The sequence below is a fragment of the Pelmatolapia mariae genome, linkage group LG22, assembly GCF_036321145.2.
Source record: "Pelmatolapia mariae isolate MD_Pm_ZW linkage group LG22, Pm_UMD_F_2, whole genome shotgun sequence".
Lineage (NCBI taxonomy): Eukaryota > Metazoa > Chordata > Actinopteri > Cichliformes > Cichlidae > Pelmatolapia > Pelmatolapia mariae.
The window spans coordinates 3933574-4221931 of NC_086245.2; the positions used below are offsets into that span (position 1 = coordinate 3933574).

General features: G+C 44.8%; 4 protein-coding genes across 11 annotated transcripts in view; 1 reads left to right on the forward strand and 3 right to left on the reverse strand.

Annotated features, from left to right (window-relative positions):
- Positions 1–28479: 28479 nt before the first annotated feature.
- Positions 28480–33945, reverse strand: LOC134619792 (C-type lectin domain family 12 member B-like). The gene is made up of 7 exons (XM_063465626.1): positions 33722–33945; positions 32531–32647; positions 31842–31952; positions 31653–31757; positions 31226–31365; positions 30639–30751; positions 28480–29909 (listed from the first exon to the last, which is right to left on the reverse strand). Exons 1-7 carry the CDS (start codon positions 33843–33845, stop codon positions 29774–29776), a joined length of 846 nt encoding a protein of 281 aa, XP_063321696.1. The 5' UTR covers positions 33846–33945; the 3' UTR covers positions 28480–29773.
- Positions 33946–63851: 29906 nt separating this feature from the next.
- Positions 63852–192804, forward strand: LOC134619735 (zinc fingers and homeoboxes protein 2-like). 6 transcript variants are annotated; one of them, XM_063465566.1, is made up of 6 exons: positions 63852–64223; positions 64322–64503; positions 102451–102609; positions 171426–174714; positions 177760–177937; positions 186755–192804. In XM_063465566.1, the coding sequence occupies exons 4-5, from the start codon at positions 171764–171766 to the stop codon at positions 177932–177934; spliced, it is 3126 nt and encodes a 1041-aa protein (XP_063321636.1). In that variant the 5' UTR covers positions 63852–64223; positions 64322–64503; positions 102451–102609; positions 171426–171763; the 3' UTR covers positions 177935–177937; positions 186755–192804. The 6 variants fall into 6 exon arrangements, with proteins under 6 accessions (XP_063321636.1, XP_063321635.1, XP_063321637.1 ...); XM_063465565.1 differs by lacking the exon at positions 64322–64503; XM_063465567.1 differs by lacking the exons at positions 63852–64223; positions 64322–64503 and adding an exon at positions 66842–66924.
- A 79969-nt stretch (positions 192805–272773) lies between these two features.
- Positions 272774–283623, reverse strand: LOC134619762 (zinc fingers and homeoboxes protein 1-like). Its single transcript, XM_063465594.1, has 8 exons — positions 283120–283623; positions 280478–280969; positions 279323–279946; positions 278854–278980; positions 276808–278037; positions 276583–276714; positions 275909–276324; positions 272774–275126 (listed from the first exon to the last, which is right to left on the reverse strand). The coding sequence occupies exons 2-7, from the start codon at positions 280843–280845 to the stop codon at positions 275917–275919; spliced, it is 2889 nt and encodes a 962-aa protein (XP_063321664.1). The 5' UTR covers positions 280846–280969; positions 283120–283623; the 3' UTR covers positions 272774–275126; positions 275909–275916.
- A 1563-nt stretch (positions 283624–285186) lies between these two features.
- The window catches only part of LOC134619777 (ATPase family AAA domain-containing protein 2-like), a 15344-nt gene continuing 12172 nt past the window's right edge, over positions 285187–288358 (reverse strand). For all 3 annotated transcript variants that reach the window (XM_063465608.1, XM_063465607.1, XM_063465609.1), the window contains exons 25-28: positions 287217–287666; positions 286352–286473; positions 285543–285671; positions 285187–285388 (exon numbers count right to left, since the gene is read on the reverse strand). In XM_063465608.1, coding sequence (XP_063321678.1) covers positions 285356–285388; positions 285543–285671; positions 286352–286473; positions 287217–287666 — 734 coding nt within the window. In that variant the 3' untranslated portion in view covers positions 285187–285355. The remainder of the gene's footprint in view (positions 285389–285542; positions 285672–286351; positions 286474–287216; positions 287667–288358) is intronic.

The following is a 288358-nucleotide window of genomic DNA, read 5'->3' on the forward strand; positions in this document are numbered from 1 at the left end:
ACATTGATCGGCAACCCTGTGATTGGTCGGCGAAGATGTCGAAGGAGCGCGCTCAGTATTTCACGGCAGCAGAGCAAGAACTCTTGATTGAGGGATTTCAGGAGTTTCAGAGTCTAATTAAAACGCAAGGGAACACTGCAAAGGCTGCAAAAGCAAGGAGAGAGGGCTGGCAGAAAGTTGCTGACAAATTAAACTCAGAAGTAATTTATTATATTACATTATATCATGTGATATTATATTATACCACATTATATTATATTACACCATATCCTCTGTCACATTAGAGCCACAACAGGACCCACTAGAACATGGGAACAAGTAAAAGTGAAATATAAGAATATTCTACAGAATGGTAATATTTATCACTTATATTGCTTTTAGTCTCTTGAAAAGAGACCCTGAAATAATCTGTTTGTTTGTTTATAACAGCAACCAAGAAAAGGGCAGAGCACATAAAGACAGGTGGTGGTCCTGCACCCCCTCGTCACACCCCGGCTTTTTGTACTGTGACATTTATTGACATTGTGGGGTTTTTGTGTGTAGTTTTACATAACACTCCATCACTTTTACTTGTTCCCATGCGAGGGGTGACTGGAGCATGCACAGTAAGTTGGGAAATATATCTATATATCTAGAGAGAGAGAGAGAGAGAGAGAGAGAGAGAAAGAAAGAAAGAAAATAATACCCTCACGGGAATATCGTGTCTCTCTATGAGCACACTGTCGCTCTGAGCTAAAGGATCCTGTCTATCCCGCAATATACGCTGAATTCTGAAGACTCTTCTTATCAATCTTGCACCTTCCGCAATGGGTTGCTCGCGTACAAACGGACAGGACATGGCTGCGACAGACTTCCCAAATCCACCTTCGCTTTTATAGCCGTGGTCTCTCATCTTGATTACACGAAGTCATTTACTATTACTACTCTAAAATATGAATTACATCTGACATGATCTACTACATGACATAGAATGGTTAAGAGTACATTTCCCTTTTTTTCGGAAATGACCTGTATGTATCTGTATGAGATCAATAAGAGCATCAAATGCTGCATTATCTTTAGTTACATTGATAATATTTATTTATGGTAAAACAGTGGCGAAATATCGCTGTTGCTTTCGTATAACTGAAGCGGACATACCTGAGTGGCCGCGATCTAATCCTGTTTACATAAAGTAAGCCTGCTCCCGAGCAGGTTTACGCTTACGGATCTGTTGCTATGACAGCAAGTCCCGGATGAGCTTCGGAGAACCGAACGATCCAAGATCACGCGAAATCGTCAACATTCAAATCCGGCTAACTTACTTAGCGAGGTACGAAGAACGGACCCCTGGGCCCTGTTTCAGAAAGCCGGTTTAGAAAACTCAGAGTTAAAAATGATACTCAGGGTTGAGTAACCCCGAACTGTCCAACTCAGAATATTCGGTTTCAGAAAGGCTGATAACAATTAGTTCAATCAACCCGGAGTTGCTTTAACCCCAAGTTAAGCGCGCGCATAAAGCCCTGATTAGTGGAGCACAGATTAAGCGAGTCACCATGGAGACGGAGGGAAAGAAGGCGCGGTCAATGTATTTTACAGCGCTTGAGGCCGAAATTCTGATGGCAGCATATGCCGATAACATGCAAATTTTGCGGAAAAAAAGTAACACAGCCTCAGCTGCAAAAGAAAGGGAGCATGCATGGCAAAACATAGCCGACAGAGTCAATGCGTGAGTGTTAATTTAAACATTGATCTAGGGATTTCCACCCATTTAACACGTTATTTTATTATATTTCATTTTATTTTTTATTTTATACATTTTATTTTGTGATGTGATGTGAGCGCAGGTGCAACCCAACAGGCCCCAAACGTTCCTGGCAGCAAGTAAAAATGAAATATAAAACTATAGTCCAAACAGGTGTAATTGTATTATGAGCCATAGTGCTTGGTCTGTTTGTCCTATGTAAATCAATTGCAGTTAGAGGCTACATTATTTTTCTTTCTGTAAGCACTTATTGAAATTATCTGAGCACATTACAAGTACATATTTGTTTATTATTTATTTGATACTACCCGACTCCCACAGAGAGGTGGAAACAAATTGAAGGGCCCCAACAATGCACTTTATCTTTCTCTGAGCTCAGGTCGGGGTTTATTTTTTTGGTCGGGGGGGGAGGTACTGAGTGGAAAGACACTGAAAGAAAAGGGTTGTTTAAAATTGCATTTTAATAAATGTGTTTATATTAAGTGAGTGTGGCGTTCATTGTGTGATGAGGTCTCACTGTTCCTATGGTGGAGCTGCTACTACCAATCTCCTTTACAAAACTAGCCTCTGATGGGATCCAGATATTTGGGAAACATTTCAATTCTTGAAGCCTCTTTCCAGAGAAACTGTGATGTTTGGGCCTAAACATTGTGGTGAAATTGATGATACAGATTCTTAGTGAACTGCCCATCGTCAACAGTCCTGAATTAAGCGGTTTCTCACTTCCTGTTTTATTGTGTCTAGTTTTACTTGCTCTCCTGTCTTATTGTCTGTGATTATTTTCACTGAGGTCTCGTCTCCTGTTTCCAATCTTCTGATCACACTCACGTGAATAAATTGTCCTGCTTTCCCTTCAGTCTTTGTCTCAGTGTCTGTTTACCTCTCCTACTTCGTCCCTGGATATTTGAAGAGGGTTTTGGATTTTGTGTTTTTCCCAGTGGACTGACACAGAGGGAATCATATTCACAAAATCACACCTGCTTAATTACAACTATTGCTGGATTTTATTCCCACACTGTCAGGGTGCTGGGTCTGTGACCCAGCATTTTGAGTTATTTATTATTTGTTGATTATTTATGAGATAACGTTAACTTCTTGGGTTACTATTAGTTTGTCTTATTTGAAATTTAGTCTGGTTTATGTTATCGTCTACGTCTCCATAGAGGCTTTTCTTGTCCTATATAGTCTGTCTTGTCCTGTGTTTTACTTTCAGTTATGTAGTGTTTTACTCTCTCCCTGTGTTCAATGTCTCCTCAGGTATTTCATGTCTGCGTGTTCATGTCCTAATTGTCAAGCTTATGTTGTCATGTCTATGTTCCATTATGTTTCCTGTTTTATTTTGAAAGTCTTGTGTTTCCATGTTTGGGGTGTTTAGTTTTGCTTCCCCTGTGGTGTCATGTTCATTTGTGTCAGCTGTGTTTCGCCACATGTTTCCTCTCATTACCCTTCTGTGTATTTTAGTCCTCTGTCGTCCTCTGTTCAGTGTCGGGTCGTCTGTTTGTCTGGCTGCATGTTTCTGTGAGTCTCGGCTCTTCATGTCTCAGGTTTTTTCCCCTCAAGCTCCTGTTCAGGTTCATGTTCTGTTTATCTCACATCATAAGTTTTCATATTCATATCACAGTTTTCATGTTTTAGTTTTGCCCAGTTTAGGTTTCATCTGAGTTCTTCTCCAGTTGGCCTGCTTTGTTTTTGTTTAGAAATCAGCACAAATAAACAGCTCACCTTTTGCTATACTTTGCTTTACTTCCATGTCTGTGTTTTGGTCCACACCTCAAACACACCCAGCCTTGACACACACTATGAGCATTAAGCTGATCTCTCTGGATCATGAGTCTGTTGCCTCCCTCTCACTCTCCACACCACTGCTGCTACAACTCAGCTCACCAGCCTCATTGCTGCAGCCGCCCAACACACTGAAGTTACAGGTTGCAGAGATGGTACAGAGAGAGTGGAGCTGCCTGTAGCTGTCTGTGGTGCTGAAGCTTTCAAACATTTCATACCAACACTGACTACAACTGTCACCACAGGGGGGCAGCATAGAGCCAGAGAGTGTTAGTGTAGCTGTTCACCCCTATAGTAAGAAAGAAGAAGACTGATGAAGGAAAAAGCTTCTTCCACTGGTGTAACACACTGGTTTGTATGAAGTCTTTTTTTTTTTTTTTTTTTTTTTTTTTTTTTTTTTTAACCTGTCCCGTTTGGTTCTTTTGCCATCAGAATTATTGTCTAAAGGCGACTTTGTATGAAGTCACACTAACTAACCAGCAGTAACCCACATTTGATCAAAGCAGGGGCAGAACTTTTATAACAGGTTATAATGTGTCATCACAATTGTTGTCAATCCAAACACACTTTCTGATCTTTGCTGTTTATTGTAAAAGAACAACACACTTGTGGTCTGACCTGATGCTGTAGTACAAAAACAACTATACACAACTGAGTTCATTGCATAAAAATATATGATTCCCAAAGAGCAATTTCATTAACATTTAATGTCTTCAAATGTTAACTTAAACACTCTCAATTTTGACAGCCAGTCTGTACATGCTCCAGATAGCTTTTCTTAAAAATTCTTTAACTCTCACTCCCTTTTGCAACTTTGTACTTTTGTGTTACTCGCAGCAACAACTCAACCTCATTGTCAGTCCATTTAAAAACTCGGTGCTTTTCCTCAACATTTTGCCGCGACGTTTCAAAGAGCCGGAAAGTAAATAAATGGCAGACAGAAAAGAGGCAGGTCGAATCTTCTAACGTTTCACGCATGCGCAGGACTGGAACGTAAGTGTTTTTGGCTGTTTCAATGTGTACGCACAACTCTGTGAAAGCTAACGGGGCGTCACAGTGCTGCAGAGGTTCGCTCTGTCACTGTCACCGTCTCCAGTTGGAAACAGACAAACAAACAGAATTCAACAAGACCTGAAGTTCAGATTTATCACTTTAATTACTGAGATTTCATTGATGCAGTTGTGATTAATTACAAATGTGAACGAGTCAGAAACAGCAGAATAAAGCACAAACACAGACAGCTTAAATACTTTTCTACATTTCATTTGGAAAACTTTTCCATTCCATGCATTAATACATAGATACTTGTACAGCAATACAAGCAAAGCCACAAATGTGCTGTATTTGAAATGTTTGTCATAAAGCACAGACACTGAGCTTTAATTCAGCAGCAGCAACATAAAAACAGCTTTCTCAGAAGCTGCTGTCATCACACAATATATATTGTTAGTAATGAGCAAAGAGGAATGTTTCTGATGCAGGAAATATGACGTCAGTGTGAACTCTTCAGTTATTTCGAGTTTACCAGCAGAGAAACTAACAGCATGCAACAAGATCTGAAGTCAGTTTGATGAATTGAAATGCTGAAATGTCTTTGATGCAGTTAGAATTCAATGAAATGCTGAAAATCATCTGAAGTGAAACACAACCAGGGTCTGTGGTCATTAGTTAAAGGTCAGCTTTGCACCAATCACATGTGGACACATACAGGCTGCAGGTAAAGGGTCCAAAGCAGGAAGTGTGTCACATGGAAACTGGCTCTGAAACTGTCTGATTCATGAAAGACGACTAAGGCCCACATTACAAAAAGACCCGAGTCATGTTCAGAGTCATCAACAGACTTTAACCGTGTCCACTGTGAGGGTTGTTGTTTCTGCACTTTTTCTTTCTGTCATGCTGAAATGAACTTTGACCTTCAGTGTGTTAACGCTGTGCAGGTAGCTCGCTGCAAACTAAGCAGGAAGGTAAAGTTGTGTTTGGATGTAAGTGAAGAAGAAGAAGGAAAGTTGTTTTAAACGGATTCATCTTCACTTATTCACACGTTGTAAGTTTGACAAACTGAATTTGTGCTGGTTTCAGTCTCTTGGTTCCTGATTTGTAGCTAAAAGTAAGAAGCAGCTACTTTCAGCTGATTGAGAGAAACTCAAGAAGACATTTACTGTAGTTTTAGGAGCAACAGACTGATGAATAAACCAAGTAAAGCAAAGTAAAGACAAGCTGCACTTTGACTTTTATTAGAACAATTTGCTGGAACTACAGAGTAATGAAGTACTTCAAGTTTTTGTGTGGATGACTTCCAACCTTACTGTACAGCACAGAGCACAGAGGGACAATATATGTAATCAATATATGATGCAGAATGAACAAGTAACAACTGTAAGCTGAGTCTGAGGCTCATGCAGGACATTTCATAGTGAGGTGTCTTTGGTTGGATTATTCAAACATTTACATCAAAGCACCAAACTCATTTCTCACACATGAAGGTCTTAGAATTAGAATAATGTGATCGTGTCCATCTCCCAGAATCATCACAGCAGACTCCATAGTAACCAGAATAAGCATCTGACCATCCTGGTGCCCAGAACCTGTCAGAGAGATCAAATCTGATATTAAACTGGACTAAACTCATAACTATTGTCACATTCATATAAATATGAGTCTCTTTTGGAATATTTCCAATATTTGCTGTATTTCTTTGCCAGCTTTCTCGCCCACTTTCCCTCCTTTAGACTTTTCTCTGAGAATCATCATGCACACTAAAACAGCTTTCAAGCTTTGATGAATATGAAATCTTCCTGCTGTAAAAATGGAGAATAAAAAGAAGTCAGAGCTGACTTTCTGCTGTTTGAAACTGTTTTGTCAGCTGTTTACAGACATCACTTTGAAATGTGTGTCTATCAGGTCATATTTACTGAAGCTTCTTCCTTCATATGTTCTGAAGTTTTACAAACACCAAAGAAGAAGAGACAGGAATTCTCTGAAACAGTTTTTGTTCTGTGAGAAAAGAAACATTACAGCACAAAAAACATGAAGACAAATTGAACAAAGTGAAATGTGTCGGTCGCTGCTTTGAACATTTTTCAATCCTGATTTCTTCAAACTGACTTGTTGTAACTGAACGTCATCACAGACTGCAGATGAAGAGAGTTCAAGCACAGCTGTTCATTCAAAGAAGGATTTCTGCTTTTCTTTACATTCAGTTTGTGGGGCTGTTGGAAAATAGCTCAACTCATGTATTGCTGATCTATCTTCCAAAACATCAATGTTTCACTTCTAAATAATAACTCTGGAATAGAAACAAACTAATGTCTCACGTTTGTGTCAGCGCTGATCCGTCCACCCATTCCCATTCATATCTTCCTGATGTCTGTTTGGCTCTCAGACCAACCCAGGACTCTCCTCTCATGTTCAGTTCATTGATAAATTTCTATTGGAGACACAAATATTGTCTCCAGTCATAATTCAGCACTTCTGTTGTAGTAACATCATCTTGTGAATATGTCTGAAGGAAGAATAAATGTGATGAAACTTTTCTTCCATTGTGCAGAAATCAGAAAGAGCCAAAGAATCAATGAATATCAGCTCCTCCTGTAGCTCAGTCAGTGTTGCAGTGGAATCAGTGTTAACAAATCATTTGATTCAGTTGGATTGAATCAGAAAAATAATCTGGATTATGAGGATTACTCTCATTTTATAGCATTTATGTGCAAATTAAATGTTTGTCAAATGTGTAAAAACGTTACATTTGAATGTGAATGTCTGCAACAAAAAAGGAGAATCAAAGAAATCCATCAGAGTGGAGACAGGAAGCAGGTCACAGACTGACAGCAGGTCAAAAACACAAGTAACAGATCACTGTCAGTTCCATCAAAGATCACACAGACATGAACAAACACACCCACCTGTTCCTCTTTGCTGTTTATCATCACCAGATCAGCTCCTTTATCCTGACAGTCTCTCCTGCTGTCAGACCAAGTTTTCCTCTCAGTGGATTTAAAGTAACAGCTGCTTCCAAATCTCGTCCATCCTTCAGGACACTTCTCTTAAAGTCAAACACATGTTTTAAAGACAGACTTTGTGTCATGTTGTATCACATTAATAAGATCTCTGATTTCAGTCTTTAGTCAAAAATCTTTGGTCCCTGTCATTTTCCCTGTAAATCCTTCATTTAAACTCAGGTTTTCTCTCTTATTCATAATTAACTGAAACTTACATTTATACAGAAAAACTGTTACACAGCATCAAACATTTAGGATTCAAAATAAAGACACAATCAGGTTATCACTGTGTAATACTGATGTTTTCTATTAGTTATTCAAACTTTATTACCTTCTGTCTTCACCTTCAGCTTCTTCACTTCTTCCTGTAGCTGACTGTGGTTTTTACTCAGTTTATCATAACTGCTCTGTAACTGAGTCAGGCTGGTTTTTGTGTCTTTGGAGAAAAACAGATTAAAATTAAGATAAAATATTCTGACAACATTTAGGTGTGATGTTTTTCTCTTACCTTGAAGTTCATCCTGGAGCTCACTCTTGTTCAAAGCATCTGAAATATTTCAGTGACATCAAAATAAAATAAAATAAAATGAGTGAAACATTGGACAGAAATAATCTTCTTCCTCTGCATTGTCAAATATATCAGTAAGAGTCAGAAACTTGTGCAGCCATTGTTCTTTAACATGTCCTGTGGGTGGAGGTGTTAGAACTACAGGAAATCTGATGAGCTAAATACGTATCAACTGTGAACAAAAACCACTGACAAGATTCAAAATAATTGTGCTTCAGTGTGGTGGAAGAAGGTGAAGAATCAAACAGCATTTTTACACCTGTAGTCAGAGATGTTATCTATATGCTTTGAAAGAATAGATTCTGACTCATGTGACATGTGCCTGTTCTCACTGAAAATATGTCTTTTTACATTCAGTCAAAAGCTGCTCTGAGGCTTCAACTGTCACAGCGAGTGAGATGAGCCGTTTAGAAATATTAAAGGAGGATCCAGTCGCGGGCACTTGTGAAGTTCAGGTGGTTTATTGAACACAAAATGCAAATGAAGAAACGGCAAACGGGACTGAAGACTATTTAAACTGAGAACAACTAAACTACTGAACACAAACCAGGACCTGAACATGAAGGAGGATGAGCAGAGGTAAATGACGACGGACAGCAGGGAGACACACAGATGAAGCATAGTGGATACACAGACAGACCAGCGACTACACTGACAGGAAACACGACTTAAATACACTCAGAGAAACACAGGGAGATTACACACAGGTGGGGGACACAGCTGGAAGCAATTAACAAGACGAGACAGAGGTAAAACTGAATACACTCACATGAGACGCAGACCTTCACAATAAAACAGGAAACAAGAGATCACTACACAAGGAGGCAGAAAGGACACAGAACTAAACCCTAAACCAGAACCACAGTAATATAATTTATCACAAATAATCAAAACACCAGACAGACCCAAAACACTCCAAAATGCAAAATAAACCAAAACATAAGGAACTCAAAAATGCTGGGTCGAAACTGACCCAGAACCGTGACATCAACACTTCCTCATATCAAAGGTGTTTCCATGTGATCAGGTACTTCCTGTATTTGCTGTGGCAGAAGGACACGTTCTGGTTGTGAAGCTGCATGTTTGTTGGCTGCTGGGATTCAGTATCAGTCATACATTCATTTGCAGCCAAGATCCCATCTTTGTAGCTCAGACTGCTGCAGACTCACACTGACTGACTGCAGCATCTCATATAGCACACACAGCATAAGTGTCTATGATACAGTAACAGACTGAACTTTGACCCGTTGTTATGACTGTCATCATATTTGTGTCATTTTGTGTAACTGCTGTGTTTTTCTGTCCTTCATGAAAAGCTCTGCATGCTGTGCCTCAGGTGTGACTGAATGAGAGGATGATAACGGGCATGTGCAGATACTCTGCTGTGATTGGTTCAGCAGCTGAATGATTACATAAAGAGCCAAGATGGCCGCCGTCTGCAGAGGACTCATTCAGCTTTTCCTTGTTCTTACCTGCCTCACCTGTGCAGCTCTGTAATGGCTGCAGTTACAGCCACACAGTGTTAATATCTACCAAACATCAGTGTAACAGCTGTTGAAATGGTAGTGTTTCACCACTAGGTGGAGCTATTGTAATGTTAATGTCATTAACACATTTTATTTTTGGATGTTTGTTTATGTTTTCTGAATCATGGGGAGGAAATGGAATTTGTTATGTTAGTTTCAGTCAGGTTTTGTGTGTTTTACACCTTTTTGTGTTTTTGTGGGCTGAACTATTTAAGTTTCCCCTTTGTCTCGATTAGGTAGGTCACTTTTTTTTGAGTTAGCAGTATTGGTTGTTATCAGCTTTTGAGTAGACTTCTGTTACTCTGACGTCTTTTATGGGTCCAAGATTTTGACTTTTCTGTAAACTTTGACCAAATTTGTTTTGGAGTTCCCACAAATGGGGATAGGTTAATTGGATAATCCAAATTGCACATAGGTGTGAATATGGTTGTCTGTCCCTGTGTGTTAGCCCTGCGACAGACTGGCGACCTGTCCAGGGTGTACCCCGCCTCTTGCCCTATGACAGCTGGGATAGGCTCCAGCGCCCCCCCGCGACTCTGAAAAGGATAAGCGAAAGCGAATGGATGGATGGCTGTTTTGGAGTTGTTGGTTTTTTTACGTTAACCTGTGCCTGACTTTCCTTCACTGCTCGGTTCATCACAAGCTCTCACTGTTTCACTTTGAAGCAGGTTGTGTTATGGTCCTGGCTCTGTTTCCTGCCATTTAGATTTTTTTGGCCTTTCTATTTTTTGTTATGTAAGTTTGTGATTCTTGGTTTTCCTTCGGTTGTTATTCATGTCTTTTTTTCCCTTCATGTAATAGTTTTGTTCCTCTCTCTAGCTTTGTATGTTATATTTTCAGTGTTCTGCCCTTTTGTGTAAAGTTTCTGTCAGTGTTGGAGCCATTTTATGGTTTTGGTGCTTTTGCAATTTCTCAGCACAAGAGGGAGTAGTAACCCTACTTGCCACTGTCTCCACAACCTTTTGATCCAGGTTCAGTGGAGCTCAGGTGTGATGAGATGGGACAGAGGCAAACAGTGTTTTGACCGTGTATCAGTGTGAATCAGGTCGTGTGAGATCCTTTTGATGTCACCTTCAGAAACTGGAATATGGAAACTCAAGCTTGAGGCAAATGTTGTTGTTGTTGAAATCAGAAGAATAAAGAACACATTTTTAATTTCAAGGAAATGATTAATGGACACTTACTGTGCACAGGTCAGAGCAGCTGTCACACATCATCTTGATCTTCGATTAGCAATGTTTGGCCTACAGTCAGTGATGTTTCCTTTGTTTGATTACTTCCTGTTTAACCTGTGTCTGCTGTGTTTGGTATTTAGTTTACTTTCCTTCTCTGTTTTTCTGTGATTAGGTTCAGTTGTGTTCCCCTCCTGTTTTATCTTCCCACATTACCTCATGTATTGATTCCCATTGTTTCCCTCGCCCTTTGTCCAGTCGTCTCACTAGCTGAGCTGTTCCTAATGTTTTTGTCTGTTTTTCCTGTACCTCCTGGATTTTTGTTTCCTGTTTCTGGACCATCTGTACTTTCTTGGAATAAACACACTTTATTTTTTAACCTGTGTCCACCATGTTCTACATTTGGGTCCTGAATCTTCCACCACACTATGGACAACATAACCAGATGGTTTGTAGGGCTGAGCTGCCTTTGACTTTGAAGTTTTCTCCTGTTTATGTTAGTTTGGGAGGTCAGCTGCTGTAATCTCATTAGTTTTCTTTTTAATCAGATTATCTTAACACAAGAACCTGATTTAAAACATAAAATTAACCCACTCTCAAATACAACCATCTCCAACTTTATTAAGTATTAATAGTTTCTTACCTTCCATCTTGTCCTTCAGCTTCACTTCTTTCTGCAGCTGATCTTTTTCCAAACTCACTAAAATATCTGGTTAGAAATGCAACAAAACAGGAAATTAATTTAAAATTTTAAATCATTCCACTTTCCCAGATGGACTTTTTTATTCTCACTTTAGATGAATGGAACTAACATTAGCTTGTTAGCTAGCTGTTTAATACACCAAGTGAACTAACTAGTCGACATAATGTCAGACGGCCACTGTCTAACATAGTGTGACTGCACCTGCATCAGTCTGCAGCAGATGCTGCTGCCTGTCTGCTTTGTTGATATAATCACAGAATCACCGTGTTGAGTGAAGAGTTTGAAGGAACAACAAGAACATTCACTCCACCTCCACAACACACACAAGATATGAGCCAGGAATCATGCACACAGACACACACCTGCTAATCAGTGCTAAGTAACAGACTCATGAAATACTAGAAGCTCAGTCAGCAAAACAAAGTTGTTGGTCAGGCTGTAGCACACAGCAGCTCATATTATTGATCAGAGAATTCCATTTAAAATGCCACCGTACAGTTTTTATGAAGAGGGAAACTATCCTTAGAGACCAAAACTCATTTAGTCCTGAATGGAAACATGCTTTTAATGCTGGAAAGGTGCTCATTTTAACATGGGAGTCTGTGGGGACTGACTCGCTTTCAGCATCAGCCTCCAGTGGTCATTAAAGGAACTGCAGTTTTTGGTGCTTCTGTGTTGGCTTCATGTACTTCCTGTATTTGCTGTGGCAGAAGGACACGTTCTGGTTGTGAAGCTGCATGTTTGTTGGCTGCTGGGATTCAGTATCAGTCATACATTCATTTGCAGGAGAAGTTCAGAGGTTGTATCTTATCTTACAGCATATGGACAGGATGATGATCCCAGCTAACATCAGGAGGCACAGCACTCTTAGAGCCAGTGTAGCACATCTGAAAGAGCCCTTCTGGACCCACTAATTATACTCATTCACTCACTGTGTCTTTAGGGTCTCGCTAGCTTAGCTTAGCTTAGCAAGTGACCAACTCACTTGGAGCATGGCCTCTTCACCTGTCCCTGTTGCACTTTCCTGCTCATTGTGTCAGATGTTTAGCTACTCCTCGGCCTCCTTTAGCAGTAATGATACCTGTAACAAACGTAGCGTATTTGCAGCTCTGGAGGCCAGGATTACTGAATTGGAGACTCGGCTTCGCACCCCGAGCAGCCGGGGAAACAGGAAGGGTGACGGTGAACAGGAAGCATAGTCTTAAACAGAAGCCCCAGGTACACCACCAACCTGTTCATTTGTCGAACTGCTTTTCCCCACTCGGCGACACACCCACTGGGAATCAAACTCTGGTCATTTTTGAGTCTGTTCTCAGACATGTGAAGCTAGCGACACCAGCAACCACAGTCAAGTGTCTTCCAGGGGCCAGAGCAGGCGACATTGAGGGAAATTTAAAACTGCTGGCTAAGGGTAAATGTAAATACAGTAAAATTATAATTCAAGTCGGCAGTAATGACACCCGGTTACGTCAATCGTAACCCCTGTTATCATCTTCAACGCAAAGCCAGAACATCTTACTATTCATCACTGATTGAAGAAAATAAGAACAACCCCAGGTTTCTCTTCAGCACTGTAGCCAGGCTGACAAACAGTCAGAGCTCTATTGAGCCAACCATCCCTTTAACGTTAACTAGTAATGACTTCATGAACTTCTTAAAGTACCATTCCCCTGGTAACCAGACTCATCTATCAGATTGCCAGATGATGAAGCATAATTCATGATTTCTCCTCTGCTCTAGAGTCCAGTGGAGGCTTGCTTTACTCCACTGCATCAGACGTGTTGCTTTATGCTTAGTTTCCGCCAAAGATCGGGCAAAGTGGAACCAAGCTGGACATAAAACTTTGCCCCCGCTACTATCGGAGATAGTAACCCTCACTGGCATAAGTGCCATCGCTGGGGGCGCCGGAGTGGCCACCTGGTGAATCTGAAAGTTTATTTAAAGTGCTCTTATAGCCTTATAAAAAAAACACAGACCGGTCTCTCGCTTCTCTATCTCTTGGCATTCACTGGAACCTGTTGCCGGCCTGGATGGGATGTTTCAGCCCCGAAAACCCTGCTCTCCTCGTCCTCGCTGGCATGGGGTGAAACTGCAGAACCTGCAGCCTCTGTGTCTGGCTTCTAGGACGGCCAACAACATGGATCCACCGCTTCCTGCCAGGATTAGCCTGGTATATGCTATTTACCAGGTGCTCCCTAGCACACAAACCTTTTATCCTGAAGGATTTCTTCACATCCCAAGGCTTGATTTGCTCTGTGTGTGCGAGATGTGGCGGAGCGCCAGTGATGCAGCATCTTCTCTGAACTTCTACCTGATGAGTTTTTAACCAGAGCTTTAAAAGTTTTATGCAGCCAGACTGAGGAACTGAGCTCGTGTTTTTATTCCACCTGCCGGACTGCTTTGGACACTGTGGCTCCATAAAAACCAGACTGCCTAAAACTAAATCTGAGCCCTGGCTGAACGACACGACCCGAGCTGTCAGACGCGAATGCCGTCGAGCGGAGCACAAATGGAAAAAAGGCAAACTACAAGTGTCATTCCAGATGCTAAAGAACTGTTGGCGTCAATATCCGAAAACTGTAAAAGATGCAAAACGAAAACACTTATCTGATATTATTCTGTCAAACTATCACAACCCACGTGTTTTATTTAAGACCATTAACTCTGTTTTTAGCGCACCATATCCTGACTGTATCGAATCCTCGTCTGCAGCCTGTGAACATATTTTACACTTTTTATTGAGAAGGTCTCCTCCGGCAGGGCTCAGATCTCTCCTTCTGCTCATGACCCCTCAGTCTGTGCTTCCTGCTCTGCTGTCTTTGACAGGTTTGAGCCTGTGACTTTGTCCTTTTTAAAGGAGACTGTTGGTCGTTTTAAGCCTGCAGGGTCTCCAAATGATGCTGTCCCTCCTTGACTCTTAAAAGAAGTGTTACCTACAGTTGGACCTTTGGTTCTTGAGCTGGTAAACCAAAGTTTGATGTTAGGTGTTGTCCCTAAAGATTTTAAACATGCTGTAGTCAAACCCCTGATTAAAAAACCTGCTCTTGATCCTACGGTTCTTGCAAATTACAGGCCTATCTCCAAACTACCTTTTCCTTCTAATATTCTTAAAAAGAGAGTTCACGGCCGATTAATTACCTTCCTGTTTCAGAGGGCTCACAGGGCTGAGTTCTAGGCTCCTTGAAAAAAACTCAACATTTCATTTCACTTCTATGCTGACGACTGTCAGATCTACGTCCCTCTAAAGAAAAAAGGCACATACTCCACACAGTCATGACTTCAGTGTCTTGATGACATTAAGGCTTGGATGTCTCTTAACTTTTTAAAATTCAAAGATAAAAAGACAGAGGTGATAATGTTTGGTAGCCCCACTGAGACCCCCAGTGTGTATTTAGCTACCCTGGCCCAGTATGTTAAGCCAACTGTCACAAACCTGGGGGTCAAAGTGGACTGTGAACTGAAGCTTGACCGTCAGATTTAAGGCAGTAGTAAAATCAAGCTTCTTTCAGTTCAGGCACTTTGAGACGTGAACTCAGTGATTTGGAAGCCATGATGAGTTTCCATAATGTTCAAAATCAGCAGCAATGATGGGAAGCGGGGAACTGAAGATTAATCTTTCTCTACTTCCAGGTAGAGACAAAGATAGAAGCGACTATGAGGGCATATCTGTGCCTGACATCTGATTTGGTATTAAATACATTAGGTTACATAAAACTGGAGCCAGCTGTGACCTTCAAAGTGATACGTGACGAGTGAATCCTTTCCAGTGTGTCCTCAGCTTTAGCTGCTGGTGGTTAGCCACTAACGTTAAAGGTTTATCTTGTCTTTAGTTAATTTACTTTAGTGTAGATGTCATCAGTTAGCTGGGCTCCAGCACATTTTTAACCAGCCTGTAGGTAGTGAACATATTTCAGCAGTAGTGTAACATTTATAAGAAAACTCTGCAGAGTGACTGTTTCTAACTGTAACATGAAGAGAGAACAGGAAGTAAACAGAATCAGGTCTACAACATCAAATAATTTCACTTAAAATGTTAAAATCATAAATCTAACATGATAAAATAAAGTTGCTCACAGCGTGTTGAGATTCCAGCCAGAATCAGCAGATACAGCACTCCCAGGGTCACTTCAAAAGCTCTGAAACAGCTTCTGTCCACAGCTGGAAGCTTTCTCTGGGTGTGTTCATCTACAGAGAAAATACACAAAGAGTCCATTCATGGAGCACTAATGAGGGACTCTGGAGCTCCTTCTTCTTCCTCCCTTTTATTATCTGTAGTTTGTATTTTTATTTCTTTCCTACTTACCAGCTTCTTGTAATCCACCAGCAGGGTTCTGCTCTCCATCGTCTAACATCTCCACCTCGATTTGCTCTCTTCCTCTTCCATCCTCATGGGTCCCTCTGCTGTATTTCACCCTGGAATCATGGACACCTTGAGTTTGTGTCGACATCTTAAGCTAAGAAGATATTTGACCGTCCGTCACTGTCTGCCTGTTTCTTTGAGTCAGGCAGCTTTGAACTGAAAATATCCAGGAAGTCAAACCAGAAGAGAGCCACAGTTTTCCTGTCACGTCATGATGTGTGAAACGCTGAGTTATTTATGAGCACTAACAGCATCCAACAAGATCTGAAGTTCAGTTCACTTCAAATGCAAAACTTTCACTGATGCAGTTTAATTGATGACAAATGTGAACGAGTCAGAAACAGCAGAACAAACCACAAACACAACAAAGACTTCAAAAATTCATTAAAACACCTCCAGAACATTCTGAACATTTCCTGTCTGAATATCTCAGAGACACTGAGGCTGAACTCAGCAGCAGCAACATGCACAGAAATGCCTTTGTTAGATGCTGCTTTCATGAGTTTCTACATGTTGTAAGTCCACAGAATGAGAAGAGAGAAGAAGAGTTTGTGACACAGGAAATATGACGTCAGTGTGAACTGCTGAGGAGTTTTTATTTTGACCTGCAGAGAAGCTAACGGGGCGTCACGGTGCTGCAGAGGTTCGCTCTGTCACTGTCACCGTCTCCAGTTGGAAACAGACAAACAGAATTCAACAAGACCTGAAGTTCAGATTTATCACTTTAATTACTGAGATTTCATTGATGCAGTTGTGATTAATTACAAATGTGAACGAGTCAGAAACAGCAGAATAAAGCACAAACACAGACAGCTTAAATACTTTTCTACATTTCATTTGGAAAACTTTTCCATTCCATGCATTAATACATAGATACTTGTACAGCAATACAAGCAAAGCCACAAATGTGCTGTATTTGAAATGTTTGTCATAAAGCACAGACACTGAGCTTTAACTCAGCAGCAGCAACATAAAAACAGCTTTCTCAGAAGCTGCTGTCATCACACAATATATATTGTTAGTAATGAGCAAAGAGGAATGTTTCTGATGCAGGAAATATGACGTCAGTGTGAACTCTTCAGTTATTTCGAGTTTACCAGCAGAGAAACTAACAGCATGCAACAAGATCTGAAGTCAGTTTGATGAATTGAAATGCTGAAATGTCTTTGATGCAGTTAGAATTCAATGAAATGCTGAAAATCATCTGAAGTGAAACACAACCAGGGTCTGTGGTCATTAGTTAAAGGTCAGCTTTGCACCAATCACATGTGGACACATACAGGCTGCAGGTAAAGGGTCCAAAGCAGGAAGTGTGTCACATGGAAACTGGCTCTGAAACTGTCTGATTCATGAAAGACGACTAAGGCCCACATTACAAAAAGACCCGAGTCATGTTCAGAGTCATCAACAGACTTTAACCGTGTCCACTGTGAGGGTTGTTGTTTCTGCACTTTTTCTTTCTGTCATGCTGAAATGAACTTTGACCTTCAGTGTGTTAACGCTGTGCAGGTAGCTCGCTGCAAACTAAGCAGGAAGGTAAAGTTGTGTTTGGATGTAAGTGAAGAAGAAGAAGGAAAGTTGTTTTAAACGGATTCATCTTCACTTATTCACACGTTGTAAGTTTGACAAACTGAATTTGTGCTGGTTTCAGTCTCTTGGTTCCTGATTTGTAGCTAAAAGTAAGAAGCAGCTACTTTCAGCTGTTTGAGAGAAACTCAAGAAGACATTTACTGAAGTTTTAGGAGCAACAGACTGATGAATAAACCAAGTAAACCAAAGTAAAGACAAGCTGCACTTTGACTTTTATTAGAACAATTTGCTGGAACTACAGAGTAATGAAGTACTTCAAGTTTTTGTGTGGATGACTTCCAACCTTACTGTACAGCACAGAGCACAGAGGGACAATATATGTAATCAATATATGATGCAGAATGAACAAGTAACAACTGTAAGCTGAGTCTGAGGCTCATGCAGGACATTTCATAGTGAGGTGTCTTTGGTTGGATTATTCAAACATTTACATCAAAGCACCAAACTCATTTCTCACAGATGAAGGTCTTAAAATCATTGGAACGAGAATTATATACATAATAACCTTTTGTCCATCTCCCATCACTGTCACAGCAGACTCCATAGTAACCAGAACTGGGATTCCCATGTCCTGGTACCCAGAACCTGTCAGAGAGATCAAATCTGATATTAAACTGGACTAAACTCATAACTATTGTCACATTCATATAAATATGAGTCTCTTTTGGAATATTTCCAATATTTGCTGTATTTCTTTCCCAGGTTTCTCGCCCACTTTCCCTCCTTTAGACTTTTCTCTGAGAATCATCATGCACACTAAAACAGCTTTCAAGCTTTGATGAATATGAAATCTTCCTGCTGTAAAAATGGAGAATAAAAAGAAGTCAGAGCTGACTTTCTGCTGTTTGAAACTGTTTTGTCAGCTGTTTACAGACATCACTTTGAAATGTGTGTCTATCAGGTCATATTTACTGAAGCTTCTTCCTTCATATGTTCTGAAGTTTTACAAACACCAGAGAAGAAGAGACAGGAATTCTCTGAAACAGTTTTTGTTCTGTGAGAAAAGAAACATTACAGCACAAAAAACATGAAGACAAATTGAACAAAGTGAAATGTGTCGGTCGCTGCTTTGAACATTTTTCAATCCTGATTTCTTCAAACTGACTTGTTGTAACTGAACGTCATCACAGACTGCAGATGAAGAGAGTTCAAGCACAGCTGTTCATTCAAAGAAGGATTTCTGCTTTTCTTTACATTCAGTTTGTGGGGCTGTTGGAAAATAGCTCAACTCATGTATTGCTGATCTATCTTCCAAAACATCAATGTTTCACTTCTAAATAAAAACTCTGGAATAGAAACAAACTAATGTCTCACGTTTCTCTCAGCGCTGATCCGTCCACCCATTCCCATTCATATCTTCCTGATGTCTGTTTGGCTCTCAGACCAACCCAGGACTCTCCTCTCATGTTCAGTTCATTGATAAATTTCTATTGGAGACACAAATATTGTCTCCAGTCATAATTCAGCACTTCTGTTGTAGTAACATCATCTTGTGAATATGTCTGAAGGAAGAATAAATGTGATGAAACTTTTCTTCCATTGTGCAGAAATCAGAAAGAGCCAAAGAATCAATGAATATCAGCTCCTCCTGTAGCTCAGTCAGTGTTGCAGTGGAATCAGTGTTAACAAATCATTTGATTCAGTTGGATTGAATCAGAAAAATAATCTGGATTATGAGGATTACTCTCATTTTATAGCATTTATGTGCAAATTAAATGTTTGTCAAATGTGTAAAAACGTTACATTTGAATGTGAATGTCTGCAACAAAAAAGGAGAATCAAAGAAATCCATCAGAGTGGAGACAGGAAGCAGGTCACAGACTGACAGCAGGTCAAAAACACAAGTAACAGATCACTGTCAGTTCCATCAAAGATCACACAGACATGAACAAACACACCCACCTGTTCCTCTTTGCTGTTTATCATCACCAGATCAGCTCCTTTATCCTGACAGTCTCTCCTGCTCTCAGACCAAGTTTTCCTCTCAGTGGATTTAAAGTAACAGCTGCATCCAAATCTCGTCCATCCTTCAGGACACTTCTCTTAAAGTCAAACACATGTTTTAAAGACAGACTTTGTGTCATGTTGTATCACATTAATAAGATCTCTGATTTCAGTCTTTAGTCAAAAATCTTTGGTCCCTGTCATTTTCCCTGTAAATCCTTCATTTAAACTCAGGTTTTCTCTCTTATTCATAACTAACTGAAACTTACATTTATACAGGAAAACTGTTACACAGCATCAAACATTTAGGATTCAAAATAAAGACACAATCAGGTTATCACTGTGTCACACTGATGTTTTCTATTAGTTATTCAAACTTTATTACCTTCTATCTTCTCCTTCAGCCTCTTCACTTCTTCCTGTAGCTGACTGTGGTTTTTACTCAGTTTATCATAACTGCTCTGTAACTGAGTCAGGCTGGTTTTTGTGTCTTTGGAGAAAAACAGATTAAAATTAAGATAAAATATTCTGACAACATTTAGGTGTGATGTTTTTCTCTTACCTTGAAGTTCATCCTGGAGCTCACTCTTGTTCAAAGCATCTGAAATATTTCAGTGACATCAAAATAAAATAAAATAAAATGAGTGAAACATTGGACAGAAATAATCTTCTTCCTCTGCATTGTCAAATATATCAGTAAGAGTCAGAAACTTGTGCAGCCATTGTTCTTTAACATGTCCTGTGGGTGGAGGTGTTAGAACTACAGGAAATCTGATGAGCTAAATACGTATCAACTGTGAACAAAAACCACTGACAAGATTCAAAATAATTGTGCTTCAGTGTGGTGGAAGAAGGTGAAGAATCAAACAGCATTTTTACACCTGTAGTCAGAGATGTTATCTATATGCTTTGAAAGAATAGATTCTGACTCATGTGACATGTGCCTGTTCTCACTGAAAATATGTCTTTTTACATTCAGTCAAAAGCTGCTCTGAGGCTTCAACTGTCACAGCGAGTGAGATGAGCCGTTTAGAAATATTAAAGGAGGATCCAGTCGCGGGCACTTGTGAAGTTCAGGTGGTTTATTGAACACAAAATGCAAATGAAGAAACGGCAAACGGGACTGAAGACTATTTAAACTGAGAACAACTAAACTACTGAACACAAACCAGGACCTGAACATGAAGGAGGATGAGCAGAGGTAAATGACGACGGACAGCAGGGAGACACACAGATGAAGCATAGTGGATACACAGACAGACCAGCGACTACACTGACAGGAAACACGACTTAAATACACTCAGAGAAACACAGGGAGATTACACACAGGTGGGGGACACAGCTGGAAGCAATTAACAAGACGAGACAGAGGTAAAACTGAATACACTCACATGAGACGCAGACCTTCACAATAAAACAGGAAACAAGAGATCACTACACAAGGAGGCAGAAAGGACACAGAACTAAACCCTAAACCAGAACCACAGTAATATAATTTATCACAAATAATCAAAACACCAGACAGACCCAAAACACTCCAAAATGCAAAATAAACCAAAACATAAGGAACTCAAAAATGCTGGGTCGAAACTGACCCAGAACCGTGACATCAACACTTCCTCATATCAAAGGTGTTTCCATGTGATCAGGTACTTCCTGTATTTGCTGTGGCAGAAGGACACGTTCTGGTTGTGAAGCTGCATGTTTGTTGGCTGCTGGGATTCAGTATCAGTCATACATTCATTTGCAGCCAAGATCCCATCTTTGTAGCTCAGACTGCTGCAGACTCACACTGACTGACTGCAGCATCTCATATAGCACACACAGCATAAGTGTCTATGATACAGTAACAGGCTGAACTTTGACCCGTTGTTATGACTGTCATCATATTTGTGTCATTTTGTGTAACTGCTGTGTTTTTCTGTCCTTCATGAAAAGCTCTGCATGCTGTGCCTCAGGTGTGACTGAATGAGAGGATGATAACGGGCATGTGCAGATACTCTGCTGTGATTGGTTCAGCAGCTGAATGATTACATAAAGAGCCAAGATGGCCGCCGTCTGCAGAGGACTCATTCAGCTTTTCCTTGTTCTTACCTGCCACACCTGTGCAGCTCTGTAATGGCTGCAGTTACAGCCACACAGTGGTAATATCTACCAAACATCAGTGTAACAGCTGTTGAAATGGTAGTGTTTCACCACTAGGTGGAGCTATTGTAATGTTAATGTCATTAACACATTTTATTTTTGGATGTTTGTTTATGTTTTCTGAATCATGGGGAGGAAATGGAATTTGTTATGTTAGTTTCAGTTAGGTTTTGTGTGTTTTACACCTTTTTGTGTCTTTGTGGGCTGAACTATTTAAGTTTCCCCTTTGTCTCGATTAGGTAGGTCACTTTTTTTTGAGTTAGCAGTATTGGTTGTTATCAGCTTTTGAGTAGACTTCTGTTACTCTGACGTCTTTTATGGGTCCAAGATTTTGACTTTTCTGTAAACTTTGACCAAATTTGTTTTGGAGTTCCCACAAATGGGGATAGGTTAATTGGATAATCCAAATTGCACATAGGTGTGAATATGGTTGTCTGTCCCTGTGTGTTAGCCCTGCGACAGACTGGCGACCTGTCCAGGGTGTACCCCGCCTCTTGCCCTATGACAGCTGGGATAGGCTCCAGCGCCCCCCCGCGACTCTGAAAAGGATAAGCGAAAGCGAATGGATGGATGGCTGTTTTGGAGTTGTTGGTTTTTTTACGTTAACCTGTGCCTGACTTTCCTTCACTGCTCGGTTCATCACAAGCTCTCACTGTTTCACTTTGAAGCAGGTTGTGTTATGGTCCTGGCTCTGTTTCCTGCCATTTAGATTTTTTTGGCCTTTCTATTTTTCGTTATGTAAGTTTGTGATTCTTGGTTTTCCTTCGGTTGTTATTCATGTCTTTTTTTCCCTTCATGTATTAGTTTTGTTCCTCTCTCTAGCTTTGTATGTTATATTTTCAGTGTTCTGCCCTTTTGTGTAAAGTTTCTGTCAGTGTTGGAGCCATTTTATGGTTTTGGTGCTTTTGCAATTTCTCAGCACAAGAGGGAGTAGTAACCCTACTTGCCACTGTCTCCACAACCTTTTGATCCAGGTTCAGTGGAGCTCAGGTGTGATGAGATGGGACAGAGGCAAACAGTGTTTTGACCGTGTATCAGTGTGAATCAGGTCGTGTGAGATCCTTTTGATGTCACCTTCAGAAACTGGAATATGGAAACTCAAGCTTGAGGCAAATGTTGTTGTTGTTGAAATCAGAAGAATAAAGAACACATTTTTAATTTCAAGGAAATGATTAATGGACACTTACTGTGCACAGGTCAGAGCAGCTGTCACACATCATCTTGATCTTCAATTAGCAATGTTTGGCCTACAGTCAGTGATGTTTCCTTTGTTTGATTACTTCCTGTTTAACCTGTGTCTGCTGTGTTTGGTATTTAGTTTACTTTCCTTCTCTGTTTTTCTGTGATTAGGTTCAGTTGTGTTCCCCTCCTGTTTTATCTTCCCACATTACCTCATGTATTGATTCCCATTGTTTCCCTCGCCCTTTGTCCAGTCGTCTCACTAGCTGAGCTGTTCCTAATGTTTTTGTCTGTTTTTCCTGTACCTCCTGGATTTTTGTTTCCTGTTTCTGGACCATCTGTACTTTCTTGGAATAAACACACTTTATTTTTTAACCTGTGTCCACCATGTTCTACATTTGGGTCCTGAATCTTCCACCACACTATGGACAACATAACCAGATGGTTTGTAGGGCTGAGCTGCCTTTGACTTTGAAGTTTTCTCCTGTTTATGTTAGTTTGGGAGGTCAGCTGCTGTAATCTCATTAGTTTTCTTTTTATCAGATTATCTTAACACAAGAACCTGATTTAAAACATAAAATTAACCCACTCTCAAATACAACCATCTCCAACTTTATTAAGTATTAATAGTTTCTTACCTTCCATCTTGTCCTTCAGCTTCACTTCTTTCTGCAGCTGATCTTTTTCCAAACTCACTAAAATATCTGGTTAGAAATGCAACAAAACAGGAAATTAATTTAAAATTTTAAATCATTCCACTTTCCCAGATGGACTTTTTTATTCTCACTTTAGATGAATGGAACTAACATTAGCTTGTTAGCTAGCTGTTTAATACACCAAGTGAACTAACTAGTCGACATAATGTCAGACGGCCACTGTCTAACATAGTGTGACTGCACCTGCATCAGTCTGCAGCAGATGCTGCTGCCTGTCTGCTTTGTTGATATAATCACAGAATCACCGTGTTGAGTGAAGAGTTTGAAGGAACAACAAGAACATTCACTCCACCTCCACAACACACACAAGATATGAGCCAGGAATCATGCACACAGACACACACCTGCTAATCAGTGCTAAGTAACAGACTCATGAAATACTAGAAGCTCAGTCAGCAAAACAAACTTGTTGGTCAGGCTGTAGCACACAGCAGCTCATATTATTGATCAGAGAATTCCATTTAAAATGCCACCGTACAGTTTTTATGAAGAGGGAAACTATCCTTAGAGACCAAAACTCATTTAGTCCTGAATGCAAACATGTTTTTAATGCTGGAAAGGTGCTCATTTTAACATGGGAGTCTGTGGGGACTGACTCGCTTTCAGCATCAGCCTCCAGTGGTCATTAAAGGAACTGCAGTTTTTGGTGCTTCTGTGTTGGCTTCATGTACTTCCTGTATTTGCTGTGGCAGAAGGACACGTTCTGGTTGTGAAGCTGCATGTTTGTTGGCTGCTGGGATTCAGTATCAGTCATACATTCATTTGCAGGAGAAGTTCAGAGGTTGTATCTTATCTTACAGCATATGGACAGGATGATGATCCCAGCTAACATCAGGAGGCACAGCACTCTTAGAGCCAGTGTAGCACATCTGAAAGAGCCCTTCTGGACCCACTAATTATACTCATTCACTCACTGTGTCTTTAGGGTCTCGCTAGCTTAGCTTAGCTTAGCAAGTGACCAACTCACTTGGAGCATGGCCTCTTCACCTGTCCCTGTTGCACTTTCCTGCTCATTGTGTCAGATGTTTAGCTACTCCTCGGCCTCCTTTAGCAGTAATGATACCTGTAACAAACGTAGCGTATTTGCAGCTCTGGAGGCCAGGATTACTGAATTGGAGACTCGGCTTCGCACCCCGAGCAGCCGGGGAAACAGGAAGGGTGACGGTGAACAGGAAGCATAGTCTTAAACAGAAGCCCCAGGTACACCACCAACCTGTTCATTTGTCGAACTGCTTTTCCCCACTCGGCAACACACCCACTGGGAATCAAACTCTGGTCATTTTTGAGTCTGTTCTCAGACATGTGAAGCTAGCGACACCAGCAACCACAGTCAAGTGTCTTCCAGGGGCCAGAGCAGGCGACATTGAGGGAAATTTAAAACTGCTGGCTAAGGGTAAATGTAAATACAGTAAAATTATAATTCAAGTCGGCAGTAATGACACCCGGTTACGTCAATCGTAACCCCTGTTATCATCTTCAACGCAAAGCCAGAACATCTTACTATTCATCACTGATTGAAGAAAATAAGAACAACCCCAGGTTTCTCTTCAGCACTGTAGCCAGGCTGACAAACAGTCAGAGCTCTATTGAGCCAACCATCCCTTTAACGTTAACTAGTAATGACTTCATGAACTTCTTAAAGTACCATTCCCCTGGTAACCAGACTCATCTATCAGATTGCCAGATGATGAAGCATAATTCATGATTTCTCCTCTGCTCTAGAGTCCAGTGGAGGCTTGCTTTACTCCACTGCATCAGACGTGTTGCTTTATGCTTAGTTTCCGCCAAAGATCGGGCAAAGTGGAACCAAGCTGGACATAAAACTTTGCCCCCGCTACTATCGGAGATAGTAACCCTCACTGGCATAAGTGCCATCGCTGGGGGCGCCGGAGTGGCCACCTGGTGAATCTGAAAGTTTATTTAAAGTGCTCTTATAGCCTTATAAAAAAAACACAGACCGGTCTCTCGCTTCTCTATCTCTTGGCATTCACTGGAACCTGTTGCCGGCCTGGATGGGATGTTTCAGCCCCGAAAACCCTGCTCTCCTCGTCCTCGCTGGCATGGGGTGAAACTGCAGAACCTGCAGCCTCTGTGTCTGGCTTCTAGGACGGCCAACAACATGGATCCACCGCTTCCTGCCAGGATTAGCCTGGTATATGCTATTTACCAGGTGCTCCCTAGCACACAAACCTTTTATCCTGAAGGATTTCTTCACATCCCAAGGCTTGATTTGCTCTGTGTGTGCGAGATGTGGCGGAGCGCCAGTGATGCAGCATCTTCTCTGAACTTCTACCTGATGAGTTTTTAACCAGAGCTTTAAAAGTTTTATGCAGCCAGACTGAGGAACTGAGCTCGTGTTTTTATTCCACCTGCCGGACTGCTTTGGACACTGTGGCTCCATAAAAACCAGACTGCCTAAAACTAAATCTGAGCCCTGGCTGAACGACACGACCCGAGCTGTCAGACGCGAATGCCGTCAAGCGGAGCACAAATGGAAAAAAGGCAAACTACAAGTGTCATTCCAGATGCTAAAGAACTGTTGGCGTCAATATCCGAAAACTGTAAAAGATGCAAAACGAAAACACTTATCTGATATTATTCTGTCAAACTATCACAACCCACGTGTTTTATTTAAGACCATTAACTCTGTTTTTAGCGCACCATATCCTGACTGTATCGAATCCTCGTCTGCAGCCTGTGAACATATTTTACACTTTTTATTGAGAAGGTCTCCTCCGGCAGGGCTCAGATCTCTCCTTCTGCTCATGACCCCTCAGTCTGTGCTTCCTGCTCTGCTGTCTTTGACAGGTTTGAGCCTGTGACTTTGTCCTTTTTAAAGGAGACTGTTTAAGCCTGCAGGGTCTCCAAATGATGCCGTCCCTCCTTGACTCTTAAAAGAAGTGTTACCTACAGTTGGACCTTTGGTTCTTGAGCTGGTAAACCAAAGTTTGATGTTAGGTGTTGTCCCTAAAGATTTTAAACATGCTGTAGTCAAACCCCTGATTAAAAAACCTGCTCTTGATCCTACGGTTCTTGCAAATTACAGGCCTATCTCCAAACTACCTTTTCCTTCTAATATTCTTAAAAAGAGAGTTCACGGCCGATTAATTACCTTCCTGTTTCAGAGGGCTCACAGGGCTGAGTTCTAGGCTCCTTGAAAAAAACTCAACATTTCATTTCACTTCTATGCTGACGACTGTCAGATCTACGTCCCTCTAAAGAAAAAAGGCACATACTCCACACAGTCATGACTTCAGTGTCTTGATGACATTAAGGCTTGGATGTCTCTTAACTTTTTAAAATTCAAAGATAAAAAGACAGAGGTGATAATGTTTGGTAGCCCCACTGAGACCCCCAGTGTGTATTTAGCTACCCTGGCCCAGTATGTTAAGCCAACTGTCACAAACCTGGGGGTCAAAGTGGACTGTGAACTGAAGCTTGACCGTCAGATTTAAGGCAGTAGTAAAATCAAGCTTCTTTCAGTTCAGGCACTTTGAGACGTGAACTCAGTGATTTGGAAGCCATGATGAGTTTCCATAATGTTCAAAATCAGCAGCAATGATGGGAAGCGGGGAACTGAAGATTAATCTTTCTCTACTTCCAGGTAGAGACAAAGATAGAAGCGACTATGAGGGCATATCTGTGCCTGACATCTGATTTGGTATTAAATACATTAGGTTACATAAAACTGGAGCCAGCTGTGACCTTCAAAGTGATACGTGACGAGTGAATCCTTTCCAGTGTGTCCTCAGCTTTAGCTGCTGGTGGTTAGCCACTAACGTTAAAGGTTTATCTTGTCTTTAGTTAATTTACTTTAGTGTAGATGTCATCAGTTAGCTGGGCTCCAGCACATTTTTAACCAGCCTGTAGGTAGTGAACATATTTCAGCAGTAGTGTAACATTTATAAGAAAACTCTGCAAAGTGACTGTTTCTAACTGTAACATGAAGAGAGAACAGGAAGTAAACAGAATCAGGTCTACAACATCAAATAATTTCACTTAAAATGTTAAAATCATAAATCTAACATGATAAAATAAAGTTGCTCACAGCGTGTTGAGATTCCAGCCAGAATCAGCAGATACAGCACTCCCAGGGTCACTTCAAAAGCTCTGAAACAGCTGCTGTCCACAGCTGGAAGCTTTCTCTGGGTGTGTTCATCTACAGAGAAAATACACAAAGAGTCCATTCATGGAGCACTAATGAGGGACTCTGGAGCTCCTTCTTCTTCCTCCCTTTTTATTATCTGTAGTTTGTATTTTTATTTCTTTCCTACTTACCAGCTTCTTGTAATCCACCAGCAGGGTTCTGCTCTCCATCGTCTAACATCTCCACCTCGATTTGCTCTCTTCCTCTTCCATCCTCATGGGTCCCTCTGCTGTATTTCACCCTGGAATCATGGACACCTTGAGTTTGTGTCGACATCTTAAGCTAAGAAGATATTTGACCGTCCGTCACTGTCTGCCTGTTTCTTTGAGTCAGGCAGCTTTGAACTGAAAATATCCAGGAAGTCAAACCAGAAGAGAGCCACAGTTTTCCTGTCACGTCATGATGTGTGAGACGCTGAGTTATTTATGAGCACTAACAGCATCCAACAAGATCTGAACTTCAGTTCACTTCAAATGCAAAACTTTCACTGATGCAGTTTAATTGATGACAAATGTGAACGAGTCAGAAACAGCAGAACAAACCACAAACACAACAAAGACTTCAAAAAGTCATTAAAACACCTCCAGAACATTCTGAACATTTCCTGTCTGAATATCTCAGAGACACTGAGGCTGAACTCAGCAGCAGCAACATGCACAGAAATGCCTTTGTTAGATGCTGCTTTCATGAGTTTCTACATGTTGTAAGTCCACAGAATGAGAAGAGAAAAGAAGAGTTTGTGACACAGGAAATATGACGTCAGTGTGAACTGCTGAGGAGTTTTTATCACGGTGCTGCAGAGGTTCGCTCTGTCACTGTCACCGTCTCCAGTTGGAAACAGACAAACAAACAGAATTCAACAAGACCTGAAGTTCAGATTTATCACTTTAATTACTGAGATTTCATTGATGCAGTTGTGATTAATTACAAATGTGAACGAGTCAGAAACAGCAGAATAAAGCACAAACACAGACAGCTTAAATACTTTTCTACATTTCATTTGGAAAACTTTTCCATTCCATGCATTAATACATAGATACTTGTACAGCAATACAAGCAAAGCCACAAATGTGCTGTATTTGAAATGTTTGTCATAAAGCACAGACACTGAGCTTTAACTCAGCAGCAGCAACATAAAAACAGCTTTCTCAGAAGTTGCTGTCATCACACAATATATATTGTTAGTAATGAGCAAAGAGGAATGTTTCTGATGCAGGAAATATGACGTCAGTGTGAACTCTTCAGTTATTTCGAGTTTACCAGCAGAGAAACTAACAGCATGCAACAAGATCTGAAGTCAGTTTGATGAATTGAAATGCTGAAATGTCTTTGATGCAGTTAGAATTCAATGAAATGCTGAAAATCATCTGAAGTGAAACACAACCAGGGTCTGTGGTCATTAGTTAAAGGTCAGCTTTGCACCAATCACATGTGGACACATACAGGCTGCAGGTAAAGGGTCCAAAGCAGGAAGTGTGTCACATGGAAACTGGCTCTGAAACTGTCTGATTCATGAAAGACGACTAAGGCCCACATTACAAAAAGACCCGAGTCATGTTCAGAGTCATCAACAGACTTTAACCGTGTCCACTGTGAGGGTTGTTGTTTCTGCACTTTTTCTTTCTGTCATGCTGAAATGAACTTTGACCTTCAGTGTGTTAACGCTGTGCAGGTAGCTCGCTGCAAACTAAGCAGGAAGGTAAAGTTGTGTTTGGATGTAAGTGAAGAAGAAGAAGGAAAGTTGTTTTAAACGGATTCATCTTCACTTATTCACACGTTGTAAGTTTGACAAACTGAATTTGTGCTGGTTTCAGTCTCTTGGTTCCTGATTTGTAGCTAAAAGTAAGAAGCAGCTACTTTCAGCTGATTGAGAGAAACTCAAGAAGACATTTACTGAAGTTTTAGGAGCAACAGACTGATGAATAAACCAAGTAAACCAAAGTAAAGACAAGCTGCACTTTGACTTTTATTAGAACAATTTGCTGGAACTACAGAGTAATGAAGTACTTCAAGTTTTTGTGTGGATGACTTCCAACCTTACTGTACAGCACAGAGCACAGAGGGACAATATATGTAATCAATATATGATGCAGAATGAACAAGTAACAACTGTAAGCTGAGTCTGAGGCTCATGCAGGACATTTCATAGTGAGGTGTCTTTGGTTGGATTATTCAAACATTTACATCAAAGCATCAAACTCATTTCTCACACATGAAGGTCCTGTACACATATTTATGATTATTGTATTCAAGTGACTGTCTCCATTTCCCATAATGATCACAGCAGACTCCATAGTAACCAGAACTGGGATTCCCATATCCTGTTCCCCAGAACCTGTCAGAGAGATCAAATCTGATATTAAACTGGACTAAACTCATAACTATTGTCACATTCATATAAATATGAGTCTCTTTTGGAATATTTCCAATATTTGCTGTGTTTCTTTCCCAGCTTTCTCGCCCACTTTCCCTCCTTTAGACTTTTCTCTGAGAATCATCATGCACACTAAAACAGCTTTCAAGCTTTGATGAATATGAAATCTTCCTGCTGTAAAAATGGAGAATAAAAAGAAGTCAGAGCTGACTTTCTGCTGTTTGAAACTGTTTTGTCAGCTGTTTACAGACATCACTTTGAAATGTGTGTCTATCAGGTCATATTTACTGAAGCTTCTTCCTTCATATGTTCTGAAGTTTTACAAACACCAAAGAAGAAGAGACAGGAATTCTCTGAAACAGTTTTTGTTCTGTGAGAAAAGAAACATTACAGCACAAAAAACATGAAGACAAATTGAACAAAGTGAAATGTGTCGGTCGCTGCTTTGAACATTTTTCAATCCTGATTTCTTCAAACTGACTTGTTGTAACTGAACGTCATCACAGACTGCAGATGAAGAGAGTTCAAGCACAGCTGTTCATTCAAAGAAGGATTTCTGCTTTTCTTTACATTCAGTTTGTGGGGCTGTTGGAAAATAGCTCAACTCATGTATTGCTGATCTATCTTCCAAAACATCAATGTTTCACTTCTAAATAATAACTCTGGAATAGAAACAAACTAATGTCTCACGTTTCTCTCAGCGCTGATCCGTCCACCCATTCCCATTCATATCCTCCTGATGTCTGTTTGGCTCTCAGACCAATCCAGGACTCTCCTCTCATGTTCAGTTCATTGATAAATTCCTGTTTGAGAAGAGACACAAATATTGTCTCCAGTCATAATTCAGCACTTCTGTTGTAGTAACATCATCTTGTGAATATGTCTGAAGGAAGAATAAATGTGATGAAACTTTTCTTCCATTGTGCAGAAATCAGAAAGAGCCACAGAATCAATGAATATCAGCTCCTCCTGTAGCTCAGTCAGTGTTGCAGTGGAATCAGTGTTAACAAACCATTTGATTCAGTTGGATTGAATCAGAAAAATAATCTGAATTATGAGGATTACTCTCATTTTATAACATTTCCGTGTAAATGAAATGTTTGTCAAATGTGTAAAAACTTTACTTTTGAATGTCTGGAACAAAAAAGGAGAATCAAAGAAACCCATCAGAGTGGAGACAGGAAGCAGGTCACAGACTGACAGCAGGTCAAAAACACAAGTAACAGATCACTGTCAGTTCCATCAAAGATCACACAGACATGAACAAACACACCCACCTGTTCCTCTTTGCTGTTTATCATCACCAGATCAGCTCCTTTATCCTGACAGTCTCTCCTGCTCTCAGACCAAGTTTTCCTCTCAGTGGATTTAAAGTAACAGCTGCTTCCAAATCTCGTCCATCGATCAGGACACTTCTCTTAAAGTCAAACACATGTTTTAAAGACAGACTTTGTGTCATGTTGTATCACATTAATAAGATCTCTGATTTCAGTCTTTAGTCAAAAATCTTTGGTCCCTGTCATTTTCCCTGTAAATCCTTCATTTAAACTCAGGTTTTCTCTCTTATTCATAATTAACTGAAACTTACATTTATACAGAAAAACTGTTACACAGCATCAAACATTTAGGATTCAAAATAAAGACACAATCAGGTTATCACTGTGTCACACTGATGTTTTCTATTAGTTATTCAAACTTTATTACCTTCTATCTTCTCCTTCAGCCTCTTCACTTCTTCCTGTAGCTGACTGTGGTTTTTACTCAGTTTATCATAACTGCTCTGTAACTGAGTCAGGTTGGTTTTTGTGCCTATAGAGAAAAACAGATTAAAATTAAGTTGAAATTTTCAACAAATATTTCTGTGATATAAGAACTTGGTGTTTGCTTGCTTACCTTGAAGTTCATCCTGGAGCTCAGTGTAATTCTTTTTGGTGTCGTTGTAAACGTGGTTCAGTTTGTTGTATTCAGCATGAAGTGTTTGGTTTTCACTCTTGTTGAAAGCATCTGAAATATTTCAGTGAAACCAAAATAAAATAAAATAAAATAAAATAAAATGAGTGAAACATTGAACAGAAACAATCTTCTTCCTCTGCTTTGTCAAAAATATCAATAAGAGTCAGAAACTTGTGCAGCCATTGTTCTTGAACATGTCCTGTGGGTGGAGGTGTTAGAACTACAGGAAATCTGATGAGCTAAATACGTATCAACTGTGAACAAAAACCACTGACAAGATTCAAAATAATTGTGCTTCAGTGTGGTGGAAGAAGGTGAAGAATCAAACAGCATTTTTACACCTGTAGTCAGAGATGTTATCTATATGCTTTGAAAGAATAGATTCTGACTCATGTGACATGTGCCTGTTCTCACTGAAAATATGTCTTTTTACATTCAGTCAAAGCTGCTCTGAGGCTTCAACACTTCCTCTTATCAAAGGTGTTTCCATGTGATCAGGTACTTCCTGTATTTGCTGTGGCAGAAGGACACGTTCTGGTTGTGAAGCTGCATGTTTGTTGGCTGCTGGGATTCAGTATCAGTCATACATTCATTTGCAGGAGAAGTTCAGAGGTTGTATCTTATCTTACAGCATATGGACAGGATGATGATCCCAGCTAACATCAGGAGGCACAGCACTCTTAGACCCAGTGTAGCACATCTGAAAGAGCCCTTCTGGACTGAAGGAGGATTCTGAGTCTGTGGTCCTGTTAGAAAGCAGTGTGGATGTTGGTTTGGTAAATCGACTGATTCTTATATAATGCTTTTCTACTCTCCCAGAGTGCTCAAAGCGCTGTATACAACATGCCTCATTCACCCATTCACACAAGCACTTCTAAACACAAGTGCAAACTAAACTACATTCACAGTGTGATGAACGCATCGGAGGGTAACTTGGGGTTAGTATCTTGCCCAAGGATATTTGGCATACAGACTGGAGGAGCCAGGGATCGAACCATCAACCTTCCTATCAGTAGCTGATCTGCTGTTCCACCTGAGCCACAGCCAGGTGGTAGAGCTGTTTGTTATTTCCTGTCACTCTGTCTTTAATAGACCTGTGGTTTCATGAGCTCATCTCCACAAGAGTCAGACACCAAAGTATGACGTCCGCATTGTGTTTAACCCTCAAGTGTCCAAACGATTTACATGACTACAGCAACAGAACGGGGTTATGGATGAGATCATATATTAGTTAAATATGTCTTTAACCTACCATGAGACTGATGTGTTTATCTACGACACATATTCAGAAATGTTCTCATGTCTTTAAATGTAGTTTTCTCTCATTTTTATGGTAAAAATTCGACACGTCTGCTTTAGAACTGATGTATTTCCTGATATTGCAGCTTAAATGTAAAGAACCAGGTAGATGATATTTGTGTAACTGGGTTAGAAACATCATCCAAACGTTCGCCCACAGCCTTCCTCTCTGCTCTGCTCACTCGTTTGTAAAGCAGCGAGTACTTCAGGATATCTTTGAATCTGGGCTGTTATCCACGATTCACTGTTTAATTTTACAAATGAAAATATAACAATTCCACATTTAAATATACAAGTCAGGGAGTAAAAGACCCTCCTTGGTCCCTTTAAAGTGTCCAAATCTGTTTTCTGTGCAGAGCGTCTGTTTAAAAGTCAATGAGAGGAAATAATCGTACATCACAGGAAACAGCAAGTCAGGTAAAAAAGTTCATACAGAATATGTAGAAACTGATGTTTGATGGCAGTTTGTTAAAACTTAACTGTAACAAACCAGAAATAAAATATTATTATGGTTCACTTACCTCCTCCTGCATCTGCACTCTCGTAGATATCCACCTCCCTCTGCTCCCACTCTGCTCCGTCCTCCTTTCTGCTGTATCTCACCTTCTTTGATAGATCTGGTTTGGCATAAATATCTGAGGACATCTTGAGAGGACTGAGACGCTGAGCAGGAGTTTAAACTGTACTCTAACAGGTATGCAGTACTAACCCTGGTAGATATAGTGACATCCTGTCCGCACACTGCTGTCACTCTGGCCAGTCTTCTTCCTGCTTTTGTACAGGAAGAAGCTTCAAGGAAGTAGCAAAGAAACACAAACCACAAACTCCTCTGTGCAGAACGCAGTTCAGTTTTTATATTTGGAAAGTCAGTGAGATCAAATATTAAAGCACTGGAACAAGAAGAAATTCATTTTTCACAAACACGTTCACAGCTCAGATTAAAGGAAAAGTCACTTTGTCACTTATAGATTTATTTCTGCTGCACTTTAAAGAAACAAACTGTTAAACTGTCTAAGATTAGATATGTTATTTCATATTAGATCATCTCTCAATCGGTCCGTCATGATGATGCTGTGATCCTCATGTTTCCATTACTGCCACCATCAGGCCAGATGTTGTTATTTCAAGTGTTATGAGTTGTATTCGTTGCTATTTTGGTCGCTCTGTGATCTTTCCTGAATACGACATGCAGAACAAACTGCATGCTTTCACTGTACTGCTGTGAATAGTTTGAGAAAAACAGATATATGAATCAACTGTGTAAAACATGGATCTATTTTCTGTGATTGAAAAGTGAAGCCAAATTGGAAGTGCCTGCGTTTCTTTCATTGGCCAGCAGGGGGCGACTCCCTGGTATCAAAAACACTCAGAGGTCCAGAGATGCTTCTCTCTGCACTGAAGGAGGAGTTGGAGGTAATGAAGCTCTCGGTGTCATCGAATCACAGAGTGAGTGAAGCAGCCCAATACTCCTGATCCTGACAGACGATGGCTGCACCAGGTTTTTATTAACTGTGGCAAACTAAACGCTGTCTGATGTTCGTGCCTGTCTTACTCACAGAGCTGCAGCTCAGCACAGAAGGCCCAAAAGTGTACAGCCTTCAGAGCCGCCGCAGGTCAAGTGAAAGTCCATGTGATGCCTGATAGAACCACGTGAGAATAGAGAATAGGTGAGCTGTTTATTTGGCTGATTAAAGTCCAAATTTAGTCCAAAACTGAAGCAAAACAAAGTTTCAGATTCAAAGTAACAAAATACAACAAAATGAAGGAAAAAGTATAAATACACATAAATACACACAGGAACACAGACTGAGACAGCTGTGCAGTGCTAACGCTGGTAGATGACATGTTCAGTGGGAGAAACATTTCATCATCATCATCATCATCATCATCATCATCCTTCTTCTTCTTCAGTCTCAGCTGACTGCAGGTTTCCCCAACCTGAGAAACAGTACCTGGTAGATACAGTGTTGTTCTGTACTGATGCTGCTCTCAGTGATGCAGCTTTGTTTCCTGTTTACATGAAGAAGCTTTGAGGAAGTATGAGAGCGAGCACTGACTCACATGCTTAAAGGTTTCCAGTCTGTTTTTCTTTCCTACTGATGCTAACATATTGTCCGGTCTCTACGCTGGTAAATCCACTGATGCTGATCAAATATGATGCCATGAAAGTGATGATGATGTCAGATCGGTCGTAGCTCCAGCTCTGGAGTTATAACTGCAGGAACAGCTGGGACACTGTTACACATGTAAACACAAACAGAATGCATTGATTTGTAAAGCTCATAAACACATATTTCTTTTACAATATCACAATACTGAATGTCTCATCTACAGTTCATAATGTCATTAAATGATTGAGAGAAAGTGGATGTTTGCAACCTTCAGCTGAATTAAAAATATGATTCTGTGCACGCGCTCAGAAACACTTCCAGAAATCAGCGTCTCAGCGAGACGTCCACACGTGCAGGTTCAAGCTCCATCATGTAAACATGAACACGGCCGTCTTCTCTGTCCCTGTATCAGAAACAACCAGTGTTTCTTCACCGCTGTGCTCTGAGGTAAGAGAGGCATGTTGAGGAAGTCGACGTGTTTCAGGAAGATGAAGCAGCATTTTGAAATACCTCGATTTAAAAAACATTTATAGGCAGTTACTTCTGTGGTGATGGATGTGTTTACTTAGCTTTGTTAGTTCTAAATCATCCAGTTTATCTGCAGGATCATCAGACTGCTGTAGAACGATTGTGTTTTAGTGCAACAAATCAAAGGATGTGTGATGGATATGGATTAGGAAAGGAAGGGGGCCACTGAGACTGCTGGTGCACAGGACCCAGAGCTCTGTGTTACGCTCCAGCTTCTCATCTTAACTAAAATCTGAGACTTTTTTTAAGTCTGAGCGTTTTTAATCAGCATAAATGTGAAGCCGATCTGACCGCCGTCACACCGAACCTGTCTGCTGCACAGAGGCGACAGATACAAGCAGATCAGCAGCTGTTCGTCCTGCTGGCTGCTGTAGTGGTTTGTGGGGAGGACACTTGTGATAAGCTGTCATCATCATAAGAGCTCCGAGTGGATAAATGCAGTCATCACAGCAGCTGTATCCCAATTCAGGGTCTGCAGCCTTAAAGGCCGCATTTTAAGGCCGATTACGTCACAGCGACGCGACGAAGGCTGTCCCAATTCAAAGGCTGCTCGAAATGCGGCCCTCAAATGCGTCCTAGTTTTAAAAGTAAACTTTCAAAAGTAAGTACTGAATATTATGTCACTTATTTATGTGCAAATGTTTAATAATGAAGAACATTAAAACATTACTGTTGGCCACATGTCGGCAAAGTTATGTGACATTAGTGATTTTTGTACTAACTTGGTTTTAAAGCCTTTACTTCTAAATATATATATAGTCGACCTTAATCCTACAGAGAATGTGATGATTTTATGGATAATTAAAGTCAGTCATATATCCACAAACACAACAAGCTGAAAGTCAGTGAATGCTGCTCGGTTTGCAGTCCTGAATATCACGGCACAAGCAGGATTCACTGCACTGTTAATGTTAGCTATGTTATATTGCTGCCTCTGTTCGGTGGTGTCGAGCCAAACGGACTTTAACGTGTGTTTGAACGAGCTGACGGTTCACTCGTTAAGCTGAAAGAAAGATGCTTTAATCACAGGAGTCACACATGTGTCCACTGGACCATCTGGGAACTCTTCTTGTTTAGCACTCGTAATAACACAAACACTAAATCCTCCTTCTCTTGTGCTGTTTTGTAGCAGTGTATACACCTGAGACTGTCACCTGTCTGTCTGTCCTGAATCAGTCTTATTAGGTAATGTTCAAATAATGTTATCATTCCAGTGTTTTCAGTGTGGGAGAAAGTACTCAGGGCCTTCAAGTTACACACTATGAAAGGCAGCAACAAGTTTAATATTCAGAAACCTAAAGTATGTATCAGCAGCAGAATGGAGCTAAAAATAAATGTTTGTTTCAGTTCTATGAAGCTTTGAGTATTTTGGATTAGTAGCACTGCTGTGTTTGTTGCATCATATTGCTGTAATTGTTTATATGCTTTATATGTTCTGAGGTAAGTTGATCTATAGTGTTACATCATATTCTATAAGGATGTTATGTGTTTGTATACTTTCTGCCCAGTTTGACCCATTTAGCAGAAGTCAGCCTGTTTACAGCTCTGATATCTATTCTGTATGACTTAAAGCAGTTATGACATGGTCTGATTTTCTCACCCAATAAAGGAATATTTCATATATCAGTCTACTCTTCATTCTATCAGACACAGTTATCACAGCTCGTACATTTTCCTTTTTACACATGTATGTAAGCATTGAGCCAAATGTAATAATGCCAACATATTAAAAGAACAATATTTGTCTCTTATATATAATACATCTACATATACACTGTTAAAGATACTTGTCTTTGAGTGAAGATTTGAGGTGATAGGAAATATAAATAACTGCAACTTGAATCTTTACTGAAGCTCAGTATTTGACACGGAGTTCATTACAGAATAATATAATATTAAATTTTAATATTGGCCATATTATATTTACATTACCAAAGTGAGATGACTTTAGTCTCATGAACAACATTAGCTGATTGTTATTTACTAGCTAATCTTAAATGACTGTTCAGTACAGAAATGAAGCCCAACAATCATGTTTTACAGTCCTGTGGTCTCAGCCTCAGATACTCAACTAATCAAACAGAGCTCATATTGAAACAAACAAATGAACAAAATATGTTCTCCTTCATTTCTGTCAAACAATGTTGTATGACACGTTTCCAGCGGTTGGTATCATGGTTGCTAGGCAACCTGGGGAGCGCGACGGAGGCTAGACCGTCCCATTTCACAAGCCTACGAGCCTCGCACTTCCGGCCTGAGCAGTCTTTGAGTACGCGGCCCTTGTGGACCGTTAAGGCTGCAGACCCTGAATTCCCATATGGAAAAGATATATATAAATCTTATAAAGTTTGTATCTGTCTTGTGTGAAACTTGTATGAAAACATAGAAGAGTGAAACAGATATAAGATCCCTTGAAAATTATATAAATGAAACTTATATGATTTACTCATGAAAGTGGCCACTTTCTCATTACTTTCATATATTGTTTTAGTAAGTATCCAAAACATACAAGCCACTATATGATTCACTATATGAAGTCGGCCACATCTGATGCAAGTCTTTTAGAAGTTTTTTTCTAATTCTTTTCCATGTGGGTTGGGACAGTCAGCGTCTGACGAGGCTGATTATAATTACCTCTACAGCTAAAGCGTGCGACCAAGATATTTGTTCTTTCTTTCAGTTTTAGTGCAGAACAAATGGAAAGATGGAAAAAATAGATTCATCTTTACACATTTTTCTTTGTCTTTTGTTGGCACATCCACCACCTGCAGTGACCTTTGACCTCTGACGGAGCTGTTGGGCAGCAGATGCGTCGTTGTCGCTCAGCTGCTTCACTGTATAAATGCTGCCATCATGTGGTGAAAGTGGTGTTTAACAGAAACCAGTGAGGTGATGTTTTTAATGTTGTCATTTATGTCTCTTTAACTGGAGAAAATAAAAACTGTCTCACACAGACGTAAACACAGCAACACTGTTTCACCACATCATGTATATTTATAATCAGTAAACTTGTTTTTATACCTTAATATAATTTAACAATTTGTAATTAATGTGAGGACAGGTGATGACGTCTCTGTGTTTCTGATCATCTGTTTTTATAGAAACAAGTTTAACTTAAACCTGTTGATTTAATTTTGTCCAGAAAAAATGTTTAAATAAAAATGCTTAAAATGTACAAATCTGCTGTTTCTTTTCTTTTTTCTTTTTTTTCTGTCCCATTTGTTTCTTTAGCCATCAGAATTATTGTCTGCAGGCCAAGATGATGCCCAGCAGATTTACTTTACCAAGTGGATCATCCCAGCCTGGCTGTATTGGTCCATTTAATTGACCTTTGTTGTTATTATTTATTCATTTATTTATTTTTTAAAGTTATTGTAGACAGGACAGACATAACTGGGGGATAGAAAAGGGAGAAAGGGAGAAAGCGGGTAAGAAGGACCGTGAGAGAAGACACAAAAAAAGATCCACTGGATCACCTGTTGACAGAAAAAAAAAGAAAACAAGCAAAAAGAGAGCAACACAATAAACGCAACACCACAGCAATAACTAGATAATTGTAAGTAACAGTAAATACTAAATATTAAATGTTCTTGTGCAGCACACAAGACCAACAGAGCACAGTGTGCTTTGAGGTAGCAGTCAAGGAAGGTATAGTTTGTGTCTGCGCACACCTGTGTGTACACCTGTGGGCGTGAGTGTGCTTGTATTCAAAATGTTCCTCCATGTAACTGTCTAATTTTGGAAACATTTGGTCCATAGTCACATGACAGCATCACACAGTCCAGGAAGCTGCTTCGAGCTTCGACACGTCGTGCACTCAGAGATGCTCTTATGTAGACACGATTGTAATGAGTGGTTGTTTGACTTCCTGTTGCCTTCCTATCAGCAGTTCGGCAGTTCTCCTCTGACCTCTGACATCACTGAGATTTTTTCCCAGACTTCTGACACTCACTGGATATTTTGACTCTGCTGATGACTCTACAGTTTCTGAAACACTCAGATTAACAAAAATGTCACGTTCAAAGTCACTTAAATGACTTTTCTTCATCATTCTGACTCTCATGATGCGATGCTCAATCATCCAGGTACTGTTCATCTGGACGGAGCATTTTAGTGAGTTTCAGTGGGAGAAACATTTCATCATCATTGAAGTGACTTTGATTAGTGACAAAACAGTTTTCCCACTGAAAGTTCTGAAAATGTTTCATCCAGATGAACAGAATCCAGTTTTTGGGATTCAGACTCTAATTTTGAACTTCAGGTCAACATGATCATGTCTGCATATCTGAATGTTCCTGTCATCTGATTAACTGATTAGATATTTGCATCAATAAGCAGATAAACATACTTGTACATATGTAAACTATGAAGTACTTTTAATTCTTTTTGCAGACTCAGATCATACAAATATTAAATTATAATGTGCAGACTGATCTCTTTGTCTTGTACAGGTGTTTAAATAGGAGGACGAGCCTGAAATGTTTCCTGATGTACGTGTTGTGACTCTCTGACTCGTCTCTGTTACAGAGATTTAGCAGATCTCATGAAGCCCATACTGCTCCTCTGAAAAACCAGCTTTCTGCATGAAAGTAAACAAGATCATTCCACCAACTGCATTATGGATCTTTAACATGTCAGCGATTTACTGAACAAACGATACTAAAGGACAGAAGCTTCATTCAAATCTAAGCTGAAGCTCAGGATGTGAAGAAACATTTATGCTCCTATAATCAAACGTCTCTGCACCAAAGCACAGAGACAGCTCCCAGGACGAGAAGAGGGGAGTTAATGTAATGAACGTGACTCCTGGAGCAGATGCCATGTAGGATATTTATAACCACAGAGGAATAATCTTTAATCTGACACACGAGGCTCACATTTGGGTCAAAATCTGCCAAAGTAAATAACATTAAAGCAGGTTTCAGTGACGTCACGGCGAAATTAAACACATGTGACTGAAGCTCATAAAGAGTCTGTTTCATAAAGACACAGTTATGTCAGCAGAAACACAGCACACATCACGACATGTGACTGATTTAAAGGATGACAGTTTAACATCCTCTGCTTTACAAACAGGAAATGATGGAAACATCACAGAGATGGAAGTCCTCGGTTCAACTCCATGATTGAAGGGTCTGTGGCCTCGTAGCCAGTGTGTGTGTGTGTGTGTGTGTGCGTGTGTTACTGCTGTTGTGGGGACACACACTCAGCCCTGCATCATTGTCAGGTTTATGAAATCAGTCTGTGTCATGTTTCTCCTGCAGTCATTAGAAGACAGCAAACCGCGGCCATGAAGGATCCATGTGGTCAGTAATGACCCTCAGCAGTAGGAGACCTCACTGTTGGTTCCAGGACTGCGTCATTCAAACCCTGATTGGTTGGTATTAAAGACCACAAAGTGTGCCCATAAAACCACCTCCACCACCATTACAGCTCCAGCAGCATCCTGGACTGTCACTATGAGGCAGGTGGCTTCTTGTGTTGATCCTAACATCCTGCAACCTCGATCCACAGCAGCTCATCCTTGGACTAAAACCTCCTGGTCCTCTTGTCAAGTGTCTCATTTTGGTGGCTGTCAGTGACACGGGCAAGTCACATGATATACACAGAACAGCATCAGGTGGATCCTATTCACATTAGTAATGTATTAATCATTCAGTGTCAACAGTATTAAAGGTAAAAATTAAGTGGCATTAATTAAATGTCTGACAGATTTAGTTTTCCAAGTGGATCATTACGGTCCACTTGGCTGATCTTCATTATTTATTTATTTATTTTACTTTGAAGTTATTACAGAACAGACATAACTGGGGGATAGGAAAGGGAAAGACATAGACAAGAAAAGGAAAAGGAAAGAAAAACAGAGGGACAGTAAGAAAAGACACTAAAAATCACCTGCTGAGAGAAAAAAAAGAAAACAAGTCAAAAGAGAACAACACAGTACAGCAACAACCCAGATAAACATAACTAACAGTAAATAATAAATACTGAATGTTACCAAGCAACACACAAGACCCACAACCCACGATAAGGAAGATAGTGTATGTCTGAGAACACCTGTGTGCACGCTTGTATTCAAAAAGGTTTCTCCATGTAACTATCTGATAGAGGGTGTGGGGAGCCATAGCCCTGCCCCCCAGGACATGAAGCAAGCATGGAGGTGATCCAGGGCCCAGACATCTAGAAGCCCCCCAGAGCACAAGAGCCCAAGGAGGACCACCGGAGGGGCAGCCGCCCCAACCTCCTGGAAAGAGCTGAGGAGAGCCCCAGACAGGGGGTCACAGTGCAGAAGCCACAGGGGGCTGTGGCAGCTGGCTATGCCAGAGCGGACCGAGCCCCCAGGCCCAGAGACCTGAGGCCCCTCCACCACCCAGAAGGGGCCAGACCGAGCCAAGGGCGCCAGGCGCCAGGCCAAGCAGCCAGCGGGAGTGAGCCAGTACATACCTGAGCGCCCAGCCCCCGACACCAAGAACCACCAACGCACCGAAGGTTGCGGGCATCAGCCACTGACAGGGAGTGTGGTGGGTGGAGCTAGGCCCCCACACCCGAGGGGGCTGAGATGTTCATGCACACATATAGAAATACTCAGCAACTATTTTTCTAATGTCTAACATAATGTTATCAGTTCTGCTGTCCTGTCGCCTTTTTCTTCAACCGTCTCTCCTCCTTTGCGTTGTATTCAAGCCATTTGTCCCAGTCTTTCTTAAAACAATCCCTTTTTAATTTTACTTTGTAAGTCAGTTTCTCCGTTGCCATGATATTTTCTAAACTCTGTGTCCAAAGGTCTCTGCGTTCAACCAGTTCTTGGCGATCCCTTTCTTTACAGCTGTCAGAAAAAATTTGATCAGATTGATCTTTCACCTGCACACATCCATCCAAATAACCGAGGTATAACACCTGACATAGGTCACAGATGGCTGAGTGGATCTTATCCCAGAAAGGACGTGTTTTTATACAGCTCAAAAAGATATTTGAGTGGTTAGGGTTTACATGATAACACTGACACCAGCAAGGTTGCAAATTTTTAAGATATTTACTTTTGATTTGAGGCGTTATAAAATATCTAAAAGATTCTTCTGATTAAATTCTCCACATTTCTGCGAGTAGGTGGTTATTTGGTGTGTTTTCCACATAGCGTAGCGGGATAGCCTCCTTCCCACCTTTTCTTCACATTTAAAATTTCTTATATTCCAGTATACAGCCATAAAGTACTAAAATCACTCTTGGTAAAGCATCATTATAAGCCTGTACACGTACCTTAATGATGGGATGTATACTGTCCTGTTCAGTCTGTATATTTTTAATAGTCCATTAGCTGCAAATACCTATACAGATCTTTACTTGTAAGATCATATTTGTTTTTTAATTCTTGGAACCTTTAATTTTTCATGTTTGATCACTGAGCTGTTCACTGTCTGTTCACTTTTTCCGGCCCATCGTTTAAAGATAGAATCTATTTTCTTTCTAAGTTTTTCCATTCATTTTAAGTCTAGCAGTGGGATTTTTGTAATTTGCTTTAATGCACTGAATTGCCTTTTCATTAAATCCAAATCTTCTTAATATTAAATATAAAAACTCCCAGTTAACTCTGTCAAATTCCTTTTCTGTGTCTAAACTGATCAAGGCAGCAGGTATTTTATTTCACTGTATTCTCTGTATTACATTTAATGTTCTCCTTATATTGTCTTGTGTTAGTCTGTGCCTATCAGAAGATTGAAGCCTGTTTGACATTATACAGGCATGTATCTTACAGTCTACACTCTGGATAAAGACTGGTCTATCATTTTTACATATTTCTTTACTGGTTTAGGAAGTACGGTAATGACTGCTTCCGTCCACTAGGGGGGGACAGTTTCATATTTTAAAATCTAGTTAAATGTGGTCTGAAGCATTGCAGCCAGCTGTCTGATGGAAACCCAATCACTTATTGCTTGTTGAATTTCCTTTAGTGTTATTTCTGATAAGTCCATTCTGTTTTGCACCTATGGTGGGCAGATCCAGTGTTTCTAAAAATAATTTGGTTTCCTCGTGGTTTAGGGTGGACGTTTGTGTATCGAGTTCCTGTAGTGATCTCTAAAAATGTTCATAACGTCTCCAGTTTTATATTTTAATTGACTTGTGTTCAGATCTCAGATTTTGTTGATGGTTTCTGGTGTTTTCGTATTCTTCTCACTAATTTTGCAGCTTGAGGCCCTGAGTCATAAAATGTGTGTTTCAATGTGTGTTTCTTTTGTATGTATGATTGTAGGGTCCACCTTATAATATAAAGCACCTTGAGGTGACTGATGTTGTGATTTGGCGCTATATAAATAAAACTGAATTGAATTGAATTTAGTTTCAGTATCAATGAGTCAGGGTCAGGTATGTTGTTAATCTTCTTTCTGGGCTCTGTAATTTGTTTTTGAGTGTATTGATGAGTTTTGTTTTTGTGGCTTGATTGTAAAGGTTTCAGATCATCTTAAAGATTCGTAAATTCTTTTATTCTCTCTTTTTTAAGATTGCTTGAGATTGCAATTATTTTACCCATATCACCGCACCATTGTTGCTTTCACCTAAGTACTTCTGTGATTCAGTTTGGATTTGTGTAACAACTTTTTCATTATTCAAAATTCCTGCAGCCTCCATATTGTATTTTTCCTACCAGGGTCTACATGTATTTTTAAATAAATGGTGCTGTGATCTGAAACGTCTGGCACTCCAATGCTACAGCCTCATATTTTGACAAGTGACTCTAATCTTTACATAAGTGACGTCATTGTCTCCATGTATCGAAGAGTCCCATTTCCTCCCATGTATCCTTAACCAGTTTTTTCATTTTGCTTTTATTCATGTTACTACTCCTTGTTCCTGTACACTATGCCCTGCCTGCTAGCATCTTACACCCTGCTGTTATGTGCTGGATTGTGTGTGTGTGTGTGTGTGTGTGTGTGTGTGTGTGTGTGTGTGTGTGTGTGTGTGTGTGTGTGTGTGTGTGTGTGTATATATATATATGTGTGTGTGTGTGTGTGTGTGTGTGTGTGTGTGTGTGTGTGTGTGTGTGTGTGTGTGTGTGTGTGTGCATATACCCTTGTGTAGGCATGTCGATGCATGTATATATGGAACTTTTGTAATCTTATTATCTCATTTCTTTTCATTCTTTGTTTAATTTATCCACATTGTCCCTCCTTTTAGCAACCTGGTCAACACCTGATGTCTTTTAAACGTGCGGTACAAATAAAGCTGACTTGACAGATGATGGTTAGTCATGGGGTTCCACAGGGTTTTGTGCTGGGACACTTCACTGATATGCAGATGAGACTTCATTTTTAGCTATGAAGCCCAATGAGCTTTGAATGAGATTTGCACAGAAATCCAATAACAGAACATCACTCTGGATCGATCAGATCCAGCAGGTCGCTCCTCCCAGTCACACCTCTCCAGGTGTCAGTGTCATTGTCCACATGACTGCTGAAGTCCAAAACAAGGATGATGGTGTCCCCGGGTGGGGCAGTACTATGAGCTGCCGTTCTGAGCATAATCACAGACAACAGTTAGGTCCTGTTGCCGTACCTGAAGGCACAGGGAAGCACCGCTCTCAGAGGGCTTTCTAGCCAGGCTCACCTCTCAGCATCTTTCCACACCACCATAGTAACTACAACTCAAGCAAAGTTGCATGTCTGTAGGTTTTCTCTTCCATAAGTGTCTTGTAATCACAGCCTGGCCTTCATATAGAACCGGTCTCCACAGGGACACCCTGCTTTCATCTGATAGTTTGTCACAACAGGTCAGCACAGCAGCTTGTTCGCTTTGGTAGATTTTTATTCAGGATGTCCTTCTTGATCTAAAAGGGTATTTGAATCTGAGGCTGGAACTGAACTGGCAACCTTTCGTTTGCCAAGTAAATGTGTTGGACAGTTGCTCTCCACAGAATAGCTCCAAGGACAATGAGGACACACAAACCCCTCCACCACATAAACAGTCATTCATGGAGGGGCTCTGTCTTTTCTCTGTGTGTCTTTCCTCGTGTTAATTTTACTTTCTCATCCGACTCTGCCTGTTTTATCATTGTTACTTACTTCCTGTTTTGTTTGTTAGTTAGTAATCTTCTGTGCTGCGTAGTGCGTTTTACTTCCTCCCTGTGATTGTGTTGATTGTGTTCACCTGTGTCTCGTTTCCTCCCAGCTGTGTGTTGTGTCCACAAACTATTGCATTTGTTCTGTAGATGCATTTACCAGAAGTGCTAGAGGGCGCTAGTGAGTATGTTGTTGTTGTGGCTTTGGAGAAGAAGAAAAAGAAAAATAAAGAAAGGAGTTATCTCTGGTGATCCTCTGTTCCTACCTGCGTGTGTGTGTAATGCCTGCTGAACTTACACCATACAACAAGTGGCGACGAGGATGGGATAGCTGATGCAAAGGCCATTGCTGTTGGTGAAACAAAGCCTGTTGCCGCTGTTCAAGTACAAAAGAAGATGCGCAAGCCAAAATACAAAGCAGCTAAAAAAGCGGATACAGCTCTGACGTGCTACCGTTGTGGTTCAGCTGATCACAAAGCCAATGATAAATCCTGCCCCGCAAAAGACTGCAAATGTAATACGTGTGGGAAAATCGGACATTTTTCGAGAGTGTGTAAATCTTCCCATAAGCCTGTTAATGAAGTGACTGTGCCTGAAATGTGTGTTTTAACTGTTGACAGTTGTGTCAGTAGTGATCCGGCTAAACTGATGTGCACTGTTACTGTCACTGTACCAAATACTGCACAGGCATGTACTGTTAAACTACTAGTAGACACAGGATCTGGTGTTTCTATACTGCCTGAACATGTTTACAGCACAAACTTTGGCTCAGTTAAGTTAAGTACTCCAGCTGTTCAGCTTATTACATATTCAAAAGAGAAACTGGATGTGTTAGGATGTCTTAGAGCTGACATTACTTACAATGGCAAGAGTACCTCCACAGATCTCTACATTGTGAGAACGGGAACACCCATACTGGGTATGGACTTGGTCACTGCCCTCCAGCTACACATAAAAGGGGGACAATTAGTCCTTGAGAGTCCCAAGGTCTGTGCTACACTTCAGCAAACCTCTGCTCTGCCCGCTCACTGCAAACAGGAATGTGAGTCTCCATCTGCATTCGGATGTGCAAAGGACTTTGTACATAAAGTGAAGGTGCGACCTGAAGTGAAGCCAATACAGCAGAAACTTCGACGCTTACCCCTGTCAGTCCGCGAGGCTGTTTCCGCAGAACTCAAGAACCTTGAGGAACATGGCATCATAGAGAAAATTGATGCATCTGAATGGGTCTCCCCGATTGTAGTCACTAGAAGGAAGACTGGTGGCATACGCATGTGCGTTGATTTGAGAGAACCTAACAAAGCGGTGGTCGTTGACAGTCATCCCTTGCCACTGATAGAGGACATACTGTCTGAGCTGCGTGGGGCTGTCATGTTCTCCACCCTGGATCTTAAATCCGCCTACCATCAGCTGACACTACATGAAGAGAGTAGAGGGCTCACTGCTTTCATTACACATGAAGGACTGTACCAGTACTGCAGAGTCCCCTACGGGTTGAGTTCAGCGCCAGCAGTGTTCCAAAAGATGATGACACAAATCCTACGTGGCCAGAAAGGGGTGCAATGCTATCTTGATGATGTCATCATATATGGGACTTCAGAAGCCGAACATGAGGCCAACCTGCGTGCTGTGTTACACAGAATCAACAATGCAGGACTGAAACTCAATGTGGACAAATGTCAACTCCGTCAAACTACTCTGAGCTTTCTGGGTCAAAAGATTGGTCCAGAAGGTCTGCTGCCAGATGACTCTCATGTCACTGCTATCCTGCATGCTCCGCCCCCTACTGACCCTGCAACCCTGCGCTCATTTCTTGGCTTGAGTGCATGGTACAGCAAGTTTGTGCCAAATTACGCGACTGTTGTTGAACCTATGAGAGCTCTTCTGCGTAAGGACTGTTCATTCCACTGGAACAAAGCAGCTCAAGTAGCATTTGATCAAGTCAAGCGCTTAATCGTGCACAGCCCTGCACTGGTGATGTTTGACCCCAGTAAGCCAACCATAGTCTCGACAGATGCCTCAGACTACGGCGTAGGTGCTGTTTTGACTCAACTTGACGGTAATAATGCAGAACGGACTGTTGCATTTGCCTCTCGGAGCCTGTCTGATGCAGAGAGGAAATACTCAATCGTCGAGAAGGAAGCCCTAGCTTGCGTCTGGGCTGCTGAAAAATGGCGCACATGGCTCTGGGGCAGAAAATTCCTCCTACGAACAGATCACCAAGCACTCACAACACTGCTGACTACTAAGGGCAATAACAGAGCTGATCTACGCATAGCCAGATGGTCAGCTCGCCTGTTGGAGTTTGACTATGAAGTGGAATATAGAACCGGGTCATTGAACCATGTTGCTGACTGTCTTTCTAGGCTCCCGCTTCCCGAGACAGACATGGCATGTGCAGGGGATGTGGAGTCAGTTGCAGCCATCCTCACTGATCTGAGTGCTGTGTCTGAGGATGACTTCCAGTCAGCGTGCAAAGCCTGTCCAGTGTTCACAAAGCTCCGTGTGCAGATACAGAAAGGCTGGCCTGCAAGGAAGACGTCACTGGAACCTGACTTACAGCCGTACTTCCCAATCCGCCATGAACTTGCGGTCATGAACGAGTGCATCGTCAGAGGTACACATCGCTTGCTAGTGCCTGAGTCGTTGCAGAAAAAACTCACTGATATAGCTCATGAAACTCACCAAGGCATTGTACGTACCAAACAACGCCTGAGGGAATTGTACTGGTGGCCCAAAATGGATTGTCACATAGAGACAATGATAAAGAACTGTGCAACATGCAGACAGAATGACAAGTCCACTGTCACCCATGATGCTCCACTTCAACCCATTCCTTTCCCAGCTGCCGCTTGGGAAAAGGTGTCTGTGGACATCATAGGCCCTTTTGAAATAGCCCCTTCTGACTGTAGATTTGCCATCACATTGGTAGACTATTTTAGTAAGTGGCCTGAAGTAGCTTTTGCTCCCCGAGCTGATGCAGCTACTATCATTCAGTTCCTTTCTGTAGTTTTCTCTCGTGAAGGGAATCCAAAGACATTGATAAGTGACAATGGCTCCCAATTTCTCTCTGCTGAGTTCGCTGACTTCCTCAAAAGCAGGGGAATCCAACACCTGAGATCCTCAGTGTATTACCCAAGAGCTAACGGGGAAGTTGAGAGATTTAATAGATGCGTTAAAGATTGCCTACAGACTGCTTCGATTCAAGGACAACCCTGGAAATCGTTCCTGAGAACTTACCTGATGGATTACAGAGCAACACCTCATTCAACAACTGGAGTTTCCCCTTCAGAACTGCTCCACGGACGACGAATGAGAACAAAGTTACAGGTAATGGATATGCCTGTTCCTCAGACAGAGAGGCATACCATGTGCGAAAGAGTTAAGAATAAGCAAATGAAAATGAAAGAATACACCGATGCTCGCAGACACGCCAAACCGTCCAACTTTCAGCCTGGTGACAAGGTACGGGTTAGGAAGCCATGGAACGTAAAGAAAGGCGAGTTAAAGTTTTCTAAACCAAAGACTGTCATGACAAGGAAAGGACCAAATACTTATTTGCTGGATGATGGAAGGACCTGGAACGCCTCACACTTATCTGCTCTGTCAGAGCTGAACACAGGTACTGAATCTGACACAACAATGGACTGTCATAAACCAGGAACTGATCTAGCATCTAACTCTGATGAGTCTGATAGTAGGCTTAGGCCCACCAGGATGAGGAATCCACCTTGCTGGACCCAAGACTTTGTCATGGGGAAGTGAATGTTATAGAGTAATGTGAAATATGTTAAATGTGTATTAGGTGACATACATCAGAATGATGAAGTCAGGTTCATGTAAGAAATCCTTATTCAAAGGGGGAAGATGTTGTGTCCACAAACTATTGCATTTGTTCTGTAGATGCATTTACCAGAAGTGCTAGAGGGCGCTAGTGAGTATGTTGTTGTTGTGGCTTTGGAGAAGAAGAAAAAGAAAAATAAAGAAAGGAGTTATCTCCGGTGATCCTCTGTTCCTACCTGCGTGTGTGTGTAATGCCTGCTGAACTTACACCATACAACACTGTGTAATTTAAATTATTTAATTTCAGGTGAAATTCAGATTATTGCAAGAATTTGAGCCTAAGAACCTCAGAAACATGGACTCGTCTTTGACCAGGATACGTCCCCCAATGTGCACATCAAAGAAGTGCTTTCTTTAATCATACAATATAAATATCTTTAAAAAGAACCAAATGAGGAAGACTTTGCTCTGAAGGCAGGAGGGAGGATTTCACTGCAGATCTCCACTCGGGCTTCACCTCTGTGTACTCGTACTGTAGCTTTACAAACACTCATTGTGCGTAAATGAACCCCAGCTTTGACTCGGTGTTATTATGCAGAGCAGGTGAAGCAGCTCGGCTTCTGAGCTGAATGTGAATAAACACAAAAACGAGGGAAACAAAGACGAAGCAGCCGAGCAGAAAACTCCAGCCTCCGTCTCTCCACAGCCCGAGCTCACAAGACGGGCCGAGTGTAAACAAGTCGGGATGATCAACCTCACAACATCTGATAAACTGCTGCCTGCTCTCTCACACACACACACACACACACACACACACACACACGCACACACACACACACACACACACACGCACACACTGAGTTATCGCTGATACTGTGCCGAGTTTCTGATGTTTGTAATTACTGACACTCAATGCAACAGAGGATGATCGTGTGTGTGTGTGTGTGTGTGTGTGTGTGTGTGTGTGTGCGCATTAATAATGAATCCTCAGTTCATTTGTATGTAAATGTGTCCAGACAGCGCAACGCTCTTGTCCTCCTCCTTGTGATGAATAAAGCATCAAGGAGGACTGCAGAGCGCCAGAGTGAGGCAGGTGACTTACTAATGAGGAACGAGGAAGAGTCAGGCAGGTGACTCAAACAGGAAGGAGGGGGGAGGGAGGGGGAGGAAAAAGTTTAAAAAGCATAAGTAGAAGAAGAGATGGGGAGGAGTAGAAAAGAAGTAAACAGCGAAGAAAGAGGAGGGTAAAAAGTAGAAGCAGGAAGATGAGGAGTGGTAGGAAAAGGAGAGGAAAGAGGAGACGGAACAAAGAATGGGAGGAGAAGAAGGAGAGGAAGGTTGTTGAGATGTAGAAGCAGAGGAGAAGAATATGGAGGAGAAAGAAAAGGAGGAGCTGCAGAAGGAGACGTTTAAAGCTGTAGAAAAACATCCTGTTGATACATTAAACGGATAAAAGCATCGCTCTCAGGGCCAGATTCAAACAGGGCAAAATAGTGCATGGGCACAATCACAGCAGACCACTGACTCTTTATATTTTCCATGTTGACAAATGAACTCACAGAAATGCATAAGCAGCAGGGCCAAAAATCTCCGAGTGCCCACAATTTACACACAATCTCGTCGCTGCACTACTTTCATTTACGCCGGAATCCAGTTCCTAAATCTGGACCCTAATCCTGTCAGTCCCGCTGACACAGGTGTGTAAAATCCAGGAGTCTGCCTCTACAAACCTCTGTGAAAGAAAGGGTCACTCTAAAGCAGGGGTAGGGAACTCCAGGCCTCGAGGGCCGGTGTCCTGCAGGTTTTAGATGATTAGTTCATTACCAGGCCTCTGGAGAACTTCAGGACATATTGAGGAGGTCATTTAGACATTTAAATCAGCTGCGATGGATCAAGGACACATCTAAAACCTGCAGGACACCGGGCCTCGGGGCCTGGAGTTCCCCACCCCTGCTCTAAAGAGTTCACTAACTTTGTAACAGGACACCGTTGTTGCAAGTCAGCTCATGACATTTCTTCCCTGGTATGACATTCAGATCAGCTGCTGTGATGTTATTAGTAACCACAGCAGTTCAGCCATGATGAATCCTTCCATGCCGAGCTCTGAGGGCACGGTGAGTGGAGTCACCAACACTCCAAACCTCTGCTAACATGCTGATCAGCTCCTGTAGGTGTAATTTGTGTGTTTTTATTAACATGGATGTGTTGTATGATTCAAAGCATGTCCTGTTATATTTGATGCTTTATTACTACAGATACACTTTGAGGGATAGAGCGACTGTTTGAGTGTTATAAGTGATTAAAAATACTCTAAAAGGCTCCAACGGTTGGTTGGAGGGCCAGTTCAGGGACTCCAGTTAGTGGAAATGAAACCTAGCCGACAGCAGCATGTTTTACAGCAGGATGTGAACGTGTAACTATAATGTTTGACATCTTAACGTGGGAGTGAATGCAGAGTGGACCGGCCTCATGTGGCTGTTAGAGAAACTGCAGAGGAGCAGGAGGCAGATAAACCGTGGGAACGCTCTCCGTCCATCACAGGCTAACCGAGCTCGGATCCACACCTGCAGTCATATTCACCATCCTGTGAATAACCTCTCACCCACGGGGCGCACAGGTAAACCATCTTTGATGTGCAAAAATGTGAACCCGTCCTTTAAATAACTTCATTTGCATTCTTTCATTCAAGCTCAGCTCTGGCTGGATTTCCCCCCGGAGACATTTTTTTTCCTCAAACATATTTGTTCTCAGCTTGCTCTGCTCCGACTAATTAAGTGCAACACTCGTCTGTGGTGTCACGCTGTCTTTGACACCCACACAGCGGCTGCAGGTGGAGGTATCACTGCTGCGAAACGTCAGTCGGGTAAGCAGTTTTTTAAACGTCTGCTTTCTCTAAACGTGAAGATGGTCTGTGTTCGCTGCTGTGCAGAGCGGGAAGGAAAGGGTTACCCTGGACCAGTCAGAGAAGGGGGACGGGGCCTGACAGCGCGATGAGCAGCAACACTTTGTTCTCTGTGTTAATGAGCTTTATGCTTCAGACTCTGTTTATTTTGCTAATATCGTTCTGCAGTGACTCGTGCTCGTTTAGTATTCCACTGAGCGAAATGATGACTCACATGTCAAGTGTTTGTTTCCTTTGTTGGGAAATAAAACCAGACCAGTGAACTGTCCATCAGCCGCGCTCATTGTGCAGGAAACCAGCGTCAGCCTGCAAACAGCAAACTCAATATTTCACATTCAGAGTCGGGGAACAGGACGGCAACGTTTCTCCACCGATGCTCATTAAGCCGAGAAGTAACCAAAATTCAGGGAAATCAGCCCCCAAAATGCTAATGAATGTGTGTTCCCGTTCCCTCGGTTATGTGAGCGCTGAATTCTTGGAGATGAATGCAGATTCTCCAGGTGGCTGCCATTAAACCGCTGACATTAAACATTAATACAGCTGCAGTCAGAGATCACGCTCAGAAATGTGGAAATCACGATGGAGAAACCGGCTTTTCTGTTTCATTTCAGTTTTCTCTGCTCTCCACATGGAGCTGAATTTTTCATCTGCTGCAGTTTTTTTGTCTTCAGAGGACGTTTAGTGCCAGCCCCATCGACAAACACTGGTGTGGATACTGTTCGACCCGGAAGATGAGAAAGTGTCGGGATTGATCGAGTCATGTTTGTCGTGTTGATTTTCCAACAAAAATACTTCCTGTTAGAAATTACGAGGCTCCTAAATAATGAAGACGACATGTCCATGATGCTGATCGGCAGCACGTCCACACACAGCGTGACGAAGGTAAAACCAACCTGTGTGTGTGACCCACAGACCAGTCTGCAGCAAGGTTATCAAAGTTAGCTTCAATAACTAATAAATACAGTCAAAACCGACTGAAACTAAGAAAATATGCAGGAAAGGTCTTCAGTTTGAGTCTTCAGTGAGTTTAAGGCTTCTTTTAGATTCTTGACTTCATGGTTCCCGGGTCGGTCCAGGGTTTTAGATGGGATTCATGCTGAAGCTCCATAGCCCTCAGTCAGCCCCTTAGCTTGTGTTCCCTTGAGCTTTGTTAGTTCCACAAACAGTTCTTTGTTAGACCACCGCCTCTTCACTGAGGTTTGTTCCAGGTGAACCATTTAAATGTGAGTCACTATCCTGTCTGTGCACTGATGAGACAGGTGAAGGTGTGCAGTCTTGTCCTGGGGGTGTGGTTCTCCTCGCTGTGTCATGTGTCTGTGGAGTACTCTGCACCTGGATCACAGTCTCAGGTGTTTCTATGAAATCCTACCGTGACCATGTGACCTTAAGTGTATCACAGTGAATTCCCACTGTGGTCCTGTGGGTCATGGCAGTTCACATGCTGATTCACACTTTGGCTCTCGGGACTCACCTGACAGCAGGCTGGGTGAACGACTGTCAGCAGCACCTCTGAGTGGACGGCTTATACCCAGGACTCCCAATCAGCTGTTAGAGAGCTGACGCGTCTTCATGAACCACAAAGATGTCCATTTGACTTCGACTCTGGAGCTCTGACAGCCGCGATCACTACGAACCTGCAGACATCTTTCATAAAATGTATTATATTAATGTGTAAATATGTTTGTAAATGTAAATGTGTGTAAAGCAAAATAACATAAAACCAAAAATGAAAACTAAAACTGAAATGAGAAAACTTCCTCCAGAAAATAAACCGGAGACAAAGAGGCAGGAGGCAGACTCACCTGCTGCTCGTCCTGAACCTGAACCTCGTCCTGTGGCCTGTTTTTAATGATTGTCTCACTGATGAAGTGCTGCGATTATTTTCTCTCATGTTTTTGTAATATTTGAATCAGAGGGCGTTTCAGCTCTAATAATAAACTTAGTTTTATACTCAGTTTAGCTTTAGTTCATGTACCTGTTTATCTTTATTCACTTGTTATTTATCCTTTGATCCATTTACTTGGTGAAAGGATGGCGTCCATCCCCGCTGTCACGCCCTGCACAGCTCACCGGTCCATCACATGTATTCATTTATTACAGTGTGACACAAAAACACACCAAAGTCTTACCTTTTTACTTTTGTTTGGGGCACACTGCTCCTCAGTAGACAGTACTGCACACATCTCCAATCACATGATCTGGTCACACTGGAACATATAAAGATACCTGACACGGATCAACGATCACTCCATGTCTGGTTTAGTTCATAAATAAGAAAACACAATAACGCTGCATTCACAGGCTCCTCGGATCATCGGGCTTCCACAGCTGTCTCTCTGTGTTTGTGTTGTTTTAAATGAACATGGATGTTACAAAGACGGCATGAGGAGTTTAATTGTTTACCTGACCTGTTATCAGGATTATTGTAACCACACAGCCATTACTATTTCATAAATTAAATGTAAGCTAAGAAGACTGACGTACAGGGAACATCACCATTAGAGCTACTTTGTTTCCTCTGCAAAATGTAACTAGACCCATCACCACCAGGGGGCAGCATTTTACCACCTTTAACTTTTGATAGTCCCTCATTTCCTCATCAGGTTTTACCTTTTGCAGACTATCATCATCAATATAAATGTGCTTGTAATAACTTGTCCAGTTAAATAAAGGTTAAAGGTTAAAATAATTTCCCTTGTGGTAGAAAGTGGTATTACACAAAAGTACAGCCCAGACCTAGTTTAACTTCACCTGATATCTCTTCAGCGCACAGGTGATTTGGATGTAAAGTCAAATTCTGTTCATAGATTTTGTTCATTTTGGAAAGTATAAAAAAATAATAATTTACAAAACTGTACTTTTAGTCAAAGTTTTCTTGTTAATAACTGAGTATTTGCATTCACCCACCATGTTTTTGAGTCGGCAGCTGATTTTGTTTTTCTGTTTTGGAGATTTTTTTTATGAGAAATTTCCCAGTCACAAATTCAGTTTTCCAATTATTCCAATGCCACATGAATGCACAATTACACAAGCTGGCGATGACATGTTCTTTTCAGAGTGGAGGTGACTTTGAAAGCCTCCATCTGGAGCTGCAGCGGCTGTTGTTCGCTGTTTTGTAAAGCAAAGTTTTGCAGCCGTTTTGGCTCCGGTCCCTCTGAAAAGGTTTTGACTTTCTGCCTGAGACACAAAATCAGCAAAGTCAGAGCGAGCAGGCCCGGAGCCAGAGCTTCTAACCTCCATATATCACACTCGGCAGCAGGCACTGCCAGCACAGTTTGGAAACACACGCGACGCAGGGCACACATCCTCTGAAACATTAGTGAGATTTATGCCTAATCTCCACAGATTTAATGGAAAATATGAAGGTAATCTCTGGTGGAGGTTGCTTTATGTCTGATAAACACAGACAGACAGCTGAGAGTGTTTGCAGGGACGTTGATGCTGAGAATGAATCCTGACGTGTTGGTGGTCTTCCAGCTTTTTTATGTCACTCCATAACTGAATAAAAACATCGACTGCCTGTCGTATGATAACTTCTTAAACAATAAACCTTTTATTTTAATGCTGTCGCATGTTTCCATGCTGAACACTAATGAGCTGACAGTGAAGACGAACAGCTTTCTGCAGAAAATGCGAGCACTGCAGTGTGGCAGGGCTTCAGTGTTGCCGTGGACATTAAAGGCCCCTCAGCCTCACTCAGCGCCTCAGCCAGCGCCTTCATGCCGAGGGAATTGTTCAGGAAGCTGCTCAGTATGTACCCATCGACCACATCCAGGTCACGCAGTCACCGGCTGGCTGTGCTCAGGTAGGAAAGCCAATAAGTACAGACAGAGATTTCAGGGGGATGCTGGGGATACAGCCCCCTCGTTAGTTAGAATACATGCATTCGTCCCTCCGTCGTGAACACAACACAAACAGCTGGATTCAGAAAAGCAGATGCGAAGGCTCAGTTCAAGGATTTTACTGACAAACTCAGAGTGTGCAGCAGGTTTCCTCACAGGCTGAGTTTGTTGAGGTGAGGAACACGAGTGAGCTTCCACTGCTATAATAACCTGGCAGAGCAGCCGCTCTCTTAAATACTGCAGGACGGCAACAAGTGATGAGGAGCAGGTGTGCCGCGCTCTCCTTAAACAGGCTGCGGTGCTATTTTACTCCAACAGAGGGCGCTCAGCACAGTTCATGAAGCAGACGCCACCCCTAATGCACCGATTCATCGCCACAGGCGCAAACTGGAGGTGCTGGAGTCATCACAGATTTTCAGATTTCATTTAAATACAGCGTCCTTCCCCCCACAGTCCAAACTGGTGGGTAACTGGTCACTCTGCATCACCTGTAGGTGTGATTGGTTGTGTGTCTCTGTGTGACAGACTCCTCACCCTGACAGTGAACTGGATAAAAGGAAGAGGCTGCAAATATTGAAACAAATCACACAGATGTGCAGAACAGCATGAAAAACCTGCTGACTCCATGATCACAAACAAATAGATGATTTTTTTTACTCCTAATTCCTGAGCACGCTCTGAGACCCGGCCGGACCGCTCCACACTCCGTGTTTCACTCGTTTCAGTTCAGCCGTTATTAGTTCCTGATAGTTTCACAGTTAGTTTCGTCTTTTTAATGACGATAACATGCAGCCTGTCTTTGGATAGAATAAATATTCCAACAGGAGCTCTTGTTTCAGTCGTAGTTTTCAGTTCCAGTAATACGTGTGATATTCACCACTGTTATACTTCCTGTCATACTTGCGAGGGTGCATGTGTAGTAACGTCTCCGTGGCCTCACGTTTACTGTCTCGTGATAAAATCTGTGGTACTTGGACCGGAGCAGAGGCTTAAATGCCTGCGGACATAGAAACCATTACCACACATTTACAGATCCATGACGGCTGTGTCCTCTTTGCTGTGTGTCAGCGTCAGACACTCGCAGGTTAAAGCTCCAGCAGCTTCAGTCATGAAGCTCATCATCATGAAACATTACAGACAACATTTTACCCTGGAGGCAAAGCTCGACAGGCTAAGATGGTTTTGGACATGTGCAGAGGAAGGAAGAGCAGTCAAAGAAAGAAGAAGATGAAGAAGAAGAAGAAGAGGAAGTGTGACGGAAAAAAAACAACCAATCATTGGTTAGTCAAATGTCTTTGATTAGGTTTCGTACACGTATATGGTGCAAATGTGAGCTAAAAATCTTTCATAGTCTGGTATGTTTTGCATTCTGGGGTGAAATGAACATATTTCTCGATGCTCTCAGAGCACAGCATCTTCATCCTGCCCAGAAACATCTGACCGATGAGCGGCCTGAACGTCCTCGTGTGGTTTGTAGTGATGCATGTCACATGATCAATGAGGGTCGACCACCCTGAGGACGACTATGAGGTTACCTGGGACCAAGGTTATTATCGTTAACGAAAACTAACGAAATAACGAAAACTAGAAGTGAAAAAACATTTTCGTTAATGGAAATAAAAATAAAACCGAGACTTTGGGAAAAAAGGAAAACTAACTAAAACTGTAATGAGTGTTCACAAAACTAACTAAAATTAACTGAATTTATAGCAAAAAATGTGTTTAGTTTTCGTTGATGTGTGTGTGTCATACAACAGTCTAGTGTGAAAATGAAGTTTAGTTTCCAGGTTTTTTTCTTGCTGTGTCTCATTATGCCAGCAGGTGGCAGTACGTTAGTCGAGTCGTCTGTGTTGCTGCTCCGTCCACGCGCAGAATCACGTCAGCAAAAGTCGGGAGAAAGCACCAGAGTCCAATTTGGGATTACTTTGAATATGACTGTGTTTTAGATAAAGCAAGTGTCTTGTAGTGGAAAGAGATAAATTATGAGGGACATTTCTAAAGGGAAAAAAATCCCACAAACCTTAAAGTGCACTTGAAAAGCTCGCACAAGAAGGCTAACCTAGCTTACCTTGAGAAGGTAAGGGAGCACGCCCAACCCTCATCCCCAGAAACAAAAGCTAACACCAGGCAAGGCAGCGTGATGCATCCCGAGACAACTCCACAAAAAACATTAATGCAGGGCTTCCAACGGCGACCCGATGGCTGCTGGTTGGTCAATTCGCAGGAACATCACAAGCGAGAGGAAGCGTTGGTGAATATGTTTATTGAGACTGGGATATCTACACAACTGTGTGAGTCAATTACCTTCAAAAAGTTTAGCAATTCACTTGAACCAAAATTACGAACACCTGGTGCTGCAAGAGTTAATAGTCTCATTGGGGCCAAGATATACATTTTATAGTTGCCTGGTATCAATGGTTGTTCATCTGCCCTAATTTATTTATTTTTTTTTAAAGAACCCATAGGAGGGAATGTGAGTTGTCTGTCTTTGCGTGTTAGCCCTGCGACAGACTGGCGACCTGTCCAGGGTGCAGGGTATGGTAGCTGGAATAGCAACATACCCAAGGATAAGCAGAAGAGCGTGACTGATATGATGAAACTGGGATTTTGTTACACTTAATTATTGCAAACACAACTAAAACTATAACTGAAACTAATCAAAACTAAACTAAAACTAAGGATTTTCAAAAAAAATAAAAACTAAACTAGCAAACAAATGGTAAAAACTAATTAAAACTGATATAAAATTGAAAATCTGAAGTCAAAACTAAATAAAAATAAAAACTAATGAAAATTGCAAAACTATTAAAACCCTGCCTGGGACTCTTCATCAGTTGTTTTAGACTTGAGGAAACCTCTGGATGGGAGCGAAACACCTTTATGAACCAAAGGAAGTCCACTTACCTTCTTTTCATGTGGCCCACACTTTCAGCTGCTGCTGCTCCAGGCGGTCACCACAGACATGAAACCACATGCTGCCAGATGCACCCGCTGACACAACACAACCACCCCATTTATACAGACTTGGGACCACAAGCTAACAAAGACTGCACAAGTAATAAAAACAGAGAACATAATATAATTATTTCATATTCATGAATATGATCATTATTTGTGAACAACTGCAGGCCTTCTGGGTTTGTAAACAGCTTGTGTGTGTGTGTGTGTGTGTGTGTGTGTGTGTGTGTGTGTGTGTGTGTGTGTGTGTGTGTGTGTGTGTGTGTGTGTGTGTGTGTATGTCACGTTGTAGTCCAACTGTTCACTGTGCAGGTTGTCATTTTAAAAAATAAGTGCCCCACGCCTGCGTCTGACTGGGATACAGACTGTACCTTTAATGTCAGACAAAGCTGGGTGAGCTGTGTTTCTATGTGTCTGTAGCACATGTGTGTGTGTAACATGTGTATAGCATGTGTAGATTGTGTGTGTAACTTGTCTGTAGCGTGTGTGTAGTGTGTATATAGTGTGTGCTTGCGTGTGTGTAGGTTGTGTAACCCTGAGACCGTCCACACCCTTCCAGCACCCTCGTCTCAGAGGTTTCTGGAGGAAAGCTGGTGCAGCTGGTGAAAGCGATGCTGAGTCACTGCTATTGATCGCATTAAGTGTGCGCTCACACTGTAAAACTTAACCGGCCCTTTAACGGCACACTGAGAGCCGTCTGCAAGCATTTACGCTCATTTCCCTCCATCCTCACTCTCACCACGTTCTTTTGCACATTTTAATCAAACTATTAAGTGAGTGTTTGGTCATGCAGGAGATATCAGTGTGTTTGTTTCCTATCACTTCAACATAAGTTATTAATATAAACCCTGTAATTAGGCCCTATCACTTTTATGCTACAGTAAACTGACTGCCTGATGTTTAATCCACAGCCGCTCACTGTTTGGTTTTAAGCAGAAACAAAAAGCCCCTCACACACACACACACACACACACACACACACACACACACACACACACACACACACACACACACCCCGAGTGCTGAACTGTGAACCAAATAATGACTTTATTTTTTCTTTTTCAGTCGGCTTCATTTGATTAATTGCGGGAAAGGGTCCAGAGGTTGTGAGCGCTTCTGTCACGAGACAAAAAAACCTCGGCGTTTTCACCGTTTCATGTGCGCTTTGAAAGTTTGCATCGGTTTTATTTTGACTTTTGTGACTGTTGGTGAGAGCACGCCTTTGTATTTCTGATTCACCCGTTTAAAAAGACTTTTTTTTCCTTTTACATGAATTTTAATTCTGACCACAATGATATGCAAATTCTCTCCCAGGGTGTGTCACAGTTTTTCCTGTTTTTTGTGGACTGCATTATTCAAATGACCACCTGCTTGATGTGAATTGAAACAAAAATAAGTGATTCCTGCGGTTTTGTTCGGCTCCGTTTCCTCTTTTGGTTTTGGAAGTTGTGGGTCGCCAAAGCGGACTTCTCTCTTTTCTCTGTGTGAAAGGTCACCGTTTCAAACGTGTTGTAGGCACGGGAGGGTCACAGACTGTATATAAAAGATGGCTGTGCCCACTGTGACATCACCAGTTGGTTACTCTGAAGTATTTCGCTGCTGCCGTGTTGTTTTACAGACCCACAGGTGAGCACATTTGGAGAGAGGGTGAAGTTTTCATCCATTGTGAGTCCTCACATTGTTACTTTGATAACTTCCTTCCTTCTCAAACAATCACTGTGAATCAGTGATTCAGTATTAGTATTATGGGGTTCTGTGGGGACTGTTGTGTCTCTGGGGCCTCGAGTGGTCATCGGAGGAACTGCAGTTTTGGTATTTTCCTGCCTGGTGGAGGCCGAGGGGCTCTATGACTGAATAATTTTCATTGCTGGAAAATAAATTTGGCTTCAAATCCACAAACTGAGAGGCAGAAGAGCCACGGTGACACCCAGAGGGAAGGAAAAGATGCAGCTGCACGTCCGGCTTTGGCACATCTGTACATTAAGCGTCCTGAAGGTGAAGAAGAGCGCTTTAATCTTTAATAAACGTGAAATGAATGTCTGCGGTGAGAATGGTTGCATCGCAGCAGGAGACAAACGTTTCCTGTTATTTGCTGTTCCAGCCGGACGATTCTTGTCTCCAAAGCTTTTTATCTGCTGAAATTTGTGACACTGACGGTGCTTGATTACTATTTTAAAGACTATTTTGAGCCTTGACTGGTTCAGTTTTTAACTTTTGTTGCTAAGCAATGTTGACCAAAACTCTGCTTATTGGTTAGAGCTGGCACTTTTGCCTGGCAACATTACCTGATTGTGTATTCTGGAGACGCTGGCGAGAGCTTCCAGTTGCAGAAGATGGCGCAGGCTGTGGCATCGATCCTGCTCTGAAGGCCCTCTATTATTTCCAGCAGCTCGTCCTTAAATGCATCTGAACAACACAGCAGAAAAGGGGGCGGGGCCGCGAAATAAGCAGCGTACTTAACGGCACAGGGAATGTGAGTTTTGATAACAACCCGACCGGCAGGCAGACAGCTGCAGCCCTTCACCGGAGAGGACCGAACGGGGGCAGGGTTAATTAAGAAACCGGCTGACGTGCACGTCCAGGCCTATCAGGAGGGCGATGCATTTACTGACAATCACCTGGGCTCAGATTTCACTGCATTCAGCTAAACAAACACAGACATTCCTCCCTAATTAACCATCTATAATCACTAAGACGTTGGCTGTGATAAAAATGAAATAAACTGAAATACACCTGAAACAAAAAACATGCTGTAAGAGAGAGTCCACCTTTTGCAGGACAGTGCATCAATCAAACTCATTCATCAGCGCCCACAGTATTCACAGGCACGAGCTGATACTAAGACACAAAAATTGTATTAATTCATGATATTAAATTCAATGATATTAAAACACAGATAAAAATGTGAGCTAATCATAAATGTTTCAGTTCTCTGGGTAGTGCAGGTATCCATCTGCCATAAAGCAGAGTCATGGGTTCAACTCTACACTGAGGCCATTTAATTAGTGTAATTCTCCCACTTTTCCTGAATTTTCTCCCCTATCGTGGTCTAATAAAGGCTAAAAAAGCCTAAATATATTTAAACAATGGAAGTAAAATATAATAAAATCACAGAAATTCACAAGGAATAGAGGATCTGATATATGATGAATGTTTAATATTAAGATATAGCCAGAAAAATCAAATAAAAAGAAATAAAATTGCATGGATGGGTTGAATAAAACATAGAAATTCATCTCTGCAGAGGACTGAGAGGCTGATCATTTAAATGAGCACAATTCATGAGAAATACAAAGTAAGGTGTAATATTTTTTTAAATAGATAAAAAAAAAACCCAATAAAACTGTTAAAAAATGCTAATTAACAAGAAACATACCGTATATTAAAAGGTCGAGTACTTCGAGAAAATGACGAAAACTGAAAATTAAATAAACAAAATAAATGAACATCAAAGACATTAGAATTCAGTTTCTCCTGCAGCTGCTTTTTTTATACTTGACCTTTGACCTTATGGATAACAAAGCGTTAATAATTTGTTCTTTAAGCCTGAAAAGCAGCCACGCTCATTCCTTCTGTTTTAAGTGAACAGACTGAGATTTGGCATTAAAATGGTTTTATCAGCACTGATAAGGAGCCAGGAATCAGAGCCCGATCATAAACTTACACTCGGGATGTTTCCGGGTTTGATTGGTGACGTTGCACATATTATCACAGAGGTCAAAGGTCACTAAATCACCCAAGTCCTCATAAATCGATCGCATAACTCACCTACACATAATCGCCGGTGGGAGCAGGGCAGGGTGTGCTTCCTAAACCCGCCTGTTGGTGTCGCTGTCCGTCACGTTTTCGCACAAGCGCGAGGGTTCGTCTCCACGTTTATTGCATCTGATCAGGTACGACAAGCCCATTTATCAAAATGCACGAGCGCGATGCAGTCTGGTGATCGTGGAGAAACTTTTCCTTCCACTCCCACGCACTCTCGCCCTCCTGATCCCACCGAAACTCCCTTTAAATGAGCCCAGGTTGAACAGGTGGGTGCTGATGCTCCAGCCGCACGTGAGCACGGTGCTGTGAGCGGGTCAGCTCCAGGATCAAACAGGTGTCACAGAAACACCCGAGCGGCGTGGGTTTTGTTCCCGCTCACATCGCTTTTATTTTAGATTTTACATTTTTATTTACATGTTGTGGGGTTTTTGCATGAAAGCGAACTTTTGCAACATTTTCTCCGAGTTTAGGAGAATTCACAGAGATCAGAGCTGCACGGTGTCACAATCACGAACATGTCACACACGAGACGGGAACGAGTCCGGTGATGGTGTGTGTGAGCGGGTGTGAGGGTAAGAGTGCAGGAAAGTGGATTAAAATGAGAATAAAGTCGGTGCAGAGGACCACAGGTGTGTGGGTGTGTGTGTGAGAGCGTGTGTGTGGATGTATAGGTGGTGCCTGCCTGCTGCCGGGGTGCTGAGGCTGAGCCGCTGCAGGAGGGGGGCACGCTCGGGGGGTGCATGGCCGCCGCATGCTCGCGCCTCTCCGCCGTGCCAGCGTCCGGCAGCGTCGCGGTCCAACTTTTCTGTACATTTTCACGTCACCTGGACACCGAACATAAATTTGGCATCCTATGCAAATATATGCTGACGTAAAAGATCATGTGGTTTTTGTCGTCGATCCCCCCTATGAGCAACGAGCAGGCTTTTTTTTCTCCTCTCTACTGTTGTCTTTAGGTTAGCTATGCTACAATCTTTACTGTACCCAGCGCTAGCTATATGCGCCCCGCACCGCTCCACTCTGGATCTCTGGGAATAATCAACTTCCAGCCTGTCGCACCGTGCAGCCACAGACTCCACACAGGTAGGACACGAGGGAAACTTCTCGTTTTTTTACTCGCGGGGAGAAATTTTGACCAAAGTGACCGCAAAAGTGAAGTTATTAAAGCGGCTTGGTTGCAGGCAGACTAGCCGCCTGGCTCCCTCTCTCTGCCCAGGCTGCTGCTGTTGCTGCTGCTGCGGCGGCTGCTAGCGACCGTCCCCCTCCATCACAGCCTCTCGGAGTGGGAACCACGGCGCTCTCACCCCGCGGATCTCCTCGGCAGCCCGGCTGGGATGGAAACACTTAGACACCTGGCTGTCAGGTAACTTTAGTTGCGGGGTGACTGCTCTCCGGGTGTATTTGAGGATAGTTGTGAGACAAGTGAATGTCACCCGGTTCGCGTTGTGTTTTTTTTTTTTTTCCTAGTAGCCAACTTTTGCCGTCCCCCCTCCACCCCCGGTGAAAGTGCACATAATAAATTTATTAGCCATTGGGGCTAGCCGTTAGCCAGTTAGCCCCTGCTAATGACGGGCGACCCGGCGGAGCTAAGAGCTTTAGCTTTAGCCGTTCCCCGCACACAGCAGCGGGAAACGTGGCTGCCCGTCTCTGGATGTTGTGCTTTCATGTCGGGAAACGCATTTGTTTTGGCTGCCTCCCTCTCCCCCTCCTCTCTCCCGTCTTCCCCTCCGAGTTACAGCGTTGCTCCGCGGACCCGAGTGGAGGATAAATCCACTTTTTGTCGGCGCCTCGGTCTCCGCGGAGCCGGTGACAGTGCGGTTAAAGAGTCGGCTCAAGTGTTGTTGTTGCCCGCTGTAGGTTAGGTTCAAACGGGGCTAGCTAGCAGACAGCCAGTCTGGCTGGTTGGGTCATCTGAGGTGAAGCCGCCGTCAGCGGGCTGCACAGAAACACGCTGCCTGTTTGCGGAGAGCCGCTTCCCGCTGCTTTACCGGCACTTTTCCAGCTTTTCCGCTTTAAACTTGCCTTTCGCCGAGCTGTCTTTACCGTTAGATCGTCTTTTCGGGCTGTTTTCACCGCCGATGAGCGAACGGTTTGGCGGTCGCAGGTTGAAGCGAACTGCCGTTTACTTTGGTATTAAACAGTTTTCCGCTCGGTGCTTTAAACGTGTTCAAATGTGAGGCTGAAGTAGTTTAAGAGGGGCTTTTGGGCCGGGCCGGTTCCGAGGACGGGTTGCCTGTTTGGTGGACAGACGCTGACTTCGTGCCAGTTAATGGCAGACTGGTTTTCTACTGGTTTCAGGCTGCCAGGATCCACAGCGCTCGGCTTTTCCACGAGAAACGCCGTCAGTGTTTGTTCTTTTTGCACAAATATGTTTTTAAACTGCATTTATAAGGATCCGCGTTGATATTGAACTGTTTTTACTCCGGTTAAGCAGAAATGTGTGCGTTTTTTGCATAATTTTGCAAATACGCGCTCGGTGTATTTACATCCAGCGCCGTGTGTTTGCTGTGCCGTACAGACTGGGTCACTGCTGCCGCCCGACCGTGCAGGGAAACCGGCGTTATTAGCGCCCGTTTGCTCACCGGGACTGCCTGCATGCCCCGTATGTGACACGGCCAGGAGGGTATCCACATGAGGGGCGTGGGGTGGCACCAGCCCCCCTCAAATATCAGTGCTTTGTCCCCACAGGTCCTGCGGTCTAATGTAACTTAGTACATTTACTCAGATACTTTACTTGAGTGCACTTTTAATAAACTTTCAATTTATTTAACGATTTCTCCTTAAAAAAAATCTCAGAATGAGCCTTTGCAGGGTTTACCGCACTTACAATCAAGGCACAGAGTTCCCTTTTTAACCTTAGTTAACAGAAAATTGGAATGTTTGATTATTAAAAATTAATTGTAAGCTTGGGAAAATTAAACCACACTTAAAAAATACTGTTTAAAAGTATTTTTTTAAAGAAAGATGTTTGTTGGCGGGTTTTATATAAAACCAAACCAAACAGCTATATTTTGATGCTTGTGTTGCACTTTGTGCTCTAGGCTTTGTTTTAAAGCTTTAGAGGGCTGCTGCAGATTTAAAAATATAAATCTACTCATATTTGGTGCTATAATATTTTAAATAACACTCCCCAGCAGCATATAGGTACAGAAAATCATATCCAGCTGCAACATTAAAGTAAAGTCTGCACACCATTATGATCTAACATTATAATGCATGTCGTTCAGCACAGTGAGTAGTCTGTATGTAGGTACTTGGAGTATATTTTGCAGTGTAATTTAAGGCTTTTCATACTTGTTTTGCTTCTTTGCACACTAGTTTTCTTCCTTTAAAATAAATGTCTGTATCATGGCACAGGACTGAACACGAGTGTAAAATATTTTTATTTCCTTTGGGCCCCCCCATTCTAAACAAGTCCCGCGTACGCCCGTGGACGTGGCAGCTGTTCCTTCTTGTAGTCAAACTTCTCCAAGTTCGCCCAGCCTGTGTTCACTATGTTCCCCGACCTAATTTCCTACCCCAAGCCCTGTTACATAAAATCATGAATAATTAGGTGCAGCCGGCTCGCATGCCGGTTCAGACCTAACGCGGTGACGTGGTTGGAAATTAAAAAGCCATTCTGACCTGTGACCCCCCCCCCCCCATGGCCCCCCTTCAGTTGAGAAAATATCTGTAAAAAGTCGTAGTTGTGTTTGTTTTGCAGCTTTTCCTGCTGTCCTCATGTGACTCCCTGCAGTCTGAAGGACGTACAGGAGGAAGATTTCTGTCAGGCTTAGGCGAACAGGTGTGTAAACTGAATTTGGGCAGGTTTCACCCTCCACCACATCCCTGACAGTGTGACTGAAGTGTGTCTTGGCTCTTGGAAATCATTGGAGAGGCTCGTATTTGGCAGCGGCTCCTCCTCTTCCTCCTTCCTCTATACTGCCCGGTGACAGCCTTAAAATCCACCTCCTCCCCGCCGCTGCACCGTGCGCTCCCGCTGAAAGTGTGTCAGGATTTTTTTTTCCTTTTCTTTTTTTTAATATTATCTCCCTCTCGCCTGTTCTGGTTCATAATCACATTTCCTTTTCCATTGACCGACTTTTTTTGTCTCATATTTTGCCGCTATTGTATCTGCGCCGTGTCAGGCTTTTTAATCCTATGATATGGATGCAGGGATCAGTCAGTCATGCTGCCAGTCTCCGAATCAGAGCACGCTCGCTTGCTCTCTGGCTGCTATTTATTTGTCACAAACGCCAACACACACACACACGGGCGCACACACAGCACGCAGCTTTAGTGCGCTTTCCCTTCCTCACTACTACTCTCGCGTCTCTCACACACACGCGCACACACACTTTCGCTTTTCCTCTTCCTGCCCTGACACGCTGCTTTTTTCTTTGACACACACATTTTGCCGCTTCCTGGGAAGTGCAGCTGTGATTTGCTGTTGCCACCTGACCTGTCACCCCAACTCCCCCTCCCCAACACACACACACGCACACACACAGACACACACACGCAGCCATAGTGTGCTTTATTTCACCGTTTGCACTGCTCACATCATTGGTTTTTTATTGCAGAAAATTGCTGCTCCACTCGTGTGTTTTCATTATTTGTAGCGATAGAAAAGGACCCCTTTCTGTGTGTGTGTGTGTGTGTGTGTGTGTGTGTTGCCCTCAGTGGCATTCAGTCGTGACAGCTCACACACACACTATGCAGCACTCTTTGTCGCTCTGTCAAACTGCTATTTATTTCACGCACATGCACACACACACATGCAGAAAGCATGCATGACAGCTGCATCTTTGCACACACACACATTCAGTCACTCCTTTTTTGCTCTTATGGCACACACATTTGTAGTTTGGGTGCTTTATGAAATAGTAAGAGAGGGTGTGTGTGTGTGTGTGTGAGGGTGTGTGTGTTTGGGAAAGAGTACGAGCATGCCAGGTTGTGCGTGAGTGAGTGAAGTGGGGGTGATTTTCTGTGAGTCACTGTGTGTGTGTGTTACTGTCCACTCCTGCCTCACTGCTGGAGCTCTTCACAGGGAAACACACACACACACACACACACACACACACACACACACACACACACACACACACACACACACACACACAGCGGGTGCATTGGATGTGCACGGCTGCTGCTGCTGCTGTTGGATCAAACCCACGTTCCACGTCGACTTGGAGGCTTTTCAGAGGTTGAAGTTTGTGTGAGCGCGAGCACCGGGATCCCCATTCGATCAGATTTAACTCCAGACCAGAGATGAAGCTCCTTCTTTTTACTGTTCGCTGCTTTAATAATCTTTTATTCCCCATTTCTTGGTGCTAAAGCGGAAATCTCGCCCAAGGATTTTATGTCTCGGTAATTTTTTCCCCTCGTACAGAAATTAAAAGTGATATTTTTTGCAGTTTTTTTCTGCCGTGCAAACATTCGTGCGCTGCAGTGAAGGCTTTCATTACTCGCCATGAAATGTATTTTTTAAAAGTTGTGTGTGTGAAAAGTCCCACTGCTGTTTGTTCCAGCTGTGGAAAGGCTTTCAGCCAAATACGGCCATTTTTCAGCTCAGACCTGCTACTTTAGTAAAACATTAATTCCTACCTTTGAACTCGCGGGTGCTCATTTTCACAACTTAAGTCCATTTTTACACCTGCTTTTCCTCAGAAAACACATCTTTATACGTCTCCTGATCTTGTAAATCACCTGCAGACTGTGAAGCTTGTGTAGTTATTAGAGCTAAACTGACAAAGCAGCCAGGCTGATTCATTGGTCGATAATTGCTCGGTGCAGCTTGATCATACCTGTATATTCCAGCTGACAGGTACAGAGGATGTAAGGAAATGTCATACTATGCTTGGGCTTCCAGCTCTGCTCCATAAAGCTGGAAATTCGCTGACTAAAGTCGGGTTATTTAGTGTCTGGAGACGGTGGCCATTTTTTCTGGGCTGTCTGTGCTAAGACTTCCTGTTCTGTGAAACAATCACATGTAGAGATGTTCGCAAAGCTAAAAAGAAGCAAAGCTGTCCTTTCTGTTAGTGTGTTCTGTCTTTTGCTCTCAACATGGGCCGTTTACCTGCTTCCATTCAAGCCTGCTTGTTGATGATTGGTCATCTAAATACTTGGCACCAATCAGACAGAGACAATGGCTAAAGGTTTCACTGCAGTTTGGCGTTTGAGCTCCCACTTGAGCTCTCTGAATGAACCAATGCACAGGTGAATTGAAGCCCTGAAGGCTTTCGGTACCAAAGAATTTTTGTCCCTTTTGTCCTGAAGGTTTAAACCAGACTCGCCAGTTTTGGCCTCAGAAATGCAGGATATTTGGGGAAATAGTGGTTACTAATTTATCTGAAAGACTTAAAAGACGACTTGACCACTGGGAAGAGTTTGGCTATTCCTCAAAGATCCCTCCCCCGCTGTATTATCCTACATTTTACCAATCCAACATCGGGTAGTACGTTGTTCTTCTGTTCTAGTGTTCTAGAGGTGGATTTCCTACCAACACTAACATGTTAGATCCAGTAAAATTAGAAATATGTGGACTACTTAAAATTAATAACTGCTTTTACACAAAACCCAAACTAGCTATCTGCAGCAGTTGGGGTTCAAAGTGTGTGCTCACATTGGGACCGGACTGGTGGGACCTCAGTGAGCGTGCTCTCAAATAACATCTACAGTATTTCCACGGTATTTAGTCTTCAGTGTGTAACCAGGCAGGAAGGTTTAACGTGTGAAAAACTGCATTACAGCGTGAAAGAGTCTTAAACCTGCATACTTTCAAACAGCCAGCAGGGGGCGACTCCTGTGGTTGCTAAAAAATGTCAGATTTCATATACGTCAATGAGGAAAAAGAGCCCGCTGCTTGCTTGACTTCTTGCTTGAATTTTCCGGATGTCTTTAAGGTTTTTGTGCATCTTGATCTCATTAGAAAAACAATTTTAATTACGTTACGTTAAAATGAGCCAGCGTCTCCTGCAGGAACAGACTCGTTGTTGTGCTTGTATCGAGACTCTTACCCGTGTGGTGTTGTTGAGTTGGTGTGTGTTTTGTCCACATGTGATGGAACATGCTCCGTCCGTCGGGTTCTCAGTCAGATCCACTTCTCGCTGCGGTCGGTGCTTTTAGCGCCGACTGCTCAGAGTAGCGCTTATTAGTGGCAGTTTTTCTTTACTTTTTTTTCTGTTTTTGAAAGGCAATTGAAGAAATATTAAAAGACCCGGTGAGAGCTGAATTACTTTCACCTGCGCTGAATCCAGGAAACCTCAAGGCGGACTGGTCACAGAAATGAAAACATCCTTTAGGCACAATGCTTTGAGTCAACTTTGTTACAGAGTTGACCTCCGGTGTATTGTCTCTGTGGAGGGCCGTGTGTAATTGGTGCTTTTATTTCCATTGTGGCGACGACCTTGTTGGGTTGAAGCCGGTCGTTCGACTACATAAAGGTTTTTTTAAAAGGAGTCGTCCATGTTGTGCCTCTAAGTGGCTGAGAAGTGTCTTTTTCTGGTACTAATGAAAGAAAAACGTTGATTTGTGAGTGTTTTTCTCTGGAGGTCTTCTTACAGCAGCCCCGCTGACGTTTGCGTTTTTCTGGAAATGTTCCTTTCACTGTTTTCACGGCGACGTCCTCATTGTTCATCCTGCCTGAAACGCGCGACCTCTGAGAGACGGCCAGCGCTCGTCAATGAGTAAACGGCCGGTATTCTTCAATGACTGAAGACTAGTGAGATGTGGTCAGTGATTCAGAGCAGTGGAAGCAGGGTTATCCTGCATGATTCAGCTCAAAGTCACTGATGATATTCAGAGGCTTTGGTTTTGGTCTTCCCCCAAAGGGAAATCATCAGGACTGTAATAAAAATACTTTTAACCAGACTTTTTCGAGCGGGATTTCATCGCCTTTCATTCATTCGTCGCTGATTACTGCTATAACCAAACGCACACTGATTGTTCTTATGTGTATAGTCCCCCCCAAAGGCCCAGTTTGAGCCAGGATAACCCTGATATTACTGATTTAATATCACCCAGACCAAGTCTGATGTGTCTAATGAACTCATCGTACGAAAGGTCTTTTTTATTTTACAAGATAACTTTAAAAAAGGCCTGTCGAGTGTAAAGCTGCACCGGCGGCTCAGAGCTGAAGCTGCATAGAGATGTAAGCTGTCTCCGACACCTGTGTGGTGCAGACAGGGCTGAAAATATATCTATTGATTATTTATTTGCCTCTTTCATTCCTGCACCTCTGCTCCTGCCTCGGTAAAGCTATGTGATCAGCACAGCTTCTTTTGTCTGTTTTAGCAGATTTTCTCTGAGTTCGTCAAGCTGAATTTTCGGACACTCGGTGGAACGATGAAGCATCAGCAGAGGAAGAAGACGTGGCGTTTAGATGCTGATCTGAATATGTCGATTTAAAACTGTGAAATTACACACAGGCTTTGGTGGAGGATGCGTTATTCGAGTGCCTGTGTTGGCAAATCTAAAAACTTCCGACCAAGTCTTACCTACTGATGACATCTGTAATAGTTCTGAGGAACAGCTGGATGAATGTTAAGGATTCACTGGTATGTTGGACAATATGGGCTCGATCTTTGGCAGATACAGACATCAGCAATAAACCGCAAATGAATCTGCAAATATCGGCCCCACAGATTAGATGACATTTGTTCAAGTCAGTTTTGTGTTTTATTTATTTATTTTTATCTGTTGTGTCAGAAATGCTAAAAAAAACAACCTGTGAACAGCGTCAACCAAATTTTTATTTTAAACATCTGTTCTGTTGTAGAATGTCACGATTTGTGCATCTCTAATGAGCAGTTACCGGAGACGATCATATTTTTGAATACTGAACAGTCGTTTAGCTGTAAAGACTGAAGCATTTATGCACCGAAAAATAGAAATTTCCTCTTGTTTTTACCAGCGTCTGCTGCGATGCTCCTGGTGACTCATTTATTAGTTTGTTTTGGGGTTTTTAAACATGAGGGGAAAAACAGACGTATTTAAAAATCAGAAAAAACCCAGAAATCAGTAAAAAGTGAGCCCGGTCTGACGGTCGAGGGTAAAGAAGTCCTGAAGAAACGCGTGCTAGCACCAACCTGCATCTTCATCGGCAGCGCAGTGACCGTGGCAGGCTGGCTGTTCTTAGGCTCTTCCTCGTCTGATCATTAATCAATATTAAAAACACTGATGTGTCTTTAATGCTGAGAAGTGGGTATACGAACGGAGTATTAATAGCAGCGCAGCGTCCTGCGGTCTGCACGCAGCTTCACAGGCTTTTCCACACTGCCAAGAATAACTGGGGGAAACACTGAATACTTGTAATTGTTTGAAGTTTTTGGCAGGACGAGGCCAAATTCTCAGATATTGAAAACTGGCACAAAAAAGCAGATTCACTCCAAAAATATCAGCGATGGAAAAACTGGAATGGGTCAAACCAAGAAAGCAGAGCGGGCTCGTTCTTCTGAGGTCTACTGTACATGCTAATGACGCTCGCCCAAAAATATAATAATGTATGCAGGGAGAAAATCAGACCGCAGAGACGTGACAGAACCAAAGAAGAAGGAGAAATGCAAATGACTTATTTTTCCAGATGAGAAAAGACGGCGAGCTTGTCAGCTGTGAGCTCTGTAAGTAATTAATATTAATGTAACATGAAAATAAACCAGACTTCACTCGTGTCTGGAGCAGGATGGGCGGTATAGGCCGGCCCGGCGGGAAGTCACGTGACTGATAAACAGCGCCCCGTCCTCCACGTGACGACGACGACGATGATGAAGCGTGAGCCCGGGCCGATCGCTGACAAACGTGCCGCCTTGTTTCTGAGCCGGAGCTGCAGCTCTGCCTCTGGGCCAATCAGTTTAACGTCGACCTGCAGCTCGGTCCCGCCCACTGCTCCGTCGACAGCATCCGAAACGGCCCCTGAGGGAGGTCACGTGACGACGGAGGAAAAAAGACATCATTTATTACAAAATAAAATGTTCACATGACCGCTTTCTGGGAGCGGCGCTTCTGTGAATGGGACTATTGACTGATCAGAAAGTTACCATCGGGTCACTGCTCCGTTCAGCCCGGGCATTAGCAGCGCCGTGACGCTGCTCTCACAAACATGCACGACTTCAGTTTATTGATCAGGAAACTTTATTTTCGTCCCGCTGGACACAAAGATCAATGTGCAGTGAGATTAAAGGCTTGCAGTATGGAAATATTAAAGGGCTGCATGCACGTAGGGCTGCAGGCGGCTCTCTGCTTGTACTCCCTCCATTAGATCCATGAATTAGCCTCCAGTGAATTCATTAGATTAAATCATCTCAGGCTTAATCTGATCATGTTTTGTTGAGTCCTGAGTTAAAACTTGTTTTCTTTCCTTAAACACAGCACAAAGTAAAACTTGTGTGTGGGAAGCTTGCTGAGTATTTTAGCCCTGACTCTGTACATTACACAGCTTTCTTGTTGTTGTTGTTGTTGTTGTTTTTGTGTTTCGGCTCAGGAGATAAACCTGCTCGGTTACGTTTGTGCTGCAGTCACAGGAGATGTGAAACTTGTATCTGAGCAACCAGTCGCACTCGATGAAAATGACAAGCGATCACTGTGCAAACGCAGAGTTATTTATTCATTATTATCCGTTTTCCTCCCAGTGTGACTGAGAGGTTTGGGGTTAAATACGCCCTGTGTCAACAGTGACTGCCCTACAGACCCGACCTCTCACCTTGTCTCTTATTTCAGGCACAGAGGGACTCAATATCCTAAAAATAACTCTAAAGGGGTTCCCAGGGTGTTCCCGTATTAGACTGAATGTAAGATCCAGAAGTAGCCGCCACGACACACAAACTGGTTTTTAGGATCTATGTTTTGAAGCCTCAGTTTTGGTGTTCGGCCTCTCCAGCGTTAGCTTTTAGGAGCCACATTAACAACAGACCAGCGTTAGCCGCTAAGGCTAATACAGTGGAACCCCGACTTACGAAATTAATTCGTTCCCGAGGGTCTTTCGTAAGTTGAAAATCTTCGTAAGTCGAAGCACCCATCGCGCCTTTTGAGTGAGGCGATGCTGAACGATAGGCTATAGGCTAATTGCTAACTAGAACAACAATACGTCCTTCAAGTGGAACAGCGAAGCGCAATTACGAAAGCCAAGGGGTTGTCACATGATTCGGAAGGCATTGTGGGCATTGTAAGCTCAGCCAATCGGAGCCAGCGGATTTCGTTACGCGGGCATTTTGCCGTAACACAGGCAGAAATATTGCCGTTCAGTGCCTTCGTAACTCGAATTTTTCGTTAAATGGGGTATTCGTATGTCGGGGTTCCACTGTATAATCACTGAAATCTAAACCTGCTGATGAGCGCTGACTGACAGGCTGATAATATAATCACCCCCAAAACATCCACCTGACAGTAAACTGGCCACGCCCCTATCAGAGTCCACGCTGGCAGGAACACCTGCTGCTGTTGTCGGTAACAACATCTGGGCCGAACGAACATCTGGAAACATCCAGAACTCTTTGACGTGATCTCTGCCTTTCAGCACAAAGTTGTTCTCTGTAGCTTTACATTAACTCCCATGTTGAACGTTTAGAGCTAAACCTGATAGAATCTGATTACGCGGAGCGCACGCTCGGCCCGGCGGGTGGAGTTGGTGTTAAAGTGGTTGCAGCTGTAGCGGAGCAAACCTGCATCAAACTCCTCATCCGGAGATCTTATCCAAACCGCTGCAGGTCCTTCTTTCCGAGGAAGCGCATTATCTGAAATATATGCAGGGCCGAGTGTGCGCGAGTGTGTCATTTTGTCATTTTGACATAATTTACTGAACAGCCTTTTTAAAGAAGTCGCCAAATTTGTTTCTGTTTTATGCCATCAATCATCCGGTGAAAGTAGGTGTCACTTTTGTTTTCGGCTATCTCATTTTTTTAGAGCGAAAACACTTCAAAAACAGACGCCGTGCGTTTGTTACCGCTGCTTATATTATTTAGATTTGCTTCTTTCTTCCTCCTTAAACCTCCAAGAAGTCATTTTTATTCATGAAGGGAGAAAAGAATGCTTATTTTCTCATTAAAGCCTGCAGTGTGTGTGCGTTCCTCAATTACTCAACACATGAGTGACCAGCAGCACTGATGGGCTCATCAGACAAAAAAACGTCTTAGATTAGCTCCCCCCACACACCCCACCCCCCAGCCCAGAGCTGTGATTTGTTGAAGGCCCCCCCTCCCCTCCTCCCTGCCTCTGGATCGTTAATTTGAACCTTGTTTCAAACATTTATCCAGAAAAAGCTCGCTGAGCACAGTTTTCCCTTTTCCATCACCGGCCTCATTGATATTCATATGTTTCCTCGCGCTCACACCTGGGGGCCGCGGGCTCGTGCCGCAGCGAGGCGCTGCCCTGCTCGGCAGAACTTCAGCAGTGCTTTTCTTTGTTTTTGAATTTCTGCGCTGCGGCGACGGTTTCCAGCGTTTCCTGATCTTCCCAGCTGCTCGGCAGTCGCGGCCAGCAACTTTCCAGGCGCGAGGCTGTTTGTGCGAGTCGGCCTCGGCCCGTTTTCTGCTCTTTGTCTCTGTTTCTGTTTGACAGCAAATCCTCCGCTGAGCCTCGCGCTGCTGCAACAAAGTGAAAAACTCTGCTGCAGCAGGCCGGCGGCGAGCGAGCGTCTCTGCCCAGGTGTGTTCGCTCAAACTGAGAGCTGATGATGCTCGCTTACACGTACGCTTACAGCGGGCACGCCGTTTTATCAGGTACGGTCTCTGACCATGCTGGGGCGGGGTGCACCTCCCTCATCGCCCAGTTCAAGCCTCAGACTGTGCTTCATCGCTCTCCTCCAGCTTTGTGCCCCCCCCATCTTTATTTCTCCTTTAAACATTCAAAGCAGATCTAGCTGCTGGTGATTGGTGTTTAAGGCTACGTCCACACTAGTCCAGATAGATTTGAAAACGGCATTTTTGTCTAAAAATGCTCCGCGTCCACACTGTCATTTTCAGTCGTTTTGACAGAGTTGTGCGTCCACATTAAAACGGCCAAAAACACTTACGTTCCAGTCCTGCGCATGCGTGAAACGCGAGACGATTCGGCCTGCCTCATTTCTGCCTGTTGCTTATTTACTTTCCGGCTCTTTGAAACATCGCTGCAAAATGTCGAGGAAAAGCACCGAGTTTTTAAATGGATTAACAATGAGGTGGAGTTGTTGCTGCGAGTAACACGAAAGTACAAAGTTGGAAAAGCGAGACAGAGTTGAAGAATTTGAAGAAAACCTATCTGGAGCATGTACAGACTGATATTAATCTTTAATACGGCTGTCAAACAAAACAGCTGCTGTGTAACGCCCTCCGCTATCTTAGTTTAATTGGTCACATGACTGTGACAAACATGCGTCATCGTTTTAGAAAGTCTCCGTTTTCGCCGTCCACACTGCGACATGAAAGCACTGTTTCCAAATCTATGCGTTTTTGAGAGCGTTTTCAAAACGCTGCGTTTTCCATCAGCGAAAACGGCGTCTCAGTGTGGACGGGAGGCCAAAACGGAGAGAAAACGATGCGTTTTCAAACATTAGTGTGGACGTAGCCTGAATCTCAGTATCAAGATCTGTGTTGGTTTTCAACACACTCGTTTAGCTCGAGCAGAGTAAAAGGAGGATTATTAACCAAAGCGTCGACCTTCAGGTCACTCGGTGTCTCGCCTCGCCCCGGGTCGGCCTCTTTCCCATGTGGTTATAATGTTTAAAGTTAAAGCAGTTAAAGTTGAACACCTTGGTGTTTCCTGTCTGATGACCAGAGGGATGAACATTAACCGGTTCCTCGTCAGTGGTCTGCACGCCTTCACCTCTGAGGTGGAACATGGAGCTCGTAGCTCTGCATGCAGGGAGGCGGGTCCAGGTGCCGTCCAGGTCGGGTCTCGGTCCTGAACATCAGCGAGCCGCTGGAAGCGGTTAATCAGAACGTGACCGCTCACTGGTGTTTGGAGACGGGGAATATAAAAATAGTGCATTACTTAAAATATTCCATTCATTGTCTGCAGAGGTGGGACCGGGAATCGAACTGTTAACCTCTGCAGCGGTGAGCCGCATGTTGTTTAGTCAGTGTTGGAAAATGAAGATCTCACATGAATGGAGAGCATCGAGCGCGGCCTCTCTCGTTTTATTTTACAGCTTCTGATATTAAAAAGAACCATTTGCAGAAAAATGCACGCAGCGGTTCTCGGCTGCTCATCGGGACCTCGGCGGTCTCGTGCTTGGATTTATTCGGCAGAACTGGATTTTCACTCTAATAAAAGCTGGTCTGCGGTGCTTCTGGAGCTGCCGGTTCCTGGGACGCGCGTTGTGAGGCGGAGTAAAGAGGAATTAATCACACAGGTCTTCTACAGGCTTGTGAAACGTCGTCGGGCCAAGAGGATCAAACTCTGATCTAACGTTATTTCCCAGTGATTGCAGGCAGGGACGAAAGCTTCCGGCATCAGGTCATGAACGCAGAAGAAGAAGTAACATGTTTTCCCAAAACTCCAGCAGCTAAAACCGTGTTTGGCTGTTGTTTGTTTTTTAATAAATGATGAAAAACTTGCAGAACCGTTGGACACCCAAAGATCTGCAGAATAAAGACAGAACTCGGGATATTTCCCCTTTAAACAAAGCTTCGTCCCATCTTCAGATAATCAAATAATCTCTGTAATTATTGAATTAATCCTCACTAATTATTCAGAGCTCCTTTATTTTCAATTGTAATAAATCCAAAAAACATTTTGTCTATAAAATATCACAATAAATTAGCAGCATTATGACTATTATCCTCCTTATGAGGCGTCATGCAGCAAATGTTTGTCTTTTTATTACCTGGTAAACAAGTAAAAAAAGAGAAAGCGGTGAATGTTGGCTGGACGGATTACCTGTGGGACGTGTTCCTCGTTCAGCTGTGGTGTTCTTTTGATTTATTTGCATTTTGTTGCGTCTTTGCTGCCAGTTTGGAGGAGGCCAACTGGCACCCAACATGCTGCTCCCCCCTTTTATTTCCCAGACGAGTTTTGGCCTAAATTGCTGGGAATTAGAAACGAATCCTAGACGATGATAATAATGGTGATAATATTGATAACGAGAGTAAATCTGGTGAGGATAGGTCTGTGCCTCTTAGATTAATTCAGCCCTTTTTATTTGAAGTTGGTAAGACAGCAGAGCTCAGCCTGCTTTGTGTTGGTGTTTAATGTGGAAGCTCTCAGTGTAATAAGATTATTATTTACATATCATAACTCAGCCCTTCTTATCCCATTAAATAACAGCAGAAACATTTCACTCGAGTGGCACAGCTGTTTCTTTTACACGCCGTCCTGCAGGATGAACTCGATAAAAAGAAAGTTCCAGTTTTGGAGACGTTTGCACCGATTGAATTTGCCACATCACCGACCTGCTCCTCAGGAATCACAGGAATCTGGATCCTGTGGGATTCGGTGTAAATGGGAAATGGTTTATGGCTGCAGCACTGCGAGACCAAAGCTCTCCTTTGAAGACTTTTAGTGAGAAAATCTGCAAATCAGGAGCTCCGAACTTCCAGCATTACAGCACAGGGAAAACTCACACCTGCTCTGAGCTACAACCGACCAATCAGAGCAGCTCAGGTGGGTTTGCAAATGGGAGGAGTGGGACAAAATGTTTGTATTACCAGAGTCGAGGTGGATGCTACTTGTAAAATGTCTCTTTCTATAATGTTTATGCATAAATGGGTCATAGTGAAACCATTTTGGGGAATCCTAAAGTTTCCCCATGGAAAAGCCTGCAGTCACAGCGAGGAGCTGCTGAATGATGTGAGTGGATGTTGATGCTTTACTTGGCCCGTATCTCAGCCCGGAGGTGTGACGGTGTGAACCGCCGCAGCTCTGCTGACGCGATTCCTCCTCTTTAGATTCGAGCCTGACACGTTCAATCTCGGGGTCGGGCCCAGAGTGGGGTGTTTGAAGCCACTCCCACAGACCAGAGACGTGCATGTTGGTTTAATTGGCTGTAGGTGTGAATGATGGTCTGTGTTAGACTGTGATAGGCTCCACCCCCCCCTGCAACCCTGATAACGAGAAGCTGGATGGATGGTGTAAAACAAAATAAAGACGTGTTGTTAAAGCAGTTTAAGGTTTTTTTATGTTCTTGGAGTGAAAATCTTTTTCTTTGGATAGTTTTTTTTTTCCCAACAAATATGTTTTGAAATTGTCCCCGTGTTTAAGCAGCCAGCAGTCCTGAAAACGACTCTCAGTAGAAGCAGTAGGGAAAAAGCGATGATTGCTCCATGATGATGCCCCGACTGCAGACTCTTAAGAGCTTGTGATGCATCCATCCAGCCTGCTCTGTCTTTTAAAACCTGATTGGTAGAGCTACTTTACTTTTGCCCTCTGATGTACCCCAGCATCAGGAGAGTCTTCAGAATAGACATTACTCACACTTAACTCTGAACAAACCCCGCTGCCGAGGCCGCCATCGCACCAAAACGCGCTCAATGTGATACTCCCCGACGGAGGCTTATTCGTCTCACATGAAAGAATCCATTTCAGACGCGGCGATGAAGACGTTCCTCCACTCAGCAAACTGTCCCGTCTACAGTTTTGGAAGGAAAGTTGTTGCAAAGATGAAAATAATATCAGGGGATTGAAAGTCGAAAAACGATGCCGCGATCGATGAGAGTACACCTGAGCTGCAGGATCCCCGATAAGATCCGTCCGTCAACAGAAATGGATTGAATGGGACCGGGATCGGACAGCCGCTGAGAGGAAAAATCTACAGAAACAGGCAGGGAACGTGCGCGCTGAAAAGCTTCAGGAAGTAAAGCAAACAGATCCTGGTATGCCCCGTACGTGTGGAAACATACAAATGAAGAATGTAGAGTGTGTGTGCGAGTGTGAGAGAGCGAATGAGGCCAGAGTTTCCTTTCAGCAACCGAGATGTTGAGCTGAAATGAGTCTGAAATTAGAACCAATTCAGATCACTATTAACTGCAGGTTTTCATTCCTCGACTTCCCTTGAGCAAAGTGCTGAACTCTCAAATGACTGAAGCTGCTTACACCAGATGACTGTGGCCTTCAGCGGGTTCAGTGCCATAATACTCATATTTTCATTTTTCTTGGCTTAAATTGGCGTTTGTGAGCGAGGCTTGTGAATGGTACCAGGGCTGCTCCTTAAAGCGTGAGTGATTCTTTTGTGCCGGAGCTCCAGATGTGAATGCAGTATTGAACCTTTGCAAGTGAAGCTTTAGCTGAGCTTCAAGCGACTGAATCGTGTCAGAAAACGGGTTCTGATTCTCGTACTCGGGCCTTTTCAGACTCTACGTGGCTGCTGAGCCTCAAAGGTGAAGCCACCGCAGAAGTGCTTTCAACTGCCGGCTTGTTTCTGCCTGTTGGCGTCATTTCTGGGGCTAAATGCTCCTTTAGTTTTAAAAAGCAATCTTAGGTCACCCCTCAGTTTTTGGGTCATGGTTAGAGAGGCGAGGCTGAGATGGTTTGGACACGTGGAGAGGAGGGAGAGTGGACACACGGAGCTGCCAGGCAGGAGGAAAAGAGGAAGACCTCAGAGGAGCTGGATGTGCTGAAGGAGCACATGTGTGCACATTTACTGCGCACACTTTTAATTCTTATCATCATTTTAAATACACAAACAAGAAACATTCACCTTCAAAATAAGAGTTTCTTCTTAAAGCTTAAACCTTTTACTCTGAAGGCAGCTGTTTTCCATTTCCACTTTAAGCTTCCAGAAAAACCACAACAAGGTCAAACCTGTACCGCTTTGTGACTGGTGTCGCCTAATGTTTAATAATCTGCCTTAAAGACTCAGAGAACTGCTTAAATATTAATGTTCTTTATTAAAAGAAAAGAAAACCTGACCAGCGCCGACCAGCTGAAGGGCTGTGATTGGCTGTGATTGGTGGCGGCTCTTTACCTTTGATAAACAGTAAAAACTCAAAACGATCCATCTTATGACTTTGAAAGACACGCTCTTATTATGAAAGGTCAGGATTATTGTAACTGTCTGTTTGTGGGTTCACCACAGTCATCGTCTCCTCATCTGACACCTGAAAACGTGAACACGTTAACTCCAGTTTTAGCTTCACTCCGCTGACTTCCTGTCAACTTCAGAATTCATTTAAAGATTTTATTGATCGTTTTTCGTTCACACGCCTGTCCGAGCATCGAGGTCTGCTCATCTGATGACCGTCAGTATTCCAGGATCTGGACTTCTGTGGAATGGCTCACAGATCCATATTAGGACTGTGTGAACTGTGTCTACATTCAAGCCTAATGAATCTTTGTGTTTTTGTTGTTTTATTGGTCGACTCTGCGTAACCGAGGCCGAAGAGGGGAAACTCTGACGTTACCCTCTGAGGTGGGCTGAGACTCGGTGGGTTTTTGGCGAGGGGAAGATTTTCATGTTCCAAGCTTAAAAATGCGGTGCCACACTCCGACGCTGTCCTGATAGCCTGACCCTTGACCCGGTGGGCAATCAGAGGTTACCAAAGTAACCAGGTATCCTTCCTCCTCCTGACATCAGAAAGTCTACTTGCGAAATCATTCATCCGTCCTGAACTGTAAAATCTGTAAAGTCATTTTTGTTTTTTAAACTGTAGCCGAGTCTTTTTGCTTTGCTGTGTTTGAAACCAGCAGGACAGAGCTTTTTTTTTTCTTCTTCCTGGTTGCCACCCTGCAGAGTCGCGCTGTTTGCAGGTCAGTGTACTGCAGTATTTGTCATAGTGACCTCTTTCTCCGTCTGCAGAGCGGCTGTTACAGAAATCCGAACAGACAGTCTCTGGGTTTGTGCAGAGAGCCGAGCTCCCGCTGTTTGCTACCTAACATTCACATTAATATCTCACACCGAGCCCGCGCACGCTCCGAGTGTGTGTTTCTGAGTAAAGAGCCATTAAAGTGCTCAGGTTTTACTCCACGGCAGCTCTCTGTCACTTCTGCCAGTCAAAGGAAGCGAAGGGGCTTCAAAATAAGAGCGAGCAGGGCTGGCTCGTCTTTTGTCAGGCGGCACGGGTCTAAAGACAAACATCCCAAATGTAATTGCTTAAAAAGACATTTTTAGCGGTTTGCGTGCCGTCTTCTTGAGATTCATCAAACGGCGTCTGAAGAACTGTTGAATTTAGTCTAATGGGGCGTGTTTGAAAGCGTCTCTGCCTCACAGGCTGCTTTTCCTCGATTCTGCTTCATTAGACGGTGTATATACAGTGGAAAACTCACAGGGAAGATGGGAGAGGAAGCCAAATGTAAACTTGGACAGAAAGCCCGTCCAACACAAACAAAAGTGGCATTTTGTGCCTTTACTGTCCTTTGTTCCCGGCCTCCCTGTGGCATGTGTGCTGTTGTCAGTCTGTATACAGACACACAGGGAGGTATAAACTTGGGCATAGAGCAAGTCAAACTCTGGTTCTTAGTTTCCTACTTCAGCTTTTAATGTGGTCGAAAATTCCACGATTTGGTGACGTGCAGACAAGGCGTAAACCACAGGGACTATTTATAGGCTCGGGCAGCAGTGCAGGGCTTGCACCATCCTGCCATTTCTCCGCCTGACTCATCGCCACGACAGGAAATGAACTTCTGTCTTTCTTCGCCGGTCACAGCAGCAGATGGTTTTCCAAATCCATCAGCCACTCCTTGCTCTTTTACTAGCCAAATTAATTTCATTTAAATCGTTTTTTTTTTCCAAACGGCGTACAGGCCCCTGAGTGGCTGGTTTCTTGCCAAACTGCCAGAATCACCAGCGGAGCAGAGAAATCTACCAGATGTAATCAAACCGAGCCAGTTTGGCTGGTAGGAACATCACTTCCTGCTCAGCGCAAGTCTCTCATTTGCATCGAAACCCAAATTACCGAGTACACCTTCGGTTAACCTCTTCCACCCCGGAGGTCCCCGGAAGAGTCTGTTATAATTCACCGAGGAGGCTGGTGTGATTTTTAAAATGGAGGCAGCGCCGCTTCTGCTTTCTGAGCTGTGCTCCAGGATTTATTTAGAGTCCGGGCTTAGTAATCTTATTGTTTGCTCGCTCGCTGTTTTAAGGCTGTTATTCTCTGGCTCATGTAAAGTAAGGTTGTCAATATTTGATGGGGTTTTGGAGATTTTCCCTCTGGACTCTGGATAAGAAGCCCAAACTGGTTCGTTTTTACCTTAAATGTTGTTTTTGGTGGAAAGCCGAAGACTTGAGGGGCAAAACTTCTGCTATTGGGCGCCATTTGTTTGATGCATAATTGTAAATAAAAATTTAATAGGGAGTTTGTGAAGAGGTGTCCTCAGGTTTAGTCTTTCATTCAGACTGTAGAGAAAAGGGTTGTGTTTATATTGTGTTACCTTTAGCCTCCGAATTATAACAACTGAATCAACTAAAACCAACAATAAACCGAACCAACTGCTGGACCACCTTAAAATTCTTGAAGGTAAACATGTTTCCTGGTTTCTGAATCTCAGGTGTGTCTTTGTCCCCTCGTCCCCATCCGGCCACCGCAGATGAGCCTGGCTCTGCTGGAGCTTTCTTCCTGTCACCATGTTCTTGCTCATAGGGGGTCATATGATTGTTGGGGGTTTCTCCGTGTTATTGTTGGGTCTCTGCAGTATAAAGGACCTTGATATGACTGTTGTTATTTGGTGCATTACAGGTAACGTTGGAAAAACATGAACAAAATGTGTTTGGATGTAAAAGAGACTCGTTTCTTTCTAATTGTAATTTGGATAAAAACAATTTAAATCAAACTGAAGGAAACTGTTGGTGGGATTTTCATTACGTTCTGATTTCATTTAACCAAGAAAATTATTTGAACGCTAATCAGTAAAAATAATAAGCGCTAAAATATGAAGTGAACTAGTCGACGGACCGAAAGAACAGCAATTTTTATAATCAGTTAATAATTTGAGTTCTTTTTAGAGCCAAACTTATTTCCTCTCAGTCCCCTAGAATTGGAAATCTTTAACCTTTCCTGACACTTTGTGGATAAAACGATGATTTAGCTGCAGAAAAATGGTAAGTTGTGCTCATTTAAAGTGTTACCCCCGACACGTGCAGTGATCGGCATGTGTAAAAACGAAAGGAGCGGCATCCTCCCGGTACGTGCGGGCCGGTGTGTGTTCATCTGCCCAAAATATGTGCGATAAGCTCAAACTGGCTGTTGGTATCAGTCGGAGGGGTTCAAATCAAACCGATCACTTAGCCTTTCACAGCCTGCCATCAGACTGGAAACTGGGTGTTGAATTAGTGCAGAAAATAAAGATGAAGTGGAAGTGAAGGTCTGACCGAGGCCTGTTAAACCTGACTTTTCTTTCATCAACGCTCGCCGCTCCGCCACCTGTCTCCTCCAAACCGAAATGACCTTCCCACTCCAGAGCGCAGTCACTTTCCTCTGAGTGTCGGAGGTTGAAAACTCATCTGTTCGAGAAGTACCTCGCGTCCTCGTCTTGTTCCTCCTCAATCATCCACCCGTCTCCAGTTTCCTCCTCCTCCTTTCCACCATCCTGAAGTAAAAATAAAATCCTTCCTCTCCTCAGCTCTGCCGTTTCCAATTTTCTTTCCATTTCTCTCGCTCTTCCAAGATCGTTTAATAAGGCAGACTTCAACCTTTGACCTCTCTGTCCTGGATCTAAGGCTCTGCGATGTGTCCGATGGTTATATAGGCAGCGTTTAGCCGCATTCGGGGACTGAATGTTCTCGTTCTTCTCAGGTTTTCCTTTAATGATACGAGCTGAATACCTTTCATATTTCTTAGAGAACACATTCTTTCCACCGTGAATCAGAAATACTGCTGATTTTCTTTATTGAACCTACATGAAATGCATTATGAAAGAGTATTATGGTACAAATCCCATTAATGTATTAGAGTCAGAGTTAACCTGAGCAGTTGTGCTGTGTGAAAGTGAGTGACGGTAAGAAGTGTTTTTTGATTGCTGAGACTTTCGAGAACATTTTTCACAGACAAAAATCACACAGCGAGCATCAGGTGAGGGCTGCAGGGGGAAACTAGCAGACTTCAAACAAAGTCTCAATCATTCGGTGTTTCAGGGTCTGTTTAAAAATGTTCGTCTGAGTTTTAAGGCTGGTGAAAAATCTTAATAAGGGTGGACGTTAGGACCTCGGTCGCACAGACCCGCAGACCGGTCAGCAACCTCCTGTCGCTAGGTAAAAATGCGTATCCCTCATGTGATTTGTGAGTGGTTGCCGGCTGTTGCTAGGGGAAGCTGGTCATAGAGAGAGTGCAGCACCATAAAACCTCGTCGTGATAGCTTTGGTTGCTAGCAGGTCAGAATTCGGATGTAAGATGGTGACTGGTCTGCAAACATTTCCTAACTACTTGCAGTTAAGCTGGGAAAAGTTCAACACAAACTGGAATTACACATGCTCGCACTTCTCACGGTTTAACTACGACTTGCTGAGCAGTTAGTCAAGTCAACATCTTCAAACTATGAGCAACCACAGCCTTCTGCCATGTCTGGCAACCGCTGAAGGAATAAACAGTTGTCTTTGGCAACCTGTTGCTGAGCAGTTGGTGACCTTTATTTAACCAAGTCGCTGGGTGGGCTGGGAAAAGGCAAAGCGTGTTCAGGACACGGGTAGAGCTAAAACGAAATATCTAAAGTTCTGATAACGGTGTCTCAGATCACCGACTGGATAAACGCTGCCCCCGGTGGTGAAGGTTTCTGTTACTTTTGCAGGGCTACCTTCTTTTAATGGCCGATAAAAAGCTGAATACTGAAAGTTTGGACATGAGGAAAAGTGAGATTTTGTCGGATTTGTTTGATTTTTATAAAGGCGGAAGTTTCAGCTGCATTAATGAGTAAAGCTCAGGCCTGCGGAGCAGCCTGTGATTGTAATCTGAGTATTTCCTCTGGACCTCGCAGAGCTGAAACGCATTCTCATCGTCCTTTAATAGTTTTGCCAAGGTTGATTTTGGTCGTCTGTTCTTCTCTGCATTGATTTCTGCTCGGCTGCCTCCTCTTGAGGTTTGCAGACATGCATGTTCGTGCTAACGGCGCTCCCCGCTCCGCTCCTCCTCCTGAGTTTCCCACAGTTCCTTGCTTCACCTATTGAACCCTGCCACCAGCCCAGGAATGGAGCAGGGGGAACGGCAGGAATGTGGCTCCCACTTTGAGCCAAAAACACAAAACAAGAAGGGCAGAGCTCAAACGCCCCGCCTCCTGGGAGCCCCAGATGCCTTTCCATTGGCTCTCCACTGTAGGCTGACCACCTATCCTCTGCCCTCATTGGTTGCTTTTCCATCCTCACTCCCTGCTGCTCTCCAGCCTATCAGAGCGCACTCATGCTGTTAAACTGTGTGTGTGTGTGTGTGTGTGTGTGTGTGTGTGTGTGTGTGCCATCACTGTGATCCTTACCGACAGCACCGAGTTGAGTGTTGCCTGATTTTTAACATCATTGTGTGATAATTATCCTGTAGCTCAGGACATTGTTCTGTATTAGCTCCGGTTAGCGTCTGTGCAGCCATATTAAAGCTGTCACACACACACACACACACACACACACACACACACACACACACACACACACACACACACACACACACACACTCACACATTACACACACGCTGTAATAAACAAAGAAATATTAAAGCATAGGAGGCAAGAAGTGAGGTTACTGTGAGGCTTGTGCAGCGTCGTGTGCAGCGCGACATCGAAACCAGGCCGAACGTACGGCTATAGGCCAAGTTTTCACACTGCTATTATTAGACTGCACTTCATCCTACAGGGGAAGATGATAAAGATAAGTCGGGTCAGTCGGCTGTGTCATCTGGGACCTCGGCTGATTTTCCTTTTTTTAATGTCACAATGCAGAGACTCAGAAGTTTGCAACAGGAGAAGAAGCAGCAAGGAAGCAACATGAGACGAGGTCAGAGGTCAGCAGTTTCCTCTTGGCAGAGCTGTTTGCAAAGGCAGGACAGCCTTCTCTGATTTAAATTGATGTTATACATGAAAACAGACACTATAGCAGTTAAAGAACTTCTGTTAATGTTTAGAAAGATTATATCGACCTATCAGACGCGTCGGTCGGAGGCTGTGGTTCTGTAAAGACAATGGTTCCCAAATGAAACTGCTCACAACAAGTTTGTGGATTTATTTTGGGTCGCAGCATCATGATTTCTAGAGAGAGAGAGAGAGATTGCTGCTGAGGTTTTCAAACACGCTTTTGGTGCTTCGAGCACCTCACCATCAAGGTGAGTGCCATTTAGTTCCATTATATTCAAAAGAGAGCAGCCCGTGTCTCTAAATGTGTAACTCGCACCAAAACAGCCTCAGTGGGTAAGATGACAGACCCGAGGAACAAGTGCAGGTGTGATGATGTGGTTAACAGAAGCAGCTTTTTAATGGTAAACAGGACCTGCTCTGCTTTTTCTTATATATAGCGAGGATGTAGGAGAAGTTTAATGTCTTCATCTCCTTCTGTATAATCTGTGAGTGTCTGAGCTTCTGTACTGAATCATTAACGTGCAAGATGATTCCAATTCAGTTCAGTTTAATTTTTGTGGCACCAAATCACAACAACAGCCCCCTTACACCATTTTGTATTGTAAGGTAAACACCCTCCAATAATACAGAAAACCCCAACAGTCAGACGACTGCCTACAGGCACTCGGCGACAGTAGGAAGGAGAATCTCGTGGAGGGGCGGCCATCTGCTGCAATCGCATACTCAGCCCAGCTGCAACTCACCACACCAACTTAAAATAAAAAGTTGCACAACCTGCAAAAACTGTATCTAGGAGCTAAAGTGCTAACATGGTGTCGACAACTGTTGCACGTCGCTGCTCACAAGGCACCGCATGGCGCATTTAAAGTGGTCCTAATGTCTGTTAGCCAGCAGCTCAGACTTCAGATTGTTCGAAACACTCAGTCTCGATGTCATCGAGAGGGGATATCCCTAATATGGTCATCTCAGGCAAAAAACCCCACCCACTTGAATGATTGTTGTTCAAACGTTGTGTTTTTAGGCATCAACCAATCAAGAGATGTTTTCTCAAAGGGGAGGAGCTAAAGTTACTGGAACTGGCTCTCTTTAAGATGAAGCCCTTTGACTCGTGCGAAGCTTCTGTAGTCCATGGATGAAAAATGGAGTTTGAGCAGAATGAGTCCATTTAGTTTTTCTAACTTGCACTTTTATCGGCTCATTCGTGTCCACCAGTGAAAACAAACTCATTTTTGTCCTCATTATTGTGGCTGCAGTCCACAGTTTGGAGGACAGATGTCTGGAGTTGATGTGTGGGTGAACGCTTTTCCCTCTAAACATTAGTTTTGCAGGTTTCCAGCTAGCTGCCTTCATTTAAAGTGCTTGAAGCGGTCATGAACAAGCTGTCGTGGTACTGTGGGAACTTTTTCTTATAAACGGGAGAACCATCTGTACCGAAGGCGCTCGCGCTTTTGGAGCCGACTCCTCCACAGCCGAGCCAGCAGCTTTCAGCCATGTGTGTCGCTGCTGTCGTAAAGTAAACACGCTGCACTAATGTTAATATCATGTTATACCACATTCAGACGTTAGCAGGAACCTAACGGTGTCAGTACGGGGGGACGCGCCCGTATTTGCATCAATTCAAAGTAGGAAAAATGTCAAATTTGTGCATTTTAAGCAGCATAAAAATGTACAGGAAGCCCAAAATGGGACATTTTTGGGGGGGCAGGGAAAACATCTGCAAAAACTCTGAGCACATCTGGAGGCCAAATATATGTAGAAAACCTCCACAGATATTCAGCCAACTATCAAGTGAAGCCAGCAAAGTCTTGCATTTTAAGTCAAACCTTAAAAACAAACAGGGGACTTTAGGGGCGGGAAAACATCTGCAAGCCTGATTTTAATTAGGGAGGTACAGATCACCGTTTTTTTTGGATGTTACTGCATTATTAACAAACGCTGTGATAGATGGAGCGCCTCACAGTTCAATCTGCTCTTTCTGCCTTTAAACCAAAAACAATGAGTGGAGCTGAATAACAAAGACGCCGCAGATTTCATTACTGATCTGGACGGCGGTGAAATCCCCCTCGAGTTATTGGTGAGGGGAAAGCAGAAATCTCGTGTTGCTGAGGACTCAATATGTCAGGATGACCGGTGCTCGACCGAGCTAATAACAGGACGGGACAAAGAGGCGACGCGCTGAATAAAGACCGAATAGGAAAAAAAGAGGCTTCCCCACCTGCTGAGAAAGTAATAAAAACAGACACAACAGCTGTGACTGATCTGGAAACGCACACACACACAGTAAAACATCTAATAAGGTTTCATTGATTATATTATGTCTGTGCAAGTGTGCAAAAGGCTTACCAGCACACGCACACAACGTGCGGTATTAAAGTGTGCGGACGGCTGCAGGAATCCTGCTTTAATTGTGCAGCGACAATAAAAAGTTGAGCAGACCCGTCAGCGTCGAGCTTTTCATTCACGTCTCCAGAATAATGGCTGAAAAAGGAGCGAGGTGTAATGTGTAATAACAGCAGCTTCAAATGTCAGCTTTAGAGCCCGGCCTGTAAATCACTCCAGTGTAAACTGAGCTGACTTTTAAAGCCTGTATTTGTTTATCTTTGGGCAAACTGCCAAATCGGCCAATTCGGCACGCTGAATTAGCTGTTAGCATTTCCTCTTTGCAGCATTCCCATAAATGTACAGACGGCTATCGGCGGATCGCCTTTTTATTATGGGGGGAAAAATGTGGCCGCAGTTAGAAACAGCATTCTTTTGTGTGTGATTTCTGAGTGGAGAGGTCACGTGTGCTCATCTGAGTGGTCATCTGAAGTCTGAAGATGTTCCTCCCAACAGCTCAGCCATCATTTATTACAGTTTATGGCTGCTGGAGTCTAATCCTTAAAGCCTGATTGGAGGATTTCACTGATGTGAGGAGCTTTTGGTTCCCTCTCTGTGAGACTTACAGCAGTGTTTCTTGATTGAAACAAGGTTTGTTTGGTTTATTAGTTGGTTTGAAGCAGATCACAGAGAGATTTGTCAAACATGCAACACAGACTCATCGTCCTACTGTACGCGGTGTGATCTTGTTTGGTCACTTTCCAGCGGCCTGTGCTCAACCAGGAAGAATTATAAAAATTCATCAGAACCTGAGATATCATCTTTCACATACCATATGATCTTGCTTGTGAAAACCTGATGTCTGCTTTCCACAGAGCTGTGGTTTGGTTTGGTATTTGGTGTGCTCTGCAGCTCGTGGATAATAGCCTGCAGCGCAGATGAGCAGCAACAGGGGGGATAAATAAGTAAGCACACTCCTTTTTAACTCTACACCCCCAGATTATTTCACTTTTCAAACAAGCGATTCACTAAAACCTGCACTTTAAAACGAGTGCAACAGTACTCGGCACACTCTGACGTGTAAATCAAAATGTCACTTTAACAGGTTCATCCCCAAAAACCCAGTAAATGATTGAAATGTGGCCCACATCTGGCCAGGATAGACGGTGCGGACTCTGGATGTCACGTCACAGCCACAAGTCCACCTTTCACGGCCAGATGTCAGGTGTGCAGTGACAGTGGGGCCACATCTGGCCCACCCAACACTGGCTACGTCACAGGGCAAGCCTGGCCATGATTTCTTAGTCACATCTGGCAAGGAAAATATTTGCCACTGCAGCAAAGGAGAACTTTGTTACTAGCAGCCTGTCACATAAACACATCACATGTTCCTGTTTCTTTAGATGAATATCGGAAAAATACCAAAAGTAACACAGTTTGATAGCACAGGAGCATTTTTGCACCAACGAGGTGATTCCCGAAGAGCTGTTAGCTGAAACATGACATAAATTGATGAAACTGGAGACGTGGAGGATAAAAGAAGTAGTGTCAGGCCTCAAAACTATCTACAGCAGATGAACAGTTCTTAAGACACGGGGATAAATCCAGGAAAGAGCTGAGAGATGCACCCGGAGCTGCAGCTGAAGCCTCATCACAGATGTCTCAGTGGAAGGATGGAAGGAAACAGGAAGCAAAGGCTGAGATATGAAAGTTACACAAGACTGAAAATCAGAGTAACAGGTCTGATTGAGTGATGGGTCCAAATCATGGTCAGCATGCACGAGGTCGTCAGGGGGAGGAGTCTGCAGCCATGTGTATCAGTCATGGATGGGCCTCCGCAGAGCCTCAGCATCCTGACAGAGAGCAGAACAAAAGGCAGAAACATCCAAAGAAGAGCTTCAGGAAGTCTGGAGAACTATTCCTGAAGATCCTCACAGAGCTGACAGAGAGCTGCTCACATCAGATATTCACTTTAAAGTTAGAAGTGCACAAACTCTGTTTTGTCTCTATTGTTTCTGATGTTTGAATAAATCACAGCTCCCATTTCTAATTTTCCACCAAACATCAAAAATGAGGGATGACTCAGGACCTTTGCAGAGTGCTGATGCAGGGTTGGGTTGTTTATGGTTTAATACAAGTTTAACGTAAGCATTTATTCTGCGATGATGGGGGTCAGCCTGCCCTGCATGCCCCCGTCGGTGGTGGGTATGCAGGGTAGAGGTCACGAATGCGAGCGGCTGAATGAGTTTCCTCCGGAGGATGGCTCGGCTCAAAGATAGATGAGGAGTTCAGATATCTGGCGGATTCTCGGAGAAGCTTTCCCGCCATACAGGAAGCCTCCCGGGTGCTTCCCTTTGTAGGTTTTCTGGGCACGCCCAACTGGGAAGAGACCCTGGAGTAGACCCAGAGCCCAGTGGTGAGATTATGTATCTCATCTGTCCTGGGAATGCCTGGAGATCTCCTCCCCAGGAGGAGCTGGGAAGTGTTTCTAGGGAGAAAGGATGTTTGGAATACCCTGCTTAGCCTGCTGCTGGTGTGACTGGATAAGTGGAAGATGATGGATGGAAACATGTTGTAATTTTATGGTGATGCTTCTTGGGCTGAAACAGAAAAAGTATCTTTTTGGGAAACGGCAAACACGAAAAACAAGAAGAAAAAACGCTCTGTCAACATGATGGATGCACGAATGCAGAATGTGCAGCAGGAAATTTGTTAGCTCTTTAACACAGCCTGTGTGTGTCTAACGCAGACACGAACCCCGATCTTTAAAAACACATCACATAAATTGAATCCACGTATCAGGCTTTTGTGTTTGGCAGCCTTTCTTTGGGTTCGACTTTAAACAGAAATCTTTGCATTTTATTTCTGACTAAATCTGTGTTAGTCGAGTAACCCTGCTGGGGATTTTCCTTTTCTCCAGGCTAAAACCTCCGAGGAGGCCACCAAAAACACACAAACAAACTGTACATCGGCCTCACAGTGGGAGCTTGATCTAAATACCCGTGGGCTCAGGACAAACTGTTCCACAGGTCGCCGCCACAGATTCCAGCACGCCGGCCGTTCTTTCAGCGATTAACGCGGCTGTGGCAAGGTTCAAGCTCCAGCTCAGGTTTGCTAATGAGCGAACAAACAGCCTCTAATAGGGCTGCGAATGCATAAACACGTTAATGCGGCTGGTTGAAGTCCGACTGGTGCAACGCGGTGGTGCTGCCCAAGCCTGTTACTAACCAATTATAGGACCAGCATGGCAGAGCTGAGGATTGGGTGAGGAGGCGGACGGGAGGGGGAGGTGGGAGAGGAAGAGGAGAGGCTCATCACCATCACTGCACATGCTCAGTGTGGCTGTGGCGAAGGGGGTGTGGTGCTACCAAAGTGTGTGTGTGTATGTACATGCGAGGGGGGGGTGAAGCAGGGAGTGGGTGGGTGTTTGACTCCATTCCTCCTCCTCCGTCCTCGGGGGATCACACGTTGTTTGTACTGTATTTTTGCACCACATGACTTGCAGATTTTTTCTTTTTGAAGATTTGTTTCCTCCCCCCCTTCCACCCCCTCTCCCGTCCCTCCCTCCTCCCCTCACTGAGCGAGCGGCGTTCTTGCCAGGCAGGAAAGGCAAAACAGCTGTGCCGGTGCCGAGCAGTTCCCCATTAACCGAGGAATTATGCAAGCAGGAAATTCAAATAAGATGCAGATGAGTGGAGGAGCCAGGCTCCAGCCGAATACCTCTCCCCCTCACCAGAAAAAAACCTGACGAAAGCCTCCAGACTGCAGACTAACCCGACCCCGCAGTCTGGTTCCAAGTCCGGCGACTTGTCACCATTTTAACAGTTTGTTTCCCCACATCCGAGCGGCTCGCACTACTACAATAAATGACATTAATGAACGCGCTGCCTCTTGGCGCTGGAAGGAGGCAAAAGAGTGTGGCTGTTTAAATACAGAATGTGTAATGTTTTCACACCATTTAATCATCAACACATTAATCTTGAGACATTAATTAGCTAAAACACACAAAAACCATGAGCAGCGAGACTGTCAGGCGCTCTTTTTGTTTTTTTTAACACCACGATCCATCTGGATGAATCCGCCGGATTACCGGCGAGGCGGAGGGGGGGAAAGAAAAGGAGGGAAGAAAGGGAGGTGTCACTTTTACACGAAGGTTAATATGGAGATACAGCAGCGAAAGTGAAATGAAGGGGGTGTGTTCGCACGCACCAATAGGAGGCGAGGAGCGCGTGACGTATCGGCTTTCACTGCAAGAGTGTACACGCTCGCTGCTCGCCCGGGGAGGGTGCACAGATTAATGTGAATGTTAAAGGCCTTTAAAGAGCGCTTAAAGGAAATTAATGATGCTGCTGCTTTCCTGCACACGGCCTTTAAAGGGTGAGACATGCACGCTACCGCAGCAGAGATGCTTTTCCCTCATTGTTGTTTAACATGAACACATTCAGCTCATGTGATCATTTCTGTTTTTTAGATGAATCCAGTGTTCAGATGCAGTACAGATAATATACGACGGAGACGTCGTGTAGTCACGATGGCTGTCACGAGCTGAGCTGGCTGCTTCCCATGAAGCTAATAAGATACACTCATTATTGTTCAGTTTGTCCAAAAAAAAAAACCCTCAGCGTACTGAGAGTCCATCTGTTAGGCGAAGCTCCGATTCAGGAGATGCGGTTTTAGTCCTGGTCCTGGAACGCTGGACCAGCTCTGGATCCTCTCAGGACCAGCTGGGGTGCGTGGGACTTTCCTGCATGTGTTTTTTGGATTCTGGGATGTCTGTGGGCATCGACCCTGATGTGGATGTTTGGTCCCAGCGATCGGGTAGTAAGGAAGACTTGTGGGCGTTGGCTCTGCCGCTGCTGACTCTGACCCTGATTGTGTGTTTACACCTCTGCATTCGTCATTATTAACCTCTGGCTCTCTTCCACTGCCTGTCTTTGTCTTGTCGTCCTCCCCTCACCCCCCCACCGGTCAGAGCAGGTGACCGCCCCTCCCTGAGCCTGGAGGGGTCTTTCCGTTAAAAGGGCATTTTTTTCTTCCCACTGTCGCCAAGTGCTTGCTCACAGCAGGTCGTTTGATTGTTGGGGTTTTCTCCTGCAGGGTCGTTACCTATATAAATAAAATTGAATTGAATTGATGTGAAGCTGAGGGTGGAGGACTCGGTGTTCTCAGGATCTCAGCTCTTCACAGATGTTTGTCATTTGGCTTCATCCAGCAATGATCTCCAGCTGGGGCAGCTGGGATGGGAGGTAGCACCTCTGAGTCCAGGGACGAGGTTCTCGAGGGTGGAGTGGGAGTTCCCCGGTCGCTGTGCGGGGTTGTTGTAAACTTCTTGGATGCTCTTTTAGTAAAATCCACAACGAGCCACGTTTTTAAAAATCAGTTAATTCTGTTAAAAAGGCACCAACTCCAAACAAGTGACAGGTGTAGAAATTAACCCCTTCCAGCTGTTGTGACGGGCGAGTGGGTTTAGCTGTACGCACCAAAGCAGGCTGTAACATGCTTATTTGTGACACTTGGGAGTGTTTGGGGGTCGATGGCTTTTGGAGCCACATCATGGCTCAAAATCTCCTGTTTGACCTGAAAGATGTCCCAAACGTGAGCTCCTTGTGTATTATTGTGCATAAACAAAGCATGTGCATATTAAAGTTGGGTTCTGGAGAGCAACGGGGGACTGGATTTTGAAGTAATGCCAGGTTAAAAAACACTGGCTGCTTTGGGATATTTCCATCAGTGTCCATAAACAAAGCTAATGAATAGAAATAGAGGACATATTTGCTTCAATAAGATCATTCTGTCCGGCCTAAACTACGTCAAAAAAACTCCTGGAGAGCAGAGCAGCTGTGAAAGCTCTGCCTACTTTTCTCCACACTCAAAGTCTGCGAAAAGCACATCAGCAAGCTTTATCTAATGATCTGATGTCAGAACTGGAGCCATGTAATCAAATCAAGACATACCAGAATCTCAAGACACACTTGTCAGCTGTACGACATCACACAGGAGAATATGAAGACTCCATAAAGGGTAAGACCGCTGATGAATGGACATCACTCGGGGGGCGGGGGTGCATTTAGCTGTATGGGTTGCTTTTAAACTAATTACAAAAAATTGCTTGTCGTTATGAAAGACGCGGCTTTGAGAACCAGTGACGGGCCCGCATCGCTGAGATCTCTTTAGGCATGTTAAACAAACCTGAACCGAGTCTGCTGTGGGGCGTTTGCAGTCGGCGGATTCCTCCGACGAGCTTCCCGGTGTTTGACAGATATGAAGATGAAAGACAGATAGTCTTTGGAGGCGTGTTTCAGGAAGAGCTAAAGCAGGAAGGAGTGCAGCGAATAAATGAAGTCCTGTTTGAATCTGCGTCTGTGTTCACAAACGCTCCGATTTCACTGAGAAACGTTGAGCTTAGTGTCTGTCAGCAGGTCTCGTGTCGCCGTCGTTGTGTGGAAATCCCCACAGTGTCACTAATATGCTGTCATTAAGCCAAAAACAAACACAGCTCTTCTTCACTTCTTTAAAATTTCAGATTTTTGCCACATTTGATGTTTTTAGCTGAGTAAAGTAAAACTAAAGATAAAGTCAGAGAGCTGTATATTAGAGTTAATTCCCTCTAAAAGCAAACTGGAGTTTTGAAGGGTGTTTGCTGGCACGATGAAGCGCCAGTCAGACTGGTGAAGCAGATTTCAAGGTGAAGAGAACACCTGTCAGAGCTCCTCGACGTTTCACCGCCGTGAAAATAAGGCCGTGTATTAAACATCCTCCTTGGATTCCTGAACATGCTGAGAGTTATTCTGTGCTTCCTGAAACCCTGCTCTGCAAACCGGCCGGTTACTTTTGAGGATCGAGTTTAAGCAGCCAAACTGGCAGGAAGCTGCAGTTCCTCTAATGGCCACTTGGTGCTGTTTTACAGCAGGGATTGATGGGGCCTTGGCCTTGGCTTCCTGTTCCTGTTGCCCGTAACCTCCAGAAGTCATCAGGACATGGTTGTTGAGCCGATGAGTTCCCAGTTTGGGTCTCTACCAACTCCTAAAGAAAAATATCCGGGTCTTTAGCTGCGAGATGTTCCACTTTCTGCACCGGCGGCTCTCCGGCTGTGTGCTCGCTGCTCAGTGCCGGGCAGGTACTGAACACCAGGATCACGAGAGCCGGCTGGATGGAAACAGCTGCTGAGACTGAAGCAGGCCTGACAGCAGTGATGTCACTGATGTTCAGTCATTTTTTTTTTTTTGGCCACTTCACATCATGTGCTTATGCAGACGTGGCTGCACACAGGTATAAAAGACACTCATCAGATAAATGCAGTTTAAGCGTGTGGGTGTGCTGTTCTCTCTGCAGCCACAGGGAAGGGGCGGTTACTGGATGTAACTCGTGGTCTCCGAGCATGTGAGCAGCTCCCGTCAGTCTGCGGCCTGCTGCGGTCTCTGTTCCCACCCTTGAATGAGCTGCAGAACCAGAGCTGGACTTTAAAGAGGCTCAGCAGAACTGCACATGTGGAGAAAACTTTCTGTAGCTCACTGGCTTTAATCACACCTGTGCTAATACTTCCAAAGACAAAATGTGTCTCTGCTAAAGGATGTTTGGTTCCCAGAGTCGTCTACAGCTTGGTGGGTCAGAGTTTGCACCACAAAAAAAGTTGGTAGCAGTTACACAAATCATCCATCCATCCATCCACCCATTCATCCATCCATCCGCTTCCGCTTATCCTTTTCAGGGTTGCAGGGGATGCTGGAGCCTATCCCAGCTGTCATAGGGCGAGAGGTGGGGTACACCCTGGACAGGTCGCCAGTCTGTCGCAGGGCTAACACACAGGGACAGACAACCATTCACGCTCACATTCACACCTATGGGCAGTTTAGATTAATCAATTAACCTATCCCCACAAACAAATCATTCATAGTTTATTCTAGAGGATGTTTAATGTTCAAAGTTGTTATGGTGCCACGCACCACATGCTGGTGCTGCAGCGCCCCCTGTCTGTCTGTGATGGGTTACCATGCGGATGCTAACTTGCTAACATCAGCTACACTCTGTAATTCAGCCGCGTCCTTTGTGCTGGATGGATCTGGCCGTACGGTCGACCTCGACATGTTGCTAAATGAGTGCAGACAAAGTTGAATTCAAACATTACTTTTGTGCATGCACTGATGGCGTGCTCGCCGCACACACCTGGACCTCCCTCCCGCTGCAGCCGGCTGATCCTTCTTGCACTGCAGAAATTACTTTGATTCAGTTTTAATAAAACAAATAACAAGTGGAGCTGTGGCGCTGAAAAGAACCTCATGTGAAACAAATCAGAGGACATTGTTTCACAGGAAGCAGCCCTGCACCTTCAGATCTGTTCTGCTGTTACTGTAAACAGGAATCTGCGCTCTAATTGACCCGATTGATTAAATTCAGGTTAGGACAAAAACAGCGACAGGCAGGCAGACAGACAGACAGACGCCCCCTCAGTACCGCCACTTCAGGAGAAAGCCCACAAAGCTAATTAATTGGGGCCAACCGGCTCATTTGCATGTTTTGTAAGCACTAATTAAGATATGCAAAATATCCAGATGAACGCTGCAGCCTAAATATATTTTAGGCGGCTCGGCGGCGCAGAGGTACGGACGGCAAAAAAGACGGAGGCCGCGTCCTGCGGCGGGGCATTAATCCGAGAGTCGCTACGCCACAGCAGCAGGAAGTGCAGCGTGTAGGGGAATTCATCCCGGTGACACTTTTATATTAACAGAGAGCAGGGACGGCCGGACGTGTCATGGAAGCTGCTGCAGTGCACACGGGCAGGTGTAGAGCCTTCGTAGGTGTGCACAAATCAGAGTCTCAGAAACTGAGTTTGAGACCAAAGAGTCTGAGGAGGCTCTGGTCCAACAAGCTCAAGCTCATTCGTGCAGATGACCTGGGCGACAGTTTATTTAGACACCAGGAGACCTGGAACACTGCATGCAGAACAGCAGTGTGCTTTATTATTAGACACGTTATTCAGACAGCACAGCCGGCCTTCTGAGGGTCTTTCAAAGATTTTCTTTGGACTTGGGCTGCTTTTTCCCTCTGGTCCTTGTACCTGATCACCTTCACTTAGCTCTGCAATTTGAGTCATTCAGGCATGAAAAGGATGAATCGGTGTTGTGTCTACACTCAGAAGAATTGTATCTTTAGGCACTTTGTTACCAGCAGCCTGTCACAGAAACACATCATTTGTTCTCATTTCTTTAGTTCAATCTGTGACAAATACCAAAGATAACACAGTTTGACATAAAATAGTGTTTTTGCACCAACAGGCTGATTCCTGAAGAGCTGTTAGCTGAAATCTTGGCATATTTCAGCGTGTCCTTAAAAGTTTAACGAAACTCGAGGACAAAAGCAGTGTCTGAAGAAGGTTGGCTGTCAAGAAGCCATTCTTAGGAAAGGGAAACGGGAAGAAAAGGCTGAGGGATGAAAATTACACAAGAACCGGACAGATAATCGGAGGAAACGGGGCTGATGGAGCGATCTGTGTGAGTCATCTGGGAAACACGGTGGAGGCTCAGTCAGGATTTGAGGCTGAATTTCAGTCAGTGGTGTCGGAGCTCTTTTTAAAATGTCTGGAATTATTAACACAGAGAAAAGTACCATCACACCAGAACCTTCTGGAAGGCATCCGACTGACAGCAGCTTCCTTTTTCCTGGAAAGCGTGGAGAACTGTTCCCGAAGATGATTTCAGGAAATGATAAGGAAGCTTGTGTAAGAGAGCTCAGGCCGTGCTGCAGAGCAACACGCCGCACGTTCACTCTGTTTTGCTTCTATTTCCATATATGTATGCACACGTTACACAAACAGCCCATTCATTTGTACAGGAGAGCACAAATAAACACAGTAACAGTGGAAATGATCACACACACACACTGGTCCCAGAGCAGAGCTGCTTCGTATCAGGTTGGTGATGGATGGAGGATGAGGTCAGTCCTGAGGGGGATCCAGACTCTGTGGAAAAGACCTGTTGTTGTCTCTCGCTGTCTCTGAGTGTGTGTGTGTCTCCCTGCTGTGCTGCAGTCCTCTGATGATCTCATCCACTCACTCGCAGAGCTTTAGCAACCTACACACAGGCGCTCATCGCAGGGAAAACGCTGCCGGTGATTCCCTCTTAGAGGAGCTTCATAATGTTTAGATGTTAATCTGTGACCAGGATGGCTGTGAGTAAATAATGATTATATAAAACATGAGTCAGACTTTGTGCTGCACAGAAAGCAGGAACAAAAGTTTCTAAAGGTCAAAACTCCTGAAACGAATAGCGTTTAAAATCAGGTACACTTCACGGCGTGCAGGTGACCTGAACGCTCGTCCTCTCCTCTGCTCCTCGTTTCACCGCGAGTGCAGAGCGAAGAGGCGGCCGCCGTAAACGCCGTTGAGCCAAAGTCTCATTTTGCTGATCTAAACGCGAGGCGTGATGCAGAGTTGGGGCCAAAGTTTCCGATGGGCCTAACCTCTTCTAACCTCTGCTCTGTGCTCGTGGTGTTTGTGTCCTGGAGCGTTTATACACTTATCCAATTTTCTGCCAAATACTGAGCTTGCTGTGCAGCTGAGGCTGCGCTCCAGTGCTGCCGAGTGAAACTGCAGTATTTCATCCGTTACTTTGCACGAGCAGCAGGCGCCGGGCTCGGCCTCAGAGCGAGGGGGGAGGAGCTCGGAGTACTCCTCCTCCACTCCTCCACACTGGAAGGAGTTGGCTGAGGTGATTCGGGGATCTGACTAGGACGCCTCCCGGGCGATGGCGGTCAACCACGTCCTGCGGGGAGGAGACCCCGACATGCCAGAGGAGATGATAACTGTCACCTGACTCGGGAACGCCTCTGTGTCCCGCCAGAAGAGCTCGAGGCCCGAGCATCTCGGTGTCAGAAAAGAGATGGATGGAGGAGCTCGTTGCTCCACCCTCTCATCCAACATGGCAGCGGATAAAATGCTAAAATAAAAGCTTCACAAACCTGCGGGCGCCATCACAGCGGCTGGCGCTCTGGCTGATTCTGAGGTCTTTACAGCAGCTCTTTCACACTGTGAACCCTGCAAAACAAACTTGTTTTCTATATGAGTAAGGCTTTTTTTAGTGCATCGATCCACGCAGCAGAAAAACTGCTGAGTGCAGCCTGTAGTGAAGGCTGGCTGCTCTTTAGCTGCTGTGCGTCCTCTAAACTCAGACTTTGCCTTCAGGCTGAAGATGAGGATTCAGTGTGGTTAATGCAAACCTGAGCACAGCACTAAAATAATGCAAATACACACACACACACACACAAACACACACACACACACACACACTGAAACAAACTAAGGACTGCCCGCTGTTCAGCTGCAAACCCTGATGAAGCGCGTTTACGTGGCCGTGTGCAGGCGGGTTTCAGCGATCGATGTAAGATGATTGGTTCTGATGGCAGAAACATGTTTTTTACCTCCATGTCTCCTCTTCCTGTTCCTTGTCATTGGCACCGTGCTCGTGCGTGGATGCTAACGGCCTTAACTGTGGAGTTCAGTAGTCACGCACAGCGTGGCACAGCTGATTGGCTCTATGGTCCAAGTCACACCGTCGTTTGTGTTGCATTAAGCTCAGGAGAACCTCTACCGGACAGGAAGTCTGGCACCGCTTCCTCGTTGCACTGCCGGGCGTCTCATTTGATCTCATTTGATTGAGTGCTACCGTAAAGCTGAGCCGGGGTTATCTGTTTCTGCCACCTCCCCACCGTGGCGACGCTGCGGCCTCGTTAAATTAAACGAGCTGCGAGTTTTCCTGCCGAGCAGTCGTCTGCAGAGCGCAGCACAGCTGCGACAGCGTGTGGCAAAGGTAGATCACCTGTGGCCTCAGTCACAGCTGCTTCTATATATTTGAGATGTTTAATGGAGGGAGAGACGCCCCCTAGTGGCAAACACTGATATCCTGTGTATCCTATTTGATCATTTGAGCCGTCGCCATCTGGATGTTTTGAAACTGAACATAATGAGCAAGGAAAGAGAAACAAAGTAGCTCCGCCCCAAAGCGCCCCCATATTCACTCTGATTGGACTGATTCTGGAACAAATCTAGCTGAACAAAAACCAGATTTTATCTTTGAATTGAGCGACTTGATGCAGTTGTAAAATAGGTTTTGTTGCTTAAATGTGTTTTGCGGCCCAGAAGACTTCACATAGAAATCTCCTGCACTTATAAAGTAATGAGGATTCGGAAATACTGTAAAAAATAATAAAATAATGCCCCACCCCCTGCACCCAGACGGCCTGAAACTCAGAGTTTTGCATTACTTCAATTGATGTGCCAGAGGGGGAACTGGCTTTAGGGCTCAAAGAGTTTTTCATACCAGGCTGTAAACATGTTTGTTCCAACATGAGTGACTGGTGGAGCCTCCGCTGGCCGTTAGAGGAACTGCAGCTTTGTGTTGGCTTCATTTCTCCGTGCTCAGGTTGCCGCTCGGTCTCTCCTCTGATTCTTATTTTTTCATTTATTTTTTCTGTGCTCCTCTCTCTCCGTCTCGCTCTCACTCCGTTGCTTCCTCCCTTCTCGATTTTGGCACGTTACCACGGTAACCCACTGCCTCCTTTATTGGGCCAAGTTGTGGTGCAGTTTTTAAGGCCCGTGCTGGGTTCAGACCACACAAACACAGTCGCACAACAGTCAGGAACACCTGCTATCACACTCACAATCATCAACACCTCAACATGATCTGTTTGCATCTGCCATCCTAACACACACACACACACACACACACACACATGTCTGGTTTGCTATCCTCGTGGGGACATCCCATTGACATAATGCTTTCCCTAGCCCCTTACCCTAACCCTAACCATTAAAAATGAATGCCTAACCCTAACCCTTACCCTAAACCTAACCATAACCTAATTGTAACCCTGACAGTAAAACCGCATTTTGAGTGTGAAAATTGCTTTCAACCCCAAGGGGACCTGGATTTTGGTCCCCACGGTGCAGAAAGTCCCCACCAGGATAGTAAAAGTCAGATTTTGGTCCCCACCAGGATAGTACGAACCCGTACACACACACACACACACACACACACACACACACACACACACACACACACACACACACACTCGATGTGATCCATCTTTAGTTTTCTCTCACACTTGGCTGACGTCTCTCTCCTCTTTCAGACCCCGCAGGAGATTACCCAGAGTGCTGCTGGCCTGAGCTTCCAGAAGATAAAGAGGAAGAGGAGAGAGAGGAGAACGGACAGAGTTTGGAGGAGGAGGTGGAGCCTCAGGAAGAGCCCCTCCCCCTCCAGTGAAGCCCCTCCCTTTAGAGGAAGTGCAGTGAGTACCAGCTTTTTATGTCACCATCCCACTACTGCTCACTACCAGAGGTCATATCCCAGAATGCATTTCATACCCTGAGACCACACTGTGCCGTTACCACTGCCTGCTGCCCATTTTTTCATATCGGTCGGTCATCATCTTTCCATCCTCTGTTTCTTGCACAGATCTTGTGGACACATTTGTTGCTGCTTTCTCTTTCTCTGATGGTAAATGTGCTTTCCTTGTGTTCTGTCGCGTATACATGTTACCCTGCTGGGTGCTCATACCCGCCTGTTAATTCTGCTGTAATTAGAGCATACGTAGCGTTTCTGAGGAGCGCACTGATCTGACTGAAAGAAGTCGCTCTCCAGTTTTTGTGAGGTTAGCTTTGAAGATGCGTCGCAGCGTTTACCAAAAAGCATCTGATGTTAGCGTCTCTGTGCTCATAGCTACCAACAGAAGTGACAGTGATGATAGTAGCGTGAGCTCCACCTTGTGGTTCAGATTGGCATTGCATGAGAGTACAGCGCGGTTGACGTCTCGGACACTTTGTATATATTCTTTCATTTAAAAGTAAATTGGGCTCCAACACAGTTGGTGTGAAATTCACGTGTGTGTGCACCTGGTGAAGGTGTGTCTGCTCTTTCGTTTGGGTTGCACTTTAGTCATCGTGCAGCTCTCCACACTCGCACGGTTGTAATTATTCACACTGGTTTGTGGTGTGATTCAAAGCCGGTTGTGGATCACTGCATACGTTTATTAATTAAACAGGACGGCCTCAAATGTAAATTTCATTGGTTAGTTTATAACATGCAGTGTGTGTGTGTGTGTGTGTGTGTGTGTTTGTGTGTGTTTACATATCTTTGTGGGGACCAACAGTCCTTATGGGGACGAGGAGTTTGTCCCCATAAGTTTGAAGGGATTTTTCAGACTCAAAATGTGGTTTTAGTTTCAGAGTTAGGTTTGGCGTAAGGGTCAGGCTTAGGCATTCATTTTTCATGGTTAGGTTTAGGAAAAGCATTATGTCAATTAGATGTCCCCACAAAGATATAAAGACACAGAGAGTGTGTGTGTGTGTGTGTGTGTGTGTGTGTGTGTGTGTGTGTGTGTGTGTGTGTGTGTGAGTGAGAGTTTTCCTTTTCTGAGTGAGGTTAGCCAAATGTTGTGGGGCTGTGGTGCCGAGCCGTGTGAAGTGTTGAAATCTCGTGTTGCTTTTCTTTCTTTTTGCCAGTTTCCGTCAAGTCAAGTTTGATTTTAATCTGAAGTTTAACAACAGCATTAAATTTAACGGCATCTTTTGACGGCGGTCTCCGGGGATGCGATCGTATCGTCGTATCATTTAAAAGCACGTTCTGACTCCAGAAGAAGCTCAGGTTTCATCTAAAGCAGCTGTGCTGAGAGCAGAGACGGAAACATCAGGCTTCGTTAGCTGCGTTAGCAGCCTGAGACCACTGCTGTCACTAACTCTGTATAAAAGCAATAAATTAAACTTAAAGTTAGGAATCAGAAGCTTTTTGGACCCAGTGCAGAACGATGGTCCGGTCTTTATGTTTTTGAGCTCCTCACAGAGGCAGAAACATCAGTGAGCTATCAGTCAATCAGAATATTTTGTTAATCCCAGAGGAAATTATGTTGTCACAGTTCCTCCCGGACCGTGCGAGCAGTAACCAACTAAAGTAAATGAAATGATACAGAATATTACAGCATTATAAACTATAAGAAAATAAATATATCAGTGAATCACACACAGTATGTGTAGTAGAGGCTGAGGAGCCCTCCTTATCACACTGATAGTGAACGTGTTGTTTCCTGTGTCGAGGATGTGCAGAGGTTTAGGGTAAAGTTTGACCCACAGATGAAGCTCGTGTTTTTTTCTCCTGTGGAAAATCGTTTTGGTCCTTTTAACAGAAATAAGTCGTAGATCATTTCTCACTTTTATTCGACTCGGTCGACTTCAGCACGCTGCCTGTTGGTTTCCATGCTCATCCTCTAGGTTTGGTTAAATGTGCACATGTTTGCAGGAGTTACCTGCAGGCCCTTTGAACTGCGGCTTCCTGGGAGACGTGTTATTGCTCCCAAATGGGCTGAAGTTGCATAAGCAGCTGCTTCTTTGTGAACAGCTCAGATTAATTCCAGCTTTTCAAATGTAACTGTTCACTGAGGTTCTCTGTTTTCTATTAACAGTAAGTTAAACATCTTTTAGGTCTCGAACTAAACCGTCGCCTATAAAAAGTTAATGTATAAAGTCTAAAGTCATCTTTTTGTTACTGGATGGACAAACGTGTGGATCATTTACCTTGGTGTCAGGAGCTGACGTGCTGCTCGGCTCTCTGTGGGAAACTGTTGATTTTTAGTAAAATGTGTCGCAGCCTGAAACATCACAAATTAACCACCAATCCTGCAGTCGCATTAATTCACTGAGCACTCTGCATTTGTTTTGATGTTACCGGGGACAATGGCGAACTCTGAGGTTAAAGTTTATTAAAACCCTTTTAAGTCCATCTTAAAAGATTGACGTAACTATTTTAAAGCCCGGTAGAAATGCAACCACATAAACTAGCGCAATAGGGGTTTTTTGGCATATGAAACTGGAAGAGTTGTGCTTGCATAACACGCATTCAGCTCATCCCGGGTCGCGGTTTCCTTCCACAAACTGCTTTTTGCATAAGTGATCGCAACATCAAAAACATTATAATCCAGAAACACACTTTATCGATCCGATCAGCTGTTCATTGCACTTTGTACAATGGAATAAACGTCAGCGTGTGTCGCATGTCCACCATTACCTGCGAAAACCAGAAGTGACATCACTTTTCGTGGGAAATGTAGTTTTTTTCCCCTACAGGGTCTTTCAAAGGTTTACTGTTGTCATGTTTGACTTTGTCTTCTGTACACTTTCTGAGATGCTACACTGAACTACACTGTTGGAAATATTTTATTTTAATGCACATCCTGTTTTTTGGAAACTGTGCAAAATAGTATTTTAGTTTTCCTGCAGTTTATAGAAATGAGTGCATCTCAAAAATGAAACTATGAAGACACTCCAGATAGGTTTGCTGTGGTTGGAAACTGTTTTGTGCACCTTTTTTGCATTTACAATTTCAGGGTAAACCTCTGAAATCTCTGTAACTAGAAATATGTGTAAAAAAAACCAAAAACTGATTTTCATTTTTTTTTAGTTTGTTGCACTTTTTGCTATTTACGTAGTTACTATGGACTTAATGCATACATGTTATTACAATTTGTGATATAACAGTTGTATTGATGTATAGAAACTTGAAATGCTCCCATAAATGGCACCACAGCAGGTGAAAATACAAAGATAAGCTCTGGCAGACTTGGTTGCATTGTGGCTTTAAAGGGTTAATGTGCTCTGTCCCTGTTAGATTTAATTACAAGGATGTTTCTGCATTTCTCTCTTTTCTTATTTTGTATTTTTTACATTTCATTTGTGGCGTTTCCAGTCCTCCATACAGGAAGACTCAAACGGCAGAAGTAATCATATTTCAGAGACGACGAAAAGGTGAAAGTCGAGTTTGCTTTACTGGGAAAAAAAACCAACCTCGGTGTGAGAAACAGCTCGTCGTCCTCGGCGTTCGCCCTGTTTTTAAAGCTTCTTTACAGAAGCCGTCTCCTGGTGTCACCTCTCGCTCATCGGGAAGAGAAATCAAACCCAGCCTCACATCGCTGGGCTCTGATTGTCCCTCCGGTGTCCTTCAGTCCTTCAGAAAGTGAAAGAGGAGGGCGATAAACACATTTTGGCAGAATTCAAGGCCTCGAGAGGCATTTACTCATCCTCGCTGCAGCCTGTGCAGGTCTGACTGCGTGCCGGGAGATTTCACTGTAAAACGTGTTTATTCTTCTTCTCCTGCATCACTTACTAATCAATTCCCTGCTTTCTTATTCTGCTCATGTATAATTTACAGGCTTTAATTTGCTGTGTTGATTTAAAAGCAGCGTGTGGAAATCACTGTGTAAAGGCAGCCGATAATGCGGAGTGTGTAAAAGGAAGAGGTGAAGAGAGGAGATGGAGGGGGCGAGTAATGGACAAGGACTGGAGAGCACCTCCTGGAGAGCGCGGAGATTTTTTTGGATGAGAAGGCCGAGACACCTTTTTGTACTGAAAGAGAAAAAGTCAGAGGGGCACTTTGAAAAGATGTGACATTTAATTTCCCAAATTCAAAACAGAGGTCCTGTTTTCTGCAGGATCGCCTCTCCGGAGTCTAAAAGTGAGGAGGAGAGGGTTTGAGGGGGAAGAGGGAAGAAATGATATTTGAGAGCAGAAAGAACAAAATGAGGAGGAAGGAGATTTGATACATGCGGACGAGAGAAAAGAGCAGCGGGACGGCGGGATGAGCGAGGAGACGCCGTAAATACAGTCGGGATGGGCGAAGGGAACGACGGGCTGGTTTTTCAATCAGCTCTGTGTGTGTGTGTGTGTGTGTGTGTGTGTGTGTGTGTGTGCGTGCGTGTGTGTGTGTGTGTGTGTGTGTGCTGCAGTGGTTCCTCCTCAGCTGGAACCAGTACTCTCGGTTCAGCAGGTTCATGCTGTAACAGTTTAAACATGGCGGCGTCCGCTGCCTCCGGTGCACTCGCCGCTCTCATTTTAACCGTCTTTGTAGTCCGAGCTGCTGCAGGGACCCGCCGCTGCGTCACACGGTGGTGTAATTTGGGCCGGCACGTATTTGGGAACGTTTTCAACAAAGCTCAAGGCTCTGCTTAGAGTTCAGGTCACCGCATCTGGAGCCGTCATGGAGGGCCGCCGGGGTCTACGGGGCGGTTCTCAGAGGTGTCGCCGGATATCTCAGAGGATAAGTCGTGATGTGTGCGAGGGGCGTGGAAGCCTGCGTCCAAATCTGACACGGATTCAGGCTCAGGAGCGAGTAGGATGATGGGAAAGTCCAGTTCCTGGAGGCGGAGACTGAACTCCACGTGGCACAAACCAGATATCTACGACAATCCCGACAGCACCTGAAATTGAAGAGCAGCTCTGCACGACAAACCACCGTTTGGCCGCATCCAGCCGGCTGCATCGCCGTGGCAACTCGTGCTGCAGACCTAACCTGAGATCAGTTGTCTGAAGGCGCGGCCGCCGGCCCCAGCACCTCTGAGCACGGGCAGCAGGGTCTGATAAGCATCAGTAACTCGTTTGTCTTCTTATGCAAACGATAACGATGACCCCGTTTGAATTGTGTGTTGATAATTAATCTTCGCCATCAGCCCGTTAACGCAATGACAGGATGAAACCATTATCTGCACATGTAAATGTTCATTTAATGGAGGAACGGCGTCTGTCAGTCTGTGTCGTCCTAACGATCCAGCTGTGAACAGTCGCTGTCTTCACACAGAAACGCTGCCGTCTCGCCGCGGACGTGTTCCCATTTCTTACTGGTCAATTGATAAACCTTCAAGCGGGTAACCGGCTTCGTTACTGGGGCTCGTGTTTTGACCTGATGGTGAGCGGTCACCAGGACAAGTTTTCAGTTCAGTGACGTCGCTCTGTGACGACCGATCGAACCTGCAGATGCTGCCGGTGGCTCGGTAACCGTGTCCATGTGTCACATGATCAACAAGCTCAAGACAATTTAAAAAATGCAGATGAGCCAGTAAATCCCCGCTGTGAGGTCCCAGTACCTGAGTCATAATCCCTGCTATCAGGATATGTGATCTATTTATACTTTTACAGATTGTCGTCCTCACACTTGGGGTAAAAACTCTGAAAGAGCAGCTCGTCTGTGGCTGATTACACATCCGTCCTTTGTCCTTACATGCAGTCTCCTTCCTTTATTAACTCCATGTTTTTGTTTCAGCTCCGTTTAAATGATCGCTGATGAAAATCATCAGATCTGCCAACTGAACGTCCAGTGGACTCGTCACGCTAAGTTATTTAGACACACTGTTATATTATTTATATACACCTCCCAGCATGCACTGCAGCAACTTTCCAATTTCCCAGAAATCTGCTTTTTTTTTATTCTCACATGAAAAAGGTTAAACAGTGGAAACAGTTTTGTGTCTCCGAGCAGAATTAAAACCATGCGACGGTGTCGCCTGCGCCTCGCTCGCCTCCTGCTCGTTTCTGAAAGGACCGAAGTCGCTGGCGTCATGAATTGTGACGAAGTGCAGAAAAGGCTGTCAGGAGGGACAATAAATATTTAAATAAAGACATAAAAGGAGCGCTTTCAGTGGGAACGGCACACAGGTTTGAGTTACAGCGCATGTAGGGTTATGTTATTCTAACCTAAAAATCCGAGCTGCTTAAAGTCAAAGCATCCCCGTGAGCCTGGCCGCACGCAGCTGTGATCCAGTCACTCTGAAACGTGCACGTGTGGCGCGAATCTGCGCCGAGCGCTCTGTAGTCCGAGTGGACTTCGTTCTCTGCCTCGAGACGACAGATCTGAAAGTTCTGCAGGAGGCCGCGTGTGTCCTGGAGTGCATCTGTAGTCCGAGTTCTTCTGACCAATCACGAACTGGTGCACACAGAGTTGGCGTTTGTTCATACTCAGTTTCAAATCCATCCGCCGTCACCTGAGAACGTTGAAGCTGTTTTTTGGCGTGGTCGCATCAGCACCGTCGCCTCACGGCAGCGAGGGTTTGAATCTGACCGCTGGGTTCCTAAAATATGGCTTAGACCAAACCCGAACACTGACCCTGCTGAAGTCAGAACCGTGCAGATCAGTGCGAGGTGATTCGCTCTGTGGTGACATCACACATCGCCTGATGCTGTAAGGAGGAAGCGAACTAGTGCACTCAAACCAGAGGCAAACAGGCCCGTTGCAGCTCGGGGTCACCTGTTGATCACAGCGACCTCGCTGTAAGCCTCTGTAAGCAGCAGCTTACTGTGGGCACCGACTCGCTGCCGGAGCCTCCAGGGGTCATCAGGGGAACTGCGTGGTTTGGTCCGTCTGCCTCGGCTTCTTTTAGGCTTACCTGGTGGTGCCTGAACATCACCGGCGTGCACAGAGCAGCACCGTCGCTGACGTTCACGCCCGCCAGACTCACAGCAGTTCCAGAGGCTGGCGTTTCGCATGAAACCCGCAGCCCGAGCGCTCTCTGCAGCTGCAGCTCCGTTTAAAATATTCAGACTTTTCCAACATATGCATCTCTGAAGCCCTCAGCAACTTTCACCATTTCCATATGCATAAGATATTTCTGCTCCAGCACCAAATCACAGTCACCAGTCTGAGGAGCTGCTAGTGCAGAAAACCTGACCAACTGAAGCCAGAATTTCACCAGCGCTTGGCTGCTGTCCAGTCAGGCTTTTTTCAGCGCTTTGCTGGGCCGCAGCCAGCCTGCGGGCCGCTGCCAGCCCCACCGGGTGCTCGGGAAGGTTTGTTTTCACGGCCCCTTCTGCTTTGTTGAATGGGCTGTGTGAAGCTCGGGGGGTGGAGCACCGTGCTAACACTGGCAGGGTGACGGGTGCAGTTTGCGCACGGGTCATCCCGGCTAAAAATATTTGCATCCAAGGTGGCGTGAAGCAGCTCGAATGAAAGCATCCACCAAACGGCACGGCGCTGGGGTTGCAGAGGCAGCTCTGCACCTGATAATCCGGCGGGGGCTTCTCCTCCTCGTCTTACTGGCGCCGAGACTTTGCTCGCTTGTTTTCGTGACCCTCCGGCGCTGAAACCTCATTAAAAAAGCCACTGTATAATTTCATAATGAAGGGCCTTTATCACCGCTGAGACGTACGTATGGCTTCGCGGTTATTGCTCGGCGCTGTTCTGATGCCGATCGTCGGCGAGATCATTAGTCTTAATTATGCGAAGGATCAAAATATTTAACAGCACATCACATCATCAGTTCGGCGGCGTCTAAATGTTTGAACGTTCCTGGTATGTCTGTTTATTAATTGTGGAAAACAAAGGCTGCATGATTAATGCGATGCCCTAATGTTGTGTCACTCTCTGATCATACTGTTGTTCATAAAATCGCCATCTGTTACCTCCAAATGCTGCACGCCAGTCTGCATGGTGGCAGCGGCGCCGTTTGCTGCAGAGAGGGGGGAGCGTGAGGAGCGGTGCAGGTAGAGCGCGAGGGCTGATGGGATCTCCACAACCGCTGCTGGAGGTATCGACTACGTGGGAGAGAGTGACTCAACCTAAAAAGTCCACACACACCTGTGGAGGAGGTGTGTGTGGGCAGCCAGTGTGGCCGGGCAGATTGCTGCTCGCCTCTCTCACCGAGCCGCCGCCATCCCCAAAACGCTCCGTTTATTCGCTCTCCTATATGTTTGTTTTTGTGCGTTTCTCCACCAACACACCTGCGCCAGAGCGGCTCGTAGCGGAGACGTTTCACTCGCCGATGATTCACTTGTTTAGCTCGGCGCTCGTGCGATTTCTGCGCTTCCTCTGAGGTCTCGGTGTTACGTTGGGAACTTTTAGGTTGTTTTTCCTCTCTCGCTCGTCTCCCTCCCTCTGCTGTGAAATGTTTTGTGGTTGTGGGTGTTCAGAGTTGAGAAATGTGTCATCTGAAATCAGATCCAACCCCTCCCCCCTCCTCTGTTCTTCTTCTTCTGCAGATTGTTTTCTGCATCCTGGATTTCTGCAAGTGTGCATGAAGAAAAAGTTCAACTGAATGTTTTTAATTACCGAACACATCGATTTGTTTGTGCTTGTCATACCTACATACACTCGTTCCTTTATTGGTGACAGATATTCTAAAATTATTAAAGGGTTTAGATCATTTTCATGAGCTTCAGCAGCTCTAGGTTGCTGCCATGTGATTGGACAATTAGATATTTGTGGTAATGAGCGGTTGAACAGGTGTACCTAATAAAGTGGCTGTATAAATGCCCGGCCTGGAGCGTCTCAGATCCATCCTGCAGCTGTGAAACATCCCATCGTTGGTCTCACAGTGCGTGTTCACAAACAGCACCTTTGACCCTAAGGGTTAAACTTTGGGTTTTTTTGTGTATTTATTGTAGTTTTGTGTCTTTAATGTATCATTTCATAAACTTTTAACCAGCCAGAGGCGGGGTTGGAAACTAGGCTGGTTACTGAAAGAGTGGAGTAACGCAGAAACATTAACTTGTTTAGTTCAAAGTTTACCGTTGGCAGGATGCGCTCGACTGTCACTGGTTAACCGTACAGACGCTGAGTGTCCCTCCCGTGCGGGGACCGCCACCTCATCATTAACCACAAACACGGACAGACACACGGTCGTCCTTCCCCGGGTCTCTTCGGGGCTTCAGACGTCCTTTACAAGTCTGAGATTCAGTTTGGGGAGTTATTAAAATGTTTTTAGTCGTATCTCTAGAGCTGTGAGTAAATATTCTTAATGCAGTGATATGAATATTAAAAAAATCCAGCTGTGAAACAGCTGTGTGGCGGAGGCAGTGATGCCACCGCGCTGCCGGTACGAGGAGAGCGCAGCGAGTGACTCGGCTGAACATAATGCTGCGGTTATCGCTGACGCCGTGGTCGTTGCAGGCCCCCTCACACACCCACCCCCTCCTTTCATGTGAGTTTCATTTGAATTCAAATCTCAGTGACCTCCCCTGTTGTTGGTTTTTAGGTTACGCTTTAAATAACTGTGATTACAAATATGAACGACTGTGATTTTTACCTGTCCAGCAGCCTCACCTCACACAGGTGTTACGTACTTACAGGTACTTATACAGTACTTATTACTGCCTGCCTCATTCACACACATGCTTTTTTTATATACCTCAGCAAACACACACTGATGGATGCATCGGAGGAAACTTGTTTAGCGTTTTGCCCAAGGAGTCTTTGACACTTCGGAGGTTGAACCACCAACCTTCTGGTTGGTAGACGACCTCCTGGGGCTCAGCTGAAGCAAGAAAATAAGAACTGTGCAAACTTGCATGTGCTTTTTAATACTTGCAGGATTCATAGGTCAGCACTGAAGTACAAGGACTGGACAGTGTGGAAAAAAGCAGCCAATGTCTAAAGAACAGCTTTGGAAGACCTTCGGAAAGCTCTGGAGCACTTTCTGCGTCTACAGAAATGAAGGGGGCTGCAGTTCCTGGAGGGTAAACCCGAGTCGATCACTGCAGTCTGTTCCTCGACAGGTGTTGGTGTTGGGGGTGGGGGTGGAGGGAGCCGCTGGAAGTCAAAACGGGAAGCAAAGCAATCATGAAGGCTTCTGCTGGGAGTTTTTCCTGGGAACATCTCGTCTTTCACCAGCTGCTCCAGCGTCTCCATCTGTCCGATGTGATTTTGTGTTAATGTGAAAACAGCGACTGTAGGAAAAAAAACGGTCAGCGAGGCTTAATTTCTCCCAGCATGCTTCACAGGTAGATGGAAACGCTAACAGCAACTTTGCTTTTTGTCACCAGCCCCGGGCGATCGGGCGTCGGTGAAGTCGAACAGCCCACACGGGCCGACGCGTACGCCGAGCGCTTTGTCACCGACGCATCGATCGCCTCTGAGGCGCTCCTGGAAACGCAAAGAGCCACGGCTTCATCCACAGAGAGTCCCGCTCTCCTTCCTGCCACAGTTTTTGGATGCTTTTTGTATTATTTTTGAACACACCCACACCCCCATCGGACGCAGCAGCTCAGTAACGTTGGAGTTTATCCAGCAGCACATAATTGAGGCCATGATGAAGTCAAGTGTTTTTCAGAGTAATGAGTGTTAGACTGTTTTAGTCTGGAAGGTAGATCTGCCTCACAGCTTCCCCCAAATCACACCCCCACCCATCCATCCATCCATCCGCAACACATTTGTTCAATTTTGTTAAGTGCCACTCAAGAGGTATTCCTCAAAAACAACAAAAAATCTCAAAATTGATTTTCTTTTTCATTTTTATTTATTTATTTATTTTCAGGGGAGGTGTCAGGAAGGTGCACATTTTACACATTTTTAAAAGCTCAAGTGACAGTAGAAATGGAGATTTTAAAGGTAACTAATCCAATTACGGATGAAGAAAATGTGCTCACTGTGTTCAAATTGAAGATGGGAAACAAGCTAATTGCAGGAGAAGGAAGCACCCGAGCGACCCGCGTTTAGCCATCCTGCTAACGATCAACAAAGCACTCCATTTTTAAATGCGTCTGTCAGAGTTCACGAGAGCCGCCGGCTAAAATTCTGGTAGAAACTGGAACATCGTTTCTGAAAATTTGGATAGTGAATTTTGGAAGTGGAAGAAGAAACGCAGAATAAGTTTAACAAGAGGAAATGTCCTGTGGTTGGATGAGCCGCCCGTGTCCACTCGTCACCTCCCCCTCGCCGCACATGCCAAGTCAAACAATAGGATGCAAGATCAGCGTATCTGCAGACGTTAAACTGTGAGTGCTCCGCGCAAACTCAGTTGGAGTTGAAGGATGAAGCTATGTGCGCACAGCCCGCAGATGCTGCACTGTAACGGCCAGCAGGGAGCGATCAGCCTGGTCTCAAAACCGCCCACCACTCCCAGGATTTGTGACGTCAGTCATCACTGTTCTGTTGAGTCAAGCACGACATTTATTTTGTAATTTATGCACCTGCTATGGTAAAAAGGGGCCGAGGCGGAGCCTCCAGGTGTGGCGAGCGTGGAGGAGGTCTGACTTTTGGGAAGTTGTCTCGTTCTTAAAATAATAAAAATTTACAGAATGACGTTCCTGAAGAGTCGCCCCCTGCTGGCAGATTTAAGGCATGGCGGCTCTGCTTTTCAGAGCTGGAAGCTCCTCCGCCCTTTGTAGCGTCCGTGATGGGGTGAGTGGGACTGACCGTGATGTCACTCATTGGTAAGTGTTTTGGGATAATTGGCACTTTCTTCATCCTTCGTGCTGATTTGTCAAAGACCCCCTTTAGCAAATGAAACTGTTGCCAATCACCGTGAAACGGATTGATGGCTCCTTGTTGCTACAGACTCGTGCCGCAGGCTTATATCCAGGCTCCGCCTCTGCGAGCTGAAACGCGCCTGAATGCTGACCGCCGTGACAGAATCGTACAAAGTGGCGTACGCCCCGATGAGCGAGCTCCTTCGTTAGCTCCTCGTGGCTGCTGACAGGAGAAGCCCGAGTGTGAAATCCAAAGTCAGCCTGTAAAAGTTTCACCCCCCCCTCGCTCCAGTGACACCATCGGAAGTTGTGATCAGCAGGTTGTTAGCTTGCAGCAGTGATGTACTGTTGTTATCACATGAGAAGGTGCGAGCTTGAGCTTGGCTCTTGCCTCTTTTGGCGAGACATCAGCTTTTTTTTTGCGGCGCGTGTTAATTTGAGTTTGCAGGAACGCCTCGGCGGGTCACGTGTCTGCATTCATGTTTCTGACGTGCGTGAAGGGTGTTAGCGGCGGCAGCAGCCGCGTCTGAACGAGGGGAGGGAAACCTCGGCTCACCGAGTAGGTGATGAATGAAAGCTTTTAATGCGCTCAGGTGTTTTCTTGAAAACGGCAGCGAGTGTTTGGTTTCACAAAGCTGAGATCACATTTCTGCTCCTCAGAGGTGGTCCTCAGTCAAAGCTGCGATACTTCACTGATATCAAACAGCACTCCCAGTGAAGGCCAATTGGAGATAGACTGCTGGGAAATTTCTAAAATTGCTATTCCAAATTTACAAGGTGGAGCGCTGCCACTGTTAGACAGTTTAGGGAGAGCTGCGGTGCGTAAACCGTTTTAGTTCGTCTCCTGCTGTGATGCAATCTGTTACGAGCATCAGTCAAATCACCCTCTCTGTTAGAGGATAAGAAAACACAGCCGTCAGCCAAGTCGGTAAACTCTGTAAACATTATGGAGGATTCCCCAACCTGCACGCCGAGCGCTCCTGCTCTTTCAGGCTGAGGCGGCGCGGCAGCTTTCACACCTACAGCTGCTTCTAATACATCCCCGACGTCCGGGTTTGCCGGTTTAAGATTAACGCACTCGAACATATTCTCGTCGTCTGATTTTCACCGTGTAGCTGCACGCTGCTCCTCTCTTTATGTCCACTCTGATTAATCCAGAAGCACAATCTGCTTACTGCCTGCTTTGGTGAACACAGATGGGCTTTTTGTTCCCAAATATTTAATTTCCTGGTGTGTGTGTGTGTGTGTGTTCCTTCTGATTCTGTCCATTTATGGTTTCACAATTTTCATAACAACTGCAGGAGAGATATCTTTAGAATAGATGGGTGGGTGACAAATTAAAGAGCCGAGGATGTATGCGACGTTTCGGGGCCGAGTATTAACCCTCTGCCTTCGTCACCAGGGCCACGAGTGAGCCACAAGGGGGGAATATCTCCTGTAAGGAAGAAGCACTGATGCTTTTTGTGTGTGTGTGAGAACACGTTTAAAGAAGAAGCACACTCTCATCACTGAATAATTCATGTCTGTTTGATAGATTTTCTCACAGCTTTACGGGTGAATTTACAAACTTCATGAATTTCTTTCTTTTGTGGAAACCGAATGCGTTACACGAGCCTTGAAAGGATCGCCTGCAGGTTAAACAAACACTGTCAGGACTGAACGTCTTTATAAACTCTGAAGCACGAGCACTTTCCCCTTTTTTTTAAAAAAAAACATATATGATGATGTAAAAACAAGAAACTGTGTGCTCCTCAAACATAAGAGGACTCAAACTTTGTTAACTCTCATTTCCAGGAATAAAAACGCTCATGCTGTATGACTGTTATAGATGTTAAAGTTGTAAAAACTGAGGAAAGTGAAGCCTGCGTCCTTTCTGATGACCAGCAGGGGGCGACTGCCCTGGTTTCTTAAAGAAGTTTCTCTGTGTAGATAACATCTCATAGCAACAGTTCCCTGAAGGAGCTTTATATTGTAAGGTAAAGACTCAACAATGATACAAAGAAACCCCAACAATAAGAAGACTCTTTGTGAGCAAGCACAGCGGGAAGGAAAAACTCCCTTTTAACAGGAAGAAACCTCCGGCAGAACCAGGCTCAGGGAGGGGCGGGGCCACCGAGACAGGAAGAAGAGAGTCGGGATAAATAATAATTAATGATTAAATTAAATAAAAACAAAGAGAGTCGTGTTGTACGCTGTAATTGGCCGGATTGGGCCACTGTTAATAACGGTGAGCGGCCCGGTCGCGTCTGGTTGGCCTGCTGATCAGAAACGATGAAGATTGGGCTCCAAACGAGCTTCGCAGCTTCTGTGTGAAATGTGCTTCTTCCTGTTTGTGAGTCGTGATACAACAAGACAAACGTGGGAAGTCAGACCACTCCCGCACAGCTCACCCTGTCATCTGTTGACACCACGTTTGTGCTTTTGTGTTTCTGTGTTTTCGCTCCGAGTAGTGTTTAAAAACAGCTCTTTTTAAAACGTTTAAATTGGGCTTTTTGAATCCGGAGGGGTCCCACTGCGGGACTGGAGACGGGGCGGGGTGGGGGATAAGGGCAAAGAGAGCTTGGTGATGGATGGAGAGATGCTCTGATTTAACAAATAAAAAATATCAACAATTCATTTGTAGTGCCGGATTTCTCCAAACAATTCCCCGATGACGGAGGCGGTGTAACGGAGAGGAAAGAGACAGAAAGCGAAATGTGTCTCGTGTCAGAGCGGCTCGGCGCTCGTGGAGTTCTCCTCAAACTATTTTTGCCTGCTGCTGATGAGTGTGGTGTGTTTTTCTTGACGCCACTTCACCGCGCTTTGCACTGCAGGTTTTTTTTTTTTCGTGTAATCATGTGAAGATTGGAGCTTGTTTGTGTTGACACCGAATTCGACTCCCCTCTGATCGCTCGGTTTTTCTGCCGGAGCATGAAACAATATCAGCGTAGAGAGCTCGGAGAAGTGGGACTTGGACCGTGGCTCCATCTGTACAGTATTACCCTCGTTCATTCCCCCCTTTGTGAGCTTGATTTCTGAGAGTCTCTTTTGCATTAGTGCCGCATAAATTTTCCACAAAAATCCTCCTCGAGGGTCAAAACAGCAGAAACAGAAGGACGTGGACCCACTGTTTGTTTTCCTGAACGCTGTTGCACAACCCTTTTTTTCCACTGAGCTGCACATGCTGAGCAGTTTCATATACGTTTACTCTCTGCTGTGGAAAACATGCAGAATATATAAAACTGCAGTTCCTCTCGGGTCCACTCGAGGCAGTCTATCAAAGTGAGTCGGTCCCCATAGACTCCTGTGTTAAAACGTCCACAGGTAAACGTGTTTACGGCCCGCTGCAGCGCGAGTTGTGATGTTGGGTACATTTTTATGTGTTACACCTGAATGAGGCTTCCCATCCACCGCAGAATACCAGTACTAGATTTAACTTACATCATTATGGCGTCTTCTTATCGCTCTTTATTCTGCACGCCGACCTGTCACATCAGACCGTTAGTTGGTGTAACAGGTTTAGGTCTAAGTATTTTTGTCTGTGTGACACTTTCATACAGTTTATGGATGCAACTTTCTAATCAAGCTAGCCAGTCAGAAAACAGCAGTCTCCCCTCTCCTCTAAGGCTGATCGCAGGTACACGGCCACAGCTTCAAACCTGGGTGTCCACAGTGTATTAAAGTCCACCATAGAACCAAGTCCACCAGAGCTTATCTTTATATTTTTTACATGCCATTGTTTTGGGAGCATTTCAAGTTTCTATACATCAATACAACGGTTATATCACAAATTGTAATAGCATGTATGCATTAAGTCCATAGTAACTACATAAATGGCAAAAAATGCATTAAACTACAAAAAATTGAAAATCAGTTTTTGGTTTTTTACACATATTTCTAGTTCCAGAAATTTCAGAGGTTTATCCCTCAAAACTGTAAATGCAAAAAAGGTGCACAAAACAGTTTCCAACTAGGGCTGCTCGATTATGGCAAAAATGATAATCACGATTATTTTCACTGAAATTGAGATCTCGATTATTTGACGATATTTATTTAACAATAACAATGTATTGAATAATGGCTTTAAAGATTGTCAAAAAATAATATAAAATAGTGTGCAAATACTGATAACAGTGCAAATGTTTGCAATATAAAAAATAAATGAAATTGAGCAGTGGTCTTTGGCGAGGAAAACGTTACCGCGTTTGTTATCTCCTTGTGTCTCTGGGAGCTGGTGGGATATTTAGTCGCGTTGTACAGGGTAGCGTGAATGGAAGTCTGTGAGGATGAAGCAGGTGTTGTCAAGAGTTTTTTCTCTATGTTCCTTCATTGTTTGATCGTATGTCACTTTGTGAGCGGTCTTCAAATGATTGAATAAATTTGTAGTTCCACACCACTTAAGTCGTTTTACCTCTCTTTTCAACCAACGGCATTCTTTCTTCAGCAGCCATTATCCTCTCCTCACCAAATAACTTCTGCTTAGCTTTCCGAGCTTTCCGAGCTTCCCTCGTGTCCTCTTAATTGTTGTGACGCGTGTTCGAAACGCAGAGAGGTGCGCTCAATTTGCCACACGGAGCAGCGTGAGAGTAAAGCACGAGGGAGGTGCTAATAATCGGCTCAGTCATTTTTAATGATCGTTGAAAGCCCAGATCGTAATTTAGATTAAAATTCGATTAATTGAGCAGCCCTAATTCCAACCACAGCAAATCTATTTGGAGTGTCTTCATAGTTTCATTTTTGAGATGCACTCATTTCTATAAACTGCAGGAAAAACTAAAATAAATAATATTGTGCACAGTTTGCAAAAAAAACAGCATGTGCATTAAAATAAAATATTTCCAACAGTGCAGTTCAAGTTCTTAGCATCTCAGAAAGTATAGAGAAAGACATAAAGTCAAACATGACAACAGTAAACCTTTGAAAGGACCTGTAGGGAAAAACGACATTTCTGTTTTTCACAAGTAGTGACAGACATGCGATAGTTCACGCTGATTTTGATTCCAACGTAGGAAGTGCTGTGAACAGCTGATCGGATCGGCAAAGTGTGTTTCTGGATTATTATGTTTTTGATGTTGCGATCGCTTTTTACACGATTTATGCAAAAAGCCATTTGTAGAAGGAAACCGCCACCCGCGCCAAGCTCAGTGCATGTTATGTAAGCAACTGCTCCAGTTTCATATGCAAAAAAATTTATTGCGCTAGCTTATGTGGTTGGAAGTCTACCAGGGTTTCAATACAGTTACACAAATCGGCGCGTGCGCGCTCCAATGGGCTTAAAATGCTTTTCAACACTTTAGGTTCATCTCATTTAGGTGACTTTATTCAGGTAAGAGCTTTGCATAAATATTACATTTAACAAGCATTTTTCAGACTAATTTCTGACCTTATTTGAATGATGAGGTTGTGATGAAGCCACTTCTCTGTGGGAGTTATTCATGAGCTGACGTGCAGATCGTTGTCATGCTATAGTTTGAGATTTGAAGAGTTGATTGGCTGAAGTCAACGATATCTGTTTGAATTTTTGACCACAGGAGCTGAGCTTTTATGATTTTGACTTTGTCTCTATTTCAGTGGTCGCTTAGGCTCATGGGTATTGTAGTACCCATTTGAAGTCTTGAATGTATGAATGATGCCGGGCACTCCAGGCTTCAGCGTGAGGTTACTGAGTTTTCATTTTACCCTCAGCTGGAGTTCATGCACGTCATCTCTGTGTTTGATGAAAGGTTTCTGGGAAATGTAGTAAATCAGTAGCAGAAGCAGAAGTGGAGGCGAGCAGATTTGGTGACATGTGCTAATGTGCAGCGTGCTGGTTGTGCAAATGGGTTCGCAGGTCGGTGTTTGTATGTATGTTACGTACATGCTGCTACATTTGCTGAGCAGCTTCCTCAGCAGAGCGGAGAGTGGGAGTTGTACCGAGCCTACATCTGTGCAGCATTACACTTGTTAATCTTCTCTGAGAGGCCAGAGCTTGTTTTTCTCTATAACAACATCTTGATTCTTTCCAAATCATTCTTCCCCCGGGGTGCATGAAGACTTGCAGCCGAGCAGGGTGCATGTCTTTCATAAAGAGGCTGCTGCTGGGTCGGCGGGTGCACTCGACCTGTTCGGTAACCTTTGGTAATGCTGGTCCAGGTAGGCCGCGGCAGCCTCTGCTTTAGCTTTAGCTTTCTTTGGCTGCCCCTCAGTTTCAGGGTTTTCTTAACAGCCAACATGAAATTTTGAATGGTACCAGACTGTGTGCTCAGAAACCTCCAAACTGATCCAACTCCCTCCTTTCTCAACTCATTAACCCGGGCAGGGTTGCAGTGGCAGCAGACCCCCCTCTGTCTCTGCACCTCCTCAAGCTCTTCCAGGGGGACCAAGGCGTTCCCAAGCCACCTCTCCAGCATGGGTACCTCAGGGTGTCCTCTTGTTGGACATGCCCAGAGTGCCTCCTTTCAATGTGGATGACCAGCAGTTTTACCGAGTTTGTGTTTCAAAAGAGAAGACGCGACCAGCATGGACCTGTTGGCTCAAGACTGTTAGATATCAATGAAATTCAACCAGTTAGCAACAACAGAAGAAATAACCATTAGTGACGCAAGGTGGCCGGTCCCAAATTCAGTATGTGTAAACTCTGAAGCGAGTGGTCAATGTGAAAACCTCTGGGATATACCACTGACAGACCATATGAGCAGGCGGTAAATGCATCAGTGAGTTAAAGTACACAGTTGTCAGCAAGAAAGCAACGTACGGCGAATGATCACAACCTCTGGAGGAAGCTCATTACTGTCATTTTTATCCCTGACCGTATTCTTCTGGTCGCTGCCCACAGCTCTTGGCCATAGATGATGCTAGGAACATAAATCAACCACCAGATCAACAGCTTCTCCTTCATGCTCAGTGAAGAGAGAGCTGAACGTGAAAGAGAAGCCCTCCCCAACCTGCACCGCTGAAACCCGCCATCCTCGGAGGAAGAACCATCGCCTCAGAGGTGGACGCCACATCACAGGGGAGGTGGTTGCTCGATGAAGCCGATCTGTTTTTGTTCACTTATTTAAAAGAACAAAAGACCATTTCAGACCGTTTACATTTGATACTTTGTTAAAGGTTGGACAAAGGTTATTCAAGTGTGGCTCTGAATGTTCAAGGCTGGCAGGAAGGGTTTATTATCTTAGAATCGTGCATGAACATAAAAGCGCGATGACCTTGGCTGTTGTCTCTGGGATGTTTAATGTATCAGAAACAGCAGCTGAAGAAGCCGCTCAGAAAACCGCCGAGTTACAAACGCTAACCGAGTAGATGCTACGTTGGCGAGGGCTGGAGCGTCAGGTCTCTGGGTCTTAGAGCCAGTTCAGCCTTTTGCTGCAGTTGCTGAAACTGAACTGTTGGACTGAGCTAACAGCTACCAGGGCGACAAGTGGTTTCCAGAAAGCGTGACTCAAAAGCTCGAATCGGTCCCGACTGAGGAACCTGTGAGGTTTTTCCAGCCTGCTTTGTGTTTGGAGGAGAATGACCACATTGACAGTTATCTGATATTTACTACAGCGCAAATACAGCGCTGCGTGGAACCCAAAGGCCTGCGATCAACCCTACATCTGTGCTGCATTAGCTTGTTTTCTGCTCGTCTCTGTCTAAGGCCAGCGCCTGTGCGTGTGTGTTTGTGTGTTTGTGCGTGTGTGTGTGTGGGACTCAGAGGACTTTTGTTTGACGGCGTTGCAGGAATTAACAGGATGTTAGACAACAAGAAGTTACACCGACACACAGTGGTCTCTCTGTCTGCTTCTTCGAATGGTTTGTGTTTGTTTATGGCAACAGGAGATTAAGACCCATCTGGTGTGTGTGTGTGTGTGTGTGTGTCTGTGTGTGTGGTTGAGTTTGTGGGTGGGTTGTTGTAGGTTTGGTTTGGTTGAGATGGGCGGGGGTGGGGGTAGAATTGGCGAACAAGTGTTTTTTTTATGCCTCACATGTGTGTAAACGAGAAAGAAAGAAGCAACAAGAAAAGAAACGGCAACATGAATAGCAAGACAAAAGTGTGTGTGTGTGTGTTTGTGTCAGTGTAACAGAATCTGATATGTGCGTGTGAGTGTGTGTGGGGGGATGTGTTGCAGATTAAGCATTGTGCATGGATTGTGTGTGTGAGTATGTGTTGGTCGGCGGTGTGTGAATGATAATGACCTCTGACTCTGTCAGTTCTCTGTTACTTTACTGGATTAGCTTCCCTCCACTGCACTGCCTCTAGACACACACACACACACACACACACACACACACACACACACACACACGCACACACACACACGGTAAATATCCGACCTTGCAAGCAGCCAATATTAAGCAGCATATTGGTTGGCGCCACAGCTCTGTGATAACAGATACTACACAACAAATACTCCTGGTTCATGCATGAAGTACTGCAGTACTACAGCACCAGATACAGTGCAGTACAGGAGTGTACGCAGTATTCACACTCGTCACACTCACCTTCATGTTACTGACTGAAATTTAAATGTTCACGATGTGCTGTCTCCAGTGGAAGTTAATATTGTATAGACTCACTCTATATGTGGCCATATTAATACAGTCACACATATTTACTTCTCTTATTGATTGTATATTATATTGTGATTACACTGATCCTGACTGTGTGGGCTGCTGGAGTCAAGCTCTGGCTGCTGCGGCTGATCCTGAAGCAGGTGTTTACCTGCTGCACGGGGTCCTCGCTGTGACAGCAGGCCTCCGTTTGCATTCTTTGTGCTGATATTAAATTGCGCTGTGACGGTTTATTGATATGGAGCGAAGAACTGACCCCCAGCACTGAGACTATCCTGGACATGGATGTTAGTGATAACTTCAGTTTGCGGTATCGACGCTGATTCGTGTCCACAGTTAATTCTACTCCAACTCTGATTCACTGCATTGATAGTGAGTGGATGAAAAAACACATATACAAAGACACTGACTCATACATACTTAACACATTCATAACACACCCACCAACTGGCAGGCCCGTTACAAACTCACACACACACGTACACATTACCAACATACACACACGCTCCCTGGGCATAGATCCACTGTAGGAGTTGGTCTCTCTGCTGGAGTCCCTGGCTCTGTAGGACATGTCCACATGTGGAACACCAGCTGGTCGATGCACACACACTCACGTGCACACACACGTGCACACACACACACACACACGTGCACACACACGCATACAAATACATGCATTCGTCTCCCCTGCTGCTCTAACAAGCCTCCTGCTACAAATCTTTCCTTTTTGCATGTGTAATAGTACTCAGTCACACACACTGTCTTTGTCTTTCACACTTGTTTACACACTCGCTCACGCACCAACAGTACACACATTTGCAGTAGTACAGTACTCCCTCTCCCACACACACACATCCCCCGTGCCAGGATATCTGTTTATTGGAGTACGTAGCTGATTTCTGCTGGCTGCTCTGCATGATTATTGCATCATACTGCACACACACATGCACACAGACACACACGCTGCTGTATGTATGCGTGAAAACGATCTATAGACACACACACACACACACACACACAGATGATTGCATCATGCTGCGAAGCTGTACGTACACGCGTGCACGCACTTACCCACGGCTTGCATCAGTTATCAGTCCGACAGCGAGCGTCGTATAGTTCCCTCAACTTTAATCACAGACACACCAACCAGGCGGTAAGATCGAGAAGCAGTCTGTCACAGACAGGAAACTCCAGAAACCGTCAACACGCTCATGACTGGTTTCTCCGATTCAGGTGGCTCAGAGTTAGATTGAAACCAGAGCGGAAAAACAGCCGGTCGAACCTGAGCTCCGGTTACCAGAGAGGAGAAAAGTTGGGAAAATAAACACGACAATCAAAAACATCATCAGTCACTAAAGCTGAAAACCCGGGAAACCCAAAATAACCCCAGACTGGAGCTCAACACAATAAACATGAACGAAAATGTCCTGATTTTACTCAAAATCAGCCGTCAGTTAAAAAACCCCTCAGCTGATCCGGAAACCTGGGAGTGAAATTCAAATACAATTAAACCTCAAATTATTCATCAAAACAGACAAAACGCTGCTTCATGCATCCGCGTGTGAGAACAGTGATTCTCATGCATTTATCTGTATCGCCTTTGACAACAAATTCCAGAGGTGCTTTATTACGTTAATGACAAATTAAAAGCAAGTGAGGTCAGATCTAATTAAAATAAAACAAAAACAAAGGCATCCATTCAGGGCGACTGGAGCCCGTCCCAGCTGCCATAGGGCGAGCGGCGGGTTAGATGCCGGGCAGGTCGCCAGGCCATCGCACGGCTAACGCCGAGAGACAGACACCCGTCCACACGCGCACCTACAGACAGGTTAACCTCATATGCACACGCCAGCTCCTCACAGAGAGACCGCAGCCGGCTGGAGGACTCAAACCCGGGACCTGCTGGTCGTCAGTCCCTGCACCACTGCGCTGCCATAAAAAGGAAAGACCAGTATGTCAGCTTATTAGAGAATTTAGCTGATAGAATGAAATAATCTGGAATAGTTTGGAACCGATACCATCGGATGAGTTTTTGGCAGGAACCTAAGAGGCCACCGAGTTTACAGAAGTGGAGGTGCACAGCTGAGGGGCTGGTCATCTTTAATAACAAGTCTAAAATTGGGACATCAGTGGAGCCCAGCCTGAAGTCAGACCCCAGAATGCCTTCGATAGGCGAGAGAGTCCGGTGCTCCGTACCGGAGGTGTGTAAATCCAGCAGCGCGTTGTCGGTCATCTGAAGACTCGGTCAGGCCTCAAACCGCTCACCGGGATGGTAAACAAGGCACAAAGGAAGCCGTTTTATTCTAACAATTAGCTACGTCAGTCTGAATATTGGTCTGCCAGATGGAGACGAGCCGCCGTGAAATCTTATAAACCAGTCAGACATCAAAGTCAGCCAAACCAAAAATGAAAGGACTGGAAAAAGTGGAAAAGAAACGAGGAACCAGCATTAGCAGAGAAATCAGCCAGCCATGCAGTGAAAGAAGCAGGCAGATAAAGTTAAAAAAGCAAACGCTAATATCTGCCCGCCAATCTTCTTACCGGAGAAAATCCACTGCTGGTTTTGAAATCAGTCAGTAAAGTCAACAAATCATCCACGTGTGTTTGAAAACTCTGCCTAGAAACAGTTTAAAGCCAGAAAACTGCCATTTTAATCTTTTATTGGCTTTATAAAAGCCAAAATGGGGATAAAGGTTGGAAATTGGCAATATGTGTGAACTGTCTGGGGTTTGGTGCTCGTTGTTAGAAACCAACGCTTTTCTGAATATGACATCGGCATAAAGACGGCTTTCAGTCTTTAGACTGAAAGTCTAAAAACAAACTACTTCAGAGAGTAGTTTGTTTTTAATTTCCTGGATTAAAAAGATGGTAAAAGAAAAACAAACTATTCATACAGTGATAAAGATTTTCCAAATATACATCTGCCAAATGGAAAACCTGTCAACACAGATCGGGTGACGAGGAAGATAACGTCTAACCAACTCAGAAAACAGGATTATCAGGTGGGAGAGCGGTGACCTAAACCTTAGCATGGTTCAGTCATGTGTGGAACCGTTAATTAGATCAGTGACTCCGCCCATTCTTACCTTAAACCTGCAATTTAAATGTCATATTTAAAAACGGACGATCAGTGAGTCACACCAAAAAGAAGAATCCCTCAAACATCATGACCAAAAAAACAGTTTTAAAACAAGTCAGCCAAACACGGAAAAAACAGTCAGCCAGCTTAACACCTAATTTAGGCCATGCTTTAAAAAAAAAACCCAAAACAAATCCTGAAAATGTTGTAATCAGTCGGTCAGATCTGGATCAGCTCCTCAGTTTCACCAGCAGGCCGAGCCGCTTGACCAAAACCTCCTCTGAATGAAGGCTTTGTCCACATGGAGAGCAGTGTGTGTGTGTGTGTGTGTGTGTGTGTGTGTGTGTGAGAGAGAGAAAGTAAAGTGTGTGAAAGAAAGAAGGACAAAGAGAACAAAATAGGGTGAAAAAGAGACAGTGAGACAAAGAAACGGAGCGAGAGAGAGAGAGGGAGTTTGGTGTTTCTCAGTGTGGAGCTTAAACAAGCAGTACAGGATGTGCAGCCAAACTATTTTCTCTGGTTGGCTGCCGAATCTGTGTGTGCGTGTGTGCATGTGTGTCAGATATTTGGTGGGGGTGAGGTTGAATGGATGTCACTTGTTTTCTTTACCATTACAGCTGGGAGGGACGTGCGTTCGCGCGCACCTTCGGTCTACAACACCCGTTGGGTCCACAAACGGCACGCTGGTGCGTCCGCAGTCGCTCGCACTGCAGCCACACGAGAAACACGTCACCTGAAACATCTTCAGACTCTCAGCTGATGTATTTACTGCGTGTAACCTCAGAGGTACAGAGCTATTTTTAATATGATTTGATCTGCGGTGCAACTAAAGCCGTCCTGCGTATGGACACTTTTAAACCGAGATTAGCAGCGCTGCCAGCTTCCCAGCAAACACGTGGCATGAAAGCATAGACTGTATATGCAAGATGGACTGTGTCCACGTTTTAGGTCTGATTGTGTCTGATTAACCATTTCCTGGTCCAAACGTTTCTTCCAAAATCAAAGAAGAATTCGTATTTTCTCAGCACCGGTGTGGCTGTCCTCCCTGATGTCACAATAACATCTGTGAAAGCAGTTAGCAGCAGGCAGTTAGCTTGCTAGTATTCACCTAAAGATGATATATCATGACTTCAATATTGTTTAAAAAAACTGTTATCAGGTTGGTTGTAGAAGAGAGGTTCAGAGGGTTAGGAGAGTTGTTAGTTAGCCTGGCAGCTAGCTACAGAGCTGTGGTTAGGCTAATATAAATACATTAGCAGAGAGCAGATGGAGGATGAGGGATAGACTGGCCAACGGTAGAGACTATACCGCTCTACCGCGATAGCGCATGTTGATGGTGTCATCCAGCTGCGCCTGTTTTGGTTGAAAGCATTGCAGCGGCTGCAAACAACATCATCTGCAAATTATGCTGGGCGGCAGTAATAGCAAAGAGACGGAGCACTTTTGGAATATGGGGAAAGCCAAAACCTGCGCTTCCTCCACTTCCACACCATTGATTCATTAATGATGAATTCTCTCACAGCTGCTCTATTCCCATGTTGTTGCAGTATATTAATGACTAACCTCGTATTGTGGATGGATTATCTCAGTTGTTCTCCTGACTGACGTTTGGTCCGTTTACAGCATCCTGCCATGCGATTGCATTTGTCCCTAACCATCGGGAACCGTCACGTTAACTTTTGTCGAGTGGAAAAAAGTTAGCGTTCATCCTTCAGCTTCACTGTGCTAATGTTATGCTAACGTAGCTGTTTTGCTAGCGATCACGTAGCACATCATTATATACCAGCTAGTCCAACTTCAGTAACCCTACAAACGTCACTGCTGTTTAGTTTCTGTCTTCATTTATGTTGGAAGTGATAGCAGAGCTGTACGTTTGAATTCTTTCAGAAATCTCTCAGTCAGAACATGCTATATCATGTTTAGGTGGAAACTAGCGAGCTAGCTTCCTGCTAACTTCTAACTCCGTTAAATTTGATAAATTCTGTTTTCATGGATGCCTGGATGTTAAACTTAATTGTTACACCTGGTAAAGCAGCAACACTGATCATTTTATTAAAGATGAAAGAATTTAGACAGTTTTTAACTCTCAGTGATGCCGCAGTGTTCGTTTGACTTTGGGACCTGAAGAAGAAGGAGTTTAGGACCCAGATTACTCTGCGAGGCTCCTGACTACGGCAGCCGTAATGCTCTAACAATCCATCAAGCAGTGCGGCTTCAAATCTTAGCGAAGTCATACCAAAACAGTTTTGACAGGTTTCTGTGCGCCGTGTACCACATAAAATCGGTTCGAGGTCAGTAGGCACAACCAGAATTCATACATAAGGTGCACCGGATTATAAGGTGCTTTTTGAGAAAATTAAAGGATTTTAAGTGCGCCTTATAGTTTGTAAAATATGTTATACAGAAGAAAAGAATATATTGTGATGTACATCGTTACCGCACATGCTTCAAATTATACCGTGATATGGATTTTAGCCCATATCGCCCAGCCCTAATTGAGAGTCCCTGATGGTCACAGACGTATGCCAGGTAGACGATGCCGAAAACGGACCAAACTTAGCCAAATAATGTTAAAGTGTCTGGGCTACTAGCGGCTCTGATATAAACTATTATTTTGTTTATAGACTAATTAAAAACATAAAGTATACAATTAATAATTATTAGTAAACATTTGTTTCTAGTGCTTTTACGATAAAGTTTAATTCCCTGTGTATTACCTGTTTAATATTTCATAAAGTTTTCCCAATACACTTAGCAAGCAAGCTAAGTTAGCAAAGTAGCATAAACTCTTTCCGTAGGGCTGCATGGGAAAATTTCACAAACTTCCACCAAAGGTCTGAAAGAGATGAACGTTTAGAGGATGTTTTGAGCTTGAACTCAAGTATATGAATGTAGAAGTGTGATATGACTGATATATATATTTAATGACTGCACAGGATTTAGTCTGCGCAACCTCTTAAAGCATGTACATCGTTATATTTTACCAAATTAAATCCAATCCTCAGTCACACAGGCATGGAGATGGGTTGCTTGGGAAAAATGTCCTCAACCAGTTGGGAAATGGTTGCTGGCTGTCTCTGGTTAAAAAAAAAAAAAAAAAAAAAAAAAACTCCTCGGGACTGCAGACTTGTGTCAACTAGCTAACACTGAGCTGTGCTGTTGAGCAACGCAAACAGACTCCACTGCGTGTTGCACTCTTCACAGTTTCGCTATCAGTTAACGAGCTGTTTCAGAGTGTTTGCAAACACGTCGGGGGCGACCTTGGTCCTTGGTCGAGCTTTGTGTACGTTCTTGCAACCATTTTTACCTCACAACAACAATCAACCAATCACCAACTGATTGGGTAATGCATGCGACCAGTCAGTTAATAATCATTTATTCCTAACGACTGATGGTTACCAGACTGTCACTAACCGGTCGCTACACCAGTGAGAGTGAGGTCTAAAAGTAAATGACATGAAGGCCGTTTAGACACGCCCCCTTTGACAGGACGCAGACTCTGATGAAACGTGCTCTCCCAAAGTCGGGGGGATCACCTTCAGCCATGACCTTTGGAATGGGGTGAGGGGTCAGAATCTGCACCAGACTGGGTCAACGTGAACTTTGTGGACCTACAAAGATGGTGGTCCCAGAGATGATGTGGTTAAAACACTGTTCGCCGTCAGGTTAAGCGTAGGGGTAGCGTTAGGGCCAGATATAACCCGAAGTCCGGGGACTCGACCACTAACAGTCAGAATGAATTCAGAGATGAAAGCCTGTAGTGAGCGAGGAGGTCGGGGCTGATGGACGGGCCAGTCGTGACTCGAGGCTCCTTTAGTTAGCGTTTGTGCTGGCGCTGCGTTCAGCCATATTGACACCAAAGCAGCCACAGACACACTGCACACACTTTGCTTTTGTCCTTGGACAGTGTGTTCCTGCTGACGTCCAAAGAAAGCTACAGCATTGGTCACATGACCTGGCTCAGACACCTTCAACTTTTGGCAAACCAACATTTTTTTTCTAATTAAAAAAAAGTTACTGCTTTAATTTTCCACGAAGCAGTCCAGGTATTTTTTTATTTATTTAATTTTTTATTATTCGTTGTCTGATATTTTTTTGTGAGGAGGAGGAAGGGGAGGAGGAATATTTATCTCGACAGACAACAGAAAAAGAAAGCCTGACATCTACCTGTCGACACGACCGCTCGCTCCACAAAGGGAAAGGAAGGGAGACGCGAAAATGAAGAGAAATAAGAAAGTGAGTGTGTCAGGCTTCAGGTTGGCATGTGAGCGATGAAAAGGCCGCCGTTTGTCACCAGAAATTATTGATGTACAAACAAACAGACGCTGCGGGAGAACGCGGGAGTTTGGGAGGCTTTTGAAAAACGAATCAAAGAGGGAGGAGGGGGGAGGGAGGTAAATGGCTGAAGATGATGAGACAAAGGCGGGAGGAAAGTGATGAGACGAGATGAGGAGGAAAGTGGAGAAAGTTGGAGGGGGGGATTTCTCTCCTCCTTTTCCTAACCTCCCTTTCTTCCTCGCTCTCATATTATTGGTCATCCTCATCTTCCTCCTTTTCCACATTCCTCTTCTTTCTTCCTCATCTTCATCTTCACGTCCACCTTCTCTTTTTTCGTTCTTCTTCCTTTCTTTAACCAGCTCTTGTCGTTTTTCTCCTTCCTCATCAACAGCATTTTCCTTTTCCTGCTCTTCTCACTTTTCCCTTCCCTTCTTCCTCTCCTTGTCATTTATCTGCAGTTCTCCTTCCCCCTCGCTCCCTTTTTTATTTTTATTCTTCCGTTTCCTGTCATTTTCGCTTTCTTCACGTCTTCGCCTCCCTTCTTCTTTTTCTTCTTTTTCTTCTGCTTCATTAGTTTTCCATGTTTTCCTTTCCCTGCTCTTCTTCCCTCCACTCGTTTTCCAGTGTCATTATTTCATCCTCTGGTTCTTCAGCTTCTCGTCATGTCCTCCTCTTCCTCTCCAGTTCTCCTTCGCGTCCCTCGGATCCTTCATCTTCTGTGTTTTCCTCTTTTTCCTTTTCATTTCTGCTGCTTCTCATTTCCTAAAATCTTCTTCTCATCTTCTGCCTGCTTTTAGTCTGTTTCTGCTCCACCTTTACTCCATTTTTCCTCCTTTTCCATTTTCACACCTTCTTCCTGTTTATCATTTCAATCCTTTCCCTCCTCCTCTCCTCCCTTTCTTTTTTTCTTCCCCTTTTCCTCCCTCTCTCCTAATCTTCAGCTTTATTTCCCCCCTCGTCCTTCCATCCTCCTCTCTCTTCCCCCCTTTTTTCATCTCTCTCCTCCATCTCCTTCCTCCCGCCCTCTTCATTTTCTTCACCCTTCTACCCTCCTCCTCCTCTCAGGCTGCCTGTTGAATGAACGAATGAATGAATGAATAAAAATGAAATCGCTCACAGTCCTTATTTCTTTCTTGTGCCTTCGTGGAGCGAGAACACAAAAATGCCGGCATGTTTTAGAGATGTGTGTGACACAGTAACGGGTGCTCATTAACATTTTAATATTGATCATTATGTGTGAAATCATGTCCGTTATGGAGGCGCTTGATCCGCAGTTTTGATTTCCTTTAATTGCGTTGCCTTTGGCCGTCTTTTTTTTCCTGATAAATATATTTATCTGCACGCTTTAAGAAGAAATCCAGAATCTTCTCGTTGTCGGGGTGTGAAACCGTCACGGGGGCCCCGAAGAGAAACACGGAGCGGCGATGACAAAACAAATTCACACGTGAACGTGAAATTAGAGCCAGATCTTCATGCGAGTCAGCTGAGAGCGGCTCCTCTAATAACGCAGATACGATCGCTTCATATTCTGACGATCGATCAAAGTGAATTAGATCAGCTCGGCTGTCGATAATGACGATAATGTGTGTGATGAAAGCACGCGAGGGTGTGTGGATCTATAATCTATAATCTATAATGGTGATGGCGGCTCAGAGGAGTCTGTTTCTGTCTCACAAAGACAAAGGCTCAGACAGACGCACGCCGAAATTGGTGTTTTTTCTTTTTTTTGTGGCCACTCCAGTCATTTGGGAAACACACACACACACACACACACACACACACACACTGAGATTGAAGTCCACAGTTTGAAAGAGTGTTTAGCAGATTTTTTTTCCTTTTTTTTTTTTTTTTTTTGGGCAGGACGAGCGGGGTAGCGCTCTCTCCCTCCAGCGACCATGGGACTCGGCGAGTTGCCATGGAAACAGCCCAAACTGCACCGGAGGAGTGATTGAGAGGGGGAGAAAGAGAGAGTGAGGGCGAGAGAGGTAGCCGGAGACTGAGAGAGCGAGGGAGAGAGAGAGAGGGAGATATTTCGCTCCTAGAAGAAGGCCTTCTGATGGCGACTGTTGTTCTTCTCCACTCAATGTGAACAGTTTAGTGTGTGTGTGTGTGTGTGTGTGTGTGTGTGTGTAAGAATGAGACTGCACAGAGCGGGAAGAGGAAAAAAAAATGCAGGTGACTGTCTGCGTTTGTGTGCTTTTGTGTGTCCTGTCTGAGTTTCAGCGTGCACACCTCTGTGCGTGTTCGCATGCAGCAATTTTAGCTCAAGGTAATCGCAGCGAGGACGTTTCAGCCGCGCCTCCTAACTTCAGATCGCCCGTTTTAAGGGGCGGCGGTTCGGCGTGCAGCTGCAGGACGTGCGACCGTGGCGTCCAATACTGCGCTTTGTCAAAGCAGCAAAGTGACCTTTGGCGTCTGTGTCGCAGCCATAACTCGGCACATGTTAATGATGGTAGGAGAGCCTGCGATGTCACGTTTAAGCGCACTGGTTACTGCGCTGAATAGGTGTAATTTAACCCAAACGACGAGCCTTTTCTAAACCCACGCAAGAATCTAATAACTCATGTTCCTGCGCTTGAACCGTGACCAAACGGGTCTGCAGCCTAAACCCAGGCAGATATTTTCACCGTCCAAAGCCAACAAGCTTTACAGGGCGGTCACGGCGTGCTCGACATCGCAGTGTGTCAAAAACTTGCTTCTCACTTTCTTTGTTGTTAAAGGCTGATCAGGCTCACTTTCACTCACACATAACTTGTCAGGTTACCCCGTGGGCACAAGGGGTAATTTAACAAATCGCCATATGTGGGGACGCGTGAGCGAGCGACAGAACGTCAGTATGTAAGCAAGTACAGACTGGTGTATGTGTGCATCTATGAGTTCTCCCAACTCTGAGACAAAGTGTCCAGTGGTTCGGGTTAGATTGAGCTGAGGTTGGGTACAGGGGTGAAGGTTGGAGTCCTCGCGTGTGTGTTTGTGTGAGATGCATGCTTCACAGTAGACGCTTTCTAAGAGGACGGCTTCCTTATATCTGAGGGTTGTTTCTGTATGTGCACATGTATCACTCCTGCAGTATCCAGTGTAGTGTGTGTGTGTGTGCGCGCACGCTCCTCCCTGGGCCAGTATCCGTGGTAAGCTGTGATTCAGGCTGTGAAAACACTGATTTGGCAGCCAGAGCGTCTTCCTCTGTCTCCAACCGGCTCGGCCAACAAAAATCCATCTCTTATTAACTGATGCTTTATTACAAAAGAAAGGAGTGTGTGTGTGTGTGTGTGTTTGGGGCTGGGTTTTGGAGAGGAGGCGTGTCTCTAAAGTCCGGAGTCTTGCCGTAGAGTCGGGCCCCGGTTTCGGTGATTGATTTATCTTTCCGTCTGGGAAATGTCAGAAGTGTCAACTGGAAAAGATTCATTAAGCTGGATGTTTGGATTTTGTGGAATGAAACGGTTCCTAAAAATACCTTTTTGTCTTTAACCACAGAGTGTCTACACGTTTAAAGACAGCAGTGCAAGAAAAGGTCAGTGTACCTGAGCGTCCGTGCCGTTGCTCGTGTCAGTGACACTTGATTGGCTCACAGGGTTTAGACCTGCCTGTGTGCTGCCGGTTTGCTGATGTGTGCTTCGGTGTTTTCAGCCAGAGTTTATGTTGAATTTCACTCAGTCTGGGTTGCTCAATAATGGCAAAAAACATAATTATGATCATGTTGGTAATAGCTCGCACGCTCACAGTTTTTGTTTTCGTGGCCTCTGATGGCGGCTAACCCTCTGAGGTCTAAGTCATAGTTGGTGACGACCCTAACCCTATGCAAACAGACCACGGCGTTTTGGGGAGGCTTTTGTTTTTTGTTCTCCCAAGTTGTGAAATAATCATTCTCACTGACACATGAAAAATATTCGCATCCATCCATTCTCCTCCGTTCAGGGTGGCCGGGGGACTGGAGCCTAGCCCAGCTACCATAGGGAAGAGGGCGGGGCACACCCAGGACAGGTCAGCCTGTCACCGGGCTCACACAGAGAGACAGTCTCGGTGCTACAACGACCGAGACTGTCCAAGCCAGGGCTCGAACCGGCAACCTTCCGATTACTAGGCGAACTCTTAACTCTTGAGCCACGATCGCCCCATTAATCATTTCAAGATTAATGTCATTAATGGTTTTTGGCAGTCTATTAAAAAGTCCTCAAATGTAACTTTTTAAAATATCTCAGTGTTTGTTAGGTTTAGACTACTCGCAGAAGTCGTCCGACTTTTTTCCTCATTTAGTCGACCAAGAAATGAGTCGCTAGGAACGTCCAGACGTGCAGTAAAATAACAGGAAAATAAAGTAAATAGTAATAAAAATGTGGGTCGTTTAGTGTGATTATTGTCTTTGATCCCTCGATTGCAGGTCCTCATCCGTGGGATCATCGCTGGTGATAGCTTGGACCTCAGTCTAACATCGTTAGTTTTAAGTCTGATTCACTGAACATGAAGTTCATTTAGTCACCGTCCAGTTCAGAGTAAAGCGGACGGTGGAGCAGGGTGTGACCCGGGGCTCTTCGGTTTTTCATTCAGATCTCCGCTGTGACGTCTGATCGCTCACACACAGAGCCGCTGTATCCTTGGAGTTATTTTCCTACCAAAGCACATTGTCCCCTTCACAAAATGTGAATCACAATAACTAAATGGCATCAAATATGTGCGATTGTTTTCTTCGTTTGCCAATCAATCAGTCCAGCTCCGTTGGAGGCGAACCATACCGCGGCGAACGGAGGCTTTATTTTCAAACCGCACAGATAGTAAAATGTCAAAAATGCATTCAAACTAAAAAAAGAACCTCCCACTCAAACCCCATCTGCTGTGGAAAACCATTTAATACGATTACATGTAGAATGAAGTGTGTACCAACAGATGATGAGAATTAGGAAAAGTCAGACAATATTCTCAGCATTCAGAACATACAATTGTAAACATCAGCAGCAGAAAGAAGGCAGTTAAACCTCTAATCTCCAAACAAACAAAGCAGCCGATCGGGCCCTAACGGCTCCATCCATGTTCATAGAGACTGCACAGCCACACGCTGCAGTCTGATGCAGAAGTTTGGGGCTGCGGATGCCTCGGCGTGTTCGGCGTCTTTGATGTCAGTCAGGTTTTACAAGTAATTTAACCACATTAGCAGAAGATAATGGTTAATTAAGGAAACTGGATCATTTCAGCTATGCTTTTTAGATTACAATATACTTCCTCCATGTTGGATTATTATCAGCTGGTACAGGGATGGAAAGAAATCAAAAATGAATTTAATTTTCTGGCAATTAAAAGGAACCAAACGGTCATACAACGATACATCAGAGCCAAATCGAGTCTTTTTTTTCATCAACTTTAACCGCTTGTTTGTGGCCGATCTGCAGATCACATCGAGTGGACGCTGGTAATAAAATACAGTAAAGTAACTATCAATGATTTGTAGTTATTCCTGAAAAATGTGAGTTTCGAACTGCTGCTTTCCTAGAAACCGTTTTGTAATCCGAGCGCATCGGGCCGCTGACGTGTGTCCGCTGTTTAAACGCGCAGAGCGCTGCCAGCAGCTTTTCTGGATGGAGAGTAAACCGCAGTGCAAACCCACACAGTTTGACGAGCTTGTACGCGCTCGTTATTGGCTGGTTCATTAGGTCATGCACATGTGTTTTCGCTGCGTGTGAGCCGTTCGACACGATTCGGTGGACTCGAGGAAGAATCGGTGGTTTTTACGCCCCTCCGCCCAGTAAACAAGCAGCCGGCCTCGCTCTACGAGACCTTCGAAGGTTCATCTGGTTTTGATGAAAATTTTCCAACCTCAGAATATCCTCACCTGCCAGCTTCGAGATGTGAGCTTTTCCTCCTCCTTCTTCTTCTCCGCTCTTTCTTGGAAGCTTGTATTTACACTTGAGCCAGTGCGGTAATCCTTAAAATATGTGCCGTCTAATGCGTTTTAAATGATGCCGCCACAGGAATTTACTACTCAAATTCCAAGTGAAACAGTATTTTGAGAGCATCTTTTTTTTCCCCTGTGATGTTGGGTCAGAGCAGAGGGCCGAGGAGAACTCTGTGGCACTGATGTCAGGTCCAGTATAACTGCGTGGTCTAGTGTATATAAAGTCTTCCCCTAAAGCGAGACAACACCAGGTATGCCAGGAAAGTTGGCAGCACCTGTACTTTATTATTGCAGCTGCCGGTGGGGATTATGAGAGCATGACACATCAAAGGCTCTGACTGACGGCCGTCTAATCCAAACACTTTCTTTCTCTCTTGTGCAACACGTCATTTAAGTTTCCTTCAAGGTCTCCAAGTAGATCGTTTGGGTGCTGTAGTTTCTGTTAGCCCCACCCCCTTCTCAGCTTTGACCTGTGCGCCATGGTTAGACCTGGCAGAAGCTAAAGCCCTGACCAGCGGGTTCAGTGGAGGTCTTCCTCGACGGGCACCTTGGCCGACCCTGCTGATCAGGCAAATGCTCAGATATGTAATTGTGCAGTAGAACATCTGTGAGAATATCATGAGAGAATCCACCTGGAAAGAGGACTGTGCTGGTACAGATGGGTGGAGGTCTCGAGCTGCAGGCTTTATGTGGTTGGGGCGATCTAACTGACAGGAAGGGATTTAAAAAGTGTGAAAATTGATCTCTGTGTTGTGCGAAGTAAAACCAACAAGTGCTACAGGTAACCCACCACCGACAGAGAAAAGAGCTCCTCGTCTATCTTCAGCTGGACCAAAACTGTCCAACCCTCCACCTGAGCGGAGAAGCTGGCTCATGCTAATGATGGTAATCAGGCATGCACTCGGCCTGCCGCAAAGGAGGTTGTATTTTTGGATCGTGTGTCTGCTAAGGTGCTTGTGGACTTTGGTCTCCTTATTTCTGTTTATCTGTCGTTGCTACACCTTTGTTTTAGAGGCAGGACAGTTTCTCCTCTTTAACCTTCTAAGACACGAACTCTTCCACAGCATGCATTTTAGATTTCTCTTTGATATTTGGGCTGATTGCGGCCCGATGAATGTAAAAACAAAGAATTACCAGATTTATTTATTTTTGTTTCTAAGAAAAATGAGAGCCAAAAATGAGGATATTAGTTTAAAATTTTGACAGAACAGTAGCAGTATAATGTCCTCGTAAGTGGATAGCAAAATTGAGTATTTGGGTCTAAATAACCAAAAATGTGATGTCCACATATGTGGACGCCAGGTCCTAGGAGGTTAATGAGAAAATGTGACCTGATCCTCTCCGTTACACAAAAACAGGAAGTAAAGAAGCAGAAACTGTGCTGCCAAGTCAAAACTAGGCTCTAAAACGGGCTTAAAAGGCTTCTTGGAGCTGCAGAGTTCACAAAGGGACCGCCTTTCCATATTTTATTTTCAAACATAACAAAAAGTAAATTTGCACATTAATCGTATTATTACCACGTTTCATGTGAGGGTGTGTTGTTCAGAAAGTTTCTCTCTTATTTGGAGAAAACGATGGAACACAAATACATCAATGAAAAGAAAGCTGGAACATCTGCTGTTGATGAAGGCGGAATTTTTTTCCCTCCAACACTTTGCCTTCTTCGAGGAATCTGAAGGAATTCTCTGGCTCAGCTGCTCTTTGGCATTGTAGCCCATCTTTCATCGGTTATTAAAGATCCAGCGTCGCGTTCCCTGGATGGAACGATGTGACTGTGAGAGGGGGAATAAACTCATCACTTCCTGTTTGCTGTTTCCTCTTTACCGGAGAGTCTGAGCAGAGTTTGTTCCCTGAACTTTGACCTCTTCCTCGTTAGTTGTTTTTCGAGTTGGTAGTTTGAGAGGTTTACTCTGCCTGTTGCACTCGTGTCACGTTTCGTTGCTCAGAAAAAGAACTTCAGAGGTAAATTGGTGATTTCTGGATTGACCTCGACTCGCTTTTGGATTTTGCTCCAATATAAAGAAATGAAATCACTGTTTTCTCCCCTCAGTATTAGAATAATTTGTTTCAAGGCTAACAGCCATTAATTTTTTTGCTAACCCTGCCTCGTGGCTTGATGTGACATTTCTTCACAAATTATAATTAGCTGTGCCGTACAATTTAGTTTGTGAAAAAGGTTAAAAAACTGTGGTGACCTTGCCTTTTCTCCCTGTCCACTCTTAGATGTACACCCCCCTGTTAGGCATCTTTTGGTGCTGCAAACATGTTGTTAGAGTTGTTTTGGAGCTAATCTAGTTAAAGTGCTTAGAGTCACCGTCTCTGCTCTCAGTCGTATTGATATTTGCAAAAAGTATTTGGAATATTCCTTATCGGTCCGATAAAAGTTTTACTTTTTTTACTTTTGACATTCTGACACCATCTGTGATTGAGCTTCAGTATTATAGTTTATTTACAGTATGTAGAGTGCTGTAGTCCCCCCGTCCACTGTCTGCACATTGGTTTTGTTTTTAATGCAAAAGAAATTAGCAGAAAATAGTCTGGACTGTGTCCTTGATTTTATTATTTAGCAATCAAAGCGTTCTGTGTATTCATCCATCTAAATAATAATAATAATAATGATGATAAAAATAATCATGAAGGATGATAGAACGAAGGTGCTCTCTACAGCTGTTTCAGCTACGAAGTACTTCATGATGAATGAAAAACGGAGTATTATAATCAGCTGGTTTTCATAATGACACTCATTCACCAACCCCAACTCCACCGTCTTGGACTGCAGATGGAAGTCTTTGCTCTGCAGCCTCGGTCAGTTTGGAATAACGACCCTCCAGCTCCAGAGCAGGAGGAAGGATTACTGTGGAAAAGGGTGGAGCTGTAGATCCTCCAACCTTTGGACGATGGACTCTGTGGAGAGGCAGCAGAAATATAATGTGAACTGCCACAACGTCACCTAGTCCGGCTGGTGGGGTTGTTAGCAACCACTGAACTGAGGAAGAAACCTCCGACAGAACCAGGCTCAGGGAGGGGTGGGGCCATCTGCTGCGACTGGTTGGGGTGAGAGAAGGAAGACAGGATAAAGACATGCTGTGGAAGAGAGACAGAGATTAATAACAGATATGATTCAATGCAGAGAGGTCTGTTAACACATAGTGAGTGAGAAAGGTGACTGGAAAGGAAAATCTCAATGCATCATGGGAATCTCCCAGCAGCCTACGTCTATTGCAACATAACTAAGGGAGGATTCAGGGTCAGCTGGTCCAGCCCTAACTATATGCTTTAGCAAAAAGGAAAGTTTGAAGCCTAATCTTGAAAGTAGAGATAGTGTCTGTCTCCTGAATCCAAACTGGAAGCTGGTTCCACAGAAGAGGGGCCTGAAAACTGAAGGCTCTGCCTCCCATTCTACTTTTAAATACTCTAGGAACAACAAGTAAGCCTGCAGTGTGAGAGTGAAGTGCTCTAACCTTGGCTGATCTCTGCTTAAAGGTCTCCCCTCGTGCACCTCTGCACTTCTACATTATGTTTACTGGGTGAAAGTCCCATTTTGACCACTTGCACCACCAAACCTGAACAGAAAGCAAACATCGATTCCTGACTGACCCGGCATTCATGTTGAGGATCATCTCCGTGGTGAGGTCTGGGTCTCTGTTTACAACTCAGAGACCAAACGGCTGTTTTCAATGGAAGAAGTCAGTTTTTGTTTTTTCCAAATAGCACAGCTACAGTTGTCTCAAGGCACTGTGATATTGAAGGAAAGTCTCTCCTGTGAACACCACTTGGTGATAGTGGGAAGAAGAACTCCCTTTTAACAGGAAGAGACCTCCAGTAGAACCATGCAGCTGTTTTAAGTTGCTGCCAACTCAAAAGCCTCATATTGTTGTTTCTCAGTATAAGAATCAATGAACCCAGGAGGAGGTGGGCTTCATGTGAAGAGTGCATTTGTCACCACGTGTTGTGTCTTTGAAAGACAGTTTAGGAAGTGTGGTAACCCGGCCGGTCTTTACCGGAGCGCGAGTGTTTCTACCTTTGGGAAAACGCCATCCCTCGGTTTGATTCAAAGAACAAAGAAACGTCACACCTCTGCTCTGACTGATGGATATTACGTAAACTCTGTTTGTTCATTCTGCGGGTCCAACACCAAAACCTGATCTCACCATCTATTACACTGAAAGAATTTCAGCCTTCAAACTTCAAGAGGAAGTCACGCCCCTTCATGTTTGTCCAGTCGCCCACAGGAATGAAAAACAAACACGCCAAAACCGACCACCGTGGTCCAAAAATGCAACTCAAGATCTGTGAGAAGACCACAAAAATTCCCCCCAGGCACACAAGTAGAATAGGATTACACAGGTATGACATACCGAGGGCCATCGAGTTTGAACATACAAGGCCCGGTATTGATACAAGTCCAGCTTTTGTTTGTTGATCCTGAGAGTCCGACACCAAAAACCCGAAAATGTTTGGAGCTGGAATCGCACAAACAATGTCGGCTTTCAGCATCGCTGTATGTTTGTCTGGTTACCTACAGGAATGAAAAACAAACCGACCAACAGATCTCTGAGAAGATGAGAAAAACTGTCAAAGTCCTGAACACATGAGAAAACAGAAACGCCAGAGCTTTTTATGAGAGGCTTTCTTTAATAACGAAGGTCCTCTCTACAGCTGTTTCAGCTACGAAGTACTTCATGATGAATGAAAAACAGAGTATTATATTCAGCTGGTTTTCATAATGACACTCATTCACCAACCCCAACTCCACCGTCTTGGACTGCAGATGGAAGTCTTTGCTCTGCAGCCTCGGTCAGTTTGGAACAATGACCCTCCAGCTCCAGAGCAGGAGGAAGGATTACTGTGGAAAAGGGTGGAGCTGGAGCTCATCCAACCATGGAGAGGCCTAGACCTAGTCCTGCTTGAGAGGTTGTTAGCAGCCACCGGACTTTCAAAATAAGATGGGGGCTGTCCTGTAATGTGTCAGCCATTAATGGCAGGAAGAAAAGCATCAATCGCATATCTTTGGCAGGTTTTGTGCAACCTGGTGGAATTGGAGGCCTAGAAGACCGCTTTGAGGGATTCATCCGGCTGTATTCAGTAATAAACCAATACCTGATAGTGTGCAGAGAAGAGTTTTGCCCGTGTGAATAGAGTCAGGCTGGAAATCGATTAAGAATATCTACAAATGAAACCAAGAGGCCAGCAGAACCTCCAGACCAAAAACGAATTCAGGTAACCTCCTTCAGAGGTCGTTTTGTGGGTGTTTCCTGCTTCCTGTTTATGTTAATGAGCTCCGCAGTCTGGTGTCTGAATATTTGATCAGTTTTGTGCCTCTTTTGTCAAATACATGAAGCTACCGTTGTTAAAAGCGACATCCTGACACTGAAATGTGACCGGTTGCTTCTACGCGTCACGTCCTCTACGCTCGCTGCAGGAGTTTCACATCAGCCAAACGATGCGGCCAAGAAACGCAGCCTCTTAAATCAGCGCTATCTGCGTCTCTGGGTGGAGTTTTCCTCTTCTTATCAGTCGCCCCTGAAATCCATGATGATGGAAAACCTTTGCACACTTTCCCAGCCATCTTGTTTGGAGTGTGAGTTCGTGTGAGGAGCCTATAACTCACCCGCCATCTTGTTTAGAGTGTGTGTGTGTGTGTGTGTGTGTGTGTGTGCGCGCGCATGTGGTGTGTGCATGTGACTGTGAGGTTTTGGCCACGGTCGAGGTGTGTGTGTGTGTGTGTGTGTGTGTGTGTGTGTACATTTCAGCGTGAGTATGAGGAGTCAGCGCTGTAAAGCTGCTCGTCTCACCGCAGCCAATGTCAACAGCCGAGTGCATAACTTCCCATGAGCCTTTTCCCCTAGAAGGTAACTGGAAGGCTGCTCTGTTAGTCCGGCTCCATAGGACTGTGTGTATGTGTGTGTGTGGGAGATGTGTGTGTTTTTACACCCATTTGTCAGTGGGTCTCCATGGTGAATGTGTGTTGTAGCACCCATGGGTGTGCATTTGCATGCTGTGTGTGTCTCTGAGACATTTGTTTGTGTGTGTGTGTGTGTGTGTGTGTGTGTGTGTGTACTTGTATATGTGTCTTTCTGAAAACTGCGTGGAATTTTAAACCTGTGCAGTGAGGACATCTGTGTAACATGAGGACATTGTGGTGCGTTTGAGGGTTCAGAGTTCAGGTTTAGGTCCGCGGGGGGGTCTGATGGTCAGAGGTCCTCAGAAAGATAGACATGATGACATGATGATGTGTGTTTCTGTGTTGGATCTCTGTCTTCCTGAGGGCCTGTTGGGACGCCTCTGCGGTGAGGACGTGTAAGTTTGATGATGCAGATGTTGTTTTAGGGTTTACTTAAGCACATCTGGGAGTTAAAGGAGGTCCTCATAAAGAAAAAAAACTGCAAATCTGTTCGTGTTTAGACTGTTCAAACTTCAGGTTTCAGGCTTCACGGTCTAAGGACGTCCAAACAATGTCAGATCTACAAATGTGTGACAGTTTGTCCTCAAAGAGCTGTTCTAGGATCTAGACTTGGTTTCAGGGTTTGGCTGAGGAAGTCTGGGAGTCTGTCTGAGCACTAAGTGGAAGTTAAAACCTTTGTTATGATGACTTCTGTAAAACACAAAGACATAGTGGCACCAAAGGACTTGTTGAGGGTTCAGACTTGGTTTCAGTGATCGATTAATGAGGTCTGGGAGTTAAAGAGGGCGCTCACAGATCTGCATCTATGTTTCTGGGCCTCTGAAACCTTTGCAGTGAGGATGTTGGTCTCCGTTGTTGTTTTCATGGTTTCATCAGGTTTGGAGGTCAAAGTGCGCCCCCGCAAAGGTGTAACTTCAGGTGTGTATGTGTGTTTGTACTTGTTTTACTGGCTTCCTGAGGACCAAATTTGTTGTTTTTTACTCTTGTAGTGAGGACATCTCTAGCAAAGAAGGACATTGTGGCTTCAGCTTTGCTGTTTGAGGATCCAGACTCAGATCCAGAGCCACAGGGGGTCCTTACACAGACAGAACTGCAGCAGTTGTCCTTCTGAGGACTAAGCAGCAGTTTAAACCTTTGCAATGAGGACAGCTTGTCCTCAAAGGGTCGTTTGCAGGTGCAGACTTTGCCTCAGGGTGAAGGAGCTCTGGGAGTCAAAGATCCTCGTGAAGGTAAAATTGAACATTTCTCTCTGTATGTTTGTAGCTGTAAAGACACTTACATGTTTACAGTGAGGACATCTGTGGACCGTGAAGACATTTTGGTCTCAAAGCAGCGGTTTGAGGATCCAGACGTGGTTTCAGGATTCAGCCTGGAATAACGTTTAGTTTGGGGGATGTTGTTGGATGTTCTCGCAAAGATAGATCTACTTGTGTGTTTGTCTTACATGCATGGTGTCCTGCTGGTTGGTACTTACGGGGCATTTCTTCACACTGTGTGTGTGTGTATTGGATTTAATGCACGTGCACACACAGCGTGAAGTCGCGTGCACACCCACCAGCGCCGTGACAGCAGCAGTGTGTGTTTGTGTCAGAGCGGCTCATACCAGCACAGGTAGCGTGTGTGTGTAGCACAGCGCAGTAGAGCAGAGTGGCGGGTCTAATGCGATTACGTCCCTTGTCTCCGTGCAGAACTGATAAGGTATTAGAGGGCGGGCCGTGATGAGATTTAAATTAATTCAGCCTCCATTCAAATTCACCATGAGATGAGCTGCTCCATTATTTGGCCTTCCAGCCCAACACTTCTCCTCCTTTCATCCCTTCGTCCTCGTCCCTCGTCTCCTCTCTCGCTCCTCTTTTCTCTTGTGACACACCTCCTTCCTTCTTTTCTTACTTCCTTTCCTTTCGCCTCCCTACGTTCCTCCATCTTTCTCTCCTTCGTCTCTAACTTCTTCCCCTCTTTTCTCTCGTTCCTTCCTTTGTTTCTTCTTCCTCCCCTCACTCCTTTTTTCTTCCTTGTTGCCTCCTTTCCTTTGCTCTTTTCCCTTCCTACTCCTTCTTTTCCATCCCATCATCTCCCTCTCTTTTCCTCCTCTTTTCCATATATTATGTTCATTTGGATTATCTCTTCCTGCCTTCTTCCTCCTTTCAGTCATATTTTCTTATATCCAAATTCATCCCTCCTCGCTTTTCTCTCTTTCTTTGCTCTTCATTTATTTTTCCTGCATCCCGTTTCTTTTCCTCATTTGAAAGTCATTTCTTCCTTTCTCTCGGTCTCTTCAGTCGCCTCCTTCTTCCTTATTTCCTTCTTTGCAGCTGTGTCCCTTCTTCCATAAACCCCGTTTTCTTCCTTTCCTCACTTTAGACCAAAATCATGTCTTCCTCCCTTTCTTCCATCCTTCCTTTCATCCCACACTTCATTCTTCCTTCTCCTCCTTTCCATTTCTCACGTCCGTTTGGATTGTCTCTTCCTGCTCTTCATCCTTATTACCTACCTTTTCCTCAGCTGATACTCATTTTATTCTCTTCCTGGTTATTACCTCCTTCTTTCCTTTTTTTCTTTTTTCGCTTCCTTCATGCCCATTTCATTCCTCTTTGCCCTCCTCGCTTCCTCACCTTCCCACCTTGCTCATTAAACCTTGTTTTCCTTTATTCCTTCACACCTTTGCAACTAAATCCTTTTCCCCACCTTCTTCCCTTCTTTTCTTCCTCCAACCTTATTTAATTTACCTTCCTCCTTCATTCCTAATTCCCTCCCTAACCCCTTTTCCTTCGTTCTTTTTCACATTACTATATCATATCCTCTTTCCTACCTCCCACCCTTTCTCCCTTCCTTCCATTTCTCCTTATTTCATTTCTCCTTGTGCTTCTCATTAAACCTCTTTCCTTTCCTACCTTTCCTTGCTTCCCACCTTCCTCTCTTTTTTCCAACCTTTCCTCCATGCTTATTTTATTCCCCCTTTCCTAATTTCTCCATTCAATCATGTCCTCCTTTCCTCATTCCTTCCTTCTGCCCTTATTTCATTCCTTCATCCTTCCTCCCTTCTTCATTTCCCTCTCAAAATCCTCTTCACACCGTCCCTCCTTTTATTTCTCTCCTCTCACCTAATTCCTTACTCCTCCTCCTCTCCTCCACCCAGAGTCCCTCACCATTAACCCCCCACCAACCCACCCACCCACCCTCCTCTTCCTCCTCCCTCCTTTCCTTCCCTCCTTCCACTGGTGTAGCTCTTCTTAAACAAAACATTTAACCAAATGGAGTAAAGCTTAGCCTATTAGAGTGAGCGGCTTAACGTGTGTGTGTGTGTGTGTGTGTGTGTGTGTGTGTGTGTGTGTGTGTGTGTGTGTGTGTGTGTGAGCATCCCTGCGTGCTTCCCATTGCTTGTGCATGCATATTAATGTGTACACGTGTGTGTTTCTCAGTGTGTGTGTGTGTGATTAAACCCAGCCACCGTTCAGGGCCGTCCTCTGCTGTGTGCTCCCCGCCGCTCTCGGCCAAAATTACACAAACGGCTCGGTAAATAAAGTCGGTCGCTGCGTCTCAGCGGCGGCCCGAGCGTTAGAAGACGCTCAGCGGGTCGTTGTACGGGAGATTTTTGTGGCGCTTCAGAGAAAATTTCAAACCGTTTCATCTGAAATGTGACTCGTGATGATCCACCTTTTGTTTCCTGGGTTTTTTTCCACGGTCAGAGGTGATGGGACCGCGGGGCGGACGGAGACGGAGTTCAGCTTCTCGCTCAAGGACGCTTGGCGTGAGCGCGGCCGCCGCGACACCTTTGACCCTACAGCATCGGCGTGACTGGCGGCGCTGATTCTGCTCCCACAATGAGATTTTTTTCCCCCAATTTCAGCTTAATTCAGAGCCGCAGACGGGGAGGGATTGGCTGCGACAATTAGCAAATGGCTCGATTTGCATATTCCTAATCACTTTATTTTGATTAAAATAGCTGCAGAGCTCGCGCGAGGAAACCCTCTCAAACCTCCAACCCCGAGCGGCTGGAACGCCGGCATCCGTGCGGCGGGAACCTGAACGAGCTCATCAGCACAAACACCTGGAAGTCAAACATTTCCAGAGCAGGTTAACGCTCTCATTATGGAGCAGAAGAACACCGGGTACTCGCTGCTCTTCCTCACACACGAAAACAAACTGTACTCTCAGTGAATATTAACCTCATTAACCTGAACCCCGCCGACCTGTCGCCAGGAGAATCCACAAATGCACTTTAATTATGTTTCACTTTTTGTCAGGATGTCAGAGAAATCTGCAGACGTGATGGACGGCTCTGAAAGAATTTTCCATTTGGTGCCGACGTTCAAAAAGAGGAGAGAAGAAGGAAAAACACGGTGTTCTCTGTTTAAATATTTCACTTCATTTAGATTCAGGATGTTTAGAAAGCAGACGGATAATAACGAGTGACTTTAAGTGTGCTGTTTACCAGCAATTTTATTTTTTAGGCATTGTCAATTTGCTCATAAAAAATTCAAGAGGAACGAGTGGAAACTGAAAATATTACTTTTTTGGGGGAGAAAAGTTGGAGCATCAGTTAAAAACAAAATGGAACCATCATCAGTCATCATGTGAAGGCGTAAATATCAGCTGCTGTTATTGTCTTCGTGTACGTCTGAGTGTTTGTGCGCCATCGTGGCAAAATGAAGACCCCCCTCCTCCCCTTCCTCCCTCGTCTCTGACAGCTGTTTATTTTATCTCTCAGTCTGAGTGTGAGTGGATGTCACGGCCGCCATGTTAGCTTGCTGGAAACAGAAGAGCAGACTGTGCAGGTGCGTCTCTCAGGTACGGTGGACGGTCTGTTGGTGCAGTTAACCTCACAGCGAGCCTCGTGGTTCGTCAGATCTTCTTCTTTTTTCGGGGGTCGCCTTTTCTAAGCTCTTCATCATTTCCTGGCAGTTCCATCTTCAGTTAGCTGAGTTAGCTAGAAGCTGCAGCGGCTTGCATCAGCATCCACCTGTCGATCAAAGAGGCCACACCTATAATACTGTAAACATTAAGCCTAAATCCTCGATTGTACTCTGCTGCAGACGCGGACAGCTGGAGAGCCGACGCCAGCGTAGTCGTTCCTGTTGAACTTCTTTGACATCTCTTGAAGTCTGTAACCGCCGCCTCGGAAGTATGTGTGGTTGGGTGCGACATAGTAACATGTCGCTAAATTCAGTAATCACAGTTACAGTTACTTGCATTACAAATGTTCTTCAGTTGTCTGTGTGCTAAGCATTGTTTTTCTTCCTCCTCATTTCACTACAATCAGCTGATTTCAGTTTGTGTGCTGGAGGTGGAAAGTCGTGGAGCGGTCTACATGGACATTACTTTTTTTTATTTGCTTGATTTTTATTGCACTAAAGGATGAAAACACAATGCTAACGTGCAAACAGTGTCCAGGACTGAAACAGCTGCGTTTATACTGCTAGCACAGATAGCATGCTAACGCTAAGCTAGCTAAGAACTCGGAGTGGTGTTGGAGCCGAGTGTATGCAGACCCCGGCACTGCAGCCAGAGCCTTCAGCAGCTAACAAACAGATGTGCAGTCAGGCTGCAGCCTCCGTTTTTACCTGTCCATGTTTCTAAAGTAAAACCACCATGGCGACCACTTTGAAGTCTCTTCGGGGCGGTTCTTATCTTTGTTTTTGTTTTTTCGGCTTTGCGTTCGTAGCTAAATATGAAGAGAAAGATCATGTCTGTCCTCGTTAGGATAGGGATTTGTGCTGGTGTGTGGGACTGAAGCCTGTAGGTTTCTAACATAAGATTTTCATTATGTAACAATTGTTTTTCTCCTGGGAGTAACTAAAAAATGTGCTGCATTACTTTGAAGAATCAATGAGTAATAAGTGGCACCATGATGGTATTTAGTGCACTGGAAAGTCTGACGTCTGCACGCACCGTGGCGCAGACTCACGTGTAATCGCTGCTCAACCCGTAACCAAGTGGATACGTTCTACAGAACTTCTCCCCACATGCTGTTCTGCTGTAAACGGGTTCATTTCTGCTGTAAAGTCGGACATTTTAACGCGGGACTCTGAGGAGTGACTCACCGCTGGAGCCACCCTCAAGCGGCCATTAGAGGCGGTTCAGCGTTGGCTTCATTTTTCAGCCCTGCAGGTTGAAATGAGTGGAAACAGAGTCGTCTCTGCAGCAGGGGTCCAATCTCCAAACTGGTGAAGGATCTTCAAATCCCCTCAAAGTGTAATTTAAAGTTTTAAACGCATTCTCGACAGTCTATTTGTCTCCCTGTGAAACCCGTGATCTCCTCCGTGACTTATCGCCACATCTGCTGTGAACTCTGCTCAGTTTGATTTAAAAAAAACAACTTTTTGTTTCTGTTCAAAGTGTCTTCGTCACTTAAACATCCGTTAAATAAATGTTCCAAAGCGCCGAGTCACAGTCATGTGATCGTTATCAAACTCTTATCAGCGATTAAAAGCTGCAGAGCGACGTTTGCGTTCGCGTGCACATTAAAGGGGCCTGTAATCAGCACAAAGACGCTAATCAGAAACCACAAGCGAGGAGGTAACGCACACGGGGGTGACAAATTACAGAGAAAACAACAACTTTGTGTTTGTCAAATGAGGTGCTGGACCACCACGAAGCCTGGTTCGCCCGCGGTGTGGGAATCGCGGGAAACAAACCGTCTTTCCGGAGAGTGTCCATCAAACCGCCGAGTCCGTTAGAAGATGTCTTAACACAGGTTTGTCCTTTTTCATGGAGCCGTTAAAAATACGACCGCAGACATGTTTCCCTTACTTTTACTGCAGAACGGGCCAGAAGGTGAGTTTGTAACGCACCTGCTTAGGAAATGAGGTCATATGTATTGATATGTGTTCACCTGCCCTCTCTGCACATGTGTTAGGAGTAAAAAAACCCTCAGATTGGCCCTTTAATGACCCTGTAGGTCTCCCTGCTGGGCCCACTCAGGTTTTATATACTTACATATAACTTTTTAGGCGATCGCCGTCACACCGGCTGTGGACTCTGGTTCTAATTTGGTGGAGCCGGGTTTGGTTATAATGACGTGTTTGGAAACATTAAGAGCAGAGGTCCAGCTGTGATCTGAAGATGTTTCTGAGGAACAGCTAAAACTAAAACAGTGTGTTCGAGAGCTCAGAACACGATGTACCGAAGCTGAAGTCATACTCGAGAAGAAGAAGAAAAAATCTTCTGTTTGTTGCATAAAACTTGATTTACAGCTTCTTATTTTGTTTCCTTGTTTCTTATCATGTAAAGCAATGATTACTTCTGGCTGAAAATGAGCTCGCGTTGAAGGTCTGGGATGCTGACTATCCATCAGCATTACTGTAAATGTGCCAGTGTTAACCAAATGGCTAATCTGGAATGGTTGTTCATTGCCCAGATGTTAAATTAGCCATTAAAACAAGAATAAAACAACAATATTCACAGAAGAGAGCAAAGGAAATGAAGCAAACAGCATGCAGTAAAGAAATAAGACAGTGCTGAGCATAAAATCCAATCACATTACAGATTTAAAAGGTAAATATGGAAGAGACACACACAAAGTTTACACCTCTGTCAAAATCTTGCAAACAACAGCTCAAACTGTTGGTTTTTTTCTGAAACTCTGTGAAGCGTGGCCTTCGTCTTTGTGAGTCAGCTTGAGCAGAGTCAGCTCAGAGAGGCGACATTCATAACAAGGACACATAGAGACCTGTAACTGTAGCAGACTTTACATTTATTTCCTACATTTCCTGAAACATCTGATTTTCCAGCAGAGATATCCAGACCTCCTCCGGCTCTTTTGCGAGAACTTTGTGGCTCTGCTGGATCCGATGTCCTGGTTTTACCCTGGGACCTCTCAGTAGGACGTGTCTGGAACGCCTGGCCCAGGAGGCGTCCGTGTCAGATGCACAGACCACCCCAACTGGCTGATTTGGATGTGGAGGGGTAGCGTCTCTACTATGACTGAAGTTCTCAGCCGGTCTGTCAGGGAGAGCCCAGCCCCCCCTTGCAGGAAGCCCATTTTTCCAGCTTGTATCCGTAATCTCGTTCTTTCGCTCATTACCCAGAGCTCGAGAATGTAGCTGAGTGTAAGGACGAAGGCAGACCGATAAATCTGGTGCTTTGCTTTGACACTTTTACCGGTACAGCCGCCGCCCTGCTCCTGCTCCCCCTAACCCTCACTCCTGAACGCGACCCCACGTTCCTCCACTTGGGGCAGGAACTCGACTTTGACCTCTGCCTTTTTATTAAAGTCGGGCCTTCCAGAGGAGACGCCCTTACAGGGGAGCTGGTCTGTAGACCAGCCCCGGCTGTTTCTCACAGAGGTTGTTAACTGTGTGTCTGTGATCTGTGTACTGAATAAATTCTGTGCAGCAAAGTCTTTAATGTGATTTAAGGAGTCGAGCTTCCGAGCCTGGAGTTCAAAGGTGATTTCACTCATCGTGGCTCCGACCCGGTTCTTCCTGATCCGATGTCCTGGTTTACGAGCGGTTGGCGGAAGTTTCTCGTGGGTGCCGTTGCTCCTGAGTGTTTCCTCCTCTTGGCAGGTGTTTGGTATGAGCAGGAGGAGCGCCTCGTACATTAAAGTGTAATGGGGATAAAACGGAGAGGAAAAGAGCAAACGTCTGTGCGCCGTGTCACCGACCTCGTGTTTCTCAATTTGTCTACTCATTCGCCTGCTCCTCCCCGTTTCCCCCAGCCCTCCTCCTCCTCCTCCTCCTCCTACCCCCCCATCTTTGTCTCCTAATCGCTCTCTCCTCTCTGCAGTTCTTTCCTCCTCCTCCCATCCTTTCTTTTATCTTATTTGTGCGCTCCCAACTCCCACCTTAAAATCAAAATAGGATCCACGGAGGTGCAGCTCAGTGCACCGGTGATTATTTATTTGCCTTTCATTTTCTTTATTTAACTTTGATTTCCCCTGGTTAGTTGTTGGGGATTGAGTGGGGAGCAGAAAGAGGCTCTTCCAGGGGAGCGCTCGAGTACACGGGCATCCCTTCTTGCCTAAGAGTCCTTCAGCAAGGCACCAAATACCTACCCTGACCTCTGACCTCCCCGTGCAACATAAGGGCTTGCAGAAGGAGAATTTTCTCCGGTCTGTGGATGTTTTCGAGAGCAGGATTAGAGGCAGCAGCATATTCTGGCTACAAGCTGAACATGTTTTTTAATAATAATAAGACTCCAAAGTAAAAAATAATATCAGGGAGGAAGAATAGAATGAGGGAGACGGGCGGATAGAGCTTTTTCAGAAATCAATGCAATCAGAGCATCGGCAATATCCGATTGATTCATACACGAATAAACAATATTCAGAATATTTCAGCATGGAAAAATCCTAATATTACCATGGAAACAGAGCTTAGGCAGGCTGCAGAAGCCAAACAGTAAACAAGATAAGGTGTGTGCGTGCCTCGGCATCCCGGCTAATCTCAGGCACGCATCACTCTCGGGTTTCTCATAAGTGAGATAAGAGCTTCTCCAAGTTATTGCCAACCAGATAATATGTTTACATGCGGCCAATCGAATGTGAAATACCTGAATGTCGCAGGTAATAATTGGATATCGACGAGCGAGTTAATATGGGAGATGGTGACTCACCGTCTGCAACCTGTTGAGAAACAAGTTTGACAACGAGGCTCCGGTTTTTCCTCTGTTTCTGTTTTTAATGAGGTTTTTATCTGCAGCTCAGGTCGCTGCCCGTGCTGACCGCCGCTGCCTGGCTGCAGGTCGTTTACGTCCTTCTGGGTAAATACAGGTGGAGAGGTTTTCCAATCGCATCCGCAAACTCGGCTGCGAGGAAGATCGGGCTTTTTCCTGAAATATGACCTCTCCTGCTCTTTTTCCAGCTCCGTGTTTACCAGAGTGTACCAGAGTAGCTTTGTATGAGTCAGAGTCCAAAATAATCTGTAATAATCCAAAATAAGTGTCGTAAGAGTCTGTATGCTTTATCCTTTCTTTTGGCTCTGGTTAAAACCGTCCGGATGTGGCACCAAAAGAAAATCCTGGCGTTGGTTTTCGGAGCCTTCGGCCGTGTTACGTATACGGTCTGCAGGCTGAGGCCAGGCAGAGTTTGGAAAACATGTCCACACAGACTTCAACCAAACCCTGCTCAAACAAACAGGAACCAGAACACATCCAGGACCGGCGGGTTCATCGTGAGTCGGAGCTCAGTCATGACCCGTGATTGTCCTCGGTGCTGATCCTGGTTCAGATACGGTCCTGACTCTGACTCCGTTTTAACTGGAGCGTTCACACCTTCAGTTCACTGCCTCGGTCCTAAAACTGCTCTGTTAATATCAGACATGTTACTAAAAACTGGAGGTCTTAGATGACTAAATTAAAAATACAAATTATACTTTAAATAAAAGTAAAATAAAATAAATAAATGAAATAAATCCCAAAAGTTTGATTCTGTTCTTCTGGACGTTTTCAGTGGGAGAAACGTTTCATCATCATCCAGGTGACTCCTTCAGTCTCAGCTGACTGCAGGTTTCCCCACCTTATAAACAGTACATTTGCATTAGCACCACTGACCAATAATGGGCTGAGAGGTCAGTTCCTTAATCATAATTATGCAAATTCTCATGACCACTGATCAATGTCCATGAGTACCATTCACAGAGAGTTGGGGAATGGCTGCAATCACAGCATTGTAAGATGGTGACAGATGGACCCTTAGGCCCCCTCCTCGATTCAGAGATGGTCTTTCCCTTTTCACGTAAATGGCCTCCTTCACTAAAACACTACGATGAACAGAATCGGCCTTTTGGGACTTACTTACCCGAGTATCGAGTATAAGTTTTTAGTTGTAGTTAATTTTAATGTTTAAAATAGAACAACAGCAACACTGAAAGTCACAAAGGCTCAAACTGAAATTAAATCATTTTAGTTTCATCTTAAAAAAGCAAATTTAATCCAGAAAATAAACAAAACAAAAGTAAAACTAATGAAAAATACAAAATTACAAACCCTGAAATAAATCAACATGTTGCTCCAGCTAAACAAACACAATCAAAATAATAATAATTAAAAAGTTAAAGTGATTTATTGTCTGTTTTTTTTCCTGTATCACAGATATATTCAGTATTTTTTGTCTTTGCTGTTTAACGTGGACATAAAGGTCCAGATCTCTGACCTCTGACCACGTCCTGGTTTCAGGTCAGAAAAATAGGGACAGGAAGTCTGGATCAGCCGTGCGCTCTGTAAGACTTCTTAAATATGACAGATGAGTGATAACCGCTCACAGCAGCGGCTGATTGGTTGGCAAACAAGCTCTTAACGATGAGGTGAAAATTAAACAGCAAATCTCTCTGATTAGCAAAATAACTCAGAGCTTTTTGTGACTGCGGAACGATTAAAAGGACGAAAAGATAACTTTTAAAATCGTGAAATATCACCTTCTCTCTAAAAATAAACTGTTTGAGGCACTAATGAGAAAATACATCTAAAACTGTGAAACAGGTGAAACTGCACAGCTTCGTCGCAGGGAGAAGTACGACCACCTCAGCGCTCGATTCAGGGTTCTGAAGTCTTAGATGGAGGTCAGCCGTGAAGTAAGGGGCTGCACTTCATTTATCACAAACAACAAAAGAGGAAAAGTCGTCATTTTTTTCCCCAAAAATCAGATTCTAGCCCCGAGTTGTTGGCCTCTCACAGCTGTGTGTGTGTGTGTGTGTGTGTGTGTTCTAAAAATCATCCAGGATTAATCAGCGCTGTTGTCGGGCTAAATATTTGAACCAAAACATAAAAAGTTCTCGAGTTATTCACGCGATTCACGTCTCGTTCCTCTTCTTCTTCCGCGAGCACGGCGGCCGTGACCCGCCCGAGGGCCAGACCGCTGTAAAAGCAGCTGTAAAAGACGGCTGGAAATGGAGAAATGTGCAGGAATAAATCTGCTCAAAGCACTGTGACTGATAAAAGTTTATTAGAAGTGCTTTTGTGGAGTCTGGAGTCCTGAGCGGGCTCTCTCCACGCCTGGCTCCAGAAATCTGTCTTGGCAGAGCGTAAAGGCCCTCTGAGGCGGCGTCAGCGCCGTGTGACAGTAAAACCCTCCACAGAAACCAACACTAATGGAATTCTCTTCAGCGAGGTGTCCCATACTGCCCATTCAGAGGAAGAGGAGGAAGCCCCTCCATCCCCCAACCCAGCGCTAAAGAATGCAGCACACCCCCAACAGCGCCTTTATGCTCAGAAGTACCATCGCCGGACGGTTATTTTCATTTACATTTGTATTTGAGGCGAGGCGACGCGCGATGAGAGAGGTGGCAGATGAAGACTGAATTCCTCGAATAGCAGCAGAACAAGTGCACAGCGGGAAGGAAGCAGCGAGCGATATCACGGTAATCTCCGAGCGAGCGAGTCAGAGGGAAGTCCTGCGTGAAAGAGAGGCAGATGGATGGTGTTAGACGCTGATGGGAAACCACACTGACGAACACAGAGGAGCCCCTAAACGCTCAGTAATTATAAATCCTTTCCACTCCACAAAAAAAGCCACTTTGTGCCCCTGAATTAAGCCTCCTTGGGGGCAGCTGTGGTGGGGGAGGGGGGTTCCTCTCCTGTGGCCATAAGTTTGTGGACATCTAAACACTGTTGGACTGGTCAGTGTGTCAGGTGGGGATCGTGCCATTTGAGGGTGGGGGGCGGCACTGGCTATTGATTAGAGAGGAAACAGTCTGGCCGTCACATACAGCAGCACTTGGAGATGTTCGTATGATGGAGGTCTTCACCCTTTCAGTAGGTAGAGACATCCAGCAGAGGTGGGCGCAGGGAGGGCCGGCCATCTGCTGTGACCCGCTGGAAGGTGAGGGGAAAGGGAAGAAAGAGGAGGTCCCTCAGCCCAGGTCTGCAGGGATTCTTCGGGGTCATCTGATCTCGCACTGACGCTGAGCTTTATTGCAAAGTTTGAAGTCTAATCTTAAAAGTGGAGAGTCTGAACCTACAGGAGTGAAGCCTGATAGACATCACCGAACCACAGAGATACCATCAGGCGGCTAAACCTCCTCACACCCGCTGTAGCCACCAGTGCATGTTGGGAAATAAACTGTCCTTTTTTACAATAAACAACTTCTTTCATAGAGTTATCATGGTATCATCAAAAATGAGCCCCGTGTGTGTCCAGAAGCAACATGGAGGGGTTAAAGGAGGTCTAAAAAGGGCTGACCTCTGACCTCGTTTAACCTGCTGATGACTTTGAACCTAAACTTTGATCAGCCACTCGCACCAAAAGTGTGTGGACAGGTGTTGCAAAGGTTGTAGATTTCCGATTCCCTGCAGAGCCCGTTAACCATTTTCAACAGAACGGATTATTATTGGTCATAATTTTAAGAAAATATCCGAGCGCGGTTTGTGCAACGGGCAGAACCTTTTCTCTTTGTTCTCCCCGCAGATTTCCCAACATGCCGCTCTCTGAAGAGGCTGGCACAGTTTTTGACATTGGCACAATTTTCAAGAAAGTACCAACCACACAAGAGACAGTTTGCAATTAAAACAAAAACTTTGCCAGTGTCATTAAAACTGAGATTTCTTTGTGCCCTTTGAAAGTTCTTCAAAGTTGTCTTCGGTATCAGGAATCAGTGTGAACATTGGGAAAAGAAAGAGCCCGGCTCGCTACCTCAAACAAGAAGCTTTAACCTTAAAGGAGAATAAATAAGAAGGCGCAGGAAGCGTTTGTGTACCTTACTGGCAGGACTCGGGGAACAGGGCGAGTTTGCTTGGTGCGGTTTAGAAGTGTGCAGCGTGAATAACGAGGAAATTCTGTTTGTGCAATAAGACGTGGAGGTGACAGTTAACAGTCATGATTATTGGTTTCAAATGTCATGAGAACTCAATATTGTGACAGTGTGAACTCCACACTGACAGCATTTAAAACAACACATGCCAGTGTTTTACAAGTATAAATGGACCCGATTGTGCAGCCCTGTGTAGATTCACTGCTCGCTCCCATGACTGTTATATAATAAAAGGAGGTTAAACGCCTCAAGAATATTCCTATTCATCAGAACAAACCGGGGGCTGCCTATGGCCAAGCTTATCCTATTAAAGGCAGTCCAAAAATAAAATTACTTTTTTTAAATAGAAAGCCCTTTCACTAAATCCCCATAAAGGATTTAACTTGCCAAATCAGCCATTTGATGGAACCTTTTATCCAAAGCGCCTTACAGGAGAACGAGTGCATACGTTCGTAATGACGGCCGGCCCAGCTGTGTCGGATCCACGCTTTGAAATCTGGGTGGCCTTATTCATACTTTACGGTCTAACCGGTTAGATAAACAACCCATTTGTGTCTCTGAGACGCCTCAGCCATGGGGTTCCAGCAGAAGCCATGTTGGGTTTTTGGAGCCGGAGGTGACCTCGCTTGGTTGAGAGGGTGGCGTGCTAAATTATCAGCAGGCTGCATCATAAAACTGTACAAATGCAACACGCACACACTGATACCTGCTGAACAAAAAACACCAGAAAAACTCCCATCAGTGGGATGAAGGCTAGCACGCGCCGCCGGGCTCCTGCTGTCTGTGCTGGAACACACCTGTCAAAAGTGGCCACGCCCATTGACTCCAGGGGATGTTATAGCAAAAAAAAGTTTGTGTACAGCTCACCTGTTTGAGGTGGACAAAGGTGGTCCTGCCTCAGTGTCTGTAAGGGTTTACTGGTTAGTTTTGCTCATATGGATCCTGCTGCTACGGGTAGACCATGAACTGTGAGTTCATGGGTCACGTGGCCGAGTTTTAAAAGCATGGAGGTGTTACGTTTATGGTCTTTGACGGTGTTTTGGCCACTTTGGTCAGTGAGGACATGGCTGTCGCCCTGGAGGGCGGCTAAAAAATGATGCTGTTGGCGATCCTTCCTCAATGGATCCGGCCGCCAACTCGGCAAACAGTCAGCTCTCTCTTTTTTCTGGGACTTTAAAAGTAACAAAAGAACAAAATGAATATTTTATTGTGAGTTCAGAAAGTCGTCACCTCCCCACCACCCGGGTTTATGACATCGGGATGTGGCGGCCGTGACAGCGTGACCTGTGACTTTGTGGCTCAGTGATACTTGCTCATGTTTTCTGGGTTATGGTGTGAGCCGTCGCGAAGCATAAACACTGCATCTCTCCCATCATCACACGCAGGGTGAAGGCAGCTCTGTGACACCTTAAAACTTTCCTCCTCCTTTAATGCACTTCTTGTTTTTCCTGTGGCTGGCATCTGCGGTTAAATGAGTCGAAGCCGCAAGGCGGCGGCGCTGTTGGCATGGACGGGCTGCAGTGACCTATATACGAGTGAATATAAGTCTGTGTCGGAGTTCAGAGTCTCTCAGGCTTATAGCAGCTCATGGCTGGATGGAGACGGCGCCGTGTTAGCTGAGGACACGCGCACGTGAAGACACACACCCACATATGGAGACATTCATGCACGCGTACACTCAGAAATATGTACACGTGACGGGAGGACACGGGAGGAGAAAGCAGACGTTAAATACGACACAGACACACTAGATCACAACGTATAGACACACACACAGACACACACACACACACGTGATGAGGCCAGATCTTAAAAAGGATCAACTTGAACACACACACACAGATGCTAATTAAACACACACACAGATGTACACAGAGCGACTGTCTCATGCATGTTTTATTGACCCGGCTCGCTCCCTTTCTACACCTCCTCCGTCTCGCCTCCTCTCATCACTCGCTTCCTCTCTCTATACCTCTGCAAACCTCCCTTTTCATCTCCCGCTCTCTCGCTCCCTCTCTTCCTTTAATCTTCCTCTTCCTCTCTTTAGTTTTTTCCTGTTTCACCTCCTTTTGTCCTCCTCTGACCTCCCGGAGCAGAACAGATCAACCTGACAGGCCGGCCGAAGGAGAAGCGGAAGAAGACAATTCACTTCCTCGCCTCCTTATCTCCTCATCGCCTCCCTTCTTTTCCTCCTCTTCCTCTCCATCCGCTGGCCCCTCTTGACCTCCTCTCTACACCACCTCCTCCTCCTTGTCGCCTCCTCCTGACCTCTCCTCTCACTCCTGTTTTCTCGCTCTCCTCCTCCCTCCTGACCTCCCTCCTCTTCGCCACCCCACCCCTCCTCCACCCTTCCTCCTCTCCTCCTAATTAGCACCTGAGCGTACAGGCCTGGTTAATATTCGGCGGCGAGGCGCTGCGACGGCAGAAGGGCACCTCGCCGTCTCTCTCTCGCTCTCCCTCCCTCTCTCTCCTGCGCTGCTGTTGCTATGGTAACGCCATGGAAATGAAGCACAGCGCTCTCTATCTCTCTCCTAATTTTTTTTTTGCCCCCCCTCTCCACCCCTACCTGCCTCCCCTCTTCCTCCCCCTTCACTTTGTAATGAGTCACTGCATCCATTAAATTTTAGGATGGAAGGACAGCGGGGCGCTCGCGAGGGCAAAGCGGCGTGCTCCGAGGCAGAAAACTCAAATTTGAGGCGTTAAAAAAAACTTTTTATTTTTCCTCAAAATAAAAGAAAAAAGTGTGTGTGTGTGTGTGTGTGTGTGTGTGTGTGTGTAAAAATGTATAGTCATTGTGAGCTTTAATTATTTATCGGAGGCTCAGACGGATGTTTGCGATGAGTCGCTGCAACCAAGGACGGAGTTATTTTGTTGTTGATTTATTTATTTATTTAGCTCCTGACAGAGTTCACTGAACTGTGTGTGTGTGTGTGTGTGTGTGTGTGTGTGTGTGTGTGTGTGTGTGTGTGTGTGTGTGTGTGTGTGTTTGCTGGGGGTTTCGGGGGGTGTTTGGATCGAGGCCTTGGCCTTGATGAAGTTCTTTAAAGCTGCTAATTGTATTTCATTTATATTTCATGGTCGCGGGGGGGCCGACAGTTTGCTGAGGGAGAATTGATAGAATGTCAGGTGTGTGTGTGTGTGTGTGTGTGTGTGTGCTGCATTACTAAACCATGGCCGTGTGAAGCCGGTGGGTATTTGTGTGACTTTGTGTGTGTGTGTGTGTGTGTGTGTCCAGTCTGACAGCTGGAGGTCACGAGGATTTCGTATGTGTGTGTGAATCAGCATATTTGTGTGGCTCTTCATAGATATTCATACTGTGTGTGTGTGTGTGCGCGCGCAGGTGTGTGTACACTATCTGCCATTTCACCAAAAACAACACTCATTAAAACTCAAGTTTTCCAACGTTTGCCTTCAGCCGAGCGGTGTCGCGCTTGTCGCTGATCTTGACCTCTGACCTCTGTGTAAACTCTGTTTCAGTGTGTGTGTGTGTGTGGCAGGAATACAGGCGTGTGTTTTCCTGTGTAATATTGTCAGCGTGGAGCGATAAGTCGGGCGTCTGCCTTTATTTATTTAAATGTCAGGCAGTCGCAGCTGAAATGAAGCTAATGTGAGAGTGGAATTAAAAGCACATCAGGCTTCGTGAAGCCGCCGAGGCAACAGATTTATAATGTCAGATTTACTGGTGTTTATATTTATATTAGAGACGTCCAATCCCGAGGGGCGCTGTGCGGGTCGATCCGGGTGATCCTTCCTTTGCGGCTCTGCGGCTAACGGGGAAAATGACGCTTAATTAATGGCAACAGCCTCTAAATTTCTCACCACAGAACCGATTGTCTCCCTCTTCTTCTCCCGCTCGTTTAGTAGCTGCTGATCGTCGCCTCCACCTTCTTTTCTTTGCTTTTTAAAGACGAGCACAGAGCAGCACATCAGCCGTCCCTAATTAGCAGTGATTCCGTAAGTTCGGCCGATGCAGCGCGAGGAAGCCCGGCTATGGTCGGGGGGGAAGAAGCGTCACTCGCACACGAGTCTCTGCGGTGTCAACAGCTCCTGACAGCAGCTTTCCTGCTCGCATTAATAATGCAACACTTATACTTTTATAAGGTCCATCAGCATTTTGGGGATAGGCTGTAACTGCACATGCTGAATCAATAAGGTATTTTCAGAAGTCTCGTATTCAGGATGTTTTTGAATGAGGTGAAAGGTCAACAGAGAGTCGAGTGTTTTACAAACAAGTACTCTTAAATGAAGGAGTAGTACATCAAAGTATACATCAAGTGCCAACAGTAAAAGTACTCATCACACAGAAGTCTGTGTTTTGTAGTTTTTTGGTCATAATTATTGATTTATCAGTGTAGACGCTGAAAATAATTCTGTTTATACAAATCATTATTATTCATACAGGAACTGCTGTTAGATTTATATATCCAAACCTGAATCATAGTTTTATAATCTGCAGTGTGGAGCGAGTTTATTCCAGTTAACTCAAAATAAAAACCTGAGTGTGAAGAATGACTAACCCTGAAACTATGTATAAAACTATAATAAGTCAGACATGCAGGACAAGGTGCAATATTTCCATCCATGATAGTGGAGAGTACAGAACGAAGAAAAATACTCCAATGAATCAGTTTCATTTATTACAACAGTACTGTGTGTGTGTGTGGATCGATCTGTCTATTAGATATTATAATAATAATATGTTATTATAAACTATTATTATAATATTGACGTAAATGCACAGAAAAAACTGCCAATATTAGAAATGAAGAAAAACATAAAGGTTTATTTTTTATTTGAAGGGATTCTCTGCTCCTGCACTTAAATCATATTTAATGAAAATTTGATTGAAAAAATAACTTTTTTGTAACTAACTCCAGCTAACAGCATGTTTCCGACAGACTGACGTCAAACAGGATCCACAGATTTGGTTTCATTAAGCTGGAAACAGATTTTTGTTCAGCTCGGTCGTATCAGAGAGCCGTGAGAGCTCGCACACTGTAAACACAACTGACGTTCGCTCGTAGTAAAGACGAGGCCGGCGTGAGCTGCGTGCACAGAGGGTACGGCCGCACGGCCTTCGGTCGGCTCGTTCGGTTTCTGCTGGTTTTTCTGTCTGCGTGTAGAAACAGCTGCGAGTTCAAGATGAACGTCACATCTGGATGGGTCAGGGTAAAATCAGCTGCGATGGCGTGCAGAGGCAGAAGCACGAAAGGAACTTCTGGACCTGACTGTATCTGAAAATAAATTCCACTAGAACCAAATTGATTTGGTTTCTATCCAGATGAATCATAATAGAAATAGACAGACATTAATTAACCTCTTTATTTTTTTTCAAGCGCCACGGGGATAATTACCTCGTCGTGGCAGAGGGAAAAAAAGCCTGGTAGACCGAATGTGACGGATGATGTCAAACCTTCCAGTAGAAATAACAACTTAAATATTGAAGCACAAACGAGCCATGATTGGAAACATTTATGACGACCATTCCAAGTTTTTACAGAATGAAGTTTTTAAATAGTTTTTCTGGGTCTAATGAACCGATTCTTCTTCTGGTTCTTCTTTTGTTCCTTTAAATAAATTCATTTATTCTTCAGTGATTGTTTTAGATTTGTTGACAGTCCCTCACGCTACTCCTTATGCTTCCCAGAATTCCCACCGGGAATCAGAACTGAAAGTAAAACTCGTGGATTGTGTCTCTGTTGTATTAAAGTACCGCGGAGGCCCGATGACATCACGTCAGGCAGAGAGTTGGCAGCTGATGAGACGTTAGATCGGTGACAGAGGGATGAATAGATGGATCGATGTCATTCATGTTGAGCTCTCGAGGTCGACCTTGAGACGCTCAAAGATACGAGAGTTTCGCTGGCTCCGCGCACATCGCGGTCACGTGACCGAGAGCGCCGTTCCAATCATCCAGCCAATCACCCGAAACCCAAACCGCACTCAAGGTTCTCTGCCAATGAAAAGACAGCTTTGTTCTCATCAGCGCATCAAATTGCCTCATAAGATCCATCAGTCATTAAGTCTCAGCTTCCATTTAACGCTTCCAAGTTATCTAATGCTTAACGGGCCTTTTGGCCTTGGGCCGTGCTTCTAAACGTGGACCTTTCTTTTCAAAATAAAATGCGCTCACGCTCAGTGCTGCTTTTCTGCTCCTGCCAGGTTTTTAAACAGCCTTTTGAGTCTGAGGCACACGGCACGAACGCTCGAATCAGATCTGCCATTTTCACTTAATTTTACTTTATTATTCAGTTTTATGAGGTCATGCGATTGGTCCGGTTTGTACCTTTAACCTTTTAGATACATGAGTCTTTACTAGAGACATGCTGGACAAACTTTAAATGGATTTGACAGGATAAAAGTTCATATCTTTACATCTCCAGACTAAGTTTAAGTTAAAAAAAACTCAGAGGTGTCACCTTAAAGAAAAAAGAAGTGATTCCAGATCCGGAGCTGTGCATGAGCGTGGCTCTTCTTTGGGCTGATGTCCTGAATAATCAAAGGCATTCATATTGATTTAAGTACAGAGGTTTATCGACTTGTCAGCACTTTCAGAGTTTGAGTCGAGCAGCTGATGTTCTGAATTTTGAGCTTATTGTTGGAGAAACCACATTAAAGCACAGACATGCTGGAAGAAGAAAATGTACTCGCCGTGCCTCCTCACACCAGCGCTCGTGAAACTAATCTTTATAAATAACGCACTTTGACCTTTGGCCTGAAAGTAACAAAGAAACAATAAACGCTCATTTGAGAAGAATAACGGGAGAGGCGCTGCGAGCTCGGCGGGTTGAATCCGGCGCACCTCTGGCCCACTTTGAGCCGGGGATTTTTGGTTTTATCACCAACTTCTAACTAAGCCTTTCTGTACCTTACACAATACATACCAAACCAGACTGCCCCCGCAGTAAACTGGGTTTTGATCGAGGACATTGGTTAATAGGCTTGATGTGACGAAACCTGTGGTCTGAAAACACACAAAATTAGTAAACTGACTTTGAATTCTGAGCTTTACAGCCCTATAAAGTTCAGGATTTAACAAAGTGACCTGTTCATGTAGGTTTCCAGCACTGGATGCTCGATGGGTGAGTCACGGGAGATGTCTTTGTATTTTAGAGTTAGAATAGCCGCGGTATACGTTTTTACCCGTGTCAAGAGGCGTAGCGTTGCACCGGACGCCCCACATTTACATGAAGATTCAAATGAAGCAAATAAGGATGTGCTGTCTCTCCAAACGCCACAGTACCAGAATGCATTGCATGCTGACAGATCCTGTGCAAACAGGCCATTACAGTTGAGCTTTACCACCATCCCGCCGCCCGCCCGTCCGTCAGCGTTGTCAGTATGGCGGTACCTGATAAAACTGTGATTGTGTTTGATTTTGTTAGTGTCACCCAGACGTACTCGGAGCCCTGTTAGGACAGATTATCCTTCAGGCGGGAGTGCTGTTTTCCGTCTGTAATTTCATCATGTCAGTAATTCCTGCAGACTGCAGGTAGTGGTGAAACATCTTTTATTGCCTCTCCTGTAAAGGGGCCAGCTAAAATAACCTGAGGTAAAACTAGTCATGACGTCCTTTGGTATGTTTCGCAGAACTCTTATATAACACGAGTGAGATTTGGATCTCTATAAGCTTAAGAGAAAACTGCTGGAAATAGCCTGGCACCTCTCAGAAGAGCTGGGTCATACTACCAGCTGTGTTAATGATGCATTAGCACCACGAGGTGCCCACACAAAGCCATCCTTTGATCAATCATTTAGCGTCCACACACACTTATGTTAAAACACACACACACAGAGCTGGCGGTTTTTGTGCTGCATGATGACTGTGTGCCTGAGGGAGGAGGGTCACGGGGACTCTGAAACCAGGACGCTTTTAGTTTCTGAGCGCCGCCGCCGCCGCCTTTAAAGCTCCAAACTTTCAGTCCCCAGTGGTTCTTTCAGCCGCCTCATTTGCATGTTCCTCGCCTGCCTGTTAGTCACCGTACCTGGGAACACAGCGAGAGCGCCGGCTGCAGCGTCTTCCCAAAGGGACCATTAGCATGTCAGGTGTTTCAGATCTGTTAGGCATGCCCTGATCAGTCGGCATCAGTGCTAATAGTGGCCTAATTAAACTGATTGCTCTGACCACTGTGCAACCAGCTCTTACATTACATACCAGAGCTGTCCTTTTCCTCATTCTAGCAATCACACTTAACCAACAACTGGAAGTATTGTGCTTGTCCTACCGCCGTCCCGCTGACCTGGACATGGTCACATTAATCAACAATCAGAGGGAGAAACCTACGCACAGGACCAAACGTAGAAACCGGTATCAGACAACTTCAGGCCTGCAGTCACAGCAGGACATGAGATGTTTCCTCTGATTCGTTTTCACCTCCTGATGATGGTTTTATTCCATCAACAGCTTAAAGTTCCAAACAAAATAACACCAGTAAAGAGAAGAATCTAACAGTAACAGTAACTCCCACAGGGTCCAAAAGAAAATGACTCTCATAGATTCTTATTACAAATAAAACAGAAGCATCGTGACCTGATTGGGCCTATAACAGTTCGTGTTAGTGTGAGGGTCACATCTGTGAGGGCCTCGCTAATGCTGAACGATAAACGCAGTTTGCAGGAAACATGAACGTTGTGCTTTTCTGCACGTGCTCCAGCTGTGGGGTTAACCCGAGCTGCCACACGCCGTGCGTTACAGAACAGGAAGTATGACCGCGCAGACTGTACTCTGTGTTATTTACATTTCCCACTTTGCTTCGTTTTGAAGTCACACTTTGTTTGATGTTTTGGAGACCATCCATCCACCCCGGCCTCCTCCTTCATCAATCACACTGCCATCATGATTACTATAGCAGATTATAGAGTTTTTAATATACTGCAGCAGGTTTCACCTCCTGAACTTAAACCGTTGGGTGTTTTTATAACCGGTGCTGTCATCTCATTAGAAATGAGCCTTTTTGTCTCTGGAGGTCGTTTTGAAAAGTTTTATATATTTTTTCAATGTCTAAAAACTCAGAGAACAAGGATTTTATCAACTAAACTGAAAATATTGGAGGTTGATCTTTGGTTTGTGAAGTGGAGCTGTACTTGGAGACGTCTCTGTGCCTCATCCTCATGTCGTCTCACGTGTTAAAAACGGCTTCAGAGCTGCTTTTGGGGAAGAAAAAGTCATCTGAGTGAGTCCCCGAAGTCTGTTTTGGTCTCATTATGAATTACAAGCTGCCAGGCCAGCCCTACAGTAGTTTAGATCCCCGCTGATGACAAGACGCCTGCCGGTTCAGTTTGTTTGCAGCTGAGCTTCCTCTGTGCCAAAATGTACATCGCCTCCCTCCCCGCGAGCCCTCGCCCCCTCCAGTTTGCCCTTGTTCCAGTAAAACGTCTTTAACCCCTCCTATTAGCACACTGGGCTCCTTCCAATCTGCCTTTCGTCCTCCTAATTTGTCATTTCATTTCCCAAGATATCTCCTCATTATCTTCTCTTTCCTCGCCGACTTGTTTTATGGCTTCCTCGACACCCTTTTCTCTCCGGCACGCCCTTCGCCGCCTCCACGTGCGAGCTGCGATGCAGTCAGTTAGATGGATGGATACAGTTTGCAGTTAGACTGACGGTTTGCCCTTGACGGAGGTGAAAATCAGATCTTTTTTCCCCCGAACCCTGCTTCACCCCACCGATCGAGTTACTTGGGTGTCACTTTCAGAGGAGAGTTCTGTGTCCCGTCGTGGTGTTTAAACGCAGGGAATCCTGGGAGACTTTGTTGCCTCCGTCTAAAATTGATACACTAATGTGCACCAATTAAAGGAGGGAACAAAGGTTTGCTTGTTTTTGATTGAGGAAAAACTCACCTGCCTCTCAAAAGGACAATTTGCCGCTTCCTGCAATTTGCAAATCACTGTTGTCACTGCTGCAGTTTTATTATTTCCTCAATAATTACGAAGCACTGCCGTGCTCCAAACAATCCCCTGCACACAAATACTGTACGAGTAATTACAAGCATGCACGGAGGCGAGCTCAGCCCAATAAAATGGGACGCAGCCAAGCGGCATATGACTCCCCTCGTCAGAAGTTGGCCCGGAGTCCTCGAGGCCGACCCAGTGATGCAGCAAAACATGACACTGCTGAGCTCTTTTTTTTTTACTTTTCTTTTTTCTTTTTTGCGAGCTGGCAGCCGCAGCGCTCTTCCTCGTCGACGGGAAGCGAGGCTGCCATCGCTGCTCGGATGAAAAGCTCGGGCCTGCAGCTCCGTCTGCCTCTACGCTTCTTACTTTCCCTCGTCCAATCTGTTTTCTCCAGCTCTGTTTTCCCTCTCTGTCGCCCCTTTTCTCTCCTTCCATCCGTCTCATTTCTCTCTCCTCCCACACTCTCGTGTCCTTTCTCTCAACCTCTTTACTGCTAAGCACTCACGCTTTCTTCCCTTCTTTTGGTTTTTTGGCTCCTACACACTCGTCTTCCTATACATGCACTCCCTGCTCTGTTCTCTCCAACTCCTCCCACACTCTTCTTTTTGTTTTATCTCCTTTACCGTCTCCCTCCCTCTTTTCCCACTTCACCTCTGGCAGCAGCTGGGTCTCTGGCCAAGTATTTTAAGCAAACGCACAAGGAGAGAGGATCTGAAAGGAGATTGAAGTATTTGCTAGAATTTGGCCCGTATTAGGGCTGCGTATTGATTGCTTTATTGGGTTATTAGTGCACCGTTTCCTGGAGTGCCTTTTAAGAGCAGCTTAACTCCCGTTTTAGCGTAAACGCGCACCTGGGCATCTCTAAAAGCTGTGATCAGCTGCTTCCTCTTACAGGTTAGGGTGGACCGATGCTGCAGCGGGTTATCCTCCGTGTCTGTGGGTGTGGCTCAGATTGGAGCGTTGCGTTGCAGTTTGTGTGGGTGTGAAGAGCAACAGAGCGTTTCTGCAGCCTCTCTTTGAAGGTTACTGCATGTATTTCTGCGTTAAACTATAAAATCCTAATTTAATGGACACAAAGTGTTTAATCAAGCCTCATTAAATAACATGTAACTGCAACTTTAAAGCAGGGGCGAGCTGGCTGGGTCAGTAAAACGATGCACGATGCAAATATTCCACATTTTTCCCGTTGAGCGTAAATAAATGTCTCCTGAAGCGGAGCCAAGATTTTATAAAAGCTGGAAGCAGGTGAAAAACAACCGCTGCCACGCTCGGTTTAAAATTAGCCAGACAACAGGTTGTTGGATTATTTTTCTCATTTAATGAGCATTTCATTAACAAACAGATGACGAACGGCACGAGATGTCTTTAGAAAAACGTTTCTCCAGCCTCATTAAACTCACGTTACAGTTTGGGATCCTGTGAAACACTCAGACACGTCCACTCCTGCGAGGCCTGAACCGGACACTTCAGCGGGCCGCATATTTGACCCCCTGTTTTAGAGTCTCTTCCGTGCCCCACACCAAACTTTTGTATGGTTATGTTTTTACATCCTTCGCTGCATCTTCCCTTCAGCTGCAGGGTCAGTGGTTCAGTGGTCATCATTGGTGCCGCACGGCGTGAAGGTCCTGGGTTTGAGTCCCGGCTGAGGCTCTCTCCTCGTGCCTGTGTGGGTTTCTTTTCACAGAGTAAACACTGTGGATGTGTGGGCGGAGATGGCTGGTAGAGAAGCGTCGCGGTGAAGCGGGAAGTAAACGGTGATGTGGCGTTCGGCTCGTTTCCAGCTCCGTGTTTTCAGTCTCAGACTGAGCCACGTCTCTTACGCTGGGACTTGGTACAGCACTTTGGTCCATTAAGCTAATATTCTTCTGATTGGTCGCCCCTCTTAAACGGTGGGTGGGGCTTCTGTGGCTAAGATGACCATATTAGAAGTCCTCACACAGACTTCACTGATAATTGAGCACCGACACAGATTTAAATCAGGAGAAGCAGAACGGGCCTGCCCTCTACTGCTATCAGAGTCATTTTTAAATAATTTCCAAGTGAAACTTTTTAAACTTGTGAACTCTCTGGTACTCAGGCGCTACAGGCTACAGGTCCTCTTAGGCCCCTCTGGTTACCCAGTAACCGAGACCTGACCCGGGGACCTGAGTTGGGCTGGGTCCAAAATCATATTCAGTCTAATCAGGTTGCGCGGGGTCGGGTCATGCTGTGCTGCAGCAGGTTTTAGAGGCAGACGGAGAGAGGAGGTGGACTCTGGATTGCATCTATTCGCCCCGCGGTGCATTCGGATCTTTCAAACGAGGTTTGGGACTGAAATTTTGAACTCCTCGAGGCGACCGCGTCGGACACGTTTGGGTTCGCCATCGAGTAGTTTTTTTTATGAATTGATTGTCGGTGTTTTTATGCTCGTTGTTTGAGGAAACGCCATTAGCCAAAGTGTGCAATAAGCAGCAATGTAAATGCATGAGATTTATAATAACATAGGATTAGTTCAGTCTCATTGCACAGTGCAACAATTCAAACGGGCTCTGGATACTCTGCAGCTATAAAATGTGTCTCCCGTGCAGGCGATGAGAAGCTGATCAAGGCTGCGAGAGCATGAAATATGTCCAGCATTAAGTGACACATGGGACAAATAACAGCTTGCCCAATACTAATTAAGTGTTGAAGTACCCATTTTTTTTCCTGGCAAATGTGTTTTTCCCCCAACTGATTGGGGCACCTTTTCAAAGCTTCAACTTTCCTGATAGAAAGCGCACCAAAACCTCATTTTATTATCCGTTAAAATTTTACTGTCAAATGGAAATGTTTTCGTCGTCCTCTCATCTCTCTCATTCTCTTCATCTGCTTTCGATTGTGCCTCTTACTCTCTGTTCCTCTGCTCTCTGCTTATCTTTCCCCGTCTCCCTTTTTCTTCCTCCTGAAACACTCTGTTGTCCCTTTCCTCTCCTCCTCCTCCTCCTCCTTTATGTTTATCTGCGTTCTTTTCTCGCTCTTCTTCTCCTCCATTCTTTCGCCGTCTTCTCTCTCTTTCTGTCTGCCAGGCCATGGCCTAGTTAAAACGTCTTCTGCTTTGTGCCTGTTCTCTTTCATTAGCTTGGAAGTTTTCAGACTCTCCCTTCTTTCTTTTTCCCCTTATCTCTGCGCGCCTTCGCCACTCTCTCTCCTCTCTCTCCTCCCATTTACCTGCTTTTTTCCTTTTGTCCTCCTTTTATTATTGCACTCTTCTGTATTTATTCACACCTATCTTCCCCTCTCTCTCCCCGTCTGTTTTTACCTCACTTTCTCCGTTCCATTGTGTGGATGATAGCTGTCAGGAGATCTCATCACTGAGTCTCTCTTATTACATGATTACAGGGTAATTATCCTGTGAAGTTGTCTTTGCCCGAATCTATGAAAGGCGCTTAATGTCTTTTTAATGGGGTTTGGAGTTTGGAGACTTTTTTTTGTCTTTTGTAGTTGCCGTGGACGTCTTCAATTTATCGCATTTACATGTGATTGGCCTGGAACGGCGTGTCCTGATTAAGTGGCACTCTGATTCATCATAATTTTCGAGCGTGGCGTCTCGAGTTGTCAGCCGGACTTCCTTTATTTTTAACTTCTGGCCTTCTGGCGTTGTCAGCAAACACTGTCGCCTGCCAGGGCCTGATTAGACCGGACCCGACGGAGCCAGTGCGATGCTAAGACGAGCGCCAACAGACCTGACAGACCTGGCTCGGACAGGAAAGGAGATGCAAAATATCACGTCGCTAATTAAGCTTGGAACCTCCCATCTTTGGATGGGGAGTTACAAAATGATCAGATCTGCTCCAGAGGGTTTTGCCATGACTTGTGGGCAGTAAAAATGGCTGACTTTGTTTCCCTAACATGGTTATAGGTACTCTGTAGCCTTCACACGGGAATGCTTGAAATTATTAGGCTAGCAGAGCCTGCGAGAAGCATCTAGAGGTCAGTAGAGTAATAATTACTCTCTCTAGTAACCATAGGAGCAAGTAATAAGTCCCTGTTTAAATTACAGATGTATGGGAAAAATCAACATCTAGGTCTGATAGTGCCATAAACCTGCGTTCTTTCTTTTGGCCCGCAGGGGACGACTCCTCTAGTCTGTGGCCCTCGGCTCACTTGATCTGCGGCCTCGGTAACACTTTCCTGGTGAGTTTGTGGTCTCCGGCGCTAGTTTCACGTCTCGCTGAACAAACATTAACCTCGTAAAATTTTTGTCCCATTCCAGTAAAAACTTAAAGCAGGTGGGCCTACCGTGTGACTGTCAGGTGTGTGACCACGGCGAACATTAAGACCGGACTTTAGTAACCAGTAGGCGACTACATCCATGCATGTTAGAGAAAACACTAACATGGACCGTTCCAGGTTCTCCATGTGCAAAAAAGCCAAAAAAAAAAAAGTTTTCCCGTCCTTCCCATCTCTGGACTTTCTTTGTGTAAGCTTTCATCAGTCTGCATGCTTTGGGACTTTGTGGTGAGAGTTTTTAGCCTTGGCAGATTCACAGCGACAGCTTTCCCAGCTCTCCTGATAACTATTGATGAAAACTTGACTTTAGAAAAGGGTCTGGCCTTTAGTGACCAACTTTGAAACCTGGAGCCAGTCTATGGACTACACAGTTCTAGATAGTCTGTTTACGGTCGACAAATCCAGAAACCTGTTGTGTGTTTAAACGACCCGTCATCGACAGCAGCATGAACAGCTGATTTGACGCTGGTAGGCAGCGTCTCTGGTTTGGTAATCTTGTTCTATACGTTCTGTTTGCGGTGCTGATTTTGTGGGTTTAGCTCGGTCTGGCTACAACAGTTATATAGTTAATATAAGATGATGCAACCAAAGAGCACGTGTGTCCTACAACTTGTTTTTTTTCCTCATGCAATCATAAAACTTTGGTTCAGAGGACATTTTTCACTGTGCACTCGGTCAGCTTCAAACTTTAGTCGAGGTGTCCGTATTTTAGCCACTGGGGATCTGGACAGCAGGTGGTAACGCTGATGTTTGAGCCGTTTCCAGTTCATGGCAGGTCTGTTCGGACCAACCAAAGCAGCTTTCACCCTCTCAGCTGAGGGTGAAAGTTTGGATAGTTTTTCAGACCTTGGCACAGTAGCTGCACTTCCTGAGAAGAAACAGTGGATTGAACGGATGATCTTGGAACATGCAGTCCTTTAGAAATGACTCCAAGATATCCCTGACTTATCTAAGCTCCCCAGATTTTCACATGTCGCCGTGCGTCGGTCAGTCGAACGATTTCCCTTTATGTGTTGGCACAGAGAATCCGCCGTCCCTGGTTAGGACATCTAAGTGGGTGTATAAATGTTCTTGACCTCGTATATATTATTTTCACCCTGTGTTTATTTCAGGAAATCTAAAATAAATTAAAACTTCTTCACTAAATTATTGAGTTTGTTTCTTTTTCTCATAATCTTAGAGGTTGTGAAATAATTCAGCTCCAGAAAAAGTTCTCAGAAATTGTGAAATATGAAAGCCCAGCATTACTAAAACATTCATGTCCAAGATGATAAACTTTTGATTAAAACTGTATCCCTATAAGTGATTCTCTCCACTCTTTTTTTCCTGTTCCTGTGCTGATTTCACCTTGCTCAAACAAAGGATGTTTCATCAAAAAGGCTTGTTTACCAAAGTGCAGATTATCTAGTTTTCCCCCCTTTCTTTCATTGCCCATCATGCACTTTCCCTGTTGTTTATCCTGTTTTGAGTGAACATCAGACACAAACATTATCGTAGTGACGTCTTTCTCTCTCCGACATGTTTTTCTCTGATTTTTAGCCCTTTCTAAGTGGCTTCCTCACAGCTCACTGAACACAAACAGTATTAATGTGTCGTTTTCTCTCTTTGTCTTCGTCCCCGCGCAGCTTGAACGCCGCTGCTGTCTGTGATGCCCTCCCATGACGCCGAGGTCGGTAGCTGACACTGCCAGTGAGCGGGAGACGCCACTGCACAACCGGTCCTGGGCCAGCGCCGTCAGCCGGTTCTCGCCCTCCCTCTCACACACTGGAGACTCCACATCCAACCGCCTATCACTATCCACAACCACCTCTTCCGTTCCGCCCCAGTAAGGACCCCCCAACGCAGACACGCTGACGTCCTCGACCAGCACCAGCAGCAGCAGCCAAAAACAATATCGTCAACACAATCAGCAACACCAGCACCACCATCATCACCAGCAGCAGCAGCAGCAGCGGCCGCAATCATGTCCAGTCGTAGAAAGTCCTCCACCCCCTGCATGGTCCGGGTCGTCAGCGACCTGCCTGATGAACAAGATGACCCGGAGGAGGTGATGGACATGGAAATATTGGCAAGCAAAGATGTGAGAGAAAATGAACCACCTGAATCTGCGAAAAAGAGTCAAAACCTCATGAAGGATAATGGAGATAATCCAGACCGGAAGGCATTTCCAAAACACTTAGACAAAGAGCAGCAGTCTGGATGTGAAGATCACCCCCCTGTCATCGAAGATGTAGAAGCCAGAGGGGGGAAGGACAAAGAAGCGCCAGAATCAGACCCGGTGTCCCAGAAGAAGCAGGGAAGAGGTTACGAGTGCAAATACTGCCCGTTTTCGACGCAGAACCTGAATGACTTCAAAGAGCACGTGGACTCGAGCCATCCTAACGTCATTCTAAATCCACTGTACCTCTGTGCTGTCTGCAACTTCAACACCAAGAAGTTTGACTCGCTCACAGAGCACAACGAGAGCCAGCACCCAGGTGAGACGAACTTCAAGTTCAAGAGGATAAAAATGAACAATCAGACTATCTTAGAGCAGACAATCGAAGGCAAGGACAATTCAGCTGAATGCGACGTGACAAATGAAAAAGGTGAAAGCCACAGTAGCTCTGTGTTTCCACCTTGCATATCTACCACAGTGAAATCTCCGGGTAGTGTGCACACGCTCTTTGGAGGGAGCGAACTGAAAAGCCAGCTGGACGGTTTGATCCAGAAGGACCAAATCACAGCAGTGAACATCAACGGAACAGTCATCATCCCTGAACCCACCATCGTCCAAGGGCTCTCCCATGTCACCCCAATGCTTAAGCGTCCACCCAACTTTAACTCTGTACCAAAAATAGCCGTTCCCTTGAACACCACCAAATATAACCCTTCTTTAGACGACAACCTGACGCTGATCGCCTCCTTTAATAAATTTCCATACCCAACGCATGCTGAGCTGTCATGGCTTACAGCTGCCTCCAAGCACCCGGAGGAACAGATCAAAGTCTGGTTCACTACCCAGCGGCTGAAGCAAGGTATCACTTGGTCCCCGGAAGAGGTGGAGGAAGCCAGGAAGAAAATGTTTAATGGCTCCATCCCTCCTGCTCATCACACGTTCACCGTCTTGCCTACAAGCCCCGTCTCTCAGCCGTCTGCCAAAGCCTCACAGCAGCCCATCGTCCACACGACAGTCGAGCATCTCGGTCACGTCCGGACGACTGCGCCCAATGGGCTAACTGTAGTCACCACCACAAACTCCCCGGCAGGCTCTAGCCACTCCCTTAAGCGACCCCTGCCGACACAGCTGTCAACAGTGTTTGGGCCAGAGTCCAAGCGACCCATCATGGCAGTGGCGCCCCACTCTGGTGACCCTAAAGACAAGGTCCTAATGGCTCCTCCCCCACCACCTCCTCCCCCAAAAGGCCGCCTCCCAATGGCTCCACCTCTTGTTCCCATGGAGATGAAAAGACCTGTAGCAGTTCCTCTGGTTACCACAGAGATGAAGAGGTCATCCGCTGCTGTGCCTTTAATGCCACCGCCTCCATCGTCGTCACCATCATCTTTGTCTTCCAAAGGGAAGATTCTCTCGGCGTCAGGAAATCCCAAAACAAAGCCGGTGGTGTCTCTGCCCTCCATAGTCTTTCCAGAGTCGTTAACAAGGCCAATGATTGCCCCCCCACCGATCTCTGTCCCTCCGTTCAGAAACAGTTTACTTATTCCCCGTGCCGTGCCCGTCCCTTCCAAAGAAAAACACCCCAGTTCTCACAATTTGGCAGCTTCTGATTTAAATCTGCCGAACTCCCCTCCGCTCATTACTTCACAGGTAAGGAGGCCGACAATTATCCAGTCCATCCGTGCTCCGGCTAAAGCCCCATCCCAGATTTCAGCGTTCTCCTTGGATGGCAAGAAATTAAAAGAGCAGCAAGGAGTGGAGCTGAAAGCCAGCTACCCCAGAGGAGACAAGGTAGTCAGTCCTCTGCCAGAGGCCAATGGAACGTCTCGAATGGACGGCAAATGGCCCTACGATCAGACCTCTCCTGGTCACAATAATGGAATCATACATTTGGACGGTGGGGACATCCCAGCAGTACCAAAACCAGATTTTCAACATAAGTCCTCGGTGCTGACCCAGTTCCCCTTGCTGGAGAGGATGAAAGGAAAAACGGCAAAACAACTGAAGATCTTGGAGGAGAACTTCTTGCGGAACAGCTTTCCCACACACAGCGACGTGGATAATCTGTCGGCCATAACCCGCCTGTCTCATCAGGAAATCGACAGCTGGTTTGCAGAGCGCCGCGCGCTTCGTGACAACCTGGAGCAAGCCCTTCTGAACTCCATGGGCACTAAAAGGATGGGCGGCAATGGCATTGGTGCCATCACTGAGAAACAGCTACATCAGCACCAAGCACTGCAACTGAATGGGATTCACAAACCAAGCACCGGTGTAGGCCTCCTTAAAAGCCCCCCACCAACTTCACACCCCCTGTCCATGATTGCTCCTGGCACCATTGCACCTTCCGTCCCCAATCCGAATTCCTGCTCAGTGCCTCCAGACCGCCGATCCCTGGCGCTCCTCAAGGACGATTTTGCTCAAACGCGGTGGCCTTCCCCTGAGGAGTTCAGCCAGCTGGAGGGTCGGACAGGACTGGCTCGCGGAGAACTGGCCCGCTGGTTCACCGATAGCCGGCTGCAGAGCGGCAGCATGGACTTGGCAGAACTTTTTCACAACAATGGCGTGAATGGAGGACAGGGGCTGCCTATGTGTTCCCCTGAAAACGTTCCACCCAGCATCATCCAGCGCTGTCAGGAAGGAGCCGTAACAAACAACAACAGTAAGGTGCTGGAGGTTGAGATGGGCTGGCTGATGGACCAGCGCACCAACAGCCTCAACAATCAACAGCACGACGAGCTCCAAGACCAGTTTGCTGGCAGGTACTTATTTCACAGTTCTTTACTTTGACATGTTTTCTGTTTAGCAGACTGTTTAGCAGAAATACACAGAATACAAAGTGGTTTTCCTCATACAGTCCAAGAGATGGCCTTATGGGTAGGGTTAACTAGGTTTTAGCCACATGCTAAACAATCATAGATTCAGAAATGAGAAGATGTTTGCTTTTAAAAGTTCTTTTAAATTATATTTTAAGAGTTCCATTTGGGTTTGCCAAATAGGTCAAATAAATAATTGAAAGGCAATCTGTTGTTAGCGGTTAGCCTCTTAGCCCCCTCCAGACCTGGACCACTACAGACCCATCCATGGTTAGGGTAGGGTTTTCTTTTAACCTCATGCTGAATAGGCAAATTTTCAGAAACCTAAGTTAAAAATTTTGGAAGGATTTTTTTATGAAAAGCATTTTCATTTGCTGTGGATGTCAACCTTTTGAGGTATCTTCTAAGTACCGCTAATTTTGAAAGTTGAAACTTTACCAGCTAAGAGTCCATGGTTTATTGCCCTTTGACGACTTTCGCTTCACGTTTTGCTGGATAGTAAGTTTAGTTTTCACCAGCTGGTTTAGACCTCATTACCACAGGCCTGTGGGCAATCCACTGGTAGCCACTGGTCGTAAGTGGAAAGGTGTGTATTTTGCAAGCATTCGCGAGGGTTTGATGGAATATGCTAGCATCAAATTGGTCACAAAGAGGTCCACAGTGCTGCACTGAAAACCTCCTTAGAATTGTTTTGGTCTCTAACAGGTTGCCGCAGTTGTCTGTAATTTGCATGGAAGCCACAGACTTGTCTGTAAACATTTACCAGTTGGTGGCTTCCCTACAGACCGGCCTGCAGGCCTGTGTAATGAATGTTGAAACCCTTTGTTGAACCAGTCATGCCCAAAGTGTGGGCCATGGCCCCCTGATGGGCCATGAAGGCAGATAAAATTACTGTGAAATGTTTACGATTACATTTTTACATAAAGCAAACAATCAGAATTAAGAAAACTAAACTGTTAATGGAATTTAAGCAGCATGTCGTTCTTCATTTATCTGCTCTCGTTTGATCTACGAGAAGATTTTAAAGGTTTTAAAACGGAGTGATGGCTATCATGATTCAACATCAACAAGGTAATCAAGACATCAATACGAGTCTGTGAAAACACAAAGAAGGAAACGCTCAGTCTCAGCCCGGTGTGTCGATCAGAGATGTGATTTAAGGTTTCAGTCTTACATTTGAGAAGCGCTTTGATTCGGTGCCCTGGGAACGAGAACAGGATGAAGACATAATGTGGAAGTTTTTCTGCTTTTGCTTTTTTACTGAAATGTTTTTAAAAGCAGGTCGTGTAGTGAAGGACTCTTACAATGCTGCGTAAGTATATGTAAAGTGACTGAATAATTTGCCACAATTGGCAGAGAAACACAGCAAATTAAGCCCTGAAATCACGGATACGTAGTCCTACACTGACAGCTGCTGACAGCCCTCTATAATTCCCCCGTTTCTCAGTGTGACCACCTCCTTTATTATGTAGATGAAATGATGGAAATGAATATAATTTTTCATAAAGAGTCGAGTCAATCTTATTCCTATATCCCAGTCACCAAATTCCACCTCGCTCCTTCGCTTCTCGATAATTCGTGCAGTCAGTGTTTACCGAACTGCACCCCTGGTACTTTCAGCACCGTTTTCTACCCACTGACACCTTTTGTGGTGACCTGTGCAGCCAAAGTAAATTTGCGCTTCCCCTCGGCGGGCTTGTGCTGCTGTTTTCTAGTTGCCACATTAACATTGTTTTAAGGACATTAACCTACAAATCTACATGACTCTATTTAGTCTGCCTCTCCTTCAAGGAGCTTGGGACATGTTTGGCCAAATAACACAGCCATTACGTTGGAAACCAATATCTCCACTATAATTTGGGCAAGCCTTTTATTCTTCCCGTGAGCCTGCTCCGGGTTTCTGGCTCAGCCTTTGAAAACACCGCAGCATGAACCTGCACTGACAGCACACTCGAATCCTTCTGGCTGCTGTTTATTTCATAAACTCTGCAACAAAGCGCGCCGCGCGACGTGTGACGTACGGCCGAACAATGCAGAGCGATAAAGGAAACTGTCAGCGGCGCTCAGATGGGAGTTCGGGGTTAATCGTGTCCTTTTATTTGCCGATGTAAAGCCTGATTTAAAGCACGAACGCGCAGCTCGTCTCTGTGTTTTCGTGGCTGTGACAGAGGCTCGTCATGTGTGGGTTCGCTCTGTTTCCACAGAATTTCCTCCTTCAGTTTTAAATTATTGCGGTGATTAGTTTCTCCTCGTTATAATTAAAAACGCTCCACTTATGACCCACTCGCGTTAAATATGATTGTGCGCAATCACCTCAGTGGCATCTCAAAAAACCTGATTGACAGTTCTTGTTGGTGCTGAAGGACAAACGACTGATTTTTAGTCCAGTTTCTTTGTGTGGGCTGATCGCACTTTCACCTCTGGGATTTTTTTCATGTTCGCTTCACGTGTGGCTGCTCGTCACTGAGACACTGACACTAAAACACTTAGTTTCCTTTAACAGCTTCAGGCTGTTTTTAATAACAAGAAAATCTAAACCTTCAATAATCTTAGGCCCAGGACGGCATTTATGCTTTCCCTCCCATTCATTTCACATTTTTACTTCACTGTTAATTATTTTTACATTTTTTTTATTGTTTTATTCATCAATCTTGAACAGACGGCGTCATTATAGGACTGATCGTCACTACGTGACTCTAACGAGACAGGTGAAAGCAGCGACAGGTGCCCTGTCTTCAGGGCTACAGAGAAAACTATTCTAAAAAAATGTCTGCGTTGGTTTTTCTCAGATGTGAAGTGCAGATGAGAGTAACACTGAACACAGGTTTTAACTGTGGCTGCACCAAAGCGTCCCCAGCAGAGCTCTGTAGGCACTCCTTAAACTCCTAAAGCATCCGTGATTCCACATCAGTCGACACTCTCGCTGTTTAAAATGTTAAAATGTATTTCCTGGTATGTGTTCCCTCTAACGTGACGCTCTCGGTCCGACAGACTGAGGCAGCAGAGCGTGGCGGAGCTGAAGAACGGGGGACAGAACGGGGGCGTCCTCGGAGGAGTGCGGGAGGTGTTCGGGACCTGGCTGGAGGGCTCGAGGCGAGGGCGGGAGCTGCTCGTGGACAGAGAGAAGAAGATGGCGGAGGACGCGTCTGGGAGGCTGACCGGATAAACGGTGAGTTTGAGTTTCGTGGCGGCGTGTTTCGGTGTCAGCAGCTGTCCTTGGATCTGCGGGCCTCGCCGAGCCTGTGAGGTTCGTTTCATCGATGCTTTGTGTTTTATTTGTGCTCCTGCTCGCCGATCAGAGGATGCTGCTGAAATGCTCCCAAGTGATTTCTGAAATGTTTGAGTTCAGCGAGAGCAGATGGCCCGCTGAAAGGTGCATTCACGGCAGAAAGTATTTAGCGCGTGTTATAAGGGCAGCGTTTTTTAATTAAACCTGTAACTGAATTGCATTCACTGGCAATAAAAGTGCTATTTCTTAGTTAAATGATTAATCACTTATTTTAGAAAATGCCAGAAATGACAAATGACCTCCTTTCAAGCAATTAAATGAAGCATGAATCACATCTTTCAGTGGTGCATCTCTGATTTTGGCGATTCTTCTATAGTGAGAGAAGCACAAATTACCTACTGTGTGAGTGTAAAAGGTGGAATTTTTCCAGAAAACAAACTTTCGTTGACAAACGTGGAATGTTTTTCCACTTCTGCATTGTTTGCATCTTTGCTCTCCGGCAGTTTTCTTCTTCATGTTTTTCCCTGTACGTCGCTGCTGCCTCGAGGTCAGTGCAGTCCAGCGGCAGGATCTCCACCACAACAAACAAACCCGCACGGACACGAACATCCCTCGCAAATAGCTACACTTCTAGAAAAACATGTGCTTTTTTTGTGTTTTGTGTGTGTCTGTTGTTTGTGCTCGCTGAAGCCTTCCTGCGGCTCTCTTTAAAACACACTTCAGGTCTCACGTTCGCTCTCGCTGCTTCACTCTGCGCAGGGCCCTAATCTACAGAGTCGACCTCATTACATGAAATCAAACTCGACTGAGACCTTACATTCATCTGGATCAAAGTTTTACAATCAGAGGAGGCCAGATTTGCTTTAGTCTTAGCACAGTGATTCTGGGTCTCTGTTTAGTCACTTCCAGTTTTATTTTGAAACACTATTGAGCTTTATTCCCTCACCTGTGTCTAGTCACTTCCTGTTTTATTTTGAAACACTATTGAGCTTTATTCCCTCACCTGCATCTAGTCACTTCCTGTTTTATTTTGAAACACTATTGAGCTTTATTCCCTCACCTGCATCTAGTCACTTCCTGTTTTATTTTGAAACATCATTGAGTCTTACTCTCTTATCTGTTCCACCTCTCACTCTTACATCCCAGTCTTTGTTCCTGTTAAGGGGAGTTCGTCCTCCCCACCATCACCAAATGCTACTCAAAGGGCACCATCACATTTTTTCTTCACATTGGAAAAATAAATAAATATTATAACGCATTTATTTTACCATTTAAATCCCCTTGAGGTGTTTATTGTTGTGAACTGGCACATTTGAATAAACTGTCCCCGCCTCTCGGTTTCCTGCTGGGATTGGCTCCAGCCTCGCGGTGACCCGGAGCTGGCCGCGCGGCGAGGAAAATGGATGGATGGATTGAAGTGAATTGAATGTGTGGCTGCAGGTTTTACCACCTACAGACTGAACTGATTTAACTCAGCGAGGCCCTCATTGGTCCCCCGTGTCCCCCCTCCCCTCCTCTCCCCAGCCTGTCAGTGTTGAAGCCAACACCTCGATCCCAGGCAACAAACAAACCCACTCGAGCCAATCACCGTCTGTGTGTGTAGCTGTGTGAGTTTTGGCTACAACCGCTCAGCAACAAACACCAACTTCAGGAAAATTTAGGGAAAAAAACATTATTGGAGGCCCAAAAATAGCAACAGACCCCCCGGTGCGGTAAAGTTTGATAGATAAAAGGCTCCGCCTGGGGCAAAGTGTGATGACAGAGTGAGCCGGTTGTTCCCTCCTCTGTCTGTTCTGACAGAAGATTGAAAGTCTTAATGTTTCTACACGGCTTTCTGCTTATCAAAATAGAATCTGTTCAAATGATTTCCTCAAGACAAACGGCTGTAAACGAGGCAGACACTCCACTTCTTACGGTGTCACTTTTGAAAGACTGTCGCCACTTTCGGGTGCCTTCAAAATCAGCTCCTGACAGCTGGAATCAATAATCAATATGCAGCATTTTAAAAAACCAACAGTAAGTGTGGGAGTGGGAAATAAAACGCTTCCTGTCAGTGATATTTGAAAAAGGTTTCTGCTCCTTTTACCTGCCTCGGTTTAGTCCAAAAAAAGGCTTTATTTATCCCACAGGGGAAAAAAGCTGAGGTAAAGTGACTCGTGCTCATAATAATACAAAATCTGAAAAAGTAGTTCCTTCCCACATAAAAAAACCAGAGGAACACTGTTCACGCAAGGCGCCGGAGATAAATTACACCACAGCTTTGAAGACCAACTGCGCTACAGAAGCCACAAAGATCCAGAGCAGCGTAAAAAGTTATTTTTCCTTTCAGAAAACGCAGCGTACTCTCTGCTTTATGCTGTATTTGAATCAGACGCCCAGAAACTGAAACTCTGATCTCAGATGAATGAGAAACAGGTCGCAGCGCTCTGCTCGGCACTAATAAAGACCGATTCCGGTGAAAACACAAAAAAATAAAGCGTGACAGAGGAAAACCTCGATGCTGACCTCTACTGCATCAGACAGGAAGTTCTGACAAACCGACGCTTAAACGTCACGCTTCCTGCTCGACTTTGTGGTCGGTGCCCGACGATGTGGCGCTGAGGCACGGGCACTACCTGGTGTTTGGGTAACAAATATGAGGCGGTGTGTTCGCTTATTAATTATTAAACATTTCTAAAGAAGATGATGCATCGCGCACCGTAAACAGCGGAGTGAGTTTGGTCTCATTACTGGTGTTTGGCTTGGAAACAGTCACAGCTGAAGTTATAGCGTTACCTTCAACCTTTAGGCTTCTGTCACTATCACTGTATCTCAAGACGAGCCGCGTCAGTTTCTCTGCACATGGTTACTACAGTTTGCAGGCTAACGGCATGCTAACATGCTCAGAGGTTAAAATGCATGGGTTTAGCGTGCTAATTAGCACAAGACCCTGCAGCAGAGGCTGGAGTGTTTTGGGCCTTACCATCTCGATGTTCTGGAATCCAACACAACAACTGAAGGGGCCCTACGGACTTATCAATCACACACTAACACCTACCTTTCTTTGTTTGCAGTCAGAAGAACAATAGACTTGAAACTAGAAACTGAGACTGCAAACTCATCGGAAAGTGTTTACTGAGGTCACAGATCTGAGCCGGTTAAGTCGTGCTACACAAGTAAAGCAGGTTTAAAGCCTGTTGGCTTCATGATTCAGACACAGTGACTAAAATTCAGATGGAAGAAGTTATAAGGCTTTTCAGAAACTGGAAGTCTCACACGCTTTAGCATTCTGTTAAAAGCTTCTGTTCCAAAGTATAAACTTCATAAAATTCATGTTACTCAAAGTCTGGATGTAATGAAGAAGCAAAGAAGAAGAAGACTAAAAGAAGTTGATGATGACGAGACTAAAGCAGTCAAAGAAGATGAAAAACCAAATAAAAAAACAAACATTAACTACAGTAATATTTTCATCTTTCCCCCAACATCATACGGTTACAGCGGGTCTTCTGTACAGACATGACGTCTTACATCAGCTCAGGGTTCAGACTTCGCTATGGCATCCACAGAGTTTTGTCTTTGTCTCGTCCGGAGCCAGGAGTCGAGGTGCACTCTGATTGGTTACCTGAAAACGCGACACAGATTCTGCTCGCATGTGTTTGCTGGAGATGTTTGCTCCATCAGTCTGCTGCAGCTGCTCTCTCCACCCCTCTGCTCCAACCCTCACATCAGAACAGGTCGCTGTTTACAGAAATGAGATGTCCAACGTGATAAAACCCAAATTAAACTGTCCTTTTTCCTCAGTTCATTCACCAGCAGCCGCTGCAGAACAGTGAAACATGAAGAGTGTGGCTTCATCAGCGGCGCTGGGGGGTGGGGGTGGGGGGGTTTGGTGATTTGGACCATGAGCGGGATGATAAATTAACACGAGCAGCTATCTAAACCCTGGCACTTTGTGGCGGCGGCCGCAGACTCGCCCGCTCTGCCAGACGCTCGGCTCCGGCGCCAGTTATCGCTGGAGGCCGAGTTCTGCTCTCCAAATCAGTTTGGCGCACCGACGAGTGAGCGTGGCAGGTGAACGCTGGAATCCACCAAACGCAGCTGATGGAAAACCTGCTCCAGATAGAAGTCACACTCGAACTCTGGGAAATATGCGGCGCCGACTAAAACATGGCAACAGGAAACTGAATTTTCTCATTAAACCTCCAACAGGAGTCGATCGGCGTGCACCGACTGTAACAGCTTCATCGCAGAGGCCACGTTAAAAAGAGGGCTGCGCAACACCCCCCCCCTCCCCCGTTCTCAGGGCCGTAGCTAACCATAACACTGCTCCCCTCACCCCCACCCCCCATCCATCACATCCATCTCTTTTCGTACCCGCTGGTGTCTAAGCACAGACACACCTCCCTCTTCAAAGCCAGCCGCGAGACATCATCTCCCCGGCGTGTCCGGAGTCTCCTCCAGGTTGGACACGCTTGAACCTCCTCCCCTGGGAGACGTCCATGAGGCATCCTCGCCTCCACTGGCTCGCCTCCACGTGGAGGAGTGGCAGCTCCGCTCTGAGCCCAGCCTCCTTTCAGGTGAAGCTCGTTTTGGCCGCTTCCCTCCTCGGTCTCACTCCTGTGGTCAGGACCCAGAGCTCGTGGCCATATGCGAGGGCAGCTCAACCAGTAAAGACAGCTTCACCTTCACCACAGCCTCCATCAGTCTGCCAGTCGCCTGCTCCACTCCCCTCCACCTGGGACAGAAAACCAGGTGGTTTTCTGTCCAACCCAGAGTGGGCACTCCACTCTTTTCCATCAGAGAGCGTGGGCCAAACCTAAACAACGACAAACGATGACATCATCTGTTCATACGTAGAAGCTCTGTAGTCAGACACTCGGGACTCTGGGTTGTTCTCCACAAACTCCTGGAGGGAATTTCTCCACCTTTTCACTGCTGGTTGGTTTTTCTCCACCAGCTTGTGTCTAATTTTTACCTCTTTGATGCCGAGCAGGCCGTAACGTGAGTAACATAAAAACAGCTCAGCGTGTGGACGGAAAACCAAAACTTCAGGCTGAAAGACACTAAACTGCTCTCCAGAGTTAATAGAAAACAAGAGTGGGCTGCTAAACCACTCCGAATGACAGCTTTCGGATTAAACACAGTCATTTAATCCTTTGTTCAGATGAAAATATTGATTTGGTGCTGCTCTGAATAAACTATTAGAAGCATGTTTATACTCTGACAACAGACCACAAATCACAGCCAGTGAAAAACGGTCGATATCACAGCAACAAGGAAAAAAATCGCATTCTGTAATTAATCTAAAAGCAGAAATACAGACAGAAAAGCACAATTTAACACACACCAGTCAATAAAATCCAAATTTGAGACCTTGAGAGGAGAAACTGCAGCAGAAATAAACTCGAGCGTTTTCCCCCGGTGCTGGTCTGAGAGCGATCGTTCGGCTTAATCAAAGCCGGCCGCTCGTCAAAATAAAAAAGTCATTCAGGCGTTAAGCAAAACATACTAGAAATTAAACATACATTCCCGTTCTTATTCTGCTGTAACCGTAAGGCCGGTCTGTTGGAGAGGAGGCCAAGGTAAACGGTGGATGAAAGGGACAAATACCTGCTGAGAAAATGAAGAATGGGAGCGATGAAATGAAGCGAGACGCGTTCACAGGTCTCAAACATGGAGAGGAGCGAGGGCAGACTCAGTTAAATCGGCACTCGGGCTCCAAACATCGGCTCGTTTAAAGCTGCTTTCGCTCTCGCGCTCCCTCCTTTCCTATGTTTGGTTTTTACACATGAGGTTAGGGGTCAAAGGTCACATCAGCAGGATGATACTAATAAAGAGTGCTAAAGAGTGATGGCATCAACCAGATTATATTAGGGAGTCGTAACGACCGACGGAGCAAAAACAAATTTCTGCAGCAGCGCTAATTGATGTCCCCGGCTCATCTGTGTGTGTGTGTGTGTGCGTGTGCGTGTGTGTGTGTGTGCGCCCACCATCCATTGTCCTGTCTCACTAATCACAGCAGCTCCGGGCTTCATTTAATCAGTGGAGCGCGGCGTCCTGTAATAACTTATCAACAGTCGTACCTTATAGATGAAGCCTTAATTGCTGACATGCTGCAGAGCTGCTCCCTCGCTGTCATCATCATGATGCGAAACACCGAGCGGCGAGACGATCACAGTCACTCCCGGGTCGCCTTAATCTTAAAGAACATTCATTTATTTCCATTTTGTCATTTTTAATAAAGAAAAGGGTTTTTTTTTCTTTTCCAGTTAAAATTTCTTGATTTGAAGTTGCCTAATTACACAGAGCGGCGTCGAAGCCTAAGTTTGAGAGCGAGGCGACGCAGGGTGTTAAAGGCGATTCCACAGGTGTGTCTGCTGTGAGGCTGACGGGAGCTCGGGTCAGACGTGGCGTTTGCATGTGTAATCAGTCTGTGTGGAGGCTGTGATTGGCCTGAAGGATGAGGCTAACTCAGGACCACGGCTAAGAGTGAGTGAGCGTGTGGGTGGGGTCTGTGCTAGCTTCCAGTCTGAGGGGAAGAAGCTGTTTGTGAGTCTGTGGGAGTGAGACCTGATTGACCTGAGGCGGCGTCCAGAGGGCAGCAGGTCAAACAGGTGGTGGGCGGGATCAATGAGTTTTAGTCTCCAGCAGTTCTTGGTTAACGCGTCCGCGGTTTGTCAGCCTGAAGGCAGAGCGTCAGGTGAGGAGCCAGACCAGGAGCGTGTTTATCGGGGATTCTGACGTTCACTGTGATTTCTGCCACCATTGTGGGTTTAACAGTACGAGCCTAAAACACCTGAGAGAAGACGCTCGCTAGAGACGGTCTGATCTGTGGTGCTGGCAGGGACGCGCTGAACAAAAGCAGTTTTTCTGGACTGGCAGCAACACGTGAACACTCGGATACGTTTTCCCCGGTTTCACTGAAAGTTGGGGATCTGTGAGCGCTCAGAGGAACATCAGGCTGTCGTTTTTGAGCGGTCTTTGAAAGAGGCAGCTTCCTACAGCTAAACCAGTGACACTCACCAATTATTTCCCAAGCTAGTTATTAAAACAGAGACGCGTCTTTATTCAACAGTCACGGGTGTAAAATTCACTGGACTCAAAAAAGCTCCTCAGCTTTAACCAGCAACAGGAGACGAGTTTGAGACAGTCACAGTTCAACCTGCTTTAACATCTCTGCACTCGTCTATGTTCTCTCTGTGGAGAACATGTAGAGCGTGTGTCTCTGTAGATGTTTGTGTCTCATTTGTGTCTCGTTTGTTTCTTTGTAGCTGTGTCTCTGTAGCAGCTGTGCAGTACTCGTCTTAACGTCTGACTCTTTTTTTTGTGTCTTTGCAGTTGTTTGTTGTCTCTTTGTCGCTGCTGTGCATCAGTGAGCCTGTTCTAACCTGTGTTTTGTGGTTGTTTTTCATCTTTTTGTAGTCAGTTTGTGTCTTTTTAAGTAACTTTTAGGTGAAGCTCAGAGGGCCCTGGCTCTGGGCCTGACTCAGTAACACGCTGTTTGCGTATGTGAGGGTAATAAAGTTTTGTTGTGGCTTGTCAGCTGGTGTTTGTGATTAAACAGCTGATTGAGCAGCTGTTTGCAGCTGAAGAAGACATTCAGCATTTTTTCCTCTTTGACTCGAGACCTGATGGATTAATCTGTGTCGAGCTCAGAGGAGCTTAAACAGAAGCCGCAGCGATGTTCAGCGTTGTTTCAGTTTTTATTTAAAGTCTCCACAAACACACAGCGAGCACGCTGATCACACACACTGTGGGAACTCTGACTGCGTACGGTCCTGTGATGCAGCAGCTCGTAGCTCGACCTGAAGCGGTGGGTCAGTCTCTCACAGCACGGCGGGGACTCTTCTTCACAGCGTTGCTTCAGTTTATTGAGGTTTCATGTATGCACAGCTCTGTGAAGGTCCAGCCTCTCGGTCAGGCTGACATCTGCACTTTGCAGCACCTTTTGTGTGATCCAGGTTAGCCCAGGCTTTATCTGTGGGTCACACGGCCTCATGTTTGACTCTAGAACACTTTGGAGAGGACCTCACGGTCCACTCGGTGACTGTGAGGTGCTCAAATCATCAGCCGCCCACCACCGTGCTGACAGCTGGTGAAGAGGCTTTCTCCTGGCAACGAGCCATAGCTATTCAGTCCTTTCATATCTGTAATGTCATGAACTTTAACCTTTAAGCTGCTAACTGAGGCCTGTAGAGTGACCGCAGGGTGAATTTGCTGGGACGTCCACCCAGGTGAAGACTGCGACACCTGAATGTCCCAGACCTGCAGACTGAAACAGTTTGTAGAGAGCAGCTCAGACCTGCTGATGATCAGTCACTCGATACTGTTTGATGAGCAGCAGCTGGCCCCGCCTGACAGGCTGGAGTTTACCCACAGGTCACCTGCTGTTTACGAGCCGCTCTCTGTCCCACGAAATAAAACTGTGTTTGTAATCACAGCGACCGCCGGCCTCGTTTAATCTTCGGCACAGTTTTCCTCTTACGCAGATTAAGCGAGCGCGCCGCGGCCGCTCAAGTCTGCCGCCGTTCTCCCACAGCGTGTCCCAGTTCCCGGCGGCACCGGGCGGCCTGGAACGCCGACTCGGGATCAACGATTGCTTTTTAATCCCCCCGCGCTCGCTCGCTGCTCTCTGCCTCTTTTTGTTTGGCTTTGTTTTCATTTTTTGCCGAGAATCATCCGAGTTCTTGTGACACTGACATTTGTGCCGCCGAACATTTGACAGATTTTAATGTGTTTTTTACCCTCCTCCCCCCTCCTCTCCTCTGTCCGTTTCAGGTGTGAATAAGATTCGCCTCCATCGCCTCCGCCACCGCCGCTGCTGCTGGAAACATAGAAGAGGAGAGAACATGAAGAACGGAGCAACAAAAGAAGAGTTTCTCAATGATCTAATTTTTTTTCCCTGTTCTTACGTTTTCAGATTTTTTTGTTTTTTGTTTTTAATCTCTTGATTGTCGCATCCCAGCTCACGCACAACATCCTCCTCCGTCACGCCGTCAGCGACCTGGAGCGACCGCGGTGTAGATGTGACGCTCGCACACAAAAGCACGAGTTTGAACACGACAGAGCCGCCGCTGCGCTTTACTGTGGGCTGCACCCAAATTGAAATCTGAAGAGCGCGAGGAGAAATCCAGGGTCACGATCTGTGAAGATAATTGAAACCCCCCCACCCCACACACCCCACCTTTACAGTGGATTTCAAACTGCTGCTTTCAGTTTTACAATAGTATTATAACACAACACCGTCGCACAGGCGTCCTCCAGAGTCCCGTAAACAGAGTCTGCAGGAGTGACACGGACCCTTTAAATGTGTTTTGTCTTCAGGGGGACAAAATTTAAACATTCCCTCAAAGAAGTGAAGTGGATCACTTCCACTCCCCCCGAGAATAAATCCACAAACGAGCCGGAAAACAAAGCAAGTTTAAGTGAACCGCAACAACAAACATGCCTGAAAAAAAACCTCCTGTCCCTTTAAACCAAACCTCAGTAGGATTCGTTTATTAATTCCTCAGCGCACGCTTCGGGTGAATTAAACGAACAATTAGTATTTCACTCGTGCAACATATCAGGATTTATTCCAGTCGCTCTTCGTCCTTGTCACAGCCGTCCGTCTGCATCATTATGCAACTCTTTATTTTTCCACCTAAGTCGGAGGAAGAATGTTTTATTCAGAGTGTTTTCTCTTTTTTTAAATGATTGTTAAACGTATTTATTGAATTGCTGAGCTGCAGCTGGAGCCTTTAACTGCCAGTTTTCAGCCTTTACGTTCGCTCAGCGCTGCATTGTGAGACGAGCGAGTCCTTCAGCGCCACAGAAACTTTCTATATTTACTTCCTTTTGTTGTTTTTCCACTGGAGTGTGGAGTTGTCAGCAGCGCCGTATTAAAAGCTGCTTTGGTCGGCGTGACGGCGCACGAGGCTTTGTTCACGCGCAAGTGGACGAGTTTATTCATGTTTTCCATTTTCCTCAGATTGGTTGGTGCGTGAGAAACGATTCGCCGGCTAAAGGAACGCTACATGATTCAGTCTGAGTGCCGAGGAAATTTTTTTATCCAATGTTAGAAATTAAAAGAAAACATTTCTCTGTTAATCGAGCTCCAACATACCAGTTAAATTTATAAAAGTTAGACTTCAGTGGATCCTTCTCATTTCACGTTTTCATTAACAACACCTCTGAAATATGTTCGTGAGTTTAAGCTTGAGGAACTTTTTTGTCCAATCAAATGGCCTGTTACTTCTCTTCCTCCTGGCTTTAGGTGAATCACCTCTGTTACAAACTATAAAGACTTTAGTTTTCATTGTTGGACTCCTCCCCTTTAAGGGAAAGTTCTCCTGATTGGCTGCTCCTTATAGCAGGAAATTAGTAAGGTGGGCAGGATTGTCTCCTTTCTATGACATCACACAGACCCAAGGGTAGAAAAACCTGTTCAGTGTTATTCATATAGCACCAACCGTCCCCTTGTAAAGACCTACAATACTACAGAGAAACCCCAACAATCAGACGACCCCCTGTGAGCAAGCACTCTGGCAACAGCGGGAAGGAAAAACTTCCTTTTAGCAGGAAGAAACCTCCAGCAGAACCAGGCTCAGGGAGGGGCGGGGCCATCTGTAGCGTCACAAACGCCGTATTTTACGGAGTTAAAGGCGGGACTGACGGACGTGGCCGAGGCGGTGTTGTGTGTGACCCGTGTTGCCGTGGAGACGAACCGGAGCACTGAATGTGTGCCTGCAGCAGCAGTACAGACCAACAGGGTGGATTTAAAACAAACAAACAAACAAGAAAAAAAACGAACAAAAACGCCGAGTGCCAAAGCTGGGATCTGCTGCATTCTCACTACACTTTCAAAAAATAAGGGTTCTTCTTCGTGTCGTTGTAAATAGGATATATATGTTTGTTTGTTTGTTTGTTTGTTTTTCCTGTATTGCTACAGATTTGTAAAATTTTGCGGGAAAAATTTTGTTACATTTTGTAAAATGGGAGCAACTCGTCCCCCCAAAACCCTCCTGGTTTTCTTTTTCCTTAAACAAAAAAACCCTCTCTCGGCTTTTTTTTTTTTTTTTTTGGTTTATTTTTGTTGGACTTTTAAAAAAAAATCTAGTGCCAGCAGTGTGTGCGTGAACAGTTTTCCTTTTTTTGTTCTTGGTGGGGTTTTTTTTGCTCTTTCTTTTCCCATCTCTCTCTCTCCTCTTTTTGTACTGAACCAGAGTGGAACCACTACAAAAAAAGGAAAAACACAGAAAAGAAAAAAAAAAAAAAGACGGACCAGTTGGCAATACTTCAGTCACTTCTTCATCTCACCGGCACTGGACTTCCGCCCGCCACTTTCCCGCTGAGAGGAGAGGAGAGGTGGGAGGGAGAGGAGGGAGGAAGAGGGGGGACTTCGCTTCACATCAAATCAGTTTTAAAAAACAAAACGGAGAAAAAAAAGCACCTTTGGACCTTTTTCCTTTTTTTTACTGTGCTGAAGTGAAGTCAAGTGCTATTATTATTATTATATTATTATTATTATTATTGTAGCCACTCTGTCTGGAACCCTTTTTTGAAGAAAAGCAAAGGAAAAAAAACAAAAAGAAACTTAAGCCAATCTGCACTTCTCGTTCCGACGAACATGCTTGTATGACCAAGTGACTGTCGTGGATCTTTGTTTTCAAACCCGATAAGGAACAAACTGAGTATAAAAACAAAACAAAGAAACAGTCGAGAGACTTGAAACGGTGGCAAACGCAGAAGGATTCAACGGTAACGATCACGCAACTTACAAACTCGACAGTAAAAACCTGCAATCAAGACTCACGCTGCCTGAATCATACTTTGATCTTTCTCTCTGTTTCTATCCCTCCTTTTCTTCGTCTCTCTCGTCTCTCCTCGCTTTCTTTCATTTTTCACTGTTTTCCTTCGTTTTTCTCTCCCTCTCTCTCTCTTTGTCGTCCTGCACACCATCATACACACCTGTAATAAACAAAAACAGACAAAAAAAAGATAAATAGCCTTTTATTCGATACATTACTACATGTTGGCTTGGTAGGATTAGTTGAAACTAGTTCCATTCCTACAAAAAAGAATAATAGTAAAAAACAAAATATGAGCTTCTTTATGTATTGCTTCTGCCGCTGTAGTGTCCTGGTCAGATTTAAAGATGATAAGACTACATATATCTGAAATACTGTATTTACAAATGCATACCAGGGCTGGCCTCAACGACACGACGGCAGGGGGAGGTTTCCGACTCCGTCCGCGGGGCGGCCGGTCGAGCGGGCGGGGGTTTGCCGCGTAGCTCCGACCGCTCGTCCGAGGTGGTTAAAATGCTTCTTTGTTTGCTCGAAGTCTTCGCAGTTCTTTAAACTTGTAGCGTTCAGCATCACTGAAGCTCTCGCCGCACAGCTGCAGGGCCTAACAGGAGTGCTGGCAGCGCGGCGGAGAGCGCCTCCTGGTGGACGCTCAGCCTTAGCACGCTTCCAAGAGAGTTTTATTTTTGCAAGTGTATAGTTTTAATTGAATATTTTTCTGATGAATGATTGAATGTAATTGCTTTGGGGAGGAAAGTGGGTTTACTGTCTGAATGTTGAAAGAGGAGGGAACCGAGCACACTGGCACCAAAGCAAAGGCGGTCCTGCAGAAGTTAAACATGATCGTGTGGGAACTAAATTTGCTCGAACGCTGCTTAAAAAACAGAAGGCTTCCGCTAGCCCAGACCGGTGCCTCGAGCAAACCTTTGGCCTCAGTGACGTTTGACACGCCACAAGTTCTACTGTAGTCTACTTTCAACTCTATTAAGCTTTTTTATTTTGTTGATTAAAATATTTTTGGCCAACTTTTCCACATAAATTTGCACTTTTTACCTTCAAAGGGACGAAGAGCGATCTTGTCCCGCTTTTATGTGAATGTGTAAAATGCTAAAACCAAGGATGAAAATAGCCGTTAGCTAAATCACAAACTTGTGCTAATTACAATTGTTAATTTAAAAATCTAAATGTAGTTCACTACGAGTACCAAAGTACCAGGATGGAGTCGCTTGTAATGGAAATCAGGACCACCAGTTGATTTTTAGCCAATAAGAGAAGGCTACATCAGCGATACTGGTGATGTCATTCTGGCTTGCTAATAGCAGCAACTTTAATTTTGCTTCAGCTAGCACAACAATCATGGTTCACTTTTGCAGTTTGATTTATAAAAAATCCCCGATAAAAAATTAAAGCACTTCTAAAATAAGCCTTAAAAAGCCTTTGAAGCTAACTGACGGCTTGTAGGTTAGCAGTCTTAAAGAGGTTTGTCTCAAATTTATGCTTGTTTATTTTTAGCACACGCTGACGAGCGGAGGTGTGCAGCACCCAGGTGGCTTGTAAATGTACGTAATCGACAATCGCGATTAAATGTTGCAATCGTCGTTTCCTGTGAGCGTAAACTTGGGGAAAACTGCCCCGGTCACAACGAGGGGACGAAGAAACCACACGAAGCGGCGCACAGTGCGACCGGTGTGCTCCGTCCTTCCTTCGTTTAAACTGGCTCCGTTGTATCGTGGCGAGTGCCTGGTTTCCTCAAAAAAGCTTTTTATGCAGCAACAGTCAAGTTTTGAAGAGCAGCGAGGTTCAGATGTTTGCGGGGTGGGGGGACGACGTGGAGGCTGAACACCTTTACCTTCCCTGAAGTTCGCTCTGATGATGGCTCTGTTGTTTTTTGTTTCAAGCACAAAAGTTAAAGAGCAATGCAGTCTTCTGGTTTTCTTTGATATATTTCCATCAAGTCTCTGAAATATTGATATTGCATCAGAGTTTCAGAACTAGATTTTCTGAACTAGACTCTGGACTTTGAGCACGTCATTCCTGCTATCAGAGCAAATCTGCGCTCTGATCCAGACTCCGTTGTCGAGCAAACTTCAAGGGTGTTTATCCGTCCTCAGTCTCCAGCTGTCCTCAGTTTTGAAATTCAAGTCGTTGCTTGGATATTTTGTCAGAAGTGTCACATGTGAACCAAGAATGAAAAAGTAGAAAATAGGCTGTAGAAAGCTGATATCTTCTTCATTTGACTGCTTTTTTAGCTCACTTCAGAAGCTCAGCGAAGGAATTTTAAGACGCGAGACAATCAAGACGTGACTTCTGCAAAAGTATTTTAGTTTTAGAGAAACCTTCCGCTGTTCGACAAGTTGAATCAGATCCAGCTTCTGGAAGTTTTGCGTATGCAAATCATCAAACTCACTGCATTCTTTCAAGCTGTGTTTTTAAATCTTGGTTCACGTGTGAAAAGAAGTCAAATGAAGGGATAAGTGCTCAAACGCTCCAGCAAAAAAATGCACAAAAACATTTAATCAACCGAAAAAAAAAGACTTTACGAAGCCAAGCATCACTTTTGGGAAAACCAGGTGCTCTGATTGTGTTTTTAAGGGGAGTTGAGGCCAGCCCTGCTTCATAACTGAGGTTCTGCTTCTTCTACTACTGCTACTATCAAACAACAACCCTGGGCACAAAAACAGGCCTGAACACTTTCAAATCCTCCAGCACTCGAGGCGCGTTCGATTTTTAACTTCACATACCAGCATCTTTGAACCCAAACTGATTTGGAGCACCAGCTTGTTTTTGTTTCGTCCTCGACGCCACAAAGGCGCTTCCCTTCCCGGCCCAAAAGCGAGCTCGTCCTGACTCAGCTGGGTCCGCGGGCTGGCGGCGTCTCTGGGGTCCGTCGGGTTAAAAGAAAATAAGAGCCATGAATATTTGTTTTTGCGTTGTTTGAAAAGCATTCGAGCTCTGTTTCTGTCGCCCAGGCCAGCAAAACAACCTGTTGATGTCTGCTGTATTTCAATAAAACACAGCCTTTTTCAAAGGGTACACCCTGTTCTCACTGTGTCTGTGTGATGTGGTCTGAATGCAGCGAACAGCGGCGCACGTGCATCATATGGACGCTGCATTCTGCTCTGACTCACCTGATTGTGAAATCCTGACAGCTTTAAAACAAAACAGAGGGAGAAATGGTCTGCAGCCACTTCAGAGAAGGGCCGATGGCGTGGAAAAGCTCCAGCCTTTCACATAATCTCTGGTGTTTGCACACACACACACGTACTCACACGTACACAAACACACACACACACACACACACACGTACTCACACGTACACAAACACACACACACACAAAGTCCTTTTATTTCAGCTTCACAGGCAACATCAGCACCCTGCCAAGTGTCCAAAAAACACTATTTATTAGTTCTGATCATTAGGGCCGCTTGATTATGGCTGAAAATCAAGATTATTTTGTACAACAAATTAATATAATTACGCCTGAGTCACATGGCACGCCCCTGGTAACCTCTGGTTGCTAGGTAAAAATGTGCATTACTGGACCGGTTGGTGAGTGGTTGCTGGAGGTTGCACCATGATTGGCGTCGTCGTCGCTAACAGGTTGGCTGTGGACGAGTGCAAACGCTCACGAGCCGCAGTGACGAGACCAGAAAACATTTGCATGCAAACTTAAACCTGCGCCTTTTAAAATTAGTTCATCACAGCGTGAGGCACGACTCTTACTTTGAAGGCCGGTCTGCGTTTCCGGTTTGTGTCGCACTTTTGTTTGCAGATGAGTCGATGTCTTCGGTGCAAACTACGCACAACTGTGGATATCTGTGAGCAACCAAAACGATGCCTGACTCCACCCGCCAACCTCCAGCAACTATTCCCCAACTAGTTGCAGAATACACTCTTTTCCATATTTTACCATCGTTACTGGTGATTGCTAGATGGTTGCCTGCGACTGTGAAGCCTTACTTACTTTTTAAAATGTATCTTTAATCGAGGAATTTGTTGAACTTTGAATTGAACCTGTCTTCAGTGGTGAGCTAGCGGTAGGGCCTAGCTCCACGACTGAACAGAAGCTGCAGTTCCTCTAGTGGCCACTTGAGGCTGGCACTAAAAGTCAGTGCTCACAGTTTCAAACTGTCCTAAAAGGAAGCGCTCAGGCTTGCTGGTAAGCAGCTGTCTTATTCTGCCTTTGCTAGGCCTCAGTAACAGTGCTGAGCATGGATGCATACACACAATGGATTTAACTCCATCTAGTTTAGTATTTGCAGAAATGACTTTTTTATAAGGTGTTGTTTATAATGTTTTGGGTTTTTAAATCAAAATAAGCTACTTTGATATACATAATGAAACTGTGTGACAGTCTCTCGTCTTTCAGCAGGTTTTAGGAGACACGCTGGCTCTAAGTTCCCCGTATACCTTTGTCTCAGTCGGCCTACGCATGCTGACAGAACGGTTTTTCTCTGATTTATTTTCAATTTTTTGGTAATAAAAGTAACAAAAATACATATTTACCTCTATAATTTTATAAACAAAAACACAGTGTAATGTAAAAGGTGGGCTGATGTGTTAAAATGATGCTCGGGGGTTACCGAGGGGCCCAAAGTGTCCATCGAACCACCAGCAGTCTGAACCAAAAAGACTTTTATATACTGCATGAGTAATTTTAAGTCTTCTACAGGAAACAAAAAGTCCAGCGTAAGTAATTTTAAGTGTTGTGTAATTTTATGATCATTTTGTGGAAAAACAAACGATATTAAATTAAATTTACTTCCAGTATGATGATTTTGTTTCCAGTAAAAACCAGACTTACCTTTTATTCTGGTGTTTACCTGTGTGTGTAGGTAAACATAATCACATTATAAGTTCAAATAAAAAACTCCCGTTCAATTACAGAGGAATTACGTCCTTACCTGCGGTCGAATCATGAAGCGTTACCGAATCCTGATCTGGTGAAGTCACGTGACCGCTCTGTGCGGATGGAGGAAAACGGTTTGAGCAGAGAAATGTCGGCGGCCTTGAAACGGTCGAGGCCTGATGCAGGGAGGCGTCTCCCGCCTGCTTAGCATTTCCACCGCGCTCATTGTGGATGTTCTCCACGTCGCAGAGCCCATCCCAGGCAAGCTGTAATATCTGGTCGGTATTCTCAAAGGATATCACGGCGCTGGTGTTAATTTAAGATAAGCTCTGCCTTTGGAATCACAATGAGAATGAAGGGGGCTGTAAAAATAAAAATTAAACCTGAATAAGAATAAAGGTGAGGAATCACATTTCGGCCTGATAGCGGCGCGCGGCGGATTGAAAGCTGCCGTGGCCTCGGAGCGCTCGCCGTGTCGAAGTGTGTAGCTCCTCTAATGAAGTGTGCAGTTTGTGTGCCTAAATATTCATACCGTGCTGTGAGTGTTTGGCTTTCCAGCTCGTTTTTTTCAGCAGATAAATCGAAGAGACGAACATTTCTACAGAAAAGACTTTTTTGTGTCTGATGCTGCGTTTAGGCCCCGTGGGAAACCGCTTAAATATGAAGTCTCTACTTGAAACACTGGTGTTACCGGCTTCCCAGCAGTAAATACGGCTTGAAAATCAAACCTCGATAAAAATTATTGTATCGCTTCACGCAAAAGAACGATTGTTATCATATATACTGTTTATTGTATGTTAGTATTAAAGTGTCACAGGTGAGTGGTGTGTCAGATTAGAGGCGGCAATGAGCACAGGACTCGGCATCATAAACCATCTCTGAGCCCATGAAAGGCTCGTTTCTCTGCTGCGCCTCATTCGCTGAAACGACTGAAGCGTGCTGCTGCTGCGGTTTAGCAGACGCTTCCTCGGTATTAACTTTTTGCACTTGTGCAGATGAGCTAAAGTATGTCCTCATTATAAACATAAAACAAACACACGCTGTTACGTCTCTTTGGAATATATTTTCTCTGTTATGTAAATTTTTGTTGCTGGGGAAAATGTTACACACAGTACAGCACGAACTGGAGAATTCATCTCACATGACTCATGAACCGCCTCAAGGTTTTCGATCACTGCAAAACGTCTTCCTGTCAGCTTTATTTGCATACCACCACTTCACACAACGGTCACCTCAAGGTGGTTGGATGCAGATCTGACAGCATTGGGCAGAAATCCCAGCAGTCAGGTGATTCCTGACTGGTAACAGTGGGGAGGAAGAACTCCTTTTTAACTGGAGGAAACCTTCAGCAGAACCAGGCTCTGCGACCGGATCGAGGGTGAATGAGAAGAATGAAGGCTATAAGGAGACGCCGTATAAACAGTGCATCATGGGAAAGCCCCAGCACCCTGGTCCTGTAAGAGGGAGGATTCAGGGTCACCTGGTCCAGCCCTAACTATATGCTTTAGCAAAAAGGAAAGTTTGAAGCCTAATCTTAAAAGTAGAGATAGTGTCTGTCTCCTGAATCCAAACTGGAAGCTGGTTCCACAGAAGAGGGGCCTGAAAACTGAAGGCTCTCCCTCCCATTCTACTTTTAAATACTCTAGGAACAACAAGTAAGCCTGCAGTGTGAGAGCGAAGTGCTCTAATAGGGTGATATGGTACTACAAGGTCATTAAGATAAGATGGGGCCTGATTATTTAAGACCTTGTATGTGAGGAGCAGGATTTTGAATTCTGGATTTAACAGGAAGCCAATGAAGGGAAGTCAATACAGGAGAAATCTGCTCTCTCTTTCTATTTCCTATTGAAAGGCTGATGAGGAATTATGCAAGTAAGGAATTCTCCTCTGTGTTCTGTGTTTGCTGCACATCACTCTGAGACAGGAAGTTACTGATTCTGACGACCAGATGAACAAAAGCAGTTGTACGTGTTTGTTTAACGTGTGATTTTAGGAAATATCCGGGTCATAAATGACCTCACAGAGTCCTCACACTCTGATAGCCGCCCATTCCAAGTATCTGGCTATCTGGAGGGTTTTAAGCAAAAACTTTACTTTAGTCTGAGTGAACATGAATGCATTTAAACAGGAGTCAGAGGTGTGCTCTTTAACATCCACAGAGTCACTGGCGACTCATTAAGGGTGGCTTTTGTTTCAGCCACAGGCTAAAGAGGAAAATATTCAGAAATGAGATGTTTCTGTCAAAGCAGAGGTGCTACATCCAGAGGAACCGTCGAGGTGGGTCAGGCGCCAGGCATGTCTCCTGGGAAGAAGTGCTCTGGGCACGTCCTGCCAGGAGGTGGCCCCCGGGTCAGGCCCAGGAAACGCCAGAGAAAGTCCTACGTGCGAATACGGCAGAGTCCTCACAGAAGGGCTGGAGGAGGTGATGGAGGTCTGGGTATCTCTGCTTCAACTGCTGCAGCTACAACCTGACCTGGATGGGAAGAAGATGGATGAAGGAGTGAATGACAGCCGAGCCTGACCCCTGACCCTGACTCTGATGGTGGTGTGGTGTTGTGGATCTGTGTTCAGGTTTATCAGCAACTGTTAGAGAAATGAAATATTCAACAAGATATCTTTAAAAAGTGACTAAAGTAAAATATTAAAGTCTCAAAATAGAGGTGTGAAGAATGATGTGGGTTAGTTTCCATTCAGATTTTATTTTTTATTCTGTCTTTACACCTGCAGCTCACAGGTAAGGTGGGCTGCTCGAGCTAACCCCCCCGCCACGAAACCTGCCGAGGGAGCGTGGACTCCAGAGGCCTCGCTTCCTTCAGCTTCCCCAACGAGGCCGCTCAGCAGCCGGGTGTGATTTTACTCTGCAGCTCCCAGGTGTGATTGAGTGTAAGTGTGTGAATGTGAATCGAGGTGTTGTTGAGAAACAGAACACAGGCTCGGAAAAGCTTCCCCGCATGAATTTAAAAAAACCAAAGAGCGGACGGAAAAGCTCCGGCGAGGTCTCCTGTGAGAAGTCTCTGTCTACATTCGCCAGCTAAACTCCAGGGATTTAAAGCGGCTCGTGTATCTTTTAAAATGTTCCAGCGCTGCCCCAGCTGTGCCGCGATGTACAGTGAGCATCACATGTCTGAGTCCTGAAATCCTGCACTCGAAATCAAAAGTGAGTTGGCACCTCACTGGCCAGGAAAACCAAGGCTGTTTGGGGTGAACGCCGTTACGTAACGCGCCCGTCTTCGCTGGCCGTTCTGAGACCCGGACGCACACACAACATCAGCAGCACATGACCTCAGATTCTCAGAAAGTCTTATGCAATTTGTCATTGTGTAATTTAGCCTTTTAACGCTACCGTTCAGCCTGTAATTGGGTGCTGCTTCTCTGGGTTGCATCACTGCTGTTCTGCTCTGAGAGTCCTGCTCATATTGTAAGGCCTTCGTTCCCAGCAGCCGCCCGGCCTCCGTGAGATATTTTACAGCTGCAAAAATCCGTTTTTTATTTCAGTTGAACCTGAATCCAAAGGGCAAACATGAGTCCACATATGAATCACGGCAGCTTGATTTGTTTTTGAAATTCCTCCACAGACACTGAAAGAGTCATTTGTACTCGAGAAGCCGAACGCGGCGCCGTGTGGATGTGAAGCGGGAATAAAAACGCAGTCAAAGGTAGGTGTTGATCTCTCCACTCTTATTAGCAGGGACGGAGCCCCCTCCTCGGCTCCCAGTGCAGAATAACAATCAGACGCTTTATTGATCCTTGTGGAGAAAATCTTTTTGGGCATCTTCCACACGGAGGTCAGAGGTCAGCCTCGGCAGCCGCAGAGCCGGTAAAGATTCGGCCTCGTTCTGCTGGCTGTATTTTACACGATTGGTGCATCTTAATTCACAGCAGGATCCTCAGGAAGTCGCTGCACACAAAAGTGCAACCTGTACACGACCCGGACTCTTTCACACGCCGAAACCCACAGGTGTGTTTATCAGGTTCCTGTGTTCCAGGTAAATATACAGCCCTTAACAACCATCTAATACTGCGCAGGTCACCGTGCCAACAGCTCCGACCCCTCAGGCTCCACTAAACATCTGTGAGCGGCAGATCCTTGAAGCCTCGATTCAGTAACGATGCTCAATCGAACTGAGATCTCAGGAACTTCGAGTCTGCAAGTCTCACACTCTTCTGAAGTCTAACCTGAGAAGGTTACGGAGGATCAGAGTTAACCCTAAACCTAATTTAACCCCTAATCCCGGGGTGTGGATTTGTTTTAGCTACATGCTGGGAAGGCAAATTTTAGGACACATTAAGATGTGACATTTCAAAGTCTCACACTCACGGGACATTTTATTGGGTAATAATAATAGATTTTATTTATAGGCACCTTTCAAGACACCCCAAGATGTCTAAACTAAATGTCAAAATCACGGTGTGCATAAAATGAGAAAACTAGAAAACAGCACAGAATTAAAAAGTCAACAACACAAAATCAAATCAGCTTATCTTAAAAAGAATGACTTACTAGGATAAACCTTACCAGGACCGGGTCTGACCCGTTATTCCTTTAGAACGTCTCCTAATCCTTCATGGCACAGATTTAACAAGGTGTAGGAAACATCAGAGGTTTTGTTTCATGTTGGCATGACAGCATCACACAGCTGCTACAGATGTGTCTGCTGCATCCATGATGAACCCACATCCCAAAGGTGCTCTAAGGAACTGAGATCTGTGACCATGGAGCCTGTTGTGAACTCAGCGTCATGTTCAGTTTGAGATGATTTCACAGTCAGAGCAGCCGATATTCTTACAGTCTTCTGTTGTCCAGCTGACAGGACGGGCTCTTGGAGCGGTCTTCTGCTGCTGAAGCACGTGGTTGTGCATTCAGGTTGTGTTGATCATGTCTACATCCACTGAGTTGCTGCTGTCATCAAATACTTGCTTGAGCAGTTGAGCCATTACTCTAACTGTTGCTGTTGATGTGGTGGTTAGAAGGTAAGAATGGTTCCACGGGCCTGGAGCACACGGGCCGAGCCTCGTCCCTGACCCCGTCAGCGGTTTGGAATGTGCTGTCCTCATTTTTTGAGATACAGGTTAATGTTATGACGGCAGGTAAGCAGCTGGTGGTGCCGACACCTGACCACCACGTGAAAAAGTCCCAAAGGCTGTGGCTCAGACGGCAGATCGGGGCATTGAGTAATTGGAGGGTTGGAGGTTTGATGCCTGGCTGCTCCAGCCTGCACAGTATTGTTGGGGAAGATACTGAACTCAGGAGTTGTTCCTAATGTGTTCGTGAATGAGACCTGTTCATGCACAGTATGATATGATTTATCTATTTGCCAATCGAGACACGGACTCTTAGACGTCCGACTCCAAACTTTATGGATGTTTTAGGTCTGGGGCGTTGTCTCTCCTGGAGCGTGTCTCGGTGTCTCTGAATACGGACGTTCAGGATTTTTAAAAATGCAGCGAGAACAGTCGTGCAGCGTTACTCGGGCTCTTTAAACCAGAATTTAACTCGGACTGCGTGCACCTGTCAAACAGATTTTAAACAGTACACTCGGCGCATGCAGATTAGGGTACAATAATAGCATCATCATCTTCATCATCTGGTTATCTGCACAGCTGGAAGCCGACCCTCCGAGCGTCAGTGGCATCGCGGGTCATCGCGCTCTCCGAGTTTCCAGTTTTCAGCCCCATTCAGCTGTTTGAAGACACACTGGAGGCTTGAAAAGCTTTTTGTGCAGCACGTACCTCAGTATAAAGATTTCTTTTTCTTTATACAACGCTGGTCTCTCTCCCTTTGAGCTTCTTCCTGCTGTTCAACCACGGAGCATCACAGTTTGTACAAAATGATGAAACACACGTCACAAAAGAACAGAGTTACGATTTGATATGAAAAGAAACAAACAGAGGCAGAGAATAGGCCGCAGAAATAGTCTGGGAGAAATTAAAGCTGAAAAATTCATGTCTGCTCCTCCTCGTCTTCGCCAGATGGAACTTCATTTTAAAGTTTAGGGTCAAGAGCGCCGCTCATACATTCGGCTCACATCGAATTCCTCACTTAAGATGCTGCTTTCTGAGTATATAAGTCATTTCTTATCTGGAGCAGCCAAGTTTCTCGACTGCCTCGCTTTTCTTGGACGGGCAATCGAGGGCGTGCGATATGAGAAATTTAATGAAAAGTCGAACGGGCGTGTGAATCACGCTTTAATGGGCGGCTGCTCGTCAACAGAGAGGCCGTTTCTCCTATCAGACGAGATATGGGGCCTCGCCAGAGAACCCGCGATGAGCCATCCTGCGGCACGTTATTATTTTTTAACCTTTGCGCGCAGCGAGTTTGTGAACCGCAGCCAACATTCACACCGCTCCACACTGGGAGCCTCCCATTACAACCACGGCTTCATACTGGGAGCTGGCCATTATAACCACAGCTTAACCAGGTCAGCACTAAGCAGATCCACTGGAGCAGCGGTTAGAGGATAAATCTCTGCTCTGAGTTTAACCCATCGTAAATCTTGCGTCAGGAGAGTTACCCGAGAGCTCGTACAGTTTGACTTTTCACATAAAACAAAGCAGGTTTAATTTTGTTGTTTTCAGATAGAGAAGATGCTGATCGGAGTTGCTCGGCAACAAAGTTACTCAGGCTGTGCTCCAAATCAGAGACTGGAAACACAGATTCACCAGTCTGGAGATTAATCTTAGATTAATTCATTCATCATTTTTCCTTTTTGTTAAATTCAAGTACGTGAGGATAATTTGTGGATATTTAAAGATGTCACCTTGAGAGAATCAGGACAGAATTTCTGACACCTGACCGGCAACTAATTTGGAAATTACAGACAGACAAAGAGGTCCTGATTCACTTTTTTCTGGGACAATTTGTGTGCTCCTCAGTGGATCATTATGAACGTAATTATTCACCCATTTTTAAAACCGCTTCATCCTGTTCGGGGTTAGGGCTCGAATCAGAGGCGGGATACACCTGAACAGGTCACCTGGTCATCACAGGGCTAACGCAGAGTAGCGGGAAACTGTATTCACACTCACACATACAGCCAATCAGAATCATCGGTTTACCAGATGAGTTAAACCAGGTAAAGCTGTACCAGCACAGGTAGATCCAAAGCAGCCGGTTGGTGGATGTGGATCACGTCTTGCTGCCAAAGAGATCATGAAGCTATCTGACGATTAGACACGGAGGAGCTCAGAACCGTCTGCGCTGCACCGTTAGCCGAAACATTAGTCAGATAACTCAAACACCTCCAGACCCCGCCCTCGAGCTCACACTTACTTATAAAGGAAAGAAAACGACATTTAAAATGCGCACAGGTTAGGGTTGGGGTCATTTCCTGTATCTATCACTGAGATGCCACAGGGGGTGGGACTTTGGTGCACAGGCCCGGCTGTTAGCGGTGATGCACGGAGGATTTTCTTTGTTGTTTTCATTACAAATGCTGAGACATGCGTGTTTGTGGAGGTGTTTTAAGGTGGTGCGAGTGATTAAAATTTAACATGTGAAACATATCTCACGTTGATCCAATTACGGTAAGTGGGGCTGGCAGATGCTTTCTCAGACGCCGGCTGACCGTTCGCACGAATACTGACCACCTACAGAGACTCCATGAAGGCTGGAGGTTCATCAGGGTCTCTCTTGCACCTGTCAGGCCCATTTTTCTGTTAGTTGCTTTTGTAACATCAGTGGTTTACGATATGGAGGTAGCTTCCTACTCTGAAAGCGCCCAGCGATTCGGCAACCGCTCACTTCCTCGCTCTGTGACCTCAGCACGAACTGTGCCGATCAGTTTATTGGGTCAACCACCCACTTCATGTCTTATTTAATAAATTACAAAAGTAAAACGGGTGATAAAGCAGGGAATGTGATTGAGAAGTCTCCGGGATGTAACACCAAGCTGGAGACGGGCAAAGATGGGACTGAAGTAACCAATGATTGGGTGCAGCTGCTGATTCCTGATGGAGTAATGTGGGGAAGTCCATGGATGGACCAGGTGTCGTTCAACGTTATTGTTGGCGGCCGGCTCGCAGGGTTGGATGCCACTAACCAATCACGGCGTGAATTCCATAGAATGAGAGATCAGGAAGTTCTAGAGCGACCCAGTTCAGATTTGTTTCTCCTGTCGCTAAAAATCCCGCTCAGCCTCCGCCCTGAAGCCCCGCCCCCTCTGCTGTTTTTGTGCAGGTTTACCTGAACTCCCGACACGTCAATCATCCCAAATTTATCAAAGGAGCGTTTTCACCCACAAACCTCTCCACCCTCCTCCCCGGTGTCAGCACCCATATGGGAGCAGTGTTACTGCATCTGCGTCACCGCGGAAACACACACACACACACACACACACACACACACACACACACACACGGCCCTGTGTTAAATGGAGCAATTCACAGGAAAATCTCCGGCTCGGTGAGGGGAAAACACACACACACTCTGCATGAATACGGAGCTAAAAGGCAGAACGAAAAAAACCCACTCATACACTGGAAGCACTTAGGCAAACACACACGCGCACACACACACACACGTTCACAGCTTTGGGGGCACGACAGCTTTCATTCCCGACTGCAGCTCCATATCTCACGGAAACGTGATTTCACACTGAACTTTTCAACCCATTCTTTCAGGAGACGAAGAAAGACGGAGGGAAGAGCGCGAGCAGATAAAAACACCTCTGAACACATCAGTATTTTTGGCAGCTGGTGAGTGAGGCGACGTGGAAACACCCCCACCCTCCCCAAAACCCCTCCGCTCGCCCACGCCGCCCCTCCCCTCAACAGCAACCCGATCTGTTTTTAAACTCCATCCATGACCTGACGGTGCCAGAGAATCTGTCTTTACCAGATGAAGTAAATTAATAATTTTTAAACTGCGCTCTTTCTTTTGCTTCGCCTGCTAAAAAGATGCTGAATTTTGCTGCTGAATTTTTTTAAAGATGCACGTATACGTTAAAATTTTAACTGCACTCAGTAAAAAAAATGTAAGAGCTTATAATGTTTCCAAAAAATTGCTTAACGTCCTGTGGCTAATTTTTTATTATTTCCCCCAATTAACCCAAACATACTCGACTAGAATATAAAAACACGTTTTTCTGAGTTCGGACAAATTTACTTTGGACTGATGATGGGACTGAAAAGGTTAAAATGGCCTGCAATTTTCCACAGTGTGCTGGCTTCATGCTTTTATACTTCTCAAGCAAATGTTAGTGGTCATGTTTACCTGGTGCATCTTTGTCTCCAGGGGAGAATCATAGCAAATAAAATACAACAATCTTTTAATGGTACATTTTAGCACAGACACGCGATGGACGTAGCCACCTTCACGTTACCCTTTAGTTAGTGACGTCCTGCTCCGGAGCCTCTAGCAGAGCGTTCTCACCAGGATTTTGAAACCAGACGTCAGCCGTGGTGCCTCAACTTCAAGCCTCACAGGTGAGTTAGAGAGAGGTTCACCCTGAACGTGATGATGACCAGAGATCTGCTTTCTCACCTTTAGGATTTTCTCTTATTCCAGTGTTGATTCTGATATCAGGAGCCTCTGTTGTGTTCTGGTCCTTTTTAAAAACTTTTGGATGCCTTTTAAGGTGGTTTTCTGTTTTTGAACCTTTGGAGACGACGAGGTGGGTCAACGACTCTCAGGACCGCCTCCAAGAGGTTAAATACCTGCGACTCCCATCATGGTACACCTGAAGAAGCATCGTCAACAACACAAACAAACAGTCCAGCTGCCTTCAAACTCTGGCTCAGGCTGGTTTTACTTCCCGTTTCCTCCTGATTGTTCTCACCTGTGTCAACCGACCTCACCTGTGTCTCGGTCACTTCGCTGTCCCTCCTCTTTGCTGTGCTGTCTCTGTTACCTTGATTGGTCCTCAGCAGGTAACACATCAGCTTGAGCTCACCTCAGCCACATTACTGCTGTCCTCACATGAAGAACCACGTCCCATTTTTCTGTATTTAAACACTTCAACAATGTCGAACACTTAAAAATTCAAGAGGAACTCTCCTCTGCTTCGTGACTTGATGATTAATGTAGGGTCTGCTGAGGCTTTGATTTTGTATCATATAACAAAATATGATTATCTGTAAAGAAATAAGAGCAGAAAGTGTGAAAATCACAGACAGTTTAGGACGTTCGTTTGATTAACAAAATGTTTTTTTGTGTATTAGAATTTTTTATTGTCTCCTAACGTTGCACACCATCTGGCTCCAGCCAAACTTTTTGGTTTCCAGCTGACAGTGTGGGTGCGTTTGGGAAGAAATAAACGAGATAAATTTATGTTTTTGATGCCGCTTTTTGTTTTTGCTTTTTTTCATTTGCTGCAGGAGAGTTTTGTTCTTCCTCCGCTGAGAGAAAAAGAAGAAACAACAGCTGGAAGAGAGCAGAGAGGACACGCTCGCGTTCTGTCGCACGTTCACATTAACTGTCGTCTACATATTTACACATTTTCCCCTCTTCTCACACACACACACACACTCGCACACAGAGTCACACTTTGCATTTCTTTCACACACATATTCACACATTTCTCATTTTCACATTCTTCTTCTTTTTGCCCACACACACATTAATGCTTCCATTTTTCTCAATCTCACAACATGAACACACACTTACTCACTTACTCTCACTTTCGCTCTCTCTCTCTCTCTCACACACACACACACACTCTTGTCAGATGCCGGGATGTCCCGGGGGGGAGGAGGTTTGTGAATGTCTCTCTCCCTCCCTCGTCTTCTTCGTCTTCCTCCCCCATGAAGCTGGACATGCATGTTGTCTGTGTGTGAGGAGCTTTGAAAGCTGGATTTCTTCTTTATTTTAACATTTACTGTCTCTCCTCCAGCAGCTACATGCACAGACTTTGCGGTTGCACTGTGGTCATCTTCCACTGCGAGGCAGTTTTGGGCGGCCTGCAGCTTTTTGTGTGAGATGCTCCCCGAACGGCATCTTTCAGGCCTGTTTTCAGGAGCGAAAGCAGTACCTGCGCTTCCTCGTCAGTCTTCTACGAGGTTTCTGGGATTTTTTAAGGTGGCATTTGTTGTGTTTATGTTCTCCGAGTTGAACCAATCACAGATAAGGTACACCGAGGTCATGCCTGAAGAGAGGGAGTGAAAACAAAGCAGTGAATCAGAGATGTAAAGGTCATTTTCTGATTGTTTTACAGCGGCTGCGTTCGAAAGCATGAATAAATCCGCCCACACCTCCGCAGGAAGCTGCTGCCTGTAACCGAGACGCAGCTTCATCCCGCCTGCTGTCGCTGCTTTGACCTGCAGCTCTGACACGAAAACACGAGACAGAGACCGTCGCGATGCAGCCTGTGTTAACGTCTTTATAACGTCACGTGTGGGAAGCAGCCGTGGCCACATCAGTGGGCTGATTAGCCTCATGTTCGTGGATCTGCACAGCAGTGGAACTGCGCACCAACGAGGGGCTGAGGAAACACTCGACATCCCCTCGAAACCTTCCAGGAATAAAAAAGTCCCAGGTATGCTGGGAGGCGGCTCAGGTACAGCAGGTCGTCTGTTAATTGGAAGGTCGGTGGTTCAATCCCCGGCTTCTCCACTCAGCATGTCGAAGCTTCCTGCAGAGAGACACTGATGCATCCATAAAGAGCGTCTGTGATAGTTTCAGTGCTTAAAGGCACAAAATAAAAGTGTGAATTTAGATTTTATTTTTGAAGGACTTTGAGTGCTCGTCTACAGCAGCTGTAGGTACTGTCAGCACCATCCTACTTCACACGGAAAAGCATCTCATGGAAATGTTAGATGTTTGTCATGAAGCTGAGACTATATAAAAACGTCCGACACCACAGCTTCCCACACACACTCATGTAATCTGTGACAGTACTCACTCACTTCTCTGGGACTGTAAACGCAGGACTTCATCCAAGCACGCCGTCAAACCGCCGCTCACCTGTGCTCAGTGTGTTCACGCTGTGATTGGCTCGTACAGTCGGAGCTGCAACTGTGTGTTAATAGAGCGAGAGTCATACAGTGATGGAGAGAGAGTCCGTTTAAGTGTGTGTGTAGGACATAAAAACTGCTTAGAGAGTGTGTGTGTGTGTGTGTGTGCAAATAATAAATAAGGTGGAGCTGAAACTAGAAGCACTGCTAAAACACACACACACACACGCTTGTACTTCTATCTTTGTGAGGACGAGCCCAAACTCTAAAGCCTACTCTGAGCCCTGCAGCGACCCCCTTTGATGTTGTAAGGACTGGCCTCACGATGTCCTCACTGTGATGGCTTTAGAAACACACACACACACACACACACACACACAGACCTGTTCGTGAACTCATTAGCCGTCCTCACAGACAGAAACATCAAACAAACTTGTATTCCCTCTCCACCAAGGTCATCCAGCAGTTCTTCACATGAGAAAGTGCTAACAAGCTCCCGAATCAACAGCCATGCTTGGTGCCCTCCAGCTGGACAAGCGAGTCTCTAGAAGCTCTGTGCGTGTGACCTCTGACCTCACGGTATCCATCCTATATTTACATTTGGTGATCAGATGCGTTTTATACCCGCTTCATTGAAATCGGTTCACCGTGCAAACAAAATCACCTCTAAAAGTCTTGGAGGAGCGGGAGTCTAGTTTGGGTTCTCGGTGGTTAGCGTGGTTAATGTTACTCATAGACTGCAGTATAGAAAAGGTAGCTGCTGTGTCGGCATTGGGTTTTATAGCCTGGGTGTTCTTATAGGGCCATATTTGGATGCCTGCTAATTACTGTATCCAAACAGCATGCATCTATTTTTTAAACATACAAGAATTTTACCAGCACAGACTTTTTCTCTGTTAGCAGGAGCCACATCATTACTTAGATAACTGTATTTAAATGCCTCAGAGGCTCCATCAGGTTCAGTCACTGCAGTTAGCCTAAGTGAAGCGTTACAGAGGCCACACCCCTAAATATGCAAATTTGAAGCCTTCTTACAACGTACACAGTTGAATTATAAAACATTCAGCCCAGTAAAGGTTGTTATGAATCGTGTTTGTTTCTGCTTGAACTCTGATAACGCAGCGTTTGACTTACTTATGGAGCCTCCAGTGGTCATTAGAGGAATTGCAGCCCAAGTCTGGAGGTTTTTTTCCAAAACTCCTCCTATCTCCTTTTTCACTTCCCCAAAATCACTTGCTTTAACACTGAACACTATGCCGTTGTTTGGCCCGCACTTTCTGAGAGCACTTCTTCAATTAGCTAAATGACAAAAAATGAAAATTTCAGATATTTTTAATGGGTGATAAATCATGGTTTAATCAACAATTAAAAAATCTCCAGTAAAAGCTTTTTAAATGTCAGTATTTGATATTTTCCCAGTTTTCAGCTAGAGTAAACAATTGTGTTAAACTTTGAAAGTTTTTTACTGTTAAGCTAAAACAACAAGGAAGCATTCAGCTCTGAATATATCAGCAGAGCTTCAGGGCATATTTCCCAACTTTCACTGAGTTAATAAAGCGAGTTATCAATTATTTATTAAAGAAAGTAATTTGGGAACTTGTGGTTTGCATTATTATTAATAACTCTTTGCCTTCTGTGTCATACTCCTGGGCCTTGGTCCCATGGTTTTGAATTTCTGGACTTTTATAACTAATCTGTTTGATTCTTATTTCATGCATTACTTTATCTTCATATATTTCATTGGTATTTTCAGGCTTTAGTTCTTAGCTCCAGCTTCTGTTTGTATTGGAGTTTGATTCCTTGTGTCTCCCTTCATCTTTTCATCCTATGTCAGGTTCATTCAGTGTTTCCGTTTCGCTTAGATTCCTATGCATTCTCTCGTTTACCTTGATTGTGTTCAGATGTCTTTGGTTTCCCTCCTGTTTCCAACTTTCCTCTTAACCTCGTGTCTATTAAAAGCCTCTGTTTGCCTTTGTAATGTCGTACTGTGCTGTTGTTCCTAGTGTAGCTGTTGTGTGGTTTCCTGTGTATCTTCTGAGTCTCCTTTGTTTCTGACTTTGTTTTGGGTTCAATCTGCCTCAACACGAGCTCTTCCTTTGTTCGTCCGCGTCCTCTCACGTTCATGACATTGAAGCTTTTTGACACAACTTTCCAACACAAGTTACATTTGATGTTGTGCTTTGTTGACTTAAACTATGATACATGTGCAGTAACACTGAGTCTTTTGGACCTCTTTTCCACTAATGTGGTGCTGATGTGGGGCTGCTTCTAGTGAAACAGTGTCAGCAGCAGTTCGTCCTTGTGAACATCCCTGTAGCACTAACTCAGATAAACAAGCTGCTTACTACAGGATAACGCGCACAGATTAAATCATCTCAAACTGGTTTCTTGAACAAGACGATGAGGTAATCGAACTCAAATGACCTCCACAGTCACAGATCTCAGTCCAGCAGAGCTCCTTTGGGATGTGATGGAACGGGAGCTTCTCATCATTGACGCACATCTGCAGCAGCTGTTTGGTTCTCTCATGTTGATATCGACCAAAATCTCTGACCAGTGTTTCCTACATCTTACTGATGAACTACAGCAGTTCTGAAGATGAGAGTCCAACCTGGTTATTAGCACAGTGCAAAGTGTCCAGTAGTTTCTATTTGTTTTGTTCATGTTTTGAGAAAATTGATGAGATTTATCTAAATTATCTTTAATTTAGTGGCCAGCAGGACACAAACTGCATGTATAGAAGTCTCGAGTTAAGTCTGAGTTTTAAAAAAAATACTTGAATGTTGGCCAAAAACAGAAACACTGTTTCAGAAAGCCTCCCGTACAGTTGGGTCCCTCTCTGTCTCTGCTTACACCCAGCCAGTTTAATAACTGGAGTGGGTCCCACACTAATAAGGAAAAGGTGGCGATAAAGGAGTTTATCTTAAAATGTCTAATCTAGTTGATTAATGCGGGATGAGACAATAAAACAACGAATCTCGAGGGGAAATCTGGTAAAGAAACACAGGAAATGAGTCGCTGCAGGGAGAAAAGAGAAGCCAGGTGACATTTTCCTTTTCTTCTACCTGTAACAGCAGCGAGAGAGGACCGAACAAAGGCGCTCATTCCTCACACGTATCCTGTGTCATGAAACGCAGCTTTTTATAAACTCAGGATTTAATAGTGCTGTCAGAACACAGGAGAGGAGGGAATAACTTTAATCACACAAACAACAAACTAAGTGACACAAGGACACCGAGACTTAATTTTCCTGATTTTCATATCAGGCCTCAGTCGCGGTGCCGGTCCCACGAGGCTCTTCAGCTCCTTCAGCACGTTTTCCTGAAGTACCTTTGACTCAGTATTTTTATCGTTCCTCCTCTAAATGTAATTTAATCAAACTCGAACCAAATTAAAAGTGAAACGTAGAAACAGGAAGTTTGATGAAACTCGGATCAGTTCAGTTTCACTCCCTCCGAGGATTCGCACGTCTGCTGGTATCAGACTTAATCTGTTTGCTTATTATGTCGAGCAGTTAATACACGATTGTGTTAAATACATCAGGTCCACATGGACGGTATAACAGGGGTGGCAGAACAGATCTGATTGGTTCCTGGATCCCAGCTGGGGTTCGGCCAACTTCTACCACGCTCTACATTTACTAACCTTTATTTTTATTTGAGTGCTATAAATTTGAGTCCTTTTATTTATCAAATTATACACTCAGGAAGCAATTTATTAGGAACAGGAAGAGGTTGGAGCCTGTGGACAGCCTCGGGGCTGGATGAGGATTTTCTTCCTCAGACACTCATCGGAGGATTAATCACTGAAACACCTGAGCTGAAACGTGACACAGAGATCTGCGTTCACGTTAATGTCACCTTTGTTTGGTCTTTGTGTTTAAAAAATGTCAACGTTTCTGAGTCAGTCTGCGATACAGTCAAATTAATATTGCGTCGACTTTTATTTATTAAATATATTTATTATCTCTCTTACTCTTAACAAGCAGCGGTGCTGCCATAGGCACCTCACCCGTGCCAAAGTGCTCACAGGCGGAGGATAGTCCTCCCCCAGCTGCTATCAGGGGAGGAGACGTTCACACCAATGCGTCCAAACGGCAAATGAGTCGCGCATGAGTGAAGCCGCTGCTCCCGCACTGACTGTAACGCAGTCAGTTCTTCTTTTACTCTTATGCTGTTTTGTGGATCACAAGGTTTAAAACTACTTATAAACACACACACATACAAAGTAACTCCCCCAGAGTGCCAATTTCGGGTCACTTTTGCCGGTCCAAGCCCGGGTAAAGGAGCAGAGTTGGAATTGTGACATTAAAAAAAACAATAATTGCTAAAACAAATTTAATTTGTAGTTCTAAATAAACTCTAAATGTATTTAGGACGTTTTTTACTCACTTTATGTCTCTTCCACGATGTTATTTCTCTCTCCAACAACATGGGTTACAATTACATTAGCATGACCAATTATGCAAATTAGGCGATGACGTCATTTAGCGACTTCTAGTGACTTTTAGGACAACCAATAGCGATAATCCTTACTGAGGAGTTGGCAACACTGGTTTCTGTGTCCAAACTGCGTCTGGTCAAGTCAAACGAACACTGCAGCATCACTGAGAGTTACAAACTGTCTAAATTCTTTCATCTTTAATAAAATGATCAGTGTTGCTGCTTTACCAGGTGTAACAATTAAGGTTAACATCCATGAAAACAGGATTTATGAAATTTATTAAATGTAACGGAGTTAGAAGTTAGCAGGAAGTTAGCTCGCTAGCTTCCACCTAAACATGATATAGCATGTTCTGACTGAGAGGTTTCTGAAACAATTCAAACGTACAGCTCTGCTATCACTTCCAACATTAATGAAGACAGAAAACTAAACAGCAGTGACATTTGTAGGGTTACTGAAGTTGGACTAGCTGGTATATAACGATGTGCTACGTGATCGCTAGCGAAACAGCTATGTTAGCATAACATAAACACAGTGAAGCTGGAGGATGAACGCTACCTTTTTTCCACTCGATAAAAGTTAACGTGAGGGTTCCTGATGGTTAGGGACAAATGCAATCGCATGGCAGGATGCTGTAAACGGACCAAACTTCAGTCAGGAGAACAGCTGAGATAATCCACCCACAATACCAGGTTAGTCATTAATATACTGCTGCTGGGCTGGGCTGGAGTTACATCGTAAGGGTTTAAAAACTGAGCTTTAAAATGAGCAGTGGTAATAAAAACCCAGCATGTAAAAACAGCCTTAATAATCACAGATTCGTTTGGACCTGGAAGCAGGGTTCATACTTCATCGCTTAAAGACTGGATTGTGAGGAGGTCGGGTCGGATGGAGGGGTCAGACCAAACGCCGGGCTGTTCTTTGTTTCCTGCTTCTATCTGTAAGTGTTAACAGTCTCACAGCGGTTTGTTTGATTCGTCTTAATGGACACGATCTTTCCACTTTTTTCAGTTCTTGGACAAAAAATTTCCACCATTATTTTTGTCCCTGAACACAATTTTATTTCATCTGACCTGCGTCATATGTACAGATTCACATCTACGTACACAAAATTAAATATTTTTACTTTAAAAGGTTTTGTTGTTATTATTGTAACATCCTCTGTTTTGACCCCTAACCCTGTATTTCTCCCAAATCTAATCGAGTTGTTTTTGTACCTTGACCAAACCGAGTTCATAAGGATGAAATAAACCGCCTGAAAACACTTCCACAATGTGAACAAGAAATGCAACAAAGGAGGCCCTTGAAGTGTGGAAGCTGAAATTATATATTGGATAACAAATGTTGGCTTCCAGAGCGACTTACAGAGGGTTCAGCGCACGCTCCTGTACACTTTATTTATTCATGTGGAGACGAGTTGATTCAGAATGAGCTACAATCAGTTAAACATCAGCTTTAAATGATTTTATTTATATTTCAAACAGCATCCAAACTTTTTAGGACATAATGTTGTGCTTGTGTCACGTTGCAGTGATGATGGTAGCCTACTTTATCTTGGACATTCCTCTCTTTGTGATTATCGTCCTCCTCTCACTCGTCTTGCTTTCCCTCTGTGTGTCTACACACTGCGGTCAAATCACATTTCAGCAAACAGGTTTTTTGATGAAGTGACCAGAAAATATCTGCAGGATAATAAATGCCGAATAAGGAGGAACATTGTTCGTCTCTCCGCTGTCGTATGATTCAGATTTGACTAAATTTCAAATGTGTTGACCAGCACGGGTCGGGCACTGGGAACTACTGGGTAAGATTTACGCACCAGTTAAGGTCGCCGCGTCTTTGACTGTTGTTTTTTCTGGTTGCTATGGTGACACCTCCAGCTCCCTCTTCTTCTGACAGAAGCGGTTAAAATGTAGTTACACATGAAGCTGTCACAAAGCATGAAAACAGACGCTGTTTGACGTTTTGTTACGAGTCGTCGCTGGAACGCCGCGCTGTGATAAAATCTGTGTGTGAGGAATTCTTCATCCAGATTAGACAGCTGTGGTCTGAAGTTTACGTCCACTCATCATGGACATGAATGTCACAGGAATTTTTAATGATTTCTTTGAACTGTTGTTGTTCCAGCGTGGAATGATTCATTTAACACTTTAAATGACTTTAAAAAACAGGCTGGAATTTAATTTGGATTTTCCCTCACGGTCAAAGGTTTACATGCCAGCTCAAATATTTGCCTCCACTCACTTAAAGATGCAGTGCTGGAGCTTCTACAATGTCTTTTGTCTCGACAAGGTCTGTACACAGATTACTAATCCACCGATACTGTGGTGCACAGGTCTGATTCATTCCCACACCAGTACCTCTGCCTGTCTCAGATCAGCTACAATTATCCCAGTAACCAAACCGAGGCACGTTAAATGATAACACGCAATTTGGAAAAAGCAGGATAACTGTTTAGAAGGGTTAAAGAAATCTGAGCTGGCAGCAATCGCTTCAGAGTGTCGGGTCAGAACACTTGCAAATGTTCAGATGTGAGAGGAACAAACAGGCAGAGTCCAGGATTAAAGTTGTCATTCTTTGTATTTCCAATTGAGAATGTGCCCGCAGGTGGGCGAGAGTGTGTGTGGTTTGGTCTCATGAATGCACACACGGTCCGTTGTGTAGCTGCCGTTTGTCTCTGAACAGAAACTGCGGACATGCACACCTATGGTGCATTCAGGGGGCATAGGGAATCCCATACACAACCCTAACCCTTTTGTACAATAGCATTAAGCTTCGTCTTCCCAAAACCTCGGCCTCAACCCTTGAGCTAGGCTTTGAAGGCGGTCTGTGCCCGGACACCAAACAGTTTAAAGGAAGTCTACAAATTCTGCCAAAAACAGAGATCGGATATTCTTCCAGAACAAACATCTGATCAAACATCTGTATAAATGTATGCAAGAAGTTCCTGTTGTATAAAGTCCATAACGGTGTGTGCATTGTTATCGTGCCACCCGGAAAAATGAAGCGTTCAAAGAAATCGCCAACAGACCACAACTGTGTGTTTCTGTTAACAGTTTGACGTTCACAATAATAAATCGCAAATTATTTGTGTCCTCAGTTTGGCCGTTGCTGTGTTGCATCCTTTAGGATGAAGATTAATTTGGCTTCAGATACTCCGGAGCGTCTCAGGACGAGCGGCTAATCTCACGTTTCATTTCACTTTAAAATAATCTAAGTTTGATAAAGAAGTGATGGTTTTCACTGCTCCTGCTCTGTAAGGCGACCTGCCCGCCCAGTTTGTACAAAGTCACAAACTGACATAAAAGTTAATATTTTTATGTTTTCTTCATGTCCGTGAACACTTCACAGTAAAGTATTTCAATAGTAAGTGTGTTTCATGGTAGAAGCACATATTTGTCCAGAAAGAGTGGAGAACATCACCATGGTAACCACAAAACCAAGGATTTTTACCTGAAATTAAATTTTTCTGAACCTAACCCAGTCACAGTTTCTTCCTAAACTTAACCACATTATTATTCATTAATAATGTATTTCATATTCATACAGGTATGACTAAACTTGGATCTTTGGTGTGAGCGACAGAATGATTTGTGGAAGTGGAAAATGTGGACACCACCAGACCCATCGTGCTCCGAGACATGAAGCAACGTTTGGAAATTCCTGTCGAAAATGTCAAATTTCAGTTCAGAATAAACAGACTGGTTATTTTAGCACTTTATTCCACATTCACTGACTCAGGGCTCAAGGATACTTTACCATCCAGACTGGAGAAGCCAGGGATCGAACAACGAACCTCCCAGTTAGTAGGTGACCCGCTCTACCTCCTGAGCCGCATCCACTCTGAAAGTTCAAAGGTCAGGAACATTTCACAGACTGTTGGACGTGGATAAAACGACGCAGTAAGACATGCTGAGTGATGAGCTTCTTGTAGTCCTCTTCCAGAGTTTTGTAGTTCCTCTACAGCAGATCTCCATCAGCAACAGCCGCCATTGTCGAAGAGTCTCACGGTGTCATCTGGATTCTCTGAGGACTCTTTCACACACTTCCTTTACATCTCGACGTCATCGACTGAAAAAAAGACTGAAGACGAGGGGAAATCGTAGCCGCAATCTTTTGTCTGGGTTCCTGTTTTTGTTTAAACCCACTCAGGGGGTTTACCTGTATTTCATTTATTTATTTAGTTTTTGTATAATCCAGACTTTGGGCCTGATGTGTTTTTAACCTGCCTCAGCATCCTGCATTTGGCCCTCTCTCAGGTTCAGGTACCTGTAGGTGGATTAGGTCTGTGGGTGATTCATCCATCCTCACAAACAAATAGTCAAGCACAGAGACATCAATCCTCACGACATTTCTGTGAGCTCCTCTGGCTGAACGTCTGGGGACAAACAGGACCTCTTACTATTGGCTGAATACAGAAGACTCTTTCTGATAGTCGGAGTGATGTGAGGAAGAAAAAGGCTGATGGGAGTGCAGAGCTGAGACACAGATTTTTCCGGGATGTGATCAGGGGAAAAAAAGCTCTCGGCGGAGGAGAGCGCGCCTGCGATCGTCACAGCCGGAGTATTAAAGCTCGGTGCTCACAGAGAAATGCAGGCATGTCTCGGCTTCCCTGACTAACAGGTGTATTTGCATACATTCTGCCAACGGTTTGTTGACATGTCTGCAGTTCTTTTCTTATCTCCAACGCAGACGTACGAGTCAGGGACTCGACGGTTTTTCAGACGTCTGTAATCGCTGTCTAAACAACACGATGTGAACACAGTCGTGACTTAAACCTAATAACACACAGGCAGCGTGACGCGAGGCCCGCTCTGCACTTCCTGCACGACAGCGGGCCCGTGTCTGCTTTAGTCAATACAAACCAAGCAGCGGCGGCTCCAAAAGAAATTAGAGGTAAATTAGACTTTAATCGCAGGATGCTTCTTCAGCATCCTGCACGTCATTAAATATTTAAACTTGTAATTCTGTGTTCTAATTTCAGCGACTTATTAATATATAATTTACTTTATTCACCTACAGTTTGACATGTGCTATATTCAAGTTTGTGTGTCTTGGATTTTATGGTCATTTTCTGAATTTGTTGCATTTTTCTTGTTTTTTTTTTCCTTTGAGGGCTTTTTTGTGTCGAGCTTCCTCCAATTAACATTTAAACAAAGATTAGTGAAAAATGGCTGATCCAAATCATCCTCTTATTTTCATACCTAAACAGATTTATGAGTATAATTACATCATTTTATACAATCACAAATAAAAATAAAGTTCACGGGCACAAGAAGAAACCCAGAACAGTTATCTCCTCAGGCTGAGCTGAAAGAAAGGGCAAAATATACGTCAGCGAGTCAGGAAATACAAAACAAAGAATGCTGCTCTGAATCAGAACCACAGTTCAAAAATAAGAGAAAACCCAGAATAATAAACACTGCACAGCTTCCATTAAACAAACACTCGACTCTATTCAGGCGAAAACCTTTAGAAAGTTCACAGAAAGCTTCTCAGACATTTTCAGATGTTTTTGTGTTTGTCCTTCTTCAGTATATGTTTCTGATAAATCCACAGGGACACAATACAACAAATATTAATGAACCTCACACTTCTAAATGTCGAAACGATAATAGCAGCGTGCGGTGAAAGAAAATGCACAGAGAGAGAATGATATATAAAAATTTACAAACTGGCTGAAACAAATAAAAGTAGAGACGACGTCAAGTCGAGTGGAATTTCTTTTGTAATCATCTTTATCATAATCCTCATCATCCGTCTTTTATTATTATAATCAGTTCAGTTTTATTTGTACAGCACCAACTCTCCATCTTTACATGGCACCATAAACATTTACCTCAGCAGGAGCTGAAACAGGGAGCGGGACCGAATTACTGCATCCGTGTGCAACCAGGCTGCGAGACTGGAGCAGGTCTGCAAACGTTCACAGTCAGTCGCTTCATTCAAAGCAACTTTGAAACAGAGTGAGTCTGCAATCTGTTTCTGACTGAATGACAAGTAACTGTGAAAATCAACAGAAATTCACATGAACTGCTGACATTCAGAGTCCAGACAGAACATCTTAGATTTGAAATGAAATCCGGAAACTCCTCCATGAATAGTGACGTCGTTGCTGGACTTTTACCTGAAAAATGACAGAAAGCATTAAGACTGGCTGTAGTGTGCTGGCAGTCTGTCTGAGAGTGGTTGCAGACTGGTTGGACACTGGTTGCCTCCCACCAGGCCACCTGTGCAGCTGCCTTCAGACTCCAGAGCAGAAACCTTTGTTGCATGCAGGGAAAGCAACACAAAATGAGAACTTTAACACTACATAGCATGCAATAAATAATAGCATGCATTAAAAAGGTGCGATTAAAAGTGGTCGTGCAGAGGATACCTGGACCTGCAGTCAAGTCAAGTCAACCTGCAATCAGACAACCACTGAGTTTTCCTGTTGCAAGCAGGTTGCTGCCCTGCTGTTACTCTAGTGTGACTGAGCCATTAACCAGTGGCATTAATCTGAGGCACGCACTCACCATCTGATTTTCAGTCCTCTGCTGAGGTTTCAGCCTCCAAGTCTTCATCTTATCTCCGTATCTTATAATGACAACTTAATAAACGGGATGGAAGCAGATTCTTAAACAGGCTCGTGTTTGTAGGAGTCTCTTAATAAAAATCACATTCTTTTACAAAACTGATCAGCTGATTTGATAACATCAGAGTGTGGATAGAGGCCCAACATTTAAATTCTCGATGTGCTTTTCCATGTTTGGGGCGATGCTGACACAAAGACTTTGGCTCTTTGAAATGTTTTCACATCTCAAACCAACTTTTAATCTCATCATTAATAACTGAATTATTTTAGTAGCTTTAGACCATGTGATCATTCAGTATGATAACAAAGCAATAACTTTGGATATTTTAAACTGTGAGTGCAAAAAAACCATGTAGGACAGGCTCTGATCCTGGCGAGACTTCTGGTTCCTGTTGGCAGAGCGACTGAAGATGGCACACCCCGGCTGAAACCACGTGGTGCATTCCAGCTTTTATTGTGTGTGTGGTGTTAGAATACGCTCAGAGGACTCTTGTCAGGAAGGTTGTCAGGAAGCCAGAGCCAACAGGTTGAACTGGATCTGAATAGTTTGGCAGAACATCTTGAGTTTGTTCAGCACACATTTCAGAAGTGCTGAGAGAAACCTGAAAACGTGCCCACGTGACGTTTCTGTGCCTTAAATCTGACTTTGAGACAAACGGTTGGGAGCAGTCAGACAACGTTAAATAAGATTTATCTTATAACTCCTGCAGGTTCACTGCACCAGAGAAACAGAAAACGACCATTACTGTAAATTATCATTCATCACAGGGAAAAAGTAAAGGGCATAGTAAGATTTGGATCATGCAACCACAGCATCCTCGGTTGGATTCCAGCTGGCGACCTTTGTTGAATGCCACCCCCTCTCTGCATCCTCACTTATACTGCTGCTCTGCATCGGTTAAAAGCAAAACTGCACAAACAGGAACACATATATCAACATACATGTTTCATCATGCGGTTGGCTTCTGAAAACAAAGCTGAACAAATATGAATGATGAACCGACGGGCTCGTGTTTAAAGTCATTTCTTTTACTGTGATCCCAGCCGTGGTCGATTTCACAGTGTTTGCATCAGGCTGTAAACGGCTTCATTTCTGCTGTACACTTTAAACATGCGCGAACGGGGGACCGACTCGCTGCTGGAGCCTCTGCTGGACGTCAGGGGAACTGCAGCTTTTAACACTTCTACCCTTGCTTTAATTACCAGTTACTCTTGGCTGAAACGAAGCACTTTATGCTGTTACTTATACCTACACATGTCACTTCATTAGGTACACCTGTTCTTCTGCTCATTAACACAAATATCTAATCAACTAATTTAGACACATGAACATGTTTGAGATGACCGATTCAAACTGAGCACCAGAATGATGTGGAAAGCCGATTTACCCCAACAACCATCTCTGAGGATTACATAGAATGGTTCAGAAAATAGAAAATATGCAGCAAGCTGCAGTTCTCTGGGAGAACATGAGGTCAGAGGTCAGACTGCCTTGCAGACTAACCAACATCTGCAGAAGAGCATCTCTGAATGCACAACACGTCAAACCTTCTCTGTGAGGCTTCTCAGTCCGCGTCCTGCAGAGGTTTCACACCTGAGCGCTGGTGATGGTAATGACCCACAGCTTTTGATGACTCATGTGATTAATTCCTGGCCAGCTCTCCACAGGATCCCCTCAACCCCTGTTTAACCCCCGGTTTAATACGTGGGACTCCAACTGTTGTTTTAAAACTGCAGAAACCTTTTGGATGAGAGGCAAAATATCTCCACAAACCAAAAGACGTCCCACTGCCCTCTTTTCAAGTCCTCGAGACAACACGTCCAACCTCGGGACAGCTCAGAACCGTGACCACTGTGTACCATCTCCTGACAGCTTCAGGCAGGCTAACGCACCGCTAACGCTTTCTTTAACATGAGTTCACTGTGTTCTCCAAAATCAGCAGACCTCCGTCCCCTAGAGCACCTTTGGGACGTGGAGTTCTCATCATGGATGCAGCAGCTATGTGACGATGTCATGTCAACATGGAAAATGTTTGCAGCACTTTGTTGAATCTGAGCCATGAAAACCTGCTGAGCGTTCAGTGTTTTTTATAGAAACAGAAATGTAGTTTTATTGGAAGTTCGTTAGAAGTGGAACTGCGGGTTTTGGCATTTCTGTGATGGTATTCAGCTCAAGAAGCAAAGATAATAATGTAATAAAGTTGTTTTGCTCAAGGACAAAATTCAAACAAAAACAGCTCAAATGAAACAACTTAACAACCATAAGATAAAAGAGCCATTATCTGACGGGCAGCAGATCGTTCCTGACTGCACGACTGAGTCCTTCATAAACAATACAGCAGCTTCATATTCAAATGACCCCAGTCATGCTCTCATGGAGATAAAAAGCTGTCGTCCTGATGAGGAACTTTAGTTTTCTTGATTCTTTTTATTTGCCTGGGACCTCGCACAAAAACACTAAACTCATTAGAGAAAAGAGCCCAGGTATCTCATTTCCATCTACAGTCCAAGGGCAGGTGCACACAATATTAAATAAGCTATAAAATACCAGACCATCATACTGGAAGCACAGGATAACAATCCAGATGAAAAGGCCTTTAAAATGCTGGATATGATTAATGTAGACAGAGCTGGTTTCTTAGAATCCTTTTTTGTTTTTTTGCTTGAAGAGAAAAGATGAAACTGTGAGAGCTCTTTGCAGAACGTAATGGGCTTAAATGAAAAGGAGGCTTGTGCAGAAGTGGAGCTCCTTAGGGGAACTTACCCCGAGCAGCTGACCTTGAGACTCTGCTCGTCTGATCCAAGCAAATCCAAACAAATCTTTTTAATGGCGGAGGCGTGGATTTATTGTAAATGAAATCAGGTTCTCAAAACTGGATATTTTGTATTTCATACGGATGCAAAAAAAGTGAAATTGCTGAAGTTTCCTTTCTAGAACTTTCAATTCAGTTCAATTCAATTTTATTTATACAGCGCCAAATCACAACAACAGTCGCCTCAAGGCGCTTTATATTGTACAGTAGATTGTACAATACACTGTAAAAAAAAAAAAAAAATCCTAGAAAAACAGTAATATTCCGGCAGCTGGGGCGCCAAAATAATACCATAAAATAACAGAAAATAACTTTCTCATAAAAATACGGTTATTTTCAGTAATGACAATACAGTTTGCTGCCCTAATTTTACATGGGATTTTGCCTTTTTCAAGTGCTTTTAAACATTAAATTAAGAACGTTTTAATGTGATTAAACAATGAAATTACCTATAACCAAGGTCAATGAATGCGGCAATATGAATAATAATACTTAAATGTACAGAAATATACAGTTAACAGTTGGTTTAAATAATAATAATAACAACGGATTGCATTTATATAGCGCTTTTCGAGACCCTCAAAGCACTTTACAATTCCACGATTCATTCACTCTCACATTCACACACTGGTGGAGGCAGCTACAGTTGTAGCCACAGCTGCCCTGGGGCAGACTGACAGAAGCGAGGCTGCCATATCGCGCCATCGGCCCCTCTGGCCATCACCAGTAGGCGGTAGGGTAAAGTGTCTTGCTCAAGGACACAACGACCAAGACTGTCCGAGCCGGGGCTCGAACCGGCAACCTGATTACAAGACGAACTGCCAACTCTTGAGCCACGATCACCCTAAATAACATTATTTGATGTAAAAAGGGGTTTATAAGAATCGTTTTATATATTTTTCCATAGTATTACATTTGCATTTAACGGTTCAATCTTCCAAATAACGGAGAAATATGTGTGAAATTATGATACATTTGTGAATGTATTTTAACAATCTAAATATGCATATGTACAGACAGATATATTAAAAAGAAAACAAGAAAATTATGTTTTATTACATTTACAGTGATTTTATGTTATTTTACATTTGAAATGTAAAATCACAGTCTATTTATGTAAATTTAATGATATTCTAGAAAAACAGTACAAAACTGTAAAATACTTTTATATTACTTTTTTTTTTTTTTTACAGTGTAATACATACAGAGAAAAACCCAACAGTCATATGACCCCCTATGAGCAAGCACTTTGGCGACAGTGGGAAGGAAAAACTCCCTTTTAACAGGAAGAAACCTCCGGCAGAATCAGGCTCAGGGAGGGGCGGGGCCATCTGCTGTGATTGGTTGGGGTGAAAGAAGGAAAACAGGATAAAGACATGCTGTGGAAGAGAGACAGAGGTTAATAACAGATATGATTCAATGCAGAGAGGTCTATTAACACATAGTGAGTTAACTTTCCTTTTTGCTTTAGCAAAAAGATTATCTCTACTAATCTTAAAAGTAGAGATAGTGTCTGTCTCCTGAATCCAAACTGGAAGCTGGTTCCACAGAAGAGGGGCCTGAAAACTGAAGGCTCTGCCTCCCATTCTACTTTTAAATACTCTAGGAACAACAAGTAAGCCTGCAGTGTGAGAGCAAAGTGCTCTAATAGGGTGATATGGTACTACAAGGTCATTAAGATAAGATGGGGCCTGATTATTTAAGACCTTGTATGTGAGGAGCAGGATTTTGAATTCTGGATTTAACAGGAAGCCAATGAAGGGAAGCCAATACAGGAGAAACCTGCTCTCTTTCTAGTCCCTGTCAGGACTCTTGCTGCAGCATTTTGGATTAGCTGAAGGCTTTTCAGGGAGTTTTTAGGACTTCCTGATAATAATGAATTACAGTAGTCCAGCCTGGAAGTAATAAATGCATGAACTAGTTTTTCAGCATCACTCTGAGACAGGATATTTCTAATTTTAGAGATGTTGCACAAATGGAAGAAAGCAGTCTTACATATTTGTTTAATATGTGCACTGAAGGACATGTCCTGGTCAAAAATGACTCCAAGGTTCCTCACAGTGTTACTGGAGGCCAAGGTAATGCCATCCAGAGTAAGAATCTGGTTAGATACCATATTTCTAAGATTTTCAGGGCCGAGTACAATAACCTCAGTTTGATCTGAATTAATTAATTAGTATTTTGGTCTAAATAACCCAAAATGTGATGTCCACATATGTGGACGGCAGGTCCTAGGAGGTTAAGAAGCAGAAAGTTAGCGGCCATCCAGGTCTTTATGTCTTTAAGACATTCCTGCAGTTTAACTAATTGGTGTGTGTTACCTGGCTTCATGGACAGATAGAGCTGGGTGTCATCAGCATAGCAGTGAAAATGTATGCTATGTCTTCTAATGATGCTGCCTAAGGGAAGCATGTATAATGTAAACAGAATTGGTCCTAGCACTGAACCCTGTGGAACACCATAATTGACCTTAGTGTGTGAAGAGGACTCTCCATTTACATGAACAAACTGGAGTCTATTAGATAGATATGATACAAACCACTGCAGTGCAGTACCTGTAATACCTACAGCGTGCTCTAATCGCTCTAATAGGATATTATGGTCGACAGTATCAAACACTGCACTGAGGTCTAGCAGGACAAGCACAGAGATGAGTCCACTGTCAGAGGCCATAAGAAGATCATTTGTAACCTTCACTAAAGCGAGTCGGCCGCCGTTAGAGCGGTCGAGAGGTTCAGGCTAGTGACAGGGTGTGAGCCGGGTTAAGGCATTTATCCTTGTATGTGTGACATGATGTTCATGGAAAACTCAAAGTGATGACGGAAAATCCCCTGCATGGACGGACGAGGTTGCCAGCATTGGGAAAAACCCGCCTGGGGGAGCAGAGGGTGCTTTGTGTCTCCAGATTCAGTGTCATGTGTTCATGAACGAGCCTCGGTTGATTTGACAGAAAGAGTAAGACTCAGCTAAAATTAATTAAACTCCTGTGTTTGTGTTAAAAAGGTAAAAATCTCTGAACATCTGAAAACCCACTGGAGGACAGTGCTTTTATTACCTGTTTCTGTTTGCAGGTTTACTCAGTTTACCGATCCAGGAAGGATTATTTACCATTTGGAGATAAGGCACAATTAAACATATATAAATCAGCTTTCAGATATTGTTCATCTGTTGTAGATAGTTTTCAGGCTTGAGACTTCTTTGTCCTCTACTTGTCCAGATGGTCTACACACCATGACGAGATGTGCTAAATTTTGGGCCAACAACTCTTTGGGAATCAAACTGTATTATCTTTGGTATTTGTCTTAGATTGGGCTGAGGCAATGGGAACAAAAGATGTGTTTCAGTGACAGGCTGCTAGCAACAAAGAGCCTAAAGATACAAATAAAATGCATTCTTTGCTAAATTGTTATGTGTAAGACGCTGCCTCATCCGCTGAGTTAGGAGCCTTTTTGTGCTTGAATGAGTCTTAGGTCAGAGCTACGTGCCTCTGAAAGTGGTCAGGTACAAGGACCGGACTGAAAACGGAGAAATATTGCTCAAGAGCACGTTAAAGAGTTGCACCGAAGACTGCACAGAACTGTAGGGCTGTATTTTGGGCATCATCTTTTTCTCTTTTTGTCTTTGTTTCTTTTCTTTGCCAGTCTCACTGAATTCTTTATCTGCTAATATTGACACAAACCAACTGTACAGGAGGCTGTGCCAGAGTCTCCACATAACGATCACACCTGGGACCGGGAACAGAAGAGAAAATGAGAAGGAGAGCAGAAAAATTAGATCAGCAGAGGTCCCATTTTAATGAGGAGACAGAAGTCGTTTGTTCTGGGAGGTTTTTGTTTCTCTTCCTCGAACAAAGAAGTGGAAGGCTCGTAACCGGGTCACAGCGGAGCATCCGGTACGGAATCGCTACGATCGCAATCTGAAATCTTACTTGACCTCCGTCGACCTTCGTCAGCCCAGATCCAATGAGCAGAAATGTCAGAGGCAGCGTGACGACGCCTCCTCCTCATTTGATGATTCAAACCAACAAACGAGCCGTTGTCCCGCTGCTTTCTTGACTCCCGTGTTTACAGGCCTGCAGGCAGGTTGTCAGACACAAACTAGCACCGAGGCGCATTGAAATCCACAGCCGGAGTTTATCTGATGTTGAACTCACAGCCACTCAGGAAAAAAAGGAGTTTTAAGTCCTCATTGCTTCTAAAGTGACAAACTGAGCAGGAAAAGTGGCTGTGACACATCATTGTGTTACTGGGTAACTGTTTGTTTTGACATGATCATAAATTAACTGTTTTCCATGAGATGGTTATTTTTGGACGTGGGGATAAAAGCTCGCTGTGTCGAGGTCGAGTAGTTGCTTTCTTGTGATCACAAGAACACAACAAACAGAAAGAGGGAGTGCGGCGTGGTCTTAAAGGCGGAGAGAAAGCTTCCTTTAAAGTCTCCGTCCTTTTGTCGCGGTTAGTTAGACTCAGCTGGTGAAAGCGGCGTTTTAAAGGCTTGTGAATGAGCTTTGTCGAGTTTAAGCGTCATTGCTGAAGATAATAAACTTCACAATGCCCGGGAAGCTCAGACTCCATGTTTTCAATGAAAACCTGGGTTATTACCTGCAGGTAATACTCAAGTTGGTGTATTTGGCTCTAAGAACTCTGTTTGTCCATCTGGATGCCATTAGCCTGCCCTTGAACACCACTGTGGGGATCGTTGGGGCTCTTTGGGGTTAAAAATGGGACACTGCTCAGTTCCACTTCCCGTGTTAAGCGACATATCCGATGCTCCGTTTTGCCAAAAGAAATAACGCGTGGTTTGTCAAACTAGCCACGATCTTTGGCTTCGATCTTATGAAAAAGGGCAGGCGCCCCCGCCTCTGTCTTCATGTGGCTTGAATCATCTCCACTGACGTGGTTTGAGAAGAAAACTGTTTGAACCACTTTAACCAGTGTGGGTCTGATTTTAGGCGCTGTGGTCTCCGGCGAGTCGACAGCGAGACATGTTTATTATGTTCCACTGTGGATTTGTGTGGATACGTATTATCAAATTTCAGCGGTTATAATGTAACCCATGAATCTGTGTTTGTTAACCCCACTAAGCGGTGGACGTGTGATGGTTTTCAGAGAAGACTGTAGGAGACACCGATGAAATGGTTGATAGAATTTAATAAATGCAGCAGCAAAGTTGGCAGCAAAGTGGCGACTGTAGGCAGGAGTCCAGAACAGGAGAAACAGGTTGGCACAGCGAAGAGGAGGAGGTGGAGGAGGAGGAGGAGGAAAAACCACTAACTGTAAGTTCAAACATCACAATACCAAAACCACAAACAGTCAAGTAAACTTGGTCACTGAGCCAAGGGACGCTACACTTAGAGCGAGGTATGATCTTTAAGCAGGAGGCGGGTGGGTGACGGCCTTTGTCTGATGATGGGTGTGGACGTTTGGGTATTCAGAGATTATTTTTCTCATGTTTTTATTGCCTGTGTTGTTTTGTCTTTGTTAATTTGCATGTTAACATGCAACATGTTGGATGCACCAGTAAGCCACAGCCTTCGCTTTAAGTTTCACTGCTGATTGGTCCTCGTCTTGTAAACAAACTGCAGGCAACGAAGCAACACCAAGTGACAGCTAGCAACTTCAGGCAATGGGGGGGAGTGGGGGGTTCACCGATCAGTCTGAAGATTTCACCACGACTGTTGGAGAAGTCTTGATGCATTCAAGTTTTCAGTGGCAGAAGCGTGACTAACGGTGGGCTGTGAGGTCAGTTTCTTGGAGAACGCACACTTTTGCTGGTGGTCACCAGCCGATGTCTCTTCCCGAGATCTCTTAACTTCACTTACGTAGTGTTAGTGATGTCTGTATACTTCATTCTATTTTTTCTTTTGGAAATGTCTCAATGTTCTCAGGAAATGTGAAATTGGCATCCAAGAGTAGCTGCACAGGTTGAGGGCAACCATGGCGCAGGCTGCTGCAGGGGGGTCCGGCCTGAGTCCACCCCAGGAGAACATTCGTGAGATTCTCATATTAAAAATGCCCTGTGTCTGACCACACTCATAATTTTAAAGTCCCCCAGAGCTGTTACGAAGGGTTAAACTATCCATATACATTGGGAGGCTGACACACTCTCAGACTGTAGGCACAGCTTTCAGCCATCAGCCTCCTCCAGGTTTGGGCTGAGGAGGCAGAGAGCGTTCTTTCTCCCCACTGTGACCAAGTGATGCTCACAGCAGCGTCTGGTTGTTGGGTTTACACTGTAATATTGTCGAGTCTTTGCTTTACAGCGTCAAGCATGCCGAGGCAATCGTTGTTATCTGGTGCCACATAAAAACCTGAGGTAAAAAACCGAAGACCATAAAACTCTGAACCGATTTATTTTTAAAGGACACAAAACAAAAGGACATCAACAAAGCCCGAAAGTCTTGTTTTACTGTGCCTCATCTTCTTCGGCATCAAAGAAGAATGATCTTTCCGAGCACCAAATGTAATTGAGTATTGAACTTGTTTCAAGGTAACTGACTTGATTTGTCTGAAAGTTTTTTTGCAGGGTTTTTATGTCCAGATGTGCCATATTTGTAAGAGGGAACAAACTTCAATGAAATTGGATTTTTTAAGAATTTCTGTTCTTAAAAAACTTAAAAAAAAAAAAAAGAAAAAAAAAGAGAGAATAAAAGAAAAGTTATTTCAGGGGTTTCCTGTCTTTATTTGAAGATGTCTGAATTTCTAAACTTTTCTGAACTAAATAATGAAAGACAAATATTCTGTGGTGGTAAAGGCTAACGCTGTCTGTCTGCAGCGGCTCAGTCCAGAACAGAGATGATGAGACCTTCTGAGGTGTTCCTGCATCTGCCCCGGGGTCTCCTCCCTTTATCCAGGAGGTGTACATGAAGCCACCATCCCATCTGGACACTTTGGATGTGGAGGAGTAACTGTGAGCGTCTCTCTTAAGATCCAGACAAGCTCATTTCATTCTTTCAGTGACCACATCGCTCCATTTTCAGGCTCAGCTCTCTCTTTACCACAACAGATCGTTACAGCTCCCTCTCTACTCTTACTGCGCTCATAAACAAGAGCCTGAGATTCTTGAACTCGTCCATTTGGAGCAGCAAATTCCCCACAAGCTGGAGGTCAGCGCTCGATGAAGCCTGCAGAACTCCCCGACCTCCGGGCAAAGCTGCAGAAGGATGTCAGTGAGAACAGCCCCACAGCATCAGGGAATTTAGGGTGAACCTCATCCACCCCTGGAGCCCACTCCATCCATCCATCCGTCCATCCTAGCTGTGGCTCAGGAGGTACGGCAGGTCATCTACTATGTGGAAGTGTCCTTGAGTGAGATATTGAAGTCTAAATTGAGTGTGAGTGTGATCAAATAAAGCACTGTGAGAATGTCAGTGTGCTTTCTAAAGCTCTGAATGCTCAGTAAGAGTAAAAAAGAACTATAAAAACACCAAACCATTTACTATGTGTCCGTCTGTCTGATGGAGAGACTTCAGACTAAACCTCCAAACCAACGTGAGAAATCCAGAAATCCAAAACAATGTTAATGAAATAAACCTGAACAACATTTCTTTATGATTGTGCAGGAAGTGATGTATGTGTAACCATGCTGAGATATAAAGTAAGACTGCCCGCTGTTTATTCTATAGCTCAAAGACTCCCGAAACCTGAAATGCGATAACAATAAGACACCAAACATGCAGCGTATTAAGACTCACCAGGATCCAAATCCCAGGCCAGGACATTCATTCAAATGTATGCCATCAGAAGATCTCTCACAGCGGTGTGTCTGCTGCCCGTCTGAAAGTCTGTAACAAACATATAAATCTGAAAGATTTTACTTTAAAAGTGCCGTGCTGCACTTTTAAGAGGAGTTTTTAACCTCACTGTTTGTTGGCCCGAAGCAGGGACTTCATGGACTTTGTGCTGATTGCAGAAAGTCTGAGATTGTCCCAGTTTGCCCCAAAGACAAACAGATTACTTAGAAATGACAAAATACTTGGAAAAATACGCCGTGACTTTAAAACCGTGCTCGGTTAGATACGTGATTTAAGACGAGGATTCAGCTTTGTCTTTAAGCACAGTCACTTCTCAGAATTCAGCAGAACTCATAAAAACATTCAAAACAAAGTTTATTTTCTCTTTTACTTTGTGTTTATTCTGTTGAGACGAGCTCCTTTGTCTCTGCAGCATTTTGTCTCTTAATGTGGATTTTAGATAAAACTCTGGACTCATTCAACGTTGAAACAAACAATCTACAACTGAGGGGAACTCATTTCCTTTTTTAATTGCATCACAAATCGCTTCAGGAATTCATTCTTCGCTGAAGTGGGTGTATTTCAAATCAAGTACGAGCTGCCTGATCACAAAATGTCAACACTTCATCTCCGCTAACACCTGAAACAAGGCGAGCTGAATTAAAAACACACCAAATTATCACTTCTGCTTCTCAGTTACTTCATAAAGAAAATTATGACAATAAATAAACTAACAATGTGATTTTTTTGCAGAATAACCAGCTGTGAAGAATAAATATGAGTCTTTGATGGTTCGGCTTCGCTAGTAGAACTTTCTGGAACAAAGATGGTCTTCAGATCCTCGAGGCCTCTGGGAAATCTGAGGAGCTGTGACGACAACCGAGAGGTCACACAGACACACACACACACGGCCTGATACAAGTACATATTGTATGCATCAAACTGTATGATCTTTGTTAGCTGACATAATTTCCTGAAATGCAGACTATCACCCTGATAGTCCTCATGTAAACTCCGCACAGATGCTGAGTCATCTGCCTGCTCGAGACGAAGATCCAGAAAATCAGCATCAGCCCGCTGAAGGCTCGGCTTCGTGCAGAATCCACGATGCAGAAAGTCTTCCTTTAGGCCTGATTCTTCGTGCCGCATGTGTAACATAGTCGAGGTCTTCCTCTGACAGCAGAGTCAGGTCGTGTCTGTTCAACAGGACAATGCAGCTGCCTCTTGCAGGATGACGTGGCAGAGTCCAGCTATTTAAGCTGTATCCGCAAGCTGCTTTGCAACCCACGGCCACCCTAGGTTGTTCCTTTCGTGCTGTGTGTGACTCATCTGTCGTTCACATTACCTAAGCTTCATCTTTTGTTTGCAGAAAGTCGCTGTCGTCCACACTATACACGACCACGACAATCTGCTAGCAACCAAAACATCCACCAGGAGGTTTCTGGTGCAGTACAGTGTACCTTTGAATGACCACGTTCCTCCAGCCAGCAACCACTTACCAACCAGTGTGGGACTACAGACTTTCGTTTATATCAGTAACTGCTCTCTTTGCCTGCGTGACTTAATGGCTAACCTCAGACGTTCTCTTGAACGAAGTTTGGTCAGTTTTTAGCATTGTCTTCCTGTTACATGATGCCTTTTGTCTCTGCCCTTCAAGATGAAATTTACCAAGTACTATTTAACCCTGATCCTCCATCTTCCCTGTGGTAGTGAGCCTACTCATACCATCTGTAGCTATGCACCAGTTAGCACATAATCAGCTAGCGTCAGATAGCCTGACTTCACTAACCATCCAAACCTCGGATTTTTGTCTTTACGTTTAACACTAGTGCAGAGCTGGATCTTTTTAGAAACCCCACCGTGTATCTCCTTTAGATGGAAACGGGCTAGCTAACGTCCTTTTTTTTCAAAACTTTTATTTAACTTTTTTCCCCCCAACAAATACAAGACTGGTTCACATCCAAAATAGTAACACTGCACAGCACTAGAATATTACACATTCTCCAGAGTCCACAGAGAACTTGTGATAATTTATGTCCATAATTGTTGTCCATTAGAATCCAGTTTACAGGTTACTCCCAGTGCTCCCAGTGGTTTCTTCCATTTGTCCACAAAAATTCGGGAGCTCCCATCAATATAATGTCCCAGCCTGATCAGAGTCATAACATCAATGATGAGCGACTTCCATAGAGGAATGGAGGGAGGCTCAGCTCCGACCCATCTCAACATAATGCTTTTCCTGGCCAACATTAACAGTGACTGAATTACATGCTCATGTTGTACCAGTGAGACAGGAATATATCCCAATAAACACATTAATGGGTTTTCTGTCTCCTGATGACCAATGGCTGTACTAATATTGGCGCAGACCTCTTTCCAAAATGACTGAATAGCACATTTCCCACAAGCATGGAATCTAGTTCCCACTCTGACCTTACACTTGAGACAATTCGGAGATGTTCCCATATTATACTTACTATAAATATACGGAGAAATATATACATTGTGCAAAATTTTGTACTGCAGTTCTTTAAATCGGTTACAAACAGATTTTAGACGGGAGGAGCAGGATTTTGTCCCATGCCTGTGTATCTATTTCACATTTGAGCAACGTCCCCCAAGATTTTCTCAACCATCCAATTTGTCCACAATTAGGGCATAAATCTCTGAATAAAGCTTTGATACAAAATGTTTATGCTCCCTATTATCCAGAAAGAATTTCTCCAACCAAAAAGAGGCTGTTGAGATTTGTAATGATTTAGCATTTTTTAACACATAATTTCTCAATTCAAATACTTATAAAACTCAGTATTTGACATAGAATACTGGGACTTTAAGGATTCAAATGATTTAAACTCACCATGTTTAAAGAGGTCATAAAACCTCTTTACACCTACTTTATGCCATCCCACAAAGCTCGACACTATGTTTTGCGGCAGAAGGTCTGGATTATTTATAAGTGTTGACAAAATATTAAACGGATGACTACTGTTAAAAAGTTTTCTCAGTTTTCCCCACGTCCACATAGCATTATATATCAGTGGGTTATGCTTTATTACGTGAGGTAAGTCATTTAGGCGTTTCCCTAGAAAGTTAACAGGTGAGGATGGTTTACATAATACTTCCTCAATATTTAGCCACGGCAGATCAGAATGTTCATGTATCCAGGAAGAAAGAATCCTCGCTTGTATTGAGAGAACATAATTTTCTATGTTTGGCACGCCCCACCCGCCCAGATCTTTCGGTAACTGTAGTGTCTCCAATTTAATTTTGGGTTTTCTTCCTGCCCAAATGAAATCCACCATAGACTCATTAATTACTTTAATATCTTCTGATTTCAAAATTGCAAACAACATGCCTGTGGGATATAATATTTTGGGTAGGATTACCATCTTAATGAGATTTATTCTTCCCAAAAATGATATCGGAAGTTCCCTCCATCTTGTCAGCATCTCTCGAAGATCTTGAACCATTCCATTAATATTTCCTCTATATAAGTGACCAACATTTGGTGTAACTTTAACTCCCAAATATACAAAACCTGATGGTGCCCAGTGAAAAGGTTTAACATATAAAGGTTCAATGTCCCCTCCACTACACAGAGTCATTATAACAGATTTATCAAAATTTACTTTGTATCCAGATATAAGACCAAAGTCCTTGATACACCTAGTACGAACAGGTAGAGAGTTAGCAGGGTCAGTCAGTGTCAGAAGAATTTCGTCTGCATAGAGCAGGATTTTATGTTGTTTATCCCCAATTTTAACTCCATGAACACTTGGATTTTGTCTAATGGCCATGGCCAGAGGCTCAATGGCCAAAGCAAATAATAGTGGTGACAATGGGCTACCTTGTGCTGTACCTCTGCTCAAAGTAACCGGGGAGGATAACAAGCCGTTAGTTAACACAGATGCTATTGGTGATTTATATATAATTTTGATCCACCCCAAAAAGTTTTTTCCAAACCCAAATCCTCTCATTATTTCAAACATATATTCCCATTCAATTCTATCAAATGCCTTTTTGGCATCCATAGAAACAACAACCCCAGGTATTTGATGAAAATTTATAAAATGAATAATATTAAACAGGCGTCGAGTATTGTTAAAAGAATTCCTCCCCTTAATAAAACCTGTCTGGTCAGCATGCACAATAGAGCACATTACTTTTTCTAGTCTAAGAGCCAGTATCTTTGAAAGTATCTTATTATCAACACCAAGAAGGCTAATAGGCCTGTAAGGTGAGCATGACTCCGGATTTTTATCTTTTTTAGCTATCAATGTTATATTAGCCTGGTACATAGATTCTGGGAGTTTCGATTCTTCAAATGCTTTATTAAAGACCCTTAATAATAAACTATAAACTTCACTTTCATTACCTTAAAAATTCTACTGGGAAGCCATCTGCCCCAGGACGTTTCCCTGATTGGAGTGCAGATATCGCTTTATCCACCTCCATCAATGTTATGGGTGACTCCAGCAGGCTAACCTGATCTTCAGAGAGCTGAGGGAATACTAAGTCGTTTAGTAAAAAGCCTGAGTTAAGCCTTGTTATGTCCATCTCAGACCGGTATAAGTTTGTATAGAATTCTCTAAAGCACTCATTAATCTGACGGTTTCCTACTTGCCTTTCACCATTCACATCCACAATAGCTGTGATAAAAGAACTTGATGGAGTATTCTTTGCAAGACGAGCCAGAAAGCGGTTAGGCTAACGTCCTTCTAGCGCTGAGACCTGTATTTCATGTATTTAACCTCATCGTTTAATGGCAGCTGAAAGAATCTGGACCGTTTTTCCCTGGCTCTGTAAAAAAAATGAGCAATGTAACTTCCTAAATTGTTTCATCAAAGTAATGTAACTCATGCCGCTCACGTTTACATGAATACTTCCCTAACGAGTTTCTTCAGGTCTGAATATTTCAGTGTCTGCTTTGCTTTCATTGCTGGTAAACAAGCATCGCTCTGCACAGTGATTTCTCTCATTTCAGAGGCATTTTTTTTCATTTCCAGCCCTGAAAGCGTTCTCGATTAAACACACGCCATTTGATGTGGTGCGGTCAGCTGGTTGAAGGCACCAGAAGAATGGACGTCCTTTAAAATGTGCTGAGAGAAATGATTGGAGCTGTAAAGACTGCTCACTGTCAGCCAGCCTGCCCTTGATGGTGCTGCTCTCAGATTTGTCTCGACGGCCTTGTTCACCTGCTTAGTCGGGAAATCTGCCAAAAGAAGGCAGAAATATGCAAAGCAACAAAATTAACGTTATAATCTACAGAAAAGGTTTTCACTGAGAATATTTGGATGCACTTTCTTTGTAAACTCCAGAATGTTAATGACTGCAATGACATCCTTTCTCTGTGTAAAGGTGCTCATTACAGTTACGTTTGCTCCATCGTTTCATCAAGAATTAGAGCAAAAGCTGGAAAAACCCTGATGGAAGGTGTAACGTGCTCCATTTATCTAAGAACAAATCGGTCAGCGAGACATGGAGTCCTGAGGGGGGAGTCGCATCAGACGAGGGTTATAGATAAAGTAGTTTTGGCGAATCATTACTCCCATAGTATTTTTGGACTGTGCCCTATATTTCCTTTTGTTGCGTCACAGGTTTCCAGGTGTGGAGGAGCTTCTGTCCCTGGAAGTCAGACAAAGTCAAAGTCAGTCTTTATCAATATTATTTACTGAGGAACTCTGACTCCAGGCTCTGATGTCATTATTGGTCTCTATTTACATTTATTATGTGTCCTTTCAGTATTCGTGACTGGCTTCAGGTGATTTATCGAGTAAAGTCTGTAAGTTGGTTGAAGCTTGAGCTGCGATGCGTCACGATGTGAATAGGAAGAGTCGGTGGTTGCTTCGTGAACACATCAAAGTTTTTCATCAGATATTGATTGCAATTAGTGGTTGCAACAAAGCGATTACCTAAAGACTGAATGTGCAACACCGTCCTCCTCTGAACGGCTACTCCAAACCATCCCAGTCACATCGAAGCGAGTCTCCACCTGCAGGCTCTGCGCTGCCTTTACTCACCTCTGCCCATTTTCTGTGTGTCATATTTGCACTGAGTGAGAATAAACTGTATGAAAGATGGAGGAAACTGCTTCGACTTAGGGGTGGGTTTAAAAAATCAATTTCCCAATTAATATCGATTTTATATTGAATAACGCAATATCAATTCATGATTTAATGCTAAATTCACTTTGGCATTAAATCATAAATCGATTTTTAAATATAATGTATTTTGCCTGAAACGCCAGAATCTCAGGTAAAGCTCACAAAACTATTTCAACAACAACCAAACAGCTAATACAGTAAATGAGAGCAGGTACACGGATTCTGCACAAAGACGTAAACACAAAGCATGGATCGTTCGCCCGACGGCACGCACAGAGACACGTCGTCAGGGCTGAAAGTCGACAGCTCGCAGATTCTGATGATGCAGGTTTCGTCACTCTGACCAAAATTCACTGAACCGGCAGAAAAACCCACGCTTTATCACTTTGTCACCAGTCTACTGTTGTGTACAGCGCTGTCGGTCTCCGACAAGAAAGCCTCATTTCTGCTGTTCAACACTGAAGAAATGTAAACTTTTTAAAATGATGCCAAATTGCAGAACGCTCAGCTGTGTCTGCAATCAAACCTCTGTAACTTTGCTCTTCTTCACTTCAGCAGCATCAGGTAATGTTCAGATGTTGATTCATGGTTTTCTTCAGTTTTTGATCTACTGCAGGATATTTTTTAAGGGGTTTTGAATTGACCTTGTGAATCGAATTGAATCGATTATAGAAATCCAAATCGATACCCAGCCCTACTTTGACTCCACCTGCTGCTTTTGGACCTCTGAGATTAATCAGAAATATGTAAGTAATAAGAATATGAGGCTGGTAGAGTCAAAGATCCGTGCTTGTACTTTGGAGCCCTTCTGTTAATGTCTGAAAGGTTAACGAAACTCTTGGACTTTCACCCAGGCGGCTGAGGCTTGTGGCCATGCGTGACCACATTATTTAGGATTATGGATCAAAACTACGTATTTGGAATAAGAAATAAATAAGAGAGCCATTCACAGCTGACAGCATAAGAAGAAACGCTGCAGTGAGAAACTGAAAAGTTTTTTCTCCCTTTAAGCGTTTCTTTCCTAAATTGAAGCTGGTACGTTTCATCAGGGAAGAACAAAGAGCACAATCAGCAATGCTGTCCACGTTTTTTTAACAAAGCCTTTTATCACACAGCTCCGTTGGACCGTCTGATCATATGTTTCTCTTTTAGCTGCTGATTGGCTGTTTGGGGCAGATGAGCCACCATCTTTGCCACTATTGAATTCTTTGTGTGCCAGTTCTCTGATAACGTCCCTGAACTCTTCTGGTCTTCACTTCATTTCTACCATCTATTCATAACAAAGCACTTTAGCCCTTAAACTGCAATCTAGGAACAATGAAGGTCGTTCGTGTCGTGGGTCCTCTTGGAAACATGAAACGTGTTCCACTTGGATGCAACAACAAAAACTTTAACAGCTGATAATACCAGCGCGCGCCCAGTAAGACGTGCTCTGGACCTAAAGCTATATTTATCCGTTTTATTTCATTATTAATCATTCTCACTGTTTTTCTGTGGCCTCGGTGACCCCGGGCGAGATGACGACAACAGACTAACCACATGATACAAAAACCACAGCATATTTAGCGTGATGGGAAAAAAAATGAAAGAAAAGAAGTTTTTTCATGATCAGGCGTTGTAACTGAAGCAGCTCAGCACATTGTCAGAAACTTGTCGCGTTTGTCAGACCCTCCGGGTGAGAAGGTTTTGTTTTGTAACTGAGCGCTAACAGACGGTTCAGAATAACCTCAGATGAGCTGAAGCATCCTCCAATTCACCGGCATGAAAGAAAGAGCTGTTCGCTAATTTGCGAAGAGGATGAATCCAATCCTTTATTTGCCGATGGTAAATTTGTGGTTGTATTTTAAGTGCCAGCATCCAAAAGCGAAGAAAAAATATGAGAGAATACACTCAGAAATAACTAGATTCAGTGGCTGAATGGGCCAAGAGCTTGGATGAAGAACTCAAGGTCACAGGTTCAAGTTTCCTTTCAAATTTCTAATTTGTGAGTGTTTTCAAAGCCTACATGTAGTGGAAATATTGAAAAGCTTCACGAGAAGAGTGCTGAGGCTATGCAAAGTATTAGCTCACTGCAGTACGCAGCTGCGCTGAGTTGTGGCGTGTTTGGAGTTGACACACCGCTTTTGCTTTTGACAATCAAGAGGCAGCATCTAAAGGAAAAACTTGAAAAAGCTCTCGCTTATGAAGACTCAATGGCTCAATCAGCAAAGCAGACAGGTTTAGAGGTGATGAGATCAAGTCACATCTCTGCTTCTGAAAGGCTGTTTGAAAGCCGGCAGCGATGTAAAGACTGAAAAGCTGCCAGTGAAGCAGCTGCAGGACTCAGCTGATAGCATGAAGGCTGTGGGTTTGAGTCCCATTTACAGCCTCAGTCTCTGAACCTCTGAGTGTCTGTGTGAGACACAGATATGAAGAGGGAGCTTTCATTCCTGCCCGACTAACGCTAACAATCACACAGAGACTTTTAAAGAAGAGAAGCCCAAATTAAGGTTCAAATTCTAAGAGGGAACCAAAAGTTTCATGACAGGAAAGGCCAGTAAAAACAGCGCTGCCATCAAACAGCCCCTTTGGAACCACGAAGACTCAAACATCTGGACACATCTGCTGGATAATCAAAAATGAAATCACATCTGGGAACTAAATAAATAACCATCAACGTTTGAAATGGAGAACAAAAACAACCAAAACATGAAATTCAAAGACCCCAAAGACCCTGGCCGGACAACCAAAACAGGATTTTGCTAAATATACAGACATGAACCCATCGAAGCATCGAGTGTCTCTGCTGTCAGATCACCTGCATCTCCTCCTAACCTCTGTCACCAACCTGCTGCATGTCCTCCTCCAGTACATTCATGGATCTTCCCAGAGTGTTCCTCTTTTCCTCCAACTGGGATGCTCCATATTTAACATCTTTAATCCAATATATCGTCCCCTGGGTTTAAAGCGGTTCGACTGACTCAGAATGGCGCTCCGGCACCTTCAGCAATTCAGTCTGAGAGCAGGTCAATCCATTTTTACTGTTGAACGGGTCATTTTTCATGTGCTGCAGGCATCATTGCTTCTAGTGAGTAATGAGAAACCACTACATCTGATCTCAGGGTTTCCCCACCTGCCAAATAACCCCCGACTGTTGCTGTTCTGCAGCAGCCGAGTTAAAGATCCTCCTCACTCCCAGTGAAGATCTGAGCCTTCACACTGGCAAACCTACAAAGACATCTTCATTTGGGATCCAGAACTATAACCTGTTCACACTGAAAACCTAACCAAAGCCAGCCCTCGACAGATAACTGAAATCAAGACCCCATCAGAGAAGCAACACACACATCACACTTACAGAACCCAAGGAAGCAAAACAGAATCCAAGCTGGAGAAAATACAACATCAGCAGCGCCTCTCACCTCGTCCCTCGGAGCCTTTGAAGTACCCACATGAAATGTTCAGGGCTGAAAAACACGTTTAATCTCTGTTCACAACTGTAAACAGATCAGGTTGCTGCTGTAAGACAAAATCTGCTTTTGTTCAGCACGATTTATTTCCATAACCAACTCTGAGCGCCGGCATCATGGGACATCTACTGGTTTCAGTCCCAAACCTTCACCAGTTTAACGTCTGTGACGTCGAGGAACAGAAACAAGCCTGGATGTTTGATCTGTTTCTGATCATTTGTTCAAAACCAGAAAACCAAAAACAACCACACCTCAGTTAAAACAAGTAACGAGGCTCCCATTAAAGGGCCGGTCTGGCTCCTTCAGCAGCGTTGTTGTATTACAGCTTCCCACCAGCAGGGGCAGCAGAGAGCCCCGAGCTGCAGATCAGCAGCAGGTGTGAAAGACGAGACAGCTGAGCACCTGTCCTTCAAGAAGTCAGGAGTTTCACTGCCCTTCGTCCTGGTCAGTCTCTGTTTCTTTATGACTGTGTGTGTTTAATTTGTCATCACTGAACTTTTCATTTAATCAGACCCAAACTCATAAATCATTATCAGGTTTACGGCTAGTGGTGGGCGGTATAAACGGTGTACGTTGGAAACGATATAAATTTGGCCAACGGTAGAGATTTTGACTATACCGCTCTACCGCGATAGCGCATGTTGATGGTGTCATCCAGCTGCGCCTGTTTTGGTTGAAAGCATTGCAGCGGCTGCAAACAACATCATCTGCAAATTATGCCGGGCGGCAGTAATAGCAAAGAGACGGAGCACTTTTGGAATACGGGGAAAGCCAAAACCTGCGCTTCCTCCACTTCCGTACCATTGATTCATTAATGATGAATTCTCTCCAGCTGCTCTATTCCCATGTTGTTGCAGTATATTAATGACTAACCTCGTATTGTGGATGGATTATCTCAGCTGTTCTCCTGACTGAAGTTTGGTCCGTTTACAGCATCCTGCCATGCGATTGCATTTGTCCCTAACCATCAGGAACCCTCACGTTAACTTTTATCGAGTGGAAAAAGTTAGCGTTCATCCTCCAGCTTCACTGTGCTAATGTTATGCTAACGTAGCTGTTTTGCTAGTGATCACGTAGCACATCATTATATACCAGCTAGTCCAACTTCAGTAACCCTACAAATGTCACTGCTGTTTAGTTTCTGTCTTCATTTATGTTGGAAGTGATAGCAGAGCTGTACATTTGAATTCTTTCAGAAATCTCTCAGTCAGAACATGCTATATCATGTTTAGGTGGAAACTAGCGAGCTAACTTCCCGCTAACTTCTAACTCCGTTGAATTTAATAAATTCTGTTTTCATGGATGCCTGGATGTTAAACTTAATTGTTACACCTGGTAAAGCAGCAACACTGATCATTTTACTAAAGATGAAAGAATTTAGACAGTTTTTAACTCTCAGTGATGCTGCAGTGTTCGTTTGGGACCTGAAGCAGACGGAGTTTAGGACCCAGATTACTCCGCGAGGCTCCTGACTACGGCAGCCGTAATGCTCCGGCAATCCATCAAGTGGTGCGGCTTCGTAGCTTACCAAAGTCGTACTAAAACAGTTTTGACAGATTTTTGAGCGCCGTGTAGCACATAAAATCGGTTCGAGGTCAGTGAGCACAACCAGAATTCATACATAAGGCGCACTGTCGAATTTTGAGAAAATTAAAGGATTTTAAGTGTGCCTTATAGTTTGTAAAATACGTTATACAGAAGAAAATAATATATTACGATATATATCGTTACCGCACATGCTTCAAATTATACCGTGATATGGATTTTATGCCATATCGCCCAGCCCTATTGACAGCCTTCAAACACTCTTTCATATTCTCAGCCTGCCATGCTGTACTAAAGGCTATCTCAGTCTCGTCTCATTAAACAACAAAACAATAACCCTGACGTCACAGACTTACTTACCAGGGAGGGAAGATATAATCAATGACGTGCAAAACTTCAGGTCCCGACTGTCCAACAACAATAAAACCTTTGGAAGTTTCTGGCTCTCACAGTGGAGCTCAGGTTGAAGTCCCTGAAATGTTTGGAGCTTTGTGGAAACCACAGTTAGCAGGAAGGGGGCTGATTTTTTTTATTTCCAGCGTCTCATAAACGAAAAACAGATTTTTTTCCCCCCCAAACAATCCAAATCAGCCGAATGCTTTCACAGAGATTAAAACCTGAATATGGAAAAACACACCGGCATTTCACCAGGTAACAAATCCAAATTATATTTTTAGGAAGAAGAAAACAGATTTAAAATCTGTGGTTGTGATCGCGCTCATTTTCTCACTAATATTAATTTTTAAATACAGTTTGGAAGCAGAAACAAACAGTTTCTGCAGCCTCAAAGGAGTTTTCTTTAATAAAATAAAAAAATCATTTTCTGTGAATATAAAGGAAAAGTCCATTTTTAATATTGGAACAGTGTGTTGATGATTTAAAGACTGTAAACCTGAGTGAGCGGTGCTGATGGGTTTCTTTGGCTCGCCATTTTTTGTGATATTTCTTTCAAACGTTATAAAGCTGAGATCTGTTCAGTAAACATCTTTAATGACCTTAAAAAACAAGAACTGTGTGCACAAGCGTTCATTCGTTTTGGATTTTCTCTGATCACACAGGCTCAAATACATACAAACACCCCGCTGATATTTGGTTAAAGGTTCCAGAGCACGTTAAACCTCGGCCGGATGCTTTTGTGAGCAAGCTTCTGGAATAACTCTGTCTGGATATCTGACCAGTGTTGTTTGCAGAGTTTTTTAAAGTCGCTCAGTTTCTCGTCACAGACTGAAGCGTAGCTCGAGGGCTGAGGCCGAGCTTTTGGGAAGATGATTCCAGAAGCTTAGTGTTATCCTGTATCCTTTATTTGGGATCACTGTCCTGTAGTAGCACCAACTGTGTCCCAGTTTGAACCGTCTGGCTGCTGATTTGAGGTGAATGGTGATGGGATTTCCGGCTCACTAAAAAGAGCCGGCTCTTTTGGCTCCCAACCGGCTCTTCAGGTTGTTTTGTTGCTTTAATAAATTTATTATTAACAACAATATAAAATTATGCACAAAAGGAATTACTAATGTAAAAAAAAAAAGTGGTTTTATTTATATGTTTATATATAAATATATACAGTGGCCCATAGAGACAAAGCACGTACAAACTCCAAAACACATTCCTAGAGTTAACTGACCTTCCAAAACAGAGCTACCTAGATCACTTAAATTACACAATTGAAAGCATATGTGTATTGTTTGTGTATTTATACACAAGCACTCATATATATTCAAATAATTTTAAAAAAATGTTCATTTACCTGTTACTACCACACACCAAATCCGGTCGTTGGTACTTGCTGGCTTGTGTAGCCACTAGGTAACAAAAGCTCAACACTGCCCCCTAGCATCCTGGAGCACTTCTGTTGTGTTTTGTACGTGTTTTGGAGTTTGTACATGCTTTGTCTCTAGGGTACACCGTAAATATACTTTTATTTATTCACACCACATAAAATGTAATAAATAAATAATTTAATACACAAAAAAAATATTTACATTTCAACTTTAACTATTTAAATTTTCAGCTTTTCCTTTTAAACAAATTTAAAGTGAAACAACACAAAACACTGCAAACCACAACACAATTAAATATAAATTAAAATATGAAAACAAAAAGAAGATGCACATTCTCTGTCATATGGGCCTGCATGAATAAACTTTCTGAATCCTTTATCATCTGCAACTGAAAATAGTTGTGGATGATTACTATACCTTTCTAATGTGACGTTGTTGTCCCTGGCTCTCTCTCTCTCCCTCCCGCTCTGTTCCTGTGCTACTGTGAGTGTAACTACCGCCCCTCCCCCCTCTGCCCAGCGCAAAGCACAAGGCTCGCGTGCGGAGTGAAGCGGAAAAAAAGTGCGAGAGAGAGGGTGAGAGAAAAAAACAAAAACCCACGGCTCGCGTCGTTCACGTCAAAGAGTCGGCTCTAAGAGCCATTTCGTTCGCCACCGACACATCACTAGAGGTGAAGAATCATTATTCCATCTACCAGTACCACTGCCAGGTAAACGCTGTTCCCAGTTCTGCTTGTGACTCCTGGACGGTTCCTGAACATCCTAACAAGTTTCCTCTCATCTGAGGGTGACGGGTTGGATCTCCTCCCAGACTTTGGCAAAGCGCACACACATCCAAATAACTTCTGCTTATGAATAATTGGTTGAACTGATGATCGTGAAATCTGCAGATTTTTAGAAATGGGTCCAAGAGACCTCCAAAACTTAAATCCAAGTTCCTTTGACTTTTTTGTTGTCCTGAGTATCCGTCTGTTCTGTCAAACAAATCCTTTTTATGTTGCAAAGAGGATCCCAGCTGCAGCCGATCATGGACACTACCCAGGAGTTAACAGGCCTCGGCCCTGTCAGCACGATTTAACGAACAATTTCAAGTGCTGACTCACAGGGGGTCGTTCGGTTGTTGGTTTTCTCTGTATTCTTGTGCAGTTTTTACCTTACAGGTGGCTGCTGTTGTGATTTGGTGCTGTGTAAAGGAAACTGAACAGTATTTTTGTGGAATATGGCCCAGGCCTAACGACCGTAAAGGTTACTTTCCTCTAACACCTTTTTTTGTCAGGTAAAGGTTTTAGTCAGAAATTATTCTTGACTGCTGCTAAAGTTTGTTTTTCTTTCATTTATTGCCATATCGCGTGTTTTTGCTTTTGTGTGCTGCATTTCTGGCACCTGCATCCACCTGGAGGATGTGTAATCAGATACCGAGCCTCTGCGTTTGTCAGTCAAGGCCAGCGTTCACCGCTCACTGCAGAGAAAAATCAAGACAATCACACATTTTTTAAAAACCGATGTGTGCAGGCTGTTTGTCGGGCCGCTTTGTTTTTGCAGCCTCTCGCTGTACGTTTTAAACTCCACCACCAGCTCACCTGATTCAGCTCTAATGCAGTATTGATTAGGCGTTGTCTGAGCATGCCAGCGCGGATCAAAGCTGCGATAAAGACTCGGGGGTTACGCTGCTGCATATCGATCGCTGAACCTGTTGTTAGTGAAGATGTTTCTGTGATTCATCATCAGTGCGAGCCCGTTTCAGGTCGAATCCTTCGGCAGGGATTGTGTGTGAGCCGCGGGTATTTTGATCATCTGTCGCCTGCCTGTGAAGTGAAAGCGTGTGAGTGAGAATATACGTCTGTTTGAAGCCGCAATCAAACGCTTCATAAAGAATATCAGAAAGTAAAGATTCAACACATTTGGCTCCTCGTTTAGTCTCTTTAATATCGCGCCTGTATTCAGGAGCTCGTGATAACCCGCGTTTAATGAATTTCCTTTAATGTGTGTTTTCAATTAGCCGAGCGCCCTCGTTAATGAACCCGCCGCTGTAATAACGCTCCGTCCCCCTTCAGGGATCAAACTCGCGTGCAGGAGCTGCTGATGGTGCAGCCGACCGTTTATCCTGCCGAGCGCTGAGGAGCGGCCCTTCATCATCCTCCTCTTCCGCTGTAAGACGGTGATAAAGTGCTTCTTGCACAGGTGGGGCCGTGATTCCGGCTTCCCGATGTGTCCCAGGTACGTCTTATTCTCGGCCTCGTGTTCATCGTTTCTGCAGCCGCGGGGGAAGTAAACATCCAAACTGCAGTTTTATCTTCGCCGAGGGTTTCTGCTTCCTGCTGAAGTCCTCCGCTGCTTGCATCAGCTTCTTCTTCTTCGTGCAAATGCAACACGAAATCTTACACAGAGCTGACACTCAGTAGTAATGAGGAGAAAATCAGCCTGTGTTTAGTGAAATTAAACACGCATGTCTTTGATGTAGCGCCTCCGTCTGTTCAAGCATTAAATCTGACAGAACTGAATGCTTAAAAACGATGGATGTAGTTAATTCAGTTGCGAGCGTCCAGTTTTAAGCCTCGACACTAATAAAATACTCAAACCTCAGCCTCCAAAACTGAAGCACAAACACAGACAGACCACTAAAAGTGAATCAGAAGGCAGAGCTGGTTGGCTGACAGGAAAGTCAGGCGTGTCTCTTTGTGTAGGTTTGCTTGGTTCTCCATCGGGATTATCTTTGGTTCTTTATCAGACACGTGTTCGTGTCTTTGACCATCTGGTGGCCACATTTGTTTGGCCTCATGTGTTTTGGGTCTCTGGTGAACATGTGGTTACGTGTTTGGATCTCCTGTGGTCTTTGTAGTTTGGGCCCCACAGCAGGGTTGACATCTTATTTTGGGTTCTCCAAAGAGGAGGTCGGTTACTGTTATTTTAAGGTCTTTACCTTACAGTATAATAGGCGAGTGAGTGGGCACTTTATCTTGAAATTAAAGTCTTTGTCTGGTGAGTGGGTCTAAGTCAGTATATTTAGCTTTCATATAAAGAACTGTGTTTGGTGATTCATCAGTTGTGAGGGGAGGTGGTCTGTTTATCATTACAGATGTATTTATATAGTCCATTTTGTTCTCCACTAATAATATCACCTTATTTTTGGTTCTCCTGATTCTGAGGAGACCAGGTGGGAACCTTTTTACTGATTTTAACCGATCTGCTTTGACCCAAACCGGTCAAAGCAGATGGCCCCGCCCCTCCCTAAGCCTGGTTCTGCCGGAGGTTTCTTCCTGTTAAAAGGGAGTTTTTCCTTCCCACTGTCGCCAAAGTGTTTCGTCATAGGGGTTATATGTTTGTTGGGTTTTCTCTGTATTATTTTGTGGTTCTTACCTTACAGTATAAAGCACCTTGAGTCAACTGTTCCCATATGGAAAAGATATACATAAATCTCTTAAAGTTTGTATCTGTCTCGTGTGAAACTTGTATGAAAAGCATACAAGAGTGAAAACAGATATAAGATCCCTTGAAAAATTATATAAATGAAACTTGTATGTTTTGGATACTTACTAAAACAATATATGGAAGTGGCCACTTTCATGAGTAAATCATATAAGCCTGATATGATTCACTAGATGAAGTAGGCCACATCTGATGCAAGTCTTTTATACGTTATTTCTATTTCTTTTCCATATGGGTTGTCACGATTTGGCGCTGTATAAATAAAACTGAACTGAATTACCCTTTAATATGCTTTAAATCTTAAAACAAACTGCTTATAGCTGCAGTGGTTTAGATGTTTACTGTTTTCAGGATTTATTGAATATCAGAGTAAACTGCAAGCAGGAGCTTCCTTTGGCTCACTCGGCTTTTTCTGAACTTGGAGAACCTCAGACTTCTTTGTGTTTAAACTGAAAACATATTCAATGTTTTAATGAGTGAAACATGAGGAAGAATTAGCCAAAAGGAAAAAAATGAGCAGAAACTGAAACAGATTTCAGGCGTGTTCGTCTCTGCTGCTTAATTCTGCTGCTGTTTGTTGACTTGTTCCAGTCTGAGACATAAACCTGCCAGTTTGTTCAATTTCCCTCCAAATAAATAACATCTCAAACAATCTGAGGAGATTAGAAATAATCACTGATGAAACCGTGTTAATGTATTCTCGTCAGAGCGAGGCAGGGAAAAAAAGTCGCCCGCATCAAATTGACGACAAATTTTCTGACACACAGAGAGGTGAGTCTCAGCCTGACCCCGAACCTGCTCTGTCAGAGTCGCTTAAAACGGCGTCGCTCGGCTTTTAAAGCAGGTTTCCAGGAATAGACAGACACGCCTTTGTCAGTCCTGATCTGAAAGTACAGCAAACCCAACGACAAACACCACCTGACCTCCTCCTGTAGCTCCCACAGCTCCTCCAGGTGAGCCGCAGAGGAGGAGGAGGAGGAGGAGGAGACATCCTGCGTGCTCGGAGGACACGCTATAATTCCCTCTGACAACATCTTTAATGGCTGCTGCTGATTCCTGCGCCGTTAGATGGGGGAGGAGGAGGAGGAGTTGGGGGTTGATGTAACCAGGCTGAAATCACAGTTTTAACATCCCAATCTGTCAGAGTATCTGAAAACGAGACATCTGACAGGCTGCGGCGCTGCAGAAGGTGTCAGAAACAGCAAAAAAAGCAACACACAGAAGTGCAGACGCACACACACATATTTACTCTGCCGCCTGCTGAACTCGCTGATTTTTAGAGGTTTTACAGGATTATCTGTCCCATACTGCAGCTGTGACTTCTCTATATTTGGGGATTTGGTTAAATGTCTCCCGCTCTGATCAAATACTCTTTGAAAATGTTCCTCTATGGTTTGTTTTATGTTTCATTAAAGCACCTGAAGTCAGGCTGTCTCTGTTGGTGATCAATGGCAGAACTTATGTCCTGTAAATCATCATAAGGCTGCATGTGTGTGTGTGTGTGTCATATGCTTTGCTTTTTATTTTTGGGATTCAGACTAAAGCGTCTTTATGCTGTGATCACACACCAAAAAATAGAAACACCTGCACAGACGAACAGCAGCCCTAGACAGACGAGTAATTTAGTAGTTTCACGCTTTTTTTTCCTTTTTTTTTTACATCTAATTAATTTGATGATCCGTTCTCCGGAGACCTCATTGATCGTTTCGTCTCAGAAATGTGAAAAAGTCCTCCAGAAAGCAAACACCAGGTCCTCGTCACTTCTTTGTTCAACAGGAAAACCTCCTGAATCCAGAGACTATTCTGCAGGTTTGCTTTTTATCTTTTAATTTTTTTGAATTGATTGATTACTAATTTAACAGGAAACAAGTCGGTTTATTATCACAGGAGCTGGAAAATGTTTTTTACTTCAAAATGACTAAAACTATTATCTAATTATCAAAATCGGTGCGCAGTATTGTTAATTTAATTGACAATTTCCCGCAGCTCTTCAGCATCGTAACTTCACTGTCTGAAGTGTCTCTGAATTATGTTTGAAAAAAATCTAGTTTATTGAATAGTTTCTGATGCAAAAACTGCAAACACACCTGACTTTACCTGATTTTTTGCCAAATGTGAGGTGAAGACTCGCGGCGGGGCGTGACCTGTGAAATCTGACCCGTTGGTGACGGTGGGAACCAGAGCTGGGCCATTTTATGCCGTTCACGGTAAGACCAGTATAATATTAGGCAATGATTAGAAAAAGAAATTTCGTGATAGAATATGGGTAAAACGCATGCACAGTGCTTTTGTTTTCATAGGCACATGGTAGAAAAAGCATGGCGGCGCCAGAGAACGAGAAGAGCGAAAGCGGATCGTTGAGTGAAACAGATGAACCAGAAGTGGTTTGTAAAAATGGCGCAACTTCAGTGGTGTGGAACTGGTTTAGTTTTTGTCCATCAGATACAAACCAAAGCACATTTTTTTGTAGAGCATGCAAGCGAGCCGTCGTTATTACCGTATTTTTCGGACTATAAGGCGCTCTTAAATGCCTTTCATTTTCTCAGAAATCGACAGTGCACTAATTTGCACTAATAAAGTTGTGGAGTTGTAAAGTATTTTGTCTCGCATCAATTATATCGTCAGTTATATTGTTATCACAAATTTTCAAATATATCGTGATCAATATTTTTGGCTATATTGCCCTAGTGGCGACTTTTTCGTCCTAAAGATAGATGACTTTTTATTGTTAATTTTTAGGAAACATAAGAATAAAATATTTTGGACCTTGGCTAGTTTCTGTGTGCTGCTGTTGGAGAATTACATTTAAAACGGACGATGAAGCGATTCAGACGTTACAGGCTTTCGTTGCCTTGGTAACCTGCTGTCTTATAGTCGACAGAATCCTTTGATGTCATCAGTCGTATTTCGGACCGCCACCTTTGCATCATCAGCAGTTATTTCCTGTCATCAGTTGAAGTCACTGAAGGATACAGGAAGTGACTATTCCCTCTCCCCAGGACATTGATGTCGACCAAAAAGCACATTTTTAAGGCGGTGTGATTATTTTCAAGGTCCACTCAGGTGAGTTTATGCCGGTTGAAGTAACAGAGGTGAATCTGTTTGCTTGAGTTAAAATATTTCAACTTTGGTGGGAAAAACTCTTCACCAAACACCAGAAATGGAGACGGAGCTTATGAATGCCGTCTGAGGGGCAGATTTTAGGAGGAGACAGGAAGTAGCTTGGAGAAGACTCCATTCTAAGCTTGTATCCCGTGAACGTGGCGACCGTGACGCCACCCGCTGGTGTGAAGTCCTGTTTTTGACGCTTTGAGAGGAGTTCTTCTGACGACCAGGAAATATAAACCAGACTTAACGTTTTATTGACGCGTATCGAGTCCTGAGCTCATGAGCTCAGCAGGAATCTGTTTCCAGAGCTGACCGAGACGTTTTTTATAACTTCTTCCTGTCAGGAAGCCTTTACACTCACAGCTGTCGCAATCTGGTGGTCTTCAGACAGAATGCAGGCTTAGGGCATTTCCACATTAGCCTCATTGTTCCGACCCGGAAGCTACCCCCATGTTTGGGTGGTGTACAACCGAGGTGTTGGTTGGTGTTCAGCTCTGGGTCTCCATGTTACCCCCGCCATCCTGAGGTGGAGGCTGCAGGACCAGTGGTTTCTCCACAAGGTGGACTTCATGGTCAGAGCGTACGCTAGTTTCACCCCTGACATCTATGGAATGACCCTCAGTCCTCCATCACCTCCACCTGTATCCATGAATCCTTTTCATTATTATTGTTGACCAAACATAAATAACCATTAATACTGAAGGCTGAGTGAATGAGACGCTCACGCAGCGCTGCTCTGATGGAGGCGTTTGTGCAGAAAAGGGATGAAAACCTACTTTGATGTCTTATTTTCCACAGAGTGAATCCCACTAAACAAGATGATGAAGATGTTCCACAGAACATTTTGTTTTCACTTTGTCGCCCTGCAACTAATCCTCTTAAAGTAAGAAAGGCTGCGTTTACCTTTTACCTGAGCGTGTCTCTGAGTTTCTAACAGAAACGCCGTCAAACAAGATCAGCTTACACATTAAAGATGTCTGCGCTCTAATTTCAGCTTATTTCTGATTTTCAGATGTAACACAAATGTATCAGACACAATGTTTGATTTCTTTGTTGTAATGATCATTAGAGGTTTATCGTTTCACTGGTTCAGTATTTTTGCTGTTTTATTGTTGATTTTAACTATTATCTCAGAAATAGAAACACTGATTTGCACGATGGGACTCAGCCAGAGTCCAGGTTAATCTGTGAGTTTAGAGCCAGAGCCAAATACTGCAGGGGATCTATTAAAGGTTTATTAGCATTTAACTTTTAAGTTTATTAATTTTTAAATGATTCAGACCTGATGTGGGTGTGAGTAACAAGTAAGACTGTGTGAGCTGGTGTTTCAGGGAGGTGTTTGTCTCATTGGGTGGTGTTTCAGAGTCTTTGCTTCAGGGCAGAAACAGCTGGGACCGTTTTTGGTCTTCTGAGTCGAGACAGTCTGATAAATCTGATGGAGCTCAGATCCTGAACCACGCTGGAAACGTTTGCCTTCAGAGTAAAAGCGGCACCTTTAGAAACATGTTGGTTTCAACAGTAAGGCACAGCTTTCACTTTGAAGGTGAATGGTCTCCGTTTCTATTTTTCCCGGTCTTCCAAATGTCACTCGGTGGTCTGTTGGCGAGTGTTTGCAGACAGGTCAGCAGAGCACTTTCGACAACAGCAGTAATGATGGGGTTTTTGGAGCTGTGTCCTCTTTACAGGGGATGAAATCTGTCACAACATTGATTGAAGGTAACCAGGGGTCACCAAGGGGTCTGTAGGCGGTGTGATTGAGGCTTAGTCAAACCCAACAAGGGCAAAGACACCCGACACAGCACCTCCTTAGTAAATTCATCCGTCCATCAGTGGGAAAGAAGAGGAGATTTCCTCGTGTGAGTTAAAGAACAGGAAGAGCAGGAGGATGGAGAGTGTAGCACTGAACAACATTAATCTGCTAAATGACTACACGCTGCTAGTTCAGCCTTAAACGTGACGGAGAGATGCTTGAACAACTTCCACGAGTATCTCATGATGGTAACGTTGGTTACCTTTGAGCATTGTTGCTGAAATAAACCGGAGTATTGGTGTAGTATAGTGTTACAGGACTGCTGCTGTCCTCGCTGGTGTCAGATGATTGATTAAATAAATGTGATGAAGGCCGGCTGAAGGGCCCCCCTGTGAGTTTTTGCCCGGGGCCACGACAGACTTTAGAACCAGCACTGCTGAACTGTTTCTCGAGTGTCCTTAGGCAAGATAATAAAGCCTCTAAAAACTGAATTGTGGTGTTAAAACGGGTGAGTGTGGACTGTAGTGGATGTTTTTGTGTCATCAAATGTGTCCCACCTGATTTGCCTGGAAGAAGGAAGGACTCACGCGTCCTCTGTTCTTGGCCAGGATGAAACTCCTTGCTGGGCTGTGACGATGAGGAAACTGAAATAAAACGTTTTCTACTTCTGAAACAAATTTTTGGCTGTCGTTCATAAATACGAGCATTTAAAAAATTCATAATGGGGGAAAAGAGAGAGAACACCTTGACAATTTTTGGATTTGGTGCATGGTGTCATACCTGGGGAATATCTCGCTGAAACATATTCAAGCTTTAATAAGTGAGAGAGCATTCACCTGATTTGTTTTAAAGAAAATTCTGCATAATATACGAGAAACTGTAAAACTGTTTCTGCAGGCCTCCAAGCCTGCTGTCAGACGGCCACATGTTTCAGGGACTTCAGGGATCGGCGTTAACCCGAGCCCACATTCAGAGAGCCGTGGTACCGATATTTACTCTCAAACTCTCAAGGAGTTTTCTAGATGATGGAATTTTGAAACGATGATTGAAAAACAGCCCTTGAAACATAATTTTTAGAGCAGTGAATTCAAAAGAGCACTTTTTAATCAGAGGACAGCGTCATGTCAGTTAAACTTCTGGGATATTGATCCGGTCAGTTAAGTAGCAGAGGGGGTAGTTGTCGTGGAAGACATTTAACCCATCAGCAAGAGCGCTATCTGCTCCTTTGTGTAAGGAGGAGCAGGAGGAGCACTGCCAGAGCTACAAAACGACCTCCAGCAGGTCACTGCTGTGAACGTCTGGGACCAAACAATCAGATACAGACTTCATGAGGGTGTCCTGAGGGCCCCACATCCTCTAGGGGGCACTGTGCTCTCTGCCCGGCACCGTGGAGCTCGACTGGCATTTACCATAGAAACTGGTTCAGCCTGAGCACATGTGACAGATGTGACAGGGTCTGGAGAAACTGCTGCCCAGCATCGTTCCAGCACATGGTCTGGTGGTGGTCGGTGATGGTCCGGGGAGGCGTATCCGTGTAGAGACAGACGAGGCTACACCACCCTCACTGCCATCAGGTATCAGGGCGAAATCCTTGGACCTGCTGACCCTATGCTGGTGCAGGGGTCCTGGATCGTCCTATGCGAGAGTGTGCAGGCAGTTCCTGGACAGAGATGGAGGCTGGGCCAACAGTCTGTCATCCTCACAGATAAAAACTGAGACGGTAAAACTGTGACTCAGACCTGTGGCTCATGACGTGATCCACTCCACAAACCACACAGTCCTTTCAGTGGGCCGGATCGAGGCGTTCGACAGGCCAGTTTTAAACCCCGGGCCGTATGTTTGAGACCCTTGACGTAGTCACTGGAATGAATCTTCATAAACGGCATTAAAACTGACGCGTTGCCACTTTAAGCTGCAAACTGGCGCGTGTTTGTCTTGGCGTGTCGATCCGCGCCCGTCTGCTGCCCCGCCGAGGCTAACACTAAATTCTGAGAACATTATATAACGTCGCTGCAGCGCTCACATCTGCACACGGATCTGCCTCCTAATGCAGGCAGAGAGCCACTCTTCAAACTCTCAGACATTACACAGGGGAGTTTGCATCTCGCTCCGGCGACCCGGCGGCGCGCAGGGAATGTAAAGGAAAACACGTTAGTCTAGTTAGAAGTGACAGACTCAAACAGCTGCGGCAGCTTTGATGCGGAGGAGTCAGGCGGTTTCTGTACGCTGCTTTGCGGTGTTAATATAGGTTAATACGACACGGGAACATAAAGGTATACAGCCGAGAATAAACGTGACAGCTCGAGAGGAGGAACGCTGACACTCGTGTCCAAACGTGGCCCGACAAGAGGAGCGCCGCTGACAGGGGCACCAACGCACATGTATACACACCGGGCTACACATATACACACACATCAATATATATGAACACACACACACACACACACAGAATCCGAGCTGGTGTAATTCTCTGTTCCTGTGACAACACTTTCATTTCAGCACTGACCCAAATAGACCCACATGGCTCTGCCTGTGTGTGTGTTTGTGTGTGTGTGTGTGTGTGTGTGTGTGTGTGTGAGAGAGAGAGAGAGAGAGAGAGATAAGGGTTTACTCTAGTTGTGAGGTCTGGCAGCTTCAGGGAAGGTTTTATTTTTGAGATCTGAGGTCAGAAACGAGATTCTGAGAGTTCGCCTCGCAGATGTAAATACAGGATTGAAAAGAGAGTGTGTGTGTGTCTGTGTGTGTGTGTACACGTGCATAAGTTAAAGGAGCACTGCACCCCAATTTCCCAGCCATGCAGTTTCCTGTGAACGCTGAACAATCCTCCTATCACAATTGTTTCAAAAGTTTTGACCCTGCGGATTTCGGTTCATTGCTGATTTGAATTGGATCTGTATTCAGGTGAGAGAGGTCACACACACACACACACACACACACGTATACTGTAAACACACACAGCAGATGGTTAGTGCGACTGTGCTGAGCCGGCTCCCTGAATATAGCACAGAGGTTTGAATGCAGTCTTTGTGCACTGAAGACCTCAATAGCCCCGATGCAATTGTGTAACGGACCTCCTTTCACAGAGATGGAGGCAGAACGAGAGGAGGGAGGGGGAGCAAAGTAGCGCAGGGGTGAAAAGTGTAGGATGAAGAGAGGAGACGCAGAGACTTGATGAGGAAAAGGAAAGCAGGAAAAACGGGATAACACCAAAGGGAGAAGACGGAGAGGGTGAGAGTTATAGAGTGTTGGGCCAGAAGTATGTGGACACCAGGATGTGTGACTGTGACCACTTCAGATAAAGTGTATCTCCTCAAAATGCTTCACATCGTAACACAGAGACCCTGTAACCATCCATCTCTCTTTCATGGTGATGATGATGATGAGGGATCACTCCACACGCACACTCCCAAACACATCTGTGCGGTTATTGTGGAGACGCTACATGAACCCCGTGATGCGGCTGAATTTATTACGAGTCCCATAATCATTTAAAGCACTGAGGTAAAGTCACCTCGATGAGGGAGCGTCCACCAGTCCCTTTGACCGCCGTCCATCCCCGAGCTCACCGTCCGTCGACACAACGAGACGTTTCATCCACAGCGCTCCGTGAACCAGCCTGCACTTCTGCAGCGCTGAGCAGAAACGGCGCGTGGGATAATGGAAGTCCTCGTCGCAGCTGACGTCAGTAGGCGTCACCTCGGTGGCCACGGAGCTCCGAGGCCAGGACAGCGTCCACGTTTTTGTGCCATCAGTCAAATTGTGAACCACTTGTTGAACATCAGATTAAAGCCACCACGCTCCACACACGTAAGGAGATCCCAGACGAGCTTTTGGAAGAAGCTCATATCTTCTGACTGATTCTTTCAGGCTCTGCCCACGGCGTGGTGCGTTTGTGGGGATGGGAATATAGATCAGCAGTAAACAGTCAGCTCCCCACTTCGATCCACCTGTCGGTGTCCCTCGTCCCTTTTTACCACTTGTGTGCCAGACTTGACGGTACTTGAACTCCTCCACTTGAAGCAGCTGCTCCAGCCGAGAGCAGGCAGTCGTTCTCCGTTCACGTATCTGACTGAAAGTGGCTGACTGACTGTCAGAGCAGCCAAAACCACAGCAGCGGCACACTTAACAAAAAAAAAAGGATTACAAGAAAAACATAATAAATCTGAGAGGTCTTTACCCTCGAGACTCAGACACAATAGTATGGAGGCGCCTAGCTTTCACTGGAACTGATGGGCTTAGTCTGAACCTTGGAAAATAGCCCAAGGCCAAGATTCAGTTGGATAAAAAAGTGTGTCCTCATACTTTTGGGCATTCTTTTATTCTGAGAAATAAAAGAATCAGCCGTGTAGAAAGGTGGCTCAGAGTGTTTTAGCTGTAAAATTAACAGGAATTCGTCGCGCCTCCAACGGTGTTGTGTAGCATTTTAGCATCCAAATAATTAACACGTTGACTCTGAATCACAGCTGTCACAATCAGCATTTCCCCAGACGTCGCAGCTGCAGGAAACACTTCGAGCAAAGTTTGTGGAAGTAAAGCAGCTCGTGAGGTTTCCGTTAAAACGTTCCTCCTCTGTGCAGATCTACTGCATCATTTTTAGTTATGACTGAGTTACGATGACCCTGTGAAGGCCAAACGCAGAATAAAAAGTCTTTTCCTGACAAATAAATCCCGGGTATGCCCAGACTCGCTGTTTCCTGCCTCGTCAGAGCTCCGGGCTGTGGGCTTAACGGGTACGTTAGCTGCACATTAGCCTGCTACACATCAGAAATTTGTGCATTAAAAACATTTTTCGGACTCACGTATTCTTATTGCCGCCGTTCACACAGACCTGCCACTGTCACAGGACGCTGTTTATTATTTTAGCTCAAGCTTGATTTTTTTTCTTTCAGATTTTTTGGATCTGAATAAACAGATCTGACCAATCAGACGACTGCGTTTGGAAACAAGTGTGCTCGTAGCTCAAAAAAAGCAGCAGTACTGAAAATACAAAAAAAACTTACAAAGAAACTTTAAAATTGTGTTTTCCCTCAGATGCAGCGCTTTACACACCATGAAATCCCCCTGCTGCTGAGATTTGGGTGAACCAGAATCTCTGTTTCTTCCTTTTCTCGAGTAGAAACAGCTCGTCATTGCAGGAAAGATTCACCGCGCGCTCGGTGTGGAATGCCCTTCAGTTGGCATAAAGTTATAAAATGCTTTCAGCAAGAATAGAAACCCGCTGAAATAAAAGTACATTCAAGTATTTTTACTCAGCAGCTGATGAAAACAGAACCAGATGTGTTCCCTGAGGGGGGCTGCCTCAGAGTGCGGTATGCAAAGGTTACCTTCAGCCCACACCACGGGCTTTTCCTGTACCTGAAGTATTTTGGTGTTCCATATTCTTATCCTGGGACTGTTTAGTCGTTCACATTTTAAACTAATCCTCCTTTCTCCCACTCTGGGTCTTAGTGCAAACAAACATTTATCTTGTCTCAAACCAGCAGCTTTAGCTCCACCCAGTTCCAAGACAACTCTGATTGGCTGCCCCTCAAACAGAACATTTGAACAGCAGGTGGGTGGAGCTTCTTTGTTAATAGCATCCATATAAGCCCATTCCTTCTAAAGTCATCATAAAGATCCAGGAGTGTTGAAACGTGGACAAACTTCCAGTCAAAAGTCTTTAACCTTTTTTTACAAGCGTTCTTTAAATGTCCGTGACTCATTTGACACAAAATTCAAACGGCTTCAAAAAGAGTCGATGACGAGCTTCACGGTGGTGGATTTAGCACGTGTGCTTCATGTTACCGTCACTCCTCAGGCCCGCCGGCCCGTTTAATGCTTTGGTGATGGTGCGCCTGACTTGGAGCTGGATTGGACATCAGTGGCAGCTGGTCACTGTGTTCAGGTCAGTTGTGTGTGGACTGTAAAAAGCTGGATTAGTGCACTTTTTATTTTAAATGCTTCCCCGAGACTCTCTGTTCACACACTGTAATGTTTTGTGTGGCTCCTCGTCTCCCCCCGGCCTCTCGGCAGAGAAGGAGAGCACAAACTCACAGAGCCACAATAGCCTCACTAATGGGAAACCCACCAGGTTGAAATAAAGCAGAATTATCCTTTAAGCCCTATTTTGGACGGGATTAACCTTTCGGGGAGGTGGATGTGGCTCTTGGGCACTGATCCGGATGGGATTTTAAACTTCTCAAAATTACATGATCTTGTTTGTACAAGATAATCAGCAGGACGATCCGAGGGAGGAAGAAAGGAAACATCATTAAATCAGCTTAGATGTGTCAAAAAGACTCGTCAGGACCTGCCTGTGAGGAATAACGAGCGTTTCCTTTAGTGTCACAGCGATGCAGGGTTCCCTGTGCGTTACAGACGGGAGGTAATGATTGACATTAGAATACTAACACAGTTATCAGATTTTGGACTTTGAGCCACACATGTATACGGACTATAAACACCAATAAATAATGGTGTGTTTATTTATTTATTGGTAATGATGTGACGTCTGCTCACTCAGGTAAGCTCACGTTAACCAGCAGAAAGCCAGTGAAGCTCCTCCAGCCTGCAGGTATCCTTGGCAACATGCCGAACCCCGGGTTTCCCCCGATGCATCCAAAGGAGTGTGAGTGTGTGAACGTCAGGCCACAAGTGCTTCGGCATGTTGTCCTGTATGAGTACCAGTCCATTTCCTGAAGCCTGGGTGTGATCCACTGTAGGTCAGGACCAGCCGTGAGCATTCATGCTAACTTAGCTTCAGATTTATTTTCCCTTTTTGTGTGTTTACAGTTTTTATATGGACACATTTGCCCTGCTGACCCATGTATGGCAGTCATGTGACCACTCCATGTTAACTTGTCAAGGTAACCTGAATAAGGTCAGTGACCCCAACTGCCTGTTGCTAGGGCAGGGGTCGGCAACCTGCGGCTCCGGAGCCGCATGCGGCTCTTTAGTCCTTATAGTGCGGCTCCTCGTGGTTTGGGAAAATAAATTAGAAGTATTTAGCTGAAGTGTATTTTATTTGTGTTTAGTTCTTTTTTTAACTTGTAGTTCTAAATTGGAAGATTATTGTGATATTGAAATATAAAAATAAAATTATATTCTATTATTTTTTCATCGCTCAAAATAAGCGTCACACTCGCGGAAGCCAGTGTACCCGCCGAAACGCCGTGCATTTATCGAGACTTTCAACCCCAGGTAGGCCAATTATGGATCTTCGGATCCACATTATGTCAGCAGCTGTTCTCCACCGTGAACTATGTTAAAAACAAACACCGCTCACGCCTCACAGACGACAGCTTACAGTCCTGCGTAAAGATGAAAGTGACTTCGTACAGCCCCGATTTGCAGACGCTGTGCGCAGAGGTTCAGGAGCAGAAGTCCCATTGTAAACATATCACGGCAGACCCGCTGCTTTTCAGCGTCTCTTTATTGACCACTTTTCACACACGGTTGCTGTACGCACACAGCCGGCTGTAGCTTTTCAGCTCACAGCCCGACACACACCAACACAACAGCACAGACGTCGTCACAGACGAAGGCGGCGAGGCGTGATTGCGGGTGCCGCTCAGGTGCGTCCGCCTCCCCTGCAGCGGTGCTGCAGACCACGCCCCGCCACACACATTAACCTGGTAAAATACATATTTAGGCAGAATTTTGCAAATATCTATTTTTCATTTTTTAGCAGCATAGTGCTTTTTTTCCAATTAGTTTTTAAAAGTCAGGTCAAGGCTCCAAAAGCCCAAAGGCGATATAAGGGTGGCGGCTCACAACAGTTTTTGTTTGCTACTTGGATCATTTTAGTTCAGCTGGGTGTCTTTCCTTTTGTTATATTTCTTTAAGAGTTCAAAATGTGTTAATTACATAAATAAAATGTAATTTTCTCTGTAGCACTTCATGGATTTCATAAGCAACACACCTTAGTTGTTCACACAAAGCATAAAGGTAAAAAACAATATATACAGTGTTATCTTCATTTTAGATGTCAGAAAGTATTTGTGGCTCCCAGTGTTTTCTTTTGCGTGGAAACCGGCTCCAAATGGGTCTTTGGGTCTTAAAGGTTGCCGACCCCTGTGCTAGGGTAACCTCTGTAAACCAGTCAGCTGGTTGGCTGGTTTCACCGGGTGAAACTGCTCTTTGCTTTGGTCGCTGATGATGTCGACTTTTCTGCAGATGTTTCACAGCTGCTCTCTGAGCTGCAGTGAAGCCGTAGAAAGTTTGACACGACCTGGAAGCATAGAAAGTTCCCCTTCAAAATAAAAGCTTTGAATCTGCTACCCATGAAAATAACAAATGCTCCATCTTAGGCACTGAATTCATTACCCAGTATGTGATATCATCCTTCATCATCATCAGGGTGATTTTTTTATTCTCATGCTTTTATTTCTTTAAGATAAACTGTGAAAAATAAAAGATGGAGGAAAATTATACAAATTATTACTCATATATGCAAAATCATTATTTAATTAATTTCTAATTTGTCAACAAACACTGCAGTTAAAAGGAGAAAAATGTGAATTTTCTGGCATTTATTTCAGGTTCAGCCGTCACAGAGAATATGAAAATGGATGAAACGCTTTCTCAGCTCAAACTTTAAACTGGGCTGACTTTTATTTTCATATTTCTCTGCACAAAACATTTATGTTTGATCGTTCTAACCAGCTGGATTTTTTTAATGGCATAAAGGAGGAGAACGGCCCTGCCACACCTGAGCGAAGGAGGCGAAAGGCTTCGGTTTGCAACGTGGAAACGGTGAAAATCGAAAGCAAGCTGTGTGAGCGAGCCGTGCCGCAGTTTAATCACTTCAATTGCAGCTTTTAAAGGAAACTGGAAGCAGAGAAAATAGTGCCTCATTTTCTGTTTTGGTGACGTTTGGGAGCCAGAAAAACAGGCAGAGAGCCGAAATGAAAGGCTGGAGAATGAGGGCAGGGTGAGGCAGAGATCAGGTTATAAGGAGTGAGGAGGGCGTAAAAGAGCGAGACGGAGGGAGAGAGTGTAGACAGAGGATGGAGAGAACAAAACCGAGCAGAGGGAGAGGCGACGAAGCGAGACGAGTGACGAAAAGAATACTAATAGATGAGAGACCCAACACACAAACACTCCTCCTCCGCTGGAGTTTGTCTGAGGTCTTTACAGAGGGACTCTCTATATATGAGTGTGTGTGAATGCAAACAGAACGTGTGACAGGTGATCATCATCATCATCATCATCCTCCTCCTCGTGCTCACAGCGTCCTCGACTGCATCAATTAGACAAAGGCGGTAATGCGGTGGCGTTTGAGCAGCAGTGACGGGTCCTACACTTTGTGAATTTCGATGAATGAAATACAGCCGACACGTTTCTGTGCGGTCGCACTTCTGCCAACACGCTGAACACTTAAACGTGTGTTTGGAAACTTTCTCCGTGTGTTTATTGGCTTTCTGAACAGAAATGTAATAATGAGATCTTCACTGACTGTTTGAAATACTGCGCAGTTATCTCAGTGTGATCGGACACATTTCTGCAAGTGAAAGCAAAGGTGTGACGTGTGCGCTCGCTGCCCGGAGCCTCGCTGCATCAACAGTGAGCAGCAGTAGCTAACGTTAGCTTCAGCAGGGCGCTGGGTCCAGATTGATTTTCACAATCAAACTCGACCCTGAGCTCTTTCCTCTGGTTGCTGATGGTAGCTCAAAGATGTCTCGCATAATTAAAAAAGAAAAGCCTAAAAGATGAAGCTCAGCTTTCACGCTAGCGAAAGCCGACCACCTCCAGCAACCACTCATTGTGGGGTCTTCACACTTTTCTAAGCTGATGGTTGCCGACTCGTCTCCCCAACCTTTGATTGGTCCAAACCCTCAGAGCGCATCTGGAAACTCGGTGATCAGCTGTTACAAACTAACTGTCCTCAGATTCATGGAGCGCAGCTGTAACTTGCTAAGTGTGTCTCACTTCCTAAATCAGATCTGATTGGCTGTGCTGTGGGGCTATGTTGTCTGATCAGCTGATCAAGGATATCAGCTTGTTTACATATTTTCTAAAGAAATGATTTTGGAGATCAGTAAATCATGTAATGGCACAAAGCAGAGATGTTCACTGTTTAAACAGTCATGCAGTAATGGGTAATATATGTAGGTTTCCAGTCCAGATAGAGCCTGAAGGGTGGATGTAGCTGCTGCGGTGTCACTCAGTGGTTAAACAACTCTGAGCATTTTCCTGTTGTCACGTCGGTGTTATGAACTCAGACTGTGAAATCACAGAGAAACATGAACAGCTGGTGACTCACAGCGCTTCCAGAGGTCAGGGCCAGAGGTCCTTCTGTAGCTGCAGGTATCGCCCCCTGATGGTCATTAGAGAGAGTGCAGCTCCACGTAGGCTTCACTTTCCGACCCTGAAGCTAAAGTCCATCTTTTCTACTGTGGATGGTTAAAGTCCGTGTGGGAAGCACTGCGTATATACAGAAATGTGTTCATAAATAATAAATACCGGCTGAGCTTGGACTCGGTGAGCGATGCAGGTCTGTGTTACAGTCTGAGTGAAGCAGTCTCAGTCGGCCTCACAGGTCACAGAATATTTTCTTAATTCGCAGATGCAGGAATGATCGAAGAGGAGCTTCAGGGATTATTAAACATACGCAGACCTCATTATTTGAGTTTATGGACGTGTTTAATAGGAGCAGCCATCACTGGAGCATGACAGGAAGTGAGGAAAAGCAGTTTCCCTTTGATCTCCTGCTGAATCCAGATGTTGGCTCCTCCCACATGTATTTCCAGGTCGATTCTTCGTCTTCCCCGCTTCAGTAGCTGTCCGGCAGAGGTCACGCTGCGTTCACCGGGTTAGTGAATCAACCAGTCGGTGTCTGAGGTGTCAGTCGGGCCGGTCGCTCCCAGAGATGGAAGCGTTTCTATTTAAAGCCACCGTGCAGAAGCGGCATATGTGGGGTCACCTGAGGACGCTCAGAGGCGGTTTTTCCTCAGTGGAGACTCAGAGTGTGTTTGTGCGCTCATGCGTGCCCCCCCCCCCACCCCCTGCATCCGTGCATACATGTTGGCCGGCGTGTGTTTAGGTTTCCCGACGCACTGACCTGAAACTCGGAGTTGGTGAGCGGATGGTTTTAAAGCCGTGAACAAACAGGAGTGAGAGTATATAAGGTCTCTCCTGATCAGGTGACTCACCCGCCGAGGAGTGTATTTATGTTTTCTTTTTTTTTATTAAATGGAGGTCATATAGCCTCGGCGAGCGCACACGTGCCGAGCTGGAGTGTGTTTGTTCGCTCAAACGTGAGAGCGTCGGAGAACATGAGGCGGTGTGTACATTCAGCCGGCTGCCTGGTATCCTGGGAAGACCCGTCACACAGGCCGGCTTTCCGCCACATCACACACACACACACACACTCTTACCCTCAACTTTACCCTCACATCAACCCAGCCTTCATCCTCCTTAAAGTTCTGATTCCCATCATGAGGAGCAGCTTTCTGTTTACAGCGGGACTCTGGAAGCAGATTTATCTCACACACACACACAGCTACATCTCCTGCGTTTCTGCAGTCACACATGTCCTCAGTTTGACCTCTACCTGACCTCGCTGCAGCTTAAAGTTTCTCAAAATCGTGCAACAGAAAAAGTCGGCTTCAGTAACGGCGCTGATCTTAAATTCACAGACATAAAAACAGAAGAAGAGAAAAACAGAATAACTGTTTCATATCCAGGTCACACGTGTCTTAGTTTGAATGCTTACATTAGACCTTTTGGGACATCAGCAAAAGCTTCATTTACATGTTAAAATCAGTTGACGCCACCATACTGTCTTTTAAATAAGGTTTAATTCTCGGAGCGTGGCTGCGTTCAGACTATGAGGCACACATCAGCCTTCGTCTACACTGATTTCGTGGAAGCATCTCTCGACTGTGGTTCTGTCACAGGAATCGAACCAGGACAGCGGAGTCTGAGGGAGGCTCACACCTGACCTGCTCCGTGCTTTGCTTCTTGGTGCAGTTTGTTTGTGCAGCAGCCAATAAGAAGCATCGGGGTCAGACCTGGAAACACCTCGACGTGAGGGCGACTTTTTTGTCTTCAGGTCTGAGATAAAAATCTGTCTGAGAGCGCGAGACGTTCATGGTTTGTTCTGGTCTCATAAATAACTGCACCGAGTGACTCCGGTGAACAGATGATGTATTAAAAAGTAAAACTGCAGCAGAAAACAGTCGACTTCATGCTTGCAGGCGCAAATATAATAATATTGGGTTTTTGTTGTGTGTTAGTTCTGCCAATGCCATGCACAGAAAGCGATGCTTGGGAGGGGCTCGATGTTTTTATTATGTGCTTCCAGAAGACAAAGAGACAGCAGATTAGGCGGCTAACATGGAACTGCAATTAAGCACTGCCCATTTATAAACACAAGCTGACAAATACAGAAGCAAAATGAACCAATAAACTTCAATTATCTCTGGTGGGCCTGACAGCAAGTGAATAACCAACTCGTCCGGTTTTAGGAGACTCGGTGAGTGAGGAGGCCAGAATATGACGTCTGTCTCGTGTTTCTGACCTTTCACATAATTTCGTGTAATTTGAAGCAGAATTTGGCAAAGTGCTGTTTGTCTGTTTCTGAGAGTTCATCGGGTTACACCAGTTTTGTGCGTCAGCGATGCTTTTGGGAGCAAATATGCTTGTTTATGCAGTGCCGTCCTTGGGTTGCAGAGTTTCTTACACAGTAAGTGGAAATGTGATTTATGAAATCATTTTTTAGATTTTTTTAGGTGTTTTTTTTCTATACCACCAATTCACAACAGACTTATCTCGTATTACCCTACAGTAATACAGAGAAAACCCACAACAATCAGACGACCCCCTATGACCAACCACTTGGCAACAGTAGGAAGAAAAAACTCCCTTTTAAAAGGAAGAAACCCTGGGCAGAACCAGGCTCAGGGAGAGGCAGCTAAACTGACTGCTAACAAACAGCTTAAAAGCTGAACTCTGGATCCAGCTGCTGCTTAAACACTTCGCCAAACCCAGAAACTGCCCATCTGTCCATCTTCTTCTGCTGATCCAGTCCAAGGTCACGGGTGGTTGGAGCCTATCCCAGCTGTCACAGATCGAGAGGTGGGGTTACATCCTGAGACGTGGCCAAGCAGTCACAGGGCATCCTGAAGCTGATGATCTAACAACCCAGTCATGCAGCCCTCAGAGGACACTTCCACCACCTCTGACTGAGGTAGTGCTGGAGACTCTGACTGCTATTTGCTGTGTCGTGTTCAGTTTATGATGCTTCCTGATGCAAAATGTAATCTATTCATCACAAGCAAGACAGAGCCAGGAGACCCATCGTCATGCCTAAACACCTCAACTGCCTCCTTTCGATGTGGAGGAGTAGCAGGTCTACTCTGAGACCCTCTCGAATGACTGAACTCCTCACCCTATCTCTAAGGGACAGGTCAGCCAGCCTTCGGATAAAGCTCATTTCTGTTGCTTGTATTTGCATTCTCGTTCTTTCAGTCGCTATCAAAACTCGCGCCATACTGTAGATGAGGGTAGGAACATAGACTGACCAGTAAATCGATAGCTTCATGTATTTGCTCAGCTCTGTCTTCACCACGATGGACTGCAGACACCGTCCCAATCTGTCTGTGAATCTCTCGCTGCCCTCTCTCGTGAATAAGACCCAGAGATACTACCTTTCTCCACTTGGGGCAGAAGCTCATCATTGACCCAGAGTTAACACTCTGGCTGAGGACCACGGCCTCAGACTTGAAGGTGAAGGCTGCTTCACACTCGGCTGTGAACCACTTCTGGAGGGCACCACCTGATGATGCAGAACAACATCATCTGGATTTGGACATTCCTGGGGAAATCCACCACCCTCCAGGAAAAAGTCCAACTTATCGCAACAGGCGTCCAGGACTGTTGTTACAGGCCAAAACCTCCATGAAAAATCCAAACTGAGTCCTTTCACACTGCAAAACCATCCAGTCGGACAGACTGGACCATTGTCCTAGCCCGTTCTGGCCAAAGTCGCACTTACTGCGATTGAGTATTGACTATTGATTTATTGATTGGCATTCAAATATCTCAGTGAATACAGAATAAAGATCTACCACAAAGCAAGAAAGCACGAGACAAGGCTAATCAAAAGGTATCAGCTGAAGCATATGCTTATTACGCCAACCCTTTAAAAGATCTTTTAGCATGCAGCTCATGCTAATTATTATTCACCCATGGATTCACTTTTGGAGTGGCCTCTGGTGGACATCAGAGACACTGCGGTTTCTGGCTTCATTCTTCAGGCTCTTGCTGGGAAAAGACGTATATAAGTTTTTTAAAGTACACATAATTTATACATGCAGCCCCAGTGTTGTGTGTTCTGCTAATTATGCGTGGTTTGGTTTCGTCTTGAACATTTTCTGTGAGCTTGGAGTTCCTCGGTGTAACCCTCTTAAACCAGAATAAATCAGCGCTTCAGGTCGGTCTCAGAGGGTCAGCGTGCATTATACATGAAGCCGGCTGACTTTTGATTTGGGTTTAGACAGTTTTAATGCGTGCAGTAAAGTAAATGCAGTTCGGTCTTGAGCTCAATTCAAACAAAGAATCAGTGAGTGCTGGATATTTGTCTCTCTCTGTAAGCATTCACTGAAGGCCAGACTTCTTTCTAGCTTTGCTGAGCTTTTTGTTTTAAAGTTAATAGCTTGAACTTTTTGTGACAGATTTTTCGGTGCTGTTATTCATCAGCTGAGGGCATAAACACAGCAGAGACAAACAGAGGCGGTCTTACTCGTAACACAGGTGGATAAAAGCGTATTTCTGCACCTTACTGTCACTGCACAGTCAACCACACTGATTTGAGCTGAAGCTCTTTCCCAGTGCAGCGGTCGGAGAGGAAGGCCGTGAGCGCAGCCTGTCAGGGGTCTTCTGAGGACACGGCGGTCCAGCCAAGCAATCTGTCAGAGCTGAGGCATTTGGGACAGGCGGCCATCAGTTAATTCAGGGAGGGGCGGCTGGGTGAGGGGAGGCTGCGGCAAATGTTCTCATGTTAAAGGGATTATCTGAGAACAGAGCGAGGGAAGCGCAGTGGGCTGGAGGGACTATATTTCACTGCGGCGGGATACAAACTGTTCCCTCTGCTTTGATGAGTGAAGGGTGTTTTTAAGAAGTTCAAAAAAGTTTTCAGATTTTTAAAGGTCAGCACAACGGCTGCTTTTTAACCCGATTTCAGACGTTTTTCTTTCATTCAAAGCTGGAGGAGACATATAAACCACCGACAGTGCTCACTAATCCCACCAAACCCAGACGTGTGTCATGGATGTGAACCTACACTGAAGAAAAGGTGTCAATATCCATGCATGTCCTTCATGTTTAAATGCAGGTTTGGAGGGTTATGACCCCAAAACCAGACCGCACAATCGGATCCGCAGATGGAGAACAGAGGTCCAGTTTATCTGTTTCGTGTTTGTTTCATACAAAAAACATTTGGTAACTAACGTGGTTATGAAGCGGCTGTGATCAGATGCAGACTGGTGTTACCAGAAGCCTGTTTTTAAAGAAAAGAACAACACCATTTTTTTTTATCTGCATCTAAATGGTGTCTGCACGGTGTCTGGACTGTCGCAGCCGTCGCCTCTCTGCTCGTCTCTGTCAGCGTCATAAACCTGAAATGCGATCATGTCTGCATCAGTTAGACGGATAAGAAACGGACCCTGAAGCAACAGGTCAGGTCAGGTGTGCAGTTTGTTTTTCCCTTTGATGTTTTAAAGGTTTCACAGGTTTTTGTTCTGTTGGGAAAAAAAAAAAACCCTTAACATAAACTTCTAAGAAGTTCACTGCAGCTGTCTACACGTCTGCATTGGCACAACTTCAACTGTCAGTTCCTAAAAAAACCAAACAATATGTCGACACATGAGCACAGGAAGTAGGAAGAAAGGTCCAGTAAGGCAGGAAGTCTAAAACCTGACTCAGACTTCAGCCAAGAAAATCTGAGATGTTTGAGTCTGAATCAGAATCAGCTGATTATCCTTTAAAATAACTATGGTATATTTAACAAAGCCTGCTATAAACACTTTCAGAGTTACTGACAGGATTTATTTAGGCCCTCGAAGTACATCCGGGTGGGTCGAAATTTGGTGCTTTGTTTCTAATTCCAGCTTTTTGTTTTTGTTAATTGTCCCTTGGGGATAAATAAAGTCTTCTGATTCAGATTTTTTGAGTCGTCAGAAGTTTGTGAATCCAGGAGATCCAGAGGAAATCCTCAGGGCTGAAAAACCTGCGACCAAACCGAGGTCACAGCCACTGCGAGGGTCACCATCTAAAGCTGAAGTTTCTGCTCAGCACGGTTTGTCTCTCTAACCTGCTTCAAGCCTCAGACGCATCATAGTCTGAATGAACCGCATTTCTAAGGATCGCATCTTCACGTTGGACTTTACTGTTAGACTTAGCTTGTTCTCTTTGTGACTGTTTGGTCAACTTGAATCACCCATGAATCACCAGCAGTGGGTGGAGCCTAGTTAATCAAGCCTTTACCGGGCTCCACCCCCCCAGCGGCCCTGAGCCAGATGTGCAGTTAAGAAAACGAATGTGACCGGATCTCTGTTTGTCTGCGGAGCTCTAACATGGAAGATAGGATCGACGTTTGCCGGGTCTGAACATAATCATCAGAGAGAATGGACTTGTTTGCTTTTAGGGGCTACTTATAGTCCTTATCAATATTATTAAAACACTTGTAGGGACCCTGATAAGAGCTGCCAGTAAATGAAGTGCAGTGTGCCGGACAGATAGCGATCCCCTCCTTTTATGACTGCGGTTTAATGAGTTGTTATCGTGTGTTCCTATTGAAAAAAATGATGTATAATTAAATTATGTGTAATTGAAGGAAAATCCTGGATGAATTTTAAGCAGCGTTCCTTCTGATGTCGTATTTAAAGGCTCAGCGCTCGGCTCGCACGTGCAGGCTGTAAACTTCTGAAATCCAGGGAGGAGAAAACACAAAAAGCTGCAGTGACGCGTCTGCGAGCCGACAGCGGTGAATTATTTATTCTCATGTTGGAGGGATTATGGGGGAGGAGGGGGAGGAGCTCTGACAGTTAGAGGAGTGGAGAGTCGTACTGTGGAGAGAAACGCTGTCTCGTTTGTGCTGTTTTTCCCTTTTTTCTGATTGAATGGATATAATGAGAGGTGTGATGACTGTTAGCAGGTTGCCAGCCAGCGTGTTAGCATGAATAATGACTTCTGTGTTTATGAGAGATCGCCACTGAAAAAATAGACTGACAGCTTAGAATGAAGAATAAATACAGGACAGCTGCCACCTGGACTCAGAGTCGTCGTACGTATCACGCACACAGACGCAGCAGAGGGAGGCTAAGTTACACTCCGAGGTCAGCGGGTCGCATGAGGTCATCGACATGCACATGTTCATGGAAACAAACCCCTCCCCCTGCCCCCGCCTTCTCCTCAGAGAGAGTTTAGAGGAACTCCAGTTAAAGTTTTCACAGTGGTTATGTGTAGATGCTGAGGACATTACAGGAGGGCAGGGGTGGGACTCGTTCCTCGACCTTTAGGCTGAAATTTGTTCCTTTATTGACTTTGGACAAAGTTTAGGCCTCAACTTTTATTTTGGGGGGAAAATTAATAAAATCAAAAGGCCATAAAACCAAACCACCGCTTTAAAGACCGAACAGTCTAAATATAACGAGTCAGCCTTTACTTTGGTGTCATATCGGATATGTTCGAAAGAGTATTAAGAACAAAAACACTGTTTGGTCGGAGAATAAAGCTTAAATGTGGAGACTGGCGCAGGTTTAGCTCAGTGCGTTGGGCGGGCGACCACATGCCGTACGGCTGACAGAGGCCGGCCTGGGTTCGAGTCCTTTGCCGCATGTCTTCCCCCTTCTCTCCCTGCACCTGCTCTCCTGTCCTTCCTTCACTGTGTCTGTCAAATAAGCTGAAAAAGGCCAAACAGAATGTGGAGACTAAATCTGTTGTTTCAAATCAAGCGGCTGCTCTACCCTCTACAAGCTGCCGTGTGTAGGTGAAAATATTTCTCTTTATATTTGAAGCTAGGTGAAGCTAAAACCTCAGAGGACTTTGAAGTTTGTGAGAGAGAAATGATTGAAACAGTAACACGAGGGTCAGCGGGTCGGTGACCTGGTGATCATCAGTTTGTTCTGCCGGGAGGCCGAGGGGGTCGCACTGGCCTGTATTTGACTGTTTCCCCCCCGGCCCGTCTGCGGACACTCTCCTTGGTGTTGTTATCGTAGGAACATCAATATGACGAGATGAGAAAAGCACCGCCGGTCCTCTCTGACCCGTCGGGTCTCGTTGGGTCTGGACTGCTCTGGTCGCTCCTACAGATTTGGATCTGCAGAGTTTGTGGAGGTCGGGTCGGCGCCTCGAGCTGTTTGCTGCGTTACATGTGGATCTACGGCGTGTCGGCACGCGGCCTCGTTTTTCAGCTCCTCTCTGACAGACGCACAGTTGGGATCCATCTCGTCCTCACGATACAAACGAGCAGACGCACGAACGAATGAACGGATGAATAAGCTGCCGGGGCCGAGCGATGCGTTTGCGTGCAGCCAGTCAGCAGCCAGGCGTGTGGATATGTAGGGCGATGCAGCGAGCAGGCAGCGACCGCGGGCACAAGCCGCGATGGGAGGGGTCTGTGGAGGGGTATAGGAAGAGCGATGGAGAGAGCGACGGGGTAAAGCGAGGAGAGATGTCCTCAGAATGACCCACATCAGCACCAGACAGCTTCACCCCCTCCCCCTCTCTCTTACTCTATATCTCCTCATGCTCGCTCGCTCTTTGCTGCGTAATCGGCTGAAAAAAGAAAGCGAGGGGAAAAAAAGCAGAGGAACACGAGCGGGACGCCTGCACTCTAAAAATGCTCTCATGAAGGGTTCAGTAAGGGACCCGAGGGTTCCCGAACTCTGATATATACATGAAGTGTTTTTGTGATCTGCAACTTCATTAAACCCAAACCTGCGACCAAAACAGCCTTTCTGACGCCGTCACATGATTTCATGCTAACATGAGCTGAATGTCACTGAAACCTCCCACGTGCGGAAACGGTAACCATCCTCACACCGGCACACGAAGCTGACGGGAATGCCACGTCAGGGGCATTTTCCACTCGCCGTTTCCTCTCAGAGGTTTCCCCGTAACCACGGAGCCGCAGTGATGTCACCTGCTCACACCTGCACTTTGGCCCTTTTGGTCTGACTGCACTCCGAGGCACACTGCATCCTCATTGGCTGACGACTTCTGACTGACAGAATGCTCACCAATAAGCAGCCGTTGGTTTCTGACTTTCACCATAAAATAAACGCGGGGATTTATCCTCCGGAGAGCCGAGGAAAGAACTTTAGCGGTTTGTGTCCAGAGCAGAGGACGTGGCTGAGCAGGCTGAGGACACCGAGTGATTTACACATAAAATCATCAGGAAACCGTTTCCGAGGTCCAAACTCTGTCAAACATGACAGCAAACATGTTTGGTGTAACATGTTCCAAAGTAACACATTACTGTAATCACATTACATTACTGTATTACTGAAAAATGTAATGAGTCACAAAGCTCTTCAGTTATCTGCACACCGGGTCTCTTTCTGCATGCGCACTTCTGCTCCGATCAGCTGATGCGAGAGCCGTCATCCACACATGGACAAAACTTAGAACGTCGCCCAATGAATGGCCGGCCTTCCAAAATTACTACAAGAGCACGTGACACGAGCATCAGTACAACTGAGCGACTGCAACGCACCAGAGGCTTAGAGATAAAGTCACCTCGAGGTTCTTCATACAAAGTGAGGAAGCACTTGGCAACAGTAGGAAGGAAAAACTCCCTTTTAACAGGAACAAATCTCCAGCTGTGACTAGATGGGGTGAGGGGAGGGAGGCAGGACAAAGACATGCTGTAATGATTACATACAGAGAGGTGTATAAACACATAGTGAGAGAAGAAGAAACACCCAGTGCATCATGGGAATCCCCCAGCAGCCTACACCTATTGCAGCATAACTAAGGGAGGATTCAGGGTCACCTGGTCCAGCCCTAACTATATGCTTTAGCAAAAAGGAAAGTTTGAACACAAAAGTACTGAGTAAAAGTAACAAACTACATTCGGTAGATGATGAATTACTTTTGATAAAAGTACTAGTAGTAATAGATTACTTTTTTTGTACTAATGACCCCAGTAGCAGTGATGACCGCCTACAGACACCCATGATGATTGTGCTGAGAGCTGACATGCGTGTGCGTCTCCGTTAGTGTTGCACTCATTGGTGGGAGTTGTGTGTTTGCTGCAGTGCAAACAGGAGCTGTTCATAATGAATTCAGCTAACTTTTAATGCCTGCTTGGCTTCCTCTGCGGAGGCTGTCAGCCTCAGAAAGCCTCGGCTCTAAAAGGGCCCTGCACGCTCTCCTGTGCTTCTATGTGCTCGTGTGTGAAGCTAACGCGGTGGGAAGCAGGACCGGTGTTTTTCAGAGTGTGCTCCAGAGACGGAGCGTGTGAGCAGAGCATTAAACGGGAGGTTTAGCCCCGTCGGCGGCGCTATAGATTCAAACACGTGTGTGGAAGTAGGTCAGTAGTGAAAGGGTTCTCGGCTGTCCTCACACGGCCTCTGCTCGGCCCGTCACACCACTCGCGTCGACTCCAATTTTCTCTTCCTCGCCCCTCCTCCTCCCACTGCCCCCTTCCTCCTCCCCCTTCATCCCTTTCTCTCTGCCCCGATTAGGAGGGGAGCAGGTCCCACCCCTGGTTCAGACGGGTCTCCTGTAGGTTAACTCTTCCCGCTCCGAGTGAACTTTTATCTCCCTGCGAGGTTCCTCCTCGGCGGTCGGCTCGTGTTTTCACCGAGGCCTCTGCCAGACCATGTGCGGCATGTAACTGGTGTTTTTGAGGGAGACCCGACGCCACAAAATGGGGCCGAGCTCGGCGCTGTGAAGGCAGGACATGAATCAGCCTTTTCTCCCCGAAGCTCGAGTTAAAAACAGAGGCCAAAAAAATCTGGGAAATTAAGGAGAGAGGGAAACGGAGCCAGTGAACTTCCAGGAAGGCTGGATAAAACCCAGATCTGTGAACAAATGGTGTATTACCCAACCCAGCCAGCTTTACATGATTTACAGTAGAGCTTAGAGAGGGGCGGGTGGCTGAGCTCACACCGCCATCTGCTGGAAAGCAGCGGCAGCGCGAGGACAAGCCCCCCTTTAACCAAATAGCCAAAATGCCCCATCATGGCTCCCAAAAATGTGGCACAAATTCACACCAAACCCGGACCGAGTGTAAGCAAAGATGTTTTCTGAAAGGCGCTGAAAAGCCGAGCGATGAGGGTTAAAGCGAAGATGTGGAGGAGAATACAGTGGTTTGAATATCTGGAGAAGAACAGCATGTTCCCAGGACTGGTTCGGCTGGTTTCTATGGTGCTGATGGTTTCTATGGTGGCGGTGTTTTCGGTGGCAGCGCTGAATACCTCGAATGATTGAGGCGGTTCAGCGAGGAGGGAAAACAGCGCCGCAAGTTAAAGAAGGAACAATCAGAGAACGCTGGAAATGAAGCCTTTTAGACGCAGACAGACGCAGACATCGTAAAGCTCAAAGTAAATATACACGTGTGCTCGCACCGGTCACTTAACCGACTGTCAACACAGATATCTAATCAGCCAATCACATGAGAGCAACTCATTTACTGGGATTAGAGTGTACAATATCCAGTAAGCGTCATATCTGTCTTATCGAGGTCAGAGGAGACAGACTCGTTACAACTGAGGCCTGCACAAGAGCATCTCTCCATGCACCACGTGTCCAATATGGAAGCGGATGAGCTACAGCAGCAGAAGACCACACCGGCGACGCTCCTGTCGGCTCAGAGCAGGAAACTGAGGCTACAGCTCATACAGACTCAACAAAACTGGACACAGACCACCGGGAAACACTGCCCGGCTGCTTCCAAAAGGACAACACACCACGTCATAAAGCTCCAGTCATCTCCAGCTGGTAACACTGGGAAACACCAAAAACCCACCGGTGGCCACCAGCACACTTCAGCCTGTGCCAGTTTGGATCTGTCCGAACCTCATGAACATTAAAAAGCACCAGTTTGGAGGAGCGTCTGTAACGCTGGAGCGCACGGCATCAAGAATCAGCTTCAGACCACAGCAGCTACAAGCACCAGGAAAGGTGCTGCATCATGTGACTCCACAGTAGTTTATAAAAGGTTTCTTTCAGCGAATTGTCAGAAAACTAAAAAAAAAAAAAAAAAAAAAAAAAAATCAGCTGACTCTGAGGAGGGGGTCAGGTGAGACTCATATCCAGGGCCGACGAGCACGCCGTTAATCTGAAATGAACGCCTCAGTGTTGTCCTGCTGAAATCTCTACATCAGTCACTGAGCTGTCACAGCAGCACGCCTGCACCGGTGCCAGTGCGACACCTGCTGGTGGTTTCAGGAATTTAAGAGAAATCCAGCAGCCTCACATGTTACTGCTGATTGGTGGAAACACATTCAGATGTGCAGAGTTTAGAGGATGTTTCATTAAAGGTGGTCTGATAAACCTGAGCCGCTCAGCCCGCGGTTCACGTCTGCAGGCTTCAGCTCACCGACTCCTTCCTGTTTCACAGCAGAACAAAACTAAAGAAAAAAACCTGAAATAAGATCAGAACGCCTTTCAGGGAGCGACGCCTCGACGTCCCTCGGGCAGGTCGGTCCTGAGCCTCGGGGGCTCCACCTCCAACAGCCCCGCCTTCAGGTTTCAGCCTCCAGCTGGTGCATTACGGTGACATCAGCGAGGCCACGAAGGACCTTCATAAGCACCAGTGCGGTTTGAAATGAACCCTGGGAGCCGGTGTAAAAACACCCAAACCCAGAAAGTTTGTTTTTTAGTGGTTATGAGACAGAGGAGATAAACACAACAAAGCTGTGTGTGTCTTTAAATGTTACAACAAGTCTTAGTTTTAACATCTGATAAAAACATGACGTCACAATGTAGCTTTCGTCTTTATTTTGGGGTCTTTATGTCCTCATCAGGCCGAGGAGCCAACGCTACGCCCGAGACACCGAGGTGACCCGCGGGCCGGAGTAAAGACGCTGAAAGACCGGAGTCTGCGATTTATTGTAAATGATTTCTAAAAAACAAAAAACATCAAATGTTTGAAGAATTTATGGAGAAAAGCTACTTTTTTAAATTTAAAGGTAAATTACAGCAGTTACAGTTTCAGACATCATTTGAGAACAATATCTGAAAATGCAGTTAAATAAAACTACACTAAAAACTAAAAGTGCAGTAAGATGCTGTCAGCACTGTAAACGTGAGCATCCAGGACCCTCACATCTTTCTGAGATGTTCTTAAATTTCCGAGTGTTTTTCCTTTTTTATTCCTTGTTTCCGCTAAATTTGCCGTTTTTTTAACCTTCAGTAACACCAACACGCTGTCACAGTTTTATTTACTCAAGACATCTTTTTGATCGTTTACATCTTTATAAGTTTGTTCAGAGTCTTTGTAAAATCCTGATTTTACAAAGACTCGACTGTATTTGGAACATGAGGATAAAACGCGTTCACACAAACATAAAACAGGAAAACAAACTCGTTTTTTCACTTTTATTTTTTGCTTGCAGACAAAAAAAGATCCATGAAAGTCCAGATATAATAAATAAATTAACTACTAAAAACCGTCGACTATTAAAGCGATTTAAAGAAGAAGAGGACGAGTGGTTGAAAGATTACAGAAAAGATTTTACTGCCCACCTCCACCTGCTGATTGTTCCTTGATGGTTGCATATCCTATCAGAGACCTACGAGGTTCCCTCACCACAGGAAGAGCACAGAAAAGCAAAATAAAAGCTTTTTTTTCCCCCATATGAAAAGTTAAAAAGCTCCCGTAAGAACTGAGCCTGGTGGTTTATTGTCCCTAAAATATCGTCTTTAATTCGAGGAAACCTGAAAGATCTCGTTTAACTAGTTCACCCGTATTTGAGCTAATAAACGCAGTAATAACTATGTCTTCTTCTGCTGTTCCTCTTTGAAGCGATTCACTGACTTTGGTGGTGAACGCCGTCTGAAAGACATGATTATTTTCATGCATACAGTAAAAGAGAAACCTGTCGTCGAGTGTAAATGTCACAATCTTGCCGAGTTTGTAGCTTAACCGACTGAGGTAAAGTTGCCTGTTTCCTGAAGTAGAGCGCACCTGCCTGTGTGTGTTTGCTTTTTGGACGAGGAGACGAGAAGGAGGCGCTCGGGTTCAAACGTCTCTCAACTTCATCGGTTTGTAAAGTTCAGATTATTTTTTAAAAAGACCCAGAAAAAATAATCCGAGCAGCGAGTCGGTGTCCGCACAGCGTTAAAGGAAAAATCCACTTTCATCCGAACTTTTAGTTTTTGCTCTCTGACGCGTCCGGTGATGTCCCTGTTCTGTCCGAGCGCTGAGCCGGATCACAGCTGTTTACCTGTTACCTCTCCAGTGTGTCCTGGTCAGCCCTGGGATCTCCTCCTGGTTGGACACACCTCTGATAGGTGTTCCGGAGTCTGAGCCACCTCGGCTGGCTTCTTTCAGGGCGGTCAGGAGGCGACCGACCTGCGGTCACCACTCGCAGCCCATCAGCAGGGGTCAGGGAATGCAGAGCATCTGGAAAACTGAAAGACAAGCTGTCACTTTCCTGCAGACAAACTCCTCCACTCGGAGCGGCTTCTCACTCCCAGCCCGGAGTGTCGGGAATGTCTGAGAACCACAGAGGGGCTGATTCTGGACCCAGCTGACCTGCGGCTGAAGACCAACCCAATGCGAGGTGGAGGCCATCGCTCAGCCCAGATCTTCCGCCCACTTAAGGGAACAAACCGAGCTTGCACTGCAGCCCTGCAGGCACCAACAACGAGCCGCCCCACCCCCACCACAGGATGACGAGCTGGAGCAGCGCTCTGTGACCAGGATCAAACGGGATCGCTCCTCCAGCATCCTGGGATCTATGAGCGAGACCCACCTGAAGCTGGAACCCTCTGGGCCAGCATCCGTCGAACACCGTCCGTGGATGCAGGTGGTGTGAGCGGTGCAGTCGTGATGCAGGTAGTTTGATTAGAAGCTTAAATTCAAACCAGCGGTTAAAGGTTTCCATCGGCACAGACGAGTAAACAACCGTGAGAATCAAAAATCTGTTTGTTTATGTCGAGGCGTCTGTGGTTACCCTGCAGAGGGTAAAACCGACCACGAGTTTTAAAGTGGATTTTCCCGTTAACGGTGCGCCACGTGTTCTCCGTCCTGGTTGTTTTGGTTCAAACTGAAATGATGTTGAAACTGAACCCGAACGCCTGAAAACAAAAATGGATTCAGCCTCCATTATATGTTTACGTTGTTCAGACTTTAAGAAATCACCTGGAAAAATACAAAAAGTGTAAAGTCTGCTGTGGGTCTCTTTCCAGCGCTGTGTTTGTTTTTATTTAAACAATCGTAGAAACAGAATGGCACTGATCCGACTTATCGGAGCGGTTTTAAAAACCTCGTCTTCAGAGGAGCCGAGTGTTTCCGGGCCGGAGGACGATTCCTCCGGAAAAAACGTCCGGCAGTTCCTCCGTTATTCTGAAAAAAGTCCTTTTAATAAAGAGAAAACCATGCGAGGTCTGACCTCTGAGAAATGTCCTGGACTTCTGTCTTTATACAAACGCTGATTTTATTTAGTTCTGTATGAAAATCTGAGTAAAAGCCGAGTCGCTGTCAGAGTAAAAGCTTGTCGTTTGTACAGGAGCAGAGCTGAATCGCAGCGCCCTTCGGTCCCCGGCAGACTAAATCCACACGCTCCGTCCTCCATCGCGGCGATTCTCAGCTGCACCGCGACCCAAAGCCTCCGAGGCTCCATCCCACCGCTCGACAAGCAAATGTCCATCTGAGCTTCCCGCGGCCATCTTTGGGTCCCGAACCACCAACTGAGAAACACCACGTCCTCTGTCATCTCTGCGCGGGGGGAGCAACGATAAACCTGGGGAAGGACAGGTGAGGAGAAGAGAGGCAGGTAACTACGGAGAAACACGCCGGTTCATTCAGGATTCATCTCGTTATCCGGGTCCTTCTAACCCAACAGTGTCACATGGAGGTGACTCAGGAAGTCAGCCCCGGGTTTGGTGAGATGGCTAATAGCACCTTCACCCGAGACCAAGCAGCATCTGACCAATCAGAATCATGGACGTGCCTACGGTGCACTGGATCTCAGTTCCTCAGCCAGATCTGAGGAACTGAGGTCCAGCAGACTACAGGGACCCACAGGAGGGTCAGCGCTGTGCACACTGACCGTGCTGAAATCAAACTTCACTAAATCACAGAAACATGGAAATCACCTGAACAACCACTGCAAAGTGGAGCAAACATCAAAACTGTGGCACAGCTGCAGTGTTAAAGACCGGGTCATGTACTCTGTCTCCTGTTAACGACTATTATATGAATAAAGTTCAGTCTATTTGAAGTCAGGAGGCAAAGCTGGTAGAAGCAGAACTGCAGCACATGTCCCTGCAGAGAGCAGATTCAACCAATCAGGAGCTGTAATATCAGGCAGCTCCTCCTGTGCTGACAGGCTGTGGTTCTTATATGTTTCTAATCTTTAGTTGGGTCGACTTTGAGTGAAGAACAAAAGGTTTCATGAAACAGAAACTGCTTCTACCTGCTCGTCGACTCACGCGTCTGCAAACTGTGCGGTAATTTTCCTGGTTTTAGTTTCTGCTGAATCTCTGGACATAAAAAATGAATAAAACTGAAAACATTCCTCACCTGTCTGCTCATGTCTGCTCTTCTGCCTGAGGCTGTGATTGGCTGAAACCTTCAGATCCCTCCTGGATCTCTTCATCCTCCTCCTCCTCTTCTGCGTCCTTCTCGTCTTCCTCCACGCAGTCGTCGTCCGATGCCTCCTCTCCTTGTTCTTTCACCTCCATCTCTCCCTCGCTGTCTGCGTGCTCTGCCGTCGCCTCCTCCTCCTCTTCCTCCTCCTCGTCCTCTTCCTCCCCCTCCGCCTCCTCGTCACTGAAGAGCTCCGTGCCCTCCTCCGCCCTCCTGGCGGTCTCGGAGAACCAGTCTCTGACCTGCTCGTAGCTCATGCTGGACTTGGCCACCAGCTCGTCCAGGTCCTTCTCGCTCAGGGCTCGGTGCTTGAGGTAGTACTCCTTCAGAAAAGCCTTACCGGACTTCACCTGCAGGAGGAACAAAGATCACCTTCAGTCAGTCATTTACAATCCCCACATCTGCTACACAATGAGTCCAGGAGAGGCTGGACTGTGAAATGTGGAGGATCCGGGGATCGAACCAGCGACCTGGTTGGCAGACGACCTCCTAAAATCCAGCTGAATACTCGAGTTCTCCAGCTGCTCAGAGACAGGCTGTTGTACCGCCTCTCGCCAAATGATGGCCAGCCAAGTAGGAATTTCTTTCTTTTTTTTCTAAAAACGCACCTTGATGGCACCGTCGCCGCCCTGTGGAGAGCGCTTGCAGGGATACGGCCGGCGCGTCCTCCTGGACCAACCACGGAAACGCTTCCTTGACTTCTTCTGGCTCTTTGCGCCGCCGTTCAACGCCTCGTCCACCTGGAACAAGAAAAAAAAAAAACGTCAGATGTTACCAGGAGATGAAGCGTGGCGTTTGTGTTACATCACAAAAAAGGTTTCCTGCGTGCGCACCTTCCCGCTCTGGTAGAGGTAGTACCACTTCAGGTTGCTGTTCTTGCAGGCGTAGCGCGTGTCTCCGAACCAGTTTACGATGTACGTCCTCGGCAGCCCGCTCTCCTTCGCCATCTGGTCGTACTCCTCGGGCGTCGGCCACTGCGAGTGGACGAAGGCCTTCTTCAGGATGTGTAGCTGCTCCGGCGTCTTCTTCACCAACTTCCTGCTGATGGGCGGCGTGCCCTGTCGTTCCTGAGCCGAGGACGAAGGCGCGGTGGCCGGTTTCGCCTTCTCGTCGTCCCCCTCTGCGTCGCTGTCCTTCGACTGACCCGCCGACGGCATTTTCCTCCTCTCCGTGAACCAGGCGTCTACCTCGCGCCTCGTCAGCTTCGTCTCCGCACGCAGCCGGCTCAGCTCCTCGTCTGAGGGCGTGTCCGACTTCTGGAAGCTGGCCTCCAGCACGAGCAGCTGCTCCGGAGTCTTTTCCTTGAACTTCTGCGGCGTGAAGTCGGGGAAGGCGTGGCGGAATTTGATGCGGAGGTCGCTGGAGGACCCGGCTGAGCCCGGAGCGCCGGCCGAGGTCGGCGAGGAGTCGCTGGCGTCATCGCTGGAGTCGATGACGATGGTGGAGGTGTTATCGCTGTTGTTGCTATCGTTGATGCTGATGCCACCGCCGCTGCTCCTTCCTCCACGGCCGCCGCCGGCCGCGGCTCTGCCAGGCGTGGCCTGCGTCAGCAGCAGGCTGTGGTGGTCCTTGGAGTTCCTCTGGTTGTAGCGCGTGTCACTGAACCACTTCTTTATCGCTCGCTTGGAGAGTTTGGTGACCTGCATGAGGCGCGAGATCTCCGCCTCGGTGGCGAACTGCCGCCGGCTGTAGCTCGCCTTCAGCTCTGCCAGCTGCTCTTTGGACTTCTTCGGCTTGCTTGTGGTCGAGTCCAGACCGAGCGACACGCCGGCCGACGAAGACGACATCTCGGCATTCGATTCGGACGTGGACGGCTCGGCGGCTTTGGGCTGGCTGCCGGGGACGCCTGCGACCGTCAGCGTGATGGGAGAGGCGACGGGGACCGCGCCGCTGTTCCCGGCCACCTGAGTGAGGACGAGGCCCGGCTGACCGACGATCTGACATGTCTGGAAGATGTTCTGCAGGCCGTTCGTGGTGGCGGCGATGTTAGCGGGGATGACGGTGATGGTCTGAGGCACGGTCTGCACTGTGCCGTTAAACTTCTTCCTCCGCGCCTCCTCCACCTGCAGAGAGGAGCAGCAGAAGGTCAAAGGTAAGGTGTGACATCACCGACTTTCAAAAGTTATTGAAGTTATGGGAGTTATTGTTTAGATGCTGCAGTGAAGATGTTTCTCAGAACTGCTCAAGTTCCTGCCTCAGGCTTCCTCAGAGCAACAGACTTATTCTACATCCACGAAACAACCAGAACGACTTCCTGTCAAGAAACTGAACAACGACAATCATCATCATCAGCCACAACAACATCTGACCGGGAGTCACGTGATCAGTGAGGCGGTGACGGCCTGTAAAAACCTGTTTTATAAAGCGACCTGACGAGTCTGGCAGCAGATAATAAACACTAATTAACCGCAGTTCTTAAAAACTGGACCACGTTTGTGGTCAAGCACTTTTTTTAATGACCCAGGAAGAAGTTTTTAAAAATAAAAGTTAATGATGTAGTTTCTACTCACACAGTGTGATACTCTGATGCTCTGTGACACTCAACAGCACAATAATGTTTCCTGATGTTTTTCTCTGAGAGTAAATCTGACATAGGAGCAGATTCTTCCTTTTGCCAGGATTTATCTGTAAACTCTGAAGGAAACATGTCGCTGATGCTGACTGCAGATGGACCTGGAGATGCAGCATCAGCGACATGTTGAAACAAACTGCTGAACAGCCTCTGCTGGCCTTTCAGAGCTGTGGGACCTGCTGAGACTCGTCAGGCTGCTCACACACAAACTCAGGATGTTTGATCAAATTAGACTCTCGCGTGGTAACCAGAACAACATCAGCCGCTCAGTCTGCGTGTGTGTGTGAGCGTCTGCTGAAGCACCGACCTCCTCCGGCGTCCAGCTGACTCCGTGTTTAAGCCTCTGAGCAGAAAACCAGACTTTGATCTGCTCCTCGCTGAACTTGGTCTGCGACGACAGGCCCACGATCTCCGACACCGAGGGATACGGAAACCTGCGACACAAAAAGCACACACACTGAAACGGCAGCAGGATTACACACCGGGAAACAGTAGCAGTAGCAGTAACCTCCACCCGTCTGTGCTACCACCCAGCCTCCATCCAGCTGTGACTGATGCAGTAAATGCGGGTGTAGTAACCGGGCAGGTCGGCTGCTTTTTCATATCATCAGGTGCAAAGAAAAGTGCAGTAAAATAAGATAAAGCATGAGCGACAGCTGGCCTTTCAAAATAAGAGCGAGCCAACTGTCTGACAGTGATAAAATATACAAAAAGCTAAAATCAGTGGGCGGTTACACGTGTGCGGCGCCCCTCAGGTGTATCTCAGGTGTGCTTACCTGTTGTAGGCGCTGACCAGCAGGACGTTGTTGTCCATGGCTGCGTTGTAGGTGGGGATGCTGCTGATGGGGATGAGGAGCTGCGTCTGCGTGCTGTTCTGCTGGCTCTGCAAGGCTGACAGAACCTGCGCCAGCGTCCCCGGAGGCAGCACGCCGCCACCAGCGGGGGAAGCCCCGCCTTTAATCTGCAGCACGTTGGGGCTGTTCACCACGATGCTCTGCGGCACGGCCTGGACCTGCAGCGGCGCGGTGACGGGGATGAGGCGAGGGGCGACGGCAGCGGGGGCCGTCGGTGCGGGCGACAGCGCGGGCGGCTCCTTGTCGTCATCCTCGTCGTCGCTTTCCACTTTGATGACATCGTCGACGGCCATCTTGTGCGCGGCGGTGAACTTCTTGGGCTCAGCTCGGCTCTTGTTCCTCATGATGGGCGTCTTGCTGAAGGCGATGCCTCTGCGCGCCGTCTCCTCCGCCTCGTCCTCCTCCACTTTGACGAAGCTGCCGTCGAAGGTCAGGTCGTTCACCGTCTGCTGGAAGATGGTCTCGTTGTTGCGCTTCACCATCGTCCGCGTGAAGTTGTCCTCGCCCGGGTGCAGCCGAGCGTTGTGGGCCAGCAGCGTGTCGTAGCTGGAAGCAGAGGATCATGGGTAAATAACGCAAAAAAAGGAGATTTAGAACTCAAACTATGATAAAGTCCACAGTGCTGATGCTCAGTTACAGATCATTTTTACATCCTGACACTCGGCGTAAAAATCATTGAGTAGCAGTTTTCTGCCCTGAAATTAGGGATTAAAATAGTGATTTTTTTAATTGTCTCTTTATTGAGATTAAAAATTGCTCTTTCTGCTGTTTGTGTGGTTTTTTTTAAGTAAGCGAATGAAAGTTTTGTTTCCTTCTGCTTGCTGGGACGAGGAATGATGCTGTGCATTTACAGGAGGTTTAAAAATGAAACATTAAAAATGGACGAGTGGAGCCATAATCGCTCTGATGGTGTTTTTCTGTCTGAAGATGATGAACTTTGACACGTGTTGGTGTGTTTGGTGTTATCAGTCACTCTAACCTGCCTTCAGGGCCTGGATCTGGACTGTTTTGGCTCTTAATCTTTCATACTTCTTTTTAAATAAACACACTTCCTGTCAGGTGGTGTGCGCGTGGTACCTCTTGGTGTGGTAGTCACACTCCATGCAGACATAGGAGGTGTTGAGGACGACGTCGGGATGCTCCGTGTCCACGTGCATGGTGAACAGGTTGAGCTCCGACGTCTGGAAGCTGCAGTATTTGCACTCGTAGCCTCCCTCCGCTGCATTCGAGTCCAGGTAGGGGTCCGACACCGCGGCGTCACGCCTGCCGTCGGCCTCCTCTCCTCGCTCCTCCAGCAGGCCAGAAGCCTCCGAGGAGACAGTCGCCGCGCCGTTGCTGTCCTCTGGATCCGCCGCGCCCGTTACATCCTCCATCTCCTGGTCTGAGTCCACAGTTTCTCGGGGAGGAACCATGCAGGGGATGGTGGACTTCCTCCTGCTCGCCATCCTGAGTTTGGGTGAGCGCCGCGTTTAGCCGAGTGTTGGAGCCGACTCAGTTCAAGCCGTCCTGTCGTGGCTCCATAAAGGAGGAGGTCACCAGTCGAAATGCTCCCTTCGCTGTCTTTAAACCCTGTGGCACAGAAATGCATCATTACTCACAGAAAAATCCCCACGATCACGCCACCTGTTCTTTAAGATCACACATCAGCAGTTAAATTATCACGTACGGGTCGCTCCACCTTCACCCTCCTTCAGCGCTCTTGTCTGTCAGAGGCTTTGTATACAGTGATGTCACATGTTTTTAAATGAACTGTGCAGTTATTATGCTGTAAATGCTGAAACAGGTTCATGCTGATCAAATCACAGTTATTAAACTGTTCCAGCACCATCAGTGAATCCATCCTATGATTGCTTGATCACGACCAGAAACAAACCACAGTTTCTGCTCAGTATCGTAAACTCAACGATCCATTTGTTTACACATCATGCAATAAAAATGTCCTTTTACAGCAAAGATGGAGGGGACAGCTCGTTATTCCGCAGCTCTGACTAGTTAATTAGACCAACTGCTCGTGGTAGCCACAGGACAACGAGGGCAACACAAACAGTGTCACGCCGCAGAAATCAGTCTGATTCTCAGAGGATACAGAAAATCAGACACACACAAAAAACAACAACAAATAATCTTTCTGTTGCTCGGAGTTGCAGGGCAGGAAGACGCCACCAGAGGGCAGCACGTTGTCCTGTAAGCTATGGTGAAAAGTACGGCCAGCCTACGCTGACATCGTCTGTCCAACTTTCCAAACTGCTGGATTAAATCATCCAATGAGGCTTTAGTTTACACTGATGACAGCAATAATTACTTAAACCAATATTTTGGGCATAAACAGCAAATGTATGAGAGTTAAATAGTTTAGTCACATAATCCTTCATAACTACGGCTACAGGCAGCTTTGATGCATGATCCTTTCCATGATAAATTTAACTTCATCCTAAAGTCTTTATCATTACTCTGTCATATTACATATCAGGTGTTACTGACCGTGTTTCTATTACCACTTAATTACCCCCCCCCCCCCCCCCACACACACACACACACACACACACAAACAAACCCAGAGGTGTTGAAGCCGTCTTGGTTGGGTCTGTCTCCTCAGCTGCTTTCTGCAGTTTTGTTTATTAACTGTTAATAAAATCAGAAGTTGCCAATAATCCCAGTTTTGGTTTAATTAGTTGTTTACCAACATCGCTGAAAGGGGAGGAGCCTGAGTCAGTGTCAGCTGATGGCTTCTTCTTCTGTTTGTTTATGTCAGGCTCCTAGCTGCCTGACTTTATTTGGGCAGAAACATGGTGACCCTAAAGATTTCATTTTCCTTTGAGCCGTGGATTTAGGGGCAATAATGCAGAGTATTTAGAAAACCAGACATGATTTTAAATACTGTAAACAAAACAACAACAACATAATAATTAAAATAGTGCCAGTGTGGGGGATGATCACAGGATCCTTTCCATGAGTAACAACTCTGATCACTAACCCTACAGCTCACTGTGAGACGACAGGGCGATATAAAAGAATGAAAACAGTTTTCCAACAAAGCCAGTGTAACTTTGCTACTGTGCACCCTGGAGATACGTCTGGTACAGTGGCAGACCTAAATAAACCTTTACTGCAGTATATCCTAATCTTATACTGCTGCTGTACTGCATTTCTGAGGTAAATATTTGCACTTGTTGCTGCCCTACTTTGACTGTAGCCTCTACTTAATTAAGTCTGTGCTTTCCAATAATCTGCTGTGTGCTCTGTTCCTTTGAAACAGCTGTAAACAGCTGATAGCTTCAGATCAGGATCATTGATTAGTCCAGAGTCCTCCTTTGTTTTCTTATTAATCATCGTATGATCCCTGGTGACCCTTCAGAGGGGCCCAGGCCTTAGTTTGGGGACCGGTTTACTAACCGTTACCAGTACTACTTCAGTCAGAGATACATTTCCTGCAGGGAAGGTACTTCTGATACTTCTGCTCAACACTGATTGCATTACTCTTGCTCTCAGTACCTTGCCTCGGCGGTGTGGGGGCTCGGTTCGTACTCGGTGTACTTCCTGCCCAGCACACACGCAAACATGTTAGAGCTCCACGAATATCTCCCTTGTCCTCTATGAACATCCTCCCGCTAACGTTAGCTAGCCCCGCCGCTCCGCGCTGTGTTAGCCGACGCTCCGCTGCTGGCAGCAGACTTCAGCTGACACCGCTAGCAGCCTGCTGAGAGCCCGGGTGTGTTTACCTGCACAGTCGGTTTCCGTTTTCCTGCATGTCGGAGCGAACAGTTAGCTGTAGCCTTGTCTGTTGATACGCAGTCTTCCGCCTTTTGCTTGATTTCACCGCGGCTCCCATCTGCTTCAGCCGGACACAGAGCCGCTCCACCGGCCGGGGAACACGCTAACTACCGCCGGCTAGCTCCGGTTTGGGCCGGCCGCCGCTCCGACTCGCATTGCTCGCTGTCCCGCTTTGTTAATGAGAAGGACCGTTTAAGGGAAAAGGCTCCGATAGTTCACCGAATCTGACGATGGCCATTTTTCATACCGCCACTACAAGCGAGCAACGGCCGAGAAATGCATCCGGTTTGAGCTTTTCACAATAAGAGCATCAACGCAAACACGAGAAACGCCAGTAACATGAACGGTGTGAGTAACTGTGTAACTGATACACTCACAGCTGTAGTTAAAGCAAACAACCAGAGCGAAGAAACCCATTTAAATACGTTAAATTACACTAATTACATCTCACAAAACCTACAACCTGCGGTGCTGTTCTTACAAATTACTAATAGTATTAGAATATATGTGATTTTTATTTTGAATTTCAGTTAGTGTAATCATAATATTTAAGATGTGGCTTTTCTGTGCGGAGGTTATCTCCAGGTACTCCGGCTTCCTCCCACAATCCAAAGGGTTTCGGATACCTGGTGATTCTACGTGGACTGTGTGAGTGAATGGTCGTCTGTCTCTGTGTTAGCCCCCTTACAGCCTGGTTACCCGTCCAGGTGCACCCCGCCTCTCGCCCTGCGGCAGCCGGGACAGGCTCCAGCCATGGATGGTGTTGTCAAGTAAAAACAAGAAATTTGTTTTACAGCGTTTCATATTCTGGGATGTGTAAGGTCAAAATAAAAGTACGTGTAAGCGCAATGTAGATGAAAGGAAACTAAGAAAATATATTTAAATGAAAGCTAATGATGATCACTTATCGGCACACTCAGCTCACCGTGGCATCGACAAACCACCACTAACAATGTATACAAAGACTTTGTGAAAGAAAACCAAATTAGTTCTAGCTTTATCACTGGTTAGTGAATTATTTTCACATGTATGATGAACTAATGATTAAGCTTTGATTAAAATAAAACAATAAAAGGCAGTGAAATGTTGTTTTTCAATGACTGTACAGCAAACATCTTTAATGAAATATATACACATACATGTCCTGTAATATTTGATGAAATATCTTAGTAAGTTAAAGGTCGGCCAGATGTTTTAGGTCACCATCAAGCTTCTGAGTCCTTGAGTCTGATCACTCTTTCTTGGCACCGTCGTCCCTAAAGCTGTGTGACTGTCAGAGCAGCATAGATGACGGTCCTTTATTTTGAAGAAACCTCCGTAAAGCGGAAGCGTCTGTCAGCGTGCTGAGGTCAGTGTGTGACATTAATTAATTAATTTTTATTTTTTAAATATATACACACATATATGTGAGCATGGAGGGCACAAGCAGAGCCTTTGTGGTTACGTCACATGCTGCGCTCCGACTTTCAGAGTAAAAGTACCATCACACAGAAGAGGAGAGAAACAAACCACCATCATAAACTTAAACAGCACACTGAACTCTAGCCTTACCTAAAAATCACTAATATCATTTATTTTATTTAATACTAACGGATTCATGCGAGCAACTGAAAGAAGCTCTTTGAGTCTGAAATCCTTAAAACTGTTTCCAGCTCTCTGTAAACACTCAGATATGAACGTTTCCCAGCGTCTGCATTTCTGTCAACTCTTCCGTTTCTGGAGCTCGAACCTTCACATCTGTCAAAGTAATTAAACAAGACTGTGACTCTGTGTTCGGGCACAAACACCCCTCGGCAGGCCCGATTGGAACGTTCGGCGGCTGTTTCAGGGCCGCGGGCCTCGTGTTTGACACCCTGGTCTACAGGTTTGTTTCAGAGTGAAACATGAAGCTGAGGCAGCTGAGGCCTGTGACCCCAGCTGCATGTTTTCATGGTTTTATTCCGTGGTTTCGTGCTGGAGTCGCATGTGCAGGCTTTCAGCGGTCAGCTGAACAGGAAATAGAGACAGCGGCTTCATTCATGCTCACAGAGACTTTATTAAAGCGACATCAGATAAACAGCATGGAGATAAATATGGTACTACTGTTTGAAAAGCACACCTGAGAGGAGAAACTGAACGATTCCTGACGAATGAACGACGCGTTTGTTTGAACACTGAGGTTTATTGAAGTGGAGCTGCTGGAGGTCAGGAGAATCGATCGACTTCTGTCTTCATTTCCTGGAAAACAAAAGTGAGAAAACTGAAAATGTGCTGATGGTGTCTGTGTGCTGCAGGGTGGAGGCTCGTACCTGATAAAGTATCTACTGTAATCAGTTATTTATACTGAGGTCACATGAGCATAGCGCGCTCTGGGTCTGTGTGGGCGTCGTACCTGCAGCAGCTCTGCCTTGTTGCAGTTGTCTCTGTGTCGGTAGATGCACTGAGCGAGCCGGGCGTAAAGCTTCTCCAGCGGCTCCACCTCGGCGCCCTCCGTCTTCGCCACGGCTCTCCTCAGGAGCTCCTGGAAAACAGAAACCGGTTTGAGGTGGTGCCTGCAGAGGGCCGCGGGGCCCACGGCCCCTGCTTTCAGACCTGTGAGCAGCTTTTATTCATTACTGGCTGCTGGGGTGGGGGAGGGGATGCTGTGCGACTTCCTGTTTGTTTCCGGTCTGAAAGCAGCTCTTCAACCGTCGGTGCTGCAGACTGAAGATACAAACGCACGCTCGCAAATGCGAGCAGACGGCTTCCTCCAGTCAGACGTGAGCAGATTCCTTTATGTTCAGTTTCCTGACGACTCGCTGAGAGCAGACGGAGACGATGAAGAGCTTCCTCCTCATCATAAAAGGACAAACTCGAGGCGTCTGACCGGTAAAGCAGGACAGCCGCAGCTTCTTGTTCCTCGTGTTTGTCAAGTATACTTCACTCTGTATGTAAAATCAGACGGACCGTCCAGGTATGAAGAGTGAAACGAAGCTGGAGATGTAAATCTGCAGTTACGTTAACAGCCAGCAGGGGGCTCCAGCTGTGTCTGTGACCTCGTTAACTCTGCGTTGCTGGGTTTACGGTCACACTGAGTACAGCGTGAAGGTTATTTTCTTCATGCTGATCCAGGATCTGCTCACTGATGAACGCTGACTCTAATGAACACAGCGTCACATTTTGTTCAGTCTGAGCCCCTTAAAGAGGCGAGCTGAGACTCACCTTCAGTTTGCTGCGATCGATGATCAGCGGTGGAGTTTCTTCCTGCTGCTCCGGCCTGTCCTGGATCAACACCTGCTCCAAAGCCGCCTTGTTGGCCCTCGACTCAGACTGTTTGCTCTTCTCTGAGGAGGAAGACAAGCAGAGGAAGAGGGCTTTACCCTGCAGTGACTCTCACAGACAGCCAACTCTATGCCTTCACAGCTGAAATCAACCAGGTTATGGCAAAACGTAAGGACTGTGGAGTTTTCAGCTAACGGTAGACATAATTTCCTTTAGGATTAATATTCTGATTTGTTAGAAAGCTGCAACACACACACACACACACACACACACACACACACACACACACACACACACACACACACACACACACACACACACACACACACACACACACAGAGCAGCTGTGTTATTGGTCAGATAATTTTAAAAACACCACTCAGAGCAGCAAGCAGCTCCGTCACTAACTCTGAAATTCTGCACCATCGATTGACATCAGAGGAACACCTGGAGGAGGAAGCTAACAGGTCAGGTCTGATTGGCGTGATGCAGCCGCCAGATTTACAGATGCAAAGCTCCGCTGTGTGTGTGTGTGTGTGTGTGTGGTATTTACAGTGTGTGCTGAACCACAGAGCCACACTCCTGTGGAAGCTTCACGTTAGCGCTCCTGCAGCGTGTTTCATTCAGACTAAAGCAGCCGGCTCTGACACCTCAGACGCTCCTCCTGCTCGATGCCCAGAGCGCTGCGGAGCCTCGTCGCGTGAAGCGGCGGCCTGTAGAAGCTCGATCGGCAGCGGCTGCGCTCTGAAGCGGTCCAGTGAGTCGGGTTAGTACAGCGAGGCGCTCGCACTGCTCGTGCACAGACCTAAGCTGTCCGCGGTCTGCCCGTTCAGCACGGTCTCCGGGCCTGGGGGGGTCTTTGATGAGCGGGTTCGACGCACGCCTGCAGGTACGCCATCAGCCAGCTGGCGATGAACCGGCTCGGTGTGGCGGTGATACCCGTTTGTGAGGTCTCCGTTGTGGGCTCTCGTGATGCGGTTTGGGAACCCGCTCAGGCCGCCGTCACTGCTCTCTGATGGGCTGGACGAACCAGCACCAGCAGACCCGTTCACCACTCGCCATCCAGCAGCTCTGACCTCCTCCGCACTCGACTCAGAGCTGAACTTACTGGACATGGAGGAGAGGGAGGTGAAGGAGGAAGAGGAGGAGGATGGGACTGGTGGCTCCTCCTCCTTCTTCTTCTTCTTGGGTTTCTTAATGACGCCGGTGCTCCACTTGGACTTTCGGGGCCGTCTGTAACGTTTCTTCTTACGAGCTGGAAAACAGAAGTGGGGGTGGGGGTGGAGTGGGGAGGAGGAAGAGTAAAGGTCATTAGAGAGAAAGGCCACTTCTCGTCCTCTCTGCCTCTTCCTGTCCTCGCCTGCCCTGCGGCTCTCACGTTTGAGCAAACACTGTGGCTTCCTGCTCTCGCTGCTTTCGTTTTCACTGAGACGTTTTTAAAAGCAGCTTTTCGCTGCAGCAGCCGAAAGAAGCGCCAAGCTTTCTGTTCATCAGACGTTTCACAGCGTGAGACGAACCCGGAGCCTCAGTCCTGCTGCGAGTCTGTTTTACTCTCATTTGATCTAAAAGCTGCTCCGAGGAGGCGATCCCACACAAAAAACACATTTCTGTAGATCCAGAGACGAGGAGAATCAGGTGATCAGCTCGCTGGCTGACAGACAAACACTGATTCATTACTTAACGTTTTTATAAAGTTTGATGGTTACAATCTTATAAAATTGACTGTTTTTGTGATTTAAAGGTAATCTTTTTGGCATTTTGTGAAAGCAGCTGAGTTTTGAGAACTTCTGAAGAATATTTTTGGAGCAGCCTGATGTCCTAACATTTGGTCCAGACTCTGAAACAGGAAGTGAAACTGGTGGAACAACGCTGCACTCATCAACTGTCACTCCTCTCTCACGGGCCAATTAAAAGTAGGGGCGGGGCTTATCAACACTGCTAACAGTG

Coding starts and splice junctions, on each gene's coding strand:
- LOC134619792 (XM_063465626.1), bottom strand. CDS start 33,845: ATGTCCTCAGATATTTATGCCAAACCAGATCTATCAAAGAAGGTGAGA. Junction 32,648..33,721: donor GAGTGCAGATGCAGGAGGAG/GTAAGTGAACCA, acceptor GCTTTCTAACAG/GACCACAGACTCAGAATCCT. Junction 29,910..30,638: donor GGATCAGCGCTGAGAGAAAC/GTGAGACATTAG, acceptor TCTCTCTGACAG/GTTCTGGGGAACAGGATATG.
- LOC134619735 (XM_063465566.1), top strand. CDS start 171,764: ATGTCCAGTCGTAGAAAGTCCTCCACCCCCTGCATGGTCCGGGTCGTC. Junction 174,715..177,759: donor CAAGACCAGTTTGCTGGCAG/GTACTTATTTCA, acceptor TCGGTCCGACAG/ACTGAGGCAGCAGAGCGTGG.
- LOC134619762 (XM_063465594.1), bottom strand. CDS start 280,845: ATGGCGAGCAGGAGGAAGTCCACCATCCCCTGCATGGTTCCTCCCCGA. Junction 279,947..280,477: donor TGTGACTACCACACCAAGAG/GTACCACGCGCA, acceptor CTCTGCTTCCAG/CTACGACACGCTGCTGGCCC. Junction 276,325..276,582: donor GCGGCGACGGTGCCATCAAG/GTGCGTTTTTAG, acceptor TTCCTCCTGCAG/GTGAAGTCCGGTAAGGCTTT.